This window comes from Pollachius pollachius (genome assembly GCF_949987615.1).
Source record: "Pollachius pollachius genome assembly, chromosome: 9".
In the NCBI taxonomy this organism is placed as follows: Eukaryota; Metazoa; Chordata; class Actinopteri; order Gadiformes; family Gadidae; genus Pollachius; species Pollachius pollachius.
Genome location: NC_136942.1, coordinates 23,376,732 through 23,665,089, shown reverse-complemented (window position 1 = coordinate 23,665,089; position 288,358 = coordinate 23,376,732). Strand labels below are relative to the sequence as shown.

Genomic DNA, 288,358 nt, shown 5'->3' with positions numbered 1-288,358 from the left:
GGCCCAGAGGGTCAGCCTCCACGCTGGAGATAGCATCACGCTAAACTTTGACCTCTCACCCCTCTCCTGACCAATTCACATTTGATCATCACAGAAGACAATAAAACTGTGCCATCTATTCCATTTCAAATTATTCCCAATCTGTCACAAGCCCTTTGGGAGTCGCCCCTACAGAGACCTCAGACGTAGGGGTGTCCATTCAGATGATTGTTGGATGAGTCATCCTGCCAGTGGGCACGTGTGATGTAATTCCTACAGTGGCCACATGTGATGTGAAATAGAGATTAACAGGGAGTCAAGTGAAATCTGGGCCCTTTAACTTGTCTCCTTATATTTTTCAGTTGTTTTTTGATAATTTATTTGACACACGTATATGTATCTGCTGCCTAATGTGATTCCAGATGTGTACAGTATTTTATTTGACATGAGTTATAATTATTTTTTCTCCTCAGGGCTTCTCGAATTGCACAATGTCAATTTTGTAAATAATAAAGGGTATTCTTGTTTGAACACACTTGAGTCGTGGCACTTGTTTTACATTACACTACATTTAATAATTGAGCACTTAAAATTATACAATTACTATTATTTGTATTTAATATTTCATATTTGTATCTTCCCTTCTTTGTGCGCTAGTTACATCTCAAGACAATCTCACACATCAGTCATACAGAAGCGTAGTATTGTTTATGGGGAACAATTCATCCTCAGGTGAACAGCCGTTGCTGCATTTGTTTTAGAGCTAGTTGGGGGTCTGGGTTGGAAATGCGTCCCTTCAAAGACTGCTCTGATGTCTGCTCTCCTGACAGAAGAAGCGACGGTTTGGAACATGGAGCTGTGGTTTGGAGACAGGCTGACCTGCAGCATGGGGAGGCTGAAGCGGGCAGGCTGTATAGCTCTTCTGGCCGCTGGCGTCCCTGGATTAAATAAACAAATCCATTCAGTAGTACCTCCATCAAACATGTGGCTTTCTGGGAGCAGCGGCACTCTAAAGAACTTTTGGGATGTTTCTCATTCAGCGGGGCCGTGTTTCACAGACAGGCGTCGTGTTGATTAGCCATTTCCAAATTCCTCCAGGTGAGAGGTTCTCTGGCTGGAACCAGGTCATTGGTGTTGATCTGTAAACCACCGAGGACCCTCCCTTGAGGTCAAAGATTGAGAAGTGGCTGATCAACTTGTAATGTATAGTGGTGCAATGACGGCTCCTTAAGTAGGAGTGAGAGGGGATCTAACTCCTCACCTGGCATCCTGTGTTGGGGTTCAGGGGTGCTCCTTCGCCAGTACCTCCAAGGAGGTCTGCTCTGGTCCCTCTTGGGCCTGAACGTTGGAGGGGACACCGCGACGGTCTCCCCCTCCGCCGTGGCCAGAGAGGACCTGCTCCTCAACACCTCTGTGGCAGCAAGGTCCTCCAACAGGAGACTGGCCTCCTCCTCCAGCTTCGCCCTCTCACATCCCCCCACGCCTCCCAGGGGGCCGGCCCACGCACAGCGCCCGTGTGTTGATTGGCCGGCCCTGAGGTGAGCCCAGGGGGCGGTGGGGGAGCAGGGCCAGCTTCGAGACAACCCTGGAACCCCCTGCTCCTGGACCAGCCGGCCGTAGTCGGAGGAGGAGACGGGGACCGCCAGAGACCTGGGGACCACAGCCACACAGCCGCTCCACGACCGCACCCAGAGGCGGGGGCCGCCGTCAGCTACTCCGTGGAGGAGGGGGGGGGGGGGGGGGTTTGTCAGCAAGGCTAGAAACTAGCATACGGATCGTAAACCGTCAGTAGGGCAGGCATGTAGAAGGGTGGGGGGGTTAGACTCCCAGCTCAAAGCTTCTGGGTTTGACCAGTCAGGCGACCAGTGGGGGCCATAGTTTATAAATAACTAACTAAACTGACTCAATAATAAATAACTAAATGGTGTTTATGTCACAATAAAAGTTGGGTCTAATGGCAGTTTAAATTATTTTTAAAAAATCAATATATCCCAGATGTTTAATATTGAGACTAGACTTATCAGTTTTTATGGTACTTTCCTCTAAAGCCTCTAAATACCATGGGTACACATGGTATTTAACCGCTAAACCTGGCAGTGTTACGTCTGCCTCTGGTTTGAATAACAGCTTCTGCTAAATGTCTTAAAGGTGGCATATCATACCACCAGGTGCGAGTGGGACTAGCCATTATAAGCCGGTTTTGATATCGGCCTCTTCTGACATCACACGTGGGCGTGTCCACCTAGATGTGTGCTGGGTAGATCAGTCTACCAGCCTACCCAGTGGACTGTAGCAAACGTTGCTCATCTATACGTCACACATCTAGATGGACACGCCCACTTGTGATGTCAGAAGAGGCAGATTTTCAAAACGGCTTGTAGCAGCTAATCACACTCACACCTGGTGGTAAAATATGTCACCTTTAATAAAAGCAATCCAATGTAGCCTGTGTTGCACCCCAGTAGACACCTGGGTCCCCCTCCTCCCCGTACCATTCAGAGAGTCCTGCTGCTCGATCACCGCCGTTACCAGCCCCGGCCCGTACGGCCTCCCCACACCCGGTTCCCATGGCGACATGACCGCATCTCCAGGTACCAGCCGGCCTGTGTGGGCCCCCGTGTGGGGGATCATGTCAAAGGAGCAGACGAGCTGCTGCTCGGAGACCGTAGAGGAGCCTTCTAGGAGCTCCAACTCAACCAGCCACAGTCCGTGCCGACACTGGAGATGGAACAGAGGAAACGGTCGTCATTCAGGGGCTAAAGGGGGCAGCGGTGATCAAGGAGTTCACAAGTTATTTTATTGAACGCTGTACTTGTGTATGGAGTATGAGATGAATACAGAAACTTGCACTTGAGTTACGTCATGAAGACTAGGGTCCGTATCGTGGCCAGGGTGTTGGACCGAAAATCAAGATTTAGAATTGACCTGCAGGCGACCTCGAGCAAGAATGCCTCAATACCTTCTCATTAATGACATGGAACGGACGTCGTTGTTCAAGTCACTTCTAGATGACGTAGTACCTACCTGCTCGCAAGTGACTTGGAACCTACCTGCTCGTTAGTGACTTTATACCTACCTGCTCATAAGTGACCCAGTGCCAACCTGCTCAAAATAATTATGAGCAGGGTCAATTATTGACCAAGTACCTACCTGCTCATAAGTGACTTGGTACCTACCCCATAAGTGACTTGGTACCTACCTGCTCTTAACTGACTTGGTACCTACCCCATAAGTGACTTGGTACCTACCTGCTCTTAACTGACTTGGTACCTACCCCATAAGTGACTTGGTACCTACCTGCTCTTAACTGACTTGGTACCTACCCCATAAGTGACTTGGTACCTACCCCATAAGTGACTTGGTACCTACCTGCTCTTAACTGACTTGGTACCTACCCCATAAGTGACTTGGTACCTACCCCATAAGTGACTTGGTACCTACCTTCTCTTAACTGACTTGGTACCTACCTGCTCATAAGTGACTGGGTACCTACCCCATAAGTGACTTGGTACCTACCCCATAAGTGACTTGGTACCTACCTGCTCTTAACTGACTTGGTACCTACCTGCTCATAAGTGACTTGGTACCTACCCCATAAGTGACTTGGTACCTACCCCATAAGTGACTTGGTACCTACCTGCTCTTAACTGACTTAGTACCTACCTGCTCATAAGTGACTTGGTACCTACCTGCTCTTAACTGACTTGGTACCTACCCCATAAGTGACTTGGTAACTCCCTGCTCATAAGTGAGGTGTTTCACTCATATCACTGCAACCTACAATTACAATTGGCATTGCCTACAAGGCATTTGGCAGACGCTTTCATCCAAAGCGACTTACATCGGTTAATACACACATTGACACACCGACAGCAGAGTCAACCATGCAAGGCGACAGCCAGCTCGTCAGGAGCAGTTAGGGTTAAGTGTCTTGCTCAGGGACACATCAACACTCAGCTAGGAGGAGCTGGGGATCGAACTAGCAACCTTTCGGTTACGAGAGAACTACTCTACCTCCTGAGCTAAGCCGACCCTATACTCCGACCTACTTCTAGTATTGGGGTCCCCAGGTAGTAAAGTCCGTCCTGCTGCCTCCTGGCCAGCACAAGACAGCCGGGGAAATACCCCCTGCTGATTCTGCTGCTGTGTGGTGTCAGGTCACATGGCAGACACGATGGGTGGTTACCCAGACTGCACCTGGGGAAAAAATGTAAGGTGTCTCCATTTGGAGACAATGCAATGCAGTTTGTGCAACTGTCTAACAATGCAGTTTGTGTAACTGTCACCAAAGTGTGTTCCTATAAATGTATCATACTACCAAAATGTTTTTTAGCCTCTTAACTAACTAAACGAATTATATAAATATCAACATTTCACTTTCACGGGAAGGCCTTTATTTTACCACTAGCTGTGAGTGATTAGGGATCATCCAACCCCCTTACTAATCTATCCATTTGAAGTTGGAGTGTAGCGTCACCCAAGATATATTGCCGATGGATCCACTCCCAGTGGACTGAGGCGGTATGGCGTTATAGCTCATCACCCTTGCAGCTTACGGTAAATCAGAGGCCTTTTAACGACTCATGCATACGCTCAGAGGTTGATATTCCTGTGGTTGTGGTTTGAAAGATACCTGAGACACGTTTAGCAGTTTGAACCGACCTGAACAACGGAGGAAAAGTGTGTTGGTTTGGGATGTGGATGGATGGAGGGACAGACTTCCCAGAACAGGAGGTGGGCGCTGAGGTGAAGCTCTCCGTCATGTGGAATGGAACAACCTGTACACAGCCGGGACCAACTTTGATGTTCAGGGCTCATTGTTGTGGGTTCGCAAACTCTTTTCTTCAACATGGGATTCAGATAAGCCATAAACTCAATCATCTTAGTCTAAATAAAACACACCTTCCCCATCAGCGCCCCATCGGACCCAACTGGAATGAGATAACAGCTCCCTCTAGTGGCGAGGGCCGGACACCGCAGGACATCTTGCGCAACGCTGTTGAACCAGGGGCTCGAATGATCCAACACGTAGAAGAAGTTCACCGTCCGTCCATCTGTAACGGCGGGCAGGGCGTGGAGGACCGCATCGGCGTTGCACGGGAGGCCGGCTGTGACCAGATGGACCGCGTTGCAGTCGGGGTCCATCAGAGCCATGCTCAGGGCCGCCAGGAGGTCTCCTCCAGGGCCGCAGGTCAGAGCGTGGACCCAGGGCAAAGCCTCGTACACGGTGCTGGGTGCGCAGGGGAGCATTGTCTGGGACCAGCGGTTCAGCTGAAAACAAAACCGTTACCTATGTCATATATCTAGGCCTATATATGTTCCTGTGGTTGGCCTGAATCTGGGGCAGGAAGGATGTGTGTCTGAGAGGTAGCAACAATAATTGTAAAGTAGTTCCTTTCATCTAACGTTATTTATCAACTTTATCTGCAGAAAGGTAGATATTCTTCCGTGCTTTGAGCATATTGCTTTGTCATGGAAACGTGTTCAATGGTAATGTTGGGTTTGTATTGCTGTTAACTGTTCAAATGCAGAGGTGTCACGTCTTTGAAAAAGAAAACACACCCTATGAATGTTATTGATCAGGATCAAGTAGCCCATTCAACAACTCTACTGTATATTTTTTGGTCATTGTGTTGCTGTGTCTTACTTTTCAAATATTAATTGGAAATTAAGTAGGTTCAGAAGGCTGAGACTGTTTCAAGACTGGACTTATGTTTGTACAGTACAAAAGAAACAAATGAAAAGCAGGAAGGACCTGTAGTCTATGGTTTATTTATAGTGGTGCATCCTCCATAACCTATACACTCATCAGTGCAGGGCCGTGCATAGATGGTGAGGGGGCTGAAACAGGAAGGCCCCCGACGCCCGCCTTGGAACCTACCTGCACCAGTGGTCGAGCACATTGTACAGCATGATACTTATTTGACCACCAAACAACCCTTCTACTTTCCTCCGTGACCTCCAAACAGCGGCCATTAACATGTGTCTCGGTTAATCAGATCACAAGTGTTCCACTCTGGAAAATCATACGTCACGGGTTGTTAACTGAGGGGGATAGAAAACAAGATATCTTTGAGTGTTCCCTCTCTGTAGGGGATCACTTTCCTATTTATAATCTTTTCCTTTTATTTAGCTGATTCTAAGTGCCTTGTGTGTCATCACCTTTGTGGAGATGGCCATGAGGTTGAAGAGAGACTCTCGGTAAGGGAAGCGGGCCAGCAGCGCCTGGATCAGCAGCTGCTTCACAGGGCCCAGGACGCTCTTCATGTTCTCAGATGTGTCCAGCAGGAAGGCCACGTTCTGCTCTCTGCGGCCCTTGAACAACGGAACCATCTCCATGTCCACTGCAGGGGCCATCGTCTGCTGACACAGGTCCCCTTTTCAACCAGACATTTCAGATGGTCTTCTTATGGAGTTCTGAACTGGTTGATTTCAGGAATTTTTTTTCAGGGTTTCATTTAAGGAAAAAACAGGAATGCTTTAAGAATCAGCTTTTTAGTACATTTAATAATCAGGGGTGCCCAATACTTCGGTAGATTGCGTGACATTCAAAATAAATTAAAATTAAAACAATTGATAGATTGATTGATGAAATACTATGGCATTTACCACTTTATTGACGAAAATGGTCTGCAGAATTTGACCAAAGGTTTCAAAACCTAACCCTTGCAACAGTGCTGACATCTGAAATGTGAGCACTGTTTCACCTGAACTCGTCTGCAGTGGAGGATGAGATTTTGATATTGCAAGCTGATATTGAGCTTAAGTCCAGGGCTCATGGACAATTTTGGAACTTACTTGCAAAGGAAAAGTATCCAAACATCAGGTTATGTGCTACCTCCTTCACTGCATTATTTGGCTCTACTTATTTATGCTAGTCAGCCTTTTTCCAACATGAAGATTAATCATTAGTCATTCCACCATGACTACCGGCAGCTCCTGTCCGGACTATGAAACTCAAGTAATCAGAGTATGTACTCAGTATATATAAATAATGTAATGTTTAGCATTTTTTTATGTAGGTAGATCATTTAGAACTGCTTATTTTGAAAGTAGCTCGCAAGCCGAAAAAGTATTAAAGTAACCCCCATATAATAACTTTTTACCCACGTTTTAGGCCAAGTCACATTGCAAAATGTCTGACATTCAAAGGAAACCATGACGATGCCAACTAAACTAGATGCCAACTACATTTTAATGCTTACCATTTGACTACTTTTCTTAATAAATCCCCTAAGTCTTTCTGTCTCTGCATCCCTCGGCTGTGAATCTGTTGAGTTGTTGTGTTGCCATAGTGACAAAAAGACTGGCTATTCTAGTGGCCATCTGATGAACCGGTTTATCAGCCCATCAGGAATTAAGCTATTCAATACGAGTGAACCCTATCCTGGGGACTTGCTTTAATATATGTACAGGCATGGTGCGATTTGTTTGGGGCGATGGGATCATCCCCCTCTTTTGTTTTTTTCTGTTTTTTTGGAAAATAAAATGTTTCAGGTCATTTTATTTGCATTAAAGATGGATGTTCAACTGTTCGAAATGTAGGCTAATAGGGCCTACTGTTATTTAAAATAATAATTAGGCCTGTTGATTGCCTATTTTTTCTTGATTAAAAAAAAACACCCCCCTCAGTTTTTTTGACAAATCACACCTAATTCAGCGGGGTGTCTGATATTACCAACATCACTGTTTATGACTGTTTAATCTAACTATACACTAACTACAGATGTAGCCCATTTTTTTTTCAATATTTATTCCCGTTTGACTCCCAACCTTTAAACTGGGAGTCAAACTAACCAGACTATCCTGCCCTCCTGTGTCTGCTCTCCTGACCTTCTCTTGAGGGTCAGAGCATCATGTAACGTTGAAACTTGCCTGGGAAATGTGTAGATGAAATGTGACAAGAGAAAATAAGGAAATAACTTTTCTGAAGATGCATTGTGTTATTTATCCTGATTATTCAGCCCATGATTTTATTGTTTTTGTTGTACAACTTGTATGATGGACTATGATTTTCCACATTCCCGATTAACATGCACGTAAAAAAGATAAATAGTACTATTACTGCTTTTTGGGGCTTTTAACCAATCTTCCACTTGATTTAACATGGTGCCTGTTATTATCTTCCCAGTTTATTAACTACCCTGTCTTCTCTGCATTGCCCATGAGCCCCTGTCTTCAATGCATTGCCCAGGAGCATCTCTGTCTTCACTGCATTGCCCAGGAGCATCTCTGTCTTCAATCCATTGCCCATGAGCCCCTGTCTTCACTGCATTGCCCAGGAGCCCCTCTGTCTTCACGGCATTACCCATGCGCCCCTCTGTCTTCACTGCATTGCCCATGCGCCCCTCTGTTTCCCACGCGACCTCGTTTTCAAGATGGATGCCGATTATTTCCAAAACCCTCTTGTTTACGTCAATGAATAATGACTAAACACGATACCGTGGCACGTTAACACACATCAAACATCGGCATCTGGTTAGTCAAACAGCATCGCATGTGTCTGAATGTAGATCCCGACATTCTGGAGATAATAACAACCAATTCGCAGCCAAAACCCAGAAACAATACCAACAGCAACACGGAATGGCGTCCACACAGGGGCCCCCGAACATGAATGTTAGCAACACACCAAGGCATTAAACATAATTGATGTCTGCACTGGCCAATAGATGTGCAAGGAATTGTTGGTTCTACAAAAGTAACCAATCAGAAGGTCTGTTCAGAAGTGGGTTGGCCAGTGTGGCGTTGTAATTCATGTTCCGGGGCGCCGCGCTCGCCACCGTTTCCTACCCTGGTGCATGGCGGTCGGACAGGAGGACTCTCTGAGGTTAGTGTAAAGTGTGTTTTTACCCAGTGTGCATTACTCTACCGCCGTCACTGGCAGAGGGACGGGGACGGCTGTAGGGACTCAGTGGTGAAATGAGAAGCACACGTCTGTTTAAATAAAGTCCTGTTGGTGAAGTCCCGCTGCTGATGTGAACATTAATGAGCTGATGGATCCCGGTTCTTGTTCTTCGTTCTCCTCCGCTCAGCGGAACGAGAGACTTCCGCGAACCCCAGATTGTGTTGGTATACATGTAGGGTCCTGTCTGACACCCCGATGACTAGGGTGGATACGGACAGGTGTAATATAAATACTGGATTGTAATACTTAGACTGCTGAGACCCCGCCGCATGATGACTAACCGAGCTATCTGTTAGCATGTGGCTAACGCCTTCACTCAGACGTTACATGGTGCTACCAGACGTTACATGGTGCTACCAGACGTAACATGGTGCTACCAGACGTTACATGGTGCTACCAGACGTTACATGGTGCTACCAGACGTTACATGGTGCTGTAGACGTGACAGTGCTGCCAGACGTTACATGTTGCTGCTATCTGTTACATGGTGCTCCTACAAGTTGCATGGTTCTACTGAACCATGTGGCTCTCGGCTGTCACCACGGTCTGGTCGGCACCAACTTGATGCTTTTAGGGTTTTCTTGAGTGAAACATGTACACACATCATCATATGACCTATTGTTTGACACCAGTCATGGTTCTGCGACAGTCGGAGATTAGTAAAACAAGTGAAAACACAAACAAAAAAAAGTGGGTGAATAGTAAAGGCTTATGTTCCTCGGCCCCTCACCTGTAGCCCCCTGGGTACTTAGGGATATGTATCTATATTTTTATAGATGGCTATCAATATAGATTCATCATAAGATCGGTGTTAGTTATAGAGCAGCGCAAAGGCAGGTCTCACCAATGCATGATGAGTCTCAAATAATACACTCTTAAAAATCTTCCCTTCCAGTGCTAAAAGTTCGGACCCTCGGGTTAAGGGTTCCCATGCAACCCAAAGTCAAATTATCTCAAAATGAATGTTCTACCTTTAATTAAAAATGAATTGGACTTGTACCGGGGGATTGGATGTTGAAGTATATAATAATATGGTTGTGTACAGTGTGTGCTTTAATATATATTTCTGTCCTCTTCCATGTCATCCCAGCTAAAGCATGCTCTTGGCCCAGATAAACCGGGACTCTCACGGCATGGCAGAGTTTCACGATGCGGACGGGCAGCAGGTTACTCTTTGTCTGACGGAGGCCGTGACGGTTGGAGGTGAGATCTTGAATCTCAATTAGCCTAAACTAGCCTATTTTCTGAACAATACTCACAGTGCACAAATCACATCTATGCAAAGCCAGTCCCAGCTCATCCATGTTATGGTTGCGCAGCTGTCTGACTGATAATGTCAGTCAAGGGATGGCCGCGGTATGAAATGTTCGAGTTTTGAATTGTGTATATTTGGATCAAAATAATTGGTTAAAACTGTAATTTGTTAACAGAAATATAGCAATAAATTGCATCAGGCCCAGTAGACTTGAATCAGATTGGAGCTGTCCGAGCTAGCAGATGTTTCTTGTGTTCTGAAGATGGAGATCAGATGGAGAGCATGGACACGGTGAGCCTGCAGGCTGTCACTCTGGCCGACGGCTCTACTGCCTACATCCAGCACGACTCCAAATCCTCCTTCTCAGACGGACACATCATGGACGGCCAGGTGATCCAGCTGGAGGACGGCTCAGCGGCCTACGTCCAGCATGTCTCCATGCCCAAAGCAGGTAACATCTGAGGCCTTGAAGGGGCCGTTCCCAGCCTTTGGGTTGGCTCCACCTGGGAGGCATGGACTATTGGAGAGAACGTTGCTGTCATCTCAGCTGGAGTTATGGGATTTATAAAAAATAAAATCGTGTTGAGTGACTGCAGTTGGCACTGCATCAACAGGTGGTGTTTGTTGATGTTCGTCATCAAGTATCGTAGCGAAATACAGTTTCTGACGTGTTTTATTTGGCATTTTGTAAATGAAACTGAGACAAACGGAAACGTATAGGGGGGATGGTTGTAGTCTTTTCACTCGGTTCTCCGTATCAACAGTAGGGCTAGAACCGAGCGAAAAGACTACAACCAACCCCCCCTTTCCGTTTCCGGTCCGGTTTCCGTTTCATTTACAAAATGCCGATTTACAAAATGCCAAATAAAACACGACAGAAACTGTATTTCGCAAAGATACTTGATGAGGAACATCAACGAACACCACTAACCACTCAATGAGTTTTACATTTCTGAGTACGAAGGTTAAGGGGTGTTTGTGAATGCCCATAGCCAGTCATTGTGAAGCAGGCAGGGGCGATTTGAAATTAGCCAAATACTGGAGACAGGACCAATATTCAAAATTTCGATGTTAACCACTCTATTTTAACCTAGACAAACCAGAAAGGGGGTTCTATGTTCAAAATACTGGAATTGTCCTTTAAGTCAAAGGTTGAGATCCAATGCAGTAGACTATCTCTCTCGTTCTGACAACTGTAGAGCAAAGATGGGAGAATGTTAATAACCAATGTTTCATGTTGTAGGAGAGGATGGCTTACACCTTGAAGACGGACAGGCAGTTCAACTAGAGGATGGCACAACGGCCTACATCCACGCCCCTAAAGGTATATACCTAGTTAGAATCTGTTTGAACTCTTCCAGCACTTTATCTGCTGCTGCTTTCTTAGCCGAGTCCCTTTGAATCTTTACTCTCAATCAAACCAAAGATGCCCTCATCATAAGAGGGGCTTCTTCGCTGAACATGTGAAGCAAACACCGGGGGCCAAACAAGACTGGACGGTGTGGAGTGAAATGATAATAACCAGTCCTCCTATACTATGTTCTTTAGTTATCTACATTGCTATGTTCACTTATTTAGCGCTGCTTTCCAATTAGTGATCACTTAAGTCAAGGATGATGTAACCCTGATGCCAAATATGGGCCTTCTTCCTTCCAATTACTCCTATTTAAAGAACACTGAAGGGAGGATTACCACTGCTGCCTATCCGTTCATCAGCCGATGATCACCCTAGTTATTATACTATCTGGCAAAGACTGCTAAGCTAGCCTTCTGGACCTCTCTCTTGTATTTGATTGCTGTGGTGTCCCCCCCCGCCCCCTCAGAGACGTATGAGCAGGGGGGCCTGCAGGAGGTGCAGCTGGAGGACGGCAGCACGGCCTACATCCAGCACACGGTGCACATGCCCCAGCCCAGCACCATCCTGGCCATCCAGGCGGACGGCACCATCGCTGACCTGCAGACGGAGGGCGGCGCCATGGACCCCGAGACCATCAGCGTGCTGGAGCAGTACACCACCAAGGTGAGTCCCGTCTGGCTGACAGAGCAGGAGGCCGACCACACACACACACACACACACACACACACACACACACACACACACACACACACACACACACACACACACACACACACACACACACACACACACACACACACACACACACACACACACACACACACACACACACACCGCACTCTCTTTTGTTTGGTTCCAGAGCGTTTGGTTTACGGAACGCTGTTGGGATGTAAAGAGAATTTCCACAAATATGTCAAAATTCATAAATGACCTACGCTAAGCTGAATCACATTTTCTTTAAATGGGCTTTGGTGAGGACATGGTATGAATCCAACATTTGGTTTGAATTTAATTGATATCAAACGCGTCTTATTAAAGTTATCTGTGTGTCCACCAGGTGGAGAATGTGGAGAATGCCCTGGGCCACTTCGGCCGAGCGGACACGGACAACAGCATCATGCGGGTACACGCATCTGCTTTTACCCAGGGCTCCACCCAGAGACGTGACAGTGGCGCTCGGCCTCGGGGCTCCAGCACCACGTTATCTGAACTGTGTCATAGCTGCTCAATGGTCATAGTGTGGCCTCTTAACCAATGGTTTGTCCCATCAGATCGTGGTTCAGGGGCAGGAGAACCGAGTGGGGAGAGTCGCGCATGTTGGGGAGAAGTCGTTTCGCTGTGAACACGACGGCTGTGGGAAACTCTACACCACTGCCCATCATCTCAAGGTGCGTGTGTGATTGTTTTGCAATCTAATTTATCTTAATAAGCTTATGAACTGCAACAATTATTTATATATATATATATATATATATATATATATATATATATATATATATATATATATATATATATATATATATATATATATAAATAATAAAAAAATAAAAAAAGGGTCCATAATATATTCATATAACATTACAATGTAATGACCCTAAAGTTGATGATAAATCAGACTGGTGGTTTTCCTCAAACCTTGTCTAAAATAACCTTTCCCTAAATTATGGTGGCTTTGGGTTCTAAACCCTCACCCTGGAACCCACCAGTAGTTAGTTAATCGATGGTCCTGAACTTTAACGTTACTAAACCCTGTTTGGTGCTCACAGCAATATTAAAGTGAAGTAGCTTGATTTGGTCATTTTTACCTGGTGTACTGTTAAAGCTCAACAGTTCCTCCACTATCAGCACAAAGCATTGTGTTCCACTGTGTTCAGGTCCACGAGCGCTCCCACACGGGGGACAAACCCTACATCTGTGAATACATCGGCTGTGGGAAGAAGTTCGCAACAGGTACCTTGACTGTCTTGATGTCATACCTTCATTCCTGTTTACTTAATATGCTTTTCACCCTAAACCTTTTGAACGCCTGAGGTAAGAGAACAATTTTGGGGTAGCAAGAAGTATGGCAGCGTTGCAGGTTGTGGTGAGTATCTGAAGCCCAGTTTTAAATGGGCCCCAAGTACAAATTCTTAAAGACTAGTAGAGATAAGCTCCGTCGTTATCGTTTCTGCTCCAGGTAAATTAAAAAAATATATTTATTATTTATTATTGCTATCTTTACGCTGACTTGCACATTTTATTCCACCTACTCCGTTTCTATTGTGCAATACGCTTTAAACATTAGTCTATGATGCAGATTTGCTCTTCCCAATCCAAGTGATATCTCTCTTGGAGCGCCTTGTGTGAAGGTTTGGAGGTGGGAGGGGGGGACAGCTCTAGCTCTTTGCTACAAACAAAAGAGACGAGGGGAAAGATGAAGGACAGAGATGGAAGGAATGCTTAATACAGGGTTTTCCATAACTTCAGAAGTTGATATGAACGTGTGGCTGTTGAGGTTAAGCCATTAAGCTACTTGGGCATTGATGTAGAACAGTGTCTTGAGTACTTGACTCAAGGCCTGAAATGCTAAATCCAATTTGTGGATCTAATGTTGGGTTATTTCTGTGCCTTTTCAGGCTATGGACTGAAGAGTCACTCCCGCACACATACCGGGGAGAAGCCTTACCGATGTCAGGAGATTAACTGCAGAAAGTCCTTCAAGACCTCTGGGGACCTCCAGAAGCACACCAGGACGCACACAGGTCTTCATCCATGGATATCAGGGTCTTCCTTTCACGTAGCAGTCGTACTTTATTAGTCCATTATACGAGTTATAAAACTGTCTTTGTTTGTCTAAAGGTGAGAAGCCCTTCAAATGCCCTGTGGATGGCTGCGGCCGCTCCTTCACCACCTCCAACATCAGGAAGGTCCACATCCGCACCCACACGGGGGAGCGTCCCTACTACTGCTCAGAGCCCAGCTGCGGACGCTCCTTCGCCAGCGCCACAAACTACAAGAACCACATGAGGATCCATACAGGTGAGCAGCACACACTTTATACTAGACCACATGAGGATCCATACAGGTGAGCAGCACACACTTTGTACAAGACCACATGAGGATCCATACAGGTGAGCAGCACACACTTTATACTAGACCACATGAGGATCCATACAGGTGAGCAGCACACACTTTATACAAGACCACATGAGGATCCATACAGGTGAACAGCACACACTTTATACTAGACCACATGAGGATCCATACAGGTGAACAGCACACACTTTATACAAGACCACATGAGGATCCATACAGGTGAGCAGCACACACTTTATACAAGACACATGAGGATCCATACAGGTGAGCAGCACACACTTTATACTAGACCACATGAGGATCCATACAGGTGAACAGAACATCACACACTTTATCCAAGACCACATGAGGATCCATACAGGTGAACAGAACATCACACACTTTATACAAGAACCACATGAGGATCCATACAGGTGAACAGAACATCACACACTTTATCCAAGACCACATGAGGATCCATACAGGTGAACAGAACATCACACACTTTATCCAAGACCACATGAGGATCCATACAGGTGAACAGAACATCACACACTTTATACAAGAACCACATGAGGATCCATACAGGTGAACAGAACATCACACACTTTATCCAAGACCACATGAGGATCCATATAGGTGAACAGAACATCACACACTTTATCCAAGACCACATGAGGATCCATACAGGTGAACAGAACATCACACACTTTATACAAGAACCACATGAGGATCCATACAGGTGAACAGAACATCACACACTTTATCCAAGACCACATGAGGATCCATACAGGTGAACAGAACATCACACACTTTATACAAGAACCACATGAGGATCCATACAGGTGAACAGAACATCACACACTTTATCCAAGACCACATGAGGATCCATACAGGTGAACAGAACATCACACACTTTATCCAAGACCACACGAGGATCCATACAGGTGAACTGAACATCACACACTTTATCCAAGACCACATGAGGATCCATACAGGTGAACAGAACAAGACAACATGCTGTGACTTTATGAAGAGTGTTTGAGCGAGTCCTTCATGGTTGGATGTGTGGAGCGCAATCTGGCCTGCGGTTGATGTGGATAGTCAAGGACCTTCCTACACAAAGACGGTACTGAAAAGTATCATAGTTAGGTCGTAGCCATGGGGATAACATTTTGTGGCACCAGGCCTCCAGTCCAGACTAACTTTATTGCATAGGAGCAATTTGGCCCCTAACCGAAAATGTAAGGGTCAAATTTAAATGGGCTTTTTCAAATTCAGCGTCACATTTTATTGAGATTCTCATCCCTCCCAACGGTTTCCACGTGTAAGCACATGCGTTCAACGAGCACGGAAGCGACAGTTTCACGGGAGTGCTCCCGTTTGTCGTGGCGCTTGACAGTATGCTGCGCCTCCTCTCTCCATTAAGAATGCATCAGCAGGCGCGACCAACGCCTCACGTGGGAAAAGCCCTTTATGGCACCTGGAGCAGCATCCTGCACGGGTTTGGGTACCCGCGGGTACTTTGGATGAAACGGGTGAAAAATAATGTACTATGTCGGGTGCGGACGCCTGAACAGCGCGGGTCGGTCGCGGGTTTTGCGATTATTATTATTTTTTTAGACTTCTCTCCAGTCCTGGAGATGTTATTCAGGAGCGGAGGAGTCAACTAAAACCATCACCAGTGGATGATGTGCTTTTTTTTGCACAGCGATCTAGAGTACCACGCCAAACACCAGATAGTGTAATTCCCCGGCGTTCCATCTAACGTGTCGAATTTTCCATCGGGTGCGGTTCGGGCGTCGATATCAATTTATAGTGGGTCTGGTCGGGTGCGGAATGCCATTTACGCTTCTGTCGGAACACGGGTCGGATGTGGTTTTAAAGGTCCCATGCCATGCCACCAGGTGTGGTGTGATTAGCCGCTACAAGCCGTTTTGGAAATCTGCCCCTTATGACTTCACAGGTGGGCGTGTCCACCTCGATGTGTGACGGATAGATGAGCAACGGATAGATGAGCAACGTTTGCTACAGTCCACTGTGTAGGCTGGTAGACTGATTTATCCAGCACACATCTAAGTGGACACGCCCACCTGTGATCTCATAAGGGGCAGATTTCCCAAACGGCTTGTAGCGGCTAATCAAACCACACCAGGTGGCATGGCATGGGACCTTAAGTATTGCGGGTACGGGTTTGCAAAATAAGACCCGTGCAGGACTCTTATTGTCACTGGCCCATTAGCCGCAGGTCGGAAGAACAAGTCAATAGTTTGCTTGCTCATGGTTCAAACGGTCGCACGTAGCAGGTTGTGAAATCTTTCTCCTTCTTTCTCACAGACGTTTACGCGCGCTCAATAGTATCTAGGACCCTCCCCCTCCACACATTGGCCACTGACAGTGGCCATTTCCTATCCGTATCACACTCATTGGCCTGCTACAGATTCCTGATTCATTGTTTACCGTGAAAAAATAAAAAATAGAGTCGCAAACTCTCAAATTTTGGTCGCAAAATGAAACCATTTGGTCGCAGTCTGGAGCCCTTGGCCCTTTCCTTAAGGGTGCCTACGGGTAGACTCAGCCATTGGGGATCCAACCTGTATCTTTCACACACACATTTTTTACGTGTAATGTTCAGAAATACTTGCTGCACGGGGTCTACTCTTGCTACTCTTAGTACAGCTGTGTTGTAAATTAACGTAGTAAAATTAGTTGAAGAGGCACGTTGCATTACCGCTGTTTGCCGGACTGTCCCTCAGCCCTTGATATGCCGTATGTGAAAGAGACTTAAGTCGTCCGGGGGCTTAATTTCTCTCCACGTTGTCACTATCACCAACCCCCCAGGGGAGAAGCCGTACGTGTGCACGGTGCCGGGCTGTGAGAAGCGTTTCACTGAGTACTCCAGCCTCTACAAACACCATGTGGTCCACACACCCTGCAAGCCCTACAACTGTAACCACTGTGGAAAGACGTACAAGCAGATCTCCACCCTGGCCATGCACAAACGCACCGCCCACAACGACACGGAGCCCATCGAGGAGGAGCAGGAGGCCTACTTCGAACCGCCCACAGGTCCGTGTTGGTCGGGTCTGAAGCGTTTGGGTGATGGGTGTTGTTTTAAGAAAGCTATTTGGTATCACAAATTACTTGACTGTCAACCGTCCTCGCTCTTTAGGAATATAAATCAGTTTTAATGCATTTGTAATCTAAAATAAAAATGTTACTGGCAATGATCCTGTCAAGTGGTGAAGGGAATGGTCAAAGCACGTTTAAAGGTTTTTATGATTTCAGACGCCATCGACGACCCCAACGTAACCTACACCACAGTGATGGAGGCAGAGGACTCTGGGTCGGAGCAGATGCCCGTGGAGACCACAGAGATCCTTGGGCAGCAGCAGCACGTTGCCCTGCTGACTCAAGAGGACGGAACCCAGCAGCAGGTGGGCTGCAGGGGTCTCCCATGGTCTGCCATGTTCTCCCATGTTCTCCCATGGTCTGCCATGTTCTCCCATGGTCTGCCATGGTCTGCCGTGGTCTCAAGATTCTCAGAAAATAACTAATCTTGAAATCTATTCCATATTGGATTCTATAGGAGAGATTGTGTTGTGCTTCAACAAGTGATTTGATCTGCCATATTTACCTTGAGATGTGTGTGAATACCGTCCTCTGTATGTGACCAGAGTATGTTGTCTTCCTCTGACTCTTCATCAAGCTTATTGGATCTCTGATCCTCTATTTCTGTGCCCTCAGGTCAGTATCTCTGAAGCGGACCTACAAGCAATGGGAGGTACCATCACCATGGTAACCCAGGAGGGAACCACCATCACCATCCCCGCCCACGAGCTGTCAACGCAAGGGGGACACTCGGTCACCATGGTGACAACGGACGGATCAGATGGACAGGTAATGAAAAGCACCCGTGCACCTTCCTCAAGGAGTGATGGATGACAAACCGATTTTATTCTTGGTTATTTTAACAATTTATACAAAACTGCCTAGTTACACTCTATGGATGAACAACTGTTCCCTAAAAAGGCAAACTAAGCCAATAATTTGTCCCTGCTCAGTACAGCGCACCAAATAGCATTGGATGACTTTGGCTACCGATCCAAAACCGCAGAAAACTATTACCTACTATGATAAAAGCAATGTTGGCGTTGATATTACGGACCAGTGGACCCGGGGCTATACGGGGAACAGATGGCCTGCTGCTTTAACCTACAGCTGGCTTGACCTCGCTGGTATCAATGCACATGTTCTGCACAATCAGCACACAGGCAAACCAATTAGGGTTGCAAAATTCCGGGAATTTTCAAAGTTGGAAACTTTCCATGGGAATAACGGGAATTTATTGGAATAAATCGGGAATTTACAAAATTAAAGGTTGGCTCTTAACAGGGGACTTAAATATAGTTGGGGAAAATATATTTTAGCATAATCTTGTCTAACACAACCAGATTTCATGCAAGTAAACTTGAATATCTATGCTATTCCTCAATCACGCTAGCACACTGCTTACTGCAGGGCTACTGAGACCACGCCCCCTACATGCACTGTGCATTCCTCCATCACACGTGCACTGATGACTTCTAGAACCCTGGACCACACCTTTGAGCCCAGAGCATATTTAACTCAAAATTCATGTTTTTGTTCTTCAATGAAGTAATAAAATAATTAGAACTTGTTAAAAGTTCTACTTACAAATAAATCTGCTAAAAAAATGTTTTTTAAGTTTTTATAGTCTTTGAATAGTTATTTTATAGTGTTATTTTACATGGATTTCTACTTATAACCAAAAATATATATATATATTTATGCTTGGATATGATGCAGTTCGATTAAATTCCTAGTTAATTCCCGTAATTTTCAGATTTTTAATATTTCCAAAATTCCCAAGCTTAACTTCCAATGGTAATATACCGGAAAGTTTCCAGAAATTTAACGGAAATTGTCAACCCCTTTGCAACTCTAAAAACAATCCAGAGACAAACCATACTGGACTATTGATAACATGTTCAGGGAACCAAACTAGGCGATGGTGTAAGACATGTCTATGGCTCAATATAAACAAATGCAAATCAAGTCCTCTCATCACTGTTGCTAGTAGAAATAAGTGTTCGGTCAATTAAAGTGCATCCTCTGACGCACATTTCAAACAGTAAACAACTTTAAAGTTCTATTTGTAGGGCATTGTAGCTAGAATAGCTTAGCATTTAGCTTGCATTGACTGTTATGTGTGTGTTGTATACAAGGTATATATCTCTCAGGCACTCTCTCACACCTCACAAGGTCCGGGCACAGGAACACGCAGACAGCTGCAGAAAACTGGCCCAACATTGGTAGATGAGCTATAACCCACAAATAAACGCACAAAATAGAATGTAAAAGACCATGATTGTACATGAGCACAATAAAGACATGAAAACTGCCTTACCGGAAAAACGATAGGGGTCGGTGGTAGACAAGGAACTTGGCTCTCAACGAACAAATCAAGGTCCTTGTGCTCTGTTCCAATGCCCTGTGGCTGTGGCGTGCTCTGAGGGTTATTTCTCTGGTTCCACAGACTTTTGTTGTCTAGGTGAATATTTGCGCAAGTTTACAATTACCTAGTGCTGTCAAGCGATTCAAATATTTAATTGCGATTAATCGCATTAATGTCATAGTTAACTCGCGATTAATCACACATTTTTTTCTATTCTAAATATCCCTTGAACTTTCAAACAAAACTCTTGTTCAGCAAAGATGGGAAATACTATAACATTTATTATTTAAACCAGTATGAATATTCCCACCGTACGTAGCCCTATACATATTACCAGGCTATCGAATTACACACGCACGCACGCACGCACACACACGGTGGCGGAGTGGTAATCGGGAGAGTCGGGAGCGCCGTCCGGCAGCCTGAGCTGTGCGCCCGCAACCTCTCACTCACTCAACAAACTGTCAACGTCGCAACCAAGTCGATTTTGTCTAGAGGGGAGTAACTGAGCGGCCCCTCCCGAAGTGGTACACCCCAGGTGGGCCTTGAACTGCGATTGGTCAGAAAGACGTAACAGCTAATGACAACATTGAACTCTCGTGCAGGGTCCAACAGAGTGACACACAAACACAAACACACACTTTTATGGAGTTTTTCCCCCGCTCCGTATCCTTGCTTGCCCCAACAAGTTTGTGCGGCGTGCTTGTTTTGTTTCCAGTGTAGATCTGGTATGGTGTTGTAGTTTATCTAGTTGTTGCTAGACAGCAGGTGAAAAAACTATGTTTGCCAAGGCAAAAGAGCGTTAATCGCGCGATGAAAAAATTAACGCCGTTAAAATTGGTTTGCGTTAACGGCGTTAATAACGTGTTAAACTGACAGCACTACAATTAACTAAAGCATTTTTTAAGAATAGGTATGCTGAGCCCTACAAATGGAAAATCATTTCATACAAAAACATGCCTTGTTTTGAAACTCTCATTGGCAAAGATGGGAGTCAACTGCCCTGTACTACGAACCTCGATTAGTGGTTTAGCGACGTTTGTTGCGCTCAAAGCCTTGGTTAGCTGGGACACGAAAGTCGATCACTTTTAGCGTCGCTGTATCACCATGGTGACTTATGCTCTCAACCAAACCTGGTTGGGAGCAGATTTTCAGCCAAGTCTATCGGGTAAGATCGGCGTGCGCAGCTTCCTAGCCCCTCCTTTGACAATGGCGTCATAACTGGGTGTTCCCGTGGACCTTGGAGCCTGTATCATACAGGGGTCTCTCCGACAGAGGCTCTTTCGGGACTGATCCCTTGGCATTGCCTGAGAATATTCTTGATGAGAGAAACAGGTTCTCATCAGAGGGTATTCTCTATTTGATCGTCCTTGTTGGAACTTATGCAGACCATGCTTGTTGCGCATTGTGTCTCCGTGAGAGAGCGGTAGAGTGGAGGTAGCGCGTCAGTCTTAAATTTCTGCATGTGGGGTTCTTCTCTCATTAAAGGTTATGGAATTATATTTGTGTGCTTGTTTCGAACTTGAACCCAAGACCGTGGCTGGCACCACGTCTATGAGGGTGAAAGGCCTGAAGATGGACCGACGAGATTTGAACCCCAGTCGCTGGTGTTCGGGTCTTACAATCCACTACGCCACTGCCGCTACATCGCAGCGGTTGAAAACATATGCAATACATTTCTTACATAGGGTGTAGTTAAAGTGAATTCCCTAAATTATAGATTAAGGCAGGTTGGACGTTGCTTTTGCATTTTGAAATCATCAGTCTATTAGGATTAATGGGGAACAATTCTGCATTTGGCATTATTTTTTTAGACAATATGCAGAATCTTTTCACTTACGAATTTACACTATCGGCTGTTTTTTGCCAGCATGCCTCCCAAGCCTTATTATGTGCAACTTTTTTAGCCCCTAGCTGTTATGAACTCCTCATAGGAGTTAATTATGAAAATCCTATGTGAGCTTTGTAGTACCATTTAACTCTGATTGAGAGTTGCGTCTCTGTCGACCCAGGTTTTCCCCAGAAAGCCTGGGTATGTTCAGCGAGGTTCGTAGTACAGTGCACATGTTTGTAAGCGTCTAGAAAAATAAATATATTTCTAGCTTTCATCGGTTAATGTTATTTGTATTATATAGATGATTTCTGTAAGTAACAAATCCAAAGCAAACTGATCCTGATTGATTTCTAAGGAGTGTCCTGTCTCCCCAGGTGGCCATCATGACTCCTGACATGAGTGCGTTTCAAACGGTGGAGGAGGGCGGATACAGCCAGGAGCACAACGTTCACCCCGTCACCTTATTGGCCACCTCCAATGGCACTCACATCGCGGTCCAGGTCAGCTGAAAGCACTCAACAACCACCAGAGTAGACTGTCCTAACTTTAATGACCTATTAAAGAACTGAACAGTTCTCAAGTGCCATAAGGATATTACCGGGAATGACGGTATAAACAAGTATCAGTTCATCACTCAGGATTAACTGGAACTACTGGTAGTTGGTTCTTCCTTTTTCAAACTCTTTCAGTAGGTTGACTTTATTAAGTAAGAGGACATATTGGTTTAACAGGTCAGGTTATCTGTTCCTCTGATCTGTGTTGAAATGTAGGAATGAGTTAATTACTGTTGGGGCTAGAGGCCCACACATGATAATCTTGTAATCTTCTTCAGCAATCCATTCCCAGTTAAACCAGTTGCTAACCAGGTATGTCCTCAGTGGTGTGGGGGGTGTTAAGTATGTTGTTGACCAAAGGTTCAACAGTGAAGACACAGGGATTATCTCATTTTAATATCCTCCTCATCATTGCCCCACAGTGCCTCTTTACCAGATATTTACTAGAGATTGATTTGATTACCTTATTTACTTTTTTTTCACACCCCAAATCTTATTCAAAGCATCATTTGTGATTGATTTGTGATTCTGTATCTGCCCTTAATCAAACAGCCCTTTGAGTAATGGTTCAAATGAAGATGTACTTTGTACCAGAACCTTCTCCAGGCCCTTCTCCTCGTGCACATGACATGCTGTAGTCATCGTGGCTCAGAACGCCCTGAAACCGTCTAGAATCACTCTAAACCACACTTAAGGGGCTTACCTGCTTTTATAAAACGAACTGAAACGACTACTAAGAATTACCCTACAAAAATAAAAGTTTCAAACTATATAGTTCCTCAAGAAAGAAGAATGGTTACCAAGCAAGACAGGCTAGCCTACTTTGAGATGGCGGTGCATTAATACAAAGAGTTTTGTTATGCGGTCCCAGGTGTGTGTTTATTTACAAAACACTACACCTTTAAATAACATCAACACAAATGTTAACACAGGCCCCCCTCCCTGATCTATGTCATGGAAATCCTCTTCAAAGCACCCCCCTCTGCCCGAGGAGCATCTTGTGACTGTCAGTCAAACCCACCATCCCTCTGCCCACCGAGAAGCGTCTTTGTCCCTTTGAAACGCTAATGGTTACCTCAACACTAATTACATGAAGTGCGAATTTGGCAGTCATATGACATTAGATTGGTATTGTTTTTGGCCCCGTTTACACGAAGGGAAAACGCAGATATTGCCACACTGTTTAGCCTCTCATTTACAAGAAAACCCAGTTTTTATCACAGAAAACGATTATTTCTAAAAACTCCGGCCAAAGTGGAGATTTCTGATAACGCCGGTTATGTGTTGTCGTGTCAACTGGGAGAAACTGGGTTTTAGGTTCTCAAGCGTCACATTAGGCACCAGAAAATGCTTAACGTCATGTGAGCGCCCGCTGTCTGTCCACACAAACGAACCTCGCGCCATATAGGGGGATTATTTGTTTATTGACATGGCGGATGCGCGTGCAGAATGATCGCAAAAAGAACAATTGTTTGACCGGTTGCCATGGTTATCTCTGGGTGGTTAATTTGCAGTTGCGGTGTTAATTAGCGATGTTGTCAGCTTACTGTTACATTAAACTGTAATCAGAAAACGCGGTTATATGCTATATACCCTATAGTATCTGTGGTATAAAGGCTGGGACGAATTTCAAATTATAAATATGTACACTTTATGTTGAAAGTATTGACCGTCGCGATTCCCAACGGATGGCGCGGTGATTATTCTTCAAAACGAGAGCCGGCAAATTGTGAAAAATGAATTAAACTATTTTGAAAGGAACATAAATTTGCTCGTGTTATTCGTTGTTGATTCAGGGGATTCTGTTTGTCTTGCATGGCTTTATCCTTCTCCCTAAACTGCCGCCCATAGGTTTGGCATAGTTATAATGGCGCTCGACACCAACTTTTTTTTGGAGGGGGGGAAATATTATTTTCTCTAAATAACCTGCTATGTATAAACATGGCCTTTTGTGTTCTCTCCTCAGCTGAGTGACCAGCCCTCGCTGGAGGAAGCCATCAGGATAGCCTCTCGGATACAGCAGGGTGAATCCCCCGGCCTGGACGATTGACCCCAGCATTCTGAACTTTACCATTAGGATCCCACAGAACCCTTCTAAGTTGACCTAGAAGGAAATTAAGTCTTCCTCCAATTTTCCACAGCTTAGCTTTTATGTGTACAGTATTTTTTTTTGATAACTGCTGTTGTGCTTTGCTATTTTGTTCCTTTATCCAAAAAAATATTGGAGAGGGGAATGATGCTTTCTAATGTTTATGGTGCATAATGCACACTCTGCAATGTACAGTTAATGCTATTTCTAATTAAAACAAAAAAATATGCAATGGCTAACTTGTTTGTTGAACTCACTCATCACATGCATGGTGTTGTATTCACTTAACAATGCGTGTAAGCAGCTTATACTCAGTGTTTGATGGGGGGGGGATTATATTAGACCTGTGATGTGATCACATCACAAAGGTGAAGGCTTTTGTTCGCGCCACATTGAAGAACCCATCACCGGTGACGTAGTACGTTCCAGACGTCCTTGGAACGCCCATCTTTCAAACTTTCAAGCCGCGCTCCTATTGGCTGAGAAGTACCACGTGACAAACGGTCGCGGGAAGTATGTTGCCACGCGCGTGATAGGAAGGAGCAGGGAACCAGTTATTCATAAGTCGCTTTAGTAAACATTTCAGTCAACAGACTTACGAACTTCTTAACTTCTTGTGGAAATACGACATTACAAGAGAAGCTGCCGGACCGCGTTTCCTGTGCGGCGACTAGGGGTTCTAACAAGAAGCATTCCGCTGTCCTGGTTCGTGTTTCGGAGTGGATGGGCGTGTTTTATTGCTCTCAACATGTCGGCCAGGTCGTAGATTAAACTTTAAACTGGTTTCTGGACTATTCGTTAGCATCCCTGATCAAAAGTCTAAACCGGGTTCTGGAGTATTCGTTAAACCGTATTTTATTAATCCCAACGTAGTCGTACGTTAGCAGTCCGGATCACTTTGAGTACCGTGAGATCAGGTCGCCGGGAGGCGGCTGAGGTCGGCTTTACCCAGAACATGTCGGGATACGGGCGCCCTCGGCCCGGGACGCCGTCCCCCAGGACCCGGCCCCTCTGCCAGAAGCTCCGCTTCACCTCCAGCGACGGGGAGGACGACGAGGCCATCGAGGACGTGAACAACAGCACCGGGGCCGAGTCGGGCTTCACCGAGCTGGACTCCCCGATGCATGTGCGTCGGGACGCCGGGGAGAAGCGTCTGGAGGGCAGCCCTCTGAGTCCGCTGAACCGGGCCCGGGAAGACGACCGAGGGCTCTGGGACGAGGAGGGCTTCGGCTCGCCGTCCTTACACTCCCCGAGCAGCGTGATCTTTGCAAACTGCTCGCCTTCCCCGCGGAAGAGTTCTCGCCTGTTCTGCGGGTCCCCGGAGCCCTCCTTCGTCCAGGACGAAGCGTCCAGCTCCCCGATCCCGGACTGTCCCGACACCCCCCCGCACAAGACCTTCAGGAAGCTCCGGCTGTTCGATACCCCCCACACGCCCAAGGTTTGTATATCGCACCACCACTTGACCGACGTGTATATGTTTTTCCACTCATAAGGTCCTAAGGACGTATTTTGTACCAAGTGGTCAGCTGGCTGGCCGTACGATGCAGGTTTTCATAGGTTTTTCTTCAGATGCATTGTGGGTTTGATAACGAGTATCGACCCCATGACCTACTTTAACTTCAAAAGTCCTCTGCTTGCATAACGTCGACGTCAAGGACGTGTTTTGTGTCTCGGCATGACTTTCGTAACAGTAACGTAACTGTCATCCAATGTATATGACATGCCCGTCAAAAAGTTTGTTTGCGTAAAAAATACATTTCGTATGGATAGAGCTCTGAGCAATAATCCGACTTTATGTGTTGACGAGCTGGCCATGTCTCGTCAGTTAACATTCAAACACTATCCTGGGCTATTTGTAACGACCATGTTGCCCTCCTCCAGAGCCTGCTGTGCCGAGCCCGGGGCTCCAGTGGGGGGCCCTCCAGCCGGAGAGTGGCCCTGTTCAAGAGCAACGAGCCGGCCGGGAAGGCGGCCACAGACGACGGTGGCAGGAGAAGCCAGACCCCGCTGGTCAACTTTAACCCGTTCACCCCTGAATCACTTCTCATCCAGTCGGCCACGCAGCAGAGAAACAACAGAAAGAGAGCTCACTGGAACGAGTATGTCTCACACGACAATATGAGTTATAGTAAAACCTTTACTGTTTTGATGTAGGCAGGTTCAAACTCATTGTTGTTGTTCAAAACAGAATCATCTAAAAGCCCGTTAACTAGGCTGGAATGGGGTCAAAGGGGTTTGGCCTGAAACCAAGACCTCATGGTTATTAGTGAATTCTGCCATGTGCTTGTGAAACCCGCTCAGTGCTGTCCTCTGCTGGACAGAATCTCAAACAATGATCTCTATTGTTGTTCCTCCAGCTCCTGTGGGGAAGACATGGAGGCCAGCGACTGCGATGGGGAGGACGACATTGTTCCTCCGTCTAAGGTAACTTTAGGCTCCAGTGAGTGGGATGACTGAAGGCTCTGTATTCTCATTGGATGATACTAGTGGAGATGACTGAAAGCTCTGTATTCACATTGGACGATACAAGTGGGGATGACTGAAGGCTCTGTATTCTCATTGGATGATACTAGTGGAGATGACTAGGTTAGGTGTTTTTCTAGTTTAAACTACTCTGCCTTTTTGAATGGAAGCCATTTCACAATGCCATATAGTAGTGCTTGGTGAAAGAAGGTTGACAATGGAAATTGTATCGTGTTATCTATCGTTTTCTGTGGTTGAATTATCCAGAAAAATGATCTATTTGACCAGGTCATACTTTATATGCAGCGTGACTATGCACCAAAGGTATTATTTGTTCATCCAAAGTTCAATGCAGCCTACAAACGAGAAGTCTGTGACATTAGGACAGTGAAAGTTAAAAAGTATTCATATGTTATGAAGATAATAAATGGGCTAGTCTAACATTCAGCTTCTTAAAGAGGCAGTAACTCATAGTAGAACGCTGTGGTGTGTGTGTGTGTGTGTGCGGAACGTTAAGCGTCGTCTGAGCAGCGGTCTATTTAACGTCTGTGTCGTCGCGAGGGTTTTATGGACACCTATAGTTAAACGCTGCGGTGTGTGTGTGTGTGTGTGGTGCATTTCATATACAACAACCCTCAGAACTACACAACAACGGTACTAAAGAAGTATCACAAAGTCGGCATGGTTTGAAACCATGGGGGTAACACGCCCCCCTCTTCCCGAAAACTCAACCCAAAACACATTTTTATTAAATCTCAAGTGTTTAAGAAAAGATTGTCCTAATGGAGTGGAGATTCCCTCTCAATCTATATGATAAATTATATTGCGATATAATTAGTATATCAATTTTATCATAGGTTCGTCCACTACCCACCGAATCCCGATAACTATAATAGTTTAAAACTAAACAAATAGTTTCTGAAGTCCATGTTTGGAGGGTGTTTAAATTGTGCTAAGAGATGCAGGTCCCTATCAGAGGCTCATAGAGGTTTCAGGCCTTTGGTTCATGCTGCCATCATACACATACTGGAGTTTGAACCTAGACCCTTTAGGCTGGGAGTTCTCTACTGACGAACCGGTTGATCGGCCACCCATCAATATCAGCAATATTCGCCCAAAACACGTGATCAGTGATTTGCCGAGCTCGGAGGCCGATCATGTGACTCAAACTAGTGTGCCTCGGCGCTGCCACTAGGTTCAGTCACCGAGATGGTGATAATATCCGGCTTTAACACAACTCATCGTGACTCACAATGAAGGCAGGATTCACCTAACCATACAAAGAGCTTCTGTTGATCCGGATATAGGATGCTAAAGCCTACCTGCATCTCACCGGGCTTCATTCTCCCCTTGTTTTTTTTTTTTTTATGTAGGTTTGAGCTAAAAGTAGTAAGCCTAGACGTGTAGTTATCCGCCCCTTTTAAATGAGTGAAGTATCTTCAACCCGATGCCACCAGGCTGCGCCACGCTTAATCACACGTCACTGTGTTGGTTTGAACTAGTGAAGTATCTTTAATTTGATAGGATGGGCTGCTCTTCGCTAATTCACACATCCCCATGTTGGTATAAAATAGTGATGTATCTTTAATGGAAGATGAGCGAGAGACTTTCCATGTGTCTTATCTTGAATTATTTACAAATGTGGCCAATCGCACCAGCTTCGTAAACCTCCAAACACGCAGTAAAATCAGACTACTTATCTATATTCACATACAATAATGACCAATGATCTGTCAGTCGTTATTTGTTATCCAAGGCATTTTCCATATGGTCCATTGTAGAGATAGACCGATATGTTTTTTTCAGGACCGATACCGATTATTAGTAGTCAAGGGGGCCGATTACCGATATTTGGAGCTGATATTAATTTACAGAAAAAGGGAAAAGATTGGCGTAAAAATTTTGAATAATACAAACTCCAACACTTAACTTCATTTAAATGCCTTTAAGCATATGTTTTAATAAACACAACAGCTTATCAGATTTGCAACATAACACAATTTAAACAAATAAATGGGTCTTTTACTTATCTTTGTTTTAAGTTCAAATAAAAACAAAAAGTGCAGGGTGTTCTAATGAAGTTACCGTATTTTCCGCACTATAAGGCGCACTTAAAAGCCGGTAATTTTCTCAAAAAACGACAGTGCGCCTTATAATCCGGAGCGCCTTATATATGGATCAATTGGTTAATTGGTTGATCCATACTGGTTGTAAACGGCGCTCTGTCAAAATGTTTCAGTATGAAAAACCAATAAAAACAATTTAATAATAATAATAAAATGTTTCACTACGACTACGATAAAGCCACACTGCTTGCAGCATTACGGCTATCGTAGTCAGTGCACACAGCATTTTACTGCGCTTACTCACGGAAGGTCAAACTATACGATCACAGAGCCAGGAAATCGGGCGGAAGACTGGCCACACTACAAGATTCGAGGGTGCGATGCTCTACTTTGTATCATTCACGTTTGCAAGATATTTAAAAAATCTAAGGTTTGGAACTGCGTAATTGTGTTTTACTTTTTTGTCATAAAGGTTCCAGTTTTATATCTGCTAAATGCAGCAACTCGTCCTCACAGTTGCGTTGCGCGTGACGAGCTATACAATTAGCACAGCTCCATCTAGTGGATGCATAACGCATCCCCAGTCAAACGTTTGACTGCAGTATCTTCTATGCTATGCGCCTTATAATCCGGTGCGCCCTATTTATGAAAAAAGTTCTAAAATAGGTCATTCATTGAAGGTGCGCCTTATAATCCGGTGCGCGTTATAGTGCGGGAAATACGGTAACTGAAAATTGAAATAAATAAATAGTTCCCTAGTTAAACAGCCATTATTTCCCAACAGTTTTCTCTCAGACAGACGGTGCTTTGCTGTCAGTTTCTTCAGCTTCTCATGTGGCTTACACACACACACACGCACGCGCGCGCGCGCACACACCCACAATTCTCTAGCCATCCCCTCATCGTGCTTCCCTGCAATAAAACTAACAGAATTTTTCTCACTCACTCACACACACTTCATACTTTTATCACTGACTATTTCCCTATTAATATTATCAGCAACCTTGTTTCAAGTGATTAAACCGTTAAAAAACACTAAATAGCCTACAGCATCTTCACTTTAATAATCAGTGTTTATCATAGGAACAGACAGCTGCTGCTAGCGTATTGGGCCTCACAGTAACGTTAGTAGTCGTGAGTTGTACAGTTTCGCTACAGTCTGCTGAGCGTCTAGAGCCAGAGAAGGAGAAAGCGGACCGCTGGGCTAACGTTACGCTAAAAGCTAATCAGCCTTCACCTTAAAGCCTAAGGGCTCGAGGGGCTCCGTGGTTACGCAGTTGGATAGCGCATTGCGCAGTTGTAGAAGTATAACCACGCTTAACGTGCTTCCCTGCAACAAAACTGGACTGAATTTAGTTTATTAGGTTTTTACTCTCACTCACACACAGACTTCTACTATCACAGACTATTTCCATATCGATATTATCAGCAACCTTGTTTCGAGTGATTAACAGGCATGCATGGACGCCGGACTGCGAGCAGAGCTGCCGCTTATGTTTATATAACGTTAATGGGCTCACAGTAATGTTTCTAGTAGTTGTGAGTTGTAGAGGACTGGGATGTTTATTACAATTTCGGGAGAGTCTGCTGCCTTAACTTACCTCGAAACCAAACCAGACAAAACCTTTTCTCCTCTCCGCCGTGTGTGTGTGAGCACTGTGCATGCACAGCTTTCACTGCTGATTGGCTGTTACCCGTCGTGGCTCTGCGTGTAACCAGAGCGTGTAACCAATCAGATGGTGCTGTGGGTGGGACAATGCTGGAGACAGTGTAGTGACAGCAGACAGAGAGGCGCGGCTGCATCAGAGCCACAATAACCCAGTTTTAAATTGATCTCTTATCGGCCGTCGGATCAAAAAAAAAGGCTGATGCCGATATGCGTCAAAATGCCGAATATCGGCGCCGGTAATCGGTCGAGCCCTAGTGCATTGTATTATCGGTTTGAGCTTCCTTCCTTGCAGCACGATTTGAGACTGCGTTGGCCCGACTGGTCCAATAAACAGTAATGCCACTGATTCCATCTACTTTGTTATTGATGTTGAATTTTTTCAACGCTCCTTAACATATCAACTTGAGAGAGTTGGTGTCTGAGGATCGGAGCCTCTCAGCGTTTTTACACTGCCAAACATGGCTGTCTTATTTGAAACTTTTTCCCGACATGGTCCTCGAGTTAACACTGACCGAGGTAATATATCGTCTTGATTTCCCACCCCAATGCCACATTTTCAAAACCTTACATTTTGGGGGTTCCATGTAAATGAGATTAGACGGCATCGCGGTACCAGGGGCAGGACTTGGGTAGAGGACTTTGTAAATAGTTCTGCACTGAATCATGACCTTGCAATGTTGGTGTTTTAGCAAACATAATAATTCTAAAGAGGTCTCCGTGCGTAGTAACGACCAAAACGTCAGGTCACATGTCATGCCTGCTCCAGTGAACCAAGAAAGCCGGTTCCTTGACGAAGGGGGAATTTATCCTCTCGGTAAATTCCCACTTCGTAAATTCCCCCTTGCCTGTGTAAAAATGGTTTCACACAGGCAAGACAGTGAAATTGTAACATCTGCTGAGCAGCGACCGTACCTGCTTGGCAGTGTAAATGCCTTCTGAATGGTTGTGTGCTGCTGCCAGCACACTACCTGCGAATCAGCGGGGTATGTGGGAGGGGCCGACTAGTGCCAATCGATGTTAAGGAGACTTACTGTGTAGTTGGCTGTAGCCTTCGTGACTACAGGAACTAATCTAAACTCTGTAGTGCTCTGTGTGGTTCCACTCTTAACTAGTCCAAACTAGACTCTGTGCTCTGTGGGTCCACTCTTACCTAGTCCAAACTAAACTCTGTATGGCTATATGTTTACATGCCTATGCTTCTTTTCTTGAAGGAACACAAGCAATTCCGTTCGACTCAACAAATTAACAATAACTCATAAAATGCTATCTAAGAACTAATCGGCACACAATGATTTTAATAAGAAACATCCTTTTTTTTGAATATTCATCACTATTCAAAAGATCGGATCGGTCGATCACTCATAAAAAAGATTGGTTATTGGGATCGGCCAAAATGCCTGATGGGTGCAGCCCAACACTAGACCATCCAGTCCCTCTCTGGTTATGTGAGTCTAACCGTGTCAGCCCAACACTAGACCATCCAGTCCCTCTCTGGTTATGTGAGTCTAACCGTGTCAGCCCAACACTAGACCATCCAGTCCCTCTCTGGTTATGTGAGTCTAACCGTGTCAGCCCAACACTAGACCATCCAGTCCCTCTCTGGTTATGTGAGTCTAACCGTGTCAGCCCAACACTAGACCATCCAGTCCCTCTATGGTTATGTGAGTCTAACCGTGTCAGCCCAACACTAGACCATCCAGTCCCTCTCTGGTTATGTGAGTCTAACTGTGTCAGCCCAACACTTGACCATCCAGTCCCTCTCTGGTTATGTGCGTCTAACCGTGTCAGCCCAACACTAGACCATCCAGTCCCTCTCTGGTTATGTGCGTCTAACCGTGTCAGCCCAACACTAGACCATCCAGTCCCTCTCTGGTTATGTGAGTCTAACCGTGTCAGCCCAACACTAGACCATCCAGTCCCTCTCTGGTTATGTGAGTCTAACCGTGTCCTGCTCTTTCTCAGAGGATCACCATGATGGAGAGCAACATGATGTCTCGCTACATCTCAGAGTTCCACGAGCTGGAGAAGATCGGCTGCGGGGAGTTCGGAGCCGTCTTCAAGTGCGTGAAGAGAATCGACGGCTGCATCTACGCCATCAAGAGGTCGAAGAAACCTCTGGCTGGTTCTGTAGACGAGTAAGTTCCACCTGCATCTCATCTTCTGTTCATGGAGTCCTTCGAATAAGGATTTCCTTACCTCTACTGATTCTTTGGTTAGATTAGCATTAGTATTTGAAGTATCAGTCTTTATTGTGCATCATTAAGTACTTTATAAGTTAGTTTTGGAAGGTGCGCTACGAGCACAGTTTATAATATTGGGGTTAAGCAGTCTCCACCGCCCCTGTCCGCCAGACGTCAGTCCCCGAGCCCCGACGAGAGGTCCTGTTAATGACCTGTGTCTCCACCTCCACTGCTTTACAGGCAGAATGCCCTGCGGGAAGTCTACGCCCACGCCGTCCTGGGACAGCACCCCCATGTGGTGCGCTACTACTCGGCCTGGGCAGAGGACGACCACATGCTGATCCAGAACGAGTACTGTAACGGAGGCACACTGTCGGACATCATCTCGGAGAACTACCGGCGGCTCTGCTACCTCACGGAGCTGGAGCTCAAAGACCTGCTGCTCCAGGTCACCCGCGGCCTGAAGTACGTCCACTCCACGTCCCTGGTGCACATGGACATCAAGCCCAGTGAGTGTCCACGCTTCGCTGTCCTTACTCGTGTGTCCCTGCTAAATGAAGAACTGGGAGAGCATTCCTGCCCATCCTGATGTTATACACGTGTGTTATTGTAATTTACATTATTAGGGTGGCCGCCAGGTGGTATCTATTATATTTGGGTTTTTTCTACCCCTACCATTAATGCTGTATAATTAACAGCATGGGCTGAATATATTGCGGGCAGTATACCAGAAGCACCTAAATGAGGATGCATGGTTGACATATAAGTATACCAGAACATCCATGAGAACCATCCTAACCTCTTGCAATGTGTACCTCTAGGCAACATCTTCATCTCACGGAAGTCTGTTCCCAGCCTGGACGAGTGTGACGAGGACGATGACAACGATGCCATGACGACCAGTGTGGTCTACAAGATAGGGGACCTTGGTCATGTGACTAGGGTTAACAATCCCCAGGTCGAGGAAGGGGACAGCAGATATCTGGCCAATGAAATCCTCCAAGAGGTACATTTTGTCATGTTTCTCTACGTACCTCTGTTCCATGTGAATACAGTGCCTCTGAAAGAGGACCTGTCGTACATGTATGTCATTGCCTGTGTTCTCCGGCCCCAGGACTACCGTAACCTGACCAAGGCGGACATCTTTGCACTGGCCCTGACTGTGCTCAGTGCGTCGGGGGCGGAGCCGCTGCCCACCAATGGAGACAAGTGGCACGAAATCCGCCAGGGGAAGCTGCCCGCCATCCCCCAAGTGCTCTCTCCAGAGTTCCTGGACCTCCTCAAGGTAGCTCACCTCCCAAACTGTTCTGCTCTTGGTTTGACGCTGGGAATGAGCAACTGCCCAATTTCCTTATCCATCCACTCATTAGTGGTGCAGGGTTGGAACCAAAATCCGGGCTAATCTAATCCTGGACCTGTACAATAGCAGCAATTAACCTGGGGACTTGATCTGACTGGTTGAACCTGATGTGGATGGAGATGTGAGGCTGTAATACCTGGTCTGCTCCTCTTCCAGCTGATGATCCATCCTAAGCCTGTCAGGAGGCCGTCGACCTCTGACCTCATCAAGCACCCTGTGCTCCTCACCGCCGCCAGGATGAGTGCGGACCAGCTCCGGGTGGAGCTCAACGCTGAGAGGTTCAAGAACGCCCTGCTCCAAAAGTACGTTCACCCTACCAGGAGGATTAGGATAAACTAGCACCTCTGGGGCGCCATGCAGGCGGCATCCAGCGTTCATCCAGAGGCTGTAGAGCGCTAAAGCCAACGTATTTACACTGCCAATATGGCCGTCTTATGCCCGGCATGGTCCGCGCGTTTACACTGATAGAGGTAATGTTTCGCACCACAATTGACCCTCTCTTTTTTTTTACCCTACGTATGTTGGGGGTTTCATTTTCATATAAATGCGACTTTGCGCTTCCAGGGCAGGTACTTGGGTAGAGGTGGGGCTGCATTGTCTCTACAACGGACACAACGCAGCGATATACACATGAGTTGTTCGATATCGCATGTCCCTGAATCGAATCTAAATCGTATCGCGGCAGACCTTTTGATATCGGCAAATGTCGTATCATTGTCCAATGAATGGATTTAATATCGTATGGTGATGAAACCAGAGACTTACACCCCAAGTGTTGGCTGTCTGCGCAGAGTTTTGATGCTGCTTCTGTCATCTGCTGGGTGTTGCTTCATTACTCAAGGAGGGGCAGGCTGAGAGTCATGGTAGCCCATTGGGTTTATTGTTCACTTCTTACTCAACACGCCTCTTTCACCTCTCCCTCAGAGAACTGAAGAAGGCCCAGATGGCCAAAGCAGCAGCAGAGGAGAAGGTTCTCTCCACGGACCGGGTCCTGACCCGCTCCACGGTCCAGACCAACCCCAGAACCTCCAGGCTGATCGGCAAGAAGATGAACCGCTCAGTCAGCCTGACTATCTACTGAGCAGCCTCCCCCTCAGCGGGCTTCAAAGGTCTTCAGCTGGAGACCGGCGTGTTCCAGGCCTGGTAGCGGGCTGAAGGCCACGGGGCCGCATTGGGCCGGGTCCTCCCTGGGCCAGGCCCTTCTATTGGGTTTACCACTTTCTGAACTGGGGAAGGGCCTCGCATTCAGCCTGCTCCTTGAACGCCGCTGTTCTTCTCTAGGTAGCTTCTATACCTACTGACAGAGGCACCAGTCTGCCTGGACTTCCTGCAACAAAGACTAACTGGCAGCCAGTCAGTGACTTTTGGAGCTCTCTTCGTCGTGAATGTACTTGGCCGTGAGCACCTTACTGCCTGTCGAATGCCGTATGCTGGGGTTCAGCATAAAATTAGAGCACTTTGTAGGTGACCAGTGGACCGCGCCACGGAGAAACAAAGAAGAAAGGAACCCGCTGCTATTGATGTGTTGTCTGTCCGGAGAGGCAGGGTCACTTTGGATGTTTCCAGATCGTTTGGCTCTTACTTTGAAGTAGCAGGAATCTAGTTTCCTTTCCATAATAAGTTCTTATGTGGTGCCTGAGGACCTCGGTGTGTCCTGCCGGTGTGTCCTGACGGTGCCAGCGGTACGGAGTGCTCCTGGTTCCTGAGAGCGGCCAATCCTGCCGTAGCAGTAGGACCTCCTGGTCACTGGGGCTCGTTCACGTTCATCACTTTGTACCCACAGGGCTGGTTTTCACACTTTGCTCTTCGTTTTTCTTTTGTTCTTCTTGTAAACGCTAACAGAATCTTGTTATAACCTGTAAATATTTCCTTGCAATAAATTCTCCTCCAGACTAATGTGGTTCTGCTTGAGTGGTTTATTTAGTTGGCTCACCAGATCAACTCTCAAATAAAACACAGCGAATGCGGCGAGTGCTATAGTGCAAAGTGAGGTTGAAAATGTGTTTTAGTAAAGACGCATAGTTTTAAGATGTAAAGAAATATTTAATGGCTTAAATCAAGTGAAGGGATTTGAAGAGATTCTAAATGGAGTAAACAATGTAAACCATAAAAGGGTTCCATTTGAGATAAACATAGAATACCCGTAGCTGAGCTGTTCTCAGCGTGTGTGGTACTAACTTTGAAAAGTATGTAATTGACCTTATTCCTTCACATCTAGTTCATCGAAATAAGCTCACAAAATGAGGAGGCTTACACCGTTGGACTCCTTTGAGCCTTGGCTTTCATCTAGCATATCGTTTGTGTAGATAGCGTGAAGCGGAAAAGATTAAGCATTCAAACGATCGACTTTCCTCCGAAGCAAATTTATAATAATCCTAGTGTATTGGTAGTAGCACAGCTCGAAATAACCATAATGTATATATGTAAAAAAAAAATAGTATTTAATAATTTATATATATATATATATATATATATATATATATACAGGGGCGTAGCCAGGACATTATTACCGTGGTGGCCAGCTCGGGCCAGTCTTATATTTGGGGGGGTGCATGATTATCAAGGGGGGGGGGGGCTATTTTCAGTGCAATATTTCTTCTTTTATATTTATCTTTGCACTGAAAATATATTTATTCATAACGTCAAAATATAACAGTTTGCATAAGAATAATCAGTCAAAGTTAGAACAAACTAATAGTGCATATATTTCAGCTTTCTTTAGACCGTTTCCGTTCAGGATTTTTTATTTTTTATTTCTCATACTGGGGGAGTTGGGGGGGGGCAGCGGGGTGGCCGACCTCTGACCAGGGGGCCACGGCCCCCCCTGGCCCCTGTATCGTTTTTTTGTTGATTTGACCGCCGCTGAAGAACCAAAGCGTGATTTAAAAAGCAGCCACTATGCATGCAGTAGCAGGCGGTGACCTGAAGAGGGAGTCCTGACCTACGGCGCTCGCTCTGCTCATCAAGCAGGTGGAAGAACAATTGTGTGTGTGGGTGTCGCTACTCTAAATGCTTTTCAAACAAACACATTAATATATCAAGACAAATCCATGGTCTTGTTATTTAATAAAAATTGGAAGTACACACATTCCACTCTTGCATTCTGTTTGGACTCCTCATGCAGTGTGACACTGCGTCACGTGGCAGTGGCTGGGCTCAGCCTCCCCGCGGGGAGGCTGACACACGGCGGCTCAGTGCGTGTGGTAACACAGGCAGCGCGATGGCCTTGAGAGCCGAACTGTTGAAGTCCATCTGGCACGCATTCACCGCCTTGGATGTAGACAAGAGCGGCAAGGTGTCCAAGTCACAACTTAAGGTATCGTTTTTAATTCGTAACGATTTATTCTGTTTAGGATTGATCTTTGGTTCATGTTTTGGATGGCCATAGTGGTTTGCCTGAGTTGTCCAGTCATGGAAACACGCAGAAATAACTTTTTACTGATTTGTAAGCGCATTTGAAAGTTATTTTGTAACGTTAAATCATCAGTTAACCAAACGGTCTTTTCATCGTGGCTGTTTTCCTGATCTTTCCTACCACCATCTGTCCATTGTAAGTCTAAGTGTTGTTAGGAGGTGTTCCTCAAGAACAGCCTCAGCAGGCCTGGGCTATGTTTACTAGTCGGTCGCCATCAGCAAATTAAGTAAAATAAATACACTTTGTTTTATAAAAGTACCCTTAGTCGACAAATGAATGTACTGGCTTGGTCTATTTAATTATTAACAAGATCTGAATATGTTTTTATTGCACTCATGTTTGGTCCTGGTTGATCATCGGTCCTCCTAACCTTCTCCTCCGCAGGTGCTGTCCTATAACCTGTGCACGTTGATGAAGATCCCGCACGACCCTGTAGCTCTGGAGGAACACTTCAAAGATGACGACGAAGGCCCCGTGTCCAACCAGGGCTACATGCCTTACCTCAACACCTTCATTCTGGACAAGGTGGGTGAGGTTCCATTCAAGACAGATTTACATTTGCATTTAGCAGACTTTGCTGACGCTTTAATCCAAAGCGATTTACAACTATTCATTCATTCACTATTCACACATTCACACACCGACGGCGGCGTCGACCACGCATGGGAGACAGCCAGCAGTCAGGATTAGGCGTCTTGCTCTGTAATAACGTAATAATAATAATAATAATCAGGCTCTTCCCTAACGTCGCCTGTTGGTGGAATGCTGTGGCTCTTGGCCCTCCGCGCTCAGGAGCGCTTCTAGCCCCTCAGTCTGCTTATCTCTTGTTCTAAAAGGATATTCTTTGGATCTTCAGATTGGCTCTTAAGCATTTAGGATTTGTTCATTCAGCTTTTATACAAAGAGACTTAGGTGAATATGGATACATGGTGTTAAGAAGCGGGTCAGGCCAAGGATGCCTCGGTTCAAACCCTGTTCCTATTACACAGTATACCCGACTCATGTTGTGTAATACAAAGAATATATATGTTAATAAATAAAAAATATATATACATATTTTTTTATTATATTTTATTAGATAATACAAAGACCACATTAATATACTTTCCTTATAGGGTAATACATACAAAGAAATCCGGGGATTCCCAGCTATAAGTTCCTCATTTTTGACTGTCTCCCTCTATGCTCATGGTGCACGCTAAAGAGTGTGTGTGTGTGTGTGTGTGTGTGTGTGTGTGTGGATGTGTGGATGTGTGTGTGTGTGTGTGTGTGTGTGTGTGGGGGGGGGGGAGGGAAGATGGACCCTATCACCCTTTGAACCCTCCTTAACCAGGTCAGCAGGTATTTTGGAAGGTTTGAGCCTTTTCCTGAACGGCTCGTTGTTACAGGAAGCCGGTAGCTTCATCTCACTCTGGCCTTTTGTGGCGTCACATCCTGACCTAACCCCCCCCCTTCTTAACAATGTCTCCACCAGAGGGTTCAACCGGGGGTGGACGTCATGCATATGACATTACCAGCTCCATACACACACACACACACACACACACACACACAAAACACATATATAAACATATTAATATACACACGCAAACACATACATATAAATATATATAAAAACACACACACACACACACACAAACACACACAGTGAGTTGGCCTTGACTCGTTCCCAAGGAAACTCCTCCCAGTTTCAGAAGGAATTATCCCCCTCCCCTTTCTTCCTCTCCTTATTCCCTCTCTTCCTCTTCCTCTCATTATTCTCTCTCTTCCTCACTCTCTCTGTTCCTTGATCTTTTTCTTAAGAACTACTCTTTAGCAATAGAGTGAGAGAGAGAGAGAGAGAGAGAGAGAGAGAGAGAGAGAGAGAGAGAGAGAGAAAAAGAGAGAAAGAGAGAGAGACACAGAGAGAGACAGAGAGAGAGAGAGAGAGAGGTTGATTGTGTAAGTGATGAAGTGCAGAGAAGTGAGACGCTGGTGCATTTCAGTGACCTCCATCCAAACCTCCCTTACAGACCCCGGCTCCACACCAAGCAGGACCTTAAGACAGAAGGAGGGGATGGCTCATCTCTTACTGTAGTTTTAATGCGTCCTTTGTTTAATTTGAGTATGTTTCACTCCCTGTAATATCAGTTCAGGCTCAACTCGTGTTCAAATCAGCTTCCCAGTCTTTCATTCTTGCAAACGTGTGAGTTGTAGCAAAGTAACTAATGAAATAGGATTGCTTTGTATCGTGTCTATACAAAAGGTCTTAAAAAAGGCCCAACAACACAACAATGAAACTTAACATTCAGGACCCCCTGTTGCTTCCTCCAGGACAGGGAGTGATCAGGCTGAACTAACAATCATACTCAGCCAACACATGATGGTAACCAGTAGGGTGGTTATTGAGTCATGATGGTAACCAGTAGAGTGGTTATTGAGTCATGCTGGTAACCAGTAGGGTGGTTATTGAGTCATGATGGTAACCAGTAGAGTGGTTATTGAGTCATGATGGTAACCAGTAGGGTGGTTATTGAGTCATGCTGGTAACCAGTAGGGTGGTTATTGAGTCATGCTGGTAACCAGTAGAGTGGTTATTGAGTCATGATGGTAACCAGTAGGGTGGTTATTGAGTCATGCTGGTAACCAGTAGGGTGGTTATTGAGTCATGCTGGTAACCAGTAGAGTGGTTATTGATTCATGCTGGTAACCAGTAGAGTGGTTCCTTCATGGGTCCCTGAATCCTAATGACCACGTGTGGCCACAGAGGAAGGGAGTGCTGGCCCCAGGGAGCGAGCCCCTGACAAGGCCCCCATTGTAGAGGGGAGAGTGAGGTTCCAGTGACACGGGGGAAGGAGAGACGCAAAGGGGGAACACCAGTTAGAATAAAGGAGAGAAGAAAGAGCTCTGAGAGAGAGAGAGCTCTGAGAGAGAGAGAGAGAGAGAGAGAGAGAGAGGGGAGGGAGAGAGAGAGAGAGAGAGGGGAGGGGGAGAGAGGAAGAGACAGAGAGAGAGAGAGACTGGTTTTAGCTGTTAAACAGTTTAATAGAATTATAACAATATCTGTTAAAACAAGAATAAGACATTGGCTACAATAGAACATTGTTGTTATTTTGTTTGTGTATATATTGGTATTTAAAGAAAGCCATTTGAGAAAGCAATTAAGAGACCAAGAGAAGAGAATGAATGAGCAAGACAAAGAGAAAGAGTGAGAGAGTGACAGAAACAACAAGTTCAGCATGACACAACACAAAGAGCTGCTCTTTCACAACCAGTCCTGTCTCCCCTAGACCGCAGACGGTTGATGCTGCTCTGGGCTAAGGCTACGTTATCCTACGTTATCCTAAGGCTACATTGTGCTCAATATCCTCAAGCTCAAGGGAACTCGTATCAGGAAGGCTTGGGACAATTATTGTTGTTTTGAAGGCCAATCCCACCAAAACAAGTTGTGTTTCTTATCCCACAGAATGCACAGTCAGCCCTGCCAAGAATCTCCATGGCAACCACAGCTCTCACCAACCCAAAGACAAACACTCCCTGCTCAGGCCACACTCGTACCTTTTCAAGGGCTTTGCCTCGCTGTGGAGCCCGACGGTTCAGAGAGAGAGGAAGTGAGGTGGGAGAAATAGAGAGGCACACAGAGAAGTAGAAAGAGGTAATGAGCAGGAGAGCGGGAGGGCCTTGTGCTTCTTTATTCTATCGTTGTTTAAGCTCTATATTTTCCTCACTATGATGGCGTCTGAGGATCAGTGTGTGGGTCAGCTGTTCTCGTGAGACGAGAGGATCGACCTGTTGTACTGGAAAGATCAGAAGATCCATAGGCGTCAATGACACACTAGGACTAGAGATCCAACCCACAATCTGTTTCGGTTTTTCCGCCTGTCTGTCTGTCTGTCTGTCTGTCTGTCTGTCTGTCTGTCTGTCTGTCTGTCCGTCTGTCTGTGTAGTAACAATGGAAGGAGGGGCTGTGTGTTATCGCTATGGTAACTACCCACTTAATAAAGGGATGTTGGCCGTACGGTTTCCCCATCGCAGGCCCACTGTGTCTCTCGACTTCTCCTCTTTGGGGCCTCGCTCACATATTGATCTCTACAATAAAAGGTTTACCAATAATAATTGAACGTAATGACTGAAGTCCTCCTCAGTAATATTTTGCTGTTAATGTGTAACGTTAACCGCAGTGTTGGCCAAGCTACTTGGAAAGTGTAGTGAGCTATGCTACCAGTCCTAAAAACGTTTAAGAGCTATTATATGAGTGTAATTTTTTGGAAATTAAACTCTCAGCTATTAGTGAGTGAAACTGAGAATATCTGATTCAAGTTGACTGCATCTTTGTCTGTATGAGCAAACATAGATTTTAGACAGCTCCCTGATCACTTCTGCCCAATCAGGACATCTCTTCCCTTGCTTGTTTTGGGATTCATCTTGGCTAACCATCACAGATGCATGCACATGCTACATTTCTCAGTGGCAGAGCTACGTAGCGAGGGAGCAGATGTGGAGGTGCTTTTTGGTTTCAAAATCATACCTACATGAGCTCTAAAGGCGGACTACTGCACACGTCCAACTATTCCCTGCCCCTGAACATATGAGGAGTTCAAGGCAAGGGAGATCCGGCCAAGTCTCTCTGTAGTCCCTTTGAAGTCACTATTGCAAAAATGTTTCAGAATAAACCATGAGGAATGAACAATAAATCCACAATAGGACCCCTTTAATGTGTATTTGTTTTCTGTTAAATATTCTTAGGATTTGCCATTGAGCAAGGCAGACCGCGGTTTTCTTTTTTTTATATGCTTTGTATATTTTAGTTTTTTCAGATTGCGGTTTTTAATTGCAGACAGGGAAGGCTCATACATAGAGCCGTCTTATTTACAAAATGTTCTATTGACAACACGACAAACATTACAAAAATAACCATTCTACGTAACCCTCGTTCCTTGCCCTCCTCCAACAGGTGACAGAGGAGTTTGACCGCCAGGACTTTGACCGGATGTGCTGGACGCTGTGCGCCCGGAAGAACTTGGACCGCAGCAACCTGCTGATATCCGACGACGATGCCTTCAAGATCTGGTGCATCTTCAACTTCCTGTGTGAGGACCGCTACCCGTTGTCTATCGTCAGCGAGGAGGTGAAGCACACTCTCTTTAGATCAGCACTCATGTTGATGGGCCTGACACTGGGGCACATGTTTAAACCATCACCCATGTTAGTCTATCATTCTATTATTGGTAATACGAATAAGAGTGTGGCCCTGAGCAACTTGCGGCCACGGTACCATGCGCTCTGTTTACAATGGCTGTATCGCAGTGGCGAGGCGCACACAGCCTTTGGTCGTGTTCTGTAAATTCTAGAACACTCCGGGTGCTCCGGCGTGAGTCCTGGAGCTCTATATCTAAATAATATCATATCATACATAGATATCTATATCATATAATATATATTATCACGGCCAAAAGCTGTGTGAGCCTCCAGACGATATTATGAATCTCGACTGTGTTGGGTTCTCCGACGTCTCTGGTTCTTCCGCGTCCACATCTATCTGAAGTAGACTGAACCACGACATGGAGGAGAAAGGGATTGTTGACCGCGATTGTCTCCCGCCGGAGCCTCGCTGCCGCGGGACCACCGCCTTGGCAGCGGGCAGCGCTTAGGCACTACCGCCTCCTGCAGCGCTGAGGCAGTGGTCCCTTGGCAGCGGGAAGCGTGGCTCAAGCGGGAGACATTCGCGGGCAACAATCCCTTTCTCCTCCATGTTGTGGTTCATGTACTTCAGGGAGTCAAAGCCAAAGTTCCTTTCCCCCGATTCCTTCTTAACCATGGCTGAAATAACCCTAACTATAGTCACGTTGTGGAAATACCAGAGACGTCAAAGAACCAAACCACACACACATGTGGCGCTCGCACGTCATAGCTCATTGTCTCATTGGCGTGCCAAATTCTCTAGGCTAGCAAGGCGGAGAAAGGGGAGGTGGCATCTCCCCTTATGACGACATACGGGGAAAATTCCAAAATGGCTTGCTGAGCTTTGTTTTTTCAGAATGCGGAGCAGAATGCCTAGTGCTCGTTTTACAACCAACAAAATTTCTAGGTACTGGGGGAGCAAAGATAGGCTAGGGGAACTCTTATTAATGTTAGAAAACCACAGAAAGTGAAGTGAATTTTCATGCCATGGGATCTTTATGTATTGCACCCCGGGGAGCAAAGCACCAGATGCAATACTGGATGTCCATTTCTTTGTGGTAACAAGAAAGGGTTCAGAGTTCATTTTGATCCATGTTTCCCCAAGCTGCAGTGTATTCTTGGTGAATGTCATTTGGGGGTCTAGTGCATGTTGAACTATTTTAAAGGTTTTTATTCAAAAGCAACCACCATATTTTGATCAGTAGTTGTTATGGCATCATTTGAAAGGTAAAGCATGATGGATAAGAATGAGACTGGCTCTCCTCGGACCTAGAGGAGGAGGGCGTTTGGGTGTTCCTCCTGTGGTCCACAGGGTCTTTTCACTGGTGTGTTTACTATTTTAGAGGCTACACCCAGCCCTGGAGAACCCAAGAGGAAGTTTCAAACTTCCCCTTCTGTTACAAAAGCTCCAGGACTTACTGTCTGGCTGATAAACAGCCGAGCTGCGGCACATGGGGAAATCTATATTTACACACAGGCGGAAACTTCTAGTGCTCTTTATTAGTGGACGGTGAATGAAGGATCTATATAGACATGCATATAGTATGTGTGAACACATTTGCATATATTGTCTTGTGCATACCTTCATGATTCCTATCTTCATTAATATGAGAGAGTGATTTGAGGAGTAATCAGATGTTCCAATAGCACACGGTTCAACGGTCTCACCGTAAAATCAGATTCATGTCATTAATGAGCAGGGAGCTGGTTAGGAATCTTAATCTAGTTTTGAAAATCTTAACTTTTAATCATACTTCAATCATATATCATATATTTATATCACATTGAACTGTAAATGCAGATCCTTTGTTATTCCTATTGGCTGGTTTCGTTCTGTTGAGGAGGCCTGATGAGTGACTGCTGTTCACGGTTCTTTTACATCTGCTGTAGGTACGAGTTGTAAAGAGAGAGAGCAGAAGAACGCAAGAATTTGAAACTAAACAACCCAAAAATAAACCACCCTCCCTCCCTATGTTTCTCCAACATAGAGCTCGTAAGGTGCAAACTTCCATTTCCGGTACATGGGACCTTTATGATCGATTTCTCATATTGCATTTGACGACCAGATAAAAATAATTAATAATCTGGTCCCGTTTGAATTGTACGATAAACGTCGACATATGTTCTTTGTGAATTTCCACTATAATTTTTTGTGAAAAGAATGCTACAATTGAGCGGGTAGAAGTTTGATATGGTTAGGTTTTGTGCGAGAGCGCTTTGTGGACTACGACTCTTGCTCTCGACGCATATGATTTACGTCACCACTCGCACAAGGATCGTGCTCGGAACATGGCTATGTCTTTGGTGCACTTCACCGCCTTCTTTCAAGGAGAGGACAAAAGCCTTGAGCGTAGTGATTAGGGCTGCAACAGCGAATCAATAAAAGCGATAAAAATCGATTACTAAAAGCGATGGCAACGAATTTGGTCATCGATTCGTTGAGTTGTGCGATTAATACGTCACTCGTAGGCGCGGCACTGTTTACCGCCAGCCACCGGCAGGTTGGTTCATGGTTCATGCACGCCCACAGCGAGCTTTAGTGTGAGCGACCACAGCTTGTATTTTGGTCATATCTTAAAGGCCTACGTGCAGGTTAACCCGAAGTTTTGATTAATGGCTACATAAAGCACTCTAAATATGTATATAATTTATAAAATGTCTCCAAAATAGTGTTAAAGTCCAGTTTTTGTTGTTTTTGGCAGTAACGGGTGTTTTCTAACGCCATTCGGCGATGACTTCACGTTGGGGAGAGGTGGTGGAAGGTAGCCTCAACCTAGTAGACAAGGCAAGGCAAGGCAACTTTATTTATATAGCACTTTTCATACACAAGGCAGACTCAAAGTGCTTCACATATAAACATTGTCATACAATAAAATAAAATAATAGATAAGTAAAAGAAAACATATGCAAAGAAATGAGTAAAATAGAAAGTTTAAAAGGCATTTTAGTAATAAAATAGAAAATAAAGGCAAAGTTAAAAAAGCTTTTTAGAAAGTGCAATGTATTTAAGATTTAGCAGAAAGCTAAAGCAAACATAAAAGTCTTCAGTCTTGTTTTAAAGGTGCTCAGAGTTGGGGCAAGTCCTAAATCCTCTGGGAGTTTATTCCAGATATTTGTTGCATAGTAACTAAATCCTGCTTTCCCATGTTTCGTGTTTAATCTGGGGATAATTACCAGATTGGTCTAAGAAGATCTTAGTGGTCTTGAAGGCTTATGTAGTGGAAGCATTTCAGTTAAATATGTTGGGCCTAAACCATGTAGGGATTTATAGGTTAGCAACATGATTTTAAAATCAATTCTCTGACCTACAGGAAGCCAATGTAACGATTTAAGATTTTTTGGTCTTTGTTAGAACTCTAGCAGCAGCATTCTGAACAAGCTGAAGCTTCCTTAGAGTTTGATTTGGGAGACCTGTAAGGAGACCATTGCAGTAATCAAGCTTACTAGTGATAAAGGCATGTACAAGTTTTTGTGAGTCTTCGGTAGACATGAGCCCTCTAAGTCTTGCTACATTTTTAAGGTGATAATATGCAGATTTTGTAACTGATTTGATGTGACTGTCGAAATGTAAATCTGAATCCATGATAACCCCTAGTTTTCTGGCTTTGATTGAGGTTTTCAGGGACAGAGAGTTTAGGTGTTGGGTTACTTTAAGCCTTTCCGTTTTAGCACCAAATGCAATTATCTCTGTTTTGTCCTCATTTAGTTGAAGGAAATTTCGGCACATCCAGTCTTTCACTTGCTCAATGCACTGGCACAGCAGATCGATGGGCCGATAGTCATTTGGTGATAGCGATACATAGATTTGCATGTCATCAGCATAGAAATGATGGTCAATATTGTTATTTTGCATGATTTTCCCTAGTGGGAGTATGTAGATGTTGAATAAAGAGGGTCCTAAGATCGAACCTTGTGGGACTCCACATGTCACGTTGGTTGATTCTGATACAAAGTCGCCAATGGAAACAAAGTAGTTCCTATTTTGTAAGTTTATTTTGTAGGTTTTTTGTTAGTTTTTTAAAAGGGGTTTAATAACTGCAGTTTTCAAGGCTTTTGGGAAATTGCCTGACTGGAGAGAGTTGTTAGCTATCTGCAATATTTCTATTGATAGGCAGTCGAAAAAATTCTTAAAGAGGTTGGTAGGTAAAGTATTAACGCAACAGGTGGATGGCTTTAGTTGCGTCACTGTTTCAACAAGAGTTTTAGAGTCTATGACATTAAAGCATGTCATCATTGCCACATTATTTTTGCCTGAACAGGGTGGTAGTCCAACATTTTTGTTTGAAGTGGAGATATTGATGGCGCGTCTGAATTTTATCAGTATGAAAAGCTGCAAACTCATTGCGTTTCTGCGTAGAATGGAGATCCGGTTAGAATTTGTGTGGGGGGGTTGGTCAGTCGGTCAACAGTTGCAAATAGGGTTTTTGCATTATTAGTATTGGTTTTAATGATATTGGAGAAAAACGTTTCTCTAGCACTTTTTAAGTCTAAATTGTAGGCACGGTGGCTCTCTTTATAGATATCATGGTGAATATGAAGTTTTGTTTTACCCCAGATGCGTTCAACCTTCCTGCATTCTTTTTTTCTGTGCTGTTACAGAAGCAGCTTTTCTCCAGGGTGCCTTTTGCTTTCCAGAAATCGTTTTAACCTTATAAGGTGCAATGACATCTATGAGTTTCAAAATTTTCAAATTAAAGTTTTCTACAAGATCATCAGCAGAACATGGGTTGAGAGGTGGTAGCAAGGAGATGGCCTTTTTAAAAAGTACATTAGAATCTTCATTGATATACCGTTTTTTGACAGTATTTGATTTTGTCTGTATGTCTGGAATAAAAGATATGTTAAAGAAAACCCAAAAGTGGTCAGACAGTGAAGGATCAGTCACAGAGAGATCAGAAACATTGAGGCCCTTTGTGGTAACCAGGTCTAGAGTGTGCCCCTTACAATGAGTAGCCTCTTTCACAGTTTTTTGCACACTTGTCATTCAAATCATCAGTATGAAAATTGAAGTCACCAGTTATAACTAGACAGTCAAATTCTGTGGAGATGCTAGACAATAATTCTGTGAAGTCATCGAAAAAAAATGCCGAATATGTGGGTGGCCTGTAAATAATTAATAGGAGAACTCTGGGGGAGCATTTCAATACAGCACTAAGGTATTCGAATGATAGAAAATCACCAAATAACATGTTTCCCCTGAAATACATTTTTAAATATAGCAGCAACCCCTCCACCTCTTTTTCCAGATCTACATGCATCAAAAAAGTTATAGTTGGGAGGAGCTGTCTATCAGAACGGTTGCACTGTTATTTTGTTCCAGCCATGTTTCAGTTAAAAACATAAAATCCAGTTTAGAAGTGGTAGTAAAATCATTAACTAAAAATGATTTGTTATTAAGAGACCTACCATTAAGTAGACCCATCCTATGGCTGATAGGCTTTAAGGTTGTTTTTGGTTTGGAGGCAATAGGTATGAGATTTGTGAGGTTCGCAGTGTGTCTAAGTTTCCCTTTGTTTACTCTCTTAGTGGTAACATCAGGAATGCAAAAGTTGCCATGTTTTGACGTAGGCAACCTTGGGTTCAGCAGATTATGCGAAACTTCCTTTATACTGTGTCTACGGCTGAACCCTTTTTTGTCTCAGCAATACTCAGGACTACTATCAGTACAGGGGGGGGCGCCCTCCGCTTGGGTGTTATCAGCCTGTGGCCATGACGTGGCGATGCTATCATTGACACAGATGCAAGTTTGATGCTGACATATTCCAGGTTCTTAAATTCAGCTGGAAAATCGCAAAGGGAGGAGACAGTGGAGCTGGAGTTGTTGTTGAGGCTATGGGAGAGATGAGGCTGGAGGTCATCGTCGATGGGGGAGTGCAGAGGAGAGGGGGGGCTGTTCCTCGCCAAGCCGGCATCAGCGATGGGGGAAGGCACGTGTCGATGGCGTCGGGCGGGCTGTTGTCTCTCTTCAAGGTCTGTGGTCTGTCTGCTATCTGTGAGTCAGATAGTGGCAGAGTAGATGTGGGGGGGAGGCTGTAGTCTCGCTTCTTCTCAACCTGAGCTCTGACTGTGGCCTGTGCGTCAGGCCATGGAGGTTTGTGGGAGAGCGAGAAGAGAAGATTGTCCCTTAACAGTTTTGAGCCTAGCCTGTTTGGGTGTAGGCCATCTGCTCTGAAAAGATATTTGCGCCCCCAGAAAAAGTTGAAATTGTCAATAAAGCCCCCTCCTCTTTCATTGCAGACTCTGGAAAGCCATGTATTCAGTGCAAGTAGATAACTGAATCTGTTTATTCCCCTGTCAACTGCTGGTATGGGTCCACTGATGAATGACTTAATGTGCATTTTGTCCAGTGTATCCAATAGATCAGTGTAATCCCTCTTCAGAAGTTCTGACTGTTCTCTTCGAATATCATTAAGTCCTGCATGCACAATAACCTGTGAGATTTTGGGGTTTCCAATATGATTGTGGCTAGTTTCTGGTTGATAACACTAACCATCACATCTGGGAAGTAGCATGTTTTGATCTTCTTACCGGTTATGTCCTTGATGGTTGAGTCTCCTGTAATCAGGCGGTGGCAGACACATGCACAGCTCGCCTCTCTGGCGACGGGTTCATGGTCGGTCTCTGTCCGCACTGTTTGTCCAGACGCATGTCGGGCCTCAGGGTTGCATGGGTGGCAGGTGCTTCGTGGACTCTTGAAGTGGCAGGAACCGGTTCTTCAGCGGCAGGGTTAACTTCAGTGAAGGGCTAATCCGGCTGATACATGCAGCTTTAGCTTTGGGTAGCTTAGCATTTGGCCTTGAGTGAATTTTGGTATGTTGTTTTGGCTTAGCGCCGACTCTGTGCCGGTGAGACGCAGCTAGAACTGTCTCTCCCTTGTCCAGCTTCGGGAAGGATACAGTGTAGCTTTGATTATCTTGTTGTGTATTTGTCTGAGTTAGCTCAGCAAACTCACCCATCGGCACTGTATCCTGTAGGAGTCCTTTGCATTTTTCTAATGCTGCTAGTCTCGTTTCAAATAAAGCCACTGTCTGTCGCAGTTTGGCACAGTCTGTGCATTTCCCAGTCTCCGTGCCTGAGGTGTCCGAGTACAGAGGCATGTTGGCGATAGGAAAGTCCAAGGCTTTTTGCGGCGGTCTGATCCGGGAGGCATAAAAAGTGCCAAAATGTATTGTTGAATCGAGCGATGGAGGACGACGGAAACAAACTATATATTAAGTATTATGATCATGAAATAAAATAAAATAAAGTAGATCTGAACGATGAATTAAGTAGTTTTTTCCAATGCCTAGCGGAGCCTCGGGAAACTTGACCTCTCTCTCTGCTGCCTATCTCTCTCCTCTCCTAGTACTAGAACTATGGCGTCTAAGAGGTGGCAAGAACCACAAATAACATGTATGATGGCCCACAGCCGTATAATTTCGAACCTGTCAGACGTGAGAGGGCGAATGAGGGATTGCCGAGAACTGATGGCGGTCAAAGCAAATTAAATGCATGGTCAGAGGAGAATGAGTGTAGAGTTGCTATCATTTAGCAACGCAGCAACGAGCGCTGGAGCTAGTCAAAGAACAGCAGTGCATACAATAACAACACTTTTATTTATTTTTACTGTCAGTGAATAGCACCAGGTGAAAGTCAATGTTTTCTTTATATCTAGTGACAGCGATTATGTCGGTCAGATAAGTACCGGTAAACTTAGTCAGAAGATCTAGAAATAGAAGGCATAATGCTAGCTATGGGCTACCTTGCCAGTCCCACCTGTGAAATCCCCCCCAGATAATCCCTAATTAAATCTTACCCCCGACGTTGTAATCAGATTTCCGATTAGTTATCCAATGTTTTGATTGTAGCCTACTAGCTCCAGTAACAACATCTTTGCCTAGTGTTTATTTCTAAGCTTTATTTTACCAAGTGTGCGAAATACCCGTCAATATTCGGGGGTCCCCATCTTCCGATTGTTGGGCAATACCGATAGTAGGCCTATAACAATACAATATTTCATGGATGCAAGACAATTAGTATTTAGCCTACATTACAACACACACACGCTCACGCTTAACATTTTTTGATAATCCGATATGCTATATATTTTAAAGCAACACAGGAGGCTGCATTGGCTAAAGTTGTTTGGGTGCACGTTGATTTATAACAAGGAGAGACAACCCGGCAGATGCAGACAGACCACAGCAAGCCCAACATCACCACGGCGGGTGTGCTCTCTCTCTCACTCTCGCACGCCCGTACACAATCACTCCAACTGAATCAACTCTGAGGCTAGGCTGCTTCACTACGACCACAACTAACCACAAGGCCTTCATAACCATGCAGTATGCCGAGGCCGGAAAGGACACACACACAGTCGCACACACTCATCTTATGCAAAACAATCCGTTTCATCATCAACATTCAGTCAATGCAAAGATTTAAAGCCTCTTACCATAAGTTAGAATGGACCCAAAGTGTGTGATTGATACAGTCTGGTTTAGCTTTCGCTTGCTATCCGTTATAAGAATGACTCGTTCTCAACATTACATCATTCTTCTGTTAGGCGCACATGGCTAATATCCATTCGTGCACAGGACTGGCTGGCTCCGCAAGGCAAATAATAGAACATATTTAATTATCTTATCTTTATCTATCTATCTATCTATCTATCTATGTATCTATCTATCTATCTATCTATCTATCTATCTATCGGTCGGTCTGTCTATCGGTCTCTATCTATCTATCTATCCATCTATCTATCTATCTATCTATCTATCTATCTATCTATCTATCTATCTATCTATCTATCTATCTATCTATCTATCGGTCGGTCTGTCTATCGGTCTCTATCTATCTATCTATCTATCTATCTATCTACCTACCTACCTGTCTGTCTGTCTGTCTGTCTGTCTGTCTGTCTGTCTGTCTGTCTGTCTGTCTGTCTGTCTGTCTGTCTGTCTGTCTATGTCCAGTCAGACTTGTTGTCTCCCTTGTTCTGTGTGGTCTTGTAGGCTGTACTGTCCTGTGTGAGCCGAATCACCTAAATGAATTCCCGACGATTTGTGTCGTTTGGTATTGATAAAGACTTGACTAGGCTATCTATCTATCTAGGCTATTAATCAACAATTATTTGCCGAAGGCGAAGTGAATAGTGGGGAATAGGGGCTATAGACCTTGGCCGTGGAGAGGCTATGTACCGGCTGAGGAGACTTACGCACTCGGCCCCTCTTTTCGCCCCTGATAACAAAGGGCTATCTGGTGGCGGTAGCTGAAAGCAGAGAGGAGCAAGCAGCATGCAGAATGCACTCACCACAAGCACTCCAACACTACTGCACAGACGCATCACACGCCCTGTGTGTGTGTGTGTGTACACCCCCCCCCCCGCCCCGCGCTGCAGATGGAGTACTTCCTGCGTAAGCTGACCGACTCCATGGGGGGCAGCTGGGTGGAGGAGCGCTTTGAGGACTACAAGCTGGAGCTGCAGACCCAGGGGCGGAGCCTGAGCGCCTGGGAGCTCATCGCCCTGGTGGCCTCGGGCCACTTCAGCAAGGGCATGGACCGCCAGACGCTGTCCATGGGCATCAACGAGGTGTACCATGAGCTCATCCTGGACGTCCTCAAACAGGTGGCCGCTCCGCCGTCACCCCTAACACAAAGCTTAACCCTGACAGGAGCAAGGGCATGGCAGTGCAGCCAGTGTGTGGACGCAGCTGAGCGTTGAATCCACTGATCTCAATCTGAATTGTTCTCACATATAAGGAATGTGTTAAAGTGTGTTGGTAAAGAAGAGAGGTGCCATGAACGTGAACAAGAAGCAGCTGTGCTTGATAGTAAAAATAAAATAAGATGCAAGAAATAGAAGATGAATATAGAATCAAACATTAAATAAAGGGTGATGTGTCTCAGGGCTACATCATGAAGAAGGGCCACAAGAGGAAGAACTGGACAGAGCGCTGGTTCGTCCTGAAGCCCACCTCTATCTCCTACTACATGGGGGAGGACATGGCCGAGAAGAAGGGAGACATCCAGCTGGACGGGAACTGCTGTGTGGAGGTGGGCAGCCCGTCTCTGGCTCATGGTGGAGGCTGGAGGAGTCTTCTTAACAAGCTGACTCGTTAAGAAGGGTCCGCTGGTGGAGTCTTCTTAACAAGCTAGCTCGTTAAGAAGGGTGCGCTGGAGCAGTCTTCTTACGAGCTGACTCGTTAAGAAGGGTCCGCTCGATGAGTCTTCTTAACGAGCTGACTCGTTAGGAAGGGTCCGCTGGAGGAGTCTTCTTAACAAGCTAGCTCGTTAAGAAGGGTCCGCTTGACGAGTCTTCTTACGAGCTGACTGGTTAAGAAGGGTCCGCTGGAGGAGTCTTCTTAACGAGCTAGCTCGTTAAGAATGGTTCGCTGGAGGAGTCTTCTTATGAGCTAGCTCGTTAAGAAGGGTCCGCTCGATGAGTCTTCTTATGAGCTGACTCGTTAAGAAGGGTCCTCTGGAGGAGTCTTCTTAACGAGCTAGCTCATTAAGAAGGGTCCGCTCGATGAGTCTTCTTACGAGCTGCCTCGTTAAGAAGGGTCAGCTGGAGGAGTCTTCTTAACGAGCTGACTCGTTAATAATGCAATTAAGGGAACAGGGTGGTTAGATATAATTGTGGTAAGTGTTTTTTTGATAACATGGCATCCCAATAACTACCTTTTAGAACCCATAAGGTGAATAGTTCTGTGTTTGTGATCAACTATGCTTATTAGAATAACTTGGTACAAGGCACAGGCTTCAGCCCAGAAGTCTTCAAAGTACATTCAGAAGGTGAGGCTTTTACAGAGAGAGATTGGAAGGAGGTGTTGTCCATTTAAGGTCATAATCACAGTTGAGAGCACCTGGGACATACCTGGCTCTCCATCTGGGTTAGGACCCAAAGAGAACAATGCACAGATGTATAGTCCATATAGGGTCATGGTTGCACTAGTATATGTTAGCTGTCCATGTGCACCATTTTACAATATTTTATCTCAGAATTTCGTAAATGGGTTGGTTTAGCCGGGATTGAAATGAAATGAGGCCGGCATGTTTGACCTCTCAAAGTTTTCATGAGGACCCAGACCGAAACTGCTGGTCCAATGGAAACCCAGACTGCTGGTCCAATGGGAACCTAGACTGCTGGTCCAATGGGAACCCAGACTGCTGGTCCCATGGGAACCCAGACTGCTGGTCCAATGGGAACCCAGACTGCTGGTCCAATGGGAACCCAGACTGCTGGTCCCATGGGAACCCAGACTGCTGGTCCCATGGGAACCCAGACTGCTGGTCCAATGGGAACCCAGACTGCTGGTCCAATGGGAACCCAGACTGCTGGCCCCATGGGAACCCAGACTGCTGGTCCAATGGGAACCCAGACTGCTGGTCCAATGGGAACCCAGACTGCTGGTCTAATGGGAACCCAGACTGCTGGTCCAATGGGAACCCAGACTGCTGGTCCCATGGGAACCCAGACTGCTGGTCCAATGGGAACCCAGACTGCTGGTCCAATGGGAACCCAGACTGCTGGTCCCATGGGAACCCAGACTGCTGGTCCCATGGGAACCCAGACTGCTGGTCCAATGGGAACCCAGACTGCTGGTCCAATGGGAACCCAGACTGCTGGTCCAATGGGAACCCAGACTGCTGGTCCCATGGGAACCCAGACTGCTGGTCCCATGGGAACCCAGACTGGTGGTCCAATGGGAACCCAGACTGCTGGTCTAATGGGAACCCAGACTGCTGGTCCCACGGGGACCCAGTTGTGATTCTGATGTGTTTGTGAGGGAGCGGCCAGATGTTCCACCTGGACGTTAAACCACGTTGTTGCTGTGTTAAACCAGCCATTACCGGACAAGGAGGGGAAGAAGTGTCTGCTCTTCATCAAGTGTGCGGGGAAGAGCTTTGAGATCAGCGCGTCAGACAAGAAGAGGAAGCAGGAGTGGATTCAGGGTAAGAACTGCTTCATGTTCTCCACCATGTAGACGGAACCACAGGCAACATCTGGACAAACTACTTTACTTTACTAGTACTGCTATCACTACTTTAGCACTTCTATGTTATTCTCTTTGTATTCTTCTTTGAGCATACTCTTAAGTCTTTGCCAGTAAGACCTGTTACTTTGCATGACTACACCCATGTTGCTCTGGTGTGTCACTAGAAACCACTTGCTCCACAAACCAGGAAATACCTGGTTTAAAGTCAGTGGCGCGTTGTTCAGATGCTATTTTAAGACCGCATGCATAATGTTGCTTGTGCACCTCGCGCATACACTTTTCTTCTCTCATCTACCTAGCCACACATTCTTGGTAAATTATTTGGGAAAGAACAGCTGATACAGCGGTAATAAGTTGTACTTTCAAATCAATGCATCTGCAAACACCGTACAGCAAATACATATTTTCTTGACACAGACATTGTGTGCATGTCCATAACTTTTAGGATTGATGAGTATTTGATCGTTAGAAAACATTGTTTTACCGCGAGTGAGTGTTAAAAAGAATGAATGAATGCGGGCGCGCGTGTGTGTATGTGTAAAAGAATTAATGAAAGCGGGCGCGCGTGTGTCCGTCCATCTGTTTAAACACACACAAACTAAACACGTAACGCATAATACAGTCCATGGCAATGTATATTAATGGGGGGACACATGCATATTAGGAACACAGGTCGATAACGATAATGCATACAATACTGGTAAGAAACGATGTTTGTTAATGTATTGCGTATTAAATTAAATAGAACCACAGTTACCGCATATCATATGTGTGTTTTCTTTGCCGAAATTTATTTGAGGACTGTTTCTGAAGTTGTAGAAGAAAACGCTATTCCATGTGTTTATTAGGCCATATGATTTGGCCATAAACTGAGCTTGAAAGTTTAAAATTCATGTGGTCATGCATCTGTCTCATCGTACACTGCAAACGCGCTGTCAAAATATCAACTCGTCAGATTCAAATGCGCTCATGGCTCTTAAAGGGGATGGGAGCTGGCACTCTCATTGGTTTATTGCACGTTACGCCCAAACCACACCTACGGGTAATTAGGCTACTTCAGACCAACCCTTTTTAGATTTGCGCCGGGCGCAAGAGTCATTTATGCGCCGGTAAAATAGTGACATCGCCATAGAACCGCCCACAAAGCTACTCGCGCTTGGCGCTTCTCACTTGGGTTTCAGACCGTTAAAATAGGGCCCCATATCTCTGTGTCACATCATATCTATATCACACCATGGGGCCTATTTGAATGTTCTGAAACGCAAGTGAGAAGCGCGAAACACAAGTAGCTATGTGGGCAGATCTCTGGTGCGGTTGCTATTATACCGGCGGATGATTGACTCTTACGCCTGACTCAAATCTAAAATGGGCTGGTCTGAATACCCGTAGGTGTGGTTTTGGCGTAACGTGCAATAAACCAATGAGAGTGCCAGCTCCCATCCCCTTTAAGAGCCATGAGCGCATTTGAACCTGACGAGTTGATATTTTGACAGCGCGTTTGCAGTCTCCGATGAGACGGATGCATGACCACATGAATTTCGAACTTTTTACTAACCCTTATACAACTTCAGAAACACTGAGTCGTCACTCAAATAAACACACAAATGATATGCAGTCCTGGGGCCGCAACTGTGGGTCTATTTAATGATATGCGGCAATACATTAACACACATCGTTTCTTACCAGTATCATATACATTATCGTTATTGACTTATGTTCATAATATGCATGTGTCCCCCTGTTAATATACATTGCCATGGACTGTATTATGTGTTAGGTGTTTAGTTTGCATGTGTTTAAACAGACACACGCACGGCAAGCATCACCCCCATTCATTCATTCTTTAAACACTCACTCGCGGTAAACCTATGTTTTCTCACGATTAAATACTCATCAATCCTAAAAGTTATGGGCTTGTACACGATGCATACATTAGTGGTAAGAAACGATGTGTGCTAATGTATTGCCGCATATCATTAAATAGAACCACAGTTGCGGCCCCAGGACCGCATATCATATGTGTGTTCAATTTTCTTTGCCGAAATTTGAGACTCTCAGTGTTTCTGAAGTTGTATAAGAAAACGCTATTCCATGTGTGAATCAGGCCATATTATTTGGCCATATTATTTGGCCATAAACTGAGCCATTTGAAGTTTGAAATTCATGTGGTCATGCATCTGTCTCATCGGAGACTGCAAACGCGCTGTCAAAATACCAACTCGTCAGGTTCAAATGCGCTCATGGCTCTTAAAGGGGATGGGAGATGGCACTCTCATTGGTTTATTGCATGTTACGCCCAAAACACACCTACGGGTATTCAGACCAACCCATTTTAGATTTGCTTCGGGCGCATGAGTCATTTATCCGCCGGTATAATAGCAACAGCGCCAGAGACCAGCCCACAAAGCTACTACAGTTTTGCGCTTCTCACTTGAGATTCAGACCGTTCAAATAGGGCCCCCAATCTCTATATAACACCATATCTCTATCTATCACATATCTCTATATAGCACCATATCGCTATAGCAAACCATATCTCTATATATTTCATATCTCTATATAACACCATATCTCTATAGCATACCATATCATTAGATCACACCATTTCTCTGTATATCACATATGTCTTCATCATATCTCTATAACATCATATCTCTAGATCACACCATATCTCTATACATCACATATCTCTATATAACACCATATCTCTACATCATATCTATATCACATCATATCTCCAGATCACACCATATCTCTATACATCACATATCTCTATGTAACGCCATATCTCTATCACCTCATATCTCTATACCACACCATATCTCTATCACCTCATATCTCTGTATCACTCCATCTAGATCTCATATCTCTACATCATATCTCTGTCACCTCATATCTCTGTACCACACCATATCTCCATCACCTCATATCTCTGTACCACACCATATCTCTATCACCTCATATCTCTGTATCACACCATATCTCTAGATCTCATATCTCTACATCATATCTCTATCACCTCATATCTCTGTACCACACCATATCTCCAGATCTCATGACTCTGCCTCGTTTCTCTGTGGCCCGCGGTGGTCTCTGGTCCACAGCCATCCAGACGTGTGTGAGTCTGCTGCGTCTGGGCCAGCCCGCCCCGCACCGCGAGGCCCGCCTGAGGCGTCGGGAGCAGCGAGGCCGTCTGCAGGCGGAGCAGGAGGACCTGGAGGCCCGCATGAAGGAGCTGACGGCCGCCAATGACACCAAACAGCAGGAGCTGGAGGCCATGAGGAAGGTGGGTTAGCCCCGAGACCGAGCCTCTTCCTAGATCTGCACCCTGCACGTGGTCCCGCCCCGGAGGTAGGGTCGTCCTATAGTCAGAACTGCACATGTACCTTCCTCTCCATGAAATCACGGGCTGTGTCAAACATAATCAATACAGTTAGACCTGATTAAGGTCGTATGTCGCCCCCAGTCTGCTACCGTTCCCCTCTGCCAGGTGACGTTCTCTAATGGCGCGTTTCCACTGAGCGCTGCGGTTAGGTTTTATGATTAGGTGTGGTAAGGTGCGTTACTGTTATGTGCGGTTAGGTTTTATGATTAGGTGTGGTAAGGTGCGTTACTGTTAGCTGCGGTTAGGTTTTATGATTAGGTGTGGTAAGGTGCGTTACTGTTATGTGCGGTTAGGTTTTATGATTAGGTGTGGTAAGGTGCGTTACTGTTATGTGCGGTTAGGTTTTATGATTAGGTGTGGTGAGGTGCGTTACTGTTAGCTGTGGTTAGGTTTTATGATTAGGTGTGGTAAGGTGCGTTACTGTTAGCTGTGGTTAGGTGCCTCTTAAACATTAGACATTACCCTTATGGTAGGGCGGGGTTTAAGCCGGAAGGCGATAGCCGCAGCAGCTAACGTCGTGACGTCATAGCAGCGCAACAAAGTGTAGCCAATGTAGCTAATACATTCAATGGAAAAAAAGGACGCAACACATTAAACAAAAAGCAACAATGGAGGACGTCCAAGAAGGACGGCAACATTTTCTTCGATAGACGTTGTCCAGAAATACCTCGCAGGTACTATGATGTTTGTTTTCATCCCCCTGTCACACGGAAGGGACGATTCTGGAAGTGAAAAATGCGGCCCGTTAAGCGCTCTAATACACACACACACATCGCAGAAAGAAATCCCCCACATAAAAAACAAGAACCCTCAACAAGAACTTATGGCGCATTTCCAGCGGCGGGTGCGGTTTGGTTCAGTATGCAAAGGTGGGGCACGGTTGGCGTTTCCACGCCAAAAGTGGGCGGGGTCCGGACTGAGCCGTATTGAGCCGTACTCGTCTCGCAGTACTCCTCCGTTGGGGTACTGAGACGTCTGAAAGGGTGCCAACAACTTTGAGCTACACATGCCGTCCGTTGATTGGTCGACAGAATCGTCACCTCCGTGCGACAGGGAGTTAATAACAAACAAACACAATACCCGCAAGGTATTTCCGGACAACGGCGAAAGCTTTGTTTATAGAAGAAAATGTTGCGCAAAAGTTAGACGTCCTTCTTGTTTCGCGTTCTTCTTTTTCCTTGGATTTATTATCAGGCTACCCTCTGTCGGGTTGCCATGAGGTCACGATGCTTACGTAGCTGCCGCGGCTATCGCCATCCGGCTTAAACCCCGCCCTACCATAAGGGTACTGGCGGCAGTGGAAACACAAACCGTAGCTGAGCTGCGCCAAACCGCAACCACCGGTGGAAACACGCCATTAAATTAGCTGACCTGAAAAAGATCTAAGCAGAACAACTTCTCTGTGGGGGGGTCAGTTTCAGCCCTGCCTGCCCTCATGAATATGAACAGCAGGAGACCCCTCCCCCTCATGAATAATTTCACACACTGTGGATGTGGATGAGACCCCCGGGGGAGGGGGAATCGAGCGTGCGTGCGCGCGTGCGTGCGTGCGCGTGTGTGTGCGTGTGTGTGCGTGTGTGTGTGTGTGTGTGTGTGTGTGTGTGTGTGTGTGTGTAAAGAAAAGGCAACATTAAGATTAACAGTTTAGAGTTTCCAATCTCTAGCCAGCGGATAAACCAGTTGAACCAATCAGGTGGGTTGGTCCTGGTCACAGTGAAGACTGTGATAGGACAAGGTGAGGAAACGCCCTGCTGATGGTCCCATACACATTCCTCACGCAGGCTGAGTGGTAAACCACATTTATAGACCCTTAGTAGTTTGTGTTGGTGTGGAGTTTGTGTTTTGTGAAGCCTTGTGTGTAGCGTGTGTGTAGTGTCTGTGTAGTGTTGTGTGTGTTGTTTGTAGTGTGTGTGTGTTGGTGTGTAGTGTGTTAGTAACGTTGTGTGTTGTGCATGTGTCTTGTTTCAAACTGAAACGTTGCATCAGATTTAAGGTTTAATGGGTTGTAAGTAATTCTTGTATAATTCTATAATATCACAACAATGTCACTGTCAGAAAAGAAACGGGAGAATCCATCAGTAAGGACACACAGCTCGTGGTTCAGTTAGATCCAAACACAAACAGTCTGTTCTTCTTTATAAAAAACAACTTAAACTATTTTTTACACAGCCAAGCACACCCGGCAATTTCACTGCCTTTTTTTGCCTGTGTAAACCCTACTCTCTACTTTAGAACAGTAGAGAGTAGACCTCTTTAGAATAGTTTGCATTTAACAAATGTTTTAATTTTTTTATGATTCAAGAGACCAGTATGCAAATATTAGTATACATCTGAGTGTAGGATAAAAACAGGATTAACTATTTCCAAGTGCAAAAACGCCAACATATTCTTAATTTTGCTAACCACTTGTTTTTTATCCAGAGGATAAAAAACATCTTTCTTGTAGACCGCACCATCTTTTCCTTTTTCATTTAATTCGACTGCATCACCTTCTCTCACATGGATCTCCAGTTAGAACTGCTGATGTTGATATCGCTGCGTTGTATCTGTCTAGACAACACCTCTACCCAAGTCTCGCCCCTGGAACTGCAGAGCCGTCTAATCGCATTTACATCAGAAAGAAACCGCCAATGTGTGTACGGTCCGGGATTCATTTAACCATCCCGGGAGGGGGACTTACCTCGGGCAGTGTAAACGCTCAAACCATGCCGGGAAAAAGGCGTGCATAAGACGGGCATATCTGGCAGTGTTAAAACGATTACTGTCTGGTCATACTTCAGCCTCTACAAAATACAATGGCACACACTATGGCATGAACACACAATAGCACAAACGGCTCGCACACACACAAAGGACTGACACTCACAGCGTATATGCAGATAAGGACATATACTGGTTTTACCCCCGTAACAATCTCTTTTTGTCACATGACTCGTCCTGAAAGCATGAGAAACACACAACAGTGTTCTGTTGAGCTGCAAGTCACTGTCGCACAACACTCTTGGCACGAGCACAACTAGAAGAACTAGCAGAAACACAAACACACAAACAAACATGCACACAGCAGACACACAGCAGTCAGAGAGACTGTCTCTGTGAGTGTGGTGCTGCTTCTTTTGTGTGTGTGTGTGTGTAAGCATATGCCTGCACACACACAGACACACACACACACACACACACACACACACACACACACACCGTCCTGCACTGATCTCTGCTTAGCGCTCACACGTGGGTGATAAAAGAGGTTGTATATCATCAGGATGTACCACCTGGCCAAAAGAACATTTGGTCCAACTGAGGTTAAAGGTCGAAGGTTAGAATGTTACAACAGATTTGCTCTGTAACAACAGTATACTAGCATAAGCAGAAGTTATTCAACTCAAATGTCAGTCGTCGTTAGTCGTTAGGAGAAACAGGAAATGGTCACCCCACGGTCCACCCTTTTAGCTGTGTGGTTAAAGTGTTCAACAAATTTTCCCTGCCAGCTATGTGACTTTAAGATCACACAGTGAGTCACAGTCAGCTGTTCTCTAAACTTCCTTTAAAACCAGATCCTCTACAGTCCGGCATGCAAACTAATATCAGTATATAACTTTCTAATGGGCACTGGGAAATCATGAGGAAGGCAGGAGTGGATCCAGGGAAAGGATTCTGTGTTCCTGAGGTTAAACCTTTAAACCCTGAGGTTAAAGCCATGGTGCTCCAAAATGATTTCTGTGTTTTGGTTCATCCAACTTGATCTCCGGTTTGATTTTGCTTTAAAAACAACTTTACTTTTGTGTTATTAACTACCACTCCTAACTACTCCCCACTTCCTTAATTATTAACAAAAGAAATAAGATTAAAGAGTAGATTAGAATTAGTTTTTTATATATTTTTGTGTTTTGGTGAACTACAAAATAGCAGGGAGGGATAATTATGTCAATTGATACAAATCCACCAGTGGCAGCAATGTACTTTAAAAGCTGGTGGGCAGCATGTCTTGGACTACAAGGACAGAAGGAAAGGATGCAAAGCCAATTAGTCAAAGCAGGCCTACTCTTGATTTGTAAAAATAAATAGAAAAAACTGAGCCTAGCATTGGGCCTATCTTTGCCCTCAATGACTGAAGCTATTGGTTGTAATTGGGCTGTGTTTATCTTCAGCTACAATTGTTTTAAGAAAAATGAAGACACAAAACCAAAAGTGATGCCATTTAAAATGCATCCTGCTCTGAATCATTCGCTAACATGCTTTCCACGATATCAAACAGAACGGTCAGAGTAACAAACAATTAAAAGAACAACAAGAACATTATTTCACAACTATTTACATGGGCTGTAAGCCTAACATTGTTTGAGGCAAATGTGGATGTTAATGGGTATTTCAGAATGTTGGTCAAATCATCCTCCTCGCGGGCTCGGCAGCCCGGCCGCGGAGTGATATACAAGCGAACAGTAGCGCACCGCTCGGTGGAAACGAGGCATACGACTGAGCGGGTTTGTTGGTTCCTGAAGCCTAGACTTGAGGGCAAGAAACGAAAATAGATTTTGACATTTTGAATTGAGTGCTGTGCTTTTTGAATTGATACACATTTTGAATTGATAGACATTTCATTTGAATATATTGTTCACTGATCATATGCCTACATGTAGGTAGTTGGACAAGTTAGTAAATTACATTTGAAAAATCCCCTTGCTTACGTCTGATATCTTCTGGGGGGGGTGGGGGTATAGTTGAGATATAGTTCCCAGGGACACCGCATTGTGTTAATACGGCCCTGCGCCCAAAGGGACCCTGGTGTCAGAAAACAGCCCAAAAAACACTGTACTTTACAGTTCATTCCTATGACATGTATGATGTATGCATAATTTAAATGTACCAACACGAATTTGCCTGGTCAGGGTTCAAAGGTGCTTTTAGCGCTCTCCTTTTTTCTACTTATGTGCCTGGACATTGAGTAAATCTCAATACGTTGATTTGAAAATCGTCTGCAGGGTCTTTTCCTATTGGCTAACATATCTCCTGCCTGCTTGCGGTTGGCCAGGCCCTGGAGGAGGCGGCAGCCAGCGCCGCTGAGGAGGAGCGGCGGCGGCTGCAGACCCAGACAGAACTCCAGGACCGCTACCGGACCGACCTGGAGAGAGAGAAGACGGTACGCCCACCCCGTCATCAGCGTGAACACATGAGGGGGGTCTCAGCGGGCTCGAGGAGGATACGGCCTCACACTCACCCCGTCATCAGCGTGAACACATGAGGGGGGTCTCAGCGGGCTCGAGGAGGATACGGCCTCACACTCACCCCGTCATCAGCGTGAACACATGAGGGGGGTCTCAGCGGGCTCGAGGAGGATACGGCCTCACACTCACCCCGTCATCAGCGTGAACACATGAGGGGGGTCTCAGCGGGCTCGAGGAGGATACGGCCTCACACTCACCCCGTCATCAGCGTGAACACATGAGGGGGTCTCAGCGGGCTCATGGAGGATACGGCCTCACACTCACCCCGTCATCAGCGTGAACACATGAGGGGGGTCTCAGCGGGCTCATGGAGGATACGGCCTCACACTCACCCTGTCATCAGCGTGAACACATGAGGGGGGTCTCAGCGGGCTCGAGGAGGATACGGCCTCACACTCACCCCGTCATCAGCGTGAACACATGAGGGGGGTCTCAGCGGGCTCGAGGAGGATACGGCCTCACATTCACCCTGTCATCAGCGTGAACACATGAGGGGGTCTCAGCGGGCTCGAGGAGGATACGGCCTCACACTCACCCCGTCATCAGCGTGAACACATGAGGGGGGTCTCAGCGGGCTCGAGGAGGATACGGCCTCACACTCACCCCGTCATCAGCGTGAACACATGAGGGGGGTCTCAGCGGGCTCATGGAGGATACGGCCTCACACTAACCCTGTCATCAGCGTGAACACATGAGGGGGGTCTCAGCGGGCTCGAGGAGGATACGGCCTCACACTCACCCCGTCATCAGCGTGAACACATGAGGGGGGTCTCAGCGGGCTCATGGAGGATACGGCCTCACATTCACCCCGTCATCAGCGTGAACACATGAGGGGGGTCTCAGCGGGCTCATGGAGGATACGGCCTCACACTCACCCCGTCATCAGCGTGAACACATGAGGGGGGTCTCAGCGGGCTCGAGGAGGATACGGCCTCACACTCACCCCGTCATCAGCGTGAACACATGAGGGGGGTCTCAGCGGGCTCGAGGAGGATACGGCCTCACACTCACCCCGTCATCAGCGTGAACACATGAGGGGGGTCTCAGCGGGCTCGAGGAGGATACGGCCTCACACTCACCCCGTCATCAGCGTGAACACATGAGGGGGGTCTCAGCGGGCTCGAGGAGGATACGGCCTCACATTCACCCTGTCATGAGGGGGTCTCAGCGGGCTCATGGAGGACTGTGTGTATTGATATCAGAGAGTTGACGAGTTAGCCGATGACTACTGAGTAAAACCAGAACCACACTCTGCAGGGCCTGGCGTCTGTAGCGCTAAAACACATTGTGTGTGTGTGTGTGTGTGTGTGTGTGTGTGTGTGTGGTGTGTGTGTCTGTGCTTGTGTGTGTGTGTGTCTTTGTCTGAGCGTGCATGTGTTTGTGCGTGTGTGTGTGTTGGTGTCTGTGCGTGCGTGTGTGTGTGTTTGTGCGTATGTTTGTGTGCGTGCGTGCGTGCGTGGGTACGTGCATGCGTGCCTGCGTGCCTGCGTGGTGCGTGCGTGGTGCCTGCATGCCTTTGTGCGTGGTGTGTGCGTGCGTGGTGCCTGCGTGCGTGGTGTGTGCGTGGTGCGTGCGTGGTGCGTGTGTGCGTGTGTGCGTGGTGCGTGTGTGCGTGGTGCGTGCGTGGTGCGTGTGTGCGTGGTGTGTGCGTGGTGCGTGCGTGGTGCCTGCGTGCCTTCGTGCGTGGTGCCTGTGTGCCTTTGTGCGTGGTGCCTGCGTGCCTTTGTGCGTGGTGCGTGCGTGGTGCCTGCGTGCCTTTGTGCGTGGTGCCTGCGTGCCTTTGTGCGTGGTGCGTGCGTGGTGCCTGCGTGCCTTCGTGCGTGCCTGCGTGCCTTTGTGTGTGGTGCCTGCGTGCCTTTGTGCGTGGTGCCTGCGTGCCTTCGTGCGTGCCTGCGTGCCTTCGTGTGTGGTGCCTGCGTGCCTGCGTGCGTGGTGCGTGCCTGCGTGCCTGCGTGCGTCCCCAGGTCCGGCAGCAGATGGAGGAGCAGGTGGCTCTGAAGTCCAGTGAGCTGCAGCAGTACCTGCTGCGGGTGCGGGAGCTGGAGGACATGTACCACCGGCTGGAGGACGCGCTGGAGGAGGAGAGGGCGGCGCGCCAGGACGAGGAGACGGTGCGCCGGCTGCAGGCGAGGTCAGTCACACACACCGTCACACACACACACACACACACACACGGTCACACACACATGACCGTGTGTGTGTGTGTGTGTGACCTTGTCCGACTTGTTCATGAACACGCTGTGCCTCCCATTCACGCTCGTGCACACCCTCTACGGCGAGTGGAAGTTCGGCCGCCGTGCGCGCAGGGCATGGCCGTGCACGTGTCCACCATCACCTTCAACATCATCGCCCTCGACCGCCACAGGAGCATCGTGTACCACCTGGGGACCAAGGTGTCCAAGGACATGTGCGCCCTGGTTATCGTCGCCACGTGGGCCGTCAGCGCCCTGCTCGCCAGCCCACTCGCCGTCTTCCGGGAGTCCGGGAGTTGGACCTCTCGCCCGGCGCGAGCATCGAGCCTATGCGTGCCTATTCGTGCCTATTGGTGAATATATTTTGGCGCGATTCAGACCCCTTAGCTAGTCACACCCACTCAGAGGAGGAATTTCCTTCTCTCTCGCATAGACCTCTGGAGAATAAGTCCCTTGGTTCCATGTTCAAATGTCTGTGGAAAATAAGATGGGGGTTTTGAATGATCGTACGTGACAAACTCTGTAGGTGGCGAAGAAGTAAAAGCTGCTCAGGTTTTGAACTACACACTTTTTCTACCTAGATTCCACTTGGGTTTTGGATTGTCGGTGCCGTTAAAGTCGTTAACTATTGTGAAGAAGCATTATGCTAACGCGGATCTGCGCCGATTTAGGACGTCACGACTCTCCCAGTCAAGGTGTCATAGCAACGGCAATGTTTCATCGTTTGTCTTCACCGAAATGGCACCAGAGCCCGCCTACGGAGGAGGTGGCACCAACACTGCTCGTCTATGCACGCGTGAAATGACAATCATGTTAGGTTGTGAATGGTTGCGAGCAACCCCCCGCCCATGGACCTATTAAAGAATGGACAGCGGACTGAAAAATGGCCGCCCATTCATTCCTATGAAAACTGCTCAATGGCGCAGAGGAACATCAAGGAGAGATTTGCTTCCGCATCAAGGCCGCCTAGCCACGCCCTAGTGCATGACGTACCGGATGCAGAAATATTCTCGTTAACTAGCATTGTTAGCATTGTAGCATCATCAGCGAGAGGTCTGAGCGAGCACATTGTTTACCGACAATGGAAGTATAAGTTAATACCCCCCCCCCCCCCCCCCCCCCCCCCCCGATGATTGTCTATATGTGATCTTTAAATTACACTCCTCCTGCCATCTGGACAACAATTAGTATTTAACAATTATTATGCCGGGCCGAAACAACAATTGTTTCACTACGACCCCTTTCAGCTGCCCACTTCTCCTTCTCCTTCAAAAAATACATAAATAAAATAAAAGGCTTGAGGTGGCGTTTTGAAAAGAGAAAACTTACATTTTATTAGTACATGATGTAAAGATAATTATGAGCCTTTGATTGATATCCAGACATTTTTTGCGGGGAAACATTCTTGTTCCCCACTTGTATTGGAGTGAACGGAGATATCTACTTGTGGGCCCCGTGAATCGAGGGGCCCGTCCACAGCCCGCTTAAACAGCTGCAATACCAGGCTTGGCCGCTGAGCACTGGTGGATTGCGGAAGTATGCACTGTTCCTGGGGGCCTGCTCCCGCCTTCCTAACAAGTATGACGTATGAAGTCTGCGCAGATCAGAACTAGCTCCCGGTTAGCATTAATAATAGTTAACTACTTTAACGGCCCAGACAATCCAAAGACCTAAGTGGAATCTAGATGGAAAAAGTGTGTATATCAAAACCTGAGCAGCTGTTACTTCTTCGCCACCTACAGAGTTTGTCACGTACGATCATTCAAAACCCCCATGTTATTTTCCATAGACATTTAAACATGGAACATTTAAACATGGAACCATGGGGTTCAATTCTCCAGAGGTCTATTGAACCCCATGTTATTCACCGGCCGTCATCACTGCCGAGGAAATGAATGGGAGTCAATGGAGGCTGAGGGAGCAACGTCCTCAAACCGTCCTTTTCAATAGGTGATAGGGGGTGCTAATGTCCCTTTACCCAGGGAAACAAACATTACATATACAAAGGCATTAAGGTAGTCCTATTTAAGGGCATTAATTCATTACAGTAGTCTGGACAATCTATATTTTTTATTCTCAACAATGTTAAGGAGGATCTTCTTCCCTCTCCACTGTAACGCCCCATGGAGGTCATTTGTAACAAACAAAACAAGATCACAAATGTGGTTTATCAAACCACATTTGTGTGGTTTATCAAACCACATTTGTGGTTTTGGCGGTTTTCCATAATTCACAGCCTGCCAATACGATCTCAGGATATCTGAGCTCCCATTCATATTAACTCTCTTCTCCAGCCGCTGCATGTTGGCTCTGATGTCATCAGAGCCAACATGCAGCGGCTTCTCCTACTTCCTTTTTTGGTCCCGGTTCCTTCGTGTCAGCTGAGCTCTGTGTTGCTCAGCTCAGACTCAGAATCTGGTGTGTCAGCAACATGTTTCTCTACAGCGGTCTTATCATGAAGACAAAGAGATGATTCCAATAGTAGTTATATAAGTAGCTAGTGAGTTATCTAGTAGCACCTCTTCCTGAAGGAATGTAGTTGTTATTTCCTGTACTATGGCGCTCCCTGGAGACGCAGAGCTGAACTACATCTCCTATTCTGTTTGTGTGTCCAACCAGCTGCCTTTCTGCTTCTTACTCTTCTAATTTTGAATATTGTCTTGCCAGAAATCCTATAAAACTGTTAAGTAATTGATATGTTTGTATATACATATATAGCAGCCTCTTTAATCAGAAACAGTCGTCCATGTCTGCCATAACCTTTAAGGCCTTTCACACAGGAACTCAAGACCATCTCTGGAGACTCTGGAGATGATCCGCAAGGTTCACACATCTTCAGAGATCCAGTAGACATCCAAACCTACGCAGCAGCCATTAACTACATAGCCATGGTGACAGCAGGGGATGGGGTCATTCTGTGTGTGCGCAGATTACTGGAGGAGGAGTCGACAAAGAGGGCGGAGCTGGAGAAGATCCACCTGCGGCAGCAGAGGGCCATCTCGGAGACGGAGGCGGAGAAACAGGAGCTGGAGAAGGAGAGGAGGGCCAAAGATAGCGCCCTGCAGGACGCCATGCAGCAGCTGGAACACCTGGAGAGCGAGAGGCAGGGGGCGCTGGAGCAGTATCAGGTACACTGAAGACCACGGGGAACCAGGCCTTCTGTACTTAAACAGTTCTGTGGCCCCTATAGGCTGAGATACGCCATGCCCAGGAATTGTAATTTTACCCCATTAGCTGTTTTTTCCTCCTATTTATTTTATTTCCAATGACTTAAGTTGTGCAGCTGAGTTTGAACTTTACGTTAACTTTGAAGGGCTGCTTGAACGCCGCCACTGTTCAGCATAGCTCACTCTCCCCTGTTCAGCAGGTCTCACTCTCCTCTGTTCCGCATATCTCATTCTCCCCTGTTCAGCATGTCTCACTCTCCCCTGTTCAGCATGTCTCACTCTCCCCTGTTCAGCATGTCTCACTCTCCCCTGTTCAGCATGTCTCACTCTCCCCTGTTCAGCATGTCTCAATCCCCCTGTTCAGCATGTCTCACCCTCCCCTGTTCAGCATGTCTCACTCTCCCCTGTTCAGCATGTCTCACTCTCCCCTGTCCAGCATGTCTCACTCTCTCCTGTTCAGCATGTCTCACTCTCCCCTGTTCAGCATGTCTCACTCTCCCCTGTTCAGCATGTCTCAATCCCCCTGTTCAGCATGTCTCACCCTCCCCTGTTCAGCATGTCTCACTCTCCCCTGTTCAGCATGTCTCACTCTCCCCTGTTCAGCATGTCTCACTCTCTCCTGTTCAGCATGTCTCACTCTCCCCTGTTCAGCATGTCTCACTCTCCCCTGTTCAGCATGTCTCACTCTCCCCTGTTCAGCATGTCTCACTCTCCCCTGTTCAGCATGTCTCACTCTCCCCTGTTCAGCATATCTCACTTTCCCCTGTTCAGCATGTCTCACTCTCCTCTGTTCAGCATATCTCACTCTCCCCTGTTCAGCATATCACACTTTACCCTTATCAGCATGTCTCACTTTCCCCTGTTCAGCATGTCTCACCCTCCCCTGTTCAGCATGTCTCACTCTCCCCTGTTCAGCATGTCTCACTCTCCCCTGTTCAGCATGTTTCACTCTCCCCTGTTCAGCATATCTCACTCTCCCCTGTTCAGCATGTCTCACCCTCCCCTGTTCAGCATGTCTCAATCCCCCCTGTTCAGCATATCTCACTCTCCCCTGTTCAGCATGTCTCACTCTCCCCTGTTCAGCATGTCTCACTCTCCCCTGTTCAGCATATCTCACTCTCCCCTGTTCAGCATGTCTCACTCTCCCCTGTTCAGCATAGCTCACTCTCCCCTGTTCAGCATGTCTCAATCCCCCCTGTTCAGCATATCTCACTCTCCCCTGTTCAGCATGTCTCACCCTCCCCTGTTCAGCATGTCTCACCCTCCCCTGTTCAGCATGTCTCACCCTCCCCTGTTCAGCATGTCTCACTCTCCCCTGTTCAGCATGTCTCACTCTCCCCTGTTCAGCATGTCTCACCCTCCCCTGTTCAGCATGTCTTACTCTCCCCTGTTCAGCATGTCTCACTCTCCCCTGTTCAGCATGTCTCACTCTCCCCTGTTCAGCATGTCTCAATCCCCCCTGTTCAGCATGTAATGTTAGAAATAAAACGCATGAATCATCGCATTTTGAGGGACTACTTTCTCAGCAGCGGCGGAATTTAACCTAGGTATCAGTCCGCCGCTGCCGTAGCCTACTACCAGGAATATAACACTGCTGCTGAGACACAGCAAGTCCCTCAAAATGCAATGCAAGGTTGGTTTTATTTGTAACATTATTCTATCAACACAGACATTCACATCGACACACCACCCATTATAGTTGATTTGCCTTGGGTGTACTGTGGCGTGGGTAAGACAATGGGTGGGTTTTATTAGCAGGCTGGTATTGCCCGTTGCCGTGCGCTAGCCTAGCACGAGCGAACTCTGCAACTAGAAGGACTGAATGAAATGTGTTAAACTGTCTCCAATGATAAAGAACACCAAGGATAACTTGGGAATCAGGACCTATGTCCAAAATTCCGAACTACCCCTTCAATCCGACTATGAAAAACCTGATTCGGTCCGACTAGTCAGACTAAGGTGTATACATGCTTCTTAAAAATCCAATCATAGTCGGGCTAACCCAATAATTCTGATTATTGTTAGCTACATTAGCCTTTTTAGACCGGATTAAAGCAGCAATGTAATAAAATGTGTAAGAGCATCTGAAAACTACATTAAAACGACTAACGTAGCACAAATACAAAGAAAATACATCTCATTATGGGCGCAGCCTTCTTTGGTTTTTGAGTCTTACGGTTAACCTCGCGGAACTTGGTAGACTTGGTGAAATGTAGATAAGATTTCCCACTTTTCAACTTGTGCGGGTGGTGTACGATGCATCTTGAACATCATAAATCGGGTTTAAGGAAAAATAAATTCTAAGACTTAAGTTGCAGAACATACGAGCAAGAAAATACATCCACGATGTCCGACTCTGTGTGCTGTGTCCGTTAAAACAATTCGATCCTACGACTGAGCCATCTAGTCTGTTCCCAACAGCCTACCGCTCCTCGCTAGGCTACACTTACTAATAAAAAACCGAATGAACGGACTCAAACAGTTCAGTTCACATTACTTTTCCTACCCTTTCAACGAGCCCTGTGCCAGTTGATTAATCAGACATCATCAGACTCCCTTTGTTGTCCCTGTAATTTCTGTTCGATTTTTTTGAACCTCCAACGATGCACGGTATTGAATTTATGAAGCAAGGGAATTGGACTCCTAAACTGCAATCTGTTCCGAACTATCACTAGTGGAACGAAAAATTCTGTCCATGTTCCAATATGACTTTGCTTAAAGGCGGTGATGAAGAAGCTTGAGGACGCCGCCAACAACACGAGGACCTGGAAGCACAAGGTGGCCGAACACGAGGGCCTGGTGCGCCTCATCCAGCCAGGTGTGTGTGTGTGTCTGTGTGATTTAAATAATTAAACGGTAACATGTTCAAGGGTTTCATACCTGAGGTCGGATTACACTTATCTCTAATAATAATCTAATTCAGACTGCTGTAGTAAATTGGGAAAAGTGCCATTAAAGATACAGGACCATCAAGGGATTAGATTACTATGTACACTTTCAACATGTTGCAAGTGGCTGCTAGGTAACGAGGGGATTAGATTAGATTAGGATTTATTTAAAATGTATTGTTGTTTGGTTTCTTGGTGACAAGGGGTTTAAATTCGATGATCATTTATCTTTAATGTATTGTAGTTTGGTTGCTAGGTAAAAAAAAAAGGGATTAGATTCGATTATAATATACAGGTGGATCTCAATGAATAGAATATTGTGGGAAAATTCATTCATTTCAATAATTAGTAAAAAATAAAAAGTAACTAATAAAAAGTCAAACTCATATATTCTATAGATTAATTTGACCAAGAAGTTAAATACTTCAAGTCTTTCTTTGTATTAATCTTGACGATCATGGTTAACAGCTCATGAAAAGCCCAAATTCTGTATCTCAGAAAAATGTGTACTTAATAATAAAGCAATAAAATAAAAATAATAGTAAGATAGCGTTGTGAGAGACCATTAAAAAACTCAGGAAACCTTTTCAGGTATTTTGAGGTAATTAGCTGATTAGAGTTTGACACCTTGAGTCTCCAATATTGTATTTTTTACAATATTCTAATTTAAATAAGTAAATTAGAATCAAGGTTTATACAAATAAAGGGTTGAAATATTTCACTTTTGGTGTAATGAATCTGTTCATAAATGAATATTTATATAATATATGAGGTTTACGTTTTAAATTGAATTATTGAAATGAATTAACCTTTCCACAATATGGTAATTCATTGAGATGCACCTGTATATTTCCAACAGGTTGTGGTTTGTTTGCTAGGTAACAAGGGGATTAAATTGAAAAATCGTATCTCCCATCATCGAATAATATGTAATATATTTTTTATATATATGTGGCTCAATTATTCTTAATTTGTTGTGACATTTACTTGGTTTGAAAGCTTGAAAGTAATCAACTTGCCAGGGTCTATAGGCCAAGCTCTGACCTCCACTAATTGACCGCTATACAAGCTAATGAACCATCCACAATATGACAACAATGTCCATTCATGTCAGAATCTGCATTCAATTTGAAATAAATGGATAGGACACTATAGTATGGAAGTAAATCTGTCTCATCAGATTTTGAAAATAAAAAGCCATTGAATATTAAGCACTGAATATTTATTCATTGAAGAAACATATCTGTATTTCTTGCCTATGAATTTAACTCTTTCAATTATCAACAAATAATTTTCACCTTTATTTTTCATGGTTAAAAAAATCATAATCAAATATTCAATGTTAAAAATTCAACTTAAATATTTTCAACGTCCCCAAATTCAACATGCCAATGTCAGCTGCAAAATTCAATGTATGAAATTCAGAGTAATCAATCCTAGATACTAGATCACAGTCAAGCAAGGAGAGCTTAAATAAGAGCGTCACTCGCTGGGTCTTTCTTTCTTGATACAAACGTTAATTCTAAACAGCAGTAGCCTAGGAAAGGAAATGCTCAAATATATAGGCGTCAATTCCGCTGGGGACGCTGGGGACGAGAACCCACCAGTTTTCGCCGAGATTCATTTTGTACCCACCACTTGTAAAAAAAAACAACTCAAGTTGAATTATTATGGATTATTACACGGCTCTTCCCAATGCTGTTGACTGCTCCATTCCAGTGGAAGCACGGCGTGCCTCGGGAAGAAGCGCCCGACAGCTCGGTGCGGAATACTGTTGGCTCTGCGCGCTCGTTGTGCTCTCGTGCTCTCGTTGATATGCCACCTCACAGTCATATCAATCGTTTTGCTCCAGCCACTTAACGTGCGCCCAGTGTCACAAAACGAATACCCCCAATCGAGTGATCGATGACGATACAAACGTTACGTTTTAAGCTTGTGCATGTTTCCGCATGTGAACGACTTAATGCCTGTCTACGGTTCAAACTCGTGCATGTTGCAGAAAGTGTGCAACAGCGTGAGTGTTGCACAGAATTCGGTGGGTCACACAATTCTGTGCAACACTCGCTCGCTCTCCTTGCTTGACCGCGATCTAGCATCTAGGACCGATTGCTCTTCCTTGGGTCCCCCGATGTAAATGCTGAATTTCATACATCGAATTTTGCAGCTGACTTTGGTATGTTGAATTTGGGACATTGAATATATTTAAGTTGAATTTTTTAACGTTGAATATTTGAAATTGAATTTTTAAACATTGAAAAATAAAGGTGAAAATGAGTTGTTTAAAATGTAAAGAGTTAAATTCAGAGGCAGAAAATCCAGAACTGTTATCTCATGCATAAATATTCAGTGTTTAATGTTCAATGTTTTTTTTCAAAATCCGATGAGACAGATTTACTTCCATACTATAGCCTTATATTCTATAATATAGAATATTATAATGTACCAACAAATAAATACATTGTTGAAATCATACAGTGGTCCGTCTCTGAGGAGATGACTCTGACGAGATCTCGTTTGATTACTCCGAATATTGACATCCGACAATGACGAAACCCATCGGTAAAGGAACTGCAGACCCTCCAACCCCCTCAGGGTTGGAGGGTGGGAGGGTTAATAATAATAAAAAAAAATAATAATGGATTGAATTCATATAGCGCTCTTCTAGACACTCAAAGACGCTTTACAGTGAAGGGGGGAACCTCAGTCACCACCACCAGTGGTGCACCACCCACTGGAGTGATGCACGGCAGCCAATCTGCGCCAGAACGCTCACCACACACCAGCTTGAGGTGGAGAGCGAGGGAATTAAGGAGTCAGCCAATTATACAGGAGGAGGATCAGGGGGCCACAGTGAATGAGCCTGGTTGGGCCAGGACACCGGGGAAACCCCTCCTCTTTGAGATAAGTTCCCTGGGATCTTTTATGACCTCAGTGAGTCAGGACCTCGGTTTGACGTCTCCTCTGAAGGACGGCGCCTTCCACAGCACAGTGTCCCCGTCACTGCACTGGGGCATGTTAAGGCCAGAGGTAAGAGGGCCACCCACTGGCCACCAGCCGACACCACTTACAGCACCTGGTATTTCCAGGCGGTCTCCCATCCAAGTCCTTACCAGGCCCGACCCTGTTTAGCTTCCGAGATCAGACGAGATCGGGCGAGTTCATGGTGGTAAGGCCACCATAAAAGGGGGTTGGAGGGAGGGAGGAAGGGTTGGAGGAGGGGAGGGTTTGAGGAAGGAAGGGTTGGAGGAGGGGGGGAGGGTTTGAGGAGGGGAGGGTTTGAGGAAGGGAGGGTTTGAGGAGGGGAGGGTTTGAGGAAGGGAGGGTTGGAGGAAGGGAGGGTTTGAGCAGGGGGGCAGGGTCCCTAGATATCAGCTGAGGAAATGTTTTTGTGGTTTTGTCGCTAGGTAACAAGGGGACCCAGATGATCACCAACTGGGGCCCGGCGGCCTTCTCCGAGGTGGAGCTGAGCGTGCGGGAGAAGGAATGGCAGGACAAGAAGAGGCAGGCCCAGTAGAGGCAGGAGGCCTCGGGCCCTCCACTGGGGGCTTCAGGGGGACCAGGAGCAGCCATGGGCCCCGGGCCCTCCATCTCGTCTGAGTCCTTGGTCCACAGCAGTACTTGAAGAACGGTTAGCGTAGAAAGATACAAGGGCTCAGAATTTAATAACTAACAAAAACATTTCCGTGTTTAATATCATTAATAGGTCGTGTTTTTTTTCGATATGAGTCACATTGTTTGGTAATCGACAGACAAAGTAAAAAATGACGAAAGCTAAATCTTTCATGGAAAACCTTTTGTCTTTGATCAGTTTCGGTATTGACCAGAATCCAGTTTGGTTGATTCAGCATTGGCCCAAAGAATTTGCGGTATTTGTTGAGCAATCCCCGACCTGGAACTCATTTGTGTGCGTGATTTGGTTGCACGATCGTCACGGCTTTCGTTGCACCGAGCTGTCTGAGTTCGGTTGGTGACATTGTTATCACCTCTCAGAGAGAATAGAGACCAGAGGTACCCCTAGAGTCACATTCGGTAGGAGCATCTGGTAAATGACTCAGTAGATCATGTTCATTCAGTCTGTCCATTTGTATGTGAAGTGCAGTCCTTTATGACCAGAATCTAAAACATGGACATTTTCACATAAAACCTTATATATCATGATGAGAGCGCAAAATACAGGTTATTAATACATGTTTCTTGATTGGTTTCAACTGCTGAGGCGGGCCCAGTGTGAGTCCCACTAAACACCAGCGTCCTGGGTCCTCATGGAAGGCAGGGGTTCTGATTACCGCTGTCTCGGCGGAGCGCTGAAGAGACACCAGTACTCACTCACTACATACAATTCGTTGTTTAAAACCTGACTGAGAGATGATCTCTCTTATGGTTGGTCTCTGACTGAGAGATTGTCTCTCTGGTGGTTTGGTCTCTGACTGAGAGATTGTCTCTCTGGTGGTTTGGGCTCTGAGTGAGAGATGGTCTCTCTGATGGGTTGGTCTCTGACTGAGAAATGGTCTCTCTGATTGGTTGAATTACAGTATCAATAACATAAGGGCACTATATTGGCTCTGGTTAAAAGGTGGTTAGATATGATTAGATTAGATCAACTTTAATGTCTGTTTACACAGAAATTTGTCTTGCATTACACATCTCTTTAATCCTCAACACGTAGGATTGTCAGAGTAGTTATGCGTGTCGCCAGCAGAGCAGCGCCATTCCGTCAGCAGAAGTTTCGTGGAGAATATGATGAGAGGTGTGAGGAGCTGATCAGTCTGGGAACACTTCTTGTTTATGTGTTAGCTTACTTTACTTTAACAGCTTTAAGACGATGGAGGGGACTTGTGTTCATAGATTCAAAGAGTAGCCTCAGGTGTCGTTATAAACCACCTTCTCCCAGCAAGCACCCAGAACCCTTCTCCTAGGGAGGGGACCTCTGACGTTTTGATGTCACAAAGGGAGGCTTTTGAAATGGACACCTGTTACAGTTTATGTGTGTGTGCGTGTGTGTTTGTGTGTGTTGAGTGGAAGCAGACATAATTCAAAAATATGGTTGAAAAACGAATATTTGACATATTAACGCACCTGTAATTCAAAACACACTTCCCTGAGGATGAAACATGTGTTTGAAACCCATCAACAAGTGATCTTTCTTCTCCCTGGACGATTTTTCTTTAATCCTGGGTTTGTAATGTTTTCCTTTATTTAAACAGTTAACAGACGGCTCACACAATGTAGTCTTTCTTGCTAACTGCTGATTATTTTTAATGTTATGTTTTCACATTTTTATACTGTTATCATGTGTAGTTACGTTGAATGTTGCATTGCTAATTTGGATTGTATGTAGGGCCAATATAAGTAAACACTGAAGTCGGCAATAAATGCATTTATTCTGGTTTTCTTGTCCCCTTCTGTTTAAACTGATTTCTTTTCCATCGCAGATGACTTTTACTTTGGCGCCAGGTGGCGCTGTTTCCCACTATTTCACATCTCCATCTAGTCGGGGTCTTCATGACACCGTGTCTAGAGTAGACCCTCGTTTTCCAAAATAAGAAAATGTTTACATTATGGGATAGGTGACATTTCCGTCCTTGTTGACTCTATACAATCCATTTGAAAACCTTAGCTTATTTAAGGCCTACGTCATAAGAAAATAGATGCTTAGCGCCCATGTTGATCTTTAAGACTAGCATATATATATATATAAATATTTTTAAATGTGTGTATATATATATATATATATATAGGCTACTTCATTAAATTCAAAGCCTGCTGGAATAGCCTGATGACGTCAGAGGTTATTGATTGATTGATTGATTGATTATTCCCTGAATGTTCTCTGACTGCTGAGAATGGTTAGTCCAATCAGGTGAAGTGATATATTGAGTTTCTGAGATAATAATGTACTTTTTTTTCAGATATTTTGCTTTGTCTGTATTTTGGGGTTTCTTCAAACTGATCAGACCGTTCTGTAGATCCTGCTTTTAAAAGTGACTTTTTGTAGCGTTCTTCAAACCTCGACCACTCCGGATGCCTCCTAGTTTGGATGGAGAAGGTCCTCCTTGTAGATCCATGGTGATCCACCCTCTCCGATCTTCTCACTTCCCTCGAGGTCTCCTCCACCTAATCTCGTGCGCTGCTCTTTCAGGTTGAAGAGAAAAGAGAGAACAACGGGAAAGACCAAACAAACCCCCACTGATCGCGTCCCACTCAATCTGTTGTCCAGATGCGTGCGCCGTACCTCTGCGGTAACTCCGCTTTACGCAACGCGATGCCCTGTCGTAAAAGGCGAGTCTCTACTCCCCGCCCTCCGTTTTTTCCCCTCTCCCTCCCGTTCTCCGCCGGGACCCCCAGCAGCGTCTGCATCCCATCATCTCGCTCGTCTCGTTTAAACCTCCTCGCACTCATCAGCCCCGGGTTGCGAGGCTTGTGGCACGCGTGGCGCATTCCATCGTGGTGATGCGAAGCAGAAATGCATTAAAATCTCGATCTGGAATCCATCGCAGGGGGCCAGCGAGCCGAGGAGCGGTTGGGAAATAAAGGGGTCGATTGGGTCGAGGTCCTATTGAACCCCCGAACACCCACCCACACACACACACACACACGCACACGCACGCACGCACACACACACACACACGCACACACACACACACACCCCTCCTAACACTTGATTCACCCTCTAAGTATGTGCACATCTGAAATACAATGTGTTTGACAACGGCCGAGGAATCCAAAAATATATACTATATATAGATAGATATACAGTATAAGTTTATCTATGTTTGGGACTAATACTAATACATATACTAATATAAAGTTTTATATATATATATATATATATATAGATACGAATTCTGAAGCGTTCAGGAATGCGGGGTATTTACAGTAGGTCTGTAAACGGCGAGGAACAATAGAGTTCCTATTGTAAGGAACAATAGAGTTCGGTAGAGAACAGTGTTCGGTGAAGAACAGCGTTGGGTAAAGAACAGCGTTCCGTAAAGAATAGGCCCCTACCCCAACCTCCCCTACTGATGAGCCCTGAGGTGCTTCCGGCTCGGTCTGGCTGCAGCGACCTCAATAATGAAAGGTACCAAAATAGCTTCTCGCTGCAACGTTCAGTGTTACTGAGGATCGTCCCCAAGGAGGTGCGGGGGTGGACCACGGCAACACATGTTCTTCTCCGCCCTCGTCAAACAACAAAAGCCAAACTAACGGCGATGGACACCATGCTGTAGAGCATCCGTCCATGTCGTCTTCACCCTCCTATCACCTACCTGTCGGCGATGCAGTCAAGCAGTCATCATTCTGCAGGTGGTGCCATTAGCCTGCCCTGGCTGTTAAACAAGGTTCTTTTGAACGACTACGTTTATAAAACGGACTCACAACAAGCGGTGAAGGTTTCTAGATAGGCCGTGAGGTTCAAAGGTGCCGTGGTGAGGCAGAATACAGGACGGAAAGATCTGTCTCTAATCAGCGCGTGGAGGCAGACAGCGCGCCACAGGCACCCCGGGGCCGCAGGAGGGGAGCACAGCCTGATTAGTTCCAAAGGTTCCTCTTAACAGATATAAATAGTCTAAAACGAAGAGATGAGATAAGGTTGAGGCGCGGGCCACTCTCATGCATTTCATCAATCAGGTTTGGTTTTACAGGCACACAGGTGTGACACAGACGAGTGACCAATTGCGTGCGTAAAGATGCACCCATTTTCCTGCACGCATGTAGACACACGAACGTCAAGTGTAGTAAGAAGAAAGCGGGGATACAGCGGAGCGTGTCCAGGGATAGTCTAAAATGTGCTTGCATATTCTCTGTGGAATGGTGTACGTGACAAGGGGCCTCTGATCCCTTCACTCCCCCGCAAACACAAAGGAATGTGTGGCAAGGCGCAAATATAAAACACAAGTGTTTCTGGAGGAAAGAAAATCCAACCCCCATGGACAGGGAGCACACTTCTGCCAGCATTAGGTTATCCCGCTTCCCCCTGAGCCTGACTTCATCTAAGTGTTCTGAGTTTGTGATTGGCCCGCTGCCAGCATATTGTTTACCGCCACTCTGGTTCATTAGGCAGAGCTGATCAATCCGCTCAGTGCCGGAGTCAGCGGACCACGGCGGAACCATCTCAGCGTGGATCCAACAGCGATCCTCCTCAAGGCCTGTCTAGTGGGTCATGACCCGGGTAGTAGCAAGTAAAAATATATAAATCTGAATTAACTTCACTGAAAACAGTTTGATTGGAACAAGTTCATAGGTTAATACATGTACCACTGCCGATTCATTGCTATCTCATTATTTTCATTATTGTCATTCAAAAGGTTTTATTCAAAGTAACATACAGTCAAATGTTTCACATGTTATTAAGGGTTAGGCATCATGTCTACAGGAAGTCCAAGCTTAGAATAACCACTTAGCTCTCTGTACCTTCTAAGGTGGAGAACTTACTAAACAAATCTTTCTCTGTTCCACTGAAGAGATGCGCTGGGACCAGAGTTGATGCAGACGACACATCCAGCCTTGACCTCTACGACAGATGGGAATCCATGTTCACTTCGTTGCTTTTCCATTTTTGTGATTTATGTTAAAACATGGCAGATGTCTCTAATGGGGAAGAATATTGTGTGTCAATCAACATTTTTCCACTGACCAAACTATCAAACATGTGGAATGTCAGTTGTTGACACAGTATGATGTATTATGTGTCTCAAAGAACAAATAGCCTGAATTCGTGAGATTTTGAGCTGAAGTGTAACTTCACAAGATTAATTCGGTGAGGAGGAAGTATTATTGGTACATTCCTGGCTGCTAAAACAAGTTGGATTCTTCTTTTGGGGGGGGGGGGGGACATTTACAAACAGGCCGTTACAAACAGATTCCAGGGGAGGTCAGCAGCCCTCTGTGTGATGGAGGGGCTCCACTCTGAAATATCACACATGTTTTCAGTGCACTATAGAACATGGAGTCCAGCCAAAAGGGGCTATTTATAAACATGAGCATAAGTGTACGGGGCCCCAGCAGCCTGCCGCGAGGAGCGGGTGATGATGAAGACCGACACTGAGGCCGGTTGTTTTCAGATTGCAACATGAAGACCTGTCCTTCGTTGCCATGCGAGCAGCCTGAGTTCTTAATGGGCCACATGTGGGGGTGATTTGTTCAGTCTACGGGGACTTGATGTGTTCTGAAATAACCACCCTGTGGCCGCCTTGATCTGGTTGCATCTCCTGTAGGTACATGCGGCAGGTCGGAGATTGTTGTTGAGCAAACGAAAGGTTCTTGGGCAAGCGCTGAGTCTGAGTGCCTTCTCGATCCTCGGGTTGTGATTGGTGCCCAGACAATATAACCTGGGGCTCAGAGGAGATGGATCAGCTTCTCCGTTATTAACAAACATAGGGTAAGAGAGATGTGATAATTATAGGCTGCAACACGGTTCTCTCTCTGAGCCATTTCAGTCTTGGCATGATGGATGCTCCCATATGCTATTGCTGGATTTTAGTCAAATATTTGGGAAGCTAAGAAAAAGTCCTAAGGCTCATACATGTTTAGAGATGTCATATTTAATTTATGTCTGACCAAAAAAAGAAATACAAAATAATGAAAAGATGCTGGCTCAATTATTGTGGAACCGCACATTAACATCGTTGATTGTTGTGTGATGGATCGTTTCCGCGGTGAAGATGAGATGGAATGAGTTTTTTTTAACATGAGTTCGTGTTTCATGGATTAATTCATATAAATCACAGGACCTTCCCCCTTCCAGATACACAAAATATACTCTTTGTTTTTTTCTATTTTTGAGATGTCCGTAAACACAAGTACCTGCGTTTGTTACACAAATGATCAAAGTACTTGGGCCTGAACCCTGCGGTGGATCTTACTGCGGTCCTCAGTACAAACCCGGCCCTGACACACCTGCCAGGGACTACTGCATCTTGCCCTACTTGTACTCCTGAATTTTACTGCACTTGTATTGTTGTAATGGTGGCCAAACTTTAATGCAAGTTGCTTTGAATAAACGCTTCTGTTGTAATATCAATGTCAAGCTGTCAGCTGGGACTGAGACACCAGTGGGGATCTAACCCAATGCCTTCAGCTGGGACTCAGACACGGCCATGAGGCCAAGAAGGGATGCAATCATATTTGTCATGTATTGTGGTAACCTTTTAAACATTTTTAACATATTCTATGGTAATGAAATCAACATTTCACCAACATAGAATATAATTTAAATGGATTAATGGTCTTTTTTTTTCTTTTTAATGTTTGATGCGAGTTTGATAAAAGCGTCTGCTAAATGCCCTAAATGTAAATGTAAATGAGTTAAATATGTCTAATATACCTGGATTTGAAGTGAGTCTAAGATCATACCTGCAGCATACAGGTGGTACGGTCCACTCTGTAGGGTGTCCCTACCTGCAGCATACAGGTGGTACGGTCCACTCTGTAGGGTGTCCCTACCTGCAGCATACAGGTGGTACGGTCCACTCTGTAGGGTGTCCCTACCTGCAGCATACAGGTGGTACGGTCCACTCTGTAGGGTGTCCCTACCTGCAGCATACAGGTGGTACGGTCCACTCTGTAGGCTGTCCCTACCTGCAGCATACAGGTGGTACGGTCCACTCTGTAGGGTGTCCCTACCTGCAGCATACAGGTGGTACGGCCCACTCTGTAGGGTGTCCCTACCTGCAGCATACAGGTGGTACGGCCCACTCTGTAGGGTGTCCCTACCTGCAGCATACAGGTGGTACGTTCCACTCTGTAGGGTGTCCCTACCTGCAGCATACAGGTGGTACGGTCCAATCTGTAGGGTGTCCCTACCTGCAGCATACAGGTGGTAAGGTCCACTCTGTAGGGTGTCCCTACCTGCAGCATACAGGTGGTACGTCTACTCGGTCCATCGCCCTCATCTGGGTGGACACTGATATTTACTGGCCATCTTTATTCTTCATTCTTAATGGTATTTGCTTTAGCAAGAGCAATTCAACCCTCTTACTTATTTGAACACTGGCGAGAAATAGAAATAGCGTTGCTATGGTAAAATTGTAGATTAAGGAGAGGCCAAATATCAGGGGGAAATAAAAAGCTTTGAATAAAGAAATATTTAAACAGATTGGAGGTGGTGGATGGAAATCCACTCCCTACAAGTTGTAGTCGATGGAAATCATGTTTGTTTGACTGCTTAACTTACATTTTGCCCATGTTACTGGGCAGAATTTGCCATTCTGCAAACTTTAAATAACAAACGAAGACAATTAATCACATTTAAAATAAATAAAATGCAAACATTACTGGCAATTAATATTTCTCTTCTAGCTGTCAAACACCTAACAGAAAGCTACTCAAGAAATGAACACAGTCTATGATTTGATGCAATTTAAAACCATACTCGAATGCAGTGTCACATATTAATTCAACCCAGATCTGACACATGAATTAATCATGTACCGTTTTACTTTCAGGGAATTTGGACAACATGCAGAATTACTTACCCTGAGGTCATAAACACACCGTCTGACTTTAGCTTGTTGCAGAGTATTAATACAGAATACCATCCTCTGCACTAGCTTTTGGTACATTTGATTTCTTTAACATTTAAGATTTAACATGAGCTAGGCCCTAAAAGCCCTGAAAGTAAAGCAGCAAACTTTTCTTTTTTTTTTTTTACTTTAGTAACTTTAGGGTTCGGCTTAGCTCAGGAGGTAGAGCAGTTATCTTGTAACCGAAAGGTTGCTTGTTCAATCCCTACTCCTAGCTGAGTGTTGTTGTGTCCCTGAGCAAGACGCTTGCTCCTGACGAGCTGGCTGTCTCCTTGCATGATTGACTCTGCCATCAGTGTATTAACCGATGTAAGTCGCTTTGGATAAAAGCGTCTGCTAAATGCTGTAATTATAATTAGTCAATTGAGGCACAGGGCCACTTATATTTTTTCGATGCCTAATATATTCTGTCGGTCCCTTTGGGTGGTTCATCAAACACACACACACACACACATACACGATGCAAACAACTCGACACATGCACAACGTACCGCGGTTCAGAGCCTCCATCCTTGGAGGCAGCGGGACAAACCACTGGGAACCCCGGGAGGGGCCAACCTGTAGCAGAGGTCACCCTGGAGGTGGCCAACCCTCAGCCTTCCAGTGTCCCCCTGGAGGTGGCCAACCCTCAGCCTTCCAGTGTCCCCCTGGAGGTGGCCAACCCTCAGCCTTCCAGAGGTCTCCCTGGAGGTGGCCAACCCTCAGCCTTCCAGAGGTCCCCTGGAGGTGGCCAACCCTCAGCCTTCCAGAGGTCTCCCTGGAGGTGGCCAACCCTCAGCCTTCCAGAGGTCCCCTGGAGGTGGCCAACCCTCAGCCTTCCAGAGGTCTCCCTGGAGGTGGCCAACCCTCAGCCTTCCAGAGGTCCCCCTGGAGGTGGCCAACCCTCAGCCTTCCAGAGGTCCCCCTGGAGGCACACACTCAGCCTGGGGTTTTTCCACTCACAATCGTGCAGTGGCGGTGAATTTCCATTGTTTACAGAGGAACACAGTGAGTTTCCTTATACCGAACAGGTTAAAATAGGTCAGTCAGCTTTGTAAACCAAAAACCTTTAAATATTTTGTTGCTATAGGCAACAAGTTAATTGTGTTGCCGGCAGAAGTTTTTTTAGATAATAAATATGTTACCATTGTGAAAAACCCACAGAGGCTTTGTTTTTAAATCTACAGCGCGTAAAATTTTGTTGCATTTAGCTGTGCAGGCTTGGCTGAAATTGAATATAATATTCATTAGTGTATTATCGCATTAAATAAGAATTCTGTTTTGTTAACTCAAGAATGAGCCCTTGAAAGCTACATAGAGGGTCCTAACCCTTACCCTATATAGCTACATAGAGGGTCCTAACCCTAACCCTAACTCTTTATAGCTACATAGAGGGTCCTAACCCTAACCCTAACCCTTTATAGCTACATAGAGGGTCCTAACCCTAACCCTAACTCTTTATAGCTACATAGAGGGTCCTAACCCTAACCCTAACCCTTTATAGCTACATAGAGGGTCCTAACCCTAACCCTAACCCTTTATAGCTACATAGAGGGTCCTAACCCTAACCCTAACCCTTTATAGCTACATAGAGGGTCCTAACCCTAACCCTAACTCTTTATAGCTACATAGAGGGTCCTAACCCTAATTTATAGCCATGTGGCTATAAAGGGTGAGGGCCTCACCCTTTATAGCCACAAGGCTGGTCCCAGTGGCGTCACTAGGCTGTTTTATACGGGGATAAAGCCCCAGATCTTTTTTAATTAGCCCCGAATTTAACTTTTGGGTAAAAAAAAATGAACTTGCTTTTTTTTTTTTTGCTTGCTTGCTTGCTTTACAATAGAAACAAACATGGGGATTCCAGGGGCATCTCAAAATAAAGTATCTTAGTCCTCCTAGATAGCCCTTCTGGCAAGAGAATAAATGGTGTAAAAACATAACCAGACTGCTTACCACCTCAAGTGAATTAACCTATCCTATCCCCAGTTAGGGGGCATATGCCGGCCGACCTGGAGGGAACTAGCCAACTCTCTGAACCGCGCCCTCTCTATGGACAAGTAGTCCAAGGGAGATACATCCCCTTCAACACGGCTGTAACCGCCCACCAATCAAGCAGGCACAGACGATCATGGGGATTGAGATCACCTGGGGGAAGGCGGCGTCAGAGGGGTCACGCGACCAGACGAGGCAGACATACTATCGCCCTAACTTGTGGAATGTTGTACCCTAGGAATAACTGAAGGGCGCCGGGAGCAGCGTTCGCACCAGACACCAAGACGGACCTGGCCGGAGAACCCTCACCCCTTTTTCCCCATAGTGGAAGTAGCCTTAGTTATTTCATGATTTTCCTTATTCTCCTGAGCGGTCCTGAAATAAAACCCTCGTTCTGACACCGGGCTGGAGCGTCCGTGTGTAAGGCCTGTCTCACTTGTATTCATTTTTCTCTGAAATAACTTGAATGGGACTTTAGATGCCTGGGGATAAGCAGCACAGCAGTCAGGTAGCTATTTAAAGCTATAATAAACTGCGTATTTTGTGTATTTAAGTAAAGCATTATGAAAAATGTGTGGCCGGTTCTAACACTAACCCTCACCCTAACTTTCACCTTTTCTTCCAGCTTCTCTCAGATGACTCCTCCAGGCTGGCATGCATCGGTGAGGACAGGTACAGGACGAGTACAGAGGTGTGGTGGAGGGCTCTGTCAGATGGTCCGAGGAGAAGCAGGTGGTGGACTTCTGCCGGAGCAGGAAGGCCCTAATCCCCATTACCATCCAGGGGGTTGAAGTAGAGACAGTGGACACGTGCAAGGTGCTTGGAGTACACATAAACAATAAACTGGACTGGACAGACAACACACAGGCCCTCTATCTGAAGAGTCAGAGCAGACTCTTCTTACTCCGGATGCTCAGGTCCTTCGACGTGTGTGGCGGGCTAGATGTCTGTGGTAGCCAGCACACTGTTCTTTGCTGGGGCGTGCTGGGAGGAGGCATCAAGGCTGGGGAGTCCAGCAGACTCAACAAGCTGGTGAGGAAGGCCAGCTCTGATGTGGGACCAGAGCTTGACAGTCTAGAGGTAGTGTTGGAGAAGAGGTTGAAGCACAAATTCAAGTCCATTTAAGGTTTCCCCTCCCATCCCCTCTATGTTGAGCTGTGGCAGATTAGGAGCACCTTTAGCCACAGATTAAATTCCCCCAAGGTGAAAGACGGAGCACTTGAAGCGCTCCGTCTTTCACCTTGGGGGAATTTAATGCCGGCAGCCATTAGGCTGTACAACAGCGCCTGGTGTGTGTGTGTGTGTGTGTGTGTGTGTGTGTGTGTGTGTGTGTGTGTGTGTGTGTGTGTGTGTGTGTGTGTGTGTGTATATACTTGAACACTGGGCCACTTTACAATTAACACTTTACACTTTATAATTAATAATTATTGTTTATACTGTCTGTTTTGTTGTTTGTCTTGTCCTTACTTTAGCATTTAGTTTAGCATTTATCTTAGTGTCTATTTGCGTTAGTACTTTGTATCATTGCTTATTGTATTTTTTATCCTGTGTTGTTCTACTGCTGCTGGGCTGTTGCAAAAAGACAAAGATCCTACAGTGGATTGATAAAGTTGTATCTATCTATCTAAGCCTTACCCTCTCCCTAACACAAACCCTCTACCACAGAGCCACCCTGTGGCACGGCCATGTTTCCTCAGGTCACTGGACGCCTTTTAACGTTCATTTTTATTTGGGGTCTGATTTGTAAGAAGGAGGGGGATCTAAATCTAGTACTAAAATATTTATTTTTGAGTATCCATAATGTATGATTAATTGAAAATAATTATTTTTGAGTATCCATAATGTATAATTATTCAGTTTGTTGCATCCTGAATTTTCACTGCTAGTTGCTACTGAATTGTACACTCTTGACCTTCAAGCTATCTAGCCAGACCAGACACGGTACAAGTCCTTGGTAGATGAGGTCATCATGAAACAGACAATAGTTGAAAGCTCTTTATTGCTGGAATTCCAATATGCATTGACATTAAAGGAGAAACCAACTGAGAATGTAGAAAGAATGTAAACAACATAAATGATGCACTACATCTTGATTATTCAATTCAAAGGAGCAGAGGAACCCAAACCAAACTTTGGCTAGCTGCTGCCATCGAAGCCTCCATGTTTATCAGCAGCATCGTCCAAGAACGTGACTCACAGGCTCTAAAGAACTAACAAACTTAGAATGTCTGCTTGGTCTTGTGAAATGTATCAAAACAAGCCGCATATCAGCACATTCCTGAAGAAGTACAGCTCATGAACATGACAATAATGATGTATGTTGGATGAGATGGTTGACTCTTCAACCCCATCATGAACTGAACACTACCGCTACATTGCTGTAACTGCCTAGCAAAACATTTATTATTTTAATGTATCTGTTTATAGTCTAGTCATTCATTTTAAATTATATGAATTATTTTCCTGAAGGTGCTTTAAGTATTATTTGTTACAAATGGCCAAACCATTGCTCAGCTATTTGTGTGTTGCAAGAATGTCTGTTTCGAGTTGACTGCACCTGCTCCCGGCTAATTCCTGATTAGAATATCTTTTCTGGGATTTGTTCGGGGAATAATCTTGCCTGTTAATCACATTTTTGTGAAATGCAACCCAAATTGTCTCTTTACAACTCTCGAATCTTAACTGCAGCACCTTAACTTAAAGGTGTCTTGTGTAGGATTTAGTGACATCTAGTGGTGAGGTTGCAAATTGAAACAAACTGAACGTGTTCCTTGTCAAGGATTCTTCCCTTGGATTAGGGTGGTTTTCCCTGCGCTTATGTGGGCATTCTCTTTTTACTGTTTGTGGAAACCCATTCAATTCCAGTTCAGCGTTTGTATGCTGCATTGCTTCCCCTCTTTGTACAGATTCAAATGCATCACTGAATATTAATGGTAGGCCAGTATTGAGTGTTGTAAGTGGTCAACACTCAATACTGAAACCGAGGGTAGGTCGTCATGACTCTGATCACAACCAATGAGTAGACCGCTGTGCACGCAAATAGCCGGGTAGGTAGAGAGACAGGTAGTCGCGACAGCCGCAGATACCGGATCTATTTTCCTTTTTTGTCGGAATTCAATTGATTGATGCATGGATGTAAGAAATAATTGTCTTCAATATTTGATAAGCCGAGATTTAACACAAATGTAAATAAATAGGCTCCTAATAACCGTGCTCCATTCATCAATATTTAACTTTAGGCTGTCACTTACAGTACATCTCGATAATTAGAAGCAGTTATTTCAGGAGGAAATAAGTCGCAATTGTGTTAGTGCTTTATTAAGAATTTAGCATAGAGCATATGGGGATTAAAAAACACTATCTTAATGGCACTAGAGTGGATTTCCAGTCAAATTATTTCAAGATTTGTATTTCCTTATACGCAAAATCTATTTTTCTATTTCCGTTTTTCGATAAAGGAGCATGAATGACCAAACTTAGCAAATGGAACGGATTTGAAATAAATGGCATTGCAATAACTTCCTCTAAATCCATTAGAGTTAGGAAGTTGGCCGATAGACCTGCTCTGGGTGCCTTTGGAACCCTGAGCCACTGCATAAAAGGGCGACTGATTCAAGTCCCCCATTTCAGGTGGGTTAGAGATAGAAACGTATGCTTTCTAAAGGCCCCTGACACACAAACCAACGCCAAAGAACTACCCACGACGAAGACAAACTGATTGATTCCTTGCGTTGCCTGTGTCTTGGCCAAGAGGTACTTGAACCTACCAAAAAGACTACAGCCAACGACCAACTGTATCTGCCAACCAGCAGGTGGCAGAAGTCTGTTTTTGTCTCAGAACATTTATTAAATAAAGCTACTTGTAATTTGAGAATTTGTGAAAATTATGAATGATCTTCAAGAGGTCGATAGCTGCTTTGTCAATTCAGCTTCTCTTCCCATGCATTGATTTGCTACATTTATATATAGGCTGCTTTCCAAACTGCATACTTTTTCTGTTTACTTGTATTACGTACTGCAGCTACCTTTACAAAGTGGAGGCTCCCCAGGGAGGGAGGAAGATCCTCCTTAACATTGTTGAGAATAAAAAATATAGATTGCCCAGACTACTGTAATGAATTAATGCCCTTAAATATGACCACTTTAATGCCTTTGTATATGTAATGTTTGTTTCCCTGGGTAAAGGACATTAGCAACCCCTTTCGCCTATTGAAAATGACTGCTTGAGGACGTTCCTTCCTCAGCCTTCCATAGACTCCCTTTCATTTCCCCAGCAGTGTTGGCGGCCGGTGAATAACATGGGGATAAATGCGAGAGGAGGAAATTCCTCCACTGAGTGGTTGTAACTAGCTAAGGGGTCTGAAATGCGCCAAAATAGCCCTGGCTGCGCTGTGAACCAATAACCAGGAGCCCTGGCTGCGCTATGAACCAATAAGAGGAGCCCTGGCTGCGCTATGAACCAATAAGAGGAGCCCTGGCTGTGGAGTAGCCTGGAGGGAGGGGTTATCCCCTCAAGTCTAGGCTACGAGAACCAACGAACCCGCTCAGTCGTACGCCTCGTTTCCACCGAGCGGTGCGTTACTGTTCGTTGCGGTTTGGTGCTGCTCTGTTCGCTTATATTGGCGTTTCGTTGGGTTACCAAGCCGTCTGAAAGGGTGCCGAAAACGTTGAGCTACACACGCCATAATTCTGAAAACACTTTAAAAAGGTGTTTGGTATGACCAGGTCACTGATATCTTTGCAACACAAACAGCGAGGAGCATTGAGTTGATCTATAAATGAAGTCCCGCAATCTTAATTGTCTTAACACAATAACCAACATTCTGAAACATCCATTAACATCCACATTTGCCTCAAACAATGTTAGGCTTACAGCCCATGTAAATAGTTGTGAAATAATGTTCTTTTAATTGTTTGTTACTCTGACCGTTCTGTTTGATATTGTGGAAAGGATGTTAGTGAATGATTCAGAACATGACGCATTTTAAATGGCATCACTTTTCGTCTTGTATCTTCATTTTGTCTTTTGTAGCAGAAAATAAACATAACCAAATTACAACCAATAGCTTCAGTCATTGAGGGCAAAAATAGGCCCAGATTTTTTTAGTTTGTTTTACAAATCAAGACTAGGCCTGATTTGACCTATTGGTTTTGCATCCTTTCCTTCTGCCCTTGTAGTCAAAGACATGCTGCCCACCAGCTTTCAAAGTACAATGGTGTCACTGGTGGATTTGTATCAATTGTATTCACATAGTTGTCCCTCCCTGCTATTTTGTAGTTCACCAAGACACCCTGAAACAACTTCAGTCTCACATACTTATGCCACCATACACCACCAACGGTGCAAGCACGCCAATGGCCACCAAGCGCGCAGTCCTTCCTCCCTCACTTTAAAAACCATCGGTTTGTAAAGTGAGGGGTACGTACCACTGCAAAGTACGTACTGTTGCACATAGTACGAATACAATTGGGTCAAATAAGAGTTGATGTCACTGATCAGCATATATGTACACCACTCATCAACCTTCGAGGGCTCAGTCGATGTAACGTGTCCTCTGCTGCAGAGGATTGTGGCTTTGAAGAGCCTAAAGCATGCTGGCTGCATACTGCGAAATGCGACCGGATGTGGTAAAAAAAATCCAGGTATTTTTGGCATACTGCATTTTCCATAATATGTATTGGGCCATGCTAAATCTTTTTCTGGCATACGTATGGGTTTTGGAACGCAGGGATGGTCTCAATCTTTATAGGGCTGTCAAGTTCTGGTGGGTTGGTCGATATGCACTTGTTCAATTCTCATTGGTCGAACACTCGCTGGTGCTACAAATATAAAAATATATGAGGGATACATGCCGACCGATGTATTTTATTTTTGAGTGATGGCTATATTTTGTTAGAAATAACATTCAATATGAATGAAAATAATATTCAAGGCTCCGTAATTGAGTAAGTTATAATAATAAGATGGTCAAACTATTCTACTAACTGAACATTTACTCTGCTACAAACTATTTTACAGCGTGTTTTCTAATAAGTCGTTGGTGTGGCAGCATTTGTTTAAAAAGGACGACAAAAGGCCTATTTTTCCTGTTTTCTGCGATGCTCCGTCGACTATGATGATTAACGCCCGAAAGGCTTCGAGTGTAAACGGGTCAGAGTACCGGACTTGGCCCGCATCGCAGCGTCATCCGACCGGACCCAATCCTAAACCAAAGGCTTGGACCAGGAGTGGATCTGAAGCCAACCTCCAAACGGCACTTCGGTGATATTTAGGCTAGCAGGTAGAGAAGAGTGCACTGTGCCCAATTCACTTATTTTAGTCGTATAGTCGGTCGAATTCCAGTCTGCCAAGACTCTTTGGTTGACTACAGCCATAGTAACTTACCAATGGGGTTTGCTTGGATTTATTCTTGTATGTCTACAACTCCCCATGTTGATCATTTTAGTAGTCTTCTGAAAAACGTTGTTTTCCTTTTCATTTATTGATGCTTTCACGTTTCACAACCTTTTAAAGCGGTATTCATTTGTTATGATAATCCTGTACAACAAAATAGAATAAAATGTAGGCCTACCATTGGAATGGTTTTCCAGCAGTCGCAAAGCGAACATCATCTCATAAGAGGATCTTCTTCACTCTTCACTGTAGGGCTTAATTGTATACTTTATTAATATTTATCTTTATTAAAATTAATATACTTTTATATTTGTTGTAGTTTTTGCTTTGTAGAAACCTAACTATATTGTAGCGAAGTGATTTCCGAACTTGGACTTTATGTGTACAACTAAATTGTCATCAAGACCTTTCGCGGACCTCTTAGGCAAAGGATAAAAAAAAAGATAGAAACACAGGCAGTGTCTGAGAAAAGAGAGCCAGCGCCCCCTTTGTACAGAAGTATTACTGCAAGAGTCTCACGGCCGGTGAGAATCAGTGGAAAGATAAAGTCAGCAATGCTGCTTATGCTCCCAGAGTGTTTATTTAGCAAACACACGAACATCATTGAAAAACATTACAACGGAAAACATATGTTGGAATGCAAAAAGCCACACTACTTTTGAGATAATATCGAGCCATAATATATTTACCGAACAATATCTAAAATATATTTATTTTCAATTATCTACATTACTTTTTCTATTATTGTACAACTGTGTATTTCAAGAATACAATTCCACATGGCAAGTGCACTAACCTCACGTAACACCAGTGATCCACATACCACAGGTTGAAAAACAAGTGGTCTAGTGGATAGCATGTGTGACTCCCAGTCCAAATATTCTGCAGCCTGACCAGTAGAGCAAGATGCCTCACCAACCACCTGCAACTTAAGGACAGCTTTATAAAATGGCTGATGTCCCATTGGATGAAAATGTCTCTAAAATCCCTGAATTGATACTGGCTGACCGATTGACTCACAACTTCTTGAGTCATTGGTTTCTACATCCACAAGCTGCTTCTGGTCGTATTATTGGTAATAAACGTTGTCTTCCCCTTTCGGCGTAAGGTCCACCATATTAGCATCCATTAGCCATTTGTGTTTAATAGCACATTCTGCATGCTGCACTGCATTCATTAAACCTTGTTCTTGGTGGACTGTTCTTGGGGTCATCTCTTCCACTTTCTACTATAAAGTAAAATTCAAGGTAATTGAACACGTACAACGCTACGGCGTCTGGATGAAAGGCACTAAAGTATGCCATGCTTGTCATTGCATCGGGATTTCGTGCAGTTGCCATAACAACGGTGCTTATCTAAAAGCCAATTGAAATACCGTTGGTCCTTTTCAGGGAACAGGGGACTAAGTGAGCTTGGATTTTAATGGTCATCCCATATTAAAGTTATTCAGAAGCATGTCTACACAGTATTCCGGTTGTCTGGTTGACACAGGCATGGAACTTTTTTCAACAGCCCCCTGGCCGTGAAAACAGCAGGAAGGGTTTTGCTATAAAATAGCATCTTACGAGAGTAAATGGTCATCTCTATTTTCCTAGAATCAGACGCGATTGTTATCGGATGGTTTGACTCATGAGGTAGGGGATGTAAGTTCACAGCAGCGGTCAGGTCAGAGGTCAAATCAACCCCAAGATTTCAAAACATTGTTGAATAATTAATAATATGAACAGTTAGCGTTTCAGAATAGTGTGATTGTCACCGCTCAAATTCCAATCCATAAGTGTGATTTACAAGAGGCCAGATGAGAGCATGGAGGTGGCCCAGTGGTGGACTGAGCACCTCCCAGTGGGTCTGGCATCCAGGTACTGCCCCCGCCCTCTGCCTATAAAGCCTCTCACAGCAGCAGGGGCTTCAGAGACGGTCCATCCCCTCTCCTCATCCCCTCTCCTCATCCCCTCTCCTCATCCCCTCTCCTCATCTTCTCTCCTCATCTTCTCTCCTCGTCGCCTCTCCCGGCCGAGCCACTCTGCAGGGGCATCTCCGGACGACTTCTTCAGAGGTGAGGCGGACATCTCACGTAGTCCTTATTCAAACCTTAACTCCGTTTACAGTAACTTCCAGGATCAAAGTTTTTTTTTTGTTATGGCATTTATCTATCAAAATGTGAAACTGAATGAACATCATTAGTTGTATTCTAATCGTTGTATTTTATGGTTCGATTATAGTTGATTTGTTTGCCTTAATGTCATTGTTTTAATGGGGGCAGATGGATCCAAACATAATATGTAATGGGTTATACATATTTGTGCTTCAACGGGACTGCCATAAGACGGGTTGTTCATAGTGTTGATCCTCTCCCTGGCTTCACCCTGGCTCCACCGTAGCTGGAGATGCTCTCTTCAGACTGTAGCTCACTCTCTCACCTTGTGGCCCTGCAGGCGGCTCAGAGCACGCCTTGGTTCTCTGCCCTCCTGCCTCCGCTCTGCCAGGATGAGGTCCGCCCTGCACACCGTCATCTGCTGCTTCCTCTTCTCCTCCTTCCTTGCTCTGGAGAGGAACACCGACACAGGGGCCGCAGACGCCGCTCTGAAACGGAGGTGAGTCCAGGTGAAGGAATCATGAATGAAAGTTTTGTCCTCTTGTAGTCCTCAGGGCATGTCTTCTTTAGCTTGTGTTTGTGTGTGAGAGGGAGGGAAAGACGTGGTTCTGTTGTGTTTGTGTGTTAGTGAGAGAAAGGTAGCGTGAGAGGGTGTGTATTTGAGTTTTGTGTTTGAGAGCAACCGGGGAAACGTTTTTCTATTCAGTTTCACTGGAACCAAGCAGCCCTCTTTGAGCAGAGAGGGAAGAAGGGAATAAATGGATTTCTGATGTACTCTCCGGTGATATAATCGCAGACAGTGTTGATGGGTGTTGAAGGTGCGCCCCCTCTGGCAGGTTGGCAGTATGGCTGCAGGGCCGCGTGAAGAGGGAGCTGTGCCACAGCTGTGCGAGGGCCAGCCAAGCCGGCCCCCCGCCTCATTCTGAGGCCAGACACGAGGAGGGCCCGGAGGCCCGCGCACTTCAGCAGAGGTGAGGGGAGAAGCTGACAGCTTTTTTAAAATAGTTTTCCCAAATTGGTCAATTGGTCAGTATTATTATTTTTAATTTCATTCCCTCTTTTGCGCGCAGTTTGACCGACAGATCCTCAAGGTCATCAGCGAACAAAAACTCTGGATGCTATCTGATAACGTGCACGGTGCACGACCTCATCTTCCGGGTCCACCAGATCAACGACAAGACGATCGACCCCACTGCCCCCGAGGGAAAGATCGGGTCCCATGGCTATGGACGTCGCCGGCGGTCCCTGAAGGACGGACCCCTTCGTGGAGCTCCGGGACGCACGGTCGTCCGTTCGTCGTTGTAGAGAAGGCTCCCGTCGGGTACTGACAGACTTGCGGCTGATCAAGGCAGGTTCACGCAGCGGTTTGTACCCGAAACACGTCAGCCGATCTGAGACCAATAAGAAGAACTTGGGGACCACGTCGATGAACCTTTTCCCGCACTGGAAGGCGATCTTTTGCACCAACACAGTCTCACATCCCACCCGAGCTTTGTAGCTGAAGAGCAGGTTTTACATTGAACGCCTGTGAATTATGGATGAATGAATGGACTTCATAAGAGTAACTTTTCTATACTTCAGCTGGCAACGCAGATCTTCATCTGTCCAGTGAGATGGAGGGGAGGGGGGGGGGGGGGGGGGGGGGGGAGACGGGCTCCAGGGGCCATGGGGGGAGGGAGACGGGCTCCAGGGGCCATGGAGGGGAGGGAGACGGGCTCCAGGGGCCATGGGGGGAAATCAAACCCTGGATTCTTTCATTCTTCCCAAATTGCACACAGTAATACTCAATTATGAACTGATGTGATGAGATATGAGAGAATATGTGTTTATTTGAGGCGTTTTTAAAGGATTTATAAATGTGTTCCGCTATAAAGGCTTCACATTTGTATATATGGAAATGTATGAAGTTAAAAACAGGCTATAGACTTATATTTTTATACAATCTTACATTCAGATGAAGTAAATATACATTTGTATGTTCAACTATTTAAAAACATCGTTATTGTGTAATTGTTTCACTGACATGTAACCATTTTAAGTACTAAATATATGACTGCTGTAATTAAAATCTATATTTTCAAATATATGAACCTTGTGTCATTTATTCAAACATTGTGACTATTTATGCTGTTCAGTAATCAGGATTACTTTCACCCTGATGCTTAATGGCCTTTTTTTCGAAATGTGAAATGGACCGTATCATCATTTGATGATATGAAATGATTAGTGGTGGACCATTGGAGACCATCAGAAGTCTCGTGTCGGTGGCGTGCAATACTTCTTAGTCATCTCGCGGTGAGCAGATGAAACTGCTCTACTGCCCCCTATCTTCTCAACGGACCCTATTACATGTTGCAACGCATTATATGTTCAATGTATTCAACATAATATGTCCACCTATAGGCGTGATAGTACATTGTAATCTGTAATGCTTTTTACACAAATAATAATCAGTACACATAAGCTGACTGAGGCTCGCTCCAGGTGACACTCGCACCAGGAGGTGAGACAGAGCTGAGATACTGGGTTTAATCGAGGGGTCGTGGCTCTCATAGGAGGTGGTGGTAGTCATATAATAGGAGCAGGGCCTAGTAGGTGTCATAATAACATGTAATATTTAGCATACATTTGTCGTATTGCCTTACAACCTATAGTCTTTTGTGAATAATGTGAATTCACTGGCATGTTATTTACTGTAAACAGCGGCTTGAGTTGTGTTGTCATGTTGTTATCAACAGGCTTGAGTTGTGTTGTCATGTTGTTATTTCGAGGTGCTTGAGTTGTCTTGTCACGTTGTTATCAACAGGTGTAGAGTTGTGTTGTCATGTTGTTATCAAAAGGTTCTTGAGCTGTGTTGTCATGTTGTTATCAACAGGTGCTTGAGTTGTGTTGTCATGTTGTTATCAACAGGTGCTTTTTGTGTGTATTTATGAACCTCAGGGAATTATGTGATTTGGTGATTCAGTTTTAAAATGTAATCTAGATTCAATCAGATTACGGTATATTAATTAAACAGAAACCTTTTATAATACGTTCCTACCAATAAGGTTTCCATGACAACCTTCAGTGGAAAGACAACCACATGAGGCACACTGTAAATATATATAACTAACATATATGTTAGTTATATATATTTAGTCTTCCTCTTAATGTAGGTCTAATATTAGCTATATTTATATATAAATATAACTAATATTAGAACAAGAGGAAGACTCCTCATTGGCTTTGGTTGTTAAAAAGTTTTAGATATTGTTATATTTATTATATTATTTTTTGCTACCTTCATTTCTGAGTGGAAGTTTCTTTGACTGCCCAGCTACTCCTCTGTTGCCCTGTATCTCTGCGTGCTGACGCTATGCAAATCAACCACCGTTTGACTGTTAAGTCCAGTGTTTATCTGATGTGCAGACTTTACCAGGCCCCAGACTGGTAATTCTTCAGTTCCCATGACCAAATGACAAGGGTTCTTGTGAAACACTGGGAAGGTCCCTGGTGGAATGTGGTTTGTTTATAAATAGTTCTGCTGTGCCACACCCCCTCTGTCCCTCCGGGTTCAAGAAGTAAAAGAGGAAATAAACTCACTTCCTGATGCCCTCGTTCTAGAGTCAGCACTGGCTGGCTGTTTGACAAGGAAAAAAAAGTTCATTACCTTTCTTTAGTGATATCCCATGGGCCTCATCCAGCAGTCTAACAGCAGTTGTGTTGCAGAAGGAAGCAGAAGTTGGCAGCTGTTTAAGGTTCCCTATAGTAAGAGGCTTCACCTCCTCCCTCTGAAGCCTCATGGCCAGCTACCCCACACATGGTGAGTACAAGGAGGACTTTACCAGCCGGACTTCATGAGGAATATGATGAAAAAACAAACACAAAACATGAAGATGTTTTGTGTTTGTTTTTTCATCATATTCCTCAGCATCGAACACCTCAACAGGTCCATGACCGTTCTTCTAAACCTTGCTAGAAGGTTTTCTCTCTCAACAAACTGAACGTTTGGGATTTCTTCACTGCATGTGAGTGCTCAGTGGGGTATGTAAAAGGCTTGGCCTTCTGAAACCTGTAGGATTGAACTTGTGATAAATGGCTGGAAAAATAGTAATGTCTTAATGTCTTTGGTAATAAGCGAATGGTAACAGTTTCTGGTTTTTGAAATAGCAACAAGCATCATACCCTAGATATGTTTTCCATGGACAGATTCTCATCAACACCTGTTTACATCACACTGATGATATTAATAGAAGATCTGTTAACAGCTGCTGTTCACCGCCCCTGAACAATTCATTAAAACAATCCTAACGACTCAAACCAGGGGAGAAACAGAGTTACATTTTTACAGAGAAGTAGATATAGCTAGTAGTTAGTTAGTTAGTTAACAGTCCTGTTTCAGGACTGTTATCTGGCCTTTGGAAGTCAGGCAGCACATTCACTGCGTTTCGATCACAACAGCTTGATGATGAATATATTAATGATATAATATATAATATATATATACTGTGATATATATTATATATTTGATTGAGTCTGGATTGCCATGGTGATCTCAACACCCCTAAAATAGAGCAGGGAATAAGAAGGGAAGGGGGGCCTTCCAGACAACAACAACTGCATCACACACAAATACACACACAAACACACACACACACACGCACGCACGCACGCACGCATGCAGAAGATTAGCACTGGGGCAGACGACCACTCGATTCCTTAACACAGAGCAGTCAAAGCTTTGAAGAGGCTCCACTCTAGTCTAGCAGTTTCCACGGAGCAAGGGTTAAGTGCAGACTTGGAGAACAGTGAGTGACAGAGGAAGTCTCAGCGTTGAGCAACAAAGGGTCTGTGGTTCACTTGGTACTGGGGGAGAGTTGCATTTGAGGATCTTGCCCTGGTTACTGTGAAAGGTAAGAGACTAGATGCCATCACTTCTTGTTGCTAAATCAGTTGCGTAATGATTTTACAACCAGGCTGTACCATAAATATACATGTTCATGGTTTTAGTTATATATTTCTTCGTGGTCCGCTACTTGATGTATCTGCATTCATGCTTTTGCAGCTATCATGTTCATTCACGTTCAGCTATCACATTTGTTCAATATTATAACTTTATCAAGTCAAATCTAAACAAAACTTAAGCTGCAGTGAAAACCAGTAGCCTGTGTGTGTGTGTGTGTGTGTGTGTGTGTGTCTGTGTGTGTGTGTGTGTGCCTGCGTGTGTGTGTGTGTGTGTGTGTGTGTGCGTGCGTGCGTGCGTGCGTGCGTGCGTGCGTGTGTGTGTGTGTGTGTGTGTGTGTGTGTGTGTGTGCGTGCGTGTTTCGTTAGAATGCATAGTGTGTCAGTGAGCTGAGCATACCGTGCCTCAAAGGCCTGTTAGGAGTGCAGGCACTAGAAATTGGACCATGGGGCATGGAGCGTGTGTCAGGGACCATGGAATATTGACAATGGACCATGGAACACGTTTCAGGGGGGGCAGCAGCACATGTTGAAGGTATCATCTGTGGGGCAGAGTTGTTGCTGTGGCTTCTCAAGTTGCTGGGAATCTGTGCCACTTGACACCAAATATGCTGGATATGCAGCGTGTTGATTCCTGCCTCAGTCTTCAGATGAGGCTAGGCTACCTAGCGCAGTGAGTGAAGATGACTCACCATCACCGCCACGGCATTGGTATTAGCAACCAAAGTTAGTCGTTATGGATTGTTACTCCTTCGGATTTCAAGGCAGATTAACTTCAAAAAGGATGGCACTCCTAAACAATACACAGATCATTTAATTAGAATTAAACAGAATATTAAAACTAGGCTTTGTTGAATAAACACTGCCATGTCCTGTATGTAAATAAGCTGCTATGTGTGTGTGCGTGCGTGCGTGCGTGCGTGCGTGCGTGCGTGCGTGTGTGTGTGTGTGTGTGTGTGTATGTGTGTGTGCGTGTGTGCAGGCATGAGGAGAATTCCAGGGTCTGGTACTTCTAATGTAGCAACGAGTTCATGAATCCCTTTAGCCTCACACATCAGATGTTGGAGGATAATTTTTTAATGTGATGGCAGACCCGCTGAGGTCTTGGTGAGCTGTGTGTGAGTGTTTCGCTTCATGTTGCCTCATTGTTCAGGAGGCAGGGTCTGTGAGAGCGTAGTTGGGAACAACCTCTGCCACAGCAGCAAACTGTAAAGTGTGTTTAGAGGCTCCATATGGTCACTGTGTCGACTGGCCAGGCCTGGACTGGCCTCTAACTGTTCTTGGGTAAAGGGTCCCTCTAGCGGAACAGGAACAAGGCGTGGCTCTGCTGACCTGGTCCCAGGCTCCGCCCCTCTTCCCCAGGGGTTCTGCTAGCAGAAGGTCACTGCTTTGTGACTGAAGTGACCCCAAAGACCATAGAACCATCATCATGGTATTATCAAGAAATCTGAAGAGCAACAACAACAACGAAATGAATGTGCTGAAACTGGACTAATGATAAAAGAATGGAAAATAAAGCCTTACGTTATCACGATAATGAAAATGATATTTTAAAGTCTTTATATCAATAAAATGTTCATGGTTTGTTTGTCTCTTCTCTTTCTGTCTCAGAGATGCTGAAGCTATTCCCAAAGAGCGAGATGGACGAGAGACTGCGGCAGGTGGCCGAGAGGGTATACGCCTGCGCCCTGAAGGAGGAGAGCAACCGGGACGCCCTGGCCCTGTTCACCGTCCCTGAGGACTGCCCCATCGGCCTGCAGGAGGAGCGTGAGAGGGAGCTGCAGAAGGGCCTGAAGGAGCAGAGGTCCGAGGAGTCGGCCAGGAGGTTTGGACCGGGAATAAGACCTTAACTACTGACACGCCGGGGATGAGACCTTAACTACTGACACACATAAGACCTTAACTACTGACACACATAAGACCTTAACTACTGACACACATAAGACCTTAACTACTGACACACATAAGACCTTAACTACAGACACACCGGGGATAAGACCTTAACTACAGACACACCGGGGATAAGACCTTAACTACTGACACACCGGGGATAAGACCTTAACTACTGATACACATAAGACATTATCTATTGACAGACCGGGGATAAGACATTATCTATTGACAGACCGGGGATAAGACATTATCTACTGACAGACCGTGTCTGTGGACACATGGCGCCGTTTGGACATCGCAATTCTGCCACGTGAAAAAAACGTGAAGAAACCAAGGTTTACGAACACAGGGTTACAGCCTCATCACACAACGTGTCCAGAAGTGTTTAGTGGGCGTGGCCAGCGACACCATGCAGTTGGAATGCTTCTCAGTAGACAGGGACTATGTTGCAGCTTGCTTTGAATATCCTGTGCTGTTGTTCGATGTCCTTTATCTGAAACGTCAATGAGTGCCATGAGTGCAGGGTCCTTTATGGCACCAGCTTATCATTGACGTCCGCATTGGGAACCAAACCTCTGACCTTGCAGTGTTTTTATGATACATCCATGATGTATAATGACAATCCAGCTCCACTGGACCACCATGGTAACCTTCCTTTGTATTGCTCTGCTCTCATGTTCCTCCAGAATGAAGAGCTTTAAGATGAAGCGTTCTCAGTCTCTGTTCTTACAAACGGACGCGCTACCCCCCGGCCTGCCCACCAGCCAGGCCCCGCCCACCAGCCAGGCCCCGCCCCCAGAGGACCTCCCAGACTACCAGAGAGTGACCATCAGCGGGGATTACTGTGCGGGGGTAAACTGGAGCTCTATACTATACTATCACACTATAATACTAAGAGCACTAAGAATACTGAGCGTGGGGGTCAGAGGTCAGCTGAGCCAGGGTCATGCTCTTTGACACGCTGGGCCCAGTGGCTATCCCTTGGATTGTCTCCAGAAAGGCTCCGTCTTTGTGTGCGGGTGTGTGAGACATGCTCTAAAAGCGTGTGTCGTGTTCCACCCTGGTCCAGATCACGGTGGAGGACTATGAGAAGGCCTCCAAGAGCCTGCTGAAAGCTCTCCTGATCAGGGAGAAGTACTCCAGGCTGGCCTTCCACCGCTTCTCACGGACCACAGCGCACTTCCTCCGTACCGCAGAGGACCGCACCTGGAGCCAGGAGGACGAGGTCCTGCCAGGTGGGCTGTGCGCGTGCGTGTGTGTGTGTGTGTGTGTGTGTGTGTGTGTGCGTGCGTGTGTGAGTGTGGAGTAATCAGGAAGACATCCTTTCATACGATTTGACCTGAGGAAGATCTTCATCAGGCTGTATCTAAGTGCAGCAGACGTTGGATCAGTTCTGCTAAGACGTTTTAAGTGTGTGAGAAGCTGTTCCTTTTGTTTGAAGAGGAATAGCTTTGGGCGGAGATATCCGGGGTGGGGGAGTACACTCAGCCCTCAACACCTTCTTTCTTTAGGCTTGCACCCATGGTTGGGTATGAACGTTATAATGAGTAATATTCTGTATGAAATGCTCTGTGCGTTATATTCTATGAGCTTGACACTCTTGATCGCAAACGTCACCTCTAACCTTTCCCCATTCGGAGCTTTGCGTTCCCTGCATTATTATTTTAGTGACAGGGATAAAATAGCAAAGCTCACTCTGTTGAAGATAACAGACGACATATAAAGCTGTTTAAAATAAAAAGAGGAGGATTTGGGGTCACATGCACTTTAGAGGGGGGTTCCATCTTAACTCTAATGCTGCGTCCGAGCAGACATCAGCCCCTGCCCGGGGCCAGGCCAGGACCCCTACTCCCTGGAGGACCTCCCAGAGGACCTGGGCTACCTGCTGCAGATGATGGACGGCATTGTGCACGTGTACACCAGCCCAGAGGCCCTGGAGCAACAGCAGCCTCGGGACCTCCCCTACCCCGACCTGGAGACCTTCTCTGTGGACATGGGCCAGGTCCTCGCCATGATCGTGGACGGACCCACGTAAGGAGAACCCATAGGTTATAGAAGAGATGAGAACCCACACGTTATAGAAGAGATGAGGAGAACTCACACGTTATAGAAGAGATGAGGAGAACCCATACGTTATAGAGGAGATGAGGAGAACCCATACGTTATAGAGGAGATGAGGAGGAGAACCCATCCGTTATAGAAGAGAAAAGGAGAACCCATATGTTACAGAGATAAGGAGGAGAACCCATACGTTATAGAGATAAGGAGAAGAACCCATACGTTATAGAAGAGATGAGGAGAACTCACACGTTCTAGAAGAGATGAGGAGAACCCATATGTTATAGAAGAGATGAGGAGAACCCATACGTTATAGAAGAGATGAGGAGAACCCATACGTTATAGAAGAGATGAGGAGAACCCATACGTTATAGAGGAGATGAGGAGAACCTATACGTTATAGAGGAGATGAGGAGAACCCATACGTTATAGAAGAGATGAGGAGAACTCACACGTTATAGAAGAGATGAGGAGAACTCACACGTTATAGAGGAGATGAGGAGAACCCATACGTTATAGAAGAGATGAGGAGAACCCATAAGTTATAGAGGAGATGAGGAGAACCCATACGTTATAGAAGAGATGAGGAGAACTCACACGTTATAGAAGAGATGAGGAGAACTCACACGTTATAGAGGAGATGAGGAGAACCCATACGTTATAGAAGAGATGAGGAGAACCCATACGTTATAGAGGAGATGAGGAGAACCCATACGTTATAGAAAAGATGAGGAGGAGAACCCATACGTTATTGAGGAGATGAGGAGAACCCATACGTTATAGAGGAGATGAGGAGAACCCATACGTTATAGAGGAGATGAGGAGAACCCATACTTTATAGAGATGAGGAGGAGAACCCATACGTTATAGAGGAGATGAGGAGAACCCATACGTTATAAAGGAGATGAGGAGAACCCATACTTTATAGAGATGAGGAGGAGAACCCATACGTTATAGAAAAGATGAGGAGGAGAACCCATACATTATAGAGGAGATGAGGAGAACCCATACGTTATAGAGGAGATGAGGAGAACCCATACGTTATAGAGGAGATGAGGAGAACCCATACGTTATAGAAAAGATGAGGAGGAGAACCCATACATTATAGAGGAGATGAGGAGAACCCATACGTTATAGAGGAGATGAGGAGAACCCATACGTTATAGAAAAGATGAGGAGGAGAACCCATACGTTATAGAAAAGATGAGGAGGAGAACCCATACGTTATAGAGGAGATGAGGAGAACCCATACGTTATAGAGGAGATGAGGAGAACCCATATGTTATAGAGGAGATGAGGAGAACCCATATGTTATAGAGGAGATGAGGAGGAGAATCCATACGTTATAGAGGAGATGAGGAGGAGAACCCATACGTTATAGAGGAAATGAGGAGAACCCATACGTTATAGAGGAGATGAGGAGAACCCATACGTTGTAGAGGAGATGAGGAGGAGAACCCATACGTTATAGAGGAGATGAGGAGAAGGAGGAGGCAGGGCGCTCCCAGTTCAATCTCCTCACCAGTACATTGGTTGCGTACCCACCGCTTTGCAACCCGTAGAGTATACCAGCACAGAATGAAGCATACAACTAACAAGTTACTTTTTACCCTCTACCCGGGCAGAAAGACCTACTGCCACAGAAGGCTGAACTTCTTGGAGTCTAAGTTCAACCTCCATGAGATGCTGAATGAGATGGCTGAGCTGACGGAGCTGAAGAAGGTCCCACACAGAGACTTTTACAACGTCAGAAAGGTCCGGACCTGCACCAATCCCTGAATCACATACCCACATGAATAGAGCCCAACATCAAACACCCCCTGCTAAATGTTGGCCTGTGAATATCTTATCTTACTATTATATAATAGCAGGCCTGTGAAGTTACTGCACACTTGGTCAAGTGCGCATGTGCCAAGCAGCCCGCAGCACACACACACACATGCACGCACGCACACACGCCCACAAACACACACCGCACACACCACATACACGTGGAAAAAACGTTATTTATTTTAATATTACCCACCTCCTTGAGCGTCCCAATGTCTTGCGGTATTGATATCCCCCCTCCCACCTTCCGACTGTTTTAACGGACCCGCCGTCGACAAAATCTCCCAGGAAAGACGTTCTGTCTATAGGCTGTAGAAATGGCGATAAAGGAAGTGAAGAGACACTTTCTCACGTCGACAATGCAACGGCAGGTCATTTATTTTATCCGATAAAAACCGTTAAGTTAAATCATCGCGCCGACCGGCATATCAACAAACAAGTCGCAAAATCTCTTAAAGAGACAGCGTCCCTATAATGCAGAACGAAAACATGTCAATAACACAGTATGGTGAATTATGTCTATAGGGTCCAAGACTATACTTTGTTGCTAAAATGTAATATTACCACCCTCCTTGAGCCTCCCGAAATGTCTTTATACTTTGTTGCTCAAACTTAATATTACTCCCCTCCATGAACCACCCGAAATGTCATGCGATATTGCTATCCCCCCTCCCCCTGCCGACTGCTAGAGTTGTTTTATTTTTTTTGAATATTTTGTGTGTAGGTTATGTGTGACTGTTCGCTACTGCTACCTGTCTTGACCAGGTCACTTGAAGAGATATTTAATCTCAATGACTATTCTTCTGCTAAAAATATAAACTTACTCTCATGTCTTCTCCCTCTCCCCTTCCCCCACACAAGCCGGTGCTTTATTTCAACATAGCTAGGTAGGTTGCTGCCTTAGCTGTTGTTACACTTAGTTTGTTTCACTAAGGTGCTTCTGTAAATGAACACAATTTTCAGCTGTTTGTTATTATTATTTTCAACTAACCAATAGTACTTCCCATGCATTTTTTAAATGTCAATGCACTTTTATCCCTGAATAACAGTCAAAGCTATTGAGTAATTGATTTGCATATATAGTATACTACACTTTCCATTGAACAATTACCCCTGTAACCCATGAATTTACTAATTTTATAATGTAATCAAATGCTCACACACTAGCTTCTTTCAGACACACGTGTAAGTCCTGATATTCTCCTGATGGGCCGTATGTGTGAACAACATATCCTGACATTTGTTCCCTGAAAATCTCCTAAATAATTCTACCGCAGAAGCAGTATTTTCTCTGTAAGAAACTAAATTACCATATATGTGAATGAGGAGTAGAAAGTCTGTATATCTCACACTTCAGTGGGCGTGTTGATGATGCTTCTGCATGTCACTGAGTGGCCCCCTAAATGATAATCAGCCTGTTGCCTTTTGTTCGCTGAATGGTTAAAAGATATTTAAATGTTGGCACTGGTTTTAAGAGTCATTCGTGGTGAATGCTAAACACATATGCTATCATAATCCATCATACAATAAATTACAATACATGAGTTCACAGCTGCACGCGTATATAGCAAATGTTTTTTTTTATTATTATTATTGACAACAGTTAGCTGAACATTATAGGTTCCCGTCCTTCCACTCTCTGTTTTCTCAGTTAAACACAGAAATCAACCACATTTGTCCCAGTGTTTGTTATATGTGAAATTAAGCAAAAATAGAAGCTCATTCTCTGGTAACGCAGTTGTTTGTCGCGCCTTTCCTCTTCGTTGTTACTTCTATTTGTCTCATGCTCCACTCTTTCATCGATCGATGCTTCGGATTTTGTGGATGCAACGGAATATATGATGCATAATTTTAGCAACATTTAAGATGATTGCGATGAGCTCTGCCCGTTCTGCCTCCATTTTGTCTGTGGTTAAACCAAAACAAACTGCAGTGTCAGCAGCCGCACTCTTGCGAACTTAGACCCTACGCCATATTCCGCTACTTGCAAGTCCATCCCCCTAAAACCCCCGTTGATTCTACTGATATCTAAACGACGATCGTTGTCCGCATATAAAGCAGGAATCACCATCAAGTGTGAATCACCCTCAGGGTCGAATCTCCTGATATACAAATGCGGCAAAAATGCTGAGGACATGTGTGAAACGGCTTATAAATACAAAACTATTATGCTTGCTTCATAACGTAAGGAGAAAATTATTATGCTTGCTTCATTACGTATTAGATGAACCAAAAATGTTATACATACATTTGCCTATAATACAAATTATAGGCAAATTCTTATTATATTATGCGCTCAGAAATTTGTTACATTATCGACTGGGGTTTCCACATTATAGCTATGGGTTTAATTACAACTAGGTTGTAAAAAAAAGGTTGAGATAAACTCGGAAACTCTAGTAGTAATAATGATCATAATTAAAAACAATCATTCATGACCATGACTAATACTATTTAGTGTGTTAGCTAAACTGGCCTAGTAGTCTGTTTATCTGATTCATGAAAAGAGTTATTACACAGGAAGTAACACATTGTCAGTTGCTTGCTATCTGATCATATCAAACTTTTGTCAAACATTTTTGGGTGACCTCCAGAATGGAAAAACCTTCCACAAATAGAGGTTCTGGTTAGTTGACCATAGGGGAGTAAGAACACAGCCTCAGTGCTCCAGCCCCGGGCTCCAGCCTCAGGCACCGGGCTCCAGCCTCAGTGCTCAAGCCCAGGGCTCCAGCCTCCAGCCTCAGGCTCCAGCCACAGGCTCCAGCCCCAGCGAGCGGATGCCTGTCAGGGGAGATTACTGTTCAAATTCCTGCAAAGCAACTGAACTTAGTCCTTAGACATGGCTATCTAGAGTAGTGCCTGAACTGAAAAAGAAACTTTTATGTTAAAAAAAAAATATAAGATATACATATTTTTTTTAATAAAAACGTGTCTTTGCGTGCTGCCTAGATGATTGCATCTTCCTGTTTGGCTCCAAGCTGCTCGTTTTGTTTGGTATCTTATTCCCATTAGTGCACATTCCATTAAAAACATATGTTCTTCACGTGACAATGAGTTGACCAAATTCATTTATTAGCAGAAAACATTAAAGCCTTGGGATATCGATTCAAAAGATTGTGCAAGAACAGCTAGAGTTGCACAGTATCAATAGCAAAAAACTCAAAAGCAAAATCATCAGCACATTCAGCACATTCTTCTTAACTATGTTTTATGGATGAAGCTTGTTCACCAGAGATCTGCTGCACCTCACGGACATCATTGTTTGTGTGTTTTTGTGCGTGTGTGCGGGTGTCTGCGTGTACCACTTCTCAACCAGGTTGACACGCACATCCACGCAGCTGCCTGCATGAACCAGAAACATCTGCTGAAGTTCATTCAGACAACGTATCAGACGGAGGCGGAGCGCGTGGTGCTGGAGAGGGGTGGGGAGAAGCTGACCCTGGGCCAGGTGTTCCAGAACCTGGCCATGGACCCCTACGACCTCACTGTGGACTCCCTGGACGTGCACGCCGTAAGAAACGCTCCCTACTTCATACCCCGTGTGTAACCATTGGTAGGCTGGTCTGTCAGTACGCTGGTCGGTCAGCACACTGGTCGGTCAGATGGTTGGTCAGATGGTTGGTCAGATGGCTGGGCAGATGGTTGGTCAAATGGTCGGTCAGATGGTTGGTCTGATGGTTGGTCAGATGGTTGGTCAGATGGTTGGTCAGATGGTCGGTCAGATGGTCGGTCAGATGGTTGGTCAGATGGTTGGTCATACGGTTGGTCAGATGGTTGGGCAGCACGATGGTTGGTCAGATGGTCGGTTGGATGGTTGGTCAGATGGTTGGTCAGATGGTTGGTCAGATGGTCGGTTGGATGGTTGGTCAGATGGTTGGTCAGATGGTTGGTCAGCACGATGGTTGGTCAGATGGTCAGTTGGATGTTTGGTCAGATGGTCGGTCAGATGGTTGGGCAGCACGATGGTTGGTCAGATGGTCGGTTGGATGGTTGGTCAGCACGATGGTTGGTCAGATGGTTGGTCAGATGGTCAGTCAGATGGTTGGTCAGATGGTTGGTCAGATGGTTGGGTGGATGGTTGGTCAGATGGTTGTTCTGATGGTTGGGCAGCACAATGAACACGATGACCTATCCAGGAAATTTAGTTTATCAATACAACTCATTATAAAGACCACCACATGTCACCATTGATGTGTAGAAGAGAAACGTAGAGAGCAACGGTCTACCTACTGATGTGTTAAATGAGGAATTAAATAGGTCTGATTCAGACTAGATTATAAGACAAGGCTACAGACAAAGTAAATGAACAAGAAGAAAGTACCACAACAAAGAGCATTTTAACTGAACTCAAATAGACTCCATTAAAACCTGTTTTATAATTATCTGTTTAATGTGGCCATTTCATTACAATACTAGTCAATATTGAATTCATGAATAACTTAATTAAAGGTTTATAACCTTTAATTATAAATTTGAACTAAAAAGTAAGTACAGAACACACAGCATTTCCTGGCACAGGGGCACAGCATGTGTTGTTGACACATTTAATCTGTTGATGTCATTTGATTGGGCTTCATGCAAGGTCTTCAGAGTCAGAGTGATTTGATGTTTTCTGGCTGATTGCACAGCTCACACATCTTCCTGATCCGTAGGGAAGACAAACATTTCACCGCTTTGACAAGTTCAACTCCAAATACAACCCTGTAGGGGCCAGCGAGCTGAGAGAAATCTACCTGAAGACAGACAACTATATCAATGGAGAATACTTTGCTCGCCTGATTAAGGTACAGTATCAATCATACCGCAAATATGAACAACAGTGTGAAATTGCCTTCAGAGGTTAACAGACCCTCATATGACATAAATACAAGATCATAGGTCCGTTATTAATCCTAGACGGGAAATTTGGGTATCCCAGCAGAAAGACACTAGTAGACACTAAATGAATAAGAGATACACAATTCAAGTTAAAGTAAGAACAACAAGAAACAAAGCAGAAAATATATCTATATATACACTTTAATAGTAGTAGCAATATGTAAAAAGATCCTTGCTGTCCATTTGATTACAGACATTTGATGTAGACATTAACAATAATTATAACCATATTTAAGCTAAGCATTACTTTCACTTTCCAAATACATACGTTCGTTAGGGTGAGATTTAAGATCCAGAAGATAAAACTTAAGTGAAATGTGATCCTTTAGGAAGTTCTTGGACTGTGACAAACTAACAAAGCGCGCGAGCCAGCATTGTGTTAGTCCTAATCAGTCTTTATGCACCAATAGAAGCTTAGTTCCATGTAGAAACATTTAAGTGTATTATGTGTCCAAATATCCAGCCTGCCAGTGCCAACAGTTATAAAATTATAAATCCAAAAGTAGAATTCCTTCTGAAGTTTGTTTGATTTGGAATTAATAATAAACCGATTTTTTATTTATTCCAGACATACATTTGGGTTACACAGCAGCAACTACTAGACAGTCGCCTAATGTTTTATTTTTACAAATTAAAAATATGAATAAAGAGCCATAAAATATATAGGAGACGTCTGTATCCACGGCAGCATGTGACATGTGCAGTGCTACTTGTGGGAGCAGACGTGGGGTAGCAGCAGCATCAGAAGGGATTCCCCCATGTCTCTCCAGTAATGACTGCCTGGTATCCTCCAACAGGAAGTGGCTCAAGGGCTGGAGGAGAGCAAATACCAGCACGCCGAGCCACGCCTCTCCATCTACGGACGCTCTCCAGACGAGTGGCGGACCCTGGCCTCCTGGTTCATCCAGCAGTCCCTCCACTCTCCCAACCTGCAATGGATGATCCAGGTCCCCCGCATCTAGTGAGCTTCTCGTACCATCACTAGAACTATGGGATGTATTGTATGCATGCGTTTATACGTGGGTTTGACTTTGAAGGTTGGATTATTGTGAAGGTTTTGAAGGCCCCCCCCACCCCACCAAGGGGTCCTGACATTAGGAGGGGGTGAGTATAGTGGCTAGGGTAGTCAGGCCCAACGGGATGATGATCCACCTGATCCACCAGGCCTTCTGGAGGCGTCCTTCAGCCAGAAGCTCTTGATGACATGGAACTGAGTTCACTGTAGATCACTTTGGAAAAACATCTGGTGAATGACTCACTAAACAGAAGCATTGTTTGAGGTTTTTGAGACATTTTGTTAATAGTGGCGAACAAGTGGCTAACCTTTACCTATCAATAAAGTAATCTTAAGTCAGTTAAATGTTCAGCAAGCAGAGTTTTTTGTACTAACTGTGGCAGGTAGGGAAATGATTTGCATCTCAAAGTGAGAAATGTTGATAAAAAAGATTACCATATTTGTCTTTCAGTGATATTTTCAGGGCCAAGAAGATCATACCAAACTTTGCCAAGATGTTGGAGAATATCTTCCTCCCACTGTTTGAAGCCACAGTCAACCCACAGCAGAACAAGGAACTGCACGTGTTTTTAAAATACGTAAGTCGTGCAAGAGGATTCAATACATTTGCCAAAATATGGGTTCATCTAAAATTCGGCTCACAACAGATGTTATCGAAAATTGTAAAACTGATCTTTGAATGATATTTGTCAGATATGGTTATATATACGGCTCCCAGGTCTGGGAAGGTTAAGCTGCTATTGATTTGGATTATTTAATTACACTATTTGGTCATTCAGTTGACAGGTAGGGGTTAGACATCTTGTTCAAGGATGCCTACAGGTATCCTGTGGAAATGGGATTTGAACCCAGAACCGTTCAGCTGGGAGTGGAGTGCCACAACTAGACTACCCTGCTCCCATATGGCCGTTTCCTTAGCTACTGTACACTGTGAACTCATTACACATCGGTTCACGATGCCCCCCGCCCGACCCTTAATGTGCTGTTCCCTTGGAGGAGGACCTGTTGAACTGTTAACACGGTCCTGTCCCGCTGCAGCTGACGGGGTTCGACAGTGTGGACGACGAGTCCAAACACAGCGACCACATGTTCTCCTTCAGCAGTCCCAAGCCTGAGAGCTGGACCTCCGAGGAAAACCCCCCCTACAGCTACTACCTCTTCCACATGTACGCCAACATCATGGTGCTCAACAACCTGCGCAAGTAAGTCCTTCTTAGTCCCCGCCGTCCCATGGACGGGTGCATACATAGCAACAGGAGTAGTAGCACAGGCTCATGCTAACAGGCTCTTTAACGATGACTGAACTGGACTGTCTCCATGCTGTATTAGGGTTTATTTAATTACTGATCAAAAATGGCAGAAATTGAGGGAGGGAACTAGTGTCAAACTAGCCTGGTCCTACCAGACTCTCGTACTTCATTTCATTTGTACACAGAGTCCGGACCTACTCAATTGACAAACGTTAACTCACTTGAAGGCGGGTGTCTGTTGAAATTTAAAACTATTGGATCAGCCTAGTGCCACTCTGGATCTGCCATAACCAATCGCTAACATTTGACTACAGCTGAAACTAGCGTACGATCTCAACGTCATTGTTCTCAGCCACTCCCTCTTTTCTCTGATTGGACCGGCAAAATTTGGCCGGAGAAAACCTGCGAATATACCGCAAACCCAGACGTAGTAGAGATGGATTTATTGATTCGTTTCCGCGAACCAGTTCGCGTGATTCAGTTCGCCAAGGGGAGTCATTCGCGAATCGTTCGTTCGTTCATTCGTTTAGTCGAGTTTCCGGTAGCGGTGAATCGAATCATACACGGTTCTCTGAGTCAGTCAGACTCAGCCCCTCGTTCGTTCAGTCGGGTTTCCGGTTCAGTCGAGTTTCCGGTAGAATCATGGAATGAACGGCTCAGACTCAGCGCCTCCCTCGTTGTCATTCTCATACGTCAACATTACAACTTTAACCAAACGCAGCGGGATGGGGTGTAGTTGATTATTGGATGTTTGACATATCAGCAAAATAATAGACTTGATTTAGCAATGATGGTGGGTGTCCCGGGTGTTTTAGTCTCCCATAAACAGAACCCTGTGCAGCCAAAGACTAAATCTAGCTGCCAAAATTAACACTGCCTTCAAAACGAGAGCTGGTTAATTGTGAAAAATGCATTAAACTGTCATCAGACAACGCAGTTATACGCTATTGTAATGACCTCGCCGGTGTCAAACCAGGTCACTGAAAACCCGTAACCAACGGCAAAAAGCCACATTAACAACAACCGGTTACCCGGGCAACCCCCCAACCCGGTCCCTTCAACGTGCAAGCCCCCACCCTCCTGTTCTCCCAAGGCCCTCCCCCAGCTGACCTGATGATTCACCCCCCACACTGATTGACAAGAAGAACATCCAATGCATGCACAGAAAACAACTGGCATAACGGACAACGAAATACAATGCAACACATAACACACAAACTCTTTAAATGTCCCAGGGTCGTGAACGAAGTTCACGACCCTGTGAGTGAACGAACTGTCAGCGAGTCAGCGACTAGTGGGTCTGGGAGGAGTCGACTCTGAGAACGAACGAGGCGAACGAGACGAACGAGGCGAACGAGAGAGAGGAACCAGTTCAGTTCGTTCGTCTTAACGATTCGTTCATTCGAACTGATTCGTTCGCGAACGACTCAACACTAAGACGTAGTACTGAAGGGAAATGAAAACTGAGCGTTGCATGTAGGCGGCAGGAGCCAGTTGGAGCCAACCACCGTTGGACTTTCATGCAGCATTGCTGCATGAAAGGACTCAGAGTCTGACCTTCATCAGACAAAGATGTGCAGGTCAGTCATACTTAGTGAAGTACTCTGTCTCGTGTCTGAAGGGAAAGAGGCCTGAACACATTCCAGTTCCGGCCCCACTGTGGCGAGGCTGGATCCATCACCCACCTGGTGTCCGCCTTCCTCACCGCAGACAACATCTCCCACGGCCTCAACCTCAAGAAGGTGGGCCAGAACACTGACTGCTGGCGGGGCCGGTTGAAGTGTGAATGGTTATTTCTAAAGAGCCAGGCATTGTTTAGATGAGTTGGTCTCTGCTGTTTATACTTTTGGATAGGCATTGGATTTGTAAAAATGTTGGTTGGCACAACATTTTTATGAAAGTAATGACTTTGGGATATCAAAGTTTAAAAGAAAACATGTTCATCAAGCAGTGGAGGTGGGATCTAAATGGTCTACCTTAAACCTCCGGTATTCATATAAATGCATCAGTAACACATTCAAGAATAACCTTAAAATGAAATGTCCTCTTGTCCTCTCCAGAGTCCAGTGCTTCAGTACCTCTACTACCTCTGCCAGGTGCCCATCGCTATGTCCCCTCTGAGCAACAACGGCCTGTTCCTGGAATACTCCAAAAACCCTCTGCGCGAGTTCCTCCACAAAGGCTTGTGTGTGTCCCTGTCCACTGACGACCCCCTGCTGTTCCACTACACCAAGGTCAGCCCTACCAGCCTGAATACCGCCCATCTAATGCATCGTCCATTTACCCAACCCATTTATACGATCACTGCTTTTTATCATGCAGCTCTACATGCCAATTAACCAAGAGAATGAGGAATTTGGTATTTTACATTGTTTGTTTGAAAATTGTTCAACCTGGAACATTTTTTTTTATAATTTTGGGTCTACATTAATAATGTGGGCTACATTTAAAAAAAATGGTAGAAAATTGAGTAGGAACACTGCAGCCATAATCCGTCCTCTAAAAGTGCCTAATTTGGCTCAGTTATATTCATTCATCATTATGGAAAGGATCCCTACAGAGATGCCATGTTTTATCAACGTTTCGGTTGATCACGTTCTGTTATTCTGTTGGTCAAGAGACTTTGGAGACTCTTAAAGGTATAATATGTACCATTTTCACATTAAAATATCAAAATACTAGTAGGCCGTTGTAATATATATTTTCTTGAGTTGTTCACGACCTAATCCCGAATGAAACCCAGAGAAATCAGTTGTTTTATTCAAGGTAACATTGTTTCATTTGATGGTCGTTCTTTACCTTCTAACTTCCGGGGAACCAGGGAGAACAGTAATCCAGTAGAGACCTCATTTATTGATATGATATTTCAATATTGATCTATCTTACTATCATGTTCTATTCTGGTGGTTCATGCCAGCCACCAAGCTTATACATAGGCTAACGTTATAACATTAAAACAACGTTTAACGGGCTTATTATTTTTAATATGTTATTCATGATTATTTTCTCCACGGATAACCCCGCGGTCATATTCACCACAGACCCATAGCGCTGTCTACAGCTGTCCGAGTAGACGACTCATTAATTGTAAGTTGGGAAGATAACATTAGGTATTTTCACCCTCAATGGCGCTAAAGAAAACAACTTTGATGATCGCACTCTACTTCAAAAAGTCATAGTGACATCATAGCGTCAGAATGGACAAATGATACCATTGAAGTGATAACATATATCCTTCATTTGCTTCTAATTATGTTATTATGTGTTATCAAGGTGTGCGTTGAGCATTGAAAATGTATTAATATAATATTTTTAATAATAATGATAGCAGTGATATATTTATAATTTGAATTTGATGTGAAGGCTTTTGTTTTACATTCCTTATTCCATTTTTGTCTTGTATTATCTTTTGTGTATTAAGTGTCGTGTCCTTACTCCTTAGGAAGCATTGATGGAGGAGTACGCCATCGCCGCCCAGCTGTGGAAGCTAAGCACTTGTGATGTGTGTGAGATAGCCAGGAACAGTGTCCTGCAGAGCGGCCTCTCACACAAGGTACAGTACCCCTACCTAGCATGACACTATTATCCTGCTAGTGTAGCTAGCACCCCACTAATCAAACTAGTATAACACTAGGCTGCATCCGAATACTCATACTTGACTGCTATATAGTAGGCATTTTGTAGTAAGTCATAAATATAACGCGTCCGAATGCTCAGTACGCATTGTCTAGTAGGCAAAAAGTTTCTGAATGCGTACTACCGCCACAGTATACAACGGTAGGTCACTACGCTATCCCACAATTCAGCCGGAGTCTGGTAACCGAAGAAGAACGCTGCGGTGAAAAAAAATGTAAAATCTAGATGGCTGACTGGGCACCACCAGAAGCTGCTCCAGCTAAGGTAAATCATCCCAGGTGACTTTAATTTTGCCGGCATCTGATGTGCAGCGCACAGAGGGGAAATACGTAATCTCCAAACATCCGGTGCCGTTTCGGTGGTGTTCGGAAGCGTTCTGAGGCGTTGTACGATAGCTGTAGAACATACTACATTAACGGGCTGTTTCCCAAAGTGAAGGCTGCAGCCTTGCTAGAACACTTCCTTGCTAGTCGCGTCCTATAGAGATAAGGCTAGAGTGCTGCCTAGTGTTTGTAGCATTCAGCTCGGAACGACTTGCTAGTGTGGAAGCGCTTCCGCTTTTTAAATATTGCTCCAGTGTTAAATATTTTAATGTTTTAATTGTTGAAATTGTTACTGGCAACAGTAGTTTGTTTAAACACCACCTACTTGCATATTAAAACAAATCAATCCATGCAAAATATAGCCTATCATTACGTTGCAAAAAGTTTTGAAAGAAATCGCACAGCTTAATTTTTTGCATTTACATGACTAATCTATAAAAAGCAATACGGCACAACATATTTCTGAAACGTTCAAATAACTCCACTTGTGTAAAGCAATGTGTATTGCTTTCTATACGCATTTTTTGAATATCCCGCGCAGCCTGTGAACGCAGAGGATTGTGGGTATTTTCGCTCGTTGAGGATCCATCGATGCATCCTTGAAAAATCTGGGAATTCTCAAAAATAAAGGACGCGAAAAAGGCGCGAACTTCCGAGTGTTCTCAACATTGGAACAGTGCTTGTCGGCGTTCTATGACGAAGCGTCCTTAAAAGGGCAGTTGAGCATGCTTCCTTCACATTGGTAAACAGCCGACACAGTAGACGCAGAAATATTTCAACAGAAATAGTATATACTTATTATTCGGATGCACCCTTAGTCTAGCTAGCTTGACAAGTCTTGCTGGCATGACACAATTTAAGCCAGCACAACACTAGTCCAGCAGGCTAGTCTTGCTAGCTGGGAGGGCGTGAGGGTTTGAGTCCACACTTACCGAGCCCTTTCCGTGAGTCTGCATCAGTGCAGACTTCACCTGAGGGAATTTCCCACAGTTCTAAGCGTTGTGACGTTTACCGCGGAGACCATAGGGAGATCCAGAAATTAGGAAGGTAAACAACAAGACGACGCTACTGACAATGTGCGACCAGATGGGAATTTCTGGCTTTTTTTTTAGTGAGCCGAATCATTTGGATCAGCTCACCAACAAGAGCCTGCTCTTTTGGCTCCCAAATGTAGCCCGTTCTGACTTATGATTAGTATGTGTAGGCAAATAATCAACTACATTATTCAATACATCCTTTATACTGAAGTATTCAGAAGTAAAAATTATATTTTCTAATATCAATAAATTGCTGTAGCCGATTGTTGTCATTGCATTTCCAAAAAACCAAAAAAAACGTCAAAATGAGAGTTCCCAAACCGGCAAGTGTCAGCAACATCTTTGTCATTAAACGTTGCCGCGGTAACATGTGCTCTCGTGAAGTGCTGTCCCAATCCCATACATACCTATCTGGGCCCATGTGGCCTCACACACTCGCTCACTTAGCACCTGAGACCAATTAAGTCTGTGTCCCTATTCCTCAGGGCTCACTTTGGGATTGGGCCAATAAGTACCCCCAGTGGGTGTGTCTGGATGTAGGGCACTTTGCCGGAGAAGCCGTTAAGGATTACACCTTTAGCTAGCATAACGCAGTCCAACTAACTGGATGCTAATTAACAACCTCCCCTGCCCCCCCCCCCCCCCCCAGGAGAAACAGCACTTCCTGGGTCCAAATTACCTGCAGGACGGCCACAAGGGCAACGACATCCAGCGGACCAACGTGGCCCAGATCCGGCTGGCGTACCGCTACGAAACGCTCTGCAACGAGCTCAGCTTCCTGGTGGACGCCATGAAGATGGATGCTGCCACCACACCCGTCCCGGACCAGTGATGTCCGCCTCTCACATTCTACCAGTGCATACAGGTCACCTGACATAGTGACGTCACGTTCAACAATCAGTGCCTTGCCAGTTTGAGTGTTCTGTTTATGTTTTTTTATTAACTTTCTTTCTGTCTTGGAAGTGACTGCATCGTTACTGGCTTAATGCTCCTGCTTTATTAAGCGCCATGATTTATTTTGTGCTTTATTTTGATTGACCATTTCAGAACTTTTTCAAAATCAATCTATTTTTGACAACACAAGTGAGACTTTCTTTTTTTTGAGACAGCCTACAAGTTGAGACCAGTGGACTTCAACTGGTCAAGATGACCAGTTGACACTGCACTATTTCTGTTTGAGTTTGCTGCCACCTAAAGTTCAACATCCCCCATCCTTAACTGAGCTGTATTTTGTATTTGAAACTATGATTAATAAAGCATAGTGTTATTTGATACACTAGTGTCATTTTGTGCAATGTGTTCTGATCACGGGGAATCAAAAGTGGGGTTTTCTATTAGTGCTCACAGCAACAATACCGGAAACTTCAGTACCTGAAGGGTACTAACTGATTCAGCAGCATAGAGTCACAACAATTGTGACTCTATGCTGCTCACAATATGAACGCTGGCGTTTTAGGCCTTAGTTTGAGCAGGACTTACTAAGGTTCCGTAGGGTTTTTTTTTTGCAGGAGGTTGCCTTCTTGTCCATGCACTGGGTGCTGGTCTCGCTTGAATGGATGTCCTCCAGCACTGTTCCAGCAATGAGATTTCAGTTTAAATTGTTGGAAGTACTCCTAAATAATGTCCTGGTTTTGCAGTTAAGTGTGTAGACCATACACATCCTATATCATAGACGGAACATCGAACGCATTCCCTCTTGGCGCTGATGACGAGACGCGGGCCGCCATCTTGGGGTGGTGATCCGCTCCACGCAGTGCAATCCGTTTGGCAGGACCGCTAAACTGCGCTTATTCTGTCTTGACACTTTGTATTGATATTTTGTACTTTTATTAACAACATTCTTTCCTTAAATTATTATAATGTTTACAGTGATTGTTTTATATGTATTTTTTATGTATGTTGCTTTGGAATAAAGTGTCTGCCAAATACTTAAACAACATATATAAACACCTGAAAGTTGTTATATCAGCTAAAACCACCAATCTGTATCACTGGATTCAGATAAAACCAAATTCTGTCTTACCCAACAATGTTAGAATTTGAATATTGTTACGTTATGTTAAATGACTCCATTTATATCATGGTTACAATTATACTGTTAAGAAAGTATTGTCTTATACTTTGCCTAAAATGAGAATGCGTCATGATACAAATCTGCTGATGGAATGTTTATTTGTGGATGGATGGATGGAATGGACTAGAGTTTGCAGGTGGGAATTGATACAGGAAAATGATCAGACCAGAACGAGTCAAAATACAATAAAAAGCAGCCAGGGTAAATTCAGACTGACCATTTACAGAAAAATAAGAGAAAATTTAGACTCTAGTACCCAGTATTGAAGTGTTGACTAGTACAGGGTATTGAGTGGTAGTCTTCAGCTCCTAGTATTGTAGTGTTGACTGCTGTACCCAGTATTGTAGTCTTGACTAGTAGAGTATTAAGTGGTATAGAATTCAGTATCTAGTATTGTAGCATTGACTGTAGGCTGAGTATCCAGTGTTACGTATTTTAAACACATAAGCTGTAATTACTATACATAGCCACAGGGGGTAGAACACATAAGCTGTAATTACTATACATAGACACAGGGGGCAGAACACATAAGCTGTAATTACTATACATAGCCACAAGGGGCAGGACACATAAGCTGCAATAACTATTTCAGCCATAGAGGGCAGCACCTTTAGAAAGGTGAGAATAGCGAAACCGGTGCGTTTTATAGGCCATGCATACACAGTATAAAAGCAAGAATTGAAGCCCGAGGAAGGTGTGAAACATCCGGCAAGCCATAGAGAGAGAGATAGGTAGAGAGGATTGCTGTTTGTCGCTCCGCACGTGCGTAATACAATTCCCCTCCTTCTGCTTCGTAGTTACCATACCGAAATACTTAAGTAAATAAAGTGAGTTCAAAGCGATCCTGATTAGACTACTTTCCTTGAAGAAGAACGCAACACCAGTATTGCGTAGTATACACGTTAGTACGTAGTAATGAATGTAGCCTGTTGTGCCTATAGTACTGAGCAGTGTCAATTAAAAAAAGTACAGAAATTGCTGCACCTTTAACTGATGAATTTCACTTGCCAGTATGAACTGTATTGATTGATTGATTGATTGAAAATTTATTTTGAACATGTAAAAGAAAAACAGAAATATCATACAAAAAGTAATGATGTTACACAAAATAGAAAGCATAATTAGATACCTGAATGACAAATACTTGATAATTGTAACATGTTCAAAAAGGTTTGGGAAGAAGTTTACACTTATTAAATTCCACCCCTTCTCCGTAACTCAATGTAATTAAGCTTCCTTAGTCATAATAATAATTATTAATAACATTTTCAGTTATTATTATTAATATCTATATAACTATATATATATGTTATTTTTTTAACGTATCCAAATATATCATTTTCTAAAAATAAAATGTATTACTTATATGTTCATATCAAATATATACTATAATTCCTTACACATTTCTCAAAAAATAAAAATAAAGAAAATAAATAAATATAAAACATTCAAGAAAATATATATATATTATCTCACTATTGATATATTTTAGTATCAAAACTATAATTTAATTCAGAAATTCCCCCAAAAATTATTTTAAATAACAAAAACAAATACAGAAAAAGAATAAATAACAACTAAATAAATAAACAAGGGTTAGGGTTAGAAATCAAAATCAAACACCTTCATCCTTGTACCCTGTGAGAATCATTTCCTTTAACCTCTTTTTGAATAGTTTTAAGTTTGGACATTGCTTGAGCTCTTCTTTTAACCTATTCCGGGAAATTTCACCCAACAGACAGAAATACAAAACCTTTTTCTGGTTGTACGCATCTTTTTCATTGTAAAATTAAACAATCCCTGTAAAAAATAACTCCCTTCTCTTTGAGCGAACATTTTTTGAATATTTGTTTGTTATTTTTTGCTTTAAACATTAATGTGCTGTTTGAAATTCAACCAGATCAGTTAATTTGAGCATTTTTGACTGTATGAATAATGAGTTTGTATGATCCCTATACCCAGCATTGAAAATGGTCCGTATAGCTCTTTTCTGCAGAATAAGCAGTGAATGTATTGTATATGTATTGTAGCATTAACTGCAAAACCAAACCTCTACACAGTAACTTAAATAAGGTGAAACTAGTGAACAACAGAGGATGTGTAGTGATTTATGATCCAGAACCTGTTTAGCTTTAAGTAATACTGCAATGCTTCTTGACATCTTGGAGTGTATGTTTTATGTGAGATTTCCAGTTTAGTTTCTCATCAATTGTTACACTGAGGAGTTTTATTTGACTAACTCATTCAATGTCTACGCCATCAATCTGTATCTTTATTTGTTCATTTGTTCTGCAGTTTCCAAATAACATAAATTTTGTTTTGCTCAAGTTTAACGTTAATTTATTAATATCGAACCATCATTTTATTTGGCTAATTTCTAAATTGATCACCTCTACTATTTGATCTAAATCATCACCGGAAAAAAAAAATGGTATCGTCAGCAAACAAAACAAGTTTCAACAGATTAGATACATTACATGTCATTTATGTAAAGAATAAAACAATGGGCCCAACACTGACCCCTGGGGGACACCACAAGCAATGTCCAAACACAGAGGAACAGTCACCAAGTGTCACAAATTGTTGCCTGTCACTCAACTGTGACTCCTCACCCAGTTGCCCACTATACCCCTGATGCCGCAGCGTTCCAGTTTTTTTTATTAATATGTCATGATTTATTGTGTCTAATGCTTTTTTTAGATGTATGAATTTCCCTACTGATAGTTGTTTTTGGTCTATAGAATTTGTTATTTCTTCAACTGAATCTAATAAAGCCATTGACGTAGATCTATTTGCTCTGAATCCGTATTGATTATCTGTGAGCAGTTTGTGTTTATCTATGAAATTGTCCAGCCGATTATTGAATAGTTTTTCAAGAATTTTGGAGAATTGTGGCAATAATGAGACCGATCTGTAATTTGTAAAGTTGTGTTTGTTCCCAGATTTTTACAGACGTATGACTTTTGCTATTTTCATTTTCTTTGGAACTGTACCAGTTTGGAATGATAAATTACAGATGTATGTGAATGGTTTTGTTATTTCATCAATCACTTTTTTTTACCAGTCATATCTATCTCATCACAATCATTCGATTTTTTACCCTTACAATTCAAAACAATATCAACAATTTCACTTCTGTCCACTGCTGTGAGAAACATAGGGAACTCATTTCTACAATTTATTTTTTTTCATATTTAGCTCAAATGTCCCTTGATCAGGATTTTTTCTTGCTAGGTCCAGACCAATATTGAGAAAAAACTGGTTAAAGCAGTTGGCCACAACATCCATAGCCCATTGTACTCCTCCTTTTCATCAACCAAAAAATACTTAGGATAATTAGGAGTCCAGAACCATTTTTTATAACACTGTTCAGTATGTTCCATATTCCTTTAATATAGTTTTTGTTCTTTTCCAATATATTCCTATAGTAGTCTTTTTTATTAGTTCTTATAATTTTAGTTAACTTATTTTTACATGTTTTATATTTGTTCTCAGCATCTTATAAAGTTTTTAGCCTTATAAAATTTCGGTAGTGTATTTTTCTTTTTACAGGCATTTTGTAGACCCTTCGTGATCCATGGACATTCAGAGTATTTAATTCTTCTTTTATATTGTGTTATTGGACAGTTTTTATTATATTATGTTTTGAATATTCTGAGAAATTTTTCATATGCAATGTTAATATACATTTCATTCCAGTTCTGTGCCAGCAGATCATTTTCAAAAGCAATCATCGATTCTTCAGATCTAACTTGCCTGTATTCTTTATTTTTGACTGGCTTAATGTTCTTATAGTTCCTGTCATAAATTGTAAAAACTGGTAGGTGGTCGCTGATATCATTTATCAATAGTCTGCTTAGTGTACTGTTTTCAATGTCATTAGTGAATATATAAATGGCACAATGTGATGTGATTCTGCTAGGTCTGGTGATGATGGGATAGTAGCTCATGCTGTACATTGTGTTTATAAATTCATGTCATTTTATGTTTATTTGGATTAAGGTCAATATTGAAGTCTCCACAAATAAAAATGGTTTTGTTACCCTTGTTGGAGAAAATGTTTTCCATCCAGTCTTTAAAAACCTCAGGTGCCCTATATAAACAACTAATGATCCGATTTTTACTTTTTTCTTTGCAGATTTCTATTGATATGCATTCCAAAACATTATCCACTACTGTTGTCATACTGTCCAGCACCTTGAAGTTTAATATATTGTCCACATATATGGCTACTCGCCCTCCTCCTTTATTTTGTCTAAGTTCATAACCATGCATGTCAAAGTCCAGTTCTCTGTCCTTATTGATCCAGGTTTCAGATATTGCGATGATATTGAATGGTTGTGAAAATGTATCCAAGTATTCCCCGATAGAAGTGAAGTTTGCGTACAGGCTTCTGCTGTTGAAGTGAATGAATATTGTCCAACTTGAATCGTAAATACTTCTTAAAGAACTACTCAACATGAACAAGAACAACCAACATAAGCTCCTCTTTATTTGTGTTCTTTATTACACATTAAATAGGAGTGGTGAGATTCATGGCAAAAAAATAGACTCATTTGAGATCGATCAGCACGACATCACCCACAACGGGCGTGGAGTCGTGATCCATTCACCCACTCCCAGAGGACCCAGTCGCACTCCCTAATCACATACACCGACAGGAGCCGGGCTCCGTTAAAGCAACATTCATTTAGACACACCAAAGAAATTAAGCACAATTTACAAAATATGCACCTTTCAGTATCACAACTATACAAAGGTTGTTAAAATACGATCAAGGTATAAATGATACATTTCCAAAAAATCAGCGGTTGGCACGCAATAAGAGGGACATTAACATTTTCAGTAAAACTATTTTTCAGGAAAACAGTATTGTGAACAAGTGGATTCTAGAATTCAATCGCATTAACAGTTATCTACTTCATGAGCAATATGTAATACAGTGGGTTAAAATCCATTAATCATATTCCATGTCTCTCCTCCACACAAACTGTATTAAGCCTGACAGTGAATGTTCCTCTGACTTTCCAACGCCCACATCAACTAATGCTAAAGTTTTGAAAGATGTAGAATTCCCAGAAGGTTTACTATTTGCAGAGAAAAGAGAAGATTCCAAGGAGAACATTAATTTTTTCTCCTCCAAATTTGAATGTCTCAAAACTAAATGAATGGCAATAGCTTCAGTTACATCACTTAATTTCACATGTTACGTAAGTGATTATGGTTAATTATTTCACTGGACAATAACTTGTTTGAAAGGCAGCCCAGCAAACAATTTGAGAAGATGAGCAAGTAAATCAAAAACCTGAAAAGGCCAAACAACAGGAGGAAGCTCAATTTCACCAACATATTGAACCTCCTCCTTGACACCAGACTAAGCTAATTATCTACAATAATTTGGGGGAAAATGAGAGAGACTGGAAGGAAGTATTTTAAAAGGCTAATGTGGAAATTTAACAAATCTCACAGAAATGAGCTAAGAAGCAAGAGAATATAAAAGCATGGGTCTGGTCTACTTACAGCGGTTTCATCAAATCATACATTTATTAAAACCAAACTCTTCTGGTGGTTTTGGTTCTCAGAAATGCTAAAGTAATGATCACTTGAAAGTGAAAGATTTCCACTATGGTCACAGTTCCACATTCCTGGCTCTGTCGCCTCTATTATACAGTATTAGCAACGAGTATTTCTAAGGGCATCAAGGACACGATGCATGCAAGGACAACATCTTCTGTAGGCAATAGATCACTACCCACACAATACAAAAGGCAGATGAATTTCAAAGTAATTAGGAGATAATTAGGGTGTTAAAACATTCTGGGGAGAGTAGGAGTTCTCATGCATACTTTGATCCACAACATAACTTTAATGACATTATCAAGTCATATCTAGAAGTTCAAAGAGGAATGGGATATTACACAGTGGCTAGTACATCTGGATTTATCCAGGTTAGTGCTGGTCCATTTTCCATTTGTTCTTTTATTTCTAATTTCAATGGGATTTTAATTTATTCTTTGGCATCCCGTAGGATCTGAAGGAATCACCAAACGTCTGTAGGTCATGGCCTGATGAAGAGTAAAACAAGTTGCTACTTAACACATTGATCCAAAGGGAGTAGTGACATAAACTCCAGTAGAGTTTCCTCCTAGCAGGTAAGACCTCCTGACTAGCGCACGGGGCACCTGGTCCTAGACAGAAGGTCAGACCAAGCTTACTGGTTACCTAGTAGCAAAACAAATAAAACAACTGCAGCTGAGTCTAGTTCAGTTTAGAATTCAGCACGGTGGGCACTAAGAAATAGAGTAATAATTTAGTGTAATGTACAAATGTATTACTTCAAATGTTCAACTTGTTTTCTCTCCAGTCCGTCTTGAAGCGTGCGGGGGGCAGGTTGGCGTGTTCCTTTACATTAGAGTACACTTTGTCTTTGACTTCTTTTTCTTCTTCTTGCCGTCCTTACTCATCTTCTCCTTGTGTTTCCGGATTTCTCGCACTAATGTGTAAAAGGCATCGTCCACGCCCTGGGAAACACAAACACAGACGCATTGTGACAGGCGCAGATCACCAGGGGCTCCGAGAGAGGGCCACCGCCACCGTCTGATGTTTGATTGGGTTACATTCTGAAAACAGGACTTCAAATAGAATGCAATTTGAAACAGAAGTAGAGAGGAAGCCATTTAACAACGCAAATCAAATCCATGCCATATTTCAATCTAGGATTGAGAATCACACTTCAACAGCGCCCCGTAAACGATGTGTTTAGACGGTACGATTGAAGCTAGGGTAGGTCTCTTGGAGAAACCATCCAGGGTGAGCTAGATCTTGAAACTATCCGATAGAAATAAAACCCAGGCCTCCATCCCAAGCCACTCCCCCGAACCAGGGACTAGTGGGCTAGCTTTAGCATTAGGCTGGCCAGCCTTGAGGAGGATGAGGGTTTGGGCAGGGGGCACAGCTAGCAGTGCAGGAAGGTACACCGACGGGTAGACATCGGGCGGAATGCAATGGTTTGATGGCTTTATTTCAGGTCTGTGGGCCACAGATACTGGGATTTTGGATTATTTGTGTCAGCACGTACAATTTATGGACGGGATCCTAAGAGAATTTCCAAAAATATGAAAATAATGAAATAGGGCAGGCAATAAAATATATTGCCTACCCTAGCTTTAATGAGCAAGGCCGAGAGTAAAGGTCCTTCCACAGCAGATATGTAACGAATCAACCAATAAACAAAGAGATAAAATAACTAAATGGCATCAGGCATTTACATTAACAACAGGAATATGCAGCATAATCCAGCATAATTTAAAGTAGGTATGAGTTTAAATCAGTCTGTTGGTACCAACAAAAACCTGTTACAATACAACTGCACACCATGATGTTATCCATAAACAACCTATATTCAAGTACTGCAGTGCAGGGAAATATTGTCTTCTATTGAGATGAATAATCAATACATATTCCAAGATCTTGTTTTTTACAGGTGTATGAATGTAGGTTAGCACTCAGATGGACCAAGAGGACTGTGTATATACCCCATCACTACCCCTATATCCTACAACATATTCAGTCACCATGGTGACCACGACAGAGATGTCTCCAGATTGTGATGTCATCCTGATTTAAATCGCATGCCTGCCCATCAGAGGCTGCGCTATAGCTTTGGTGACAATTAATGTTGCATATCTGAAGACGGAAATCACGCCATTAGTGTTCTGTCTCATAGCTCGACGGTTTATGATTACTTTATTGACAGGGAAAAGAAACGGAAAGAACCCATTGCAAGGGTTCTTTCCAAGGGGGGGCGCAGAACACAGGTGCAAAAGACAAAGAGAACCTGGAACGCTTTGATTTGAGCGACATATGTCTGGAGCATTAGAAGTAAAAGCCAAGCACACAGCTTTCTGCCCAGTGTGATCCCACCATCTAGGAGCTGCTCATGACCTGACCCAGCAGGGAACCCTAAGCACCCCACTCAAGATGACCGCACAGCATCACGACATTAAGCTCCCCCAGATTGTCCAGCATGTTGATTGGTTGTTTTTTAGTTTTTTTTTTGGGGGGGGGGGGGGGGGGAGGGGAATGATCAACCACGAAACACAAGAAGACTACCAGAAGAGGAAAGGAGGAGACCAACCATCCCTTTTTCCTGGTTAGTAAGCATCTAGACACCCCCGCCCCACCTAGCAAGTAAGCATTATGCCCCAGCCTCTCACTGACCTCTAGAAATCAAACACACACACACACCTGGCAGAGGAGGGCTGAACTTACCCCTGTTTTGTTTTTTTTTACATCACAACACACTTTTTAAGCTTGACACAGCGCGGCGTCTTTTCCTCCTTGCAGAGCTTACTGAGTCGGTGCAGCCTGATCTCCCGCACCAGAGTGTAAAAGGCATCTTCCACCCTCTGCATTGCGAGACACAACCTCCCTCAGTGTTATGGTACACAGGGGGCACACAAGCACCAATGGTTTACAAAGCAACAGGTTTGTGTGTACACACGCCACACACAATCAGTATGTTAAGGCCCGGGTTGGTCTGATAGGTTAACATGGGAGTTACATTAGGACCGGTAGGACCTTTGGCTTGCAGTCAACCGTTGTAGGAGTAGGACACGTTAAATGGGCGTTGGTGGCTTCGCTGATGTCTGATAACCATGTCATTGGGAGGGGGTGGACACGCAAAATGTGTGCGAGGACAGCAACGCCTTCTGGAAAGTCAACAGCAAGCCCGCCACAAGGAGAGAGACAGATCGGCACAGACACGAATCACTGGAGCTGGCGCCCGACAGAGTCTGATTGCCCTCATTGATAAAGGTCCAGGAAAGGTCATGAATACATGCCGTGGATTCCGGCACAAGACACACAACGCCACACACACCAGAATAATTAATACCACGATAACAAGGACCAATAAAACATGTCCCGTCGTGCAGGTTCCATGACCCAATCTTAATGATTATTGTTGATTAATTAAGAATCGTGATCTATTTTAGGCCATGATTAATTAATTGACATGAGCACGATAGGGTAGCATGCAACAAAACCCTCATCGCCCATTTATAATCAACCCAAAGAGGAAGTACAGAACAGTGCGTGGGCCGAGAGGCAGAACATCAGAAGGGCCCAGAGAGCCACTGAAACACAAAACACAGGAACCGCGAGAAGAAGACCACTCTAGATCAATGTGTAGCGCCATCATTATGAAGAGATGGGGCGATGACATCAGCAGTGACCAGACCAGGGTTTCGAATGCGGCACAGACCAAATGTGACCATGAGAAGACGGCGGGTCAGTTAGTACCAAGGAGGGCGGCGGAGGCATTTTGAAACCATGAAGGGTTGAGACAACATGACAGCCATCTCTATAGATACACAGCGAGCACGTTGTGTCTAGAGCTGGGCGATATATCGATATTTAAAAATATATCGATATTTTTTCAAACGCGATATGGAACGAGACCATATCGTCACCAACGATATAATTTAATTTGCGTTGAAATTACAGCACATTTGTTCCAAATAACAGCAGTTTCGAACCGCGCCTGCCGCCTGCTATTTCGTATCTCTGCTTATGTCTCTCCCGCTCTGCCTCCGGCTCACACACACATTCTCTGCCCCCCCCTTCCACTCACGTCACTTTTTGAAATCGCGAAACATGGAGTCCGCACAAGCGGCTCCGAGGAGCTTGTTTGTAGGCGAAAGACCAACGGCTCCATAGGGGTTTATTCAACCATCAAACTGTATTCAATTCTGAACGGTAGGAATAGTAACGGTCAATCATAACGGTAGGTAGGTATAATAATAACTCCACAGTAACTGACTTCAAGGGTTCTCACTCCGCGAGGCCCAAACATAAAACATAAACAAGTAACCTAGCAACGCCCCCCCTCCCACGCCGTCGTTACGATTCATAATATTTCAGAGTGATTCCCCCCCCCTCACCTGTCTGGTCTTTGCAGAGGTCTCGATGAACGGGATGACGTAGCTGCGAGCCAGGTCCTGGGCCTGCTTGGTGTCCACTGTCCGGGAGGGGAGGTCACACTTGTTGCCCACCAGGACCATGGGCACGTCCTCGGAGTCCTTCACCCGCTTGATCTGCTCTCTGGAAACGGGGGGACGGCTTGGGTCATCGCGGTGGACGCACCGGAGATTTAATCACGTTATCAGATCTGTTTGTGGCTTTTAAATGCTCCTTTAATGATGGATACCGTTCCCTTCGGCTCAGTTTATCGAGTCTCATATTCATTTATTGTATACATCCTGACTGCTTGTGAAATATTTTGGGTAAAAAAATAAAAAGTCTCCTCATATTTAGTTCAGACTAAATAAATATCTGAACAAAAATAAAATAAATCACTGAATACATTTTCTCAATTCACTAATGATTCAATACCACATAATCATCATAACAACCGGTTTGTTGATGGGCCATGGTAAATCCATTTACTGACTCATGAGGAGAACAGAGGGGATCCACCACCTATAGCGGTGGATCCCTTTAGTAACTCATGAGGACATGGGTCAGGACTCAGCTATAGCGGTGGATCCCTTTAGTAACTCATGAGGACATGGGTCAGGACTCAGCTATAGCGGTGGATCCCTTTAGTAACTCACGAGGACATGGGTCAGGACTCAGCTATAGCGGTGGATCCCTTTAGTAACTCATGAGGCAGGGGTCAGGACTCACCTATAGTGGTGGATGTCCTCAAAGGACTTGGTGTTGTTGATGGCGAAGACGCAGAGGAAGCCCTCGCCGGTCCTCATGTACTGGTCCCGCATGGCGCTGTACTCCTCCTGGCCCGCTGTGTCCAGGATGTCCAGTAGACACGTCTCCCCGTCTATCACTACCTGCTTTCTGTACGAGTCCTAGGGACAAGAGGAGGACGGGCATGGTCAATCACTACCTCTGAGCCATATGACCAGGATTCCTATCCATTTTTAATTTGGATTAATTCATTTTATCAGGGGGCTAGAAATGTAATAAAATGTATTTCATTATGTTGACTCCAGATCATCTTAAATAGTTATACACTGGTTGATCTTCCAATAACGCATACATAAGATACATTGTATTCAGATCACAAATTTCCAAACTAGAAAATAGGCCAAAGGACTAAAACTGACAGTAAATTACCTTTTCAGCGACTCTAATTAGAAAACAAAACATTTTTAGGGACTTAAATAATCCTACTTGCTCTCAAGTGACAGTCAATCATGACATCTACACACTTTGTTTTTAGCTTTAACATGAATGTGATTTAATTGTAAGTCAATTTACATAATAGGCCCGACACTTTGCCTCTATTTCACTCCTAGCAATTCACTGTGGTCACTTGTACAAGTTCCTTCAACATCCCCCCTATTTTCCCTCCTGTTGGGGGGTAGAGATAAGGGGTTGTTACTCTACCTATCCTGCAGGTGTACTGGGACCAAGAGGTTAATATGAAGGTAATGTACGTCGGCGTTGTGAAATGGACTTTACCTCGATGGTTGGGTCATACTCGTCCACAAAATGGTTCTGGATGAGCTGGATGGTCAATGCGCTCTTGCCTACGCCTCCAGCCCCCACCACCACCAGCTTATACTCGGTCATGATTCACCTGGGGAATAGCAGGGGTATACCGTTTAATTAAACATATAGATAGCAATAGAGACAGATATATAGAGAGGTTTTTTGGTACTATTTAACTTCAAAGAGGAGGTTTTCCAAAGTGCTCGCAAGCTAGAAAAAGACTAGCAGGCGGAGGTGGGCGCAGTAAAGGATGGTCCAATGTTACACAATGAGCAGAGGAGTCAGTATGCTTCAGGTTCAAAACCTAAACGTTAGGGATGGAAGGTAAGAAGCAGTTAGTAGAAGGTGGATGTTTGATGGCCTACTGGGTCTAGACAATGTTTATAGACAAAACAGCAGGTCTACAGATACAGAAATGCAATGAAAACTAATCTCCACCAGGAAATTTTTGAAGACTGTGGTAATTAGGGTTATCTTGTTAATGATAACCCTAATTGTTAATTATTGCGCATCGGGTTATGCTAGTTACATAGCGTGTTGTTATGCATGACCGAACTAGAGGTTATATTTGTGTAACTCGTATTGCTGGACGATAAATCAAATATATATATATATAATTTATTTACATTCCAGCACTACAAGTGATGCGCGTTCCATAGAATTCAAGAGGCCGTGTCAGTGTGTGAGGATGTATGCACACAGCGCCCCACACACTGAGGGAATCCCTGCATCAAAATCACAGAGCGCTGTTCATGTGATTTTATCAGCAAGATGGGTGCCCCTGACGGCGCTAGTTGATACATGTTTCAGCCCCTCCCACTCACAACAACTCAGAATGACCCGCTTTCTTCTACTGCTCAGGACAGAACTTGGGCCAAAGATTAAGAAAGTTTACCTAAGAAAGGTTCACATACTTTGGTTTGGGGGAAAAAGCTCCCCGGCGTCTAACCGAGCTCAGACTAGCATCAGGTGCAAAATATGTCTGCGACCTGTCCTCAGCAGAACGAGAAACCACCCCAGCTCCTCCTCTGTCAGAAAGGTGAGCACTCCCTAAGAGTGAGGTTGCGCTATCATGCTAGTGGCATTACTCTTAAATCTTTAAATTGAACACTCTTTATTATTAAATATATATCGTGATAATCATAGATAAATATAAAAACAAAACAATGTGTACTAAATGTGTACTTAAAATATGGATTTAATATAAACAATTGATTTGAATATTGAAGTCATACTGGAATGAATGTGGAGTCAGGCCATCATTGGAAACTACCCCTCCTTTAAGTCAAATAAATAAATAAATAAATATCTCCTTCCTGTATTTGGTTCTGCCATTTATTGTGAAGAATGTGCAGATTAATTACCAAAGGCTCAGAAAACGTTATTTGTTTGAAAATTGAGCCTCAAGAAAACTAGGATGAGCTTTAATGAGGGTGTGCTGAAAGATCATAAACCACGCTGTGCTCAAGACCAGTGACCGATTATAGGGGGAAGTAATAAATACACATTTTCTGGTCCGGACAAAACTATTGAATACTGCGCCTCAAAGCTAGCATTAAGCATTCTCCTGAAATTATATTAATGGCATGTTCTGTCGAAACAATGAAAACTTTAGCCAGGCATAAATCCATAACAAATCATTAAGGCAAAAAAAAAAAAAAAAACGAGAAAATGGGCGTCAGCTTTGAAAACAATCATCAGTGTCAGGCCAACCTTCCAGTACATTGCATACTAGTGTGGATAGCCCTAGGGTCAAGGAGGAGTTCCCTTAGCATGTCATCCTGGAGACAGAGGCAAGTGAATGACTTAAAACCAGACAATATTTGAGTACTACAACAAAATAAATAAAAGAAATTAACGAAAAAACGAAGAACAACGAACCAACTGGTCTACACTAAAGGAAGTAGTCTAGTCCTGGGAACCAAGGAACAATCGAGGGTTTCAACGTATGCCGTTGTCTATAACAGGCTCATCTGTATCTGTTTGGACATAACAAAGATAAAGCAAAAACAGTTCCCATTAGAGCTGTCAATAAACGGTCGGCAAATAGCCGTAATGCTGAGCTAGATTGACACTTGACGGTGGGTTTGAACATTGTAAACCACTTTGAAGAGTCCCTAAATAGAAACACGCATTGTGTGTAGCAGAAAGTAGCAAGATTTGATGGTTTTTATGGAGCATCAAGTGTATCCAGTAGTGACCGGTGTGGTCCAACAGCCTACTTGCTGAACACAACGCAGGCTGATCACACTGGATTTCAATCGGCCATACAACTTTCCCACTTACGACCCTACTACTGGTGACAAGCAAATAACAGCCATTATTTAAAGGAAGAACCGAGTGTGTTTGTATTTGGTGGTTTAACGCCCGGCCTCCAGGAGCCGTGTGGCCCTTGTGTCTGTCGGGGGGGTGCAGCACCACTGGTTAGCCGCCCCCCCAGGAGCCGTGTGGCCCTTGTGTCTGTCGGGGGGGGGCAGCACCACTGGTTAGCTTAGTAGCTCATAGCAGCCCAGTGGCAGAAGCGACCGAGATTACCCAAATCGACCCACATCTCAATAACAATATGGCACCAGAATGTTGACATGAGGCGACCGCTGCGGTCCAGGGTCCCGGCTGTACTGGGTGTAGACGGACACCAGCAGCGGTCCAGCCCCCCCCCCCCCCCCCCTCCCTGCACCGGGTGTAGACGGGGAACAGCGGTGGGGCTCCGGGCTGCCGGAGGCGTCAGGGCCACACGGCGGGGTAGTGTTGGGCGTAGTTTGCGTTCAGAACGGTTCTTTCACTCGATACCGATCCGCTGACGTTCAGGGTTCAAACGTAACCCCACTAGTTTAAATACCTTACGGCGGATCTCATTCTCAGTGTGTGATTCCCGTACTGGTCTTCCGTTTGTCCCCCACCCGGGCCATTAGCGTCGCTTTACCTTTAGCTGAGCAGTTCCGCGTCCGCAGTGTCGACCGACGTTCAGGCGGATGATCCTCCGTCTTCAGTCCCGCTCCGAGGGTCCTGTCCGCCCCGATCCCCTCATTCACCTCCGCACGGCCGGGTGGTAGGAAAACAGGAATATAGGAAGGTTTGGATATTAATCGGTGTAACTTTCCATTGGGCCGGGCGGTCGGCCTGACGTCGAGGTGGAGTCCGGGCGGAGGAGACGGGTGGAGCTCTGCTACCCACAATGCACCGCAGCCAGCGTCCACACAGCAGTGTTGCCAGATTGGACTAGATTTCCTGCCCACTCTGGCAACACTGGCTGAAGCGCGCTGCAGCCAGCGTTGCCAGATTGGGCGGGAAATCTGGCCTAATCTGGCAACACTTCCACACAGCGCTGTTTCGTTAGAGCCTTCAGAGGCCCACATAAATACAATATAAATACAATAAAAATGCAATACTAATGTGGATATGAAAATGAAATAAAACATCAAGTCGTTTTTTTAGGGGCTATGGTCAAGGTGATCCTAGATGTAGTAACGCATTGCTGGTGATTCAGCCACTCGTTCCTAAAATATACTAAGTCGTAAATAATAACAATTATATCATCAGATGTTTGAAAACATTGCAAAACAAATGGGGAAACTATTGCTTGTGAGCCAGTGTAACATGCCGGAAAGGTGGTGTCAGAGCAGGGCCCAGCCCTCTGCATGCAGCTCTCTGCCTGCAGAGTCTTCGGAGGCAGGGGGCGCCTCTCTTTATATAGGCTCTAAATATAACCACGGGCTGAGGACGTCATCCAGGAAACAATCCGTCCATTCCTGATGTCGGCCCCACCCACAGCTACAGGGTGCTGAAGAGTTGCAGAATGGGATTTAAATAGGCGACAATGAAAACATTTACTCTCTAAAACATTAATATTACAGTCACTAAGTGTATTTTTTTTTATTTTTTTTTTTACGTTAAATGGGATTCCAAACCCATCTAAACCATTACATCACAGTGTGATTTGTGTCTTATGAAAAATATTTATAAAAAAACTACAAAGGGTAAACAATTTCGAAGTTGTCAAACGGGTCAACGGGAAGTCCCGCCCCCTGTGACGAAAGATCTGGTCCAGTTTACTGTTCAGTCTTTATGGTGCGTTCAAATGCTGGAAATGATGGGGAAAACATTTTCGCGACGTAGGAAAGTTAGCGTGAACGACACCTCGTGACGCTGTTATGATTCTACTTCCGTTCGGCAACTCGGGTCAAATTTTGATGACAAAGTTGCCCAGTTGGTGATGTATGGTTTACTAGTGAACGTGGCAGAACACAAACGTTTTACTCAATACAAAGAATCAACCATCATATCACGTACTTTACTATTGATTGACTATGTAACATCTGTTGGCATGACTTTGCTCAGTTTTAAACGTTGTGTACTGGTAACCCAGCTCTAGATAAGGGCAAGTGCTGCCTTCCATACAGTGGCAGTACTGTATGTGCTTCTCATAAATAAAAGCAAAAGGATAGTAGGTGATAGGCATCAAGGAAATAAAGGCATGCAAACTTGAAACTGATCCTACTAAGTTCTAAGTTGTTTTATCGGATTAAAAACCCCTGCTGTGAAGAACTTTTAGATTCCCAACGCAGTGCACATGAACAGTCGCTGTCGGGAACACGCGTAAGCGTGAGCGTCATTACTGGCGAGCCATCTCGTTATCATCAGGAAAGTGTACGCGCCTTTAAACAGCGAAGCCTGGTTCATTGTCCTGGTAATAACGAGATGCCTCCTTGGTGATGTCGCTCATGCTTACGCGTGTTCCCGACAGCGACTGTTCATGTGCACTGCGTTCGGAATCTAAAAGTTCCTCACGCAGGTTTTTTTTATCTGATAAAAAACAGTCAGAACTAAACAGAATTTATAGTGTGTTCCTGAATCCTGGGACGCCAGCATTCCAACTTGCAGTGCAGTGAAGTATATGATATGATGGTGATTATTTTATATTGAGTAAAACTTTCATGTTCCGCCATGTCCATGCGTTTCACTAGTAAACCATACGTCACCAACTGGGCAACTCTGTTATCAAAATCTGGCCCCAGTTGCCGAACGGAAGTAGAATCATAACAGCGTCATGAGGTGTCGTTCACGAGAACTTTCAGACTGCGTGAAAATGTTTTCCCCCATAATTCCCAGATGGGGAACGCGCCATTAGTAGGATCAGTTTCAAGTTTGTGGTGCTTCAGTGAGCAAATAAAGAGCAAATGATTCAAAAGTTTATGCACCACATGTGCCTTGCACTACAAAAATACATATAGAAGCGGTAAAGCAGAAGAATAGAGAAAAAAATTCAATTGATAATAATGGATACCAGTTCCAGAAACATATTATTTGAATCGAAATTAATTAATTCATTACTGGTTTTTAAGCACACAATATACACCGTAAGAAATAAAAATGCAGACTTAATATTTATGAAAAACTACTAGGGGCAGTTGATTTCAACATAAGTTTGGCCTTTTTTTTTCACATGTGAATTGGGATTCAAGTGGCCTAAAATATTCCCGTTGGCCAAGTCAAACCTAAGTGATTCTCACTGTTGGCGACAACCTGACAAGAACGCATTGATCGAAAAAGCGCTTGTTGTAGTCAAACTTCGGAAAACTGTAGTTCCACGCTAGAGACGCTAGAGGTCGGCATTACCCGCCGTCGCGCAATGACGTCGGTTAGGTAGAGTGGAGTCTAATTTCATTTTAAACAGTGCTGTCTTTTCCTTTGTTCGAAAGGAACCACCTTTTCATCTCACCTTTTCCCGATGACGTTTTCGACAAAGGTATCGTTCACGGGAACTTTCCGACGTGGCGAAAATGTTTTCCCCATATTTCCCAGCAATCTGAACGCGCCATGAACTCCCCTGCTGTTTAGTCTGGAAGCCTGAAATAATACATATCAACAACCAAATATTGATGAAGATATGAGCTGCAGTATTGTATACGCGACAGGGTAAATATAAGGTCCACATTGGTTGATACGGTTCAATAGCCTATTAAAAGTTTTTCAACGTCAATATTTTAGAGCAGTTGTCATAAAAGGTGCGTTCATCGTCCTGGTGATAACGAGACAGCTCACCAGCGATGACGCTCACTCTTACGCGAGTTCCCGACAGCGACCGTTTAGGTGCACTGCGTTGGGAATCTAAAAGTTCTTCACAGCAGGGTTTTTCTATCCGATAAAAACCAGTCAGAACTAAACAGAACTTAGTAGGATCAGTTTCAAGTTTGCATTCCTTTACTTCCTTGATGCCTATCACCTACAATACTTTCACTTTTATTTATGAGAAGCACATACAGTATTGCCACTGTATGGAAGGTAAGACTTGCCCATATACAGCTGGTTTACCAGTACACAACATTAACAACTGAGCAAAGTCGATGCTAACAGACGGTTACGACGTCAATCAATAGTAAAGTATGTGATATGAAGGTTGATTATTTTATACCGAGTAAAACATTCATGTTCCGCCATGTTCATGCGCGTCACTAGTCAACCATGCGTCACGAACTGGGCAACTCTGTTATTCATGATGCGTTCATATCGCTGGAAATTATGGGGAAAACATTTTCGCGACGTCGGAAAGTTTGCGTGAACGACACCTCCTGACGCTGTTATGATTCTAGTTCCGTTCGGCAACTCGGGCCAAATTTTGATAACAGAGTTGCCCAGTTGGTGACGTATGGTTAATAGTGACATGCATGAATAGGCAAAACATGAACGTTTTAGTCAATATAAAAGAATCAACCATCATATCACATACTTTACTATTGATTGACGTTGTTACCGTCTGTTGGCATCGACTTTGCGCAGTTTTAAACATTAAACATAAACAAACCAGCTCTAGATAAGGGGAAGTGTAGCCTTCCATACAGACAATGCTTCTCATAAATAAAAGCAAAAGGATAGTAAGTGATGGGCTCCAAGGAAATAAATGCGTTCAAACTTGAAACTGATCCTACTAAGTACTGTTTAGTTCAGACTTTTTTTTATTGGATAAAAAAACCCTGCTGTGAAGAACTTTTAGATTCCCAACGCAGTGCACGTGAACGGTCGCTGTCTGGAACACGCGTAAGAGTGAGCGTCATCACTGGCGGGCCGTCTCGTTATAACCAGGAGAGTGAACGCGCCTCGAAATCTGGCCCCAGTTGCCAAACGGAAGTGGAATCATAAGAGCGTCATGACGTGTCTTTCACAAGAACTTTCAGACGTTGCGAAAATGTTCCCCCATAATTTCCAGCGATATGAACGCACCAAAACATTTCCACCCTTTCCCCCAAGCCTGTTCATGCACAATGACAAATGGATGCCATACACCATACCCACCACAGCGTGGTAGCACATGTCCAGTTATATATAGAAGCATTCTGAAATACTTTGAACTGTTCACGAATGTGACGGCATCGTTGAAACTTCTTTCCAGTCCACAAATATTATATATATGTAAATATATATATATATATATATATATATATATATATATATATATATATATATATATATATATATATATATATATATATATATATATATATGTAAATATATATATATATATATATATATATATATATATATATATATTACATTCTCCTTGAAATTCATTGCAGCTATAATACAGTTCATCACTAAATCAGTCATACAATAAATTGCGGGTCAAATTAATCTGTCGATCTGTTAGAAATAAGCTCTAATGTAGGCCTAGACTAGGTCTAATTTTGGGTTGGAACTTGGACCATTGTTTCTCTGGTATTGCATTTTTGCCTCATAATTTTAATTAATGTGCCTGAATCATTTGCTTCAGTGAGCAAATAAAGAGCAAATTATTCAAAAGTTTATGCACCACATGTGCCTTGCATGAGCCTGGAGCCTATTGCAGCTTTAAACCCCATCTCTCCTCCTCAAGCAAGAGACTGAAGCCTATTGCAGCTTTAAACCCCATCTCTCCTCCTCAAGGAGCTTGGAGCATATTGCAGCTTTAAACCCTTTCTCTCCTCCTCAAGGCGCCTGGAGCCTATTGCAGCTTTAAACCCCATCTCTCCTCCTCAAGGAGCCTGGAGCCTATTGCTGCTTTAAACCCCATCTCTCCTCCTCAAGGAGCCTGGAGCCTATTGCAGCTTTAAACCCCATCTCTCCTCCTCAAGGAGCTTGGAGCATATTGCAGCTTTAAACCCTTTCTCTCCTCCTCAAGGAGCCTGGAGCCTATTGCAGCTTTAAACCCCATCTCTCCTCCTCAAGGAGCCTGGAGCCTATTGCAGCTTTAAACCCCATCTCTCCTCCTCAAGGAGCTTGGAGCATATTGCAGCTTTAAACCCTTTCTCTCCTCCTCAAGGAGCCTGGAGCCTATTGCAGCTTTAAACCCATCTCTCATCCTCAAGGAGCCTGGAGCCTATTGCAGCTTTAAACCCCATCTCTCCTCCTCAAGGAGCCTGGAGCCTATTGCAGCTTTAAACCCATCTCTCATCCTCAAGGAGCCTGGAGCCTATTGCAGCTTTAAGCCCCATCTCTCCTCCTCAAGCAGCAGACCGAGCCTATTGCAGCTTTAAATAGTCCAGCATTCCTTGCGGTGTCCCAGTTCCTCTGTCATGGATTCACCAGGAATGGGGAGAGGGTCGTTTTCCGCAGTATAATGGAAACACCGCAAGGGCTGCAGCACAGGACAACTTAAAACTTTCCGGAGACGAACCGAACGGTAATACATCTTTGATCTAATTTATTATTTTGTTCTTGTACCGCAGGTAAGATGTTACTTTGTCGCGTTTGGTGGTGAAGTGGGCAATGGAGGAGAGGAAGACATTGGCGAAATTCCTTCATCACAGATTTTTCCTTAAACTTCAGGCTGAATACGAGGACTGAAGCGGACTCGGATCGGTCCGTCAGGCTATAGACTTTACATCTATAAATCCTGTTTATATTGGGACAACTATCAGGCTCCTCTGATCCAGGAATTAGCCGAAGCTCAGCCTTCATACCATTGGGAGACATATAACGGAACATCAAGAGTCAGGAGGCTCATAGTTCAGCGGTATGTCTGGATGGAAGTGTATGTTGATGATCGGGTCGACCTTAACAAACCTGGTGATTAACATCTGCATCATTGTGATGAATTGTGTCTGCACGTCTGAATCCTCTCATAATCAAGCTTTGGTTTGGTTGAGACTTAGAGAACTTCTGGTTGGGGTTTCTATGCCATTATTTAAATACCTCACAAAGACAATGGAATATCAAATCGTTGAAGGTGAAAATACGGAGGAAACCCTTAAAGTTGAACATTATTTATGAAAGTTAGTAGTTTAGTTGGCATTTTAACTCAGATGTCGGCCACTCGATCACTTTTCTGAGTCCAGCTTTAGTTTTGGTCATGTTCATATGGTCCAGGTCATTTTATTCAGAGGCCAAATCACTGAATATTAGGCTAGGCTAGTGGGGCGACATATATTTAAAGAAAACCATCTTCCAGAAGCTATGCTATGGATGCATGCGGTGCATTTTCAATGTAATGTGATATTAAATAATTAAATGCATGCTTTATGAAGTTGGCCTTCCTCAAACCAAAGCAACTATAACATGTTTCGGTTGTACTGTTATTCCCCTGCTGGCTGTGAAGCCCTGAGAGATTAATATGGCATGGGAACAAAGGCGGCATTATGATGGCTGAAACCTGCCGTCCAGATGTTCACGGTTCTGCCAGCCCTGACCTCTGGGCCGGAGAGGGTCTGCTCTGGGTTCTGGAGGCTGGTAGTTTAAAAGTCGTGCAGGCGGCTCGCACCGGGGGATTCAGTATGCTGCGGGCTGAAGGCTTTCATACTAGACACGCAATCTCAATTAAATCCTATGATTTGGGATTTTATCCTAAATTCAAAGCTACTGCATAACACATCTTCCAGCTTCCCGTCCATCTACATCTGTCTACATATTGCCAGTAGTAACTACAGACTCTTGCTGTTACTCTGGCATAGGGCTGTGCGATATGGACAAAATATTATTTTGCAATATTGGTCATTTCATGTCTCGATAACGATAAATATCACGATATAGTACGTTTTCTGTGAACTCTTTAATAAGAAAAATCGACCAAAAACCACCATATGCTACCTTTGGATAATCCTGTCAACTACATACAAATTAAAGTCTCTTTTTATTTTTAAGTGACTTGAGCATTTCTGTCACAAATGAGAAAAAGGTTAAATAAAAAGGTTATGAAATGACAAAAGTAAACACTCAGTTTCTAGTTTTAGAAATGTCCAATTATGCAGCCAATAAATAAAGTCATCATAAAGGTTCATAGGTTTCATCAATCTCAAGTACTGCAGCCAGTAAGTAATAAATAAATAAGAACAATAGCAACATACAAAATCAGAACCAAATATAAAAACACTGTTTCAGGTTTAACAATTCTCAGATGGACAGCCAATAAACAGCAAGTAGGCCTACCCTCTCTAATTAGACCCGATCATCAAGATCACCGGCTGTCTAAAGACTCTCCCTGCGTTTCAATGCCCGTACTACCATACTATTTAGTATGCAAGAAAAATATATAGTAGGCCTATGTCCCAATACAAGTATGGAACATGCAGTATCAGGATATTGAACTACATCCGGTGGCATTTTGCAGTATGCAAACCAGCATGGTTTCTGGCTCTTGTGCCCCACAGTCCACTGCAGCAGAAGACACATGGCTGGAACTACCGGCGCACTGATCAGTGACATAATCTGTAGTATGTCCCAATTGTATTCAAACTGTGTGGAAAGGTACATACTTTGCTAGGGTAGCTGCAGTACATAGTACAAGTGAAAAGAAAAATACTTTTGACCCTTACAAAGTCGATTTGTTGATTTTTGTATTTGTCGAGCAAGTCTAGTAAACATAAAGCAGGGTCTGAATGACGTAAAACACTGCCATAAAGTAAAATAGCGATAGAAACAATAGAGGCTAATATCTATCTATAGACTTATTTTTTCTCTCGTGCCCCGATATATATCTTCGATATATCAATATATCTTCCTATCAAACAGCCCTACTATGGCTTCTTTGTGCATCTTTGAATCTGTGTAACCGTTGCTGTTGCTGCTGTATAACATTTGTAGGTTCTACTACATGACGCACACAAATGAACACAATACAAGGAACCTAAAAGAAAAAAACGTGTTTATTTGGAATAATTCTACGAGTTTCCCCATTTAATATTGCAAATGCCAACTCATAATATTCAGTAAACTTCATAACATCCCGGATTCATTATCTATTGTTTAAATGGTAAGCATGACTTGTTCTGATCATAATGGAATGGAGAATAAGACGATGCATCACAATCAATAACACACCTCTTGGGTTTGGTTGAATCACTGAAAATAATATATTTTTTGCATCAATAATTATTGTGTTTAGAAATTGTATTACATCCCACATATGTCAGTGTGAACAGCTTCTATGATATTAATCTTTATATGGGGGCAATGCATCAGGATCAAATGGAGTGACTTGTTAACCCAGACAAAATACCCCAGGCCCATGTGCCCATAGCTCTCGTATCTCTGGTAGTCACAGGCTGTTGCTCTCTGCCCGAGAATGCAGAGCGTGATTGTTGTTATCAGTTTCCAAACTTCAGGATCAAGGCAGCAGCTCTTTACTGTGGAGCTGTATAAAAGCATGCAGGAGGTCGTGTTGTTTTGCATGCTAGGCAGGAGTATCTCAGCTGCGGGGGATTCTCATCCCCTTTGGGTTTTCCCCTTCTCTCGACTTCATTTCTGTATTTTCTTCTTGGTTTACTCCTTGTTTCCGTGAGTGCTGCTGCGTGTATCAGCCTGTGTCGTGGTAGGCCTTACCCCCTGAGATCAGAAGTGTTCTGGTACCAGTTACTGACCAGTATAAACTCTTAGTAATAAAATGGTGCGCTACACAGGAAGTACATTTGGAATTAAACATTGTTTTGAAATGGATACTAAGGAGTCTGAAGTACTATAACCAATCCTTACTATCTACCACCAGTGAGTAAAGAGCGACCTGATGTCTTCAGGAGAAGGAGAGCATTGTCCTGGGTTGTGTTGCCTCAGACTTGTCTCTGCCCCCAAGTCTTGTGGTCATTTTCAAAGTATAGACTCCATTGGTCTTTCATTGTAATGAACAATGGAATGCACTTGCTTGGAGAAGTGTTAATTAGCGTTTGTGAGTGCTTCACTGGTCGCCCTGCTCTGATCTTTGTTCCTACTTCCCCTCCACCAGAATAGCATAAAGTCTCCATTGTATTCAATGGCTGCTTGTTTTACTCTCATTCACCAGCATGCTGCAGTTTTGTAGATTACTCAAGTACGACACTCATAATGCAGATATACATATATTTAGTATAAATAATCCAACATTATTGTTATTTACTGAAGAAGAAATCCTGGTCAATGTGCAGCCCGCAGCACGGTGGTGGAGGCCTGCTGTTCTTAGTATTTAGGAACTCAATAGACACAGAGCCTGCGACTCCCCCTCCATCTCAACATTGTGGCAGGCTGGAATACGTCCTCGTCCTCCACAGTCGCTCAAAAGACCAAATCAACCATTGTGATTGCATTGTATTTTATTTGTTTTTCACTATAAATGTATAATTTCATCGGCAGAATCCTGTCCCTCTCTTCCTCAATCTCCTTGCCTTCCCAGTCCAATGATGGATCAAGGGAACAGGCGGGGTGGGCACACCTCCAAACACTGGCACGGCCAAAGGGAAGGAAGGGGGTTTGTAGAGCTGCAGATGGCATGCTTCCCTCTATCGCTGGGCTGGCCTGGCAACAACCTCCAACACAACAAATGGCTTGGTTCACAGGCAATAGAAATCTAAAGAATTGTTGGGTTTTTATTGTTTGTGAATTATGCGTTATGAATTATTTATTCTGGTTAAACATCTCTTATATGCAAGTCAGAGTAACATTGTTTATTTTCAATATTAAATGTCATCACACTCGCATTCACACTCATGAAGAGGGCCCATTTCCCAGTGCTCCTCTGTACCAACAGATTGCTTTGTTATGTTACAAACCTGTTGCTCTGGCTGTGGCTCTGTCAGATGTTGGGGTGGAGGCCGGAGAAGGGTAATGAACAGTGGGATTCACCTACTTTTGGTCTACCTAGAGAAGTTGCAGTTTAATATTTTACAACTTATTTATTTGCCATGAAAGATATTGTGGTCAATGTGTAATACGACGCAGTAGGTACATTGTAAGTTGGTGTTATTTAAAGGGCTGACCCCGCATTGGCTGTGTATGTATGTGCTTTCATCACTAAAATATAACGGCCAGGAACGCCCGACATCTAAATGGAAAGTGAGGAGTAAAGCAGCATAGCGCTGCTGTGGTTATGTATGTGAATAATCATGCAACTCAGAAGCACTTTATGTCATTTGAAAGACTTTCTTTGAGTAAGAAAGATATTGGATATTCACCAGATTTTCCCGCTGAGAGTTCCAGCTGGTATTGTACCTGCCGGGAGACACACTGCTCTCCAGCAAGCAGACAGCACCCTGCCCTGAACATCAGCCGCAGTTAACACATACGTGTTCAATTTCAAAATGTTCAGACACTCATGTTCAGAAGTGTATCCAGGTGCTCTACTAGAGTAAAAAGACGGCTATGGAAGCTCTGATTTGAAATGCATTGGAAAACTCACTTCCAATATTTGTAAATTGGTGGAAACTAGATTTCTTCTGTATTTCCTTCATCACTTATACTAACTACTACTAGAAAATGCATTTCCTGCAGAAAATCTGGTGAGTGCTTTAGTGCAAAATGAGGTAGAAAATATGTTTTAGAAGAGCAACATAGTTTGAGACGTAAAGCTTAAATCAAGTGAAGGGATTTGAACAGTCTAAATGGAGTTAACAATGTAAACATGCACACCATTTAAAGGTCCCATGGCATGCTACTTTATGGATACTTTAATATAAATATTAGCGGGCCCCTAACACAGTATTTGAAGTCTCCTGAAATTCAGCCGTGTTGCAGAATTACAGCCACTACGAGCCAGTCGCACATTGAGCTTTCCCCAAACGCACCATTTCAGTGTCTGTAGCTTTAATGCAAATGTGGAGGAGAGAGGTGGGTCAAGGAGGAGGGTGGGGGTGTGGCACTGAGCAGCATGCGGCCATGGTACCATGCGCTCCGTTTACAGTGGATGTATCGCAATGGCGAGGCGCACACAGCCTTTGGCCGTGTTCTGTAAATATTCTAGAACACTCTGGGTGCTCTGGCGGGAGTCCTGGCGCTCTATATCTAAATAATATCATATTATACATAGATATCTATATCATATAATATATATTATCATGGCCAAAAGCTGTGTGCGCCTCCAGACGATATTATGAATCTCAAACGACTGCGTCAGGTTCTCCGACGTCTCTGGTTGTTCCGTGTCCACATCAATCTGAATTGGACTGAAACACAACATGGAGGAGAAAGGGATGGTTGCCCGTGATTGTCTCCCGCCGGAGCCCCGCTGCCCGCTGCCGGCAACAATCCCTTTCTCCTCCTTGTCGCGGTTTGTGTACTTCAGGGCGTCAAAGCCAAAGTTCCTTTCCCCCAAATTCCTTCTCAACCATGGCTGAGATAACTCCCACTTTGAGCCTCGTTGTGGAAATACCAGAGACGTCAGAGAACATGACGTGTTATGCGCCATAACACCAACAGCATAACGGTTATCCAAATATCAAAGCAGTACACAACACTTGCGTTACAGTCCTGGAGCTCTATATCTAAATAATATCATATTATACATAGATATCTATATCATAAAATACATATTGTCACGGCCAAAAGCTGTGTGCGCCTCCAGACGATAAAATGGCCAACGACTGCGTTGGGTTCTCAGACGTCTGTTGGTCTTCCACTTCCACTTCCACATCAATCTGAAGTAGACTGAAACGCGACATGGATGAGAAAGGGATTGTTGTCCGCGATGGTCTCCCGCCGGAGCCCCGCTGCCGAGGCCCACCGTCTCTGAAGCAGGCAGCAGGCAGTGCTGAGGTGGTGGTGCCTCGCGCACCGGATTATAAGGCGCATAGCATAGAAGATACTGCAGTCAAACGTTTGACTGGGGATGCGTTATGCATCCACTAGATGGAGCTGTGCTAATTGTATAGCTCGTCACGCGCAACGCAACTGTGAGGACGAGTTGCTGCATTTAGCAGATATAAAACTGGAACCTTTATGACAAAAAAGTAAAACACAATTACGCAGTTCCAAACCTTAGATTTTTAAAATATCTTGCAAACGTGAATGATACAAAATAGAGCATCGCACCCTCGAATCTTGTAGTGTGGCCAGTCTTCCGCCCGATTTCCTGGCTCTGTGATCGTATAGTGTGACCTTCCTAATAGTGGAGGAATATCTGTCGTGTGGTCTGAACCAGCCATAAAGGGAATGTCAACAAAACAGTCAGACAAAGTCAAACTTTATTAAGCGTTCTGACAACTTTGTTCATTTGTAAACACGAATTGATCCATATATAAGGCGCTCCGGATTATAAGGCGCACTGTCGTTTTTTGAGAAAATTACCGGCTTTTAAGTGGGCCTTATAGTGCGGAAAATACGGTACTTCAGGGAGTCAAAGCCAAAGTTCCTTTCCATCAATTCCTTCTCCAACATGGCTGAGATAACCCCCACTACGAGTCTCGTTGTGGAAATACCAGAGACGTCAGAGAACCCGACGTGTTATTCGCCATAACACCAACAGCAGAACAGTTATCCAAATAACAAAGAAGTGTACAACAGTCGTAGCTCATTGTCTCATTGGCAGGCCAAATTCTCTGGGCAGGCAAAGCAGAGAAGGGGAGGTAACATGTCCCCGTATGACGACATTCCAATTGTCCAATTTCACACACATAAACCTCAAAAGGTCTGTGTAAAGAACACACTGACAGTCAATAAGATTACATTAATACACAACACATAGGCATGTAAAAGACCAATGGTGAGCACAATAAACACCGGAATGCGACCTAATTGACTTCATAACTTTTACGTTAAAATAAAACGACTCTCAAAATAGTAATGCATAATATGATCTTACATTTATGTAGAACCGAAATCCACCTTACAGTCAACACCAGCTCGACTATACATCATGAATCATATCTACTTACGATTGGCACAGAGGTTTGAGTGAGACGTCTGATGGCCCTGCCTCGCCCCTAATTATTATTGGACAGGCAAGCATTGTTTTTAGTATTTAGCTTCTACCGGGAGTACACCCGGTTATGCAGCAAGCTTTTAGCCATATAAATGGGGGTCCCCACAGACAAACGCTGATATATAAAAATCATATTTCCAATCGATTTTTTTTTTTTCTATCATGAAATAACGTAACCGTTTAAGCTTGATATCATGTTTCTAAGATAAATATTGACGTTCTTTAGGCTCTGAGACGTCCACAATAGTGACCTTTCATAGCTGCCTTGGGCTATCGCGCTCCAGCCTCACCGCCAAATCTGGCAACCCTGCCTGAACGTCCTCGCGCTCGAGCCGCAACGTAACTCAATGAGACCAACTGGAAATATACGAAACCGGTATGAAATTAAACTGTGAATCTGAAAAAAGTATAAATAATAACGACATGCCTACAAGTGTGCTGATGTGTTGAACGTTTGAACGAAGGTTAATGATTTAAAATTGAAGTTACGAAGTCCAAAGTAGTTGAAGTGTCAGAGAATGCGTTGAAGGTTGAAGTCAAGTCCGAAGATTAGTTCAGTGCCAAGGGACGAGAATCTTTAGATTGCCACTGCAGTTATCCTGAATTGTCAGCTAGCTCACCATGAGCACACATCTGCACCTGTTGCACCTCCAAGACGTGGCTTGCATGGTAAAAGATCTTCTTGAGAAGGTCCCGTTTCTTTCAGCCTTGTGACCACAGCACCAGTGTCTGGTTTCTGGGTGCCAAAACCTCATTGGCTCTACCTTTGAAAATGCTGATGGAGATGATGCCAACCTCATAGGACAATTCTTAATCTTCCTAATCAGTCTCTTTCTTCCTCAATAGTGTTTTGGCTGTTGAGATTGTTCTATGATATTTTCTATTGCCTGTATGTCCTCTCAAAAGGTCCTTTCTTGTTGCATAAGTTGCATTTAGTTAAGTAGCTTTACACATTGACATGACTTTTTCTCATCAGTGGAACTTCCACTGATTTTATGTGTTTTTCTCATTTGGATCCACCATCTCGTATTGAGCTACTCACGTATTGAGTAGAAATTGTTCAATCGTTGGTGTGTTGTGGAAACACAGGTTCAGTTTCTTTGCAAACCCTGCTCCTTGTATTGTCCTCTTGCTTGAAAATTACATTGTTTAGGGCAAGGTACTAATTGGCCAATTGTGGAGAAATATTGAATGCTGGTCGTATGGCGTGCTGCTGTCTATATAGAGAGGCACCATTCTGCTATGTACTTATGGTTCTGTTGTTGGAACGCTCTTGGCAGGCACTCATTGTTTTAAAACTTGTTAACTCCGGGGAACTCCGCCTACCAACCACTAAATGTTGCCGGTTTTAGTCAACAACCATACGCAAAGGGGAAGGCTTTAATTAATTATTTAATTGTATATCCTGATTAAAAACGAAATGCATATCAACAAAAAATAAAATGTATTTAGAAGATGAAGTTACGACAAAATGATTATGGTTTGCTTGAGGTTTACTCGAGTACACGTTTTACTTTTGATAACAAGCAACCAACGCGGTCCTATCTGTGAGTGGTGAATGTTATGTAAAGGCATCTTCCAGTTGATATTTGATGAATGGTTACAGATATACATCTATAATATATGGTTATATAATAGGCAGGAGGCGGACCTCCATTCAGATAGAGTCTACTTTTGCTCTGTTGTTAATCTCAGAGGTGCGTTCACGTAAACAACAGATGTCACTGGTTAACCTTCAACCATCTATGTTTCCCACAGAGCCTCCCCATACCCATCACTGGACATCTTAAAACAACCTCCTGACAGCTGAGGCCTGGTGTCCCACATGCCTTGACATGGGGAGACCCTGGTTCTGTGTTATGTAAAGTAAAGGTTTGATGATGCTCTTTCAATACAAAACTTAGGATAAGAGTGCGGCAGGGATGACATATTTCTTCTGTTCTGGACTTCCGAAAGAAGTCCAGAACCATCCGGTTACCATCCGGTGAGCTGCCGTGTTTCTATGCTCCAACCCAGTCAAATAAATGGCTGTTTTGGCTAACTTTGTTTCTGCAAGAGGTAGATATCTCATCATGGATACGTCATACCTGAGACCCAGGGGAACCTGTGCATCAATTTTGTCATGTTTAGCCATCTGGAAAGATCATGAAGGTAAGGGAAACATTAGAGGAAATGGGCAGAGATTGGCCGGCGGTTTCAAGTTGGAGAATTAAGATAGAAACCACAACGCTTGTATGTGGACAACTTCCTTTGTATGTAAGGGGCAAAAGTTCAAAGGAGCCCGTGGCATGCTCCTTACCTGATTTAAACATATTTTTGTGCATTTAGCTCGTAACTTTTTCTTCAAATTAGATAGAGGTCTGATTCTCATGCATGTTGGATCGAAAGGTTTGGGAATGTGCTCCAAATCTCGCAAGCAGGCAGTTGGCTGAGCCATCAGGCGGCGGAGCATTGGATGGTGCCCTTCTTTCATGTGAATGTGTTTGAAGCCTACTTTCATATGAAAGAGAACCCAGGTCTCTCGCTCTTTCCAAGTCTCCTTGAGCCCTAGATCACCTTCTATTGGTGTCACTTCCTGTAGGACTAAGCCTCCAAAGGTTTCATTCATTAGACCATAATGCCCTTATTCATATTTAAGAGGCCAGTCGTCTTTATCTGACTCCCAATTAATTCTAGGCCCCCATAAATTGTGTTTTTTCTTTTCTTTTGATGGCCTCTCAGTAGTAGTAGTATTACATCACTTCCTGTAAATCTAAAACCACCAAATAGATAATCTTGTCTTTTACTTTAACCAAAAGATTTACCCACAACTAGCACAACTCTTCGCATGTCGTTTTCTTTAAAAGAGGATCTGCCCTTAGGTTGGGTAGAATCTTGTACAATCTCAGTTTATCCTGTTGTCTTGCTTCCATGGCTGCAACACGCTGTGTTTGTGTGGCAAAATGTTTCAATCTAGCAACCCAGGGCACTCAGAATAGTGAATTACAACGCACAGGCCAAAACAAGCACTGTTGTTGGAGAACCCAGTATTTTGAATATGCCTGTTTCCTTATTCTCTAATGAGTACATGGTCATTTAATCATTTAGTAAAGTACTTTTGTACATATTATATCTTTAACTATGGGGCTCATTCCATGGCACTTTAATATTATCCTTTTATATGTTACTTCTAGGACTAATCTTTCATAAATTCAACATCAGCTTCCAATTTTTCTCCCAGATCTATTACTCGTACGACTTCCAACAACACAACACAACTGCCATAATGTAATCGTGTTTTACTGATTTCTGAAACCACAATACCAAAGATAAAAACGTTTGCAAACGTTAATATGCATTCAATGAACAAAGATTCTGAAAAAAAGAGCATAATTTCTGGTTTATGAAAACACAGTTTATGCCTTAACTCTCTTGAAATATTGCATTTTCACTTAAATGAAAAGGAAAGTCAGCCATTTCTTTCCACAGATGGAAACCTTTTTGTCTATTGGTGGTTTTTCTCATGGGTCTTTTTGGGGTCATATTGACAAAAGGCTGGAAATGGCTAGCCACTTGTCAGCTATCAGGTAGTGAAATGGACTGAGAATATCTGTTTTAAGTTCACTGTGCCTTCCTCTTTATGAGCCAAACATGGGCCATATCTGACCATTCAAGCCATTCCTTCCTTCATTGGTTCAGAGTATCTGTCTTGATTATCAATCACATGTGCGGGAAATGCAACACTTCTCAATAGTGGAGAACGTCAGGAGGGAGGGAGTTGAGAGGAAGGAGACTTTCTTTTTCAGTTTTAAAAGTGGGCTCTCTTCTGCTGCACTTGTGACTCTTATCTACACCTTCATCCTTTAGAACTTTTAACTTTCACTTGTTTGTTTTTTACTTACTTTAAAATGTATTGATGGCGGTTTGGTTGGTAAAATAATGTTAAAATAAATAAATCCCTTCTGTAAAAGCATGCATTGAACCAAGACAGTAACATAAAAAAAATGAAAAAGCAAGATATTTGCGGGGTAATCTAGTGTTCCTAAATACTGTTAAGTGCCTGAGAACTGTATTACAGTACAATACATTTTTTTATACTAAACTACCTTGGCTTGTAAGTAATAAGACGTCATGGAGAGAGGGTTGTGGGTCGCTGCAGTGTTGCCATGTCTGTGTTGTGGTACACGTGAGGCTGCTTCCTCCTAATCCCAATACTTTCTTCCATTTAAGGGCAATCGGGATGAAAGACAAAATCACTTTGGAACCAGCTGTAAATATGCCAAGAATGATCAACTCCTTCCTAGCAGCTACCCCTTATGTGTTTACACGTGCGCATGACACAGTTGTGTACCAGCAAGCCATCCTCTAAAGTAGGCTTCAGAAGCCTTCTGCTTCAGTGGTGGAGTCTCAGTGTCCTTAGGGTCTAGAGTTGGTAGGTTATGTTGGGTAGTGTTGTGAACGTGTTTGAAAGTGGTCCTATGTTGCTTCAGCTGTGCCATGTTTGACCCTGTCTGGGTTATGGTCCAAACAGACTAACCCCATGGACGATTTGGAGGAAATGTCCCAGAGAAACCGCTTAATGACGCATAATGTGCAATCCTACGGAAGGAAAATTTCCTTTTCCTGCAGTGTTTTCTTTACCATGCTCTGATATCAATCTGAAAATGACTAACCGGTTATCCGCTTCGCTAGAGTGGCTCCAATGAAAAATACTGACCAGTGTACCAACTTAATATTTCAAATAGTCCTTTATGCACTGATAACTAAATTGCTCCCTTTGTTTTGTCTAGTCCCTTGTATGACTGCTCTGTGTGAAGTGCATATTTTAATCTTCGATGTGCTAGCTTTTCCTTTGCCCTCCTCCCCCTCGGTATCATTAACTTTAACAGCCTTTTTTCTCTCCCTTGCACATTTCCTGTCCTTTTCCTGCTTTTTGTAAACGTCATCAAGCTGCTCTCTCTCTTCTGCTCTCATGTGGTTTGTGAAACAAAAGCAGGAACTTGACTTTAGAGTCCCGGTTGGAAGGTCTTCCTGTAAGCACCCCACACAGACCTAACACTATTCTCAGGATGAGAACAGAGAAACGGTGTTAAGTCCGGCTGCTTACCCCATGCTAAGCAGGACCATTCCAAAGTTAATATTCTCCTTATCCTTATTAAGCAAAATAAAGTTATTCTTTATTCAAATGTTTTCGTTTATAAAATAACCGTTGCTGCATGCTATGTGACGCATCAGCTTAGCTTGCATTTATTCTCTACATAAAGGATGTGATATCACGGCAGGGACGACCAATCACCGGCCTTGGAGAGCCCTTCCTGGAATCCTGACCCGGCATTTCCTGTTTTCCTCTCCCAGTAAGGTAGCTGACAGGACCAGTCCCCTACGCCGCCATCAGAGGAGCCGTCCCACCATGGGGCCCGTCATGGACTGGTGACATGGAGCTGAAGGTTTGGGTGGACGGGGTGCAGAGGGTGGTCTGCGGGGTCACCGAGGCTACCACCTGCCACGACGTGGTCATCGCCCTCGCCCAGGCCATAGGTAGGACCACCTGCTCTACGTCCTGCTCCTCCTGATCTTCGTATCTCCTCTGTTTGGGAGATAGTTTGAACACAAATTGGAACTTAAAATCATTTTTCAACTAGAAGTATTGAATTTGTAACGGGCAGTGTGGTGAATATTTGTAGCGTTGATAACTGGGAGCATCATGTTTCCAAACCAGGATTGCACTGATGCCATTAACCGTTTGTCTATTTGGTTGAATAGTTTTTTCACTGCAGATCACTTGAGCAGTGGTTCTCAAACTTTTTATACCGCGTACCACCACAGAAAATATTTGTCTCCCCAAGTACCACCATTATGACAGATGTTATCAAATAAAACAACATACAGTAGCGTAGGCCTGCGGCCCCATTCAGCTACGCACATCACATTCAGGAGGCACATTTATTCTTAAAAATAATATTATTTATTGTTAGCTGTTGTCAGCTGTACAAAGTGGTAACACTAGAACAGAGACAGGGAAACACATACACATGCACACACAGCACGTGAGAACATGATCTCATGGTAAATGTATTTCCATTCTCCAGCGGCGGCTGGCGGTTTTAAAGTGAGGGAGGAAGGACTGTGCGCTTGGTTGCCCTTGGCCTGCTTGCACTGTTAGTGGCGTATGGTGGCATAAGTATGTGAGACTCAAGTTGTTTGAGGGTGTTTTGGTGAACTAAAAAATAGCAGGGAGGGATAATTATGTGAATTGATACAAATCCACCAGTGACGAAGGGCAGAAGGAAAGGATGCACAGCCAATTAGTCAAATCAGGCCTACTCTTGATTTGTAAAACTAAATTAAAAAATCTGGGCCTAGCGTTGGGCCTATTTTTGCCCTCAGTGACTGAAGCTATTGGTTGTAATTTGGCTATGTTTATTTTCAGCTACAATTGTTTTAAGGAAAAAGAAGACCAAAGGTGATGCCGTTTAAAATGCATCATGCTCTGAATCATTCACTAACATCCTTTCCACAATATCAAACAGAACGGTCAGAGTAACAAACAATTAAAAGAACAACAAGAACATTATTTCACAACTATTTGCATAGGCTGTAAGCCTAACATTGTTTGAGGCAAATGTGGATGTTAATGGATGTTTCAGAATGTGGGTCATGGTGTTAAGCCATTAATTTCATTTCCATTCCATTTCCCCCACAATTGCATACAAATTCACCAGAATGTCTTTGATGCTCAAACCCCAAGGCCGCAACTTATGTTTCCATTTGTCAAGCTTATAAAATGTCATATTTTTGATCTGTAACATTTTAAAGTAAGCTACATTTATCAACCACTGATTAACTATTAATAGGTTAATGCAGTAATAATCATTAACTAATAGTTAACAGTGAAATAAGTCAACTTATTTACTAGTAATAATTGTTGTGTTCATGTTAACTAAGGTTAACTAGGGTTTGTGTTAATCGTATCCATTACCCTCTAACCATAAATCCAACCCTTACCCCTTTGTTAATGCTGTAATAATGCTTATTACTGCGATCTAAATGTGGTGCAGACCTGCATAAACAGCAGCCTGGTTACTGGTATTGTGGAGAGAGGAGCCCCATATGGTGGTGTATCCCAGTCTTCACCTAGTGCCAGCGGAGGGGGGAGAGGCCTCGTGTGGTGGCTGATGAGTCTGCCAGGATCTCTGCGCCCCCTCTCTCCTCCTCACTGTGCTCTGAGAGTCAAGGAAGCTGTGCAGCAGACTGTAGTGACCTCACTTCCTCCCCCGTCACGTCCAAGGGAGGTTTTGGCTCCCTCCCCCTCCCCCACCAGACAGGGTTCTCCTCTCCGAGCCTCCTTCCCCCCCATCTTGTCATTTTTAGAATGTTACGAGCTACATGGATCCACTGAAAAGCAGCTACAGGATCAGAAGGATTGTCTGATCTTTAAGGTGTTCCTGTTTGCTCACAAGCGTTTGAAATACTTCACAGGCGTGTATCGTGGGCTCATTTGAAGTCGAGGTTGTGTACGGCCACCTCCTTTATAATCAAATAAAGAAGGACTCCCCCCCACTCCCACACACACACACACACACACACACACACACACACACTCTGATGGTGTGTTCCCTTCCAGGTCGCACTGGGAGATACACTCTAGTGGAGAAATGGAGGGACTCAGAGCGCCTGCTCGCCCCCCACGAGAGCCCCGTGTCCTCCCTCAGCACCTGGGGTCAGTACGCCGGGGACGTCCAGCTCATCCTGCTCCGCACGGGGCCCTCCCTCACAGAGCGGGGCCCCTCAGAAGGCCCCCCCCTGAGGGGCCCCGAGCGGGGGCCGCTCCGCCAGAGCCTCCCGCCGCTCGCCAAGCTCCGCCCACCCAACGAGCGCTCCATGCGGCGCCGCGAGCCGCGCCGCAAGTCCCTGACCTTCGGCGGGGGCCCCAGGGGCCTGAGGGACATCCTGAGCGGAGGCAGGGCCGGGGAGGCGGAGGCGAAGAGGAGGCTGCTCCTGGGGGCCGGCGGCGGGGGCCAGCCGCAGACGGCAGGGCCCCTGGGGGGCCTCTGGGCCTGCCGCATGGAGGAGCTGGCGCGGCTGGTGGGGCTCCAGAGAGAGACCCTGGCCGTGCTGGAGCAGAGGCTGGCCTCCGGCGAGGCGGAGCTCCGGGCCCTGGGGGAGCGAGGCGGCCACGGCGGCGACAGAGAGGGTGGAGGGGGGCTGACGGAGGAGATCCTGAAGCTGGAGAGACGTCTGAGGAAGAACAAGGCGGAGGCGGAGGAGGAGGACTTCTGGGCGAGCGAGCTGCAGATCGAGCTGGAGAACGAGAGGCAGCTGGAGGAGCGGCTGCAGGAGCTGCGGCGGCGGCTGCAGAGCTGTGAGCGGGACGTGGGGGAGAAGATGGGGCTGGTGGGGGTGAGTGGAGGAGGAGGTGATGGGGGTGGAGGAGGAGGAGGTGGGGCTGTGAGCGGGACGTGGGGGAGAAGATGGGGCTGGTGGGGGTGAGTGGAGGAGGAGGTGATGGGGGTGAGTGGAGGAGGAGGTGGGGCTGTGAGCGGGACGTGGGGGAGAAGATGGGGCTGGTGGGGGTGAGTGGAGGAGGAGGTGATGGGGGTGAGTGGAGGAGGAGGTGGGGCTGTGAGCGGGACGTGGGGGAGAAGATGGGGCTGGTGGGGGTGAGTGGAGGAGGAGGAGGTGGGGGTGAGTGGGGGAGAAGATGGGGCTGGTGGGGGTGAGTGGAGGAGGAGGTGATGGGGGTGAGTGGAGGAGGAGGTGGGGCTGGTGGGGGTGAGTGGAGGAGGAGGTGATGGGGGTGAGTGGAGGAGGAGGTGGGGCTGGTGGGGGTGAGTGGAGGAGGAGGTGACGGGGGTGGAGGAGGAGGAGGTGGGGCTGGTGGGGGTGAGTGGAGGAGGAGGTGATGGGGGTGAGTGGAGGAGGAGGTGGGGCTGTGAGCGGGACGTGGGGGAGAAGATGGGGCTGGTGGGGGTGAGTGGAGGAGGAGGTGATGGGGGTGAGTGGAGGAGGAGGTGGGGCTGTGAGCGGGACGTGGGGGAGAAGATGGGGCTGGTGGGGGTGAGTGGAGGAGGAGGTGGGGCTGGTGGGGGTGAGTGGAGGAGGAGGTGATGGGGGTGGAGGAGGAGGAGGTGGGGCTGTGAGCGGGACGTGGGGGAGAAGATGGGGCTGGTGGGGGTGAGTGGAGGAGGAGGTGATGGGGGTGGAGGAGGAGGAGGTGGGGCTGTGAGCGGGACGTGGGGGAGAAGATGGGGCTGGTGGGGGTGAGTGGAGGAGGAGGTGATGGGGGTGAGTGGAGGAGGAGGTGGGGCTGGTGGGGGTGAGTGGAGGAGGAGGTGGGGCTGTGAGCGGGACGTGGGGGAGAAGATGGGGCTGGTGGGGGTGAGTGGAGGAGGAGGTGATGGGGGTGGAGGAGGAGGAGGTGGGGCTGTGAGCGGGACGTGGGGGAGAAGATGGGGCTGGTGGGGGTGAGTGGAGGAGGAGGTGATGGGGGTGGAGGAGGAGGAGGTGGGGCTGTGAGCGGGACGTGGGGGAGAAGATGGGGCTGGTGGGGGTGAGTGGAGGAGGAGGTGATGGGGGTGGAGGAGGAGGAGGTGGGGCTGTGAGCGGGACGTGGGGGAGAAGATGGGGCTGGTGGGGGTGAGTGGAGGAGGAGGTGGGGCTGTGAGCGGGACGTGGGGGAGAAGATGGGGCTGGTGGGGGTGAGTGGAGGAGGAGGTGACGGGGGTGAGTGGAGGAGGAGGTGGGGCTGTGAGCGGGACGTGGGGGAGAAGATGGGGCTGGTGGGGGTGAGTGGAGGAGGAGGTGATGGGGGTGAGTGGAGGAGGAGGTGGGGCTGGTGGGGGTGAGTGGAGGAGGAGGTGGGGCTGTGAGCGGGACGTGGGGGAGAAGATGGGGCTGGTGGGGGTGAGTGGAGGAGGAGGTGATGGGGGTGAGTGGAGGAGGAGGTGGGGCTGTGAGCGGGACGTGGGGGAGAAGATGGGGCTGGTGGGGGTGAGTGGAGGAGGAGGTGGGGCTGTGAGCGGGACGTGGGGGAGAAGATGGGGCTGGTGGGGGTGAGTGGAGGAGGAGGTGATGGGGGTGAGTGGGGGAGAAGATGGGGCTGGTGGGGGTGAGTGGAGGAGGAGGTGATGGGGGTGGAGGAGGAGGAGGTGGGGCTGTGAGCGGGACGTGGGGGAGAAGATGGGGCTGGTGGGGGTGAGTGGAGGAGGAGGTGGGGCTGTGAGCGGGACGTGGGGGAGAAGATGGGGCTGGTGGGGGTGAGTGGAGGAGGAGGTGATGGGGGTGAGTGGAGGAGGAGGTGGGGCTGGTGGGGGTGAGTGGAGGAGGAGGTGGGGCTGTGAGCGGGACGTGGGGGAGAAGATGGGGCTGGTGGGGGTGAGTGGAGGAGGAGGTGATGGGGGTGGAGGAGGAGGAGGTGGGGCTGTGAGCGGGACGTGGGGGAGAAGATGGGGCTGGTGGGGGTGAGTGGAGGAGGAGGTGATGGGGGTGAGTGGGGGAGAAGATGGGGCTGGTGGGGGTGAGTGGAGGAGGAGGTGATGGGGGTGGAGGAGGAGGAGGTGGGGCTGTGAGCGGGACGTGGGGGAGAAGATGGGGCTGGTGGGGGTGAGTGGAGGAGGAGGTGGGGCTGTGAGCGGGACGTGGGGGAGAAGATGGGGCTGGTGGGGGTGAGTGGAGGAGGAGGTGATGGGGGTGAGTGGGGGAGAAGATGGGGCTGGTGGGGGTGAGTGGAGGAGGAGGTGATGGGGGTGGAGGAGGAGGAGGTGGGGCTGTGAGCGGGACGTGGGGGAGAAGGTGGGGCTGGTGGGGGTGAGTGGAGGAGGAGGTGATGGGGGTGGAGGAGGAGGAGGTGGGGCTGTGAGCGGGACGTGGGGGAGAAGATGGGGCTGGTGGGGGTGAGTGGAGGAGGAGGTGATGGGGGTGGAGGAGGAGGAGGTGGGGCTGTGAGCGGGACGTGGGGGAGAAGGTGGGGCTGGTGGGGGTGAGTGGAGGAGGAGGTGATGGGGGTGGAGGAGGAGGAGGTGGGGCTGTGAGCGGGACGTGGGGGAGAAGATGGGGCTGGTGGGGGTGAGTGGAGGAGGAGGTGACGGGGGTGGAGGAGGAGGAGGTGGGGCTGTGAGCGGGACGTGGGGGAGAAGATGGGGCTGGTGGGGGTGAGTGGAGGAGGAGGTGACGGGGGTGGAGGAGGAGGAGGTGGGTCTGTGAGCGGGACGTGGGGGAGAAGATGGGGCTGGTGGGGGTGAGTGGAGGAGGAGGTGACGGGGGTGGAGGAGGAGGAGGTGGGGCTGTGAGCGGGACGTGGGGGAGAAGATGGGGCTGGTGGGGGTGAGTGGAGGAGGAGGTGACGGGGGTGAGTGGAGGAGGAGGTGACGGGGGTGAGTGGAGGAGGAGGTGGGGCTGTGAGCGGGACGTGGGGGAGAAGATGGGGCTGGTGGGGGTGAGTGGAGGAGGAGGTGATGGGGTGGAGGAGGAGGAGGTGGGGCTGTGAGCGGGACGTGGGGGAGAAGATGGGGCTGGTGGGGGTGAGTGGAGGAGGAGGTGATGGGGGTGGAGGAGGAGGAGGTGGGGCTGTGAGCGGGACGTGGGGGAGAAGATGGGGCTGGTGGGGGTGAGTGGAGGAGGAGGTGATGGGGGTGAGTGGAGGAGGAGGTGGGGCTGTGAGCGGGACGTGGGGGAGAAGATGGGGCTGGTGGGGGTGAGTGGAGGAGGAGGTGATGGGGGTGAGTGGGGGAGAAGATGGGGCTGGTGGGGGTGAGTGGAGGAGGAGGTGACGGGGGTGGAGGAGGAGGAGGTGGGGCTGTGAGCGGGACGTGGGGGAGAAGATGGGGCTGGTGGGGGTGAGTGGAGGAGGAGGTGGGGCTGGTGGGGGTGAGTGGAGGAGGAGGTGGGGCTGGTGGGGGTGAGTGGAGGAGGAGGTGACGGGGGTGAGTGGAGGAGGAGGTGGGGCTGTGAGCGGGACGTGGGGGAGAAGATGGGGCTGGTGGGGGTGAGTGGAGGAGGAGGTGATGGGGGTGGAGGAGGAGGAGGTGGGGCTGTGAGCGGGACGTGGGGGAGAAGATGGGGCTGGTGGGGGTGAGTGGAGGAGGAGGTGGGGTGAGTGGAGGAGGAGGTGGGGCTGGTGGGGGTGAGTGGAGGAGGAGGTGGGGTGAGTGGAGGAGGAGGTGGGTGGGTGGAGGAGGAGGTGGGGCGGGTGGAGGAGGAGATGGGTGGGTGGAGGAGGAGGTGGGTGGGCGGAGGTGGGTGGGTGGAGGAGGAGGTGGGCGGGCGGGTGGAGGAGGAGGTGGGCGGGCGGAGGAGGAGGTGGGGTGAGTGGAGGAGGTGGGTGGGTGGAGGAGGAGGTGGGCGGGTGGAGGAGGAGGTGGGCAGGTGGAGGAGGTGGGGGTGAGTGGAGGAGGAGGTGGGCGGGTGGAGGAGGAGGTGGGCGGGCGGAGGAGGAGGTGGGTGGGTGGAGGAGGAGGTGGGTGGGTGGAGGAGGAGGTGGGCGAGCGGAGGAGGAGGTGGGGGTGAGTGGAGGAGGTGGGCGGGTGGAGGAGGAGGTGGGCAGGTGGAGGAGGAGGTGGGCGGGCGGAGGAGGAGGTGGGCGGGTGGAGGAGGAGGTGGCGCTGGCGGAGGAGCTCCGGTTCTAGACGCAGCGTATTCATAGAATAACGATAACAACACGTTAACATCAGAGGCGCATGGGTCAATCCATCAGCCCATCATCTAAAGAGCGACATGCTAGCGATGGCTACGTGGATAAGGAGCGCGTGTTCAATAGAAACAGACTTGCTCAGCGGCCCCTTGGTGTCAGTGTGTTGAAGCAGGCCTGGAGGAGGAGCGGCAGGAGAGCCAGAGGCTGAGCGAGGCCGAGGCGGGGGCCCAGGCCCTCAGGGCCCGCGCCGCGCTCCAGGCCCAGGACCGCCAGGCCCTCCAGCTGGAGAGCAGCTGCCGCGCCGTGGACCGCTCTCTGGGCCAGAGCAGCAGGAGGCTCCAGGTGAGGAGGGTGTGAAGCGGGGAGGTGGTTGGTGCCCCCTGGGGGGTTTATGATATGACCGGCGCTCTGTCCAAGGGGTGGGTTGTGGTTCAGGTACTTCAACGTACCAGCCCAGTTTAAAATGGCCCCTCAGGGTTAACCCTTAGCCCTCCTGTGCTATCAGGACATGCAGCAGGACCTGGAGCTGCTCACCAAGGAGCTGCGGCAGGTCAACCTGCAGCAGTTCATCCAGCAGACGGGCACCAAGGTGACCGTGCTGCCGGCGGAGCCCGGCGACCCGCTGGCCCCGAGGAGCGCCCCGGCCCCTCCGGGCCCCGGCCACAGCATCGGTGATCTATTTTGTTTGTCTATTTACCGGGGTCGTGCACAACCAAAACGGCCAGAGTTTGGGCAGGGACTGCTGGTTCACCGCTGCAGCCCCTGGGCAGAACCCATCAACACTGATTAACTCAACACAACACAATAAGCAATGATGACAAGCAGACGCACATTATCACTGCATTGTCCCTGCAGGATGACAGAAATAGTTGAAGTGATGGTGGTGCAAGATCATGGATTTATTTATACATCGGGGACATGTCTGCAATAAAAGTTAAACCAATTGTCCTGTTCAATGGTGATCCGGGGATGGAAAATCCTTGGTCTCTCCTTATCAAGACTCTTCCCAGATGGTTTGTAAAGAGTGTTAAATGGTTAAAGCGAGGTCACCTTTGACTTGGACTAGCTTTTAGCGCAGTAAGATAAGTGTGGTCGCCACTGAGTGCTCAACAATAAGTATAACCGCTCTTTAACTTGGATGTACCAATGGTTCAGTCAGATTAAGATGAGCTTATGTCATTAACTCTTGTGCAATGTTCTCTTGAATTTAGGCAGGACTCTTGAAATGAAATAGACTTACCAGTTTGTATAGAATAACAGTATGATTGACAATATTAAAAGCCTTTTAAATCAAGGAAACAGTATGAACAACACTCCCCCTATCCAAGACCGGATGTCATTGGTTCAAAGAAATAGCCCTTTGTGATCTCAGTGGGATGATGTTTCCTGAACCCACACTGCTTAGGGTGCAGGGGAAATTGACCCCCAGTGGCCCTAGGAGGCCCCCAGTGGCACTAGAGGCCCCCAGTTGCTTTAGGAGACCCCCCCAGTGGCACTAGAGGACCCCATGCCAACCATGGCCTGGAGGAGGAATACCCAACATCACCCCGATTCCTTTCAGTCTTACCTTCTCTCTTCATCTTTGAAGGGAGGGGATATTTATATCCCCCCTCCCCCCTGTGGACTGTTTTAGTTGTTTTATTTTTTCTTATGTTTTGTGTGTATGCTATGTGTGACTGTAGGCTACTGCCGCCTGTCTTGGCCAGGACACTGGAAGAGATGTTTAATCTCAATGATGATAATTATTTTCAACTAACCAATAGTAGTTGCCTTGCATTTTAAAATGTCAATGCACTTAGCAGCCCTGAATAACAGTAACAGCTATTTAATCATTGTTTTGCATTCATAGTATACTACACTTTCCATTGAACAATTACCCCAGTTAATAACAACTAGAGGTTGAGCGCACGCAATGCTCGCGCGAAAACTCTAGATGGGTTAAAAACTCAATTCTGTTCATATCCCTTACCCACAAGGGTAGAAATATAACAAATCAAACCACACTCAAGTCCTTTTAAGATGCCAAGACATATTTTGCCTGACAACAAAACCCTTCAGTGGTCTCTTCTAAGATGGTGTCCTCCTAATGAATGTGTTCATCAGCCACAGCTCTGGTCCTCGTTTTTATGGAGCTGAGGGAACTAGTTGCTGTTCACAGCACAATGCTGACCCCTTGTGGTGTGACATTTTATTGAAAGAGACATTTGGAGACAGCCAGAGTGAACTCAATTTTTTAAGTATCCAACTGGAAATATCCCCCCCCCCACCTCAAAGGCACCCTAAAACACACGCCTAGCTCCCTAGCAACAAGTCTGCTAGCCTCCAGTCAGCGTAATGAGAGCAGTGACAGAGCAACAGACTGGGTAGGGAGTTAAACTGACAGGCAGTCTTATCTGTCCATGTTTCATTTTCCGAAATCATAGATTGAACCATCGTCACATGTGTCATTAAACAACAATGATTTCCCCTCTTTGTTCCAGAGTTGGGAGCTCTCTGTGGTTCCCTGAAGCGTCCCCTGTACTCCCACCCGGTACCCGGTCGCCTCCGCGTCCTGCACAGCCCTCTGAAGTCTGGTCTGAACCCCGAGGGGATCTATGTCTGAGGCCCGGCCCGGGGGAACAGCGTCCGCCCTGCGTCTCTCCTCAACCCCCCCAACGCCAGAACCCCTTACGAGACTCTTGGTACAATATACCTCAGTCCCTCTCCTATGCACCGATCTGTCTCCCTCAGCCCCTCATGTCCCTACCTACCGGGACCTGGAGCAGGCTCAGCTGATGAAGGGTAGGGTCATGTTTTATGAAGGCTCCTCTGCAGGGGGGGTTAGAAAACAACAGCATGACGATGAGACGGCAGTGCTCTGCATTGCTTCGACCGCAGCATGAATGTGCATCTCTTGGAAGTGTGTGTTTTGGAGTTTCGGCTTTTCAAACTTTTCCACACGCCGTAGTTCCCAGTGGCGGTTTTAGGCACGGTCGAAGCGGGCAGCCGCCCGGGGCGGTATTATTTCATGACACAAAAAAAATATCATCATGCGCCGCGAAGCGGTTCCCTATGATCTATCATATCACTGTGTTGGGAATTGGCATATTGGTGCCGCCTCCGTTTGCAGGCGACCCTGCTTGCTGAGAGCGTGCCGTGCACAGCAGCTGTCTGAGAAGGGGAAAGGGGAAGGGGGACAGTTCACCTCTGCGTCTTCCCAAATGGAACGGACAAGGAGGAGAACTGTTCCACTGTTTGCGCGGATTGAAGTCCTTATTTAAGCCTGAAGGGTTATGCGCTAACCATACGGAGGAACGCGATCACTGAGCTGCCCTGCCCCAACATTGCATGAGACTTTAGACTCCGCTAGAATCGCCGCCCACCATTATCCGAAATTTGATGTCAACAGACCAAAAATAGTTGGAAAGCCTACAACAACTATAGATAGTTAAAGGGGACATATCATACCACCATATGACATCACTAGTGGGCGTGTCCACCTAGATGTGTGCTTGACAGATCAGTCTACCAGCCTACCCAGTGGACTGAAGTAAACGTTGCTCATCTATACAGCACAGATCTAGGTGGACACGCCCCCTAGTGATGTCATATGGGGCAGATTTTCGAAACGGCTTGTAAGGCTAATCACACTCACACCTGGTGGCATGATATGTCTCCTTTAATGTGACAATCACATTGTTAAAAAAGACTCGGAGCAATGATTTACAAACTATTTTTTGGGAGCATGCTTTTGCAAGCAGTTTGCCGCCCAAGCTGCCCATATGGACGGCACGCGTCTAGTAGGCCTATAGAGCAACACTCTAATGGAATTAGTTGGCTGAAGTCAGTCACACCTCGAATTTCTTGCAATTGAGAAACATACGTTTCGGGGAGTGCTCGGAGCGGGCCACGCCCGCTGTTGTAGAAGGAGCGATACAACCAAGGACATTATTGACTAGGACAAGTTACCTATGCACAAATAGCAAATAGTTTGGTTGCTGAGGAAAACTATTATTTCCAATTGAAGTACCAGAATTCTTGTTCACTAAGTTTTATCCACATTCACATTTATTTAGCCAAATACTATGTTATGAAACATTGCATTTACAATGAAATGTATAGCTATACAATGTCTTTAGTATCTCCTGCAATTAAACTGTGTTATTATTTTTGAAGATAACCCTACGGTTTATTTTAGCCATTTTTTTTATTCTTGTTAATCTGTGAAGATGGCTCGCCAAAGACTATATGGGCTTGTTGCATGTGTTGTTGATGTGGCCATATTTGGATGTTCCTAGAGCAACTGTACCTTCAACGTTAGATGTTAAACCTGAAGGTGTGTGTGTGTGTGTGTGTGTGTGTGTGTGTGTGTGTGTGGTTTTAAGAAGTGACTAAGCAGCTATTAAGTATAAACACAAGTGCCTTATTTTCAATGTAGAGAGTGAAAACCGTTGTACTTCATATATATAGACAAAGCACAGGTCTATCACAGATGCTTGTATCAGATCCTTGATTGTTTCCAAAATGTAAGTAAGCGAGGACATAAACCATGCAAACAAAGGAATGATCTCACAGCAGTGTTATTCAGAAGAATCCATTCACAGCCTTGCACTCCACAAAGGTTAGCCAGCTTATGACGTCACTTTCCAATTGGTTAAGATTGTTTCTATGATAAGTGCTGCAACACTGAATGGACATATACTACAACCTGATGTCATCGTAGCGTAACACTCTGGTCCCTCCGGATGGGGCACCACAGTGGAGCCCAGCCGCGGGGGTCCGCTCTACGTCTTGTGCCCTCCTCCTGTATGATGTCAAAATGTACAACTCTAGTTTCTTCTGCCTTAATGTCCAGCAAAATGTTGACCGGTGATTGGCTGAGTGCCTGCTGATGTAACGAGGCATGGTTTAATAAAAATGTTGTCATCGACAAATGCATTTATGTTTCAAGAGCACTTTTTTCCCCCTGTTCACCAATAGAGGGAACCCTTTCACCATCACAGACCCGGAGACGGTGGTGAGCTTAACGCTTTCAAACCAAATATGGAACCAAAATCTGTATGAGTACATACTTTTTGTAATTCAAAACATGATTATGAAAATGATAACAGTATAAATGGCTCTGTCCAATTGCATGTTTGACATCGATGCAGTGTTGTGAATGTTTGCCACAATATTCAACATTTAGTCATTAATGGATATATAAAACACTGTTTTTTAGAGTTAAACAAAAGTTAAACTTGAGGAAGTAAGTTGATTCATTCTTTCATGTGATGGATATCATTCCTTAAAGAAGAAATCGTGGAAAATTAAAGCAGGGTGATTAAAAACATCAAAGGGTAAACCAGTTGAGGGTAAAATCCCTCCTGAATGATCCCCATTAAGGATGAGATGAGCCAAGAGCACAATCCCTTTGTGTTGAACTGTGGGAGAATGAGAGTAATCCTTCCTCCCTGGGTCACATGACAACCTGCATAAAACCTTGGCTTACTGTACATTCTTCAACGTGTTCCTTTGACTGATTAAAGAATATGAAATGTAATTCTTAAGTATGTGTGACTATTTGGCTCCACATGCATTCTCATGAAAACACAGAAGACTGTAATAAGACATCTTACCTTAAAGTACTCAATAAACTGTCACATAGGATTAATCCTATCAATCAAACTTTAATCAACCACATCACCCATTTAACCCCTCACACACATTAATACACATTTGATACCTAATTTTCATGTAAACATTCACTCAGACCATGGGTGCGCTTTCTCATTAAAATAGGAAAATGAAAACCAATGAAGGGTGCTGACAATTAAGATAAGGATGTTAATGAAGGGTGCTGACAGCTAAGATAAGGGTGTTAATAAAGGGTGCTGACAATTAAGATAAGGGTGTTAATGAAGGGTACTGACAGTTAAGATAAGGGTTCTAATGAAGGGTGCTGATAGTTAAGTAAGGGTGCTGAAAGTTAAGTGAAGGGTGTTAATGAAGGGTGCTGACAGCTAAGATAAGGGTGTTAATAAAGGGTGCTGACAATTAAGATAAGGGTGTTAATGAAGGGTACTGACAGTTAAGATAAGGGTCCTAATGAAGGGTGCTGATAGTTAAGTAAGGATGTTAATGAAGGGTGCTGAGAGTTAAGTAAGGGTGTTAGTGAAGGGTCCTGAGAGTTAAGATGACATAAAATATGTAAAAATAAGGCATAACGAAAGTTTGGTTTTCATATTTATTTTACAATTCATTAGCAATAATTTAGAACAACTCATGTGTAGGGAATAAACCAACGTGTGCAGCAGTTACTAAGACAAATCTGTTTTCAAAAATCTATATACTTCTAAACATGGACTTAGAGTACGTATATAGTCCATGATGTCTTCACAAAAAGCTATTTACAATACACAATAACACCTTATAGAACAATTGAGGATAGGGAAGATTTGAGGCAGAAAGGAAGAAAAAGAACAGAATACAGAAGCGATGACATGAGATAAACCCTCATCTCATTTCAGGAGAACTTAATGAGTGCCTCTCGAGAGGAAAACATGGGCAACATGTTCAGGGAACCGGTCGTAATAACATTCATATTTAAAGCATTGCTGTGGATGTTTTGATCATAACCCGTGAGTCCTCTGTCTGCCAGACTCCGAGGTGTTCCTCTAGAGATCAGAACACGTTTGGCCCCCGTTCATCAGTCAGAGATGCAATTAGTAACTTCTCATACAGAAAGACAAGGTTTAAACAATTGTTTTCTATAAACAAGACTTAAATATACATTTATGTAGTGTATATATATATAAAAGTACGCTGGGGGCTGGGAGGTATTCAAAGGCAGAGAAAAGTGCAATTCACCTCTCAAAGATTAAAGTTCGTCCTACATACAAACCTCAACCGCTGGGAAAATACATGTACATTCAATATAAAAGGTTGTTTAAAGTGCTATCCGCTGTCCTGCTTCATGGAGGTATAGATCACTGCAGTCTGTGGAGAAAGGTTCAGCTCTCTGCTGGTCATGAGGAACCTACTGTGAACGTCTGGCCTACATTAGCAACAAGACATCTCAACCTTGAAAGTTACACCTAGATCTTTAAAGAAAAGAGCCTTCCTTCCACAAACCCATGTCCGTCTCTCTGAGCTGGGGGGCGTATCAGAACAGGAGGCCCCTATAGGGCAGCGTGAGGTATACTCTGGCCTGACACTTTCTTAACACTTTCCATACTGCATCATATTTACATTTTCATGAATAAAACAAGTTTCCAGTCAATAAGAATCTCAGTCGGTGGGCCGTGTAGAGGGCAGCTGCAGCGCCACCGACAAAGGACAGGGACAGAGACAGATCCGGGGACATAGTTATCAAGGACAGACCAGGGGACGGACGGTTATGGATATAAAAGACAGATTCAGGGACATGGTGAAAGGACAGATCCAGGGACATGGATAAAAGAAAAGATAAGGGGACAGATCCAGGGACATGGATGAAAGGAGGATCAGGGGACAGATCAGGGACATTGATGTAAAGGACAGATCCAGGGACAGATCCAGGAACGTGGATGTAAGGACAGATGGTCCTTACATCCACGGTTGATAAGCTCGGTTCAGTCTTAGGTCTGGCGGCGTTTAAGCCAAAATGTTTCATAGTCCAAGAAAGCAAAAGAAGTACAATGTGCCCCACGGGAAAATTACAGACATTATTGGTAAATCAATCATTGTCGATTATCATTAAAAATGATTAATAGGTGCAAAAGGCACGCGCTATCATAAATGTCCCCTGCTTTCTGAAGATATGATAAATTCCACTGTGAAAATGTGTCTTAAAAGTAGTCGCTTAAAATAAGCTTCATAACAACAAGAATAGATCACTTCTTTAAGCAGAACACACAGATTAACAGGCTTCACAAACAAAGGTGCCAGTTGTACAGAGACCGCGCGTAAAGGTTTATGTGAGTTTGGTCTCATTGGACATGTCTCTTACATCATCATCATCATCATCATCATCATCATCATCATCATCATCACTACCATCACCACAGTCATCACGACCCTCATCATCCTCGCTCTCGTGAGCCTCCTCTCCGTCGTCAGGTGAGCACACCTCGGCCTCCCTGTCGGGGGACTGAGGGTCCCGGGAGAGGGAGAAGCTCCCCGGGTTGGCGCGCTTCTCTGCAGACAGACCCGAGATACCCGCGCACGCCGCCGCGGTCGCGGCTGCTGCTGCCGCAGCGGCGTGCCCGGCGGGTATCCCGGGTATCCCGGGGTAGAGCCAAGGGAACGGGGCTGTCAGAGCGGCCGCGGCTGCCGCGGCCGCCGCCGCTGGGTACACGTATTTGTCAAGGTTGCTTTTATCGAAAAAAGGCATGTAGGACGCGGCGGCGGACGGGTTGATGAAGTAGAAAGGCACGCAGAACGGCGCATGCTGTCCCACGCCAGGTAGTCCCATCAGCGAACTCATGAGCGCCAGGTCCGGTCTGGAGGGGTCTGCCCCGACCAGCCCGTTTACAGAACAGCTTGTCTTGGTCTTTTTGGCCACCCGATCGTCTCCAAACTCCTGTTTGATCTTAACCGCCCGGTGTCCCCCCTGCGCCTTCGCCGCGCGCTCGCATCCTTTATTGGCGCCGTGGTTTTTTTCCGCCTCCCCCCCGTACCCGCTGTCCGTGTCCGTGTCGTTCTCGTTCAGCTCCCCGGTCCTCTGGATGACGGGCACGCAGTGGGCCTGTCCGTCGGCCTTTGCGTCGCCCTGTCCGTCGGCCTGTCCGTCGGCTCTGTGCGCGTCCAGCTCCGGCTGCGCGCCGCCCCTCGGCGGCCGCTGCGGCGTGAGCCGCGGCGCTCCTCCGGCGGGCGGGAGCTGCGCCAGCACCGCGTGCAGATGGCAGACGAGCTGCGTGCATCTCTGCTCGCGGCTCGACCAGTTCTCGAACTTATTCAGGTAATGCAGAACTTCTTTGGCGCACGCTTGAAACCCGGATTGGAAAGCATCCAGATCGGCATGGATCGAAGACTTCATCGAATGATCACCTATTTGGACACGATGCACGACGTTAGAGGGACTCTGCAAACACACACACACACACACACACACACACACACACACACACCCACACACACACACACACACACGCAGCTCACCGCTCTGTAAGGCGGTGATCTTGTGGTGCTGCTGCTCTGTGACTGCAGTCAGTGCGTTCAGATGTTTCAGCGTTAACTCCAGAACCACCGCCTTCTCCAGATGGCCCAGGGTCTACAGGGATACGACACTCATGTTATAGTTCATATAGACAGGTGGTCACCCCGAGTCCAGATGATTTAGCAGTGAGAAGCCCCTCACCGCCAGCTTGAGGTGGTCCGGCAGCAGGTCCTTCAGCTGGCCGATGCACTCGTTGATCCGGTCCCTCCGCTTCTTCTCGATCAGCCGGTGGGGCAACTTATAGGCATCCTGTCAATCACAGAGCGGAGTGAGAGGAGTGAGAGAGGAGCACCCATCACACAGAGCGGAGTGAGAGAGGAGCACCCATCACACAGAGCGGAGTGAGAGGAGCACCCATCACACAGAGCGGAGTGAGAGGGGAGCACCCATCACACAAAGCGGAGTGAGAGGAGCACCCATCACACATAGCGGAGTGAGAGGGGAGCACCCATCACACAGAGCGGAGAGAGAGAGGAGCACCCATCACACAGAGCGGAGTGAGAGGAGCACCCATCACCCATCAGATCCATAGCGCACCTTCCCGCCATCCTCCCGCTTCATCGCCCTCTTCGACTTGCAGATGTAGAGAGAGGGGTACTCCATCCTGGAGGAGACAAGGCGTTCCATTAGTATATCAAACACACACACACACACACACACACACACACACACACACACACACACACACACACACACACACACACACACACACTAAAGTGATAGACAAATAGTACTAAGTGTAGATAGACAAATAGACAAATGGTCACCAACCCTAAGAAGTCGGTGTGCTCCATGAACTGTCTTTCCTCCAGTCGCAGGATCCTGTCATCCATAAGTTGTGATGGTGGATTGTCTCTGATCCAGATCTAGCCGGTGTCGGAGATACAGCGTCCAGCGACCTCCTCCCGCGGCTCCGTGATTCACACTGACGGCCGCTTCCTCCCTCACGCCGCTTGGCGGAGCCGCGCGGTGGCGAGAGCGCACGCGCGACCCCGGCAGGAATAGATTCCAACTCACGTGCAGCGCGCCGCCTGCACGGTGCAGCACCAGCACCACCACCAGCACTAACAGCAGCAGCACCACCACCACTGGGATTACTCCACCCTATAGATGCACCATTATCTCATTCAGCCCAAGTCGTTCTGATTTCATTCGAGGAGAAAGTGTAGGGAAAGTAAGCGTGCAGGAAAATTTTCCGGCAAAGGAAAAGTTTTCACCTGGGTATTAAAACCAGTATTTTGAATACGAGTTGATCATACACAGCGCTAAGTATGTGAGACTGATGTTTTAGGAGCTGGATGGCAGCTCCCCTCCAGAACGCGTCGTCAGTAACCATGACGCCCGCCGTGTGGCTCAGACACGTGCGCGGCAGTTCCCTGTTCACCCACCGAGCGCATGAAGCCTGCCAGGTATCAAGTCTCCACGCACGCATGCAGGTATGAAGCCTCTTCAATTATCACATGAAGTAGGCTATCACATCAATCATCCTCAGTCCTCACATAAATCCCTTTCAGGTATCACATGAACCATCTTCATCAAACGAACCCTCTTCATCCCATGAATCATCTTCATCCCATGAATCATTTCATCACATAAACCCACTTCATCACATGAACCCTCTTCATCACATGAACCCTCTTCATCACATGAACCCCTCTTCATGGTTGACCTCCTGTCCGATGACCACTGAATACATTTTTACTGTTTTCATTTTGTAACGTATCATATGTTACCATATCTTCATAGCGGATTAAAAAGCGTAATATTTTCAAGTCTCATGATCATAGATTACTTATTTTTCTAAATCATGTGACTTCCCGTGGCCTGCAGCGTGTTCTCCTCCGCGTTGTTCCAGAGTCCTGACCGTAGGAAACAGTCCCGACTGCTTCAGGAGGTCTTCACCCCGTACCTGCGGATCAGCTCTGTGCAGAGCTCAAGCTTCTTGCACCAGAGCGCAGGCCGTGGTATGTCGGAGTACCCCTCTGTGTCCCCCCTCGGCCCCTCCTGGCCCCCTGCTCTGCTATATGTGGCACTGGAGCTGCTCAGGAAATCCAAGCCAAATGTTTTCCATATTAGTTCACCATTCTTTTCCTGGCCCCAACAGCCTCTGAGCCGGAGTGTGGGAGAGAGTGGGAGAGAGAGGCAGCAGAAACATACAAGGGCGTCTGGGTTCTGAGACACACTCACCAGCACAACCACACAACAACAAGCGACAACGGCAACGAGAGAAAGAACCAGAGGAACCGCAACACAGCCCCGACAGCAGGTCACAGTAAGGGGAGAGAGCGGGGAGCCGAGTGGGCGCGGAGGCTGTAGTTTGAAGACTTAAGGGCCAGGGTCGGACACCGAACATGGGCCGGGGGGAGAGGGGCTCGTCGGACGACAACAAGAAGGACAAGAGGCCCATCTTCCAGAAGAAGGAGGAGCGTCCCGAGGCGGCCGAGTCGCCCCCTTGCTGCGGCTGCCGCTTCCCCCTCCTGGTGGCGGCCCTGCAGTTGCTGCTGGGCCTGAGCACGGCCGTGGTGGCCTTCCTCACGCTGGCCGCCTGCGGCTCCCTCAGCGCCAGGGAGACCCCCCACTGGGCCGGGATCATCGTAAGCTCCTCCGTCCTCCTCCGTCCTCCTCCTCAACACATCGCCACACACGCTGTGATCTGTGTGTGTGTGTGTGTGTGTGTGTGTGTGTGTGTGTGTGTGTGTGTGTGTGCATGCGTGCGTGCGTGCGTGTGGAAATGCACAACCAATAGCCACGTAAAGGAAATTAGGCCTAGACTGACTGACTGGGTCTACGTGGTGGCTGGGTGAGGAGGTTGCATGGTAACTCTGTAGATCGCTGTTCAAGGGGACAGCTGGGAGAGTTTGGCTCCTCTGCTCCTTGTTTCATTCTGTTGGCTGTGTGCCTTTTCAAATAGCCGTCAACTCTCAGTCGCTTGAACCTACACTGCAGTCTGTGGTGTTGGCTCGATCTACTGAGTGTTTCAGACTTTCTTAGTGCGATAATCAAATCTGCTAAAAATCAACATAAAAAAAATAGTTACCAATTCATGCTCTTCACAAACAGCAGTGAGAGATTTGCTTCATACACTTGTGGACTTTATCTATACGATGCGATAATTATATGCTCCAGTTTTCTTCCGTGAAAATAAATAAAAACGTCGCACTCACAAATAAATATTTATATATTATATATACTATATCAACATGGATAAAACAAACCTGCAGAAACTGTAGTGGACTGAGATGCTCATGGGATTCAGAGGGAGAGTGACAGAGAACTCTTCTTACAGTCCAGGGCCGTAGAACAGAATGAAAGAGGGCACGGTGGTCACAAGACTCCAATTCCACCAGAGATAGAGGCGCGCGCGTGTGTTTGTGTGTGTGTGTGTGTGTGTGTGTGTGTGTGTGTGTGTGTGTGTGTGTGTGTGTGTGTTTGTGTGTGTGTGTGTGTGGGGGGGGTGGAAACAGAGACAGCATACCTTGTGTCTTACAATGAGTGTGCATATTATTCCACTGCAGAAGAAAACATCCCAGTTTGCCATGGTGTCCTAATGTAATCAGAGGACAATTTAACGCTCACTAGTCCTACTCCATTAGAGGCTTTAATGGTAGCAACAACATGTTACAGAGACGCCACAGTGGTCAATGAGAGAATGAACCTTCTGCTGCCTTGTGTACAGCTGTGTTTAACCTCCATGGTGGGCTTCGTCCTGTACTGCATCACCTACGTCCCGGAGGAGAGAACCACCAAGCAGTTCATCGCCAAGGTAACGGGGGACCGGTCAACGAATCACATGTGGCTCTGAGTTGAATGTTTATCAGGGTGGATGGCTGAAAAAAAAAGGAAAAACATATCTTGTACAGGACGCACCGGTTGGCTGCTTTGGTTTGCTATAGCGTTGGCATGACTACCGCCTCCATGTGTCTCTGCAGGGAGAGCCATCTAGATTTTGATCAGCCACCAGCGATAAGGCGCTTTTAAGCAATATATGTTTAATAAAGATTCCCTCTCGTCCAGACAGACTATCAGTACAGATGTCTATATGGGGCTTTAACGTGTCACCTTATTGGCTGTACAATGCGTGAAGATGCATTTGAAGACAGTTAATCGAAGCCCATTATTGTTTTTCATGGAGCCAAGTGGAAGCAGCAGGAAAGGTTTAGTAGTGATTAGCATACAGCCATTCAAACCCAAGTACCTTCACGAGGGCACTGTTCGATAAATAGATTAGAACTACCAAGTGTGCCTGTATTCCATTATCCCATTTTAAATGCCTCAAGAAGTCAGTCACACAGAGCTGGTCAGACAGCTATAGATTTAATATAGAACATTTCAGGAGCAGGTGGACGTTGAACCTACAACCCTTATGCAACAGTTACCCACGTGCAAAAGTACGTTTGCATACACAGCTTAGTCCGATTACAGCCGTAGTTCGACTATGCTCCTCAATCGGACAACTGCAGTTGTCCGATTGTGGCATTCGAGAAAGATGTTTTCTGTAGACAGCTGTCACTTCAGGTCCATATCATTTCTCCGACGCTCCATTGTTCCTACATCTAAATAACCCGAAAAATTCCTATTGGTCCTACAGACCACTAGTCCGATGTCCCTTTATTTAGAAAAAAAAAAAAAGAAACCCTCTGCTCCGACATCCCATTGTTCCGATCTAAAGGCTTTTGTTGGATCGACTCAATTCTTTTTTTTGTGTGGTCTATCGACACGTTTCAATGTTGTCGGCCATGTGTCTGCCTGGCATGGAGTCCGCATACGGTTCAATCTGGACTTCAGAGAGTCAAAGGCAAAGTTCCTTTCCCCCAATTCTTCCCATGACGAGATAACCCCCACCTCGAGTCTTTACTTGTCGTGGAAATACCGGAGAGTCAGAGAACCAGCCAAAGTCTTTAAGATTCATGATATCAGAGTAACCCCGTCAATTTGGCCGCAGCGCAATGAATGAATGAAGATCGTAAACACGTTGAAAGAAAAATACATTTATTTTGAACAGTGATCCAATTTAACAACCTCGTTGATGAGCAACATTTAGAAAAACATGTACTTTTAATTCAGCCTTGGGTGAAATCGAAGCCTAGCGTGTGCTTTCAACTGCACTGAATGCATGCGCGCTCCCGCGGCCGGGATACACTTCTTATAGGGCAGCATTACTCATTGCGCGGCTCGCAAGCCACATGCGGCTCGCCAAGCCTCTATTTGCGGCTCGCATGGCGGTAAAAATATACAGTGATATAATCATGCAGTGAATACAGATATTTAAAAAAACAATACAAACAATTATTTAAAAAATAAATCAACAGCGGCATTAAAAGGTGGAAATATAGCCTTGTCTAGAAAATATTTTTAAACTTGCTCGGCTCTACGCTGACAGCGGGGTTGCCAGATTGGCGGTTTTCCTTCATAACAAGAGAGAATGTGCTCTTTGGATGGACTTATTCTTATTAACTTATTCTTCAATAGCTTCCATGTTATGCGGCCCAGTGTCTCCACATTATTCCAGAAAATAGCACACAGTCACACAAGTCTTAATTTTCCTCTCAAAGTGCACCAGATTGATGCATTCCAGGTTAAAAGGTACCAAATTTTCTTCCGGTGGAGCATATCCCCGGACCCCGCTAAGGACCGGGTTACCTATTATTAAGGGAGGACATATTATTAAGCAGGCATACTTATTTATGACTGGATTTATAGCTTTTGATACTTTGCGGTAAAAATGGCTCTCCTGTCGACGTCGTCCTGTCAGTGCGGCTCTCCTGAAAAAAATAGTGAATACCACTGTTATAGGGGGTAACTACACAGAGTGGCAAAGTTACGCCCCTTCCGGTAGACCCCATGGGACCTATGAGATCGAAAAATATGAATGGGTTTCATTGGAGAGAAAGTAATTATCTTCTGGTCCCACTCTTTATATGCCCCGGATTACACATATGTTGTTTGTAGATTTAAATGATAATTTTTCATGCAAAGAGTTTGACCGTTTATTGTGCAATTGTTCAGTTAAAGGCTGTAGAGAAAACACAATGAGAAAGACTACATGTCTCGTCTGTGACGTCACGCTCCCTGCGACTGGCGTGGACAAGACCGACAATCTCCCCATCGGCATAACTGAAAGTCTCCACATGCCCCAACTTATAATGGTTTTCACCTCTTTCAATGCTTTTATCCTCCCCTTGGAAAAAAGTGGTGAAGTGTAGCAGAGAGATCGTAACGTGACGTATATCATTCGCGTCGAGAGCAGCGAGGAGCTGTCACAAAGCGGCCTCACACAAAACCTATCATTATCAAACTTCTTCACGAAAATGATTAGTTTCCTTTGCATGAAAAATTATCATTTAAATCCACAAACAACGTATGTTTAATCCAGGGCATATAAAGACTGGGACCAGAAAATAATTTTTCTCCATTGAAACCCATTCATATTTTTCGATCTCATAGGTCCCATGGACTCTACCGGAAAGGGCGTAACTTGGCCACTAACTGCACAACCACCTTTTTAAATAAATTGCAGTTTCTCGTTTTCCAACGGCGACAACAACACGACAATCGTCTCCTTCTACCTCGGGCTCACAGCCCCGGGAAAAATCATGAGCATGGGCAGAACGTACAATTCGATTACTTTGCAGTCACGTGACTACCATGGCTATCTGGAGGGCAACAGACGCCGACAAAATGGCGGCGGACAGTGGCCAGCCAGGGGGATTGCAGCCTTGCAGATTTCCAATACTACAATCAATCTACTATTTAAACCATAAATGCTCAAATTATATATCAAGAAAAGATAAACATACTCAGAACTTGTGATCCATACACAGCACCCGCTGTTGTGTTCATTGCTTTGAAGTTGGCAACGTCTCGACCAGACGTGGAGTTTGGAGATATTTACATTTATCTTGTAGAGAATCCGTCACCTTATACCGCACAAAAAATGAAAGCCTACAAAAGTAGGATAGCTAACTTTTTTCAAGAGTGGGTTGATTAATAACGTTGTTGTTCTTCTTCTTTTATATATTACCCAAGTATAGGCAACAATAAAACGTTCGGGTACACATATATTTTTATTTTCACATACGTTAAAGTAATTATCACCTACAAAACTAATCCTATATTGATGAAAGCCTCCCCCCCCGCTAACATTTAATAGGTCACGTTAGCCATCAATCTAAAGCCACAAATATTATCTGATCAATCTTTGTACATTAGATTATAATTCATAGATTACAAAACAAAAGGAGATCGTTAATACTTGGTAATAACATGGGAATGAATGAAACGCGCATGCGCATTTAAAGGTCAGCGTTTACAGGAAGTGCGTCATTATTGCGCATCTAGGACCCCGAGTCGATCTGGCAGCCGAGTCAATCTGGTACCCACACCGGCAGAGGGAGGGTTATTTTCATTTTGAAATAATCGTAATTATAATATGCAATTAAACAATATATATATTACTTTTGGCAAATTATAATCTTATAGACAATAATACAGTTTTTCTCCTTTTCGGATCCGGTAAAAACATAACCCCGGCTTCACTCCTCGGCAGTTAAAACATCCAATCGCACAGCAACTATCTGGCATATCGTTTTCACCTCAAAATACCAACTTTCGTTCGTATGGTATAACTGGCGACGTCCTTGCAGATCCTTGATTAGGTTACTAAGATAAAAGTGAATAAAAGTGAAAAAAAAAAAAAAAAGGTTACTAAATTGCTAGAGAACGTTGTTCTTGCGCGCCAGCCAATCTTCGTGACGTCACGTGCAAAGTATATGCAGGATTAATGCGACTATCAATCAAATAATCTAGGGGTCTTAATCCGACTATGAGAAACCCGATTAGATTCTATTTTAGTCCGACTAAGGAGTATACATCCGCATGTATAGACCTTAACTCCTCTCCGCTTGCGGAGAAAAAATGAGAAATCCTAATGACATCAGGCCCATTGTAGACCCCAGCCACCCAAACTCTGGGTTTTCTGATGAAATCCGAAAGGAAGTTAGGAGTGCGAAAGAGGGCCTACTAGGGCCTAAAACCAAGGTCCGCATTGGAGCATGGAACGTCCAAACCATGTTCGAGACCACCAAGACAGCACAAGCCCTCAGTGAGATGAAAAAGGTACCACCTGTGCATCCTGGGGGTAAGTGAGAGTCACTGGACCGGCTCCGGTCGTCAAGTCCTGCATGATGGGTCTGTCATCCTCCGTTCTGGCCACGAGGACAACCACACACATGGTGTAGCCATCTTTATCTCCAAGGAGAAGGCCAAAACCTTGCTGGAGTGGGAACCAGTAAGGGAAGGACTGATCCGAGTACGCCTCAGCTCAAAGTACTGTAAACTCACCATCTTACCGTGCTATGCACCAACCAACGAGGCTGAGGAGGTCAGAGAAGACAGGAATGAACAACTGCAAATGGCAGTTTCAAAGGTACCCCAACATGACGTTCTTCTCCTAACTGGTGACATGAATGCCAAAGCGGGAACCAACAATTCCAACAACGAGAGGGCAATGGGCAGGCATGGATTGTGGCAAAAGAAACAACAATGGTGAACGCCTTATAGATTTCTGCATGAACAACCACCTGGTCATCGGCGGTACCATCTTCCCCCACAAGCACATCCATAAGCTCACATGGCAGTCACCTGATGGTAGGACCATCAACCAAATCGACCACATCATCATTAATGGTAAATGGCGCAGGTCACTGCAAGATGTTAGAGCTTACCGGGGTGCAGATGCCTATAGGCGACCACCTGCTAATCGCTGTGGTGGTCGATGTCAACACACAGTTCATCTCAAAGCAACACATGATCATCGCTTGCGTCCTTCCACAAGCAGTGTTCAACAATCATCAGATGTGCGTTGTGTGACATTAGGATTAAATAGAAGGCTAATTGTGTTTGGTGCAATGGGGATTGTGTAATTGCATAAATTCCCGCTAGTCTTTTGAATTTGTCACACGCAGGGGGTTATGGGGTCAGACTAGGGCTCAGGTCGGGTCCAATCAGCGGTCTGCTGGGCTACACAACTAAACAATGGGATTGAACACGTCAATGTTATTACACAAATTTCACGACTTCATTAAGCAGGAAGAGGGTGTTGGGGGTATGGGCTTGTAGAAGAGCAGATACTGAGTCCTCCCTTTGATCACTCCCAGGCCATCAGCCTACTGAGTAACCATTCCTCCCCTCAGCTGCTCTACCTGATCCTGTGCGCCGTGGGCCTGGTCGTCTCCGTGCTGGTCATAGCGTTCGCCGGCCACCACTACGCCCAGGCCAGCAGCCTGCACTGCAGGCAGGCGGGCCAGGACGACTGCGTGTGCACCCTGGACCCCGAGGACCCCATCGCCCGCACCTTCACCTACCAGGGGGTGGGCGAGTGTGCGTTGGTCACGGGGACGCTCCCAGCCTACTTCCTGGTCCAGATCGTGCTGAACCTGCTGCAGGCGGTGGTCTGCGTGGCCGGGACCTTCGTCATGTGGAAGCACCGCTACCAGGTCTTCTTCTCTGGCCTGCAGGCCGGCTCCTCTGACGCCCAGCAGTGGCAGAAGGTCTAACGTCCTGCCGTGGATGGGATGAGGGTGGATTCTAAAGGGAAAGGGAGGGGCTACAGGAAATGCCCCCTTAGAGTTTATATGGGGGGGGGGGGTCCCCTTGGAGCTGGTTTAATGCTTTTTGGTTTGGATTGAGTTGTATTTTACTACAGGGGGAATTGGAGCAATGCTTTAGTATATCAGTAGCTTTGATACCGTTGCATATATTGAAGCTCACCTTTACAGGAGAAAGGATGAAAACAATCGTGTAAATAAAGCCCCTTTTTGTGAAATATCATGGCTATTGTTTTTTTTTTTACATCAAAAAGGGATAGCGGATGGTATTTAATATGTTCAATAATATACCATAAATAGGCTTCATCTTCCACGTATAAAACTGTTTGTCTGTTTTTAACGACACAACTAGTGATGGCTTGTGAACTTTCTCTGTTCAACCGACCCTCATGATGAATAGATAGATATGTCAATGTTTTCAATCTCAATGTTATTATCTTCACTGTTATCTTACTTGTGTTGAAAGTAAGTCAGCCTGTAGTTTGAGGAGCATTCACATCACAACAGCTCTGCATCTCCTGCTCACGTTCAATTGAGAGGTGCTGGGTGGGACGGAGAGGGTGCCATGGCTTTGAACAGTGTGACACAGCTCACCAAAGAAACATCACAACAACTGGGAACCCTAACCCTGTAAACATAACCCCGACGGCGCCTGCCCGGGTTCGAGCTCGGTTTCATGAGCTCCAGAGGCTGCATTCAGAAGACTCCTGAAGCCGGTTTGCTGTTGGAGGGGTTCTGTGTCAAAGGGCAAAGAGGACTCTGAGTTCACAGGGGGGTGGAGTTTAGGAAGGGGTACCCAGACTGGCAGCCAGACTGTTCTGCTCACACACACATTCACCCCAGGTTTATTCAAACAAGCAGAAGTTGGATGCGATCAAATGAGATATTCAGCTTTCGGACCCATCTAGAGACCCCCGTCTAGAGACCCATGTCTAGAGACCCCCATGACCAGTCTAGAGACCAGCCAAGAGACGCCCATCTAGAGACCCCCACGTTTAAAGACCCGTCAAGAGACCCCCAAGCCCAATCTAGAGACGCCCGTCTAGAGACCCCCGAGACCCGTCTAGACACCCCCGGGACCATTCTAGAGGCTAGTCTAGAGACCCCCGTCTAGAGTCCGTCTCTCCGCTCTGTGCATTCACATTGCTGGACTCATGAGATGTTCCACATCTACTTTAGAGTTCAGGAAGGTACTTGAATGAAGTGGAACTCGGGGCCTATGTCGTTGTCTAAGAACTGACAACGTGCTCGCTTGTTCATGACGAAGAGAAGGGCATGTGTGACCTGCATTTACAACAGACAACATTTGTGCTGGGATGTGCGAGTGGTCTCTGCTAAAGGTGAGGTGTGACACGCTGCCACACGGCGTGGCTCCACACAGCGGTGGATGTGTTTCCTGTTGGCTGCAGGGGTGGAGCGACGGCGAATCATGTGACCTTTGAGTCTCACAGTCAGACACTGGAAGTCACATGCCAGCTGTCACAAGGGGAACTTACTATTCACGCACGCACGCACGCACGCACACACACACAGGAAGGAAAACCTTTGTCCTTTAAATGTACCTGGACTTTTCAACCAGGACGCTATTTTCATATAAGTTGACATCATTTTAGGTGTAGGATTTTGTTTGTCCCTCTAGGTCTCGTTTCACTGCTCTCTTCCAGCAACAAGTCAACCCTTGAAAGTATGTACCAATCTCATCCACACTTGAAAGTAAGTACCAGGATCATATAAAACTAACCCCAGAAAAAGAACAAGACCATCCTCGTTCTTGTCTGAGAAGAACAAGACCAATATTGTTCTCTTCCGTTTGTTAGCATGCTGAACATGACTCAATACAAAAAGGTTAACTTAACCTTAAGTAATCGCGGCTAATAGGTAATAAATGGGAGAAAGTCATTTGAGGTTATTTGCATTATTAACAAAACAGGCAAAGGCAGCCTAATCTCATAATGTACAGACAAACTTTTGTTTTGTTGTCGTTCTCCAAGCACTAATTGGACAAGTAGTTTTGTATGTCAAATGTTTTCTTTATTACAATAGAGCATCAGAGAACATAAAAACAGACTATGATATACTTTGCTCTACAGAAGGCAACATGGGCTAACTAAGCTATTTGGCTGTGCAAGATTCCACCATGTCTCTGGGCAGAAGAACATCAGGTTGATGTACACCAGATGAGCAAACAAAGCATTTCATCTTTACAGTATCGCTCTTCACAAGGATGTCTGCTGTAATTAAGAACACAAAATCCCACCGTTTGTACCAACTATTTGATTTACCACAGAAAGTCCTTTCAAGTAAGTTCCACACATGATAAGTTACTTTAATGCATATGTTCAGGCATTTCATATGCTTTGTAAAAGTCTATAAAAAGTAAAATAAATTGGTTCAGTAAAGGCATCATGATCATCTCCAGTTTTTTGTTAAACATCTGTATTCATTATTATTATTATTTAAAAAAGTCAACTCCCAAACAGAAGAGACAGATTGTTAATTTTAAAGCGCAAGGCAGAATACTAAAGACAAACACATAACACTCTTTTTGATAAAATCCTCAAACTCCCGTTTAATCTCCATTTTCCACAACTTATCAGCATCTCAGCATCCTGACGCCAAGCACTTATAAAGGCATACAGACAGGACAGACAGACAGACAGGGCAGACGGACAGCCAGACAGACAGACAGACCAGGCGGACGAGCGGTCGTCTCAGTCAGCCAGGGACTACTCAGGATCCTCCCTCGTGGAAGGCTGCTGGAACAGGACCAGTCACCTTAACCCCTGCCTGGACAACTTAATGACTCCCTCGACCTCTTAACCCCCCTCTGGACCCCTTAACCCCCCTCTGGACCCCTTAACCCCCCTGGCCCACCAACACACTGACAGATGTGTCTGCACCATGGGGCTCACTTGCCGAGAAGTATGAGAGGGATCAGAGTGTTTCCGTGCCACTCCTGCGGTCTTGAACGCATCTCAAAACACGTTGAATGAATGAATGTTCACACCAGCGCCCCTGAGGCACATCTCACATACGTTAGTTCCGGGTGCACGTAAAAAGTATTTGTTGGGTCAGTGGTTGCTGACCCCTTGCACGAGAGAGGTCACAATGTAGGTTTACGCCTGGCTGCAACATAACCTGGGCTTTGTCTACAAGTCAACCTCCACTGTAGGCCGAGCCAGACCAGGGTCTAAAGTTGTGCCTTCCTCCGTGGCCTTGCCCCCTTCGCCCCCTCAGTGGGCCGGGATGTGGTGATGATGGTTGTTGTTGGTGCCCTGAGGAGGGCCCAGGAAGCCCAGCCTCTGCTTGTTCTTCCTCTGTTCGGTCATCTGTGGAGGTAGAGGGAGAGGATCAAGTCCATTCAATCAATCAATCCATTTGGATTAACCCACACCCACACCCACACACAGGTCCTAAAGCAACCATTAGTGTTCTGCTAAGCAGCCAGATGGCAATATTATCCCACCACGCCTCCCCAGAACCTCTCCCCCAGAAGAACCCCTCCCTGGAACCCCTCCCACAAAGGAACCCCTCCCCCAGAGGAACCCCTCCCTGGAACCCCTCCCACAGAGGAACATCCATCTGCTCTTCATCTAGCAGCCATCTTGGTTCCAAACGCTAGCTTAGTGGGGAACTGAAGGCAGAAGCTCAGCTAGCGATAAGCCAAGATGGTGGATCCGGTGGAACCAGAAGAGGTTTACCTACTGGGGCTGTGGGGCCTCACTGCTGTACCGCAGTCTTATGGGCATGTGATGGTCACACTCTGGAGAACTCCTGTTTGCTAGTTTTGTTTTGCTGCACTTCCATGTAAAAAAGGGAACAACAATTGGTGTGTGACTGGAATCACATGCAGGAAAGGCAGGTGACGCCTCGTGTTACTGCAGGGAGAAAGAAATACGCAAGTCATCCAAAACAACCCTGCAGTCACTATAGCCCTCTAGTTACTATACTCCTGAGAGCCAGTCGAGAGGAGCGGCGCTGTAGGGGCAATATGTTCACCCTTTACTTAAAGATTTGAAAGAGATTCAAAAGGTCTGTGAGGAAGACCTACTAAGAGGGTAGCACAGTACTAAAAGAAACCGCCTCACTAAAGGAACCAACTCACTAAAGGAAACCAACTCACTAAAGGAAACCAACTCACTAAAGGAACCCAACTCACTAAAGGAACCAACTCACTAAAGGAAACCAACTCACTAAAGGAAACCACCTCACTAAAGGAAACCACCTCACTAAAGGAAACCAACTCACTAAAGGAAACCACCTCACTAAAGGAACCCAACTCACTAAAGGAACCCAACTCACTAAAGGAACCAACTCACTAAAGGAAACCAACTCACTAAAGGAAACCAACTCACTAAAGGAAACCGCCTCACTAAAGGAAACCGCCTCACTAAAGGAACCCAACTCACTAAAGGAACCAACTCACTAAAGGAAACCAACTCACTAAAGGAAACCAACTCACTAAAGGAAACCGCCTCACAAAAGGAAACCAACTCACTAAAGGAAACCAACTCACTAAAGGAAACCGCCTCACTAAAGGAAACCAACTCACTAAAGGAAACCGCCTCACTAAAGGAAACCAACTCACTAAAGGAAACCACCTCACTAAAGGAAACCAACTCACTAAAGGAAAACAACTCACTGAAGGAACCCAACTCACTAAAGGAACCCAACTCACTAAAGGAACCAACTCACTAAATGAAACCAACTCACTAAAGGAAACCAACTCACTAAAGGAAACCGCCTCACTAAAGGAAACCAACTCACTAAAGGAAACCAACTCACTAAAGGAAACCAACTCACTAAAGGAAACCGCCTCACAAAAGGAAACCAACTCACTAAAGGAAACCGCCTCACTAAAGGAAACCAACTCACTAAAGGAAACCGCCTCACTAAAGGAAACGAACTCACTAAAGGAAACCAACTCACTAAAGGAAACCACCTCACTAAAGGAAACCAACTCACTAAAGGAAAACAACTCACTAAAGGAAACCGCCTCACTAAAGGAAACCAACTCACTAAAGGAAACCAACTCACTAAAGGAAACCAACTCACTAAAGGAAACCAGCTCACTAAAGGAAACCAACCCAGTTACATTTTGTCCAGGGGAGGTCCTAATTTTAACCAGCTGACTTGGCACCTTATGCATCATCTCCCATTCTGCAGATCCTTTGCAGCCGTTGTAGGCGGTGCTAAGAGGGTTCCTCTGAGGGCGTCTACCTGCTCCTTGAGCTCCGACAGCTGCCCTGAGAGCTGCAGCACCAGGGTGATGGTCCCAGCCAGCTTCTCCTGCAGGCCGCGCATCTCGTTCTGCTCCCCGTCGCTTTCACTGCTCACCAGGGACATGGCTCGCATCCGTGGGAACCAATCCAGGTTGTTCTCCTTGGAAGACACAAGAGGATGAAGACACACATCCAAACACATACACCTAAAACACACACACACCTAAACACATACTCCAAAAGCGCAAGCAGATCTGGCATCACAGTGGCATTTCCAGGTGGGGGTGGTGTGTCTGGGTTGGGGTTCCATGTCTAGTTGGGGGGGGCACATCTCCCCAGAAAATGGTACAGGCCAGTGCTACTAAATCTAGAGGATTTTAATATAATCCAAAGAGGACCCAGTTGTGTTTTAACTCAACCACGCCACACAATGTTTTATGGTGCACATCTCAATGGCCTGGTTTGTGTTTTGTGTTAGTGGTCTTGTGCCCCTCCTGGTGCCCGTCCTAAGCAGACCGACCCCAGCATGCACCGTTTCACAAGGAGGATGGATAAACGCACTCCGAGTGGGGAGGGGAACGGCGTAAATACACTAGGAGCTTCTAGTGGAGATCGGTGAGCAAACATCTTAATGTTTATTGTCTCTTCGTGGTAGCATTGTTATTGAAGGACAATTCATTTATTCACATCAATTGAAGAATTAGAGCAGCGTAAAAATAGAAGAATATCCAGGGCAGCTGTCCTCCCAGATATAGACAATTACTACAATTACACACTAATACTAAACACAGACGCTTCCACTAACACCCACTCGGAGAACCGTGAGTCATGATCGGACTGAAGGAGGAAACAAAGGCAGGAACAGGAGAGAGCCTAAAGACCCTTTACATGCAGAAATATGATCAAATAATACTCCATAAGCATGGCTTCCCATCCTCTCTCCCAGTACATCTCCTGGAGAGTCACCCAGGTGGACCGGCCCCGTGGACCGGCCCTATGTACAACAGACGGACGCACAGACCTGCTGTTATTACATAACAGCAGGTCTGTGCGTCCGTCTGTTTTTATCCCAGCGTGGGTGTTGCCCGCATCTGCACAGACATGTTTGAGCCACCATACATATTTGGTTGGAGATATATTATATATAGAGGTATTCCCCTGTGTGTTACTGTGTGTGTTAACGTCAATGTGGTTCTAGTTTGAGGCAGACACGGCGCTGGCCTGGACTGTGAAGTGAGGATGTTTTGTAATCAGTGGTCTGGGAGGGGAAGCAGAATAGGAAGGGGCTCAACCAGCACGTCTCCCATACAAAACTGGACAGGCTACGCGTGCGTGTGCGTGCGTGCGCTATGGCACAACATTTTCTTTCCTGTAGGGCAGACTACATCTGCAGTGTGATGGCAGAGGACACAGGGAGCCTGAGGACCACTTGTTTTAAAAAAGTCTCAACATCGCGGCCCCTGTGTACGTTAGGCTCCTGGACAACAGGGGCCCACGGGGCCGGGGCCTGTGTACGTTAGGCTCCTGGACAACAGGGGCCCACGGGGCGGGGGCCTGTGTACGTTAGGCTCCTGGACAACAGGGGCCCACGGGGCCGGGGCCTGTGTACGTGAGCTACGGAGGCAAATAAGAGAAGAACCTGGCTTTTGGAAGCGAGCAAATAAGAAATGAAAGGAGGAGACCTATCAATAGCTCTCAGGGGCCGCAACTTCTCTTCGGAGGGGCCTGCTAAAACTTAAGGGCAAATGAAGAAAATGAATGAAGGAGAAAATTGTAGTTTAAAACCATGACTCTGCTCCTACAGCGTTCACACAACAGGCCCGCCTGAGTCTGCCTCTTTGTGTATGTGTTAGCTCCAGGGCAAGGCGACGCACCACAAAAACCAAACAGGATGGCCAATGGATCTCTGTTTCCCTGGACCATTACTGATGGATTAAGATGAATACGCAGAAACATTCTGACAGACCATTCTGTCACTTCCCAACCCCCAGGCATCAGTTGACTTGAGGAAGAAGTGGATGATAAGGGCCATGACAAGGGGGGGTCTGTGATCCTGGGTCAGGGGGCAATTCGCCACACAGATCACATAATGCTCCTGCATGATCGCTAGCCTGTACACGGGTCAGCCACCACCACCACCACGTCTGCTGACTGCTCAAGGGATACAAGGGTCTCTCTCACACACACACACACACACACACACACACACACACACGTTTCTGTCTAGGTGTGTCTGTCTAGATGTATCTGTCTGTCTATAAAAAGGGCCCAAGTCTTCTCAAACAAACACACCATCTTCTCTGTCTGAAACCATTCTATAATGGAGGAGTGGAGAAGCAATGGAGGTTTAATAAGAGACAGACCGAGGGACAGACGCTATATCAGGCTGTTCTTTCAGTAGACACGGTGCTCCCATGCTCAATACTAATGCTTCATTAACAGACTCTGGAGCAGTCTTAAGGCAAGAGGACAGCCTGGAGGCAGAGGGGGCAGTGTGAGTGTCGTTCGCAGCATTGAGAAATAAAACGGCATGGAGGGAACTCATCTCTGCATCCGCAAATTAGTGCAGCGAAGACTAAAGATAAAGACTACAGATACTCTCACTGGAAGAAGCGATGCCTCTTTAGCTTTCCTTCTCGAGACACAAACAGTGTTGTGCAGTGTGTTACATAAGCCTAATCGCACTCTGTGTGCCAATAAATAATAAGGACTTTGTTTAGGCTAAAGTCGCAGCCCTGAAGGTTAGCATTTCCCAGCTGCAATGAATCGTGTAGAGAGAAAGACTGTTATGATCTGAGCTGAATACAAAAACATTACTACAACGACTTACAAACCACGGAATCTCTCGGAGGAGGAGGAGGAGAGTGGATTGCACATGATGTGGCTTAGGCCCATCTATGTTTGTGTGTGCACATACATGAGAGAATGTGCAGGAGACAGGGGGAGGGACAGAGGGAGTGACAGGGCACCTGGCCAGGCAATGCAGAGCTATTAGTCGGCTCCCTGGAAAGGTTTAGCAGTACCTGCTTGCCATGTAGATCTATCATCACACACGCATGCATCTGAACACACACACAAACCCACAGACCAAGTACGCTTTGAGGTCGATCTTCCAGCCACACACACGTTTATGGAGTGTGTGTCTGTGTGTTTGCACATGCATCTCTCTGCCTCATACAAATAGTTTCCATCCGTCTCGTTTCCACCTGGACAGTGCGTCATGAACCCCGGTGGTGCAGCTCAGGCAGAGCGTCTGACGTGTGGCTCGTTGAGCGCTCAATGGGAAGCATTTCACTGAATTACTTTAATGATATGAATCAAATACACTTTGACTTCATTCGTTCGGGATCTCATTGGCTAGAGCATCTCCACAACATCTGTATTTCCGAGGTCAGGTGGAACAGTTTGATTTAATTAAGACGTTGTTAAGGCTGGAGTCTGAAGGACTTCTGGCCCTAGCCTACTGCAGGTCAGACGATCACTCCCTGTCGTCAGGGTGTGGCCCGCTCTCACAGCCCCTGTAACAAACCTGTTCACGACTGGTCCGTGTGTTTACAGTCCAAACAACCAAATATCTAAATGTCTCTATCGTGTATCTCTAGCATCTCCAACAGAAGGCCACAACACCCACCGCAGGCTCACCAGTCATAACATGCATATGATGTGGGACCAAGTAATGCATGGTCACATCTACTACTGAAGTGAACACGCATGCGGGCTGAATTGTAGCTCAGTCGTGAATATCCCGACATGTTCCACTGCAACTATACATGACACGATATGAAGTGTAAAGTAGTCCTTCTTCTCTCAGGTGTTGATACCATGATGGACACTAGCTGTAAACAACACCATGACGTCTTTAGGGAAACCTCCTTCACGTTCCTTTAGCCTCGCTGGCTGTCCCCACCTCCCATGCAGCTGTAATGTTACATTGTTCTGATAATGTAATATCACAGGAATCAGGATGTGATACTCGGAAGAGTTAGAATGTAGTGTGCATAAGTACCTTAAGCATATAGAACCACCTTGATGTCTAACACACAAACACCAGGGAGAGCCAGCAATCCATAAAGGGGCCACCAACATAGTGTACACCTCAGTCTGCGTGCGTGTGTGCGTGCGTGCGTACCCTGAGGGCCCCTCCGGGCCCCTCCCCCCGGCCCCGGGGCCACTGACCTTGATCATGTGCGCCACGTAGCTCTCGGGGCCCGTGTACTCGGTGGGGTCCTTGACGCGCACCAGGACCAGGAAGTAGAGGTAGTGCCACATGTTGTGCTCCGCCTTGATGTGCTCCTCGAACGACACCGTCTTGTTGTCAAACTTGTCCCGCTCCAGGCCTGGGGGACCAAGGAGAGGATCAGAGGACCAGAGGAGAGGACCAGAGGACCAGGGGACCAGAGGACCAGGGGACTAGAGGACCAGGGGACCAGAGGACCAGAGGACCAGAGGACCAGAGGACCAGAGGACCAGAGGACCAGGGGACCAGAGGACCAGAGGACCAGAGGACCAGAGGACCAGGGGACCAGAGGAGAGGCCCAGAGGACCAGAGGAGAGGACCAGAGGACCAGAGGACCAGAGGACCAGGGGACCAGAGGACCAGAGGACCAGAGGAGAGGACCAGAGGACCAGGGGACCAGAGGAGAGGCCCAGAGGACCAGAGGAGAGGACCAGAGGACCAGAGGACCAGAGGACCAGGGGACCAGAGGACCAGAGGACCAGAGGACCAGGGGACCAGAGGACCAGAGGACCAGAGGAGAGGACCAGAGGACCAGAGGACCAGAGGACCAGAGGAGAGGCCCAGAGGACCAGAGGACCAGAGGAGAGGCCCAGAGGACCAGAGGAGAGGCCCAGAGGACCAGAGGACCAGGGGACCAGAGGACCAGAGGACCAGGGGACCAGAGGACCAGAGGACCAGAGGAGAGGACCAGAGGACCAGAGGACCAGAGGACCAGAGGAGAGGCCCAGAGGACCAGAGGACCAGAGGAGAGGCCCAGAGGACCAGAGGACCAGAGGAGAGGCCCAGAGGACCAGAGGACCAGAGGACCAGAGGAGAGGACCAGAGGACCAGAGGACCAGAGGACCAGAGGACCAGAGGACCAGAGGACCAGGGGAGAGGACCAGAGGACCAGAGGACCAGGGGACAAGAGGAGAGGACCAGAGGACCAGAGGACCAGGGGAGAGGACCAGAGGACCAGAGGACCAGGGGACCAGAGGACCAGAGGACCAGAGGACCAGGGGACCAGAGGACCAGAGGACCAGGGGACCAGAGGACCAGAGGACCAGAGGACCAGAGGACCAGAGGACCAGAGGAGAGGATCAGAGGACCAGAGGAGAGGACCAGAGGACCAGAGGACCAGAGGAGAGGACCAGAGGACCAGAGGTCCAGGGGACCAGGGGACCAGAGGACCAGAGGACCAGAGGACCAGAGGACAGGACCAGAGGACCAGGGGACCAGAGGACCAGGGGACCAGGGGACCAGAGGACCAGAGGACCAGAGGATCAGAGGACCAGGGGACCAGAGGACCAGAGGACCAGAGGACCAGGGGACCAGAGGACCAGAGGACCAGAGGACCAGAGGACCAGAGGACCGGGGAGAGGATCAGAGGAGAGGACCAGAGGACCAGAGGAGAGGACCAGAGGACCAGAGGACCAGGGGACCAGAGGACCAGAGGACCAGAGGACCAGAGGGCCTGGACCCAGAGGAGAGGACCAGAGGACCAGAGGACCAGAGGACCAGAGGGCCTGGACCCAGAGGAGAGGACCAGAGGACCAGAGGAACAGAGGACCAGAGGACCAGAGGACCAGAGGACCAGAGGACCAGAGGGCCTGGACCCAGAGGAGAGGACCAGAGGACCAGAGGACCAGGACCAAGAGGACCAGAGGAGAGGACCAGAGGACCAGAGGACCAGAGGACCAGAGGACCAGGGGAGCAGAGGACCAGAGGACCAGAGGACAAGAGGAGAGGACCAGAGGACCAGAGGACAAGAGGAGAGGACCAGAGGACCAGAGGACCAGAGGACCAGAGGACCAGGGGAGAGGACCAGGGGAGAGGACCAGAGGACCAGAGGACCAGAGGACCAGAGGACCAGAGGACCAGGACCAAGAGGACCAGAGGAGGGGACCACCAGGGGTCCTCACCAGGGGAGAGGACCAGAGGACCAGAGGACCAGAGGACCAGGGGACCAGAGGACCAGAGGACCAGAGGACCAGGGGACCAGAGGACCAGAGGAGAATTAGAATGCATATTGTGATTATGATGATTCTCATCATTCTTCCACAAGCAGGGAGGTAAATGCATGCCTTTGTTGGGGCTTTTCCAAGAGGGGTGAACACGAGGGATGAACGGTTCACTAAACTTGCGGTACGAAAGTAGTCTTGTGTTACAGTTCGCTACGGTTTTAATACTTTGAAAAAATAAATGCCAATTGGCTGTTGTACAATAAACTAAAATAAAACAAAGCCAGGATAGCTTTCCTGCACATGGAAAGATAAGAAAAACAATGGTTCTGCTTTATAACATAACATATAAAACACACCTTCAACCAGGAATAGATCAGCAGCATATGGTAAATTAAGCAGTGCAACAAAATAGGACCACTAGAAGTGATGAGTCTGTTAACATGAAGCCAGTGAGCCTGGGCTCTTTGTCTCTGTCTGATGAGGATACGGACAATATAAGCTTTATTATAATCTAAGCTTCATTGGAGCAGTATCCAACCCCCGTTGACGAGTCATTAAAATCGAAAGATTTGCTATAAAAAAGGATGAAAGTCTGTGAGCCGTTATTCTTCATGGATCAACTGGCAACGTGCAGCATGTGTGAGCATGTTACCCCAGCATTTTAAATAGAACAGATTATTACAACTCACTAATGATATCAGCTAAGAATCCCCTTGGTTGCGACAACCATACAGAAGGCTAACAGGCGGTTGCTTTAAAGTGATCCCAGTGGCCACAAACTGAGCATGCTCCCTCAGTCTCGCCGTTTCAAGCAAGTATGTTCTGCTTGCCACACTCGTGGGTGTCAATGGCTAAAAGACCTCATAACAACAGAACACCTTGAGAGAACGTCATCACTGACAACCTGATGATCGAGATGAGGGCAATCTAAGAGGCAAAATAACATGACAATGAAGACGTGGACTGAACTACAACCAATTACAAAGACCAACCAATGATAGATTCTTTGATTATTTATGTATTTTGGGCAAGACGTTTATCTTTACATGTCTAACGGCAGCACAAACGACATAATAACATGATTAGTTAAAAGAAATTAAATTGGTCCAACAGTATATCGTCTGTTAACAGTTGAACGGTTCATTGTTCACATCCAAGTAAGTTTGGACCCTGAGGTCTGACGTCATCATTGATAAGGTTTGAGCTCATTAATAAAGGTTTGACCTCATCATTGATAAGGTTTGACCTCCCCATTGATACGTTTTGACCTCCCCATTGATAAGGTTTGACCTCCCTATTGATAAGGTTTGACCTCCCCATTGATAAGGTTTGACCTCCCCATTGATAAGGTTTGACCTCATCATTGATAAGGTTTGACCTCCCCATTGATAAGGTTTGACCTCCCCATTGATAAGGTTTGACCTCCCCATTGATAAGGTTTGACCTCCCTATTGATAAGGTTTGACCTCATCATTGATAAGGTTTGACCTCATTGATAAGGTTTGACCTCCCCATTGATAAGGTTTGACCTCCCCATTGATAAGGTTTGACCTCCCCATTGATAAGGTTTGACCTCATCATTGATAAGGTTTGACCTCCCCATTGATAAGGTTTGACCTCCCCATTGATAAGGTTTGACCTCCCCATTGATAAGGTTTGACCTCCCTATTGATAAGGTTTGACCTCCCCATTGATAAGGTTTGACCTCCCCATTGATAAGGTTTGACCTCATCATTGATAAGGTTTGAACTCATCATTGATAAGGTTTGACCTCATCATTGATAAGGTTTGACCTCCCCATTGATAAGGTTTGACCTCCCCATTGATAAGGTTTGAACTCATCATTGATAAGGTTTGAACTCATCATTGATAAGGTTTGACCTCATCATTGATAAGGTTTGACCTCATCATTGATAAGGTTTGACCTCCCCATTGATAAGGTTTGACCTCCCCATTGATAAGGTTTGACCTCATTGATAAGGTTTAACCTCCCCATTGATAAGGTTTGACCTCCCCATTGATAAGGTTTGACCTCCCCATTGATAAGGTTTGACCTCCCCATTGATAAGGTTTGACCTCATCATTGATAAGGTTTGACCTCATCATTGATAAGGTTTGAACTCATTGATAAGGTTTGACCTCATTGATAAGGTTTGATACGTTATGTGAACAGGTCATGGTCGTGTGTCTCGGTCAACGCACCACAGATGAAGCAGGTTGTCTTGAGGATCTCCTCCTTGCGCTGCTTCTCGCTCCTCAGGTCAGCGAATGTGTCGATGATCACGCCGAAGATGAGGTTGAGGACGATGATGATGACGATGAAGAAGAAGAGCAGGTCGTACACCACGCGGGCGGCAAACAGTGGCTCCTGGAGGAGGTGGGAGGAGGACAGTATCTACATACTGCTGCGATAGGAAAGGGCTTCATTACTGGGACACTTTGCCCTTTTACAGGTTTACTCTGTTATGTTGAGGCAGAGGGATATAAGAATATAAAAATACAAAACACCAAAACAAACTAATGTTGAATAAAAACTATATTTAAAGGAGAGAGGTTAAGGTGCTCAAAGGATTGGCTAGAAATGTTTTCACACTCACCATTTCATAAAATCCACCGCCTCATTCGCCAATAACCAGCGCACAGTGGAATACACAACCACCCCTGTCACCACCCCTGCCCCCTCGACATACACCCGTTGGTTAGGATGGGGGACCCACCTCCTTGGAAGGCCTCCTGAGGATGTCCCCTACACCGCCCCCGTTCCTCAGCCCCTGGTTCAGGACGGTGATGATGCACATGAGCAGCGTGTCGCAGACGCGCTCCGTGCCGTCCTCCGTCTCGGCTGCCCGCCAGGTGGAGAGACAACAGAGAGAGGATGTTTATCAGGACACCAGCATCAGCAGCTGTTCTACAGGAGGAACCAACACTAGGTCGCTGCGCTTCAGTGAACATATCTTGCCACAGCTGCCATCACTTGTTCTTCGAATCATTTGAAAAGACTGCTTTTGTTTATTCATTCTCTTTATTTTGTCACATTTTCTGTATTTATTTCAATTTATTTATTTGATTCGGTTTTTTTGCTAGGTGTTATTTCACACTTTTATTTTGTTGTGCGAATCCTATTTGAACTCCACTGTCCTCCATAAGGCAAATGAAACATCTTCAATCATTCATTGATTTTCTGTAATTTTAGTGGAATTATTTGAAATTTGGTTGTTAATCTACAGCATAATAGTGAACCCCAGTAGACACTGTAGGAGCAGCTATAGTGAACACCAGTAGACACTGTAGGAGCAGCTATAGTGAACACCAGTAGACACTATAGGGGCAGCTATAGTGAACACCAGTAGACACTATAGGGGCAGCTATAGTGAACACCAGTAGACACTATAGGGGCAGCTATAGTGAACACCAGTAGACACTATAGGAGCAGCTATAGTGAACCCCAGTAGACACTATAGTGAACACCAGTAGACACTATAGGAGCAGCTATAGTGAACCCCAGTAGACACTATTGGGGCAGCTATAGTGAACCCCAGTAGACACTATAGGAGCAGCTATAGTGAACACCAGTAGACACTATAGGAGCAGCTATAGTGAACACCAGTAGACACTATAGGGGCAGCTATAGTGAATTCCAGGAGCAGCTATAGTGAACACCAGTAGACACTATAGGAGCAGCTATAGTGAACCCCAGTAGACACTATAGTGGCAGCTATAGTGAACACCAGTAGACACTATAGGAGCAGCTAGAGTGGACCCCAGTAGACACTATAGGAGCAGCTATAGTGAACACCAGTAGACACTATAGGGGCAGCTATAGTGAATTCCAGGAGCAGCTATAGTGAACCCCAGTAGACACTGTAGGAGCAGCTATAGTGAACCCCAGTAGACACTATAGTGAACACCAGTAGACACTATAGGAGCAGCTATAGTGAACACCAGTAGACACTATAGGAGCAGCTATAGTGAACACCAGTAGACACTATAGGAGCCGCTATAGTGAACCCCAGTAGACACTATAGGAGCAGCTATAGTGAACACCAGTAGACACTATAGGGGCAGCTATAGTGAATTCCAGGAGCAGCTATAGTGAACCCCAGTAGACACTGTAGGAGCAGCTATAGTGAACCCCAGTAGACACTATAGTGAACACCAGTAGACACTATAGGAGCAGCTATAGTAAACACCAGTAGACACTATAGGAGCAGCTATAGTGAACACCAGGAGCAGCTCTAGTGAACAGTACAGAGGCAGCACGTGGACGGCCCTGACTCACGGGGATAAAGAACTACAGTGAGACAGAGTGTGAGTATGAGTCACTGTCCCTGCCTGATCCATCCCTGAAAGAATATAAGCAAGCCGCAGCTGTATGTATGTGTGCTTGAATGCGTGTGTGTAGGTGTATTTGTGTCCTTGGGTGCGTTTGTGTGCTTTAATTGGCCTGGCTTTAAGAAGGAACCGCCAAACGTGTGGAAGTTATGTTTTATGGGGGATTTGACTTTGTCTTCTGTCGGCAAATTGCTGTGTTATATTCTGCTTTAAATAAATGTCCTTATTGTTTGTCTCATAACCCCTTAATGTAATGGTTGTGGCAATATGCAATCATTTCTTAATTTAAAGTAGAGCACATTCTACACGGCCGGTCTAGAGGGATACACACTTTCAGGAAAATGAGTTCTGGAGCCGCAGTGGTCAGACCACACTGACGCCGGGAGAAGGGTTCTCTCCATCCGTACGCCGGAGGCAACTTCGGCTTTCTGCTACATTGAACTGTGCTGCATTTGGTCTATAAGTTGAAACGCATCGTTTACATTTATTTTAATTGTCTTATCTTCTCAAGTCCTTTATTCATTTCCCTTATTGATTTCTCCTGATTACATGTGACCACAATGCGTATCAGACAGAATCGAGTGGTCAGCCACTGTTTGGTTTCATAGATGTTTTATATGAATAAATACTATATATTTATTCTATATTATAGTAAATTGGTCATCCTACTGGGAGAGGCGGTTGTCTGGAGGAGACACTCTCCTACTGACAGGACGTCCTGACTAGCAGATTCATTTGAAACGTTTTAACCCAAAGACACATAAAGGCATCATCGAGCTGCTTATATAAAATAATAATGTTATTTGATTTGACATCAGACAGCGATGGGTCTGGCCTGACGAGTCCCATCCCCTAGTGGGAGCATGAAGGGGTGTGTGTGGACCTGCTCCATGCTCCGGCCTCTCAAGGTGACTAATGACAACACGCTGCAGACCGAGAGCAGGTCGTGAAGAACAGGTAGTAAGTATGAAGAACAGGTGGTGAGTATGGAGAGCAGGTAGTAAGTATGAAGAACAGGTGGTGAGTAACAGGACCAGGCAGTAAGTATGAAGACCATGTCGTGAGTAAGAGGACCAGGTAGTAAGTATGAAGAACAGGTGGTGAGTAAGAGGACCAGGCAGTAAGTATGAAGACCAGGTCGTGAGTAAGAGGACCAGGTAGTAAGTATGAAGAACAGGTGGTGAGTAAGAGGACCAGGTAGTAAGTATGAGGACCAGGCAGTGAGTATGAGGACCAGGCAGTGAGTATGAGGACCAGGCAGTGAGTATGAGGACCAGGCAGTGAGTATGAGGACCAGGCAGTGAGTACGAGGACCAGGCAGTGAGTATGAGGACCAGGCAGTGAGTATGAGGACCAGGCAGTGAGTATGGAGAGCAGGCAGTGAGTATGAGGACCAGGCAGTGAGTATGAGGACCAGACAGTGAGTATGAGGACCAGGCAGTGAGTATGAGGACCAGACAGTGAGTATGGAGAGCAGGCAGTGAGTATGAGGACCAGGCAGTGAGTATGGAGAGCAGGCAGTGAGTATGAGGACCAGGCAGTGAGTATGAGGACCAGGCAGTGAGTATGAGGACCAGGCAGTGAGTACGAGGACCAGGCAGTGAGTATGGAGAGCAGGCAGTGAGTATGAGGACCAGGCAGTGAGTATGAGGACCAGGCAGTGAGTATGAGGACCAGGCAGTGAGTATGAGGACCAGGTGGTGAGTAAAGACCAACCTAGGGCAGATGGAGGCTTTGGATCCGGGCACTTCTCCGTGCCACAGGAGTCCTCGGCCCGGCCGGCCCCCCACAGGGACCCTTGAGCTGGGGAGAGCAGAGTTTGATGTTTGAACACTTTGATGCTGCGTTCGCAGACACAAGATCCCTTGGCGATTATGTTTTCACGTGACATATTGACGGACTGACAGACAGACATGTAGAAGGATGCATCGGATTGACCCACTTCATACCTGATACCAGAAGGTACCTGCCATAGTCTAGGTATAGAGTGTGGTCAAACAGAAAGGCAGGGATGGGGGAGAGGGGGTTTGCAACAGGTGCTAATGTACTGGCTCTGGCCGTCGGGCCCCAGGGACCTCTTCAAGGACCTCATTATCACAATGCTGGCTGCCAGGACGGTGTACAGTCGGACGGCTTGCATTCGGACTACGTATGATGATGATACCTTATGTCTAGAACTAACTTCATATTAAAGAAATAGTCATCATGAATGACTGCTGTTTATTAGCCCTTCTTTGTGCTCTGATAGAGAAGGGGTTTCCCCTGGGCCCGTATCAGTTTCCCACTCCTCATCGATGGTTCAAGCTCAGTTCAAGGCCCCCAGCCTGTGGCCGTGTTGGGATAGACACCAATCATGTTTGGAAATGTTCAGGTCTTAAATAGAGTTGTGTTTTAAACAAACAACCAGAAAGATTCAATTTCTGTTTTCGGTCCCTCTACCAAAACAACCTGAAGTTCTGCTCCATGAGCAATGGGCTTACAGTGTAAGAAAACCCCCTCTTTCAGTTCAAATTCAAACACTATGAGAGTCAAAAAACATTGTTTCAGGCTGAGAGCTCTCGGTAAGAGGGGGTTGTGTCATCCCCAGGGTTATGTCACACACCGACTTTGATGTGTGAGCGTTATCACTGATTGTGTATGAAATGTGCCACTCCTCATGGCGTTATACTGCAAGTGTCAAAGAAGCTCAACCCTCTCTCGTACGCTGACATCTTACTACTATAATAGCAGGCCTGTCGCACCAGTTACTCAAGTTAGTCATGTGCGCATGTGCCAAGCAGCCTGCAGCTCACACACACACACACAGCAGGCTCGAACGCATACATACACCCAAGCACGCACATACACACCGCATTCACACACCGCACACACACGCACATGCGCACAAACCTACACAGAAACACACACACGCGCTGACACACACACACACACACGCACGCACACAGACACACACACCGCACGTCAAGACAAAGGCAGTGACACACCCGCCCAGGTAAGACGTTATGTCTTTAAACATAACGGCTCCGCCATCGAAACACGTGCCCAGGTTAGAACACACACGCACACACGCAGCGACACACCTGCCCAGGTAAGAACGTACACACCGCAGCGACACTCGCCCAGGTAAGACGTTTTGTTTTTAAACATAACGGCTCCGCCTTGAGCCTCCCGAAATGTCTTTCCACTTTGTTGCTCAAACTTAACACGGCGGTGTCAGCGTTTCCCCGTGGCGGTTTGCTACGCGTGTTCTGACCTTGGGCTGGGAGGCGGTCGACCTCCATGCGGAAGTCGTCTTTGAGGAAGAGGAAGCCGATGATGGAGAAGAAGTACACGAGGAAGATGGCGAGCACGGCGGTGAGGATGATGGAGCGGCCGTTGCGTGTCACGCTCTTGATGACGTTGAGCAGCGTCTCCTCGCGGATCACCAGGTCAAACAGCTGGTAGGAGAGGCACGGTACAACTCAACACCAGGTCAAACAGCTGGTAGGAGAGGCACGGTACAACTCAACACCAGGTCAAACAGCTGGTAGGAGAGGCACGCTACAACTCAACACCAGGTCAAACAGCTGGTAGGAGAGGCACGGTACAACTCAACACCAGGTCAAACAGCTGGTAGGAGAGGCACGGTACAACTCAACACCAGGTCAAACAGCTGGTGGGAGAGGCACGGTACAACTCAACACCAGGTCAAACAGCTGGTAGGAGAGGCACGGTACAACTCAACACCAGGTCAAACAGCTGGTAGGAGAGGCACGGTACAACTCAACACCAGGTCAAACAGCTGGTAGGAGAGGCACGGTACAACTCAACACCAGGTCAAACAGCTGGTAGGAGAGGCACGGTACAACTCAACACCAGGTCAAACAGCTGGTAGGAGAGGCACGGTACAACTCAACACCAGGTCAAACAGCTGGTAGGAGAGGCACGGTACAACTCAACACCAGGTCAAACAGCTGGTGGGAGAGGCACGGTACAACCCAACACCAGGTCAAACAGCTGGTGGGAGAGGCACGGTACAACCCAACACCAGGTCAAACAGCTGGTGGGAGAGGCACGGTACAACCCAACACCAGGTCAAACAGCTGGTGGGAGAGGCACGGTACAACTCAAACAGCTGGTGGGAGAGGCACGGTACAACCCAACACTTTCTTTTTCACTGAGGTTCTGAAGAACATCAAGTTAACATCATTTATAGAATCACTGAGGCCAGTGTTGCCAGATTGGGCCAGATCCCCCGCCGAATCTGGCAACACTGACTGAAGCATCACTGCTGCATCACGGTAATTATATATGGTTTAATATGTTATGAACGTCATGAATAAAGAAAAGGCTGATCAATCAAAAAACGTCTTTAAGTACACAAACTTGATTAAAAGACAGAAAACGTCAGTCCGTGGACGTTTACTGACCAGGAAGCTGTAGAAGAACTCGTGAGCAAAAAGGCCCAGCACGCAGATGACGGCGTAGCCCAGATGGTAGATGAAGAGCATGTCCATCACCACAGCCTGGTACCCCCGGGTGAACGTGCCCTGGTTCCCCATGAAGCTCACCAGAAACACCACCTTGTTGAACAGCTGAGGGACGGATGGACACCAGAATAAGGGCGACAACATGTAATCAATTAGGCCAATTCACAAATACACTGTTGTTCATTTAAAGGCCACTTCCTGCGTCGTACGTCGTTATGCATTTTTTGTCATTAGACATACATCTAATTGTTTTCATGAAGTTCCAGATTCAGCCCTATGAACCGTCTGCCTGTCCTTTTCATCGGCATGATGCTCACGACCAGCAGAAGATACTCAAAGGAGGACTCGACTACGACGCCACATTTGAAGGGGAAGTGTGAAATGTGACATTTTTCAACTATAAGAGAGTACTTCGGCACACACTGTGATAACTACCAGCCTGCAAAAATCACTCCGTTTCCAAGGAAAATAGCAGAAAGGCTGCTGCAAAGCCCGGAGAGCTTCCTTACATATGACTGAAGGCGGACTATCAGTTGGACAGCTAATAGCCGGGCTGGCTGCCGCCCCTTTACCTATACCTCACATCTTGTTGGCGGCCGGGCGTCTCTCCACACTTACGTTGGCGGCCCCCAGCAGCAGCAGAGCGGGGCCCAGGCCCAGGGTGTAGATGGAGCGCAGGATGAGGGACACCAGGAAGAACAGGATGCCCAAGGGCTTGGGGAGGACCGGCAGCAGGCTGGTGAACACTCCCACCGCCACCCACAGCAGCACGTTCCAGAACGGGGGCAGGGTGCCTGGGGACGTGAACACATGAACCGTCACTGGGAGAGGAGGTCATGAACACATGAACCGTCACCGGGGGGTGGGGGTCATGAACACATGAACCGTCACCGGGGGGAGGGGGTCATGAACACATGAACCGTCACTGGGAGAGGAGGTCATGAACACATGAACCGTCACCGGATAGAGGGGGTCATGAACACATGAACCGTCACCGGGGGGAGGGGGTCATGAACACATGAACCGTCACCGGGGGGTGGGGGTCATGAACACATGAACCGTCACCGGGGGGAGGGGGTCATGAACACATGAACCATGACCGGGGGGAGGGGGTCATGAACACATGAACCATGACCGGGGGGAGGGGGTCATGAACACATGAACCGTCACCGGGGGTTATGAACACATGAACCATGAACCATCACAAACATGAAACCAGCCAAATGATTTGGACCCATACCCCAACCTGATGGGGGTAAACACACACACACACACACACACACACACACACACACACACACACACACACACACACACACACACACACACACACACACACACACACACACACACACACACACACACACACAGATCTAAGCGCTTGACAAATCTCAACAGTTAAGATCTTTGTTATTATATATCAATGAAATATAACAAAACTGGGCTGTTTCTTTTGGACTTTGGAATCAGCCATTGCAATCAGGCTTCAACGCAATCCATTACTTTGTCAAAATATAGAGAGAGAATGCAAAAAGAACATCTCTTTTGATAACAAGATTGAAAACCTAAAATAAGGTTGAGATTTCCAGTGGTGTTCTCCTCGGTAACGGAGCAGGGTTCACTGAAGAACGACGTCGTTGGAATTCCAGGCAGCACCAGCACTACCTGTGAACTGGTCTCCGGCAGACAGCCAGACAGCTTTAACTACCTGTGACCTGGTCTCCGGCAGACAGCCAGGAGACCAGGAATAAATAGAGCCCCTCGCTGTCTCCTCCATCACAACCAGCAGGGATCAACCTCTGAACCACCGCTAGGCCTCCAGCACACCTTATATAATATGAACCACACAGCCAGCGAAAAGATACCCTTCTCACCCTCATCTCCGTCATCCCCGAAAGGGTAGAAGACCGCCACGGCGATGTTGAGCAGGCAGGCCAGGTAGAAGGAGATGCTGCCCCACAGAGAGATGTGTCGAGAGAACCAGAAAAGAGCCTTGTTCTCTGGGGGGAGAGAAAGAACATAAGCAGAGCACAGGGAACGCACATAGAAATACACATCCGGTGAAGCCAAATAAAGTATTGTATAAGAAAAAGGGCTGGGCGCCTAAAGAATTCTAGGTGTAAGATTGAACAGTTAACATTGGAGAATTGGAATAACCATGTGCTATTAGTGAGTGAATGATGAGAACATCAGGTTGACTGCCTCTGTATGAGGCAATTTGGATTTCTGACGTATCAGGGGATCGTTCCTCTGTCTGTGAAACGGCAGGAAACACAGGAAGGAGAGAGCAGAGAGGGAGGGGCTATATTTTGGTTGTTTGGTTTCAAAACTCTGTTCTACTCACCCTATTTACCTCCCATTATCATTCATTCACCAACCCGAAAATAGCATTATGGTTACATACTGCGGATCTTCTTCTGCCAGCTCATCTCGTTGTAGAGGTGGTCGAACTGCTGGAAGAAGTGGTTGACCTTGCTGCCCTGGTCGTCCCTCTCGGTGGTGGAGAACACCCTCACCTGGGACTCCAGGGTCAGGTACTCACAGATGTTGGGGACGGCGAACACCAGCTGCTCCATGCTGCGGTCGTGACGCACAATCTAGATGGGATGAGGGAGACTCCTCCGTTAGTGACAAACGGTGGCGGCCTTCTTCAGAGGGGAGGCACGTCAGGTACCAACTGCTGAATGAACAACGTCAAACTCCCCTCATAGCCCACCTTGGAAGAAGGAAACATTTAGGATTTGAGTTGTGAAAAACAAAGAGGATTTCAATTCAAGCTGGCTTTAACTGGAAAAAGTTTGAATTCTCTTTCTTGTTGTCTATGGTTTGTGATTAGATGTTAGCGTAGTCTTGTGAAGCACTTTAAAAACAATGACAACGATCAACGTTGAACTTGAGCTTCGGCGTGGACCTGATTGGATGCCGGTCGCTGTACCTCTATCTGGGCCGTGTGATTGGCGTAGTAGCGGAGGGCGTCGCCCTCGTAGTCCTCCTCTGGCTCCACCCCCTGCGGGATGGCAGTCCCCTCCCTCAGAAGCAGCTGCATCTCCTTACTGTGGCGCGACAGCTGTAGGGACCAGGAACAACGTGACCCCAGGACCACAGGGGCCCTGCTGACCTCCTGGTCGTCCATTGACCCTTCAACCTTTTACTGATTTATCTTTTCAAAATCTAGTAACAAGAGATCTTACAAATCTATTTTGTTCATAGTTGACTCCACATCAATGGTGTTCTTTTAAGCTGTTTTAGATCGTCCAGGGTTTAGAGGACCAGGGCATTAAGAGATCTACTAGGGTTTAGAGACCAGCAGGAAGAGATCTACTAGGGTTTAGAGGACCAGCAGGGAAGTTAAAGACCTACTAGGGTTTAGAGACCAGCAGGGAAGTTAAAGACCTACTAGGGTTTAGAGACCAGCAGGGTAGTTAAAGACCTACTAGGGTTTAGAGACCAGCAGGGAAGTTAAAGACCTACTAGGGTTTAGAGACCAGCAGGGTAGTTAAAGACCTACTAGGGTTTAGAGACCAGCAGGGAAGTTAAAGACCTACTAGGGTTTAGAGACCAGCAGGGAAGTTAAAGACCTACTAGGGTTTAGAGACCAGCAGGAAGAGATCTACTAGGGTTTAGAGGACCAGCAGGGAAGTTAAAGACCTACTAGGGTTTAGAGGACCAGGGTATTAAGTGATCTACTAGGGTTTAGAGACCAGCAGGGAAGTTAAAGACCTACTAGGGTTTATAGACCTTAGGGAAGTAAAATACCTACTAGGGTTTAGAGACCAGCAGGAAGAGATCTACTAGGGTTTAGAGGACCAGCAGGGAAGTTAAAGACCTACTAGGGTTTAGAGACCAGCAGGGAAGTTAAAGACCTACTAGGGTTTAGAGACCAGCAGGGTAGTTAAAGACCTACTAGGGTTTAGAGACCAGCAGGGAAGTTAAAGACCTACTAGGGTTTAGAGACCAGCAGGGAAGTTAAAGACCTACTAGGGTTTAGAGACCAGCAGGAAGAGATCTACTAGGGTTTAGAGGACCAGCAGGGAAGTTAAAGACCTACTAGGGTTTAGAGGACCAGGGTATTAAGTGATCTACTAGGGTTTAGAGACCAGCAGGGAAGTTAAAGACCTACTAGGGTTTATAGACCTTAGGGAAGTAAAATACCTACTAGGGTTTAGAGACCAGCAGGAAGAGATCTACTAGGGTTTAGAGACCAGCAGGGAAGTTAAAGACCTACTAGGGTTTAGAGGACCAGGGCATTAAGAGATCTACTAGGGTTTAGAGAGCAGAAAGGAGAGATCTACTAGGGTTTAGGGGACCAGCAGGAAGAGATCTACTAGAGTTTAGAGGACCAGCAGGGAGAGATCTACTAGGATTTAGAGACCAGCAGGAAGAGATCTAGTAGGGTTAAGAGGACCAGCAGTGAGAGATCTACTAGGATTTAGAGACCAGCAGGGCAGTAAGAGATCTACTAGGGTTTAGAGACCAGCAGAGGGAGATCTACTAGGGTTTAGAGACCAGGAGGAAGAGATCTACTAGTGTTTAGAGACCAGGAGGAAGAGATCTACTAGGGTTTAGAGACCAAGAGGAAGAGATCTACTAGGGTTTAGAGACCAGGAGGAAGAGATCTACTAGGGTTAAGAGACCAGGAGGAAGAGATCTCCTAGGGTTTAGAGACCAGGAGGAAGAGATCTACTAGGGTTTAGAGACCAGGAGGAAGAGATCTACTAGGATTTAGAGACCAGGAGGAAGAGATCTACTAGGGTTTAGAGACCAGGAGGAAGAGATCTACTAGGGTTAAGAGACCAGGAGGAAGAGATCTACTAGTGTTTAGAGACCAGGAGGAAGAGATCTACTAGGGTTTAGAGACCAAGAGGAAGAGATCTACTAGGGTTTAGAGACCAGGAGGAAGAGATCTACTAGGGTTTAGAGACCAGTAGTTAGAGATCTACTAGGGTTAAGAGACCAGCAGGGCAGTAAGAGATCTACTAGGGTTTGCTGACCAGCAGGCGAGCGTGGTGAGAGGTGGAGTACCTGGTGGGCCAAGATGTAGATATTATGTCCAACGTCTTTGGGCTTGATCTGGTCTCCGGCAATTTCCCCGTCCAGCTCGGCCTCCACGCCCTGGGCATAGGCCTGCTTCATCACGTCCACCTAGCAACCGTCGGTACAGCTTGAGGATTGGGCTTCACGAGGCAAGCACACCACCTGGATACACTGAGATGTACTCCACACTACCAGACCTACAAAAGCCCCGTCCTCTTTTTAAAAGCTCCATGACCAAGGCGGCGCTCAATTATTTATTAGTTATTGAAGGCTACTTGTAGAAGTCTACTTTCCAAGGTGCCCCATGAAGAAATACAAGCAGGCCAGACAGGTGGAACAAGTGGATTCACTGATTACCTGCATTGTCTTGAGTTGACCTTTATGACTTGTTCCGTAGAAAATAATTACAGAAGGCTTTTGTAACCGAAACATTGAGTTATCTACCTGCTACGCACACTAGCTAAGACGGGAAACCACACTCACCAGTTCATTAGGCCTCATCTTGTACAGGATCTTCTCTGCGTTCTCACTGTCGTGACGACTCTCCATGATGGCCAGCAGCAGCTTGGAGGCGTTGTTCTGTAACAGGACAGAACCATTTGAGCTCTGCTGGGCGGACACTGCATAGATCAACACTGTATTATCTAATCAGTTGTTCAAAGCATTTAAAGCTAAATAATAGGAATTCACATAGTACCTAGTATTGGTAGTTTTGTATTGAAACATCAACAATGTGTTGATAATAAAACAAGTATTAGTATTGTTTTGCCCATCCAAATGAACACTACCATGTTATCAAGCAAAGGCAACGGCTAGCTGCTCACCTTTAGCTCCATCACCAGGTCCAGCCGGTGCTTTCCCAAGGGGTTGATGGGGTTTACAATTAGCGCAATGATTATGTCGATGCCGTTGGACTCATGCTTGGCTATACAGGACTAGAGAAAAAAATGAAAGACAGGAGCATCGTGAAGACACTTGAAGAAGAGCTGTCATGGTGAGACAATTAGGGGTGAACCACGCCATTTAGCGAGGCCCGAAACAATAAAAGAGCTCGGCAGCGTTGAAGGACATCAACAAACAACATCACCACATCTATCCTCCTCTCCTCTGGAGCTCGTAATGCCTGAGGAACCATTAGACCCCTTCTACTGGGTTTCGGTGGTGACTTGGAGGAGCTGGTTCCTGACTCATCACCTGGTTCTCGTGGCAGGGCCCCTGGCAGTACTCTGTGATGGTCTCCAGGGTCTGGCGCACCAGGTCCACGTTCCCCTCGTTGATGTACAGCCCCAGCAGGCCCAGGCCCCCGGTTGTGCTGCCGCAGATGCAGTCCAGGAACTGCAGAGTCTCACACACCAGGTTGTAGTTGGTCTTGTTGTTTTGGTTGCGCAGGAAGTTCTTCAAAGGATAAAAAAGAAACTGTCCTGACCTGCGGTGGTACACATTCATTGATCATACTTTAAAGCTTCCCTTGTATGTCATGTGGTGTTATGCCTTATGATTTTGCAATCCACTCAGAATGGGGTTGTGTAAAGCCCCTGATGGTGCACTTATGTGACCAATCAACAAACCTGATCCTCACCAAAACAAAACAAAGGATTCTCCCCTGCCCCCACTGGTAAGGACCCCAGGACGGCTCCTCACCTGCAGGTTGGAGTTGTGGTTCTCGCAGAGCAGCTGCATGTATCTCAGGATGGGTTTCATGATGGCGATGGCCTGGCTCATCTGAGTGTCCTCCAGGGCCTCCCCGGCGGCGGGCCCCTCGCTGCCCTGGTTCAGGCACTCCAGCTCGGGGTCCAGCTCCTTCCTGAAGGCACAGAAGGCCTTGGAGGTGGCGGACGAGGCCTCCTTCAGCTGCCCGCGCATGTTCTCCCTCATGTGGAGGCCAGAGCTATTCCCTGCTGCTCAGCGCACGCACGCACGCACACACACACACACACACACACACACACACACACACACACACACAGACACACACACACACACACACACACACACACACACACACACACACACACACAGACACACACACACACACACACAGACACACACGCACACACACACGCACACACACACAGACACACACACACACACACACACACACACACACACACACACACACACACACACACACACACACACACACACACACAGACACACACACACACACACACAGACACACATGCACACACACACAGACACACACACACACACACCTTTTATTAATCACTATTGATATATTTGAATTTTCATAATTTTTAAAGAAATGAATATCTCAAAGTCCTTTTTGATATGCTTGGGGTTGGTTTGGTGACACATGAAGCCACCAACAAACACAGAAGGGCTAGACTGGAGAGCTTTACACGGAATAATGAGACATTGGAGGATTAGCGTCACGTGTGTGTCCCAACACTGAATAGTAAGTAAGCCTTTGTCCCGGGGCAAAGCCTCTGTCTTTTGGAAAGAAAATACTACAAAAAACGACCACACATACAGTAAGAAGTGATTAGATGGTGTTAATCTATGTAATGCTTTGTTAAGGCCTGAAAACAGCATTTTCGACACTTTGACACATTTGACCCCATTTGCTTTGGTCTCACCTTTAAAAGGAGCTATGTGTACCAAATGTACTGTACCTAATCATAAAATGACGTTGTCCTCCCACACTGAGGGAACATGCGTCAGTCAGAATACTGGCTGACAACTTACTACAGCCAGTTTGTTCACCGTTAGGAATTCCAATTCCGGATGGAAGCGATATGAAAGACATTGTCTCCCACAGTGTGCTACACCATGGAATGAAGCGGTGGTCGTACCAGAGCATACCCAGCTAAAAAAGAAGAAGCTCACCTACCACAGCTGTGCTAAAATACGGGTAAATGGTGGAGCTGCATTGGAAAGATGGAGACAGCTTAGAGCCTGGTAGGATTTCACCACAGATGCAACATGAGCAAATGATACATAAATTCCAAACGTAGATTAGCTGATCAACGTACATTAGCAGTGTCCGAATAATTGCGTTTATCTCAAAGAAACCTGGGCTGCGCCTGAACCCGTGTTCAGTCAGTGTCCGTAACCTGGAAACCGGCCGGAGGTTTGAGTCTGCAGTACAGGGAGCGGGTAGCGACTAACCTCCAACACGTTCCAATATCCTGAAGCTTGAATGCAGTTCCCCTTTTAAACATGCTGTGTTAATGCTACATAAAGTACCTTATCAGCTCCTGGATGTGTTAACTCACCAAGAAATCACAATGTAGTCCGAAAGCAATCTAGACATCTCTAAGGCTTACCTTTAAGGTGACCTTTTGGGCCTAACGAGACCTAAAAGGTCAACTTCATGTATCCCCAATGATCACTAAATGATCGACTCATTATATCAATAGGATGAAAAGAAGGAAATAGTACTACAAAACATTTTTTACTTAAAGTTAGGGTCGGGAATTTGGTGAAACATGCTAACCATTAAGCTAGATTTACAGTGTCCATCTGAAAAGATCCAACCCCTCCTTTTAGACCTCCAAACTCAATCCCCCAGAACACATGACTAGCTCGCTATCTTCAGCAGCAGCTCTGCCTTGTGGAAGGGTCCAGTTAGCTCAATGAGGACATTTACAGAGTTAGCCGGGTAGGTGGGTAGACGTGTAGGAAATCCAATCATTAGATTCAGGCCAAGTTAAATGATTCCATCGGCTTATTACAGGCCGTTGACAGCCTCAGATACCTGACGGTTAAAAAATAATTGTCTGACTTTTTGATTTGGATTTAAACAGAATTTACAACTGGGAAGGGCTTCAGTCAGGCATTTATAGAGCTGATCTAGGGTCAGCCGTGTATAGAGCTGATCTAGGGTAAGACGTGTCTAGAGCTGATCTGGTCAGCCGTCTACAGCGCTGATCTGGGATCAGCCATGTATAGAGCTGATCTGGGATCAGCCATGTATAGAGCTGATCTGGTCAGTGGTGTATAGAGCTGATCTGGTCAGCGGTGTATAGAGCTGATCTAGGGTCAGCGGTGTATAGATCTGATCTGGTCAGCAGTGTACAGAGGAGATCTGGTCAGCGGTGTATAGAGCTGATCTAAAGTCAGCCGTGTACAGAGCTGATCTGGGATCAGCCATGTATAGAGCTGATCTGGTCAGCGGTGTATAGAGCTGATCTAGGGTCAGCCGTGTACAGAGCTGATCTGGTCAGCGGTGTATAGAGCTGATCTGGTCAGCTGTGTATAGAGCTGATCTAGGGTCAGCGGTGTATAGAGCTGATCTGGTCAGCGGTGTACAGAGCTGATCTGGTCAGCGGTGTACAGAGCTGATCTGGATAGCCGTGAACAGAGCTGATCTGGTCAGCGGTGTATAGAGCTGATCTAAAGTCAGCCGTGTACAGAGCTGATCTGGGATCAGCCATGTATAGAGCTGATCTGGTCACCGGTGTATAGAGCTGATCTGGTCAGCCATGTATAGAGCTGATCTGGTCAGCGGTGTATAGAGCTGATCTGGTCAGCGGTTTATAGAGCTGATCTAGGGTCAGCCGTGTATAGAGCGGATCGGTGGTGACCAGGTGTAGGGTAGGTACCTTTCTTCAGGTGGAGAGCAGTGGCATCGCCTCCGTCGTCGTCCCTCTTCCTGCTGCTCAGCTCAAACATGTTGACAGACACGGTGGCGCGGATCTCCTGCTGGGCCAGACGCATGCGGTCGTAGAACACCTTGAAGAACCGCTCAGACTTCTTCTGCTTGAACAGCTGCTGGTAGAACGAATTCTGTGCCAACGAAGGAAAACTCAAATTACACTAAATTACCGTTGTTTGAAAGCTACCATATCTTACTTACAATTGAGATAATAGAAGTAGGGGTGTTTGACTGCATACGTCTGTGTCATTATGTAAAGTGCATTAATTATTAATATTAGTGCTTATGTGCATGTGTACATGTGCGTGCATCTTTATGCGTGTGCATTTCGCTTCAATCAATGACCCTAATGACCTGTATCTGTGTGTTCCCGCTCCTTAATGACCTCTATCTGACCTGTATCTGTGTGTTCCTGCCCCTTAATGACCTGTATCTGTGTGTTCCTGCCCCTTAATGACCTGTATCTGTGTGTTCCTGCCCCTTAATAACCTGTATCTGTGTGTTCCTGCCCCTTAATAACCTGTATGTGTGTTCCTGCCCCTTAATGACCTGTATCTGTGTGTTCCCACCCCTTAATGACCTGTATCTGTGTGTTCCCGCCCCTTAATAACCTGTATCTGTGTGTTCCTGCCCCTTAATGACCTGTATCTGTGCGTTCCCACCCCTTAATGACCTGTATCTGTGTGTTCCTGCCCCTTAATGACCTGTATCTCTGCGTTCCTGCCCCTGAATGACCTGTATCTGTGTGTTCCTGCCCCTTAATGACCTGTATCTGTGTGTTCCTGCCCCTTAATAACCTGTATCTTTGTGTTCCCTCCCTTCAGCAGGGCGATGCCGAACTGAATGCTCTCCTCGAACACGCGGTCGTTCTTGGTGTTGACGATGAGGTCGATGACTAGCTCTGAGGCCCCTACGCTGTCCAGCAGGCACTGGATCTCCACCATGCTGCTCCCAGGCTTGTCAGAGTCTAGCACGGGGAACCCACCTTGACAGAAGGGTGAGGTTCATGATGTTTTAGTACGCTGGTCGAGTGTTCCATGTGATGAGCAGAGGGGAGTGAACGACCACTTAACAAATGGAGGAACAAAGTGGCTGTTTGTTTGTTTGTTTCACAGCTTAAAATCACTTGAGTGATAGAAATATCTGACATTTTCATAATTAATTTGCCATTATTAGTTTATCTATAATTTTACTTTATAGCATGCAACTATTTCAGATTGAGCACACAAACAAATATTCATCTTTCAATAATTTGTACAGGTTTATTACGGCATATTATTAGACTAGTCTTCACCTGGACTTATGTAAAAGTAAGTAATCAGGGGTAGAAATGATTAAATTTCAGCACATATGTTATTAGAACAGTCTTCAACTTGACATTGGAAAACTTAGTAGTTACTATAAGTAATTATGATTAGGGGTGCTTGGCAGGATCCGATCAGAAAGCAGTCAGCTCTCAGGTACAAGGGGTTTGTTGTGATGTTCTGGTGCAGAATATGAGGCAGTGCGAGGACCCTGTGAGCACCAGGCTACTCGCACCCCCGGTCTATCTCTGGTGGACGGAGGCTGGTTTTGGTGGAGCAGGGGTGAGAGCTTATGTCCGTTGCCCTGCCTTGTTTTTATTTCACAGGCTTGAGGTGTTTCCGTTCAGAAACAATGCAACTACATGATGTATCAAATGGAAGAGGATATGCATTGCTTTGCCGTCGCTGTATCTACCAGGGTGACGGAGGAGCCATCAGCTCTCTGCTCTGTTGGCCCCTGGCAGCGAGTGGGGTCATGCTGCCCGCCTCACCTCCAGACGTTCATGCTGCTCTCCTTACCTCCAGACGCCGGCTTGACAAAGCCTCCCGACGGGCTGGTTCCACTGCCGAACTCGGACAGGAGACACTTCTGGCTCCCAAAGTAGCGAGTCAGAAGGCTCCTTCTCAACGCACTTCCCTGAGGAACAACACAACACTTGATGTTACTGTTGTGCGGTTGTAGCCTCTGAACCAGGCGGAAAGGATCAGACCTTTTCACTCAAAAGTAATCATTCAATATAACATAGTATCGGTAACATGTTACAATAAGGGTACGGAATAATAAGCATTAGCTAACAGTCGATTATTGGGTCACTAATGGTGTAGTAATCATTTAGTAATGATGTCAATGTTTTTATGTTAACTAAGGTATTAATCTATAAATTATTTAATAGGGTTAACACTATTCCTAAACCACTAACCCTAACCCTGCATGCTATATAATAAATCGTAGTAACGCTAAGACTAATTAATGTTAATTAATGGTTAATTAATATATCCTTATCCTAAAGTGTTCTCAATGCTTCATTGAGATTTCCTCATTGGCTCAATACGACCACCTTCTATATAATCAGTCAATAATCCTTCTTTTGTCTTTATACTGCGTTCCTATGGAAGCTAAAGCCAGACACAATGGGTTGTAATACTGTATAATCAATACTGTACCCCAACAGAGTACTCATGCCTTCTTTGATCCTGTACTGCAGTCTTAAGCTAACGTCTAACACACACACACACACACACACACACACTAGAGAACAGATGATAAGCTTTTGACTTGCGACGATGTAACAGTGACAACCTGAAGTACAAACTTCACCACTGATATAAATGGAGGATCATTGGACCTGAGAGCATTGTTCTCCCACGTAGGCAAACCTAGGCAGTTGTTTTCCTGTGTTGGTTCCCTCACTCGTCATGTTTCTCTGGCAGCGTGTGCAGATGAACAGGACGACATGAGCCCTGATCCATAGAGCTGCCGTTGTTGTGGATCGACTAACGACAGATAGACTAGCACTACGGGTCAGGTGACCACAAGAGAACAGAGTTCAACCAGGAGGACCACCGGTCCGCCTTCGTTTCCATGGGAACTGCGAAAGACACCTGATGATCAGTCACCTGTTGGTGGGGCTGATAGACTGAGATATTGATGATGGATGTATTGATAATCATATATATTTATGATGGATGAATTGATCATCATATATATTTAAGTATTGATGATGGATGGATGGTTTGATCATGGATGTGTTGACCTTGATACAAGTATTGATGATGGATGGAAGGGTCATCATATATGTATTGATCATCGTATATGTGATGATGGATGTATTGATTATGTGTACTGGCAGTGGATGAGGTCAGGCTTGATTTCAAGGAGAATCTATTCAAGCGAGTTCAGAGCATTAATAGAACCATGGCAGGACACACACACACACACACACACACACACACACACACACACACACACAGAGGGCAGAGCTTAGCATAGAGGCTACTAACCACAACCCCTGTGGTGTGGTTACGTTCTGGTGAGCGTGTGCTTCTGTGCCTGTGGGTTTTTGTCCGTGTCCTTGTGTGTGTGTATCTGTATGTGTGTGTTTCCTTGTGTGTGTGTGTGTCTGTGTGTGTTTCCTTGTGTGTGTGTGTCCGTGTCCATGTGTGTCCTTGTGTGTGTGTGTGTCCGTGTCCGTGTGTGTCCGTGTGTGTTTGTGTGTGTGTGTGTGTGTGTGTGCGGGGCTTCCCGGGACTGCTGACACTCATCAGCAGTCAGGGCTGACTCGTGTCTGCTTAGAACCACTGATCCCTTTCCTTCACCTGTTCTGACGCTTACTCCTCTCGCCGCACTCACACAGGCACCACAGCCTACTCATCACACTGCTAATTAACAGGAGCCATCGTCAACAGACTGTAGTGATGGAGGGCGAGAGGAGCCAGTGACTCATCGGTCTACTTACTCCTCTGCTGTCAAGCATTACAGTGTCACTTGACCATTCAGGAGGCGACGCGATGCTAGAGGTCACGTGACGCTCAATGTGATGTGACACCGGAGGTCAGGCTACGCCGGAGGTGTCGCAACGCTAGAGGTCACGTGACACTCGAGGTCGTGTGAAGTCAGAGACATGAGTTTGCTTTGCACTGGAGTCTGGAGGGCGGAGGGAGTGGGAGAGACTGAAAACAAACACGCAGCCGATTTAAAATGTGCACAGGCACGCCACACTGCGGCTCTGTGTCCAAGTGGAGGGGTGCACCACAGACACTGCTCACCCAGCTGTCCCTCACCGCAACACCCTGCATTATCCGCCATCAGCAGAAACAGTAAGCAACAGAGTGAGTGAGTGAGTGAGTGAGTGTGTGTGTGTTCTCGGGGGGGATAGAAGTTAAAACAGCAACATTGGACATTTTGCCCTCAACATGCCCTCGGCGAGGGGAGGAGCCTGAGTGGTTGCTAGGCAGGGGACAGAGACTTGTTTACTAGTTCACAATGACTCTGGGAAGATGGTTTCGGGCAGGGGGCTGGGTGTCACGAGACCGTCGGCACCGTCACCATGACCAAGATAAACAACCCGACACGAGTCACCCTCCAGAATCCACAGTGCTCCGCATCCAGCTCGCAGGGCGGCCCGCGCCTCATCATGGGTCTCCTGCACATGCTCGTCTCTTCACTCCCAGCACAAGGAGGCGTGAAGCCTCTGGAGCCACAATCCCCTCTTTCATGGCTGACCATGTGAGCCCCCGAGCCAAACCTCCTCAGGTCTCATCTTGTGTGTCTGCCGGCTGCCCAGAGACCACCGGGTCGCCCGCAAACATGCTCTGTCCGTCGCATCATTGCCATGGGAACAAAATCCATAATGATCTACGTCTGCGTGTATTGTGTGCGCGTGAATTTGGGTTGCGTGTGTGCGTGCGTGCGTGCGTGTCCCCGTCCATCCATGCATTCTCTTTAGAAAGGGGCTTCTGGTGACTGTGTTGAGGACGGGGAGGGCCTGCCCGTCTGTGCCCGTTGCGTGGACACTATCCCACTTTGGAACAATGGTGTGCGTGTGTGTTTGTGTGCGTTTGTGTGACTTGTTTAGCAGTGTGGTCATCTCTAAATCTGGTTAGCCTCGGTCAGAGGAGGCTGAACTCTCTGGGAAACCAGATAGGGGAAAAGAGGGACGAGGGAGAAGCAGATACCAAGAAGGACAAGATAGAGCTGAGAAGAGAGGGAAACTACTGCAAAGGCCATCACACACACGTACGTGTGTACGTGTGTGTGTGTGGGGTTGGAACACGTGCATGTGTACATATGCGTGTGTGTGCCTTTTGTGTCCAAAAAATAGAACAGTCAGTCAGTGCTGATGGAAGACAACAACACAAGGTGATCCCTGCTCCAGACAACAGAGAGAACCCACAATGTCTCCAAGACTGCAGCGAGGGCACCCCCAACATAAGGGACAGCTCTGAGGGTGGACCTCCTGCAGACGAGTGCAGCGCCACCAGACACACAGGAGGGAGAGACAGACAGGAGGGAGAGACACACAGGAGGGAGAGACATAGGAGGGAGAGACACACAGGAGGGAGAGACACACAGGAGGGAGAGACACACAGGAGGGAGAGAGTGACACACAGGAGAGAGAGACACAGGAGGGAGAGACACAGGAGGGAGAGACACACAGGATGGAGAGACACAGGAGAGAGAGACACACAGGAGAGAGAGACACAGGAGGGAGAGACACACAGGAGAGACACAGGAGGGAGAGACACACAGGAGGGAGAGACACAGGAGGGAGAGACACACACACAGGAGGGAGAGAGAGAGACACACAGGAGAGAGAGACACAGGAGAGAAACACAGGAAGGAGACACAGGAGGGAGAGACACACAGGACGGAGAGAGAGACACTGGAGGGAGAAACACAGGAGAGAGAGACACAGGAGGGAGACACACAGGAGGGAGAGAGAGAGACACACAGGAGAGAGACACAGGAGGGAGAGACACAGGAGGAAGAGAGAGAGACACACAGGAGAGAGACACAGGAGGGAGAGACACGGAGGAAGAGAGAGAGAGAGAGAGAGAGAGAGAGAGAGAGAGAGAGAGAGAGAGAGAGAGAGAGAGAGAGAGAGAGAGAGGAGAGAGGAGAGAGAGAGAGAGAGAGAGAGAGAGAGAGAGAGAGAGAGAGAGAGAGAGAGAGAGAGAGAGAGAGAGAGAGAGAGCGAGCGAGAGAGAGAGCGCGAGAGAGAGAGAGAGAGAGAGCTGCGCGAGAGAGAGAGAGAGAGAGAGAGAGTGGCGCGCGAGAGAGAGAGAGAGAGAGAGAGAGAGAGAGAGAGAGAGAGAGAGAGAGAGAGAGAGAGAGAGAGAAGAGAGAGAGAGAGAGAGAGAGAGAGAGAGAGAGAGAGAGAGAGAGAGAGAGAGAGGGGGAGAGAGAGAGAGAGAGAGAGAGAGGAGAGAGAGAGAGAGAGAGCGAGAGAGAGAGAGAGAGAGAGAGAGAGAGCGTGAGCGAGAGAGAGAGATGGTGTGACAGAGTGAGACAGAGCACAAAGGGTGGCAAAAGAGGATGCCAGAAGTGAGAGAAACACGGAGGGAGGGAGGGAGGGAGGGAGGAAAACGTGACGGTCCATGTGACGCAGGCTCAGCCACTGCAGGCTGTTACATAAGCCCCCCCCCCCCGCCCCCCCCTCCCCCCGTCTTCCTCTTCCTCATTGAGCAGGCAGACACCTCTCTCTTCAGTTGTTCACCCTGCAGCCCAAACCCCCCCCCCCCCCCCCCCCCCCCCCAACTCACATGGCTACTCACATGGCTACCCCTCACACCCCCTCCCTCTCTCCGACCCCCTTCAGCCTACCGCTCTCTCCCTTTCCATCCCTCTGGTCCAGCCACTCCTTGTAGCCTTAGAGAGCAACCTCTGCAGCAGAGTCTCTCCGTGCCTGTGCGTGTGTATGTGCCGTGTGTGACAGTGGCCCTTTTGTCGGGATGTGATTTGAGGATCATGAGTCTCATGACTCTCTGGTAAAGCATAAAGTTGACAAAGAATAACCATCCAGAAGGGAAGCAGCAGCACATGCATTTCAGTGTGCAGCACACCCCACCCCTCCTGCTCACAGGTGAGGTTTCTACACGTGCCCACCCTGAAGCCTCCCCCACAGCCCTCCTCCCTCTCCTGGCTGGCTCCCCTTATTGATTTGCTGGTGCTATGCCTACTGGCTCTCTCTCCCTCTCTCTCCCTCTCTCGGTGGAGAGGGTGTCCTGAAGTGGCTTTTCTGCCCTTACGTAACAGACAAAGGCCTCCAGAATACTAATGAGGAGAGTCTCTGGACCAGCCAGACTGCGCATGTGTTTCAGCCGCAGCACAACACAGACGGACACTTTGAGAGCCTTGATAATCCAGACGGCGGCTGTACAAGATGTACAGACAAGGCAGATTGTAATTATCAGCCTTGTGGACGCGACAGCGCGAGAGGTTCCTGTGTGTCGCTCAGGGCGTGTGGGACATTGATAGGATACGGGCCTGACAGGAAAGATCCAAGCCCTCGGCACACTCCAGCTGAGCTCTATTGATATGGAGTGGGACCTGTAAGATGTAACCGGTGTTACCAGAATTTGCAAATGGTTGAAATTTTTTTTGTTTATGGTCAGGTTTATCTATTACCGATACTAAATCATTATGTTCAGTTTGCTCTGACCGTATTAGCTCTCATTCAAGGATTAAAGTATCGCTGCCTATACACATGCAGCATAGACATGTGACAAATAGGGTTATGGCAACGTTAATTGATGCTGTTTTACTGTTAATAAACCACTATTGTCCGAGTGTTTTGATGCAATATCAGCGGTACCGAACCACAGGTTTCTGGTTATCAACGAAAACAATCTGGCATTTATACTGTGAAGAGACGGGTCCCAAATCCAGACATGAATGTCTGGTTGGTTTTAGAAGTTGGCAGATTGATTGATCATCAATTGAATGAAACTGTGGCACGTGCAGGACAGCAGAGCAATGTGACAGAGGCTTGGCGGGGTCTAGGGACGCAATGAGACCAAAAGGAAAAGCTTTAAACAATGAGATTTATCGATTCTTTCATCACCGCTATGACCCCTGGTCATAAACAATCGCTCCAGTATAAATATCCTCTAGAGAAGTCCTCACCGCCTCGTGGAAGCTCTCCTTCTTGTCCAGCATCTCCCGGAGCGTCTGCAGGATCTTGATGCACAACTTCTCCTCCTTGTCCATCAGCTTGTTGGTGTGCTTGATCAACCTGCAGGACGGACCACAGCACCGTGCTCACTAAACTAGCCCTCCTATGCACTGGGGAAAAGAGGGTTTTTATTCGGATGACTTTATTGGAGAAGTGTGGATTTCGCTGCATTATAAGAACAAATCCAGTTCCACTAAGTGCTCTGTTGAATTCACAGCCCTATGCAGCTTTCTCGGTTCTCACCTGGAGATGTATTCGTGACTTTCTGCAATATTGAGCGGTCATACCTCAGAGGCAACACCACCTCGCGGCCTTAAGAGAGCAGACACTAGCTCACAGAGAGGTCCTGGCATAGGAGGGGCTAGCTGGTCTTGCAGCTATATGAAGATGTACATTAGCTGTGGTTTGAGTTACGGTTCCAGTAAAGGTTGTGGAGCGCCTGACCGAGAAGTGGCTAGCTGGTCCTGAGGCTATATGAAGATGTACATTAGCTGTGGTTTAGGTTATGGCTCCAGTAAAGGTGGTGGAGGGTCGGCTCACTTGGACATGAAGGCTCCACTCTCACAGCGCAGTCGAGCAGCTTCTGGGAACAGCAGCTCCGGGCTGTGGAGCACGTCAACCAGGACCGAGAACTCGGCCTGCACCTTGGGGCTGAACTGCTCCTCCAGACAGGTCACCACATTCTGGGGGGGTCAGCAACACACACACACAGTCAGTCACAATCAGCAGCAAATCAAACCCCCCAAACTAGCCATTAAGTTATCATACTTTATCTATATCTATATAGACACAACCACACAAATGTAACTTGATGTCCACCTGCAGCTTCTCGATGATGTTCTTGTAGTCGGGGCCGCCAAAGGTCTCCTTGCGGGGCCGGGTGCGGGCACTGATCCTCCAGTCCTTGGCGGCCCTCTGCACCATGTTGCTGTGGACCTTGAGGGACAGGGTGTTCACCTGGCTGTCCAGGTCCACCGGGATGGCGATGGCCCGGGCCTTGGCTGGGGGCGCGAGGACCACAGCGTCCAGTCACTGTATGCTACTGTACACTAGGGCTAATCCAGGTGCTTAAAGAGCTGCGTCTGTGTCTCCATGAACAAGCTAGGCTGAGGACACTGGGAGAACACTGACCCCAGTAGTCAGTCCCAGTCACGTCCAGTAGGTTACAACACTCAACATCAACTATCTTTTATTTCATTATGAAATGCAATGACCGGGATATACATGTGTGCAGGAATGCTGGGCGAAGAGAAAGCGCAGCAAACACACCGACGTCCGCTAGAGTCTTGATGCAGCTCTCGATGTTGGCCTTCTGAGCAGAATTGATCCAGGTACAGTTGTAGATCCTGAAGGCGGACTGGAGCAGCTGGATGAACACCGGCTGGTTGGTCTGTGGCAGACAGCGAGAGAAAGGAAGAAGGAGAGACACTTTGAGCACCGGTTCCGTCTCGGACCAGGACTACCAGCCCAAACCAAACCAACAGCCGTGTGCAGTGTGGTTCATGGCTTCAAAACTGACTGTATGCGCGTGTGTGTGTGTGTGTGTGTGTGTGTGTGTGTGTGTGTGTGTGTGTGTGTGTGTGTGTGTGTGTTGGTTATGGGTTCTAAACCAAGAGTCTTACTGGTTATGACTGGTGTGGTTTATGGGTTCTAAACCAACAGTCTTACTGGGGGGACTGGTGTGGTTTATGGGTTCTAAGCCAACAGTCTTACTGGGATGGCTGGTGTATGGTTAATGGGTTCTCCGTACCTGCAGGTTCGAGTTGTTGACGGAGAACTGGGAGCCAAAGAACCCTTTGACGATCGCCATGACCGACTCTGTGACATACTTCTCCAGGGCTAAGTCAGCGTGGCTACGTTCAGTGGTGCTGTTGCACACCTGTAGAATAACAATGGAAAGCTCCGGTCAACTGAACTTCAAGAAAAATCCTCCATTAAAATGACAACAAACTAACTAGCTTACTAAATATGATTTTAACCAAGTATGAGTTGGGGAATACAAAGAAGGGCTACCTGAAGAGGTAAACAACATTTTATTGATGACTTACACTGGCCATGTCAACCAGGAAGTTGTCGAAGAGCTTCCAGATGTGGTTCGAGGTGTAGATCTCCTTCATCTCCACCTCCGTGTCCACATAGCAGTGGTTCACAAAGTTCACGTAGGCTGTCTTGACCTGGGGAACAGACAGGGAGGATCACACACACATCACCACCCAGCAGTCATATAGCTGTGACCAGGTTTGCCCCCGATGTCTTCAGACAAACTCACCTGTAGGCCTCTATGAGTCAGAGGGCTCGGCCAACCCGGCCTGCTAATGACCTGTGACCTGTGACTGTATTCACTCATTCTCTAGTCTAACATTAGATGACGTGTCTTTCTACATAATAGTACTCAATAGTGGAGCCCTGCCAGCTCTTGTTTCATGCCATCAAAGCGTTAGACATGACAGGGAGATTCAAACACACAGATCAGTTCTCTAGCTGGAGGGGTGTGGTGGCCGATTGACCCGTCGCCCTTCTAAGTAAATTCCCTCTCGTAATAGAAGGCCAAGAATGATTTTCTTCCTTCAGTTAGGATCCCCATTTCTTCTTGATAATGTATTTTTCCAAGGTTTGTGGTCGACGATTATGTCATTCAAAAGTGATTAGGTATTGAATATGAAGGAGTTTGGGCCCCAGGCTATCGTCCTGAACCTCAATGCACCATCACCAGAGTTGCTGCAGCATATTGCTGGCAGTGAGGTCCGCCCTGGATGCTGCTCCACAACCCCTGACCCCTCCAGACGCTGTGCGTAGACCAGCGGGTGAGCTCGCGGCTCCTCATCATCCTCCCGGCCGCCTTACCTCTGGGATGCAGTGCACGTCGTTGACCACTTTGACGATGTCGTCCAGCGGAAGCAGGGAGTTGCACTTGAGCTCCGTGTAGACGTTCTTGCCCTCGGTGCAGGCGGCCAGCAGCTCCACCAGTGTGTTGTGGTAGGCCAGCGCGCCGCCCTCGTCCGAGCGCTCCCGCTCACAACCCATCATCTGCAGCAGCAGTGGGAAGGAGGAGCGGTCGTTGTAGAAGACCAGCACGTCCTCCCCGCCGTTCACCAGCTGGGATCAGGGAGGGAAGAGAGGCAGGTTACTAAGGGCTGGAGGTACCATTAAAGATAGTTTTGTATTTCTCAGAAGGGGCCTTTTCATCTGGTGAGCTATAGGGGAGTGAAATGTACTGTGACAGTATCTGTTCAGAGATGTGCTGCCTCTGCATGAGAACATTTAAAAGTTAAGAGCGATCCCAGCACAATTCAGACCAATCACAGCCTTTCCCTCTCGACTTCCCAGAGGAATCCCTTCCAATGAACAAGAGCTCTCACCTCCGTCATGACTTTGTCTTGGCACTTCTTGACGTACTTCCCGTCCGCCTTCACAATGGTCTGGAGGAACCGGAGGAACTGGACATGGCGGCCGTGTGTCTCGATGGAGTGGACGAAGTGGTGCACCACGCGGTCGCTGATGTCGTTGCACAGCTGGAAGTTGTTCATGAAGATGTGGCGCATGGTCTCCGCCTCCAGCAGCTGGCCAGGAGATAATACGACAATGGAAAGAAGAAGAAATGCATCGATAATAAAATGGGAAAATAAATGCAAATAATTTGGTTTATTTAATTGTAATAATAAAAAAAAAAAGAGTTCTGTTATAATAAACAATAATCTTAAAGTTGTTAGTTTTGTTTTGGGTGAATCCACTTATTTCACTAATTTAAATGGATTGAACGCCAGAGGAGGCTCAGGTGAACATAACCTTACCCTCACCCTCATCCTCAACCAGATGAATGAGGTTTAGATGAGGGTGAGGTTAAGGGTCAGGTGACTGGGTGAGGGTCAGGTGACTGGGTGAGGGTCAGGTGACAGGGTGAGGGTCAGGGTGAGGTGACAGGGTGAGGGTCAGGGTCAGGTGACTGGGTGAGGGTCAGGGTCAGGTGACTGGGTGAGGGTCAGGTGACTGGGTGAGGGTCAGGTGACTGGGTGAGGTTAAGGGTCAGGTGACTGGGTGAGGGTCAGGTGACTGGGTGAGGTTAAGGGTCAGGTGACTGGGTGAGGGTCAGGTGACTGGGTGAGGGTCAGGGTCAGGTGACTGGGTGAGGGTCAGGTGACTGGGTGAGGGTCAGGTGACTGGGTGAGGTTAAGGGTCAGGTGACTGGGTGAGGGTCAGGGTCAGGTGACCGGGTGAGGGTCAGGTGACTGGCTGAGGGTCAGGGTCAGGTGACTGGGTGAGGGTCAGGGTCAGGTGACTGGGTGAGGGTCAGGGTCAGGTGACTGGGTGAGGTTAAGGGTCAGGTGACTTGGTGAGGGTCAGGTGACTGGGTGAGGGTCAGGTGACTGGGTGAGGGTCAGGGTCAGGTGACTGGGTCAGGGTCAGGTGACTGGGTGAGGGTCAGGGTCAGGTGACAGGGTGAGGGTCAGGGTCAGGTGACTGGGTGAGGGTCAGGGTCAGGTGACTGGGTGAGGGTCAGGGTCAGGTGACTGGGTGAGGGTCAGGTGACTGGATGAGGTCAGGTGACTGGGTCAGGGTCAGGTGACTGGGTCAGGGTCAGGTGACTGGGTCAGGGTCAGGTGACTGGGTGAGGGTCAGGGTCAGGTGACTGGGTGAGGGTCAGGTGACTGGATGAGGTCAGGTGACTGGGTGAGGGTCTGGTGAATAGGTGAGGGTCAGCTGACTGAGGAACGTACCCCTGGTGTGAGGAACAGGTTGAGGTGTTTGTGCAGCAGGATTTGGTTTTGGGTGTTCCCTCGACAGAAGTTCTGCAGGAAGGCGTGGGCCAGGGTCATGATCGCATTCATCTTCTCGTCACTCTGGGCAGCGATGGAACCAAACAAAACAGTAAGGGGACAAGGACAGAAATAAAACACTTTTCAGGGCCTCTCAAGTCTTCACAAAGCCCTTTGTACCTTAAGCCCTTTGTACAAACAGAATATTCAATCGGTTTTTCTCTCTTCCCACAAAGGCCTATCTTCAATATCCAGTTTGTGCGCTATTGTGTCACTCAAGTCAAAGTTGAAGGTCCAGTGAGTAAAGTTTTGTAGCGTCTGGCGGAGAGGTTACAGATCGCAACCAACTGAATCCCCCCCTCACGCCCGCTTTCCAGTGACTATGGTGGCCTGTATTGTGGAAGGTCTCCTGTACTGGCCTGTACTGTGGAAGGTCTCCTGTACTGGCCTGTACTGTGGAAGGTCTCCTGTACTGGCCTGTACCAAAATAAAGTAAAGGCCTAGAAAAGCATACAGTAGCCATGTGCCCAGTATTGAAGTTTGTTGTGATAGCATCCAAGTAAACGTAATCTTAAATACCATGAGGGTCGCCGGTGGATACGCGAGCCGCTCCTACCGAAACCGCTCGGTGGAAACGCCAGTATAGAGCCAAGTTATGTGTGGTGCTGTTCATACACTACATCACTCTTGTGTGTGGTAACCATGGGGAGACACGCACTCTCCTTCTTAGAACCCTTAGCCCAAAACATTTTTTTTTAGATTGAATTAAAACCCATTCTCTCTACAGCCAGTCAGCGTTCTGGGATAGACCCTTGGGGGGCAACACGACAGCCCCATGGAAGCTTCCCATCCCCACGTAGATACCAAGGCTCACTCTACGGTCAAGAAAACACAACCATTCTTTCTTTCATGGGACTATAAACCACTATCAGACATCTGGGCTGAAGGCCTCTAAATGAAGCCATGAATGTCCGGTCGTAGAGACTTTGAGGACGGACCAGGATCACCCTCTGCCCCAGCAGGGTGCCGTGGTGCAGGAGCGTCTGCTGGTCCACAGGGACTTACCGTCTCGTAGGGGATCTGCAGCAGGTCCAGCACCACCGTGTGGGCCCCCATGTTCTTCAGCAGCCTCTGCTGCTGGATCCGGCTCTTCTTCCCGGGGTAACACAGCTTGCTGAGCCGCAGGAGGATCTGAACACACATGCACACACGCAAACACGCATACGTTTTGTCAATCGAACGCATCGATGAGCGCATTGATGGAGATTAGTAGACGGACGGACCGAAGGATCTCACCTCTTTGACGATGTTATAGTTGTTTGCTTTATTGCCATCGATGTGAGGCTTGATGTCTCCGTCCTGCACTGGGCTAATAACCTGACACACAGAAACACTGACTGTAGTACACACAACTACACAATGTGCTTCCACTTATTCCAATAGTATGATAACATTTAAAAAAAGTTTGGTATTCTAGACAGCACATACTGAAGCATATGTTTCGTTGTGTGTAAAAATGTCGCTGTGACAAAGGGACCATTCTGAGACCACCTTTAGTAGTCCACTACAAAGGGACCGGCCTGAGACCACCTTTAGTAGTCCACTACAAAGGGACCATTCTGAGACCACCTTTAGTAGTCCACTACAAAGGGACCGGCCTGAGACCACCTTTAGTAGTCCACTACAAAGGGACCATTCTGAGACCACCTTTAGTAGTCCACTACAAAGGGACCATTCTGAGACCACCTTCAGTAACTCCCCCCTTTCACTAGGTTTGGGGAGAATTGCTCGCAAACCCTGAAATACGACCTTGTTGAAGAAGGACAGATATCTTTAAGATTAGTCTTTTTCTAAAGACTGGATAAAGGACAATATTTCACACGAGTTTCAATGTGAGTGACTCAGGGAAATATTGGTGTAATATTGTCTGATGTGCACGCTTTAACGAGACCAATCTGAATAATGAGCTCTCTATTGAGCTCCAGAGATTAGGCTAGCCAATTCATTTTAATGAATCCTTGCGAGAGAACAACAGCAAAACCAAATCTATGCAATATTATTGGGAATGTTCCGTCGGCCTGACATGAACCCAGTCCATGAAATGTCTCTTAAACTGACAATAAGCTGAAGGATAGTATCGTGGGAGGGCCCGGTCCAAGCTGGGGGGCCTAATAATCCTAGAGACTGTTTGGGGGATGAGGAATCCTAGGGATTTAATACCCTGCATCCTAATATCTATTGAGCCTGGAGCTCTGGTCCATGGACCTCCAGGCTCTGGTCTATGGACCTCCAGGCTCTGGTCCATGGACCTCCAGGCTCTGGTCCATGGACCTCCAGGCTCTGGTCCATGGACCTCCAGGCTCTGGTCCATGGACCTCCAGGCTCTGGTCTATGGACCTCCAGGCTCTGGTCCATGGACCTCCAGGCTTCTCCTTGCATGTTTGCACCATGGAAGCCAATCAAACTACACAGCGTCGGCCTGGAGACCAAGTGAGCGTTTCCATGGTGATGTCACCTCGTTGATCATCTCCATGGCCTGGCGGCTGGCCAGGTCGTCTCCGCTGTAGCCCCCACTCTTCTCCACCCACAGCTCTGACTTCTCCACCGTCAGCCTCAACTGGTCCAGGTCAGCCTTGATCTGCTTGTAGTTCTCCACGTCCTGTTCAGACACCAGCAGCTGGACCTGCGAACATGCAGGTACATGCACACGCAAGGATAACACACACACACACACACACGTTAGGCAGGGCATTAACCTAAAAAAAGTCTAAAAAAACCCTAAAGACCTGTTGGAAGGCCTCAGACCAGTTTGAAGGCCTCAGACGAGTTTGAAGGCCTCAGACCAGTTTGAAGGCCTCAGACGAGTTTGAAGGCTCAGACCAGTTTGAAGGCTCAGACCAGTTTGAAGGCCTCAGACCAGTTTGAAGGCTCAGACCAGTTTGAAGGCCTCAGACCAGTTTGAATGCTCAGACCAGTTTGAAGGCTCAGACCTGTTGGAAGGCCTCAGACCAGTCTGAAGGCCTCAGACCAGTTCGAAGGCTCAGACCAGTTCGAAGGCTCAGACCAGTTTGAAGACTCAGACCAGTTCGAAGGCCTCAGACCAGTTTGAAGACTCAGACCAGTTTGAAGGCCTCAGACCAGTTCGAAGGCTCAGACCAGTTTGAAGGCTCAGACCTTGGCCCTCTGAGTGTTTGAGCTGAGCAGCCTCGGACCAGTTTGAAGGCCTCAGACCAGTTTGAAGGCCTCAGACCAGTTTGAAGGCTCAGACCGCTGAGTGTTTGAGCTGAGAAGCCTCGGACCTGTTTGAAGGCCTGCAGCACCTCGGCCCGCTGGCTGAAGTGTTTGAAGATGAGCTGTAGCGAGCCGGACACCAGCGGGGGGTAGTCCTGCATGATGAGGTGGATCAGGACCCGCAGGAAGGTGCGGCCCCCTTCGTCATCCAGCTCCACCGTGCTGCGCTCAGAGCTGCTCTCACACACACACACACACACACACACACACACACACACGCACTTTGAAGAGCAGTATCAAAACTCATTTTCCAAAAAGCAAGATTGATAGTTCATTGATTGGTACTTTTTCCGTTATATCTAGTATAGCTATTAAATGGATTTTTATATATTTTTTATCATTTGATAATTTTAGATATCACAGATGAGTTCATGTGAGCGTATGTTCATTAGATCCTGAATGCCTATGAAGGTTGTGTTCAGGTGGTTGTAGGATGCTAGAGACAGGCTCTAGGATACGGTGTCACCGTCACACTCATCATTACCCATACTTAAACATCGGGTATCAGCCCGTAAACAGGACCGATCACAGTTAGTTTTTATTCAAAAATAAATTATTTGGCATACCAATTTCCTACAGTTAGTAAAATAGAACTAAAATATACACCTTATATTGTTTTACGATCAAGTTTTAAAAAAACAAGAACGCTTTGAATTTAGGGTTCCCCTCCTCTACCTCCACCATTTCTCCTCCCACCTCCCCTCCACCCCTCCTCTTCCTCTCCTTCTCCAGCCCCCCTCTACGTACCTCCCAGCGAACATGGCCTCCGCTTTAAAGGCGATCTCGTCGATGTCGGGCTCAGACACTGGGAGGAGAACAGAGATATGTTGTTGTTCACAGTCCAGTAAACCTCACAGTAACCACTAAAGCCTCCAGTATTGAACAGGGAACCGAAACATAAATCATTCTGGCTTGACAGGAGGAGGACAGAGAGAAACAAGATGGCAGACAGTACCGGAGATGATGGGAATGTCATTCATGGAGATGGAGCTCTCAGACACAATCTCCTTGTCAAACTCCTTCTTATAGATGGACAGCAGGTAGGTGATCCTGTAGTCCAGCCGCACACTCAGGATGAACTGCGACGTGAAAAGAGATAAACAAACCCTATTTAACCGGTATTGACCAGCGTGAAACCAGGAATCCCAGCAGTATCTGCAGTATGTGCCACAATGCAGAATCACTGAAGAAAAAACCTGCAATTCAAATACGAACCAATTAACATTTGAATCATGGCACTCAAAAGAAAATAAGACGAAAATAATGAAGAGGTAGTTAATAATGTAAAAGGACGCACGGTATCTCCTCCTCCTCCTGGTGGTCGGGGGCTTAACAACAACAACAACAACAACACAACATCCATGAGCGCAGGGAGCCCTGACCTGCAGGATCTCGATGATCCTCAGCTTGGTGTCCATCACCATCACGTCCTCGTTGTCGGGGCAGAGGTGGCCCTTCCCCAGACGCAGCGAGGGGGGGCTGTCGGGAAGACTGTGGGGCAGACCCCGACTCATCACCATCTGGGTCATCATCTCCCCCACGCCGTGGATGGTGCGCAGCACGTTGTTGCCTGAAGAAACAACACAAAGAGACGTTTCTGGGACTGGGGAAACCCTCCATTCATCTGCGTCTCCAAAGGTGACCGCTGCTAGGAAGGATTATGACCCATCAATCATACATTTCCGAGGGTTAAATTACTGAAGCACTAAGCAAAAATAAAAGTGTTGTATTTGTACTTGATAAACAACATAAAGCCTTTTAGAGTCTTATAGCAGGCTGACATGCTGAAGAAGAGGAGGCTGAAGGACCGACCGGCCTCGGGGCTCTTGTTGAGCTTGTTGACGTAGGCCAGGGGGTACTGGACGATGTCCAGGATGGCCAGCAGGGTGCGTGTGAGCCGGAGCAGCTCACTGAAGCTGTAGAAACCAAAGTAGACCAGGTTCCGTGCCAGGTTCACCACCTGGGAGACGGGGAGTGAAACACACTGGACGGTGCAGTTCAACTATACTAAAACCAAAGAGTCCACAGAAGACCGGGGGAGGCTGCAGGCTCACCTCCAAGGTGAGCTCGTTCTTCTCGTTGTCCCCGAACGGGAAGGGCTGGCTGACCACGTCCCGGAGGTACTCCTCCACGAACTCCATGGTGGGGGAGAACTTCCGCTTCATCTCCTCCCGGGGGGAGTCGGTGGCATCGTACTTATACCTGACACACACACACACACACACACACACACACACACACACACACACACACAGGGTGATCCCATATGAGTGTAACGAGCCCACAGATCCATCACAATGTTTCAGCCTGCGGTCGCACCGCTGGACCGGAACCACTGAGAAGCTGGAACCCCCCGGATCACAGAAGCATGGAAACCCCTGCTGGGGTTCACTGCTCGGTACACAAGTGGTCTAGGAGCTGTTCGGGACCAGTGGGGGGTTACAAGTGGTCTAGGAGCTGTTCGGGACCGGTGTGGGGTTACAAGTGGTCTAGGAGCTGCTCCAACTCACTCATGGATGGTGATCTTGGAGGGGATCTCGGTCCAGAGGCGGGCGTAGCGGACGGGCACCACGGCCTCCTGGGGGTCTCGGTCCACGTGCATGTGCAGCATGAGGCGGCAGAAGGAGGCGCGCAGGTTGTAGGGCAGGCAGTCGTCGAACATGCAGCGCAGGATGAGCTCCACGGGCAGCTGGGTGGACACCTGGTTGATGGCCAGGTACTGGCGGTCCAGACACATCTTGGCAAACAGGTTGAGCTGGTACCTGTGGAGGGTTGAGTAGGAGTCAGGTCAGATGGTACCTGTGGAGGGTTTAGTAGGAGTCAGGTCAGATGGTACCTGTGGAGGGTTGAGTAGGAGTCAGGTCAGATGGTACCTGTGGAGGGTTGAGTAGGAGTCTGGTCAGATGATTTCCCTGATTCACATGCTCAATCATCTCTTCAAATGTCCTCACAGCCCCACATTGTATGACATCCCCAACCTAATCCATCCAAAGGACAAGTCCCCTCAACCCACCAGGGTGGAAAGCAGCGGTGAGGGAACATTGGGCCCAATCTCCTGACCACTAGTGGTGGCAGTGGGGTAGTGCAGCTGTGGACCTTTTACAACAACTGCGTCTGTAGGAAGTGTGCAGGGGTTGTGTGGCAAACTATAAAAGCAATATATCAACTCCTATATCTATATATTGTAATAACTAGAGGTTACAGCAACTAAGCTGCAAAAAGGACACAAGAATATTAATTAAAACTTTAGCCTGAGCTTCATCTATCAAACTGTATTTTTTTACCTATATATTTGCACACTTTTCTTTTCTTCTTTTCTATCCTGGTTATGTAGTGTTGGTTCATGTTTTTTGTGTATGTGGGATATGTATGTATATACGTGTTGTCTTCTGTGTATGTATGCTGGCTGCTGGAAAACCTACATTTCCCTGCAGGGATGAATAAAGTATATCTTATCTCAACCTATAATCTATATTGAAAAAGAAAGACGTTAACATTTTGGAATAAGATTTGGGTTAACTGAGGACATGCCAGCAGTATCCACCATCGTCAGCGAAACAAAGTCTCAACATTATTCTCCTGGTTGGAGTTCAGAACCATGACAGAGGGTACTGTTGTGTAGAGTGGTCAGGGCCAGCAGAGGCAAAGGGAGTCAGCGTTACACTGAGTTGAGGCGGGAAGAGGTCATGTGGGGTGAAGGCAGGTTGTTTACAGCGTGAAAGGAGGAAGGGAGTAGAAACGGTTCGAAGGGAAAGTGCGTTGTCTGGTGATGTTGCAGAACAGGTTCTTAGCTGCAGTTGAATGCTGACAATACTGACGGATCACCTCACAGTATGAGGAAGGGGGGTGCAATGATCCTTTACAAAAAGCCGTACACACACACACACACACACATACACACACCAAAATGTTGACCAACGCGGCTGAAATCAGAGCTTCTAGTTTCCTGCTAAACCTGCCCTGTTTCTAAGTCTATTCAGTTATATACAAGGCTAGTCTTTTGTCTTCATCCTCATTGTCATTCTCATGCAAGTCCTTTGAAACAAACTTGTATTCATTTGTTCAGATCTCTTAACATTAGTAGACTATTTGTGTTAAAGGTATACTATTAATATAAATATGTATGTTTGTATATATACACGTCTCACACACACACACACACACACACACACACACACACACACACACACACACACACACACTCTTCATTTACTAACTCATTTAATACCCTGTAACGAAACCTTGTAAAAATATGTTTATATCTATCTGTCTATCTATGCAGATTATTTGACGTTTGATGACAGGTGATTAACTAAGTAAATAACGACCCCTGGTTCATCATGAGCGGGCTGTATCTCCAGGCTACAGGGTGTCTTCTCACCGATAGTAGGTGATAATGTCGGTGTCCATCTTGTTGTGGCCCTTTGAGTCCTGGGCCAGGTGGCGGATTGACTTGCCGTGAGGCTCCTTGTTGCCATCGATCCAGTAGAGCCACACCTCCTCCTCCTCCACCTCCTCCACGGGGAGCAGGGAGGACTCCAGGCTGTTCTCCGTGTTGGGGATCAGTCTGCAGCACCAGGGGAGGAGAGGAGGAGAGGAGAGGGAGGAGAAGAGAGGAGGAGAGGAAGGGAGGAGGGAGAGGGAGGAGAGGAGAGGAGGAGAGGAAGGGAGAAGGGAGAGGGAGGAGAGGAGGAGAGGAGGAGAGGAAGGGAGAAGGGAGAGGGAGGAGAGGAGAGGAGGAGAGGAGAGGAGGAGAGGAGGAGAGGAGAGGGAGGAGAGGAAGGGAGAGGGAGAGGGAGGAGAGGAGAGGAGGAGAGGAGAGGAGGAGAGGAAGGGAGAAGGGAGAGGGAGGAGAGGAAAGGGAGGAGAGGAGAGGAGGAGAGGAGGAGAGGAGAGGGAGGAGAGGAAGGGAGAAGGGAGAGGGAGGAGAGGAGAGGAGGAGAGGAGAGGGAGGAGAGGAGAAGGAGACCACGAGGAAGAACAAGAAGAAGAAAAACAGGAAGGAAACACAGAACACGATGAAGATGAAGACAAAGAGGAAGAGAGAGAAGAACGGGAGGAAGGGGAAGGAGAAGGAAATTAACAAAGGAAGAGGAGCGTGCAGGGAGGGGGAGGAGTGTGAAAGAAGGCTGACATCTTAAAGAGATGTCCACCTCAAACCTTTTTTGTGCATTAAATAATTGAGAACTCAACATTGCTCGTTCTCAGCATAACATCTCTGGACAGAGTGTAAAGAATTGCAACTCTTTATAAGGAATTGATAGCGGCCGTCTTTGCAAAATCCCAGTGGAGAAGCGCGAGTTTGGACTGACTTGGTCTGGATGAGGATGTCTGCGTTGTTGGGGTTCAGCATGAATTTACAGATGAGCTCCTGGGTGACGGGGATGGCGGTGTTATTGGACACGCACAGGTCAGAGAGGTAGTCCAGGAACCTGGGGAAACAGGCCAAATCATGGACACGATCTCCATCCTGTGGATCTGACCACATAAACCAGAAGGTTCTCTGATGAAACAAATACAAGACACTGTTTGGGATGTTTTAAACAAGAGCTCAGAAAGAGGCGTCTGGTCTGAAGCTTGTCCATGCGCATTTGACGTTTTGACATTTCACGTATTTAATACTATGTACTGGCCCCTTGTCTTTGTGACAGACTTGTATCGTTGCCATGGTTCCCCTCCGTTTGAATGTTAAAGGAAAGCCTAACCCCAACATGACTTAAAGAGGGTTCTCCTTTGAGAGGGAGGTTGAGCTCTCAGACCTGGGCTCTCGATTACGTCTCAAGAGGTTCACGAAGGTCTCGATCTCCTTGGCGGTGATGTGCTTCTCCAGGAGCTTGCGGTTGTTGTGCAGTAGGGCAGTGATGGTGTCCTCGGCCAGGATCTCGTAGCCTATCTGGGACTGCATGATGGAGAACTTCTTGGCAATGTATTCCTGAGGGGGGAGATGACGGCTTGGTGAGCACTTCTGAATGAACCATCATGGCCTCAGATGTTTGAGCAGGTTCACAGAGGAAACAGACTATCCATTGAGATGCTGGGAGTAGGGTGATACAGTGCTGAACAGGGGTGTTGGGGGCCCCTGGTCAGGCTCCAGTGGGCCCTGAAGCCACAGCACTGACCATCTGCCCTGAACAGCTCCATGACGGATGGACGACGTTTCTTGGTGAACCTCTCAGTAGCCACCAAGCAGTAAGGAGGATCAAACTAAGGATCACCCTTCAAACCAAGCTGCTATTTTACTAAATGCAGGTGCCACAAGACACACTTGATTGAAACCCTGAAATGGTTATGACTGGCAGAGATGTACTCTAATTGATTATCGGGCTGATTGGTCCAAAGGGCTGAGGCCTGGACTTCAGCAGGGTTGGGTGTATTTGGGCTCATCAGCAGCAGGCTGATGACACAATCTGGGCCGTTTCTACATCAACAACTCTGCTCCACAGCGCTGCATCTCATCGACTTACAACAAGCTTGATTAGACAAGCGACGTAATTACAGACAGAAGCAATCCATTTAGGATGTATAGCAAGGAGGAGCAGATAGAGAGGTTTCAATTCTATAGGAAGACTGTTTGTTTGTTCTAGGGTGGGACTGTTTGCTCTGAGGTTGGACTGTTTGTTTGCTCTGAGGTTGGACTGTTTGTTTGTTCTGAGTTTGGACTGTTTGTTTGTTCTAGGGTGGGACTGTTTGTTTGTTCTGAGGTTAGACTGTTTGCTCTGAGGTTGGACTGTTTGTTTGTTCTGAGGTTAAGACTGTTCTAGGGTGGGACTGTTTGTTTGTTCTAGGGTGGGACTGTTTGTCCTAGGGTGGGACTGTTTGTTCTAGGGTGGGACTGTTTGTTTGTTCTAGGGTGGGACTGTTTGTTCTAGGGTGGGACTGTTTGTTCTAGGGTGGGACTGTTTGTTTGTTCTAGGGTGGGACTGTTTGTTCTAGGGTGGGACTGTTTGTTTGCTCTGAGGTTGGACTGTTTGTTTGTTCTGGGGTTAGGCTGTTTGTTTGTTCTAGGGTGGGACTGTTTGTTTGTTCTAGGGTGGAACTGTTTGTTCTAGGGTGGGACTGTTTGTTTGTTCTAGGGTGGGACTGTTTGTTCTAGGGTGGGACTGTTTGTCCTAGGGTGGGACTGTTTGTTCTAGGGTGGGACTGTTTGTTCTAGGGTGGGACTGTTTGTTCTAGGGTGGGACTGTTTGTTCTAGGGTGGGACTGTTTGTTTGTTCTAGGGAAGGACTGTTTGTTTGTTCTAGGGAAGGACTGTTTGTTCGTTCTAGGGTAGGACTGTTTGTTCTAGGGTGGGACTGTTTGTTCTAGGGTGGGACAGTGTGTTTGTTCTAGGGTGGGACTGTTTGTTTGTTCTAGGGTGGGACTGTTTGTTCTAGGGTGGGACTGTTTGTTCTAGGGTGGGACTGTTTGTTTGTTCTAGGGTGGGACTGTTTGTTTGTTCTAGGGTGGGACTATTTGTTTGTTCTAGGGTGGGACTGTTTGTCCTAGGGTGGGACTGTTTGTCCTAGGGAGGGACTGTTTGTTCTAGGGTGGGACTGTTTGTTCTAGGGTGGGACTGCTTGTTCTAGGGTGGAACTGTTTGTTCTAGGGTGGGACTGTTTGTTCTAGGGTGGGACTGTTTGTTTGTTCTAGGGTGGGACTGTTTGTTCTAGGGTGGGACTGTTTGTTCTAAGGTGGGACTGTTTGTTCTAGGGTGGGACTGTTTGTTTGTTCTAGGGAGGGACTGTTTGTTCTAGGGTGGGACTGTTTGTTCTAGGTGGGACTGTTTGTTCTAGGGTGGGGCTGTTTGTTTGCTCTGAGGTTGGACTGTTTGTTTGCTCTGAGGTTGGACTGTTTGTTTGTTCTGGGGTTAGGCTGTTTGTTTGTTATAGGGTGGGACTGTTTGTTTGTTCTAGGGTGGAACTGTTTGTTCTAGGGTGTGACTGTTTGTTTGTTCTAGGGTGGGACTGTTTGTTCTAGGGTGGGACTGTTTGTCCTAGGGTGGGACTGTTTGTTCTAGGGTGGGACTGTTTGTTCTAGGGTGGGACTGTTTGTTCTAGGGTGGGACTATTTGTTTGTTCTAGGGAAGGACTGTTTGTTTGTTCTAGGGAAGGACTGTTTGTTCGTTCTAGGGTAGGACTGTTTGTTCTAGGGTGGGACTGTTTGTTCTAGGGTGGGACTGTGTGTTTGTTCTAGGGTGGGACTGTTTGTTTGTTCTAGGGTGGGACTGTTTGTTCTAGGGTGGGACTGTTTGTTCTAGGGTGGGACTGTTTGTTTGTTCTAGGGTGGGACTGTTTGTTTGTTCTAGGCTGGGACTGTTTGTTCTAGGCTGGGACTGTTTGTTTGCTCTGAGGTTGGACTGTTTGTTTGCTCTGAGGTTGGACTGTTTGTTTGTTCTGAGGTTAGGCTGTTTGTTTGTTCTAGGGTGGGACTGTTTGTTTGTTCTAGGGTGGGACTATTTGTTTGTCCTAGGGTGGGACTGTTTGTCCTAGGGTGGGACTGTTTGTCCTAGGGAGGGACTGTTTGTTCTAGGGTGGGACTGTTTGTTCTAGGGTGGGACTGTTTGTTCTAGGGTGGGACTGTTTGTTTGCTTTGAGGTTGAACTGTTTGTTTGTTCTGGGGTTAGGCTGTTTGTTTGTTCTAGGGTGGGACTGTTTGTTTGTTCTAGGGTGGGACTGCTTGTTCTAGGGTGGAACTGTTTGTTCTAGGGTGGGACTGTTTGTTCTAGGGTGGGACTGTTTGTTTGTTCTAGGGTGGGACTGTTTGTTCTAGGGTGGGACTGTTTGTTCTAGGGTGGGACTGTTTGTTCTAGGGTGGGACTGTTTGTTCTAGGGTGGGACTGTTTGTTTGTTCTAGGGAGGGACTGTTTGTTCTAGGGTGGGACTGTTTGTTCTAGGGTGGGACTGTTTGTTCTAGGGTGGGACTGTTTGTTTGCTCTGAGGTTGGACTGTTTGTTTGCTCTGAGGTTGGACTGTTTGTTTGTTCTGGGGTTAGGCTGTTTGTTTGTTCTAGGGTGGGACTGTTTGTTTGTTCTAGGGTGGGACTGTTTGTTCTAGGATGGGACTGTTTGTTCTAGAGTGGGACTGTTTGTTCTAGGGTGGGACTGTTTGTTCTAGGGTGGGACTGTTTGCTCTGCTTTGGGACTGTTTGTTCTAGGGTGGGACTGTTTGTTCTAGGGTGGGACTGTTTGTTTGTTCTAGGGTTGGATCTATCTCCTTCAGGATCTAAAGGTCTGTCCAGTTGCCTTCTACCTGGTCCTGTTCAGCCTAACGTTGAGCTATAGAGGAGCAAAACAGCGGGAAATTGTTAACAATGTATCCTAGCAACGCTCAATGCTAGGCGCCGTGCCTGAGCATTCACATGAACGGGCATCACTCAGACCGGCCGTAGTCAGGAACAGGCTTTGACCGGTTTGATTGGTGAAATTGGGACTTGAAGTCCATTTGAAAGACTGGTCTTAACAAAGCCTCAGCTGTTAGGCCCAGGCTTAGTGAGGCCCAGCTCGGGGGGGGGGGGGGGGGGGGGGGGGGGGGGGGGTCTTGCCTGGTTCTTTCGGTAGTCCTGCTGCGAGTGGCGCAGCACTCGGTAGCAGAGTCTCAGCATGTACTTGAAGTGAGCGTAGCGCTGGTCCCCCAAGTCCTCCAGCTTCAGCATGGGACCCTCGCCCTGGTCTGTGAACGGGGCCTTCAGGATGCCGAAGATCTGGAGCACGGGAAAGGACACACACTAGTAATGCGCGATATAAACGATGTACGATATAAACGATACAAAAATGGCCTACGATAAGAGATTTTAATTCTATCGCTCTATCGCGATAATGCATGTTGATGACGCAAATTACAATGTTTAATTTTTGGTGTGGTGCAATTCCTTTTCACGTTGCAATTTTCGCAACAGTGCCAGAATTTGTCAACAAACCTGCATGTGTGCAAAGAACGTTAACCCATTTGTACCGGCTGCTGTGCGGCGCAGCATTGTATCTAGTAGATACAATGCTGCTCCGCGCAGCCGGTACAAATGGTAAACAGGTGTAACAGGGTGTCATATCTCTTACTTTATAATTACACAAAATTGCCTTACAGTTTTGTTTTATTACCTGAAGTGTAGCTTTCTATGCCCCCTTATGTGCCCCTTTCTATTTGATTTTGTGCTTTGATTTGGCTCCTCCTCCTTCTGTGCTCCCGCCCACATTCCTGAGAACCCCATAAGTTTCCCGTGCCCCCTTGCCCTCTTCCCTTTGTTCTGGTTCCCTTGGGAAGAGGTGTGTACATTTATTTTATGATCAAATCGTTGACCATCTTATAGTTTATCATTCTTTATATTAGTTATTTTGATTATACATTGTTCAATTGAAGTCTGGTTTAAATATCCTTGCAGATTTCAGTGTTTTGGGGAACTTTGTATTTTGTTGCGGTGAGCTAGCATACACCTGACCTTCGTGTAGTCATGCTAGTGCCCCTCCCCCTCTGTGTGCTTCGTAGAGGAGTTGGAGTTCTGTCAAGGTCACTTCTAAGAGGAAGCTGTTTTTTCATGTTTATCTTCAGAGAGCAACCAATAAATGGACGTCGGAGTTCCCGAGTCCGGACAGAGATCGCGGGTCACGTCTTTCATTTAAAAAAAACACAACGCAGAATCAACCGGTCACACAGGCATTGATGCGCAATCCGGTCTTAAAGGTAAACACGCACAGATGCGTGATCCGGTCTGAATGGGTTAAATCATTGGACAAAAAGGTCTGGGGCATTGTAAAGCGTTAAAGAAAAAGGGGGGGGGGGAAGCACCGGTGAAAGTAAACAATCATGGATATCCAGCGTGATATACATTGATCTGCGGACTGGTCCAACTCCTTCTCCCTCATCCTGACTCGCAATGTGTTAAATGCATCGGCATTTTTAAGTTATGTTTTCCAGCATACTTTTTACTTGCTTTTGTCGGACCGTCGGGTGGTGGCTCAACATGGAGCAAAGAGGAGACGGAATGTCTTTTGGATATCGGACCCACATATCCAAAAGACGTTCCGTCTCCTCTTTGCTCCATGTTGAGCAACGTCTCCGAGACCACCTCTCCAGCTGGGTCAACCTCCTTTTGATGGTTAAAAATATCACGTAATCGACAAAAATCTTAACAATCAATGATCGATCATCAATTAATCATGCCCATCCCTAATTGTCAGTACAGTGTCTGTTCCTTATCTAGAAAGACACCCGTTTTCCTGTTCTCTGCATCTTGGGTGGCATTTAAGAACCAAGGACTTAAACTAAGTGTAGCGCCTTTTAGAATGGTTTGCACTAAAGGAAAGAAACCCAATACTAATTTTATTTATCTGCAACATTATGTTGTATGATTACAGTGTTTCACAATAAATGTTCTCGAAATGACATACTATATTTCTCTTTTTTTAAAATACATTTAGCAGTTTGGCTTTCCTTAGGGTCTATGTAACCTGTTCTGAAACGGTTATTTTATGATTTTATATCGTGATATATGTCGCTATCGCAAGAGGCTGCAATGTATATCGCAATATGGATTTTAGGCCATATCGCCCATCTCTAACACACACATACACACTTTATACTTTGTGAAGCATTCCCCATTGGAGGTAATCTAATTGGAGTTAAATACTAAGCAGTCTGTCTTCCTTTCAGCACAATCTGTTTGGCCAGTGTATCGCCAACAACACTGGTCAGTTTCATCCCTGATAACCCTGCTCTCATTACATCTGTTACACTCATTAATAAGGCAGTCATGACTACTGGCACACCCAATAGATTAGTTGCAGGATAATGATGCGTGCGTGCATGTGCACGTGCGTGCACGTGTGGGTGTGTGTGTGTGTGTATAGCGACAGACCTGAGCGAGTATGTTTTGCTCCCTCATGAGTTTCTGCCGCTCCCGGTTGGGTCTGGAGATGGCCACCGACAGAACGTCTTGGCCGTTGTTCACCGCTTCACAGACGAAGAACACCAGGTCCTCCAAGAGCTTCGTCACGAACCTGGAATCCACAGGGAGAAGAAGAGCATGAACAAGGCTCCAGATGAGAGGCTTGAACTGACGGTACCATTCCCACGGGATTTGATGCTTGGTGGTTGTGTTGCCGGTGGTTGTGTTGCCGGTGGTTTGCCAGCATACCTGCGTTCGTTCTGAGCGATTTTTCCATACTGCAGCTTGCGGACAGTAGACTCCAGCACCTTGCTGGCATCGTTGGCAAAGTCCAGGTCTCTGACCTCGGATAGCGGCACAGACACGATGGCAAACGCCTCCTTGTCCTCTTTGGTGGAGCAGGTGCCGATCTACGGCACCAGGATAGAGTCAAAGCACAAACGATCGACAAGATGAGATAGGGTAAGATGAGACAAACTGGTATTAATCCTGGGAGGGAAATTCAAGTGTCATAGCAGCAACTGCAGTGAGATGAGTACAGAACCAAACCAAGATAATATGTATACAAATATAGATGGGAAAAAATAATCTAAGCGGGCCCTAGATATCTGAATTGGAAATCTGACGAGTGCATGATTGAACACATGTACGGATCAATAAATCAAAATATGTAGATAGTATATCAATCAAAGGCTTCAGTCTGTACATGTACATACATGAAAATATGAATGAGTGAATATGAGTTCATGATGAATGCAGCAGTAGTTAAGGGTCCAATGTAAGTAAAAGACATGAAGCAATACATATTAATGCTTATGCATTATAATAAGGATTTATAATCCTTACTGTGTGCGAGTCTTTGCAAGTGTGTGCATGTGAGTGAGTGAGTGTGTGCGTGTGTTTTTACCCATAGCAAGACTGCCATGACTACGTACTTTGTGCGTTTGCGTCTCCTATTGTCGACGTTCAAAACAAACACATTAGGTTGTGTTGTGTTTGTGTTGGCGTGCGGCTGACCTTGAGCATGACCGGCCGCTCCTCCTCAGTGTCGATGGGGAAGTTGGTGCTGGTTACCCAGGTGTTGGTGCACAGGTGCCTCAGCCTCACGTAGGAGTTCCTGCTCATCACAACAGACCCACACTTCTTATCACACCCAACGTCACACACACAGTTTGGAATACTGCAAAAAATATCTACAGCAAATATAACCATCCGCCCAGCTAGTGAGAGAGTGAGTGAGTGACAGAGTGAGTGAGTCAGTCAGTCAGTCAGTCAGTCAGTCAGTCAGTCAGTCAGTCAGTCAGTCAGTCAGTCAGTCAGTCAGTCAGTCAGTCAGTCAGTGAGTGAGTGAGTGAGTGAGTGAGTGAGTGAGTGAGTGAGTGAGTCAGTGAGTGAGTGGGTCAGTGAGTGAGTGAGTGAGTGAGTCAGTGAGTCAGTGAGTCAGTGAGTCAGTGTGGGCGTGTGCTGACCTGGGCACCAGACAGTCAGCCCTCTGCAGTGTAGTGGCGTCCAGCTCAAACAGAGAGGCGATGTCGTTGCCGTGCGGCACAGAGACGAGCACAAAGTTGATCTTGTCGGCCGCCTGGCGCTTCCTCTTGGAGAACAGCGTCTCCGTCTCGCTCTGGTGCAGAAGTAGGAGCCATGGTGGAGGGGAAGATCACACAGTCATTTGGCATTGTGTAACGCCAGATATTATTCCATTATACATGCAGACCTGCTTCTTCAAATATTTGAGCTTCATTTTTATTACATATTACTAAGACTATTAATAATGGTTTTATTCTTTTTACACACACACACACACACACACACACACACACACACACACACACACAGACACACACACAGCCTGATGTTAATTCCTTCATGAAGAGAGGTATCCAGGAGCCTATACAGGGTATTGTGGCCTCACACCACAGAGCCCTTCCTGCTCTGCCTGCTGCGTCAGACACCATGCTGCGCTCCGGTGAGGTGGCGTGGGCTGCTGTATGCGTTGCGGAGGATAACAGATACTAATGGTGGGGCTTCATTTCTCCCCAAGCTCTGTGCATTCACCGAGGTCCCTGACACACGGCAATCAACTCTCCTCCCTATGCTCTCCTCCCACAGGCCCTCTTCACTCTCCTGTTCTCCCATCCTCCCTCCTCCCTCCCATCCTCCCCTCCTCCCTCCTATCCTCCCCTCCTACCTCCTCCCTCCTCTCTCCCATCCTCCCCTCCTCCTCTCCCATCCTCCCTATCTCTCTCCCCTCCTCCCTCCTCTCTCCCCTCCTCCCCTCCCTCTCCCTCCTCCTCCTCCTGACTCAGCCCCAGGCTCAGTAGCGGCAGGCTGAAAGGAGGAGAAATCAGACAGCACGTCTCCCCCTCAGAGGGCACCCAGCCACCAGACGTTATGTAAGGCACCCTTGTGTGTCTGAGTTGCAGCATGTGCATGCAAAAGCATGCGGTGGGTCTGAGAGGAGCTTGAGTGTGTGTGTGTGTGTGTGTGTGTGTGTGTGTGTGTGTGTGTGTGTGTGTGTCTGTGTGTGTGTGTCTGTGTGTGTGTGTCTGTGTGTGTGTGTCTGTGTGTGTGTGTCATACAGTGGCAGAATACAAATGAGGAAGGTAGCTAGGAGCTGAGAGAAAAGTCTGGATATGGATTCAGGGTTCAGCCAGTTTGGCAGACGGATGGTGCTTTTGTGTGTTCCTCTATTCGTGTTCCTGTGTGCGTGCGTGTGTGTGTGAACCTTTGTGCGTTTGCGTGTGTTCCTCTGTGCGTGTGTTTGTGTCCCTGTGTATTCCTCTTTGTGTTTGTGTACGTGCGTATGTTCCTGTGTGTGTGTGTGTGTGTGTGTGTGTGTGTGTGTGTGTGTGTGTGTGTGTGTGTTGCAAGGATTGCATAACCACAGAACAAGGAGGCCTGAAACACTGTAGAAACAAACTACCACTGCTGCTGTTCACCAGCTGTTTCTATCTCCATGTGGGAAGAGACCGACGGAGCCCAGTCAGACAGACTGCGACAAGATTCTGTCAAACTACCCGCTCAGAGCAGGCCTGCTTTGAACAGCCCTTATTTCTAACATCACATAGACCAGTTGGAGAGCACTGCAAACCTTCCAGAACATTGGTGACCCTTAAGAGTCCAGTATGTGATGTTTGGAACATTCTTGTGGTGACTCTAATGTTGTACTGTACATTGATTGGTGCGGTCTGTGAGTGTGGTCTGTGAGAATTGTACGCGACTGTTGATTGTGTTTATTTTTTATCATGGTGCTGCCACCTGGCCATCTTGGCCAGGTCATTCTCGTAAAAGAGATTTTAATCTCAACGATTGATTGATTGACTCACCTCGCCCTTGGTCTCCACGGGTTCATCTTTGAAATCGGGGTTCCCCTGTATCGACAACACAGCAAAGGACTCATTAAAGTGTGCAGTGCTTTGCAGTTAGTGATTTACATTAAAATGTGTGCTATTAATTGCCCAAAAACGTTATGTTTTGCCAAAAGTTGTAGGCTTGTAGCTTGCAATTTCTACTTGGTGTTTTCTCCTTGACAACTACTGAAGTCCAAACACTTAATTATCTAAACATTGTTTTTATCACTGAACTTTCGGCCGTGCTGATTTGGAAGGTCAGTAGGTAAAGCAGGTTATTTTCTTATAGATATAGTCCTTGCAGGGCAAAGTTGTGAGCACCCATAAGCCGATGGTTTGATTCCCTTGACATATCATGCCAAATTGATTGTAACAGACATATTCTCGACTCAATGCTATAGCCGTGGCGATGAGGCAGAAGGGGCCTTTATCGCTGACAGCCCAATGGGGGACGGAGGTCATTCTGAAGCGTTAATGCTAGACTGTCTTCAGCAGCCTGACATCCCTGCTGCCTGTTTAACATCTGAACCCATGGAAACCCAACTCCTGAATGGAGACTCTAGCAAATGAATGGTGCTTCATAAAGATGTGAATACTGCCACCTACTGCAACCACACTTACTTTATTATAGTTCAGCTGACATTAAATTAATGTTGAATGTTTTATGGAGGGCAAGTTTAACCAAAATACTTTTTATGTGTTTATTTGTCCTACATGATCGTCAACAAAGTAATCAATGCTATTTAAATATGATTACTAAAATCTGACTGTAATTTAGAGAAAGGAAATCCTATGTTTGTGCCAGTCTCCCCAGAACACAATGTGCACGCTCCACTGTGCTCAGAACGCAGGCGTCGGTTCCCGACCAAGAGACAGCCGAGGCGCGGTGTGTGTTGACGTTTGGAGCTCTGTCTGTCTGGGATATCTGTGTGTCGAGCTCTGTCTGGGCGGTGTGTGTGTGGAGCCCTGTCTGGGCGGTGTGTGTGTGGAGCTCTGTCTGGGCGGTGTGTGTGTGGAGCTCTGTCTGGGTGGTGTGTGTGTAGAAATTAAGCTTCTTGGACGCGTATAACGCTAATAATAAGTGTCCATGGATGTGCGGATGTGTGTGTTGAGTGTGGATGTGTGTGGATTGTGGATGCGTGGGTGGATGTGTGTGTGGATGTGTGTGTGTTGATGTGTGTGTGGATGTGTGTTTATGAATGTGTGTGTGGATGTGTGTGTCTATGTCTGTGTGTGTGTGTTGATGTGTGTGTGGATGTGTGTGTGGATGTGTGTGTCTATGTATGTGTGTGTGGATGTGTGTGTGGATGTGTGGGTGTGTGGGTGGATGGTGTGTGGCTGTTTGCGGATGTACGTGGTGCTCATTCTGGATGGCCGTTGATTTGTTGAATTCCAGCTGAAACACTTGACTTTACTTCCTATTTAAAATAATTAAAAAACAATAAAAAGAGATCTACACATTAAACTGAACATTTGTTTTAAAAAAACTCATCAAATCAATGTCAGGATTAAAATATCATATTTACGCTTACTTATAGAAATATTTGTGTTTCGTATGTGCAAACACTAGACGCCACTCCTCGGACCATAAGGACAAATACAAAAGACGGTGTGTTCTGTGGACTACACACACACACACACACACACACACACACACACACACACACACACACACACACACACACACACACACACACACACACACACACACACACACACACACACACATATAAACACACACAAACACTCATTACCTCAGCAGCAAGGTAGTTCCCTGTTGCCAAGTGTTTAAAACGGAAGAGGCTGTTCCACTGTCCAGCTCCTCCACGACACGGGTCATAATGCACTACCTGTATGGAGGAACAGGGATAATGTACTACCTTATGGGACAAACAGAGGAATAAAGAACTACCTGCATGGGAGGAACAGGGTGATAATGAAATACAGGCTTGGAAGAAACAGGGGTCTTAATGTACAGGAATGTCTGATGCCTCATTCTGCAGAGAGTAACACTAGCATCACAATCAGCAGACTAGTAAGAATGCAAGGTAGCTAGAAGTATGGAAAGGGAAATTATGGTATTATTTTACACTTAATACAACAGGGAAATCTAAGTCAATAGTATTAAGACAACATTTAAAACAACCATGCATTCATTTCCCAATTTGACCCCCATACACGATTACCAAATAAGTGTTGGATAAACATTCTGAAACAGAACTATTCTGTTGTTGATGAAGACATTGAGAGGCGTTTGTTGAGGCGGTGGTGTAGCGTAGTGTCTGAGAGGTGTTGGGTGTAGCCTGGGTGCAGTGTTGGTCTGTGTACCTCTATCTCCCAGAGGGCTTTGGAGCTGGTGGCAGAGGTGGCGGACTGACGTAGGGTGGTGCGAAGAAAGACGTGCTGCTTCTTCTTGTACTCGTCCCCCGTGAGGAACTTCTCCTGCTCGGCGTGGAACAGCCTCACCACGTCTCCCTGAGACCACAGCACGACTCAACAACGTGTTCAACGCCTGCTCTGATGCGTGATATGGAGCAGCAGTGTGCTCCGTTTAGAGCACACTTTACTGAGTGGGGCCACAGTGGGGAGGGTTTAGAGATGTGGACATAGTGGTGGCCTGCAGAAAGCTCTGGGATAAAAGATATTCACTGGAACTGCACAATCACAAAATGATAATAAAAAAGATGCAGATAACCAACGTTATGTCTCTGAATCCTATGGCTACTTTGCATTCTCTTAAGTTGTTGAATTAGGTCGTGCAGCACTAGAAAGTTTTTGAATTGTATGCTTCGATTGTTCTCAGCCTCTTTAGACTGTGATATGATGTATATTTACGTTTACGTGTTTATATTTATGATTTAAGAATGCTTAGCTGGAAGAATCTAAGTCTGAGCCAGGGGGAGTATTCGTGCCCACCCAGAAGGCCCCTCAATAAGTGTGTGAAACAGCTTGTTTGCGCTAAAACTTTATTTCTGTATCAGTGTGACGTCAGACTGTGCAGTGGGTGGAGCTAAAGTGCAGAAGTCCCGCCTCCCGGCTACCCGCAATGTTCACAACTTCTCGGGGTTGAATTTGCGGACACAGACGCAAAGCGTTCGACCAATCGCAACAGAGTGGGCGTGCTGACCAATCACAGCAGACTGCTACTCGGGAGGGGGGCCTTAAAGGGACAGGATACAAGACGGAACGCTTTTGTAAGACGCCGATTTGGTTTTGCAGAAATTAATGGTGTAAGAATAATGAGGGGTATTTTTAACATGCAGTCATATTACCCTATTCTAGTAGTACCCCCAATGCAATTACCAACCCTAAAAAAGCACGATATGGGATCTTTAATAACATGAGGATGGCAGGGTGCAGTACCACTTACCCCCTTCAGGACGTCCTCTCTGTAATCGCTGAACTTCATGAACAAGGCCACTTTCCAGCTGGTGTTACAGTTGACGGCATTAACCTAGGGGACACACGCAGAGGACACAATGAAGAGAAGACAGGGATTATTATGGGCTGGATCTTGGATTCTCAACTGGTGGGACGCGACCCTCAGTGGGTCAGAAGGGCCTTTAGTGTGGGTCAGACCATATGCCAAGCCTCAATTCAGGTTGTTGTTTCAATGCTTACTGTTTCATTGAGCGGAGAACCTCTTGGGGCAGCTCTTTGTTTGCTTGATGTTTTTAACAATACATTAAGGCATTGTTGATTAATGCAATATTGGTAAAATACTATATATATTTTTGGCCTGGGACTTAGTGACTAATGACACACAGGGGTCCTGAGACCAGTTGAGAACCGGTGAACTAAGGAGGAGCAGGATCTGGTCGCATACAAGACAAAAAAGAATGGGTTACGAGTTATGTTTTGAAAATTAATTTTGATTGGAATAATGATAAATGATGAGGAAAATAAGCCATTAACAATATAAAACAATGAGGTTGTCATGACAGTGAAAGATTAGACACAACTATTTAAGTCAGGCGCCGAAGCTTAGAGTGGTAATGTGGAAGATCTTCATGTGACTAGATCTCTGTTTAGACACTACCTAAGGCCACATGAGGTAACATGGTGACGAGCCTAGGGCCCGTGATGAAAGCCCTGTCGTATGCTGATGTTACCAAGTGGGTGACGCCGGCTTCACCCATGAGCTCTATGGGAACAACTAATGCCTATCGCCAAAGAGAACCACACAAAATCTTTAAAATACCGCAACATTTTATAAATGCATCCATCTTATTAGTAAAAAATTGTATGCATTATATGTTTTCCAACCCGGTCTTTGTCGACAATGCTGATTCAGGTATTTTGTGTTCATAGCCGGTCCAGGCCTACCTCCTTGTAGCCGGGGTTGTCCAGCAGCTCGATGTTGCTGGCGTGGAGGGGTTGTCCTGCGTTAACTGGCATCAACACCACCTTGTCTCCAACCACCACCTGCCCTCAAAGCACAGAACCTTTTACACCCATGGAAGGAGCTGGACATCATTGCAACACTTTGAACTCACAACAATGTGCCCATGCAAAGAGATCTATCTACCTTATGCATACTACCAACAACACAACAAACTGCATCTCTCAGTGCTTCACTCAGTGCCTTGGTGGGAGGACCTGTTGGGACACCCCAAGGTGTTCAAACAGGTCTGTTAATACAACGTGAGTCAAAGCCAAGACAGGACCAGCCAGTGGTGTTGCTGCATCGCAGCTTCTCCCTCCTTCTGTCCACCAATCGGAATACTCTCTCGGCCATTCATAAAGCATCCATGCAGCCACAAACAAGCATAGCGCAGCTCTAAATGTTGAGCCAATCCATTCCACACTATAGTAAATGTAATGAAAACTTAGCTAGAAGGAATTACAGTTAATGGTTCTCACGAAAGCCTAAACAACTGCATGCAACAAAAAAACATGCTTTCAAAATTCTAATGTCTATGTCAGAGAAAACACAAAAAACACATGCACACACAAGAGCAATACCTTAATTAAAAGGAAGCTAAAGCAAAAGAGAAGGACAAAAATCACAAATGTTAATAGGGCAGGAAAAACTAAACTAAACTGTGCTGTATGTATAAACCGAAACACTTTATTTCCAACGGTGGGGGAGGGGATTGAACATTGGTTCCAGATTAAAAGTTATTTCTTGTAGGACACTTTCAGACGGCAAAGATGTGATTTAATGGAGCATTATCATAGGAAGACATGCATGATCTCAGGGAGACAATGGGGGAACAGGATTCCTACACAGAAGATTACCCATTGTGGTCCAAAGACTCACAGGTCAGCCTCTAAAGCCTTGACTAGAGTAACATCTCCCAGGTCTATTTTGTAAAACTGGGTTGAAACAATGAATTAAAAAAGGCAGAACCAATCTAAAGTCTTCAGGGTGTTTATAACGGGGTGGTATATATAACAGGGACAATCACAAGTCATGTGTGCTTGTAAAAACTCCTGTACCAGCATGTCTTTGTTAGCCTGAACCAGCCCAATCTCACAAGCTCGTGTTTCATTTGGCTCCCCTCCCATACAAAAACATGACTGCCCGGTATGAGAAAGGCCGACCAATCACCTTTTCTCTAAAAGGAGGCGGGATGAAAACGATGACGTGCAGGAGCGCAGTTAGAGGCATTTCAACAACAAAGATGGCTTCTGCTGATGTAGAACCGTTGGTTTATTCCGCTATCGAGACAGTGTTCAACGAACTTGACAGTAGATTTTCACTAAAAGAAGAGCAAACAACCACACTTAAACCTTAGCTTCGTGGCTCAGTGCTACGTCACCAGTACCCTTGCTCTGATTGGTTGTATGCCTATTCAATGGCCTCCAGAGGCATTGTGGTCTGCGCCCCTTGGTGATGCCCCTTGGAAATCTAAAGCCAACTGAAAGGTTCAGACTGACTGACGTCTGCGATCCGTCTCCGATGCTAAGCTACATCTTTGTAGTTCTGGGTTAAAGATATGTCGCCAGAAATCATTTATGTCACTAGTTTTCTTGACTGGGCCTCATTCAATTAAAAATAATCCAATCATTGAATATGTGTTTATATTATTATTGTTATTATGTTGTAGTAGTAGGAGTAGCATTTTACCACCAGTGTCCAACCTTTATGGCTCCAGAAAAATGTGTCCCAGAGCCCGTCCAGATTTAGTGTACGTTCCAGGCAGTGATGGTCTCCCCTGGGACCCCCGGTACCTACGTTGTCGCCCTCGCTGCGGAGCTTCCAGAAGGGCTGGATGTAGAACCAGGAGCCCTCGTTGCCGGCCGGGTCCAGGGACACCCGCATGGCGTTCTTCTCCAGCAGCGCCGGGAGCCGCTTGTTCACAGTCAGGTACTTGTTGGACTTGATGTGCAGCAGCTGAAAAACACCAGAGTTACCTTACAATACCAGTTACAACACCAGGAACCTTACAATACCAGTTACAACACCAGGAACCTTACAATACCAGTTACAACACCAGGAACCTTACAATACCAGTAACAACACCAGAGTTACCTTACAATACCAGTTACAACACCAGGAACCTTACAATAACAGTTACAACACCAGGAACCTTACAATACCAGCAACAACACAAGAGTTACCTTACAATACCAGTTACAACACAAGGAACCTTACAATACCAGTCACAACACCAGGAACCTTACAATACCAGTTACGACACCAGGAACCTTACAATACCAGTTACGACACCAGGAACCTTACAATACCAGTTACGACACCAGGAACCTTACAATACCAGTTACGACACCAGGAACCTTACAATACCAGTTACAACACCAGGAACCTTACAATACCAGTTACAACACCAGGAACCTTACAATACCAGTTACAAAACCAAGAACCTTACAATACCAGTTACAATACCAGGAACCTTACAATACCAGGTACAACACCAGGAATAAACTTACAATACCAGTTACAACACCAGGAACCTTACAACACCAGTTACAACACCAGAAACCAGTGACCATACAATACCAGTTACAACACCAGGGACCTTACAATACCAGTTACAACACCAGGAACCAATGACCATACAATACCAGTTACAACACCAGGGACCTTACAATACCAGTTACAACACCAGAACCTTACAATACCAGCTACAACACCAGGAACCTTACAATACCAGTTACAACACCAGCGACCTTACAATATCCGTTACAACACCAGGCACCAGTGACCTTTCCATACCAGTTACAACACCAGGAACCTTAAGTTCACCAGTTTACTTTAAATACAAGGGACCAGTTCACTTTAAATACCAGGGACCAGTTCACTTTGAATACCAGGGACCAGTTCACTTTAAATACCAGGGACCAGTTCACTTTAAATACCAGGGATCAGTACACTTAGTGTAATACCAGGGACCAGTTCACTTTAAATACCAGGGACCAGCACACTTTAAATACCAGGGACCAGTTCACTTTAATCAGTCCAAGGTTGGTTGTTTTTTCAAGGTTTCATTTATCCAAGAGATATAAGTAGAATGTCTTTTAAAAGGGTTTTATCAACGCTGTACACTTGAACATCATACCATCAACTACTTTGTGGTGTAACGATGGAACTGATTACACTCTTTATGACAACACATCAGAGTTGGACATTCTGAGCATCAGATGTCACCAGCTACTGACCGGATTAGATACTGCTCATGAACATATTATCATTGTGCATTTGAGGTCCTTCCCTGCAAAATATTGACATAGAAGGCATCTTTCCTACAAAAGCCTTGTGTGTCATATATGTATTACTAAACCTGCTCTATGATATGACATTTCATACTTTCATAGGGAAAATTCTTGGATATCAATAACATACTTCACTCTTGTAAAATTAATATCAATATTATGGTGGTGTTTTGCCTTGTGACTGAAATGTTTAAATCTCCTTCATGTATTCTGCCGACCGCGGACAGCCTAATGTACTGTAACTCTATACATAAGAAAGCATACGTTGTTTAAAGGCAGGTAGTGTTTTTCTTTTAAATGTGCAGCAGTACATCTAGATGTCAAGCTTTGGCTTGGAGAGACACAACCTTGGTCAACAGAAACACAAAAGGAGTTAAAGTGGAGGAGACTGACATGTTTGAGGTAATAGTATCTGAACCTGAACAAGTACCTGAACAACACTACTGTATTTAACCACTTCCCCCAGGAGCTTCTTGTTCTCCGAATCATTCTGCTTCTGCTCCAGCTCTGCTGCATGCTGGGTAATGGAACAACATTATTTTTTTCAAATCAACATTGAAGAACACTTCTTGTATTAAAAGGTGTAATTGTGAAGTGTTTTCAGGGCGGTGTGACACCTGTAGCTTCTTGAAGAGCTCTCCCTGTGTGTTGGTGTTTCCTTGCTTCCCCTGCTTGGCCTTCCAGAACTGCTTCTGAGCCGAGTACCTGTTCATGGGACACACCTTGAAGAGGCAGTCTGGGGAGAGAAGGCCATGTGTCATTGGCTGTGTCAACGTGTCCTCGGAGCCACAAAGGGCCTCACATGAATCATAAAGGAAGGCAACAAAGAGAAGCATGAAACGGTAACAAGCAACCACCCATATTCTACCTTAGGAAAATTAAAGTGATCATACATATCATCATAATTTGTCAATGACACCTTTATTATAGTGTATAGAGTGGTATTCTTTGGTTTGAAACGTTGTAACACGTCCAATATGTCCATCAACGTAATAATCAATGCATTTTTTTCCCTTTTACTAAAATAAGTCTGTGTCCTAGAGAAACAGGAGTAAAATCCTATTTTTTTTCCAGTCTCCCCAAAACTCGATGGACGTTCCTCTCTGCTGAAAGCAGATGAGTCTTGGCGGCGGGGGGGTGCACCATACGAGGAGGACACACATGAAAGAGTTCCTAGAAGGACTAGAAGGTTGCACACATGAGAGGAACCTCACTTTGGTAGAACAATGGTCACCGTTGGACACTTTTGGTGTCCAACGGTGACCTATGGCGGCGTGTGTATATACTCCTTCCATTGGAGTGTGTACGCAATCATTTGACTAAGAGGGCGTACATGCACGCCCACACACACACACACACACACACACACACACCTCTGAATTTCTTGGGTGGGTTGGCCAGGTCTCCGGCCTCTGGTTGGACCACACAACGGTCGTCCACCAACCTGGAGAGAAGAGAAACACTTAGAATACTTCACCTCCCACTTCAACACACGGTGGAACTGGGTCCTTCCTGTTGAACACGAAGACACTTCTCCGGGCCGGAGTCTCGGCTGACCACCAACAAAATAATATTCTTTCAAATATGAAAAAAAAAGAGAAAACTAAGGCCAGGGATGTAGTACACCAGACATGGTACAAAACATTGTCCCTATAAATAAAGAGCTCTTAGACCTCTCTCATCGGGAGGGGGTCTCTAGAGGCCCTGGGGAGGGGGTCTCTCTTCTTTTTGGAGGATATCAACGAGACACCCAGGCATATGCGTGGATTTCCAGGCTAGATATATCAACAGATTTATTTTGTTCAGCTGTGCAACAAATATTTTTTGCCTTTTCAATCTTGACGAAATTTGTAGTGCTGTGTGTAGCCACACGTTTGGCCCTTCTGAACTTAAACACGCAGTTAATTTCCTTTCCTAGCTCCTCTTGTTTATGTTGTTAGCTTAGCCATGTCATGTCACGTTGTCAACATTGGGTACATGGAGCAGAACATAGTGGGTCATGTGTCCGATGCTTTTTGGAAACGCTTTCTTCATAAAACGTGTCAGACATCAGTTTTTTGTATACATGTTATTCATTAGTAAGCTACGTGGGTATGGCATCTTTCAGAATGTTCCCTTACCCGCATTAAAGAGAAAAAAAAGAGTGCATCCTCATTGTACCCAGCACTTCTGAAAATGCCCTTCCGAAAGCGTCTCTGTCCCCAGCACCTTTTAAACAAACTGACGCCCATGCACCCAGGATCATCTTTCTTTGCTTTTTTGCTGCAGTCTTCACTTTTTGTTCAAAATGATTTGTTCAAATGCATGTATAATAACAACCCCCCCCCCGTAGCTCCACCTAACATGACTCCCTCAGAAGTAAGTTGATTTAAAGATTTTTCTCCATAAACCAAATTATTTCTGAAATAAGACAATATAAATAAAGCCTGGGTTGATTCAGCAGTGGGGGGATTTTTTTGTATTCCTCAAACGTTCAATCACCTGGAACAGGTTCACATCCATGGTGACTGCTTTAGTTGGGAACGTTTATGAGAAGATCTGCAGTGGTTGTTCAGTTTAAAGGCTAGCGCTGAAGCTAATGTAGCAGTGAGCATTAGAAGGGTTTGACCTCTGAGTGGTACGTGGATCTGAGACGGGAAGCCTTGTCACTACAGGAAGACATGGGAGCTTCTGTGTACATGATAACTACACACTGGCATCTGCTTGATAAGGTTTCCACCACTCAGGCATTTTGGACTGTCCCCCACAAGACCAGCAACTGTTACAAACACAGGGTTCAAGGAGCCGGGAACCAGAGAGAATTCACATGGTACACGTCTATTGTACAATTTATGCTAGCCATGGATGTGATCCAGCTATGTTAAATAGTAAAGACGTAAACCTTAATGTTCTGCACCAACTGAAAGCCTCATGGTGACTGGAAGTCGTGTATCGAACAGGTTCTCATAGCCGTGTAGCACTAGAGTATGCTTTGCACATGCCTCCTGAAACCACCGAAACAAACAACTAAAACAGTAGAAGACGAGAGGCATATTATGGTTTCGTTAGCTGTTCTTGTTAGTTCTTTGGTATTAAAATCAATCTCAATAACTCAATCGTGTTTTTCATGAACAAGAACCACACAGGTACTTTCACAGAGACAAGCTTAACTCTTTACTATGTGACAATTGGTCAGCTGTGTCACAAAGAAACCAATACAGCCAGTGTTGGAGCACGGCAGTGGGACATGCATGGGCCATTCTATTCATTAGGCAAAAAACAAGGAGGTGACTCATCACACAATCTCCCCAATTCATACGCAGCTGGAAGGCGTCAGAATGCTTCTCCCTTCCTTGTGTGCCATGGCGCCCGCAGGACCTTAGACCCCTCACGGGCTGAGAAACCTATCAGTCAGCAACACTAGGATCCAATAGGAAGTACCACTGAGTGTGAAACTCCTAAACAGGAAGGCAAACAGGAAAGGCAGGTAGAAGTCATTTAAGCTCATAAATAATTAACCACACATTCTCACATCTCAGCCAAGACGGAGAAAAGAGAAAAAAATAACAGACATGATCTTGGTTTGTTTTCACCTGAAAACCAGCAGCCCTCAAACAGGAACAGAGTTAAACATAAACTAACTGCAAGTCATTACCCCACAAAACACTGTGAGAAGGCTAAATATAGATATGAGGCATTTGTCAATAGATCAAAACCAATCATAGTTTTGAAATGCTTTACTTACTTTCATGCTTGGAGGATGTCAGGCTATCAATCTGTCTATAAAACAATCGACCTGTCAGCCAGCAAATACTTATTTATTGGCTGCACCGTTAAATATTTGTCCAATTTGAAAAATAGTGTTGTTTGCTTATATAATTTATTTTGTTTCATTATGTGTGAATGTTTCATCTCTATGTAGTTGATAGGATTATAAAAGGTAATCAGGAAGCATGTTATTCATTTGGCTAGACATTACTTCCATAGAATTGTTAACCCATCATTCCCCATTCGCATATCCACATCATAATATCAAAAACAAACACAATATAATATCTGCATATCCTGACCATACATGTATAAGGAGTGTGCTTGTTCCCTTAGAAAAGCAAACCCGAAGTGTTCACAGCTCAAGACGCGCAGATTTGACATTATCCTAAGCAAACATGGGCTATGTGCAGTGTGTGGGCAGCCGAGGTTGCATTACACTGTGCTGATAGAAGCTTAAGCAGGGTAGTATGTTGTCGCTTGGTGCTAAATACTATCTGTTCTCCGTCAGGGTTTGTGAGCCCTTGTAGGCTTTAGCCACCAGTCGGCCCCGATAAAGGTTCCTTTAAAGTCCTACATATCAAACATCATCAGCTCATCAATGGCTGGTGATACGATAAGGAAGCCTCACATGGAGCTGCCCACATGCAGCGAGGTGCTATGCACTTAGCATTTTAAAACCTGTGTGGCCTCGCTGGCTTGAAAACATTGGCATCAGCCCTGTGTTGCAATCCTGTTGTATAAGTTTTTTTCCACAGAACAAGTCCAGCAGTTCATGTCTACTCATGCTACTACTAGAGAATTGTGCCGGCTTTAGAGCAGACAACTATGACAGGACTGGCTGGAATAGGGTCGCGCAGTTTGAATAAAAGCCAACAAGATCTCCGGCTCTCTGATGACCAGCGGGCAGGGCGCCACGACCTTGTTCCACCTTGGACCTGGTTCCACCTTGCACTGTCTGAGGCCACAGAACCGTTCTGAAGGGAGAACTGAGAAGACAGTCACCTTGGCCATGTCTGATTAACTTAGCTTAGTTAGTGCATGTTAAAAAAGGGATGACACACCTTGTGTTTAAAGGCTTCGATTTTGCATAAAGGATTTAACTTAATGACATGTAATGGCCTACTTTCTCTGAGTGATCTCATATGATAAACAATAAACTAACAGATACATATTCATATCTACTATTAGAATTCACGTGAAGTGTGTGTGAGAGTGTTTGTTATTTTATATTGAAAGTGAAATAAAAAATAAGTAAAAGGTTTTGAACAGGCTATTGATCATGACCCCTCCTGTGGGCAGCAGATGACCTTTTTTCCCATTAGAAGACGAGCTGAAGAGTTGTCAAACACCACTTAACTTTACTCTCCGGGTGGGAGTCATAAGTGACTCAAACCCCAAATGATTTGCATTCCTGCGTCATTTGCTTCCCAGTGTAACCGCAGAGCACTTCCTAACAGTTACCAGTGGAACTGCAGAGCACTAACCGTTTGGTAGAAGGTCTTGACAGGGCCTTGCCAGAACCTTTTTGAGCAGTTGCCCCCTGAGCAAACCACGACAGGCCATATATCTCTTATTATAATAATATTATACTATACTATGGCGGGTGTATATACATATATATCTATCCATCCATATATACACTCGCCAGTATAGTTTAATAATATGAAATAGTCCGAGGATAAAGCAGCCGACCTCTCGGTGTAAAGTGGTCGCTGTAGGACCTACCCCAGAGTGCTGATGAAGCCATGCACCGAGCCCTCGGCGTACAGAGACACGATGTCTCCGATGTGGAGGAAGCTGGACCTGTGTTCCGACATGGCACAGTTCATTGAAGACTTTCCATTTAACTGGGCAGTCCAGATTTTGGTGAGGCAGCCCACGAGTTAAGCCGTCTCCAGTTTGGTAGTCCTCCTTCTAAAACGTATTTTGACAGTATATCCCGCATGCATACATGGAGACCCGACCCGTCCTGCTCCCGGACGGCGGCGTGGAGGGCAACACAAAGGGGGGTGTAGTTTGATCAGAACGCGTTGTTTTGGACTGGTTCTACTTCGTGTTCTACTCGCAGCTCTTCCTGTATGTCAGGGGGAGGAGACTGCTTGTCAGGCTTCACGACACACACAAGTCAGTCAGGAAGCTTTATTCACTTTATTCTGCATTCAACTATTTTTGTGGATAACCTTTCTAACTTGAGCGAATTGTGTGTGTGTGTGTGTGTGTGTGTGTGTGTGTGTGTTGGGGGGGTCTACGCGCGTCCGTGTGTGTGTGTGTGTTGGGGGGTCTATGCGTGTGCGTGTGTGTATGTGCGTGTGTGTTGGGGGAGCTCTACGCGTGTGCACGCGTGCCGTGTGTGTGCGTTAGTGCGCGTTTGTATGTGTGTGCGTTTCCGCGTGCGTGTGTGTGTGCGTGTGCTGCGGATGAACCGGAGTAGTGCATGACAGGATGTAGGATCTAGTAAATAGGTCTAATAACCAAATATGGAAACCCCACCGGCACCATGTTACTGCTGTCTGTGATCCAACAGCGACACCATCTCAACACGTTAAAGATCACGACGATCTGAAAGGGGAGAAGAGAGTGGCAACGTGAAAGTTAAGGATGGTGTGATAATTGTATCATTTTTGGTTTGATGACATGTTATAGTTCTATGATTATAACTTCAAGACAATACAGGATAAAATAGATATTATACCACCATGTTTAATAGTGTCGTGTTAAGGCCATAGGGCTGTATGTTGGGGGCAGGGCCGGCACTAAGCATAGGCGAGCTAGGGCTGAGAAAGCGTTGGGGGCGACAAAGGCGTTGGGGGCGCCCCCTGGTGGCGGCCTTAATTAATTAATTAATTAATTAATTAATTTTAATGAAACAAGCGAAATAAAACATGCTGTCCAAACACGTTTCGAAATGTAACGGAGAATGGGGGGAACGGGGTTACCACAGCAATTTAATTGTTATTGAAACCGTCACTGAAGCTCGCTGGAGACTGGCATGGATAAGACCGACAATCTCCCCATCGGCAAAACTGAAAATCTACACATGCCCCGACTTATAATGGTTTCCACCTCTTTCGATGCTGTTATCCTCCCCTTGGAATAAAGCAGTGAAGTGGAGCAGAGAGATTGCCATGTCTGTACCAGAGTGGTGGTGACGTATATCATTTACGTCGAGCGCAGCGAGGGGCTGTAGTTTACAAAGCAGCCTCGCACAACGTAACATTATCAAACTTCTTCAGATTTTTTTGGTTTTCTTTGCATGAAAAATTATAATTTAAATCCACAAACAACATATGTGTAATCCAGGGCATATAAAGACTGGGAACAGAAAATAATTACTTTCTCTCCATTGAAACCCATTCATATTTTACGATCTCAGAGGTCCCATGGGGGTCTACCGGAAGGGGCGGACTTACGAGCTCTATTGAGCACCTAGCGACACCTAGTGTCTTTGCTATGTTATGCGGGAACCCATAATGCTGTGCGCGATGGTTGACATATTCATTCAATAGAAGCTTGAACTGAAACATGGTGTCAGAAGTGGTCTAGCTGATATAGCTAGTTAGAATAAATAAAATGGTGAACAATATGATTCCGGCACCAGAGGGCGTGCAGATCCCCAGGGATCTGACGAAGAACTGGGAGGTTTTCTGTGCGGAATTCGAGGACAAATGAGTAACTAGTGCCGCCATATTTATGCACACAACGTGGCATTGGATGATGAGCAAAATAATTACCCTACTGCCATCCTAAATGCTTTAGGAGAGAATTTTAAGCCGGAGAAGAGTATCGTGGGCTAAAGGACGAGATGATTCGGGATGGGCTCCTGCTTGGTGTTGCAAGTGAGAACACCCGAAGGCGTTTGCTGCGTGAACGGGAGCTGACGCTACCAGCAGCGGTGAAACATGTCGTCTGGCAGAACTAACTGAAAAGTGCATGAAATCTATGGAGAGCCCACAAGTGCAGATGGACAGTGTGAACGCAGCAGACAAGCAAAATGAGAGACGTAAAACTCAAGACAAGAGAGGAAGAGATCCACAGTTCGCTTGCAAATACTGTGGGAACAGCCACAAGCGGGGCAGAGAGCAGTGGCCAGCCTACGGTAAGACATGCCGAGTGTCTGGCGTCGCAAACCCCTATGTCAGGCTAGTGGCAAGACAAAAAAGGTGAATGTGCTGGAAGATGTTGCGTAAGGGGACACAGATAAGATGTTCCTAGCCACAGAACGCATCAGCAACGCGAAATGGTTTGTGCACCTGCTTTTGAACAAGAAAAGGCAGGCATGTCCGCTAGATACAGGTGCCAGGTGTAACGTGATGAGCAGCAAGATCAAAGAGAAGTTGTCACCTGGAACAGCGCTACACCCAAGCGCAACCAAGCTGAAACTTTATTCCCGGGGAAACTATGCTGTCACAGGCAGTGGTGTAGTCTGTTTTATTGTAGTGGGTTTACTGTGATGATTCCCTCCCAACCTCGTACACACCCACCCCGCCGGTACGTGTACATGTGTGGAGCTTATGGGGTGTCGCACGGTCCACACTCACCAACGCAGGGGTCTACAACCCGCTGCATGGATTTAAGGTTAACGATTATCAACAATCATGGAAAGCTGAATAGGCTTATCAGTTTTAATGTTCAGCATGAACAAATAGAACACAAAAATGACAAGCGGTCCTTTGTGCATCTATAGTTGCAATAAAACTGCTAAACAAGGTCAAAATCGACTCAACGGTTTACAACCATGGTTAACCAATGCATGAGACGGAGATGAAAGGAGATTAATGTTCCACTCTTTCAATTGCTCTAATTATAGATTTAACTGTTATCTAACATACCATACAGTAAAAAGTAGTAAAAGTAAAAGTCTGAAATTACTGCACCTTAAAAATGACCATGAATTAGCTATACTCTCATTTGCATAGTAATTAACTTTATGAATTTCAATTGTGTATACCAACTGGATGTTGGCTGACATTTACCTAACTTTCTTTCCCACCACTCTAACCAAGGAGGCCTGTTTCTAAATTCCCTAGCCTGACACTCAGAAAGGGGTTCTCATCTAAGAGTAACAAGGAAATATACAGTGGGATTAAAACATTTTCTTCTGTTGACTACTTGTTATGTGGTATACACATTAATATGGGAGGACTGGACACACACACACACACACACACACACACACACACACACTTTTCTGTTGTGTCTTTGCTAGTCTCCGTAGTTCTGGTAGTGGCGTCTGCTGCTGCAGGGTCAACCGAAGCGGCAGCAGTAGATTTTGAGCCAGGCTTATAACTAACTAAAACACTGAAATAGTCTAGTTTGCTTTTCATATTGTAATGTTGAATGTCATTGTAGCATGTAGCCTGGGACTCTTTAAGTGTTGGTGTTGTGTTATTTTTCGTTGTAACCAGTTGTTTTAACTGTTAACTTTCAATCTGTGTGGGTGGCCAATCACAGTGCGAGAGGGCGGGGCTTGGCCCGCCAACTAACATGCAGAGATGCAGGGGAAGCTTCGCTCTTCGTAACAGAGACAGGGCAGAGCGCGAGCGCACAGGGAGAATTTTATAAATGGTGAATGTAGGAGATAACTTCCCCTGCTAAAAGTATTTTATTGCAGTTATACCCCGCCGGTATTTACGAAAAATAAACATTTTTAAGTGGGTATATGGAAATCCTGAAGCGTTCCTAGTGGGTATACGGCGTATACCTGCGTATCACGTAGACTACACCACTGGTCATGGGAGATTCCACCCAGATTGTGTCATTAGAGGAGAAAAGCACGGCTTGGTCTTTGAGGTAGTGAAAACTCAGCAGGAGCCTCTCCTCTCTGGGGCCACATGCGAGCGCCTACGCCTAATGGCATTCACAATCCCTGAGGGGCTGCATAAAGTAGAGGCAAATCAGTGCGCGCCCCTCACTAAAGAGCAGCTGCTTACCAAGTACACTGACGTCTTCATGGACCCGATCGGGTCAGTCCCAGGGGAAATACTCTGAGCAAAATGTACAATGTACTCCTGTACAATGTGCACCTCAAAATTGTCTGGTAGCATTGAGAGAGAAGATCAAGGAACACATCAGAGCAGGCAATATCACACCAGTGAGGGAGCCCACGGCGTGGATAAGTAACGTGGTGACTGTCGCAATTTGAGCCCAAACCCCTTAACCGAGCATTGCTGAGGTCTCACTATCACATGCCAACGCTGGAGGATTTGTTGTACAAGCTACCCAAGGCTTGTATTTTCACACTGGTGGATGCTAACAACGCTTTTCTACAGTGCAGGCTTGACGAGGAAGGCAGCCGCCTGACCTTCTGGACGTGGGGCCGCATTGAGGTGGCTCAAACTCCCATTCGGTGTCTCTGTAGCACCGGAGATCTACCAACGCTGTTCTTAGAAGGATGATCGACTCAGAGAAAACACGGGCTGTGTTGGAGATGCTGACTCCTACGGATGCAAAAGCTGTGCAACGCTTCTTTGGGTTTTTGACATACCTTGCGAAATTCCTGCCAAAGCTCTCGGAGGTCTGTGAGCCACTCCGCAGACTCCTGGACAAAGACACAGAACTGGCTCGGCTAGCCAAACATGACGACATAGGGCGTGAAATAAAGCGATTGGTCTCCAATACACCTGTTTTCAGATACTATGATGTCACAAAGCCTGTCACTGTCCAGAGTGATGCCAGCATGAATGGGCTGGGATGCTGCATGCTGCAAGGGGGGCTTTTGGCTCGAGAGCCCTGACGCAAACGGAGCAGAAATATGCTCAAGTCAAGAAAAAGTGTTTGAGCCTAGTCTTCGCAAAGATTCCACCAATATTTATATGGCAGAGAAGCGGTCGCTGCAGAAACAGACAACAAACCACTGATCGCGATCTTCAAGAAGCGCCTCCTGAGTAGGGATGTGCATTTCTGGCAAAAATACTATTCCATATTCGCTGAGAAGTATTCGAATAATATTCAAAAATCGGTCAATCGAGACTTCCGGGAAGATGGCAGGAGGGTAGAAGCATAGTTAATTAGCCCTCCAGAGTCTGTAAAATATTCCCACTACTCAGACATAACTCGACAAACAAAACTAGAGTATGAGTAGGACAAGAAAGAGAGGAAGTCGGAACAGCATCAAAGAGCAAGACAAAGCTGAAGAGCAACCCGTAATGGAAGAAATCTCCGAATACGAGGCTAGTGAACACGAGGTTAGCGAACACGAAGAAGAGTCAACCGAGAAAATGGACAGCACAGAGACGCTAAGAGTCGGGCTTGCTACTATCAGCAAGGACATCAAAGAACTAAAACAAGAGCTACGCCATGAGCTGGCCACATTTAAAGACGAGCTGAAGAGAGAGATGAAGGAAGAAATCATCAACCTCCGGCAAGAAATAGACCGTCAGCTAAAGGAGAACAACAACGAGCTAAAGGCACAACAGCTGAACATCAGCGAGGCTCAGGAGTGCAAAGCAGAAGTCGAAGAGTTGAAAACGGAGGCCAGTACTGCGCTGTCGGAGATGATGGGGCAGACATGCCGAATGCAAGAGAAAATAACCGATCTCGAGGGGAGATCAAGGAGAAACAACATCAGAATCTTTGGGCTACCAGAAGACACAGAGGGGAGCTCGGCAGCCACATACCTGGAGCAGCTTTTAAAAGCCAACTCGAGCCCCGGAGGGGACCAATCTTCAGATCCAGCGAGCCCACCGAGCCCTGGGCCAGAAACCGACCCCAAACGCTGCCCCCAGGTCAATTATTGTCAATTTCCTACAGCTCGAGACGAAGGAAATGATTTTGAAGAGAGCCTGGCAGAAAAAGCTACAAGTAGGAGGCAAACAAATCTACTTTGATCATGATTATCCTACAGAAATTGTCCAGCAACGAAGGCCATACGCGGGCATTAAAAGAGTACTGAGGGAGAAGGGAATTTGTTTCCAGACACCGTTCGCCAAGATGCGAATACACTGGAACAACGGAGTGAAGACATATGACTGCGGACGTGCCAGGCGGAGACATTGGACCAGCGGCCGAGGGAAGGATGTGAGGAGCGGCAGAGTGGCAGCGAGTGAAAGGGAAAGACCGGGGACCAAACTATCAGTGGAAATCCTAATAAGCCCTGCTTAAACAAGGTATGGAAAAGGATCATAATAACAGACTAAAAAAAAGTCTAATTAATAAACACTTTACGGAACTAAGTTCATACGATGAATAAACAAAAAAAAGACTGACAGAAACATAGATCCACTGTGTGAGTATCTGAACATTTTCGGACTTCTTTCGTTTGCACAACAGATTAAGAACCGACTGGGAAAGGTCGAGGTATTTAAGTTGGACATGTGTAGGCGCTGTGGTACCCCACAAGTTGGGCACGTACCTAGGTCTAGCGAGGGGCCCTTATTAGAGATGAGGATATCCCCTTCACCCACCAACGGGGACGCGGGGAGGAGTAAAAGAATGCCCGAGAGAGCTTAATGTTTGGAAGTCCGGGAGGTATTTGGTTTGTGTTCAGTTAGTAAATGTTCATGTTTATGCAGTTTGTATCGGTTTGGGAGAATATTTTCAGAGAGCAGTAAATGGTATTAATAACTAATAACATCAAAATAATGTTGCTGAATGTGAATGGGTTAAATGTACCAATGAAAAGAGAAAGGGTGATGACAAAATTGAAAAAGGAAAAAGCAAAAATTGTACACATTTATCTAGATTAGGACATGAACATTTTTAAAAGATAAGGCTACAGGACCTTATAATACAGTACATATAAAGAGGGACGCAGAAGGGGAGTTGCAGCAAAAATACCAAACACAACACAATTTTAATACGAAAAGGACATCAAAGACAAAGAAGGAAGGTATATAATAGTAAAAGGAAGAATCACACTGGTAAATGTATATGCACCCCCAGAAAGCGACAAATACTTTTTCAAGTCCCTTTTTGACGTCATAGCAGTAGAAACAGAAGGAATCCTTATTTGTGGGGGCGATCTAAACGTTGTCATGAATCACAATATCACGAGTCTCAAAAGATCTAAAATGCCTTTAACAAGATTTATCAATATGTCACTAGAAGAGATGGGGATGACAGATATATGGCGAAGTCTGCATCCTTTGGAAAAAGACTTAATGCACTATTCAGCTGCACATAAAGTTAATTCAAGGATAGACTATTTTCTACTGAATACAGGAGATAAACACCAAGTGAAGGAATGTAAAATAGGAGGGGCAGACGTGTCTGACCATAATCCACTCTATTTAAAAATATGTTTCAGTAACAGGAAACGAAATACTGTATGGAGACTGAATGTGGGAATATTAAACAATGAACAACGAAAAGAGAAGGTAAAAGCAGAAACAAAAAGGTACATGGGGATGGACACCCGTAGTGCTAGGGTGCTTTGATCTTAGGTGGTTGTGCATGGTTGTGGTCGATCCGTGATATGCCAGCTTTCCTCGACATAATTTGCACTGTACTTCGTTAACATTTATTTTATCAAACAAGTTCCATACAGAACTTTTACTCGACTGACTGCATCGTTCATGGCACGCCACGCAGGAAACGGTCGCAAGACAGACGCTCTTCTTCTGTTTAGTATATGATATAATATACATAAATGTGCATTGCGGAGGTTTTGGTGCTTTAGCGATATCCTCTGGTTGAATCTAATGTGTTACAGGAACACATCTGCCTTTCTGGTGCTTGTTTCTGTAAGGGACAATGTATATGACCAGCGACATTCTATACATTATCCCGCTTATTACACGGCTACTTGCTAAAACAAAAGAAATAACTTTTTACTATTTATTTGTTACCAGCATTCGTAGTGTTGTTCAACAGAGAAACAGTCCACCAAAGACGTTGACATCGCTTGGCAACCGAGGACGCTGGGGTTGACAAGTTACCAGACTACTTGCGGAGTGATACGTCAGAAAAACAACTTGACAGCGGTCATTGTATGCTTAGCAATGGTGAATTATCAAAAAATTATTCACCACCTGAAGTTGTGAAGGCCCATGCAAGTGAACGGAGCTTTCAACAGCTTTGAGAAGAGCCGTGTACTAAATAACAATAGTCTAATTTATTATTTGATATTCGACGTGACTCAGACTATTCGACTATTCGACAATCGTTGCCCATCCCTACTCCTGAGTTCACCGAAACGTCTTCAGGGAATGCTGATGCAGCTACAGTGTTACAACCACGACGTGGTGTACAAGCCTGGGCCAGAAATGTAAGTCAGTGACACTTAAGGTCGAGCTACTCTGCCGCACCAGGGGCCAGACACCCCACATGTGCGTCATGCAGTGTTTACTACCGAGACAGAGTACGCACAGCCGGACCAAGCCCATCACCTGAATGTCACTTCCTTCAGATTCCGTCAAATAGCACAGCACACAGGAATCTGAAGAGCTCAAGAGCTGAAGACGGTGATCCTGGACGGGTGGCCTGACTTCAAGGAGGACACCCCACTGGCAGTGCGGGACTACTGGCCCTTCCAGGATGAGCTGAATGTGCAAAATGATGTGCTATTCAGAGGGCAGTGCGCCATTATCCCAAAGGCCCTGAGAGTAGAGCTACTGCACACTTATCGCACGCTGCAGAGTGACAAAGTGATCACTGATAATGGCCCACAGTTCGCGTGTCAACATTTCAGGAAGTAAACAAACTGGGCTATTAGCCATGTCACATCCTCCCCCCGTCATCCAAAATCAAACGGCAAGGCCAAAGCGGCTGTAAAAAAAGTGAAATCAATTTGCAAGCGGGCAAAAGCAGAGGGCACAGATGCATGGATGGCCATCCTCCACTGGCGCAACAAGCCCACAGAGGGGTTGAACAGCAGCCCTGCTCAATGCTTAATGTCACAAAGGCTCAAAACCTTGCTGCCAGTTGCAGACAGCCTGCTGCAGCCACATGTGGTGGCCGGAGTGACTGAGAAGTTGTGGTGGAAACAGCGGATGGGGAAATCGACCTACGACAGATCCGCCAGGGACCTCCCATAACTGATCATCGGAGATCGGATCAGAATGAGAACCGCTACCAGGTGATCACACGGGAAGATGGCCGCTGGGCCAATGCATCCAGAAAGTCGCTCCTCACTCATTTGTGATGGATGTCAACGGCACACTTTACAGACGCAACCATTGTGGATCTTCGGGTGGCAGAGCGCTCAGCTGAAGCACAGCCAATCGGTAGGCTGGAGCAGAACAGTCCAAACCTGGTCTCACAGGAATCAGTGAAATGACCACGGATGCTTAACTCAAAATCCTTGGAATCCTCACAGAAACACGCCAATTTCCGTGATATGGCCACGGATTTTGCTCCAATGCAAGTTGATGACACTCATATTCCGTGGCAGACACACAGATCCCCGTCTCAATGAACGAGTCAACCACAGGCGCTTAACTCATAATCCGTGGTGGCCTCATTGAATCACTTAAATTGTCCGTGAAACAGGCCAATTTCCGTGATATGTCCACGGAATTTGCTCCAATGCAAGTTAATGACACTCATATTCCGTGGCACACACACACAGATCCCAGTCTCAACGACCAAGTCAACCTGGTCTCACAGGGATCCGTGAAATGACTAGAGCCTATATATGAATGAGATTCATACAGTATGGCAATATATCCCTGTTCTCGCCCATGCACCCATCTTGAATTTAATAGACCATTTTCGTTGCTTCAAGGAGGTCTGGTAGTCTCCATATATAATAAATAAATAAATAAACATCTATATATAACAAAATTAATTAATATCTTTAAATATGTATTTAGATATAAATTTATATATATATATACATATTTATACATAGGCCTATATATTTATTTATTTTGTTGCTTCAAGGAGGTCTAGGGGTCTCCGTATATAAATAAATAAATAGGTATGTAGCCTTAATATCTATTTACATACATACATATTTATATATATTTATTTATTATATACTGTGGCATCCCTCCGCTGGACCTCAGACCGGACGGGTCCGAGGACCCGCAGTAGACCGGGTTTACTGTCGCCACCCTCCAGCCGGCGACAGAGAGCACCACGTCTCTCCCCCCAATCAGCGCAATCGGGGACACCTGGCCGGAGGAAGGGAAAGGACCAGGAGCCGGACTTAAAAGGGGCACGAGTCCGCACCACGGGAAAAAGTGACACGGAGGGAGTAAGCACCAGACCGGGCGAACGGCAAGGGACGCGGAGGGAGTACGCACCAGGGCGAAGCGACACGGAGGGATTCCGCACCGCGCCGGGCAAGTGACACGGAGGGAGTACTCGCTAGACCGGGAGAAGGACGAAGCGACACGGAGGGATTCCGCACCACGCCGGCGATCTAGAGGCTCACGGAGACCCTAGCACGAGGATACAGACTGTCTATTCTGTTGAAATAAACGCCGACTGCGGCTTAACCCTTGCTTTCTGTGTGATTCCTGCCGGGTACCTGACACTCGGGGAAACGGGTTGCCACATATGGCGGAGAATGCAGGCAACTCGACCGCGCTACGGGCCGGTTTTGTGAGGGAGCCCCCCTTCAGCCGGCATGCAGAACCCGGATGGGACCGCGGCGACGCCCGCCCAGCAGCAGCAGCGGGAGACCACGGAGAGTCTGGCCCTGCTCTACGAGGCCGTACTAAGGCTCACCCAACTAACCGCCGCGACCGCCGCCGCAACCACCGCCGCGACCGCCGCCCCGACCGCCGCCCCGATGCAGCCGGAGACGATGCCGCCAGAGACGACGCGGCCCGAGATGAGGCCGCGGGAGACGAGGGTGCGGGAGACGAGGCCGTGGGAGGAGGGGCCGCGAGACGAGCCACGCCGGCAGCAGACGCAGCCATGCATGCGAGCGACCTGCTGTGCACAGGGGAAAACAGGAAGCCCGACCATACCGGCGCGGGTAATGAACCAGGACACGCAGGCCCTCGTGGATACCGGCAGCGTGTTCACTCTCCTCCGCCCCGACTTGGCGGGCGGGAAGGAGGGCGCGCCCATAGAGGTGGCCTGCATACACGGGGACACCCGGACGTTCGAGACCTGCCACGTCGTCATCCGGACCCCGCACGGGGTATTCACGACGCGGGCAGGGATCGTACCCCACCTACCGGTGCCGCTGCTAATCGGGAAGGACTGCCCGATCTTCCACCGGCTACAGGACCCGGCGCGTGAACTCCGGAGCTGGAGAGAACCACCCCGCAGAGGGGTGAGGGGAGCTCAACAGGCCTACGGGGCCACCAGGCCTCCGTCGTCCCCCGGAGGGCGAACAGCGGAGGCTGAGCCCGCGGCCTCACCGGAACCAGAGGCCGTGGCACTGCTCGAGGCCGACTCGGAGCCAGAGCTCGAGGCCGATCCAGAGACCGACACCGAGCCCACGACAGAGGCCTCAATCTAGAGGCCCAGCCTGTGGTGGAGACGGAGCCGGAGGCGGAGGCTGAGCCCGCGGCCTCACCGTAACCAGGGGCTGTGGCGCTGCTCGAGGCCGACTTGGAGCCAGAGCTCGAGGCCGACGTCGACACCGAGCCGGAGGCAGAGGCAGAGACGGAAGCGGCAGAGACGTCAGTCGAAGCAACAGACTCCCCTAAAGAAGCTGAGGACGATCATCTGTCCGTGTCGATCCCCAACGAAGACGCCATCACGCTGGACGTGGATGGGGAGGACCTCCCGGAGACAGGTAAACCTGTGAAGCTTCCAGATCCTGACAAGAGCTCGGACGACCACCGGGTCCCCTCTGGACCCACGGGCCACGACGACGATGACGACGACGACCTGATTGAGGAGGTGACCAAGGACCCCGGCTCCAAGAAGGCGTCGACCGCCAAGCCGCTGCAGCGAATCACAGTGGACCACGAGTGTGCCTATCAAGCCCAGAGCCAGTGGAGGGCGGAGGGAGGTCATCCTGGTCACCGACCACGCCCCCCTGAAGCGGATGGCCGGAGCCAGGGACACCAACGCACGAGTGACGCGGTGGTTCCGGGCCCTCCGAAACATCAGGTATTATCTCCTAGGGAGGGAGGTCATCCTGGTCACCAACCACGCCCCCCTGAAGTGGATGGCCGGAGCCAAGAACGCCGACGCCCTGTCACGCTGGGATGCCTGCCTGAGCGGGTTCACCGACGACCAGAGGCCTGAGCAAGCGGTGGAGGAGTGTGGCATCCCGCCGCTGGACCCTGACCCGCAGTAGACCGGGTTTACTGTCGCCACCCTCCAGCCGGCGACAGAGAGCACCACGTCTCTCCCCCCAATCAGAGCAAACGGGGACACCTGGCCGGAGGAAGGGAAAGGACCAGGAGCCGGACTTAAAAGGGGCACGAGTCCGCACCACGGGGAAAGTGACACGGAGGGAGTAAGCACCAGACCGGGCGAACGGCAAGGGACGCGGAGGGAGTACGCACCAGGGCGAAGCGACACGGAGGGATTCCGCACCGCGCCGGGCAAGTGACACAGAAGGAGTACTCGCTAGACCGGGAGAAGGGCGAAGCGACACGGAGGGATTCCGCACCACGCCGGCGATCTAGAGGCTCACGGAGACCCTAGCACGAGGATACAGACTGTCTATTCTGTTGAAATAAACGCCGACTGCGGCTTAACCCTTGCTTTCTGTGTGATTCCTGCCGGGTACCTGACACTCGGGGAAACGGGTTGCCACAATACGGAGACCACCAGACCTCCTCGAAGCAACGAAAGTGGTCTATTAAATTCAAGAAGGGCCAGTGAGAATAGTGATATAGTGCCATACCGTCAATATGAATTTCATTCATTTCCGAGAGGATGGTCAATGGTCAGATACAGATCTTGTTATAACAATAATTTATACCGATGTTACAGAAAGGATGTAATGACAACGGCAAGAAGATTAAGGCTAGGCCTACATGGTTATAATAATTTAAATATAATTAACTTATAAAGCGTATAACGGACAACAAGACAATCTAGTTGTGGGCCAGCAGAGGCTGCATTTTAACCAAATTCGGCCTATAACCTTATACATATAATAGTCTAACTCTATATATCAAATGTATGATATGCTGTAGGCCTACGTTTAGGCTAGTTTTTTACATTATAAATATTTAAATATTGTCTGATTATACCTGAACCACATTAGAACCACCTTTAGAAAAAGTACACCGTGTTACTTGGTGTTACAAGCCTCTTCGTTGATTGGATTGGTGGAAGTGGATTGTCAATGGTCACATACAGATCTTGTTATAACGATAACAGCTACATGGTCTGCTTATAATATTATAACTAAATAATTGTATATTTATTTATAGATAATACATATTTTAATATTTAATTTATTCAATATTAAACCAATACATTTCAATCTGGAGATTACTTTCGACTTCAGAAGGGGGGGGGGGGGGGGCGGGCTGCTCAGGATTCGTCAAAACAACAATCCGATTTATCCGATTTTTGAGCAGACCCCCTCAAAAGCTGAAACTAACCACGTTCCTTAAACCCAGTCTCACACCAGATTGTAGTAAAACTGCCCACAGCGGAAAAGACATTACAATAACGGCTCTAAACATGTGACATGCCTACGTTTTTTTGGCCTATTCTTTTCAATGGGCCTGCGTCCACGTCACGTGACGGTCATGGTTGCTGTGGTGGTTGCCATCGACTGCCCTCCATATCTTTCAATTTTCCGCAGTTTAGACTTGTAATTAATAAGTTACTTTTGAAATTAATTTTGAATTTAATCACTGTCTGGTGGCTAGTTACGTCACTCTGACGCCTCGTGGCCACTGCACCGTGCACCGTGCACCGTGCACCGTGCAATGCATTGTGCATTGTGAACCGTGCACCGCGCAATGCATTGTGGATCCGTCGGCTCCGTCAAAAAGTTGAAAAATGTTCAACTTTTTCGGCAGCGACGGATCCGTTGTTGTGTCTCTACAGACTGTGTGGATACTTATGATGAAAAACGACAGGGAGGAATATGCATAGAAACGTGGCTACTTTAATAGCAGGCGTACAGCAACATGAACATGTCTGTTCCTCTTACAGACTCATCTTGTCTGGCAACTCATGGTTACACAGTTACTTAGATTATACCGCGCCCCCTAAAGGCATAACAGTATATAACATGTTTTCCATTCAAACACCACAGCTCCTCCCCTGTAGCTTTAAACTTAACATTTTCTCTCTTTTTTTACCCTTATTTTGAACAAAAATTATCCCAACAATTATCCAAAAAATACCAAAACAAATAAATGTACACACCTACCAGGTATTTAAAACAACTTCCCCTGTGTACAAATAATAATGCATTTCTATAACATGACTTTTCTTTTAAAAGTCTCTTTCTTTTTACAAGTCCAAACGTTGAGGAGGGCGCACATTCCTTTTAGGGCGCTCCGTGCATCCTGAACTTGAAGTATTTTCGCGGGCTTGTTCAGTGTCCCTTGAGCTTTGGTGGTTCTCATGCATCTGCTCACAGACAGCAGGAACAGTGTCAATGTCACTCATGTCATCTCCAGGATCAATGTGGTAATCCCAGTTTCCTTCAGTGTTACTCATAGTCTTTTCTGGAATGGCATTATTTTTCTTTGCATCCAGCATCTGATTTACATGTCTTTTTACACATGTCCCATTTACAGACACCAAGTAAGTTACAGGACCCAAAACATCAGTTATTACACCATCCAACCACTTCTCCCCTCCCCTGTAGTTTTTAACAAGCACAGCCTGACCCATAGAGAAAGATCTGACTTTCCTTTTCATCTCTGACTGTTTTGAAAAACTACCTGTGTGGAACGATGGAGACACTTCTGGTTTCACTATCGAAAGTCTAGTCCGGACCTGTCTTTTAAGAAACAGCTCTGCTGGTGTTTTCTTAGTTGTTGTATGTGGCATGTTCCTATAGCCATACAAGAAGTTAGCGATACAATGCTCCAATGTCATGCCACCCACTGCTCTGTTCTTGGCTAAAGACCTTTTAAAGTTTTGGACCAGTCTTTTAGCCAATCCGTTTGAGGCTGGATGATAAGCTGGAATTTTAATGTGCTTAACAGCATTCATTTTAAGGAATGTTTCAAATTTACCTGAAGTAAATTGAGGTCCATTATCTGACACCACCTCTTTTGGTAAACCGTATGCTGCAAAAAGGTTTCTTACTGCTTCAATAGTTTTGCTGGCTGTAGTGGTTTGCATGTGTATTATTTCAGGCCAGCAAGCATGTGCATCCATAACCACAAGAAACATTTCCTTTTTGACTTCTGCAAAATCAAGGTGTATTCTCTCTCATGGACCTGAGGCCCATCTCCATGTATGCACAGGTGCTGTGGCAGGCATGCTACGCTGCTGTTTACATATGTCACACTGATTTACCTCACTTTCAATATCCTCATCCAGTGTAGGCCACCAAAATAAGCTTCTGGAGAGAGACTTCGTTTTCACCATGCCCCAGTGGCTGTCATGTAACTCTGCCAATAACCTGCTTTGCAGCTTTTCTGGTATGACCACCCGAAAACCCCAATGTACACAGCCCTCTTCAACAGTAAGGTCAAACTTGCGTTTTGCATATGGGTTTAGAGCCTCATCTGGAACATATTTTGGCCAACCTGACAAAATATGTTGCTTTACTGTAGCTAGTACAGGGTCTCTCTCTGTTTCCTGTGCAATTTCTTTTGCCGTTAAAGGCAGACTGTCTAAATAAGACACTCTGAATATTGGGTTTGGTCTGGGAAAACTGTTGTCTGTTATTGGTAGTCTGGATAATGCGTCCGCATTTCCATGATCTTCGGATCGTTTGTACTGTATCTCATAGGTATAAGCAGCTAAAATCAAGGACCATCTCTGCATCCTAGCTGCAGCTAAGGGAGGTACCCCTGTTTTTGGACCTAAGATCTTCAGTAATGGCTTATGGTCTGTTATCAGTGTAAACTTAGGACCATACAAGTATTCATGAAATTTCACTACTCCAAAAACCAGGCCAAGTGCTTCTTTTTCTATCTGTGAATAGTTTTTCTCTGAGCTGGTAAGCATCCGAGACGCAAAAGCTACTGGTTTTTCACTGCCGTCCGGCATTTTGTGTGAGATCACTGCACCTACCCCTACTGGTGAAGCATCACAAGCTAGTAGGAGTGGCAGGTCTGGGTTGTAGTGAAAAAGGACTCTGTTAGACATAAGCTGTTTTTTAGCTTCCTCAAATGCCTTCTGGCGTGATGCTGACCACTCCCACTTTACATCTTTCTGCAGTAACCCTGTCATAGGTGCTATTATGGTAGAGAGGTTTGGAATGAACTTTCCATAATAACTCAGCAGTGATAAGAAAGACTTAAGCTCAGTGGTAGTTGTGGGAACGGCTGCCTTAGCAATAGCTTCACATTTTTCTTGCATTGGGTGAATTCCCTCTGCATCAATGACATGTCCCAAATATGATACACTGTGCTGAAAGAAGGCACATTTATTTTTGTTAACCCTGAGGTTGTGGTTTTTTAGTCTTTTCAGCACTTCTTCCAGGTTTTTCCTGTGTGTTTCTGCGTCCTGGCCTGTGATCAATATGTCATCTAAATAACAGATTACACCATCTATGCCCTGCAGAACTTGATCCATTAGCTTTTGGAATATTGCAGGTGAGCTGGCCACACCATAGGGTAGCCTGTTTACTCGGTACAGCCCTTTGTTTGTGTTTATGGTCAAGTACTGTTTAGAACTCTCTTCTAGCTCTACTTGTTGGTATGCTTGTGATAAATCAAGCTTTGTGAATCGTTCACCTCCTGATAGTTTTGTGAACAAATCCTGTGGTTTTGGTATGGGGTACTGATCTACTTCGAGCCAGGGGTTAATTGACACTTTATAGTCCCCACAGATTCTTACTGTTTGATCTACTTTAGGGATGTTTACAGTGGGTGCAGCCCATTCACTGAAATTAACAGGTGTAATAACCCCATCAGCCTCCATTTTGTTTAACTGGGCTTAGACTGCGTCCCTAAGTGCGTAAGGCACAGATCGTGGTTTGCAAAACCTGGGAATGGCCCCTGTCACGACATGAAGTTTAGCTTTTATCCCTGTCACCTTGCCTAGAGTGGATTGAAACACCTCTGGGTACCTGTTACAAAGCTCCTCAAAACTCTCAGGTGCTACTCTATTTACAGAGGACCAATCTAGGTTTAGCTTTTTGATCCAGTCCCTCCCCAATAAAGCTGGACCATTACCTTTGACCACAAGTAGGGTTGAGTGTGCAAATGTTCCCATTACTCTTTACCTTAACAGAAATACTCCCTCTCACGCTAAGTGAGTATTTACTGTAGGTTCTTAGCACACAATTTGTAGGCATTAGCTTTGCTCTCTTAAACCTACGCTTGTACAGTTGTTCTGAAATGAAAGACACGGCTGCTCCTGTGTCTACTTCCATTTTTAACCGTTTCTCATTTACCCTTACATACACATAATAAGGTTTTTCAATCCCTGTATCACATTCAGAAACAGAAGTGGATTGTCAATGGTCACATACAGATCTTGTTATAACGATAACAGCTACATGGTCTGCTTATAATATTATAACTAAATAATTGTATATTTATTTATAGATAATACATATTTTAATATTTAATTTATTCAATATTAAACCAATACATTTCAATCTGGAGATTACTTTCGACTTCAGAAGGGGGGGGGGGGGCGGGCTGCTCAGGATTCGTCAAAACAACAATCCGATTTATCCGATTTTTGAGCAGACCCCCTCAAAAGCTGAAACTAACCACGTTCCTTAAACCCAGTCTCACACCAGATTGTAGTAAAACTGCCCACAGCGGAAAAGACATTACAATAACGGCTCTAAACATGTGACATGCCTACGTTTTTTTGGCCTATTCTTTTCAATGGGCCTGCGTCCACGTCACGTGACGGTCATGGTTGCTGTGGTGGTTGCCATCGACTGCCCTCCATATCTTTCAATTTTCCGCAGTTTAGACTTGTAATTAATAAGTTACTTTTGAAATTAATTTTGAATTTAATCACTGTCTGGTGGCTAGTTACGTCACTCTGACGCCTCGTGGCCACTGCACCGTGCACCGTGCACCGTGCACCGTGCAATGCATTGTGCATTGTGAACCGTGCACCGCGCAATGCATTGTGGATCCGTCGGCTCCGTCAAAAAGTTGAAAAATGTTCAACTTTTTCGGCAGCGACGGATCCGTTGTTGTGTCTCTACAGACTGTGTGGATACTTATGATGAAAAACGACAGGGAGGAATATGCATAGAAACGTGGCTACTTTAATAGCAGGCGTACAGCAACATGAACATGTCTGTTCCTCTTACAGACTCATCTTGTCTGGCAACTCATGGTTACACAGTTACTTAGATTATACCGCGCCCCCTAAAGGCATAACAGTATATAACATGTTTTCCATTCAAACACCACAGCTCCTCCCCTGTAGCTTTAAACTTAACATTTTCTCTCTTTTTTTACCCTTATTTTGAACAAAAATTATCCCAACAATTATCCAAAAAATACCAAAACAAATAAATGTACACACCTACCAGGTATTTAAAACAACTTCCCCTGTGTACAAATAATAATGCATTTCTATAACATGACTTTTCTTTTAAAAGTCTCTTTCTTTTTACAAGTCCAAACGTTGAGGAGGGCGCACATTCCTTTTAGGGCGCTCCGTGCATCCTGAACTTGAAGTATTTTCGCGGGCTTGTTCAGTGTCCCTTGAGCTTTGGTGGTTCTCATGCATCTGCTCACAGACAGCAGGAACAGTGTCAATGTCACTCATGTCATCTCCAGGATCAATGTGGTAATCCCAGTTTCCTTCAGTGTTACTCATAGTCTTTTCTGGAATGGCATTATTTTTCTTTGCATCCAGCATCTGATTTACATGTCTTTTTACACATGTCCCATTTACAGACACCAAGTAAGTTACAGGACCCAAAACATCAGTTATTACACCATCCAACCACTTCTCCCCTCCCCTGTAGTTTTTAACAAGCACAGCCTGACCCATAGAGAAAGATCTGACTTTCCTTTTCATCTCTGACTGTTTTGAAAAACTACCTGTGTGGAACGATGGAGACACTTCTGGTTTCACTATCGAAAGTCTAGTCCGGACCTGTCTTTTAAGAAACAGCTCTGCTGGTGTTTTCTTAGTTGTTGTATGTGGCATGTTCCTATAGCCATACAAGAAGTTAGCGATACAATGCTCCAATGTCATGCCACCCACTGCTCTGTTCTTGGCTAAAGACCTTTTAAAGTTTTGGACCAGTCTTTTAGCCAATCCGTTTGAGGCTGGATGATAAGCTGGAATTTTAATGTGCTTAACAGCATTCATTTTAAGGAATGTTTCAAATTTACCTGAAGTAAATTGAGGTCCATTATCTGACACCACCTCTTTTGGTAAACCGTATGCTGCAAAAAGGTTTCTTACTGCTTCAATAGTTTTGCTGGCTGTAGTGGTTTGCATGTGTATTATTTCAGGCCAGCGAGCATGTGCATCCATAACCACAAGAAACATTTCCTTTTTGACTTCTGCAAAATCAAGGTGTATTCTCTCTCATGGACCTGAGGCCCATCTCCATGTATGCACAGGTGCTGTGGCAGGCATGCTACGCTGCTGTTTACATATGTCACACTGATTTACCTCACTTTCAATATCCTCATCCAGTGTAGGCCACCAAAATAAGCTTCTGGAGAGAGACTTCGTTTTCACCATGCCCCAGTGGCTGTCATGTAACTCTGCCAATAACCTGCTTTGCAGCTTTTCTGGTATGACCACCCGAAAACCCCAATGTACACAGCCCTCTTCAACAGTAAGGTCAAACTTGCGTTTTGCATATGGGTTTAGAGCCTCATCTGGAACATATTTTGGCCAACCTGACAAAATATGTTGCTTTACTGTAGCTAGTACAGGGTCTCTCTCTGTTTCCTGTGCAATTTCTTTTGCCGTTAAAGGCAGACTGTCTAAATAAGACACTCTGAATATTGGGTTTGGTCTGGGAAAACTGTTGTCTGTTATTGGTAGTCTGGATAATGCGTCCGCATTTCCATGATCTTCGGATCGTTTGTACTGTATCTCATAGGTATAAGCAGCTAAAATCAAGGACCATCTCTGCATCCTAGCTGCAGCTAAGGGAGGTACCCCTGTTTTTGGACCTAAGATCTTCAGTAATGGCTTATGGTCTGTTATCAGTGTAAACTTAGGACCATACAAGTATTCATGAAATTTCACTACTCCAAAAACCAGGCCAAGTGCTTCTTTTTCTATCTGTGAATAGTTTTTCTCTGAGCTGGTAAGCATCCGAGACGCAAAAGCTACTGGTTTTTCACTGCCGTCCGGCATTTTGTGTGAGATCACTGCACCTACCCCTACTGGTGAAGCATCACAAGCTAGTAGAAGTGGCAGGTCTGGGTTGTAGTGAAAAAGGACTCTGTTAGACATAAGCTGTTTTTTAGCTTCCTCAAATGCCTTCTGGCGTGATGCTGACCACTCCCACTTTACATCTTTCTGCAGTAACCCTGTCATAGGTGCTATTATGGTAGAGAGGTTTGGAATGAACTTTCCATAATAACTCAGCAGTGATAAGAAAGACTTAAGCTCAGTGGTAGTTGTGGGAACGGCTGCCTTAGCAATAGCTTCACATTTTTCTTGCATTGGGTGAATTCCCTCTGCATCAATGACATGTCCCAAATATGATACACTGTGCTGAAAGAAGGCACATTTATTTTTGTTAACCCTGAGGTTGTGGTTTTTTAGTCTTTTCAGCACTTCTTCCAGGTTTTTCCTGTGTGTTTCTGCGTCCTGGCCTGTGATCAATATGTCATCTAAATAACAGATTACACCATCTATGCCCTGCAGAACTTGATCCATTAGCTTTTGGAATATTGCAGGTGAGCTGGCCACACCATAGGGTAGCCTGTTTACTCGGTACAGCCCTTTGTTTGTGTTTATGGTCAAGTACTGTTTAGAACTCTCTTCTAGCTCTACTTGTTGGTATGCTTGTGATAAATCAAGCTTTGTGAATCGTTCACCTCCTGATAGTTTTGTGAACAAATCCTGTGGTTTTGGTATGGGGTACTGATCTACTTCGAGCCAGGGGTTAATTGACACTTTATAGTCCCCACAGATTCTTACTGTTTGATCTACTTTAGGGATGTTTACAGTGGGTGCAGCCCATTCACTGAAATTAACAGGTGTAATAACCCCATCAGCCTCCATTTTGTTTAACTGGGCTTAGACTGCGTCCCTAAGTGCGTAAGGCACAGATCGTGGTTTGCAAAACCTGGGAATGGCCCCTGTCACGACATGAAGTTTAGCTTTTATCCCTGTCACCTTGCCTAGAGTGGATTGAAACACCTCTGGGTACCTGTTACAAAGCTCCTCAAAACTCTCAGGTGCTACTCTATTTACAGAGGACCAATCTAGGTTTAGCTTTTTGATCCAGTCCCTCCCCAATAAAGCTGGACCATTACCTTTGACCACAAGTAGGGTTGAGTGTGCAAATGTTCCCATTACTCTTTACCTTAACAGAAATACTCCCTCTCACGCTAAGTGAGTATTTACTGTAGGTTCTTAGCACACAATTTGTAGGCATTAGCTTTGCTCTCTTAAACCTACGCTTGTACAGTTGTTCTGAAATGAAAGACACGGCTGCTCCTGTGTCTACTTCCATTTTTAACCGTTTCTCATTTACCCTTACATACACATAATAAGGTTTTTCAATCCCTGTATCACATTCAGAAACAGTGTTGACACCTTTAGACCCTATTGACAGTTCAATGTCTCTGACGTTACCTGCCCGGTACTCTGTGTCAAAGCCCGAGGCTGCTTTAGTCTCTGGTGTCCCGGCTTTCCGGTGCTCTGGCTTCTCAGACGGTGCACTGCGCTCTCTCTGCGGTGAAACGTCGATGTCCTCAGGCTGACCGTCGGCGTCAGCTCGCCTCGCTGTCTTCCGCTGCCGCCGGAGTCTGCCTTTATCCCGGTCGCGGTCATCCTCAGCGCGCGCTGTAACATCCAAATGCTTGGTCCATTTGGCCTGCTTGTCTTTCCTTCCTTCTGGTCGGGATCTGCAAGCCTTGGCGATGTGTCCTTTCTTTTTACATGCCCGGCATTCCACCTCCTTAAAGCGGCACCCCTCTGGTGTGTGCCCCTTTACGTTGCATCGATAACACGGCCGCCCGTTTTCCTCCTTTTTCGGCGCTGCTGCCATCATGGAAATGGCGTTAGCCTTGAACGACTTGTGTGACCACTGCTGTGCATTTTGTTAAGTCGCCTCGTGTGCCAGTCCCAGATCATAAGCACGAGCCAGAGTCAATTCGTTAGTGTGGGCGGAATTTAGCATGCGGTCACGGAGTTCTCCACTTTTTACTCCGCACACAAATCTATCTGAGAGCATCGTCCAAAAATGCCCCGAACTTGCAAGTAGCTGCTACCTTCCTTAAACTTGCCATGTACTCACTTATGGACTCGTCCTCTCTCTGGTTTCTCGAGTTGAACTTGTACCTTTCTGCAATGAAGTTTGTCTTCGGCACAAAGTGTTTGCGCATTAAGTCAATTAGCTCCGACAACTTTTTAACGGACGGCTTCAATGGCGCACACAAGTCCATAAGCAGGGTGTGGTTCTTTCTGCCCACCACCGTCAGGAACACGGCCATTGCCTTATCATCGTCATAGGACAGACCATTTGCTACGAAGAATTGTTCTAGCCTTTCCAAATAGGCGTCAAATTCCTCTTCATTTTCGTCGAAGTGAAGGTCTTCACTTTTCCCGAATGCCGTCGCCATTTTCTCCGCTATGCGTCCCCTCGTCTCGACGGAGTTTTCACTTGCTGAAAACTCTTTTCACATAAGAAATCCCATCCTCGTCGCCAAAAGTCTGTTGTGTCTCTCCAGACTGTGTGGATACTTATGATGAAAAACGACAGGGAGGAATATGCATAGAAACGTGGCTACTTTAATAGCAGGCGCACAGCAACATGAACATGTCTGTTCCTCTTACAGACTCATCTTGTCTGGCAACTCATGGTTACACAGTTACTTAGATTATACCGCGCCCCCTAAAGGCATAACAGTATATAACATGTTTTCCATTCAAACACCACATCCGTCATCCAATCAGATCGCGTATGCAAATTTAAGCACTGTGACACTACTCGGGCTCTGAGGACCCTGGAAAGCTCACCCATCCGTCAGCCTGCACCATCCGTTGACGGATGGTGCAGTGGGCACGAGGCGTTAGAGATGCGCACAGACATATTTGGTAGTGACACAGCCTATAACCTATTCGTGAAAGCAGAACATCAAGCTCATTGATTGAACTAGGTAGGTTTATTTCAAATAATTCATTAAGATAATGAGAGGTCATTCCTCCCCCTGAGTGTGTATTGACTATTTCTGGTGATTGAAACGCTCATTTCAAGCTTCCTATTTATGTCTAGTTGTAAGGGTTGCTGATATGTAAGTTCCTGTTTTTTCAGCAACATGTGCTTTTATTTACATTTTGTAGGTCAGTTGGTGGTGTCATGTGCTTTTCTGTTTGTTTTGGATTGCCATGTACTTTTGACTCCACCCTGCTACTCCTGTCTTGATTTGAATTGCTGCCTCTTTGTGAACACACCTGTTGCTAATCTGGTTTGTGGGTATTTAAGATCAGTGTGCCCATCAGTCTCTGTCAGATCGTGCCAGTATGTTACCTAAGCCTTGCTGGAAATAAACTCAGAGAAAGTTTTTGAAACCAAGCCTTCTATCTGCAATCGGATCCTTTTCTACTGAAAGCCTAACAGTACGATCTGACCAGTATGGATCCAGCAGAAGTCAGCCAGTGGAAGACGGTCCTCGAACACCATAGTGTCGCTCTGGGGAGACAACAGCAGCAAATGGAAGAGATTGGGAGAACAGTAGGGGCCATTTCAACTGGGCTCACTGATCTTGCAGCCCAGGTTCAACAACTCCAAGTCTCAAGGGCTCCTCCAGCAGCAGCTCCCCTGGACCCTGTCAACCACGGCCCAACCCTTCAGTCTCAGAGCCCCGTCTGCCCCCTCCTGAACACTATTCAGGGGAGCCAGGTACCTGTCATTCTTTCCTAGCCCAACGCAAACTAATCTTCCAACTTCAACCGTCAGCTTTCCCTACTGATCAAGCAAGAGTGCCGTATGTCATTACCCATTTGTGCGGCCGAGCTAGAGAGTGGGGCATAGCAGTCTGGGGAGCCAGGGAGACCTTCTGCAACCTCTTCTCCACCTTCTCTGTAGAGATGATGAAGGTGGATGGATGCTGCATATCCGACAGGGAAACCGTTCTGTGTCGGACTATGCCATAGATTTCCGGACTCTGGCTTCTTCTAGTGCATGGAATACAGATGCTCAGTTTGACGCTTTCTTCAATGGTCTCTCAGAGACCATAAAGGATGAAGTGATTACCCAGGAACCTCCTGTCAGCTTCGATGCTCTTGTGGACCTGGCTGTCCGTCTGGACTCCCGGCTGCAGCAGCGCCGCAAGTGGAGAGCTCCCAGAAACTTTGGCGGAGCACCAGGTGAAGGAGCAGCTCCTCATCCGGTCTGGCCTGCCCTGCCACCCACCTCGTCCACACCTCCAGAGCCGATGCAAATTAACCGCTATCACCTCACAACAACAGAGAAGCAGCGGAGACTCGATTGCAATTTGTGCCTGTATTGTGGTCAGGCTGGCCACTACTCCGTCTCTTGTCCATCAAAAGGCGGTGCTCATCAGTGAGACGAGGAGTACTGGTGAGCGCTTCCCTTTTCAAGTCCTCCTCGATCCTGCTTCCTGCTACTGTAGAGTGGGCTGGTCAGCAGCAACCACTCACCGTTCTCATTGACTCTGGGGCTGATGAGAATTACATTGACACTAAACTAGCGTTTCAATTGAGACTGCAAATTCTTCCTTTAGATTCACCCCTAGTGGCCAATGCCTTGAACGGTAGGAAACTTGCTGATATTACACCATGTGTCTGCTCCTGTGTCTCCTCTAATTTCTGGCTACCATTCGTGAACAGATCCAGCTCCACATCATTGAGTCCCCTCACGCTCCCGTAGTTTTTGGTCGTCCCTGGTTGGAGAAACATAACCCTCACATTGACTGGGTCAGCAACAAGCTTCTGGGCTGGAACCCTTCCTGTTTGTCCCTCTGCCAAGCTCATGTCCCTGTCCCTGCAGTGGTGGACCCTCCTGGTGAATTCCCTGATCTGTCTGCTGTTCTCTCTGTGTACATGGACCTCAAGGCCATATTCAGTAAAGCCATTGCCCTTCCCCCTCATCGCCCCTATGATTGTGGCATCAACCTCCTGCCAGGTAAGGCGCCACCTAGGGGCCGACTCTACTCGCTCTCCCGGCCTGAATATCGGTCCATGGAGAAGTATAATCAGGAGTCGTTGACTAATGGCATAATTCGCCCTTCATCCTCTCCTGCGGGGGCAGGATTCTTTTTCGTTGCTAAGAAGGATGGCTCCCTTCGTCCCTGTATTGATTATCGTGGTCTCATGACATCACAGTCAAAGACCGGTACCCTCTTCCCCTCATGTCTTCCGCATTCGAGCTACTCCATGGGTCGACCATCTTCTCAAAACTGGACCTCCGAAGTGCTTACCACCTGGTTTGGATTCGTGAGGGGGATGAATGGAAGAGCGCATTCAATACCCCAACGGGTCATTATGAGTACCTCGTCATGCCATTTGGCCTCACCAATGCCCCGGCTGTTTTCCAGGCGCTAGTAAATTACATCCTGAGAGACATGTTAAATAAATTAGTTTTTGTCTATTTAGATGACATTTAGATTTTTTCTCGCTCCCCTACTGACCATGTTCACCATGTCCGCCAGGTTCTCCAGCGCCTCCTCGAGAATCAACTCTATTTCAAGGCAGAGAAGTGTGAGTTGCACCACAGCTCTGTTCCCTTCCTTGGGTATGTTATCTCTGCCGGGGCCATTGAGATGGATAAACAGAAGGTGAAAGCAGTTTCTATCGCGATTTATCAGAAACTACAGCGTGCTGGCTGCCCCTCTCACTGCCCTTACCTCGACATCAGTTCAGTTTGTCTGGTCAGCTGCTGCGGAGAGAGCTTTCCAGGATCTCAAAGAATGGTTTACCTCTGTCCCCATCCTGACCCCAACCGCCAGTTCATCGTGGAAGTGGACGCGTCAGATGTGGGTGTTGGAGCCATTCTTTCCCAACGTTCAGCCAAGGATGAGAGGGAACACCCTTGTGCTTTTTTCTCCCATCGACTCACTCCATCGGAGCACAACTATGATGTTGGCAATTGAGAATTGCTGGCCGTTAAGGCCAGCAATTCAATTCGTTAAGGCCAAACATGCAATCAATAATTGTATATAAATTATTGATTGCATGTTTCTTAAGCAATAACATTGAACTGTATTTTTTTCTAGGCTTACATACATTTACTATGTTGTTGGTGTTATATGGAGCAATCTTTCATATTTATGAAGTAAACTTATACTTCCATGGTCGGTAAACAATGCGACTGCGATCGCTCAGACCTCTCGCTTATGATGCTACAATGCTAACAATGCTAGAGAACAATGAATATTTCTGCATCCGGTACATCATGAACTAGGGCGTGGCTAGGCTCCCATGATGCGGAAGCAAATCTCTCCTTGATGTTGCCCTGCGACATTGAGCAGTTTTCAAAGGAATGAATGGGCGCCATTTTGGAATCCGCTGTCCATTCTATAATATGTCCATGGTTGAGACGGGGATCTGTGTGTGTGTGCCACAGAATATGAGTGTCATCAACTTGCATTGGCGCAAAATCCGTGGCAATATCACTGAAATTGGCGTGTTTCCGTGACGATTCTACAGACTTTGAGTTAAGCGTCTGTGGTCATTTCACGGATTCCTGTGAGACCAGGTTGACAGTCGTGAACAGGGTCGTATGACTGGGAAGTCAGCCGCAACCGAGACTGGGCATGGGTCAGGCCAGGGTGAACCAGAAGGGGCCGAAGACGCACCCCCCAAGCAGTCTGGCTCCTCGCACCCCGAGTACAGCGCTGCCTGGACTGTGCCCGACACCGGGGAAGCACAGCGGCACACCGGGCCATGCAGTCTCCACACGTAGAGGCCACCTCTCACGGCCACCTCAAAGACTGAACTGGTGACTTTGGTGGAACTGAGGCTCAATAGAGTCCACATGCACTAACCCGTACGAGACAATGGAAAATGGGTTCAACTAGGCGTGTAGGCGGATCGCTGCCCTTACTAATGCACACACACACACACACAAACACACACACACACACACACACACACACACACACACACACACACACACACACACAGTGGCAACACACACAGAGAAACCTCACTAGAGACTTTTGGTCTGTTCTTTCATTGTTAAAAAGAATTAAAGAAGAAATAAGAAAGGTTGTGGAAAGACAGTATAATGCCAAGCATGTTTGAATGTGATACTATAAGAACAAGGAGTTGTTGATATAGTCATGTTATGTTAATACAGACTTTGTTTGAATGTGATACTATAATAACAAGGCGTTGTTGATATAGAGTTATGTTATGTTATGTTATTACAGCCTGCAATGGTGATTGAGAAGTAAAGAGTTTGAAGTGTTTGAAAACAGAACATTAATCTAAGTAAGGAAGATGTTATGGATCTTGAGTATTGAACACCTAGCGACACCTAGTGTCTGTGTTGTTATGCTGGAGCCCAAAATGCTGTGCGCGGTGGTTGACATTTTCATTCAATAAAAGCTTGAACCGAAACATACGTGTTTGTGGGATGATACGCTTTTTCGAGTTTTCCCTTTGCTTTACTGTTATATGACGTATGTATACATGTTTTAAGTCTGCTAAGCTACAACAATCAAATGGTGTATTCGAGATGCCTCGTACAGTCCGAGCCAAGGGGAGTATTCGCTCCCACCGAGAACGCCCTTCAATAAGTGAGTGAAACAGCTTGTTTGCGCTCAAGCTTTGCTTCCGTATTACTGTGACGTGTGTTACTAGAATAGTCATATATTTTGGTGAAAAAGTAGTTATTGGTAATACTGGGTTTCACTTTTAGTATAAGTCGCATCAACTTCCAGATCGCTGATGTTCTGGCCCTGGCGACAGCCCCGATTTGCCCCCAATGCGTCCCAGCAGGTTGAGGTCACTTGCCATCCATGTAAAACATAGATATCATACAAATGTGACCCTGGCAAGAATTTGTTAATAGTCGACAACGCCACCTACGGGAGGGGATACCCTAGGACCAGAACTGTGCTAGCTAACATGTGCTATAGCAACCCCCAAGACGCTGCAAAGCTTTAGGCAATACAAGTTTGTACAATCTGGGCCAGAGACTTGAGTTCAAATAAATATAATTTATTACAAATACTGGATAGTAATTACATGTCTGGTCCCCACCTGGGACACACAAGACAGTACACAATAAATAAGCAGACTGGACGGATAAACTCCCACAGTTAAATGAAAGGAACCGACAAATGAAACAAACAAAAGCATGAAGCAGCATGCAGGGCAAGCGGGGAAAATGGGCAGCACACCACTGCGTAGCCTTAGCCTACAAAACTAAGAAAACAATAAACCGTGCATGCAGGGCAAGCAGAGCAGACGGGCAGCACACCACTGCGTAGCCGAATACACATAAAACAAAGAAAACAATCAATTATGCATGCAGGTCGTCATGCAATCAAGACTGAATTTTATGGGATAACAGAACAGCAGCCCTCCGGTGACGTCGGGGTAATTGGCCACGATCCACCTCAAAGCATGGGACCGATGAATGCCTCAGCTCGGAACAGCCGGTCATGGAGAGTGAAGTCGTAGCTCATCTACGGCTCCAGGTGATCCCAAACCAGCACCTAATTTGTCAGCAACAAGAAGCAGCCAACTTCCAGCCTACGCCACAGAGTAATGGACGCCCCGGAAGCAAAACAATGGGCAGGACATATCCCTCCCGATGACGTCCACCGACCTTATCAGAATGGCTATGGCTCCACCAATCATACTCCGAGACCGGCCAGAGGTATAGCTCAACCTGCCACATTCTACCCCCCCCTTTTTGAGTCGTCGCCCCGACGACTACCTGTGAGACAGAATTTCAGCCAACTTGAACACCACTGTCTCACGGGCTGGCTAGCGCTACCCATGCATAATCAAGGTACCTAACCTTCAGGACCTTTCGCAGCTGGCCTTGGAAGGTGGTAAACCTTGGAGTGCTGACTGGCCCTGGAACCTGGCCCCCTGCCGGTCTGCTGCCGGACCGGCAGGGAAAATCTTGGCGTTTCACCGGAGAAGTCAAGCGCCGCCCGAGGTGGGCTACCATACTGAACTGAGCCATGTTCCAAAACTGGCATGTTCTGTAATGGTGTTGGCTCAAGGGGCCCTGAGAGAACTGAGGAACTTGAGCCAGCAGGACAAGGCTGGACTGGGGCTGGGCAAGAGACCATGAGCCATAAGTCCTCCTCCCCAGGAGGATCGTCAGCCGCTATGGCCGAGGTGGACTGGGTTGGGACCTGAGGTGGTTCCACAGTGCTTGGGGGAACTTGGCCCTTTAACCTATCACAGTGGACATTCCTTGTCTTGTGCAAGTTGTCCACTGAGGCGATGGTGTACACAGACCCCTGTCCCATAGGTGCTGTAAGCACCTGATAAACCACTGGACTCCAAAGATCCTGGATCTTGTGTCGTCCTCTAGCACTGTGGTCCCGAAGGTATACCAACTGGCCCACCTGCAGAGGTGCCTCATGAACCCTTTGGTCATGTCGCTCTTTCCGGCGACCAGCAGCTGCTACTAAGAGCTGTTGTGTCCCCTCAAAGCCAACCTGAACCGTGTTTGGAGCTCCACAACCCAGTCCTGCACAGTTCCCTGTACTGGTTCCTGCACACGTCCCAAGAGGAAGTCTATTGGGAGCGTGGGTTCTCGACCAAACATTAAGAAAAATGGGGATTCTCTCGTGGCTTGGTGAGGAGTGGTGTTGTAACAGTACACAACCTGTGGGCGGCAGCAAGTCCAGTCTCGTTTTCGTGTTACTGGTAAAGTACGCAAGAGAATGTGCAGGGTCCTATTAAAACGCTTGCGCTGCCCATTACCAGCTGGATGATATGGCGTAGTGCGAGTCTCACCACGCCATATAGGGAGCAGAGCTGCTGGATCAGGTTGCTTTCAAAGCACCTACCTTGATCCGAGTGAATACGGCTAGGGACACCAAACCTGTAAAACCACTCATTCAAAAGCACCCGGGCAACTGTGGCCGCCCGCTGGTCCCGTGTAGGGATAGCCTGCGTGTATTTGCTAAACACATCCGTTATAACCAGCACATTTTCAACCCCATTCTGTGCTGGCTCCAACTGGGTGAAATCAATAGCCACAATTTCATTGGGCCTAGATGCCAGCAAATGGCCCATGGAGCTATGGGGAACCGGTGCAGGGTCTTTGGCGATTTGACAACGGTCACATTCTCGACACCACTGTTTGACATCTGCATACAGACCAGGCCAAAAACAGCGGCGGCGTACAAGCTCAGTGGTGCGCTCTGCCCCCTGGTGGCCATGGTCCTGATGCAGCAGTTTCAAGACTTCTTGTCTGAGGGCTGCAGGCAGGAGGAGCTGTAACGTTTCCTCACCCCCATCAGGACGGAAAACCAGACGATGTAATACCCCTTCCTTTTCCAACAATCGATACCAGTGGTGCAGGAACTCCAGAGCTGGTTTAGAGAAACAATGTCGCTCCTCGGTGGAAGGTGGCGCCTGTCTTATCCAGAAGGCCAAAACTTCTTTCAAACAAGGATCGTTGGCCTGCATGGAGCGGATGTCAGAGGGGGAGTGACCTGGGAGGACTGATATTATTGACTGTGTTGCAGACACCACAGGGTTTGGTGCAGAAGCCGGCTGCAGGCAGACCGGGACCGAAGTTCCAGAGAGAGCCGACCCATCCAAGTTCGCACTGGACAGGTACTGCCTTGACAGGGCATCAGCATTCTTATTGCTGTGGCCAGAGCGATACTTGATCTCAAAATCAAAAGACGCCAGCTGGGCTGCCCATCGATGTTCAGTGGCCCCTAGCTTAGCAGACTGGAGGTCTTTGATGAACAAAATCCCTGCGGCCGGCCGGCATGAGACCGGGAGCTCTGCTCCAGGAGTTTGGGTGGTTGTGCTTGTTATAAAGAAAATGCCTATACAACATTGAAACGGTATAATGATAATGCGATGTTCATCATCATTTATTTAATGATTATTAACATGGAAAACACTTACATTTGTGGTTTTTGGTCCTGTCACATCTTTTCGCCCACCATCTTGCCTACGATTTTTCTTGATTTTCCAATTTCTCACAAGGTATTGTGGGAGCAAATCACAACTGTTGCGCTGCAAGGGTGCCCATCGAAAATCTTAACTTCAAGGGGATGCTAGCCCTCCCCCTCACCCCTTACCACACCATAAAATGGGACAAGTTAACGCTATGTGCCATTGCGCAACAACGAGGCTAAGGGTTGGGATTTTGGGTGGAGGGCAGTATTGAGACTGAGCCGGCTTCCCTTTGGCCAACCCAATTCTTCCCGTTCGGCAATTGACCTTGTTGCTGTTTCACCACATTTTTTTCGTCATTATTATTTTATTTTTCATAACATTAAAATTCATATTTGCAATAATAGGCGACTCACTTCTGCTTTGACCCTTACCCATAATCACAATTTTCTTTATTATTCTACCCAATTCGTTTTTTTTACCCTAACTATTTAAATGGGATGACCTAATCTTCTTTTACTCTACGTATCGTTCGTATATGATGTTGCCCACACTTTGATACACCTCTATGTACCTGACACGCCCTCCGTGTTGGGATAAAATCCAGTTTAATCCTAGGCATAATGTCCTGGTGTGCTACCTTTTGCATATCGCGTAAAAGTTGATGCTTTAAGTAAAACACACTTTTACCAATACGTATGCATTTCACCTAAAAGTTAGTACGACTGATTGAAATAATAACGTATTTATCCTCCACACGATATCCTGTGCTGACGCGCATCACATCAAGTTGAGACGACCCATTAGAAAAATAGAAAACAGTTTTATCTTAATGTAGTTTTCCTTTGCCATTTTATAATTATTATTTTTTGTTCTTTTAGCCAATATCAAATGATACAATATTTCCTCAATGTTTTTTTCTCGCAGAGTTAAAACGAGTGGATCGCCCACTTTCCTGGAATCCCTCGCGTGCCATACCGTCGCCTCTCTGTAACCCGCAGGGATGACCTGTCATCGACCTGTGTGTACAAATAGGCAAAATTATTTGAATAATAAGCATACAATAACATACAACAAACATACAATAATCCGAGGCTTCAGATGGGAGGTCGCCCCCCGTGTTTCTATTAGCTTCGCAAGGAGAAGTCCAGGTCTCAGGAGGCTGAGAAAAGCCCTGCTCCCCAATATATCGATGGTATCGGTTAATCAGATGGTAGTAAACAATAGATGAAACTCCTCATGATGGGGTTGGATGATGGACAAATCCATATGTTGTTTCCTTTCATCATATAAGCCCTGTCTCCAATTCCTTGCACTGTCTAGCCACCCTACCTGTTCCCGGTGTTACCTAACGTTAACCTTTGACCCTAGGGTAAACCGGTCACAAGGGAGCAGGGATCCCTTATGCATTCTGCTACTTGATGAGAACACAGGAAACTCTGTCCTTTAGACTAACATTACTTATTTTGATCATTGACAGTTGTAATGTGGGGTGTCTTCTCATTTTGAGCCCTTAGTCCCCGAACACCCCAAGGGTGTCAGGAGACTCAATCCCAACAAATGGCAGTTAGAGAAACTAATAGTATTAAACTATTAGTATTATTATAATTATACATATATATATATATATATATATATATATATATATAGGTATATATATGTATATGTGTATATATTTATATGTGTGTGTGTGTGTATATATATGTGTGTATATATATGTATATATATATATGTGTGTGTGTGTGTGTGTGTGTATATATTGTACTGGTCTGGGTGGATCTGAGCATCAATCCCACTATCCAGTTCAGCTAAACTAATTGATAATGAATAACTCCAAGAAGCATGGTGCCGATTAGGAAGGTTTACTCAAATTCAAAGACTGAAACTGAAACAAACATAAATATATATCAGTTAACAATGGGATGCACTCAAAATGCAAAAACACAATGTAACATATTGCAATAACTAAGTGCACGAAAGTTGGAGCTTTGCTGTATCTCTCCACAGGCAATGAACAGATATGGAAAACATAGCTGGCGCCACATAAAATGGTACAAATCGATGATCCAATAACCAAAATAATGCTGCTGATGCGTAGCTAAGGACCTAACAAGCTGCAGTACTTACAAACATTGCGATCATACAGCTAGCAAGACTAGGATGATGGAAGATGCAATTTCTCTAGTGTTAATGTTACTCAGTAGTCAGCGGAATCACTGAATAGCCACTTCCGGTCCGACCGGAAGTACTAACAAATAAAGACGGCTCGATAAAATAAAAGCCTCGGCATAAAAATAGCGACGAATAGGGTCCAGAACACTCCCCCTGGGGTCTCTAACGAGCCCAGATAAAACCAAAAGTACTAGTCTTGTGGAGAAAGGAGGAGGACCACTTCGGCCACGGGACGGGAGAAGACTCTCTGGGTGCTTTCCTTGACGACTCTGATGTCCACTTTCCTCACGACCCCGTCCTGGCTTGGAAGGGTCTCCACGACAATAGCCATAGGCCACTGGTTTCTCTTGGCTTGATTGTCCTTCATTAGGATGATGTCTCCTACTTGGAGGTTGGGCTTCTTTTCCTGCCACTTGCGATGGCTTTGAAGCTTTGAAGAGGCCTCCTTCCCAAAAGTCACCTGGGGGAGGAGGGGCTGTGCAGGTCTTCTGGGTCAAGAGCATAGCTGGAGTAAGGATGAGAGGAGACTCCGGGTTTGAAGACACTGGGACAAGGGGTCTTGCATTCATCACCGCAGTAATCTCAGCCATAAGGGTAGTCAGGACTTTGTGTGTGAGACGCGATGATCCACATTGAAGGAGGATGCGACGAGGATGCGACGGGCGATGCCAATCATGTGCTCCCATGCGCCCCCCATGTGAGATGAGTGGGGTGGGTTGAATACCCAGGTGCAGTTGTGCTCCTGGAGATATTTCTCCACGGTCTTTGAGCTGGACCTGGGTTTATCCATCAATTTCATCGGCAGGCACCGATGAAATTGGTGCCTTGGTCCGAGCATATTTGCATTGCTGGGCCTCTGATGGCGAAGAACCTTCTCAGGGCATTAATGCAACTGCTGGAGCTCCTGGCTTCCATTTCTTTGATGTGCACGGCTCTTGTGCACATACATGAGAACATGACAGCCCATCTTTTGCTGTTGGCGTGTCCTCCTCTGGTAGGACGTGATGTGACCTCCCATTTTCCGAAGACATCCACACCGAGATAGGTGAATGGACAGGCTACTTGTAGATGCTCGACCGGCAGATCTGCCATTTGCTGGTGTTCTGTCTTCCCACGAAGCTTCTTGCAGGTGACACACTTGAAGAAAATGCTGCTGATGCATCTTTTAGCTCCAACCACCTTGTAAATTGCCTCCCTTGATGTTTCACGGCCTCATGGTGATGACGCACAAGCAGGTTTGCGAGGTGATGGCGGCCCGGGATGATGATGGGGTTTGTTTCTTCTGTTGCTAGCTTAGAGTGAGCTATGTGGCCTCCGACTCTGAGAAGCCTATTGCTGTCGATGAAAGGGTGTAGCTTCAACAGACTGCTCATCACGAAGATCCTGGCTCTATCCATCTCCTCCTCTGAGGGGCCCCTTGGACAGATGTGCATCCTCTGCAGCTGCCTTTCTGTGCTGGCGGGGCAAAAGAACGGGCAATATGGATCAAACGTGACTGTGGTGGTGAGAGAGGTCCATTTTGAGAAACGCTCAAAGCGTGTGGGGTCTGTAAGGTGTCGAGAGACTACGGTGAGGTTCACAGCAATTCCGAAGAAAGGCCGGTCCAGAGTGCCATGTTGTGCTGCTTAAGAGGGCCGCTGGGATAGACCTAGACCCGTGGTCAGCTGGGTTGTGGTCGGTAGGCACATGCCTCCATTGGTCTGGGGATGTGGACTGTCGTATCCATTGAACTCTGTTGTTCAGGTAGACGAAGAACCGCCTTGCTTGATTATGAATGTACCCAAGGACTACCTTGCTGTCTGAGTAGTATGTGATACGGTCGACCTCCAAGTCCATCTCTTCCACAATCAACTCTGCAATCTCGACTGGAAGCACTGCTGCGCACAATTCCAGTCTAGGGATAGAGAGGTCTGGTTGAGGCGCCAGCTTGGCTTTTCCAAAGACGAAACCGACCTCAGTCTGTCCCTCTTCAGTGGTGGCTTTCAGATAAGCTACGGCGGCAATGGCCGTAGTAAAGGCATCCGCGAAGACACGAAGCTCCTTGAGGAGAGTACTAGAGGGAGAGAAAGACATGTAGGTGTGGGGTATCTGAAGCTCCTGTAGGTCTTCTAATGAGTCTCTCCACCTGGTCCAACCAGCTTCCCTGTTTCCGGGGAGGGGTGAGTCCCAGTCCTCGGCTTGCTTGGTGAGGTCTCTGAGGAGCAGCCTGCCTTGTATTGTGACGGGGGCTAAGAAGCCGAGGGGGTCATACAGGCTGTTCACCATAAACAACACTCTCCTACGGGTGAAAGGTTTGTTGTCGTCCATGGCATGGAATGTGAAAGTGTCCAAAGCAATGTTCCAGGACACTCCAAGGCTGCGTTGTAGAGGGAGGTCCTCGGTTAGGAGATTGAGATCCTTGATATCCTTGGCACGATCTTCTAGAGGGAATGCTTCTAGCACAGCAGGTCTATTAGAGGCTATTTTATGCAGCCTGAGGTTTGACACTGCAAGCATTGTTTGGGCACGTCTGAGGACACTGATGGCCTCTGCTTCGGTAGGGAAGGACTTAAGTGCGTCGTCTACGTAGAACTCTCGTTTGACGGAACCTTCTCACGTCGCTGCCAAAGTTCTTTTCTTCTTCCTTGGCTGCTCTTCTCAGGCCGTATATGGCGACGGCGGGGGATGGGCTGTTGCCGAAGACATGGATACACATTCGGTAATCCACAATGTCACTGTCCGGGTCGTTGTTGTGGAACCACAGGAAGCGGAGGAAGTCTCTGTGGTCTTCACGCACTATGAAGCAGTGAAACATGTGCTGAATGTCGGCGGTGATGGCAACGGGTTCCTTCCGGAATCTCATGAGCACCCCCAAGAGGGTATTGTTGAGATCAGGGCCTGTGAGGAGTATGTCGTTGAGAGAGACTACTTTGTAAGGTGCACTGGAGTCGAACACCACACGGATCTGTCAT

The 288,358-nt window shown here is 46.2% G+C and overlaps 11 protein-coding genes across 17 annotated transcripts in view; 8 read left to right on the top strand and 3 right to left on the bottom strand.

Moving 5' to 3' along the window:
- Window positions 1-514, top strand: part of akip1 (A kinase (PRKA) interacting protein 1) — a 3,249-nt gene extending 2,735 nt beyond the window's left edge. For both annotated transcript variants that reach the window (XM_079742687.1, XM_079742688.1), the window contains one exon: window positions 1-514. This exon is cut by the window's left edge and continues 68 nt beyond it. In XM_079742687.1, the coding sequence (XP_079598813.1) occupies window positions 1-70 (70 nt within the window). In that variant the 3' untranslated portion in view covers window positions 71-514.
- An 8,257-nt stretch (window positions 515-8,771) lies between these two features.
- znf143b (zinc finger protein 143b) lies at window positions 8,772-24,739 on the top strand. Its single transcript, XM_079743939.1, has 15 exons — window positions 8,772-8,809; window positions 9,978-10,090; window positions 10,405-10,593; window positions 11,386-11,466; window positions 11,966-12,162; window positions 12,557-12,622; window positions 12,771-12,887; window positions 13,374-13,449; window positions 14,115-14,240; window positions 14,338-14,517; window positions 17,395-17,622; window positions 17,842-17,990; window positions 18,301-18,453; window positions 22,241-22,366; window positions 24,387-24,739. Exons 2-15 carry the CDS (start codon window positions 9,985-9,987, stop codon window positions 24,468-24,470), a joined length of 1,878 nt encoding a protein of 625 aa, XP_079600065.1. The 5' UTR covers window positions 8,772-8,809; window positions 9,978-9,984; the 3' UTR covers window positions 24,471-24,739.
- Window positions 24,740-25,022: 283 nt separating this feature from the next.
- wee1 (WEE1 G2 checkpoint kinase) lies at window positions 25,023-36,096 on the top strand. The gene is made up of 9 exons (XM_079743711.1): window positions 25,023-25,947; window positions 26,391-26,608; window positions 26,867-26,933; window positions 32,670-32,842; window positions 33,128-33,396; window positions 33,709-33,893; window positions 34,002-34,172; window positions 34,404-34,549; window positions 35,172-36,096. The coding sequence occupies exons 1-9, from the start codon at window positions 25,465-25,467 to the stop codon at window positions 35,326-35,328; spliced, it is 1,869 nt and encodes a 622-aa protein (XP_079599837.1). The 5' UTR covers window positions 25,023-25,464; the 3' UTR covers window positions 35,329-36,096.
- Window positions 36,097-37,413: 1,317 nt separating this feature from the next.
- swap70b (switching B cell complex subunit SWAP70b) lies at window positions 37,414-77,035 on the top strand. Of its 2 annotated transcripts, XR_013812108.1 has the most exons (13): window positions 37,438-37,563; window positions 38,047-38,187; window positions 42,596-42,769; window positions 52,202-52,429; window positions 52,711-52,857; window positions 54,648-54,756; window positions 57,905-58,086; window positions 63,215-63,322; window positions 65,372-65,538; window positions 68,529-68,727; window positions 71,488-71,584; window positions 75,059-76,068; window positions 76,124-77,035. XR_013812108.1 is itself a non-coding variant. In XM_079743799.1 (12 exons), exons 1-12 carry the CDS (start codon window positions 37,468-37,470, stop codon window positions 75,166-75,168), a joined length of 1,758 nt encoding a protein of 585 aa, XP_079599925.1. In that variant the 5' UTR covers window positions 37,414-37,467; the 3' UTR covers window positions 75,169-77,035. The 2 variants fall into 2 exon arrangements, 1 of the variants encoding a protein (XP_079599925.1); XM_079743799.1 differs by having other exon boundaries at window positions 37,414-37,563; window positions 75,059-77,035.
- A 16,990-nt stretch (window positions 77,036-94,025) lies between these two features.
- Window positions 94,026-94,938, top strand: admb (adrenomedullin b; the record flags this gene model as incomplete). Its single annotated transcript, XM_079743605.1, has 3 exons — window positions 94,026-94,132; window positions 94,470-94,604; window positions 94,704-94,938. The coding sequence occupies 3 exons, from the start codon at window positions 94,026-94,028 to the stop codon at window positions 94,936-94,938; spliced, it is 477 nt and encodes a 158-aa protein (XP_079599731.1).
- Window positions 94,939-97,231: 2,293 nt separating this feature from the next.
- Window positions 97,232-117,768, top strand: ampd3b (adenosine monophosphate deaminase 3b). 2 transcript variants are annotated; one of them, XM_079743272.1, is made up of 15 exons: window positions 97,232-97,435; window positions 100,186-100,399; window positions 101,154-101,319; window positions 101,537-101,702; window positions 102,279-102,498; window positions 104,151-104,280; window positions 107,672-107,866; window positions 109,008-109,139; window positions 110,031-110,194; window positions 110,700-110,826; window positions 111,287-111,450; window positions 113,120-113,240; window positions 113,559-113,732; window positions 114,941-115,051; window positions 117,144-117,768. In XM_079743272.1, the coding sequence occupies exons 1-15, from the start codon at window positions 97,414-97,416 to the stop codon at window positions 117,324-117,326; spliced, it is 2,289 nt and encodes a 762-aa protein (XP_079599398.1). In that variant the 5' UTR covers window positions 97,232-97,413; the 3' UTR covers window positions 117,327-117,768. The 2 variants fall into 2 exon arrangements, with proteins under 2 accessions (XP_079599398.1, XP_079599399.1); XM_079743273.1 differs by lacking the exon at window positions 97,232-97,435 and adding an exon at window positions 98,379-98,525.
- Window positions 117,769-123,030: 5,262 nt separating this feature from the next.
- Window positions 123,031-133,245, bottom strand: LOC307080535 (GTPase KRas). Of its 2 annotated transcripts, XM_079743277.1 has the most exons (6): window positions 133,006-133,245; window positions 130,053-130,170; window positions 129,258-129,436; window positions 128,513-128,672; window positions 126,840-126,976; window positions 123,031-125,089 (listed from the first exon to the last, which is right to left on the bottom strand). In XM_079743277.1, exons 2-5 carry the CDS (start codon window positions 130,161-130,163, stop codon window positions 126,857-126,859), a joined length of 570 nt encoding a protein of 189 aa, XP_079599403.1. In that variant the 5' UTR covers window positions 130,164-130,170; window positions 133,006-133,245; the 3' UTR covers window positions 123,031-125,089; window positions 126,840-126,856. The 2 variants fall into 2 exon arrangements, with proteins under 2 accessions (XP_079599403.1, XP_079599404.1); XM_079743278.1 differs by lacking the exon at window positions 126,840-126,976.
- Window positions 133,246-138,613: 5,368 nt separating this feature from the next.
- rassf8a (Ras association domain family member 8a) lies at window positions 138,614-163,732 on the top strand. Its single transcript, XM_079744090.1, has 6 exons — window positions 138,614-138,735; window positions 151,543-151,725; window positions 153,812-154,587; window positions 158,975-159,157; window positions 159,321-159,486; window positions 161,296-163,732. The coding sequence occupies exons 2-6, from the start codon at window positions 151,623-151,625 to the stop codon at window positions 161,415-161,417; spliced, it is 1,350 nt and encodes a 449-aa protein (XP_079600216.1). The 5' UTR covers window positions 138,614-138,735; window positions 151,543-151,622; the 3' UTR covers window positions 161,418-163,732.
- Window positions 163,733-166,727: 2,995 nt separating this feature from the next.
- Window positions 166,728-168,877, bottom strand: bhlhe41 (basic helix-loop-helix family, member e41; the record flags this gene model as incomplete). Its single annotated transcript, XM_079743040.1, has 5 exons — window positions 168,744-168,877; window positions 168,510-168,576; window positions 168,114-168,221; window positions 167,915-168,026; window positions 166,728-167,803 (listed from the first exon to the last, which is right to left on the bottom strand). Exons 1-5 carry the CDS (start codon window positions 168,803-168,805, stop codon window positions 166,728-166,730), a joined length of 1,425 nt encoding a protein of 474 aa, XP_079599166.1. The 5' UTR covers window positions 168,806-168,877.
- A 1,199-nt stretch (window positions 168,878-170,076) lies between these two features.
- sspn (sarcospan (Kras oncogene-associated gene)) lies at window positions 170,077-191,376 on the top strand. 2 transcript variants are annotated; one of them, XR_013812102.1, is made up of 4 exons: window positions 170,077-170,566; window positions 171,649-171,735; window positions 187,135-189,087; window positions 191,240-191,376. XR_013812102.1 is itself a non-coding variant. In XM_079743467.1 (3 exons), exons 1-3 carry the CDS (start codon window positions 170,324-170,326, stop codon window positions 177,524-177,526), a joined length of 693 nt encoding a protein of 230 aa, XP_079599593.1. In that variant the 5' UTR covers window positions 170,077-170,323; the 3' UTR covers window positions 177,527-177,725. The 2 variants fall into 2 exon arrangements, 1 of the variants encoding a protein (XP_079599593.1); XM_079743467.1 differs by lacking the exons at window positions 187,135-189,087; window positions 191,240-191,376 and adding an exon at window positions 177,164-177,725.
- On the bottom strand, window positions 180,443-252,157 carry itpr2 (inositol 1,4,5-trisphosphate receptor, type 2). Of its 2 annotated transcripts, none has more exons than XM_079743465.1 (57): window positions 251,814-252,157; window positions 247,712-247,782; window positions 246,956-247,074; window positions 246,769-246,855; window positions 244,843-245,001; window positions 242,988-243,086; window positions 242,032-242,115; window positions 240,990-241,136; window positions 240,407-240,511; window positions 238,638-238,682; window positions 236,781-236,932; window positions 236,329-236,428; window positions 235,561-235,721; window positions 235,282-235,423; window positions 232,975-233,133; window positions 229,215-229,387; window positions 228,768-228,887; window positions 227,837-228,022; window positions 225,966-226,217; window positions 225,510-225,657; window positions 225,268-225,415; window positions 224,838-225,025; window positions 224,411-224,534; window positions 224,203-224,260; window positions 223,464-223,629; window positions 222,680-222,847; window positions 221,461-221,541; window positions 221,230-221,355; window positions 220,126-220,248; window positions 218,770-218,970; window positions 218,255-218,506; window positions 217,459-217,584; window positions 217,161-217,289; window positions 216,680-216,800; window positions 216,230-216,411; window positions 215,951-216,093; window positions 215,362-215,470; window positions 209,256-209,373; window positions 208,230-208,417; window positions 207,380-207,563; window positions 204,456-204,712; window positions 204,009-204,209; window positions 203,639-203,749; window positions 203,298-203,393; window positions 202,803-202,922; window positions 200,716-200,847; window positions 200,185-200,377; window positions 199,655-199,780; window positions 198,399-198,574; window positions 197,721-197,885; window positions 196,565-196,748; window positions 195,028-195,114; window positions 191,697-191,821; window positions 191,182-191,347; window positions 186,976-187,136; window positions 182,798-182,959; window positions 180,443-180,906 (listed from the first exon to the last, which is right to left on the bottom strand). In XM_079743465.1, the coding sequence occupies exons 1-57, from the start codon at window positions 251,915-251,917 to the stop codon at window positions 180,811-180,813; spliced, it is 8,106 nt and encodes a 2,701-aa protein (XP_079599591.1). In that variant the 5' UTR covers window positions 251,918-252,157; the 3' UTR covers window positions 180,443-180,810. The 2 variants fall into 2 exon arrangements, with proteins under 2 accessions (XP_079599591.1, XP_079599592.1); XM_079743466.1 differs by having other exon boundaries at window positions 240,416-240,511.
- Between the last annotated feature and the right edge of the window lie 36,201 nt (window positions 252,158-288,358).

Excerpts from the sequence above, each read along its gene's own strand:
- znf143b (XM_079743939.1), top strand. The coding sequence starts at position 9,985 with ATGCTCTTGGCCCAGATAAACCGGGACTCTCACGGCATGGCAGAGTTT. Across the intron at positions 10,594-11,385 it reads TGTCTCCATGCCCAAAGCAG|GAGAGGATGGCTTACACCTT; the intron begins GTAACATCTGAG and ends TTCATGTTGTAG. Across the intron at positions 17,991-18,300 it reads AGGACGGAACCCAGCAGCAG|GTCAGTATCTCTGAAGCGGA; the intron begins GTGGGCTGCAGG and ends CTGTGCCCTCAG.
- wee1 (XM_079743711.1), top strand. The coding sequence starts at position 25,465 with ATGTCGGGATACGGGCGCCCTCGGCCCGGGACGCCGTCCCCCAGGACC. Across the intron at positions 33,894-34,001 it reads CCAATGAAATCCTCCAAGAG|GACTACCGTAACCTGACCAA; the intron begins GTACATTTTGTC and ends CTCCGGCCCCAG. Across the intron at positions 34,173-34,403 it reads AGTTCCTGGACCTCCTCAAG|CTGATGATCCATCCTAAGCC; the intron begins GTAGCTCACCTC and ends CTCCTCTTCCAG.
- swap70b (XM_079743799.1), top strand. The coding sequence starts at position 37,468 with ATGGCCTTGAGAGCCGAACTGTTGAAGTCCATCTGGCACGCATTCACC. Across the intron at positions 52,858-54,647 it reads ACGGGAACTGCTGTGTGGAG|CCATTACCGGACAAGGAGGG; the intron begins GTGGGCAGCCCG and ends GTGTTAAACCAG. Across the intron at positions 71,585-75,058 it reads GGTGCGCCTCATCCAGCCAG|GTAACAAGGGGACCCAGATG; the intron begins GTGTGTGTGTGT and ends TTTTGTCGCTAG.
- ampd3b (XM_079743272.1), top strand. The coding sequence starts at position 97,414 with ATGGCCAGCTACCCCACACATG. Across the intron at positions 102,499-104,150 it reads ATGATCGTGGACGGACCCAC|AAAGACCTACTGCCACAGAA; the intron begins GTAAGGAGAACC and ends CTACCCGGGCAG. Across the intron at positions 110,827-111,286 it reads TGCACGTGTTTTTAAAATAC|CTGACGGGGTTCGACAGTGT; the intron begins GTAAGTCGTGCA and ends GTCCCGCTGCAG.
- LOC307080535 (XM_079743277.1), bottom strand. The coding sequence starts at position 130,163 with ATGACCGAGTATAAGCTGGTGGTGGTGGGGGCTGGAGGCGTAGGCAAG. Across the intron at positions 129,437-130,052 it reads AGTATGACCCAACCATCGAG|GACTCGTACAGAAAGCAGGT; the intron begins GTAAAGTCCATT and ends TCTTGTCCCTAG. Across the intron at positions 128,673-129,257 it reads GAGGACATCCACCACTATAG|AGAGCAGATCAAGCGGGTGA; the intron begins GTGAGTCCTGAC and ends CCCCGTTTCCAG.
- rassf8a (XM_079744090.1), top strand. The coding sequence starts at position 151,623 with ATGGAGCTGAAGGTTTGGGTGGACGGGGTGCAGAGGGTGGTCTGCGGG. Across the intron at positions 154,588-158,974 it reads AGAAGATGGGGCTGGTGGGG|TGTGTTGAAGCAGGCCTGGA; the intron begins GTGAGTGGAGGA and ends CCTTGGTGTCAG. Across the intron at positions 159,487-161,295 it reads GGGCCCCGGCCACAGCATCG|AGTTGGGAGCTCTCTGTGGT; the intron begins GTGATCTATTTT and ends TCTTTGTTCCAG.
- sspn (XM_079743467.1), top strand. The coding sequence starts at position 170,324 with ATGGGCCGGGGGGAGAGGGGCTCGTCGGACGACAACAAGAAGGACAAG. Across the intron at positions 170,567-171,648 it reads CCCACTGGGCCGGGATCATC|CTGTGTTTAACCTCCATGGT; the intron begins GTAAGCTCCTCC and ends CCTTGTGTACAG. Across the intron at positions 171,736-177,163 it reads CCAAGCAGTTCATCGCCAAG|CTGCTCTACCTGATCCTGTG; the intron begins GTAACGGGGGAC and ends TCCTCCCCTCAG.
- itpr2 (XM_079743465.1), bottom strand. The coding sequence starts at position 251,917 with ATGAACTGTGCCATGTCGGAACACAGGTCCAGCTTCCTCCACATCGGA. Across the intron at positions 233,134-235,281 it reads AGCAAAACATACTCGCTCAG|ATCTTCGGCATCCTGAAGGC; the intron begins GTCTGTCGCTAT and ends CCCGTGCTCCAG. Across the intron at positions 197,886-198,398 it reads TGCTGCTGGGGGCCGCCAAC|CTGTTCAACAAGGTGGTGTT; the intron begins GTAAGTGTGGAG and ends TCCGTCCCTCAG.